The sequence below is a fragment of the Triturus cristatus genome, chromosome 1_1 (genome assembly GCF_964204655.1).
Source record: "Triturus cristatus chromosome 1_1, aTriCri1.1, whole genome shotgun sequence".
NCBI classification, from domain to species: Eukaryota; Metazoa; Chordata; class Amphibia; order Caudata; family Salamandridae; genus Triturus; species Triturus cristatus.
Window position 1 is genome coordinate 1,119,666 of NC_140579.1, and position 274,653 is coordinate 1,394,318.

The 274,653-nt window shown below is 46.7% G+C and overlaps 1 long non-coding RNA gene and 1 pseudogene across 2 annotated transcripts; one reads left to right on the forward strand and one right to left on the reverse strand.

Annotated features, from left to right (window-relative positions):
• Nucleotides 1-8,466: 8,466 nt before the first annotated feature.
• Nucleotides 8,467-214,517, forward strand: LOC146869040 (coiled-coil alpha-helical rod protein 1-like; annotated as a pseudogene). The gene is made up of 17 exons (XR_014971950.1): nucleotides 8,467-8,530; nucleotides 9,310-9,580; nucleotides 47,470-48,019; nucleotides 53,949-54,124; nucleotides 70,107-70,242; nucleotides 75,583-75,693; nucleotides 90,985-91,127; nucleotides 91,844-91,954; nucleotides 93,224-93,330; nucleotides 116,757-116,869; nucleotides 117,341-117,419; nucleotides 128,577-128,707; nucleotides 128,820-129,062; nucleotides 150,431-150,532; nucleotides 178,213-178,364; nucleotides 190,420-190,561; nucleotides 214,151-214,517. The product of XR_014971950.1 is annotated as a coiled-coil alpha-helical rod protein 1-like (transcript).
• Nucleotides 214,518-227,556: 13,039 nt separating this feature from the next.
• On the reverse strand, nucleotides 227,557-228,624 carry LOC146869041 (uncharacterized). Its single transcript, XR_014981329.1, has 4 exons — nucleotides 228,526-228,624; nucleotides 228,379-228,442; nucleotides 228,191-228,288; nucleotides 227,557-227,794 (listed from the first exon to the last, which is right to left on the reverse strand). It is a non-coding gene; the product is annotated as an uncharacterized LOC146869041 (long non-coding RNA).
• Between the last annotated feature and the right edge of the window lie 46,029 nt (nucleotides 228,625-274,653).

Sequence of the window (274,653 nt, forward strand, 5' to 3'; positions counted from 1 at the left end):
TGAATGCAACATACACTCCACACAATACCACTCAGTGCCACATAATTATATGCTATATAATTACACTGCACTTAACGCAACATACACTCCAAATAATACCACTCAGTGCCACATAATTACACGTCACATAATTACTCTACTGAATACAACATACACTCCCCATAATGCCACTCAGTGCCACATAATTTCACGTCACATAATTACACTCTACTCAATGCGACATAAATACACTCCGCATAATACCACTCAGTGCCATATAATTACATGCCACATACTTGCACTCTACTCAATGCACCATAAATACACTCCATATAATACCACACAGTGCCACATAATTATATGCTACATAATTACACTGCACTCAATGGAACATACACTCCAAATACCACTCAGTGCCACATAATTACACACCACATAATTACACTCTACTGAATGCAACATACACTCCACACAAAGTGCCACATAATTATATGCTACTTAATTACACTGCACTTAGCACATCATACACTCCAAATAATACCACTCAGTGCCACATAATTACACGTCACATAATTACTCTACTGAATACAACATACACTCCCCATAATGCCACTCAGTGCCACATAATTACACACCACATAATTACACTCTACTTAATGCAACATACACTCCAAACAATACCACTCAGTGCCACATAATTATATGCTACATAATTATATGCTATATAATTACACTGCACTTAACGCAACATACACTCCAAATAATACCACTCAGCGCCACATAATTACACGTCACATAATTACACTCTACTCAATGCAACATACACTCCAAATAATACCACTCAGTGCCACATAATTACTCTACTGAATACAACATACACTCCGCATAATGCCACTCTGTGCCACATAATTACACGGCACATAATTACACTTTACTCAATGCGACATAAATACACTCCACATAATACCACTCAGTGCCATATAATTACACGCCACATACTTAAACTCTACTCAATGCAACATAAATACACTCCACATAATACCACACAGTGCCACATAATTATATGCTACATAATTATACTGCATTCAATGCAACATACACTCCAAATAATACCACTCGGTGCCATACAATTACACACCACATAATTACACTACTGAATGCAACATACACAATAAACACAATACCACTCAGTGCCACATAAATATATGCTACATAATTACACTGCACTCAATGCAACATACACTCCAAATACCACTCGGTGCCACATTACACACCACATAATTACACTCTACTGAATGAAACATACACTCCACACAATACCACTCAGTGCCACATAATCATATGCTACATAATTACACTGCATTCAATGCAACATACACTCCAAATAATACCACTCGGTTCCACACAATTCACGCCACATAATTACACTCTACTGAATGTAGCCTACACTCCACGCAACACCACTCACTGCCTCATAATTATATGCTTCATAATTACACTGCACTCAATGCAATATACACTCCAAATACCACTCAGTGCCACATAATTACACTCTACTGAATGCAACATACACTCAACACAATACCACTGAGGGCCACATAATTATACGCTACATAATTCTACTGCACTCAATGCAAAATCCACTCCACATAATTACACACCACACAATTACATTCTATTGAAAACAACATACACTCCCTATACCACTCAGTGCCACATAATTACACTCCAGATAATTACTCTACTCAATGCAACATAAATACACTCCACATATTACCACTCAGTGCCATATAATTGCACACCACATACTTGCACTCTACTCAATGCAACATAAATACACTCAATAGCACACAGTGCCACATAATTATATGCTACATAATTACACTGCACTCACTGCAACATACACTCCAAATACCACTCGGTGCCACATAATTACATGCCACACTATCACACTCTACTGAATACAACATCCACTCCCCATAATACCACTCAGTGCCACATAATTACACTCTTCTCAATGCAACATAAATGCACTCCACATCATACCACTCAGTGCCATATAATTACAGGCCACATACTTACTCTCTACTCAATGCAACATAAATGCTCTTCACATAATACCACCCAGTGCCACATAATTATATGCTACATAATTACACTGCACTCAATGCAACATACACTCCAAATACCACTCAGTGCCACATAATTACACACCACATAATTACTCTGCTGAATGCAACATACACTCCACACAATTCCACTCAGTGCTACATAATTATATTCTACATAATTACACTGCACTCAATGCAACATTCACTCCAAATAATAGCACTTAGTGCCACATAATTACACGCTACATAATTACACTCCACTGAATGCTACATAATTACACGGCACATACTTACACTCAACTCAATGCAACATAAATACACTCCACATACCACACAGTACCACATATTTATATACTACATATTTACACTGCACTTAACGCAACAGACACTCCAAATAATACCACTCAGTGCCACATAAATACATGCCACACAATTACTCTACTAAATACAACATACACTTCCCATAATAACACTCATTGCCACATATTTACACTCTACTCAATGCAAAAAATACACCCCACATACCACTCAGTACCACATTATTACAAGCCACATAATTACACTCTACTCAATGCATCATAAATACACTCCACAAAATACCACTTAGTGCGACATAGTTACACGCCACATAATTACACTCTACTCAATGCAACATAAATACACTCCACATACCACTCAGTACCACATAATTACACGCCACATAATTACTCTCTACTCAATGCAACATAAATACACTCCACATAATACCACTCAGTGCCATATAATTACACGCCACAGAATTGCACTGTACTCCATGCAGCATAAATACACTCCACATAAATGCACTGTATACCACATACCACCGATCAACATAAGTGCACTCCACAACATGACACAATTTCTCTAAGCATAATTTCACTGAACACCAGAGTTCCATGCCACACAAATCAACTCCACACATTTCCAATACACACGGCATAATTGCACACCAAACAACATATTTCAACTCCACAACTCCACAATCCACAACGTACCTCCAATCCACACCATATAGTGTCACCACCTGAGCACCAAACATCATTCACCACCACCATTTTGCATCAGCGCACCACCTAAGCATCACGTCAGTCTTCCCTTGGAATCTGGCATCGGTTGATTCACCCCTAGTGTCCGTCCGCTGCTCGTGTTCTAATTAAATTACTGTTTTCCAACCTCCATGTCCCTGTTATTTATGTTCCGCTTCCCCATAACAAAAAAATGTATAACAGACAAGCATGAGAACAGGCAGGAAGAAGTTGCCAGCAGTGCAAGTACAAAAAAAGTAGATGACATTTTTTATGTTAAAATCTTTTTTTAATCAGGTTTTTCAGTTGTATATAATGTCGTCTTCGTTTGTATAAAGGTAACAAAAATGCTTAACACTTTTTATTATAACTTTTCAACATAATGCACGGCAGCCACAATGCTCTACAACATAGCCAAAAGTTCTGGCTAAACACATAAGGTCCCAAAGGCGAGTCCTATTGGCTATGCCATTGCTTGTTTTTTAAAGTGTTGTTTTAGAACACTTCAGGTGGAACAGGCAGTGGTGCCCTTGATCACTGCTTTCTCCTTCTGAGTCTGCCAACACCATTCCCAAATGGGAAGAGGTGTGATTGAGAACCCTCCCCTTTGAAAATCAGTTATCAACCCAACTTAGAGGTTGGTAACTCATCAGTGGTAGTGACCTCACTTGCAGTCTTAAACCATTGACCTCATCAGAAGGAGGCACACCTTCAAGTCTTGTTCTAGTTCATTCCCTCTCTTATTATATCTCCTCTTTTATCACAAATTGACAACATTCCATAGTGTTTCTCTTTATCTGAAATGTGTTTTTTATTCGGATCACAGCAACTCTGTTGGACATGATTTTCCTCAGGTTCCAGACCCAGAAATCTTTTTTTTATTGAAACTAAGTCCATACGTACATCCAACATGTGTTTTGAGGAAAACACCCTCTTCCTCAGGGTGTAAACTCCCAGAGTCCCTCAAGGTCTTAACTCTGCTCATTGCAAGATCGGAACCAGAGCCTCATCCAGGCAGCACTGACTGCAGCATCCACATTGACTTGGAAAGAGGACGCTCAACAGTGGAGCCCCACCCGAGATGAAAGAGTGGATTTCTTTAAACTGCTCATGGTCTGCAAAGGGAGGGTCTGGAACATGAGGAAATTATAACTAAGAGACTTGATGTGATCGGAATAACAAAGATTTCTAATCAAGAGAAAATGAAGGAATGTTGAGAATTTATAATAAACAAGCAGAGATAATAAGGCAGGAAAGAACTAGGATATGTTTCGAAGGTGTGCCTCCTTCTGGTCAAATTGAATTAGTACTAAACCAGTAGGCACTGGTTTGGAGGGGAAGACGTTGGCCTACTGATCCGTAAACCTCAACTCTATGTTTCTATGTAAGCCATTGATATTATTACTTTCTAAATCAGAAATAGGAGGTGCTCCCTACTTTCACACCACCTTCTATAGACTAGATAGAATTGATAGGCCAGGTGGTGGTATTGCCTGCATACATCGGAACAGCTTCTCTGTGAACCACTCCAACTCCCCGGTTCTCCCTTCCTGTGAATACCTATGTTTAGACCTCTCTAATAATAACAAGCCAATATGCACACTACCTTCCTTTTACCATCCACCAGGAAACCACCTCGCCTTCATTGAACACGTAATGGATATCCTAGCCACAAATGTCTGGCAACAGAACGTTCAGATATTCCTGGGGGACTTTAACCTCCACTGGAATGACCCTGACGACCCAGAGGTCAATAGCCTCAAAGCTTTACTATCCGACCTTAATTTGTCCCAAATCTGTGACAGCCCCGCCCATAAAAAAGGGTCAACCCTCGATCTAGTCATTTGCAAAGCGGACTCCACCCAGCTCGAGTCGATCCTCCCCTGTGATTGGTCTGACCAGCACATCATCATTTTCCATATCAATGTAGCAGTTAAACTTATCCAGTATTGGGGTATTGCCGACGAGGTGGGAGTCTCGCGGTACAATAAATGTATACATAATAGTCATAAAAACATTATACAATAGGCTACTATGGATAGTAAAGTCACTACATTAGCCTATCTTGGTCCTTTTGTAAAAAGAACCAAATTTGGAACACAGCCAATCAGGCTGCAGCACCCTCTTAGAACCCTCCACAGAGAGGCAAACCCTCAGATTTTCTACCGCACCTCGTGTGACAGGGAGTCTCCCTGAGCTCTGCTCAGTTTTTCTTCACCTTTGGCTGAACTTTGTGAGTAGCTATGTCTGATTCTTCAAAGAAAAGCTTGTTTTTGCCTTGTTCTTCATGTAGGAAGAACAGACTACATTTTGAGGACCCCCACAAGGAATGTATTTATTGTCTTTACCCAGCACACAAGGTTAAAGACTGCAGGATTTGTAGAACCTTCCCTGCCAAGACTTTGAAGGACAGAGAAGGAAGATTGCTGGTTTGGCTGGGGAATTTGAAGGCTACATCTGATGTCGTTTCAGGAGATGATGGCAGTGTTAGTCCTCAGGCGTCCACCCCTCTGGCCAAAAAGAGGGATAGATCTGATGATCCCCCTGAGCGACAGAGTGAGACCTTAAAGAAGCCTCACACTGAGACTGGTCACTCTTCTTCTAGAAAAGAGAAGCTTTCATTCTCTTCAGAGGTGAAATCTGGTGAAAAAATGAAGATTTCCGTGAAAACTGCCTCAAAACAACAGAAAACGAATTCTGAGTCTGTCAGGATCCTGTTGACGTCGAGAAAAGCACCGTCGTCGATGAAATCTCCTCAGATGGTGAGTGATTCCTCGTCGTCGACAAAGAACATCCCGTCGTCGATGATCGCTTCGTCGACGACGGCACCGTCGACGATTATATCATCGCCATCGACGATGCCAATCTCATCGACGCCTACCTCGTCATCGAGGGGACATATGCTGTCGACGCTTTCGACGTCGATGATGGTTCAGCTCCCGTTGACGGGTCCACCGTCGGCGATGATACTACTCCTGTCGACGAGTCCACCATGGACGACGGCAGCGGCATCGACGACGACCACATCGTCTACGATGGTTTTTCGGTCGACGGTTACAACGTCGACGGTAGCTTCTGTTATGGCTATCTCGGCTGATACTGGCTCACCGTCTATGTACATCTCGTCGACACTGAAGCGTAAAAGGCCTAAATCTTTACAGATTACGCCAGTTTCTACATCAAAATTATCGTCGTCATTCCCATCTTCAAGAAACTTATTACCAGGACGTTTCTCATATTTCACCCTTGTCTCCTAGTCACTATCTGGAGGAGTCAGATGATGATGGACTTTTTAGCCCAGCACGTAACCCTTCTCAACTCTGGATCAAATATCAGGATGATGACGATGAGGAAGAGTACTATGAGCCTTGTGAGTCTCTGCGAGGTCCTCAAGAGACTTCATTTCAGCAGGAACCTATGGTGCAAATGCCTATGGCCTTCATGCAGGATCTATCATACACGTTTTCCACCAGCAGCGCCTGTTCCAACACAACCTGCTGCTATTGCAGGTCCTTCTGCCCCTATCAATGTTCCTCAGGAGGTTGTACCTGCGCAACATTTAGTCCAAGAGGATGATGGCGATACTGTGGCTGAAGATGGGAATTACCAAACTCTCCCACAACTGTGGATAAATGGGATCAATACTTGATTCCTACGCCATCCTCACCAGTTCCTCAGGCACTAGATTCCCCTCCGGAAGATATTGGAGGTTTTCACACAATTATGGAGAGGGCAGCAACACGGTTTCATCTTCCTGTATCTGTGAAGCAAACAGATTGTTTCCTTTACGATTTTAAGGACCAGAGTAGGAAGTCCGTACGTTCTATCCCTATAATAGATCATATCCGGGAAGAAGGGACTAAAATAATGAAAACTCAATTTTCAGTGCCTGCGATTCTCCCTAGAATCGAAAAAAGTACAGAGCACTGGATAATGCTCCTGCTTGTCTGTCCGGACATCCTAGATCAGATTCCGTTATTTCACAGGCGGCTCAGCGTAAGTCTCGGAATCCATCCATTCCTGTGACAACACCGCCGGATAAGGATGGAAGGCGCCTTGATAACATTAGTAAGCGTTTCACCACCATGGTGGGTGCTTCAGTTCGTGCTACAAACTCTTTGGCGATTCTAGGGAGATATGACCGCCAACTATGGTCGGACATTTCTCCATACCTCGATTACCTACCTGATTACAAGAAGCAGGAGGCAAAGAAAATTCTTCTTGAAGGAGAAAGGGCTGCATCAGAAATTATTTATATTTCTATGGACCTAGCCTCCTTGGGCTTTCGTCAACTTGCCGGAGCAGCAGTCCTTAGACGTCAGGGATGGTTGAAATCTACCACCTTTCGCCCTAAGGTCCAAATGAAGATTTTGGTCATGCCATTTGATGGTGATATGTTATTCAGGAAACATATAGATGAGGCTTTGCAAGACATCAAAAAAGATACTGACCCTGCTAGATCCCTTGGCACCTTACAATATCGGAAGACTCCTTTTCGGGGAGCTAGGGGCAGAGGATCGTATTCCTTTTGTGGTGGCTATCAAAGATACCAAAACCAAGGCAATCAGAGAAGATATAATTATCAAAAGCAGATGTGGTTTTGTGGTACCCCTCTTATTTGATCGTGCCAGGTGTTTTCTCATCCCCTACTATTGAAAATTACGTTTATAAACAATAAAAAATGCAAAAAGTAGGGTCTTTGGTTCAAATAATGGGCCTTTGTCGCAGTTTTGTATTTTGTGTCGGTTTTTGGTATATTGTGGTTTCAAGAATTAAAAGGTCTTCAACAGTGTTTCGTTGCGAGCTGTCTGCTCTGCGCTTCCTCGAGGTTGCATTGAGTAAGACACTGACTCAACTCATATCGGCATATTATGTTTTCACTAAGTAAAGTCCTGTATTTCCTACAGGTCAGTAAATGCAGGTAAGCAAGAAGGCGTCGAAGATGGAGAACAGAGGCGAGAACTGCGAGGGCTCAAAGAAAACTCCATGTTTTAATGTTGTGGTCTCATTTGGAATGCGTGGTGTTAAGATTAGATGCCAGATCCGGGGAATCTGTGCCCAGGGGTTCCAGTGCGGTGTGCATATTATGTATGCAGTACTCACTCACTCTTAAGCTTGTCATTCCTTTAATCAGTGTAGGCTCTACCTTGCTTCAGAGATGTGATTCCATCTCTCCCAGTTCTAAGAGCAACCCATCTCAAACGTTTACTTAAAAGAAAATGGTCGTTAGTCCCAAGAGCACGGGGATTAGGTGAATACTATCCGACACTCATGCACGCAAGTGTGGAATACAAACATCCAAACGGTGTTGTTTTCTATGTCTTCTAAGGCCAAATCAGACAACGATGGATGAGCGAAGAAAAACTGAGGAGAAACTGGAACCTCCAAAGCCAGCAGGTAACACTTCTCAGTTAAAAATCTGCAGCTGAAATGTTATGTTAACAGTTATTTCTATAGCACTAATATACCGAAGTTTCATGGCCTTCAGAGGTGTGAGGTTGAACGATTTAGGTCAAACCCATGGTACATAATAAGGTAAGCAGTCATTTCCACTTGTGATGCTATCCTGCAGTCTGATAGACTAGAGTGAAACCCCTTTCTGCATAGTGAGACTTCACTCCGTGAGAGAGTGAATATATATGGCAGATGAGATGAACCCCTGTTTTAATGGGTATTTAAAGTCAGCAGGATTTTGGTGGATCTGGTATCTTTGAAGAGGGAGATTCAATGATTAATTTTTCTGAGTAAAAGGGTGTCTCGGGGAGAGCCCGTGCCTCAAGGGAGGCTTAGAGGGTGTAATTTGAAGGATCTGGGCTAAGGGAGGTCTCTTGTGTGTCTAATTAATGCCTTGAGATGTTGGCTTTTTACGCTTGCAAGGGGGTGTTACTGGGTAAATGGATGTTTTAAGGGAGCATATAGGGTTGCATTCGCTGGATCGGGTTCAAGAGACATCTCTTTTGTGGGTTCCGATATGTGGCAGGGGGTGTGGCTTTTGACCTTTCTGAAAGTAGGTTTGTGGTGGGGATGTTATCTTAAGGGTGGTCAGAGGTTGACTTTAAATTATTCTGTGCAGGTGTTGAGTGGAATTCTTGCTGGGTAGATCATCTGTAGACTGTAGCCTCACTCTTGCTCTTTGGTCTACCTCACTTGTGTCTGTTTCTCTTTTGCTATTCTAGGTCAGCCGAGGTTGATGACCCCATCGCACTTCGAGAACAGGCTGCCCCCAGTCCCAGTGTCCCTCGCGCCAGGGGCAGCTGTTCGGCCCCTGGTACAGATGCCCTTCCCTGCTGCCGCCATTGGCCCCAACCCTTGGGCCTCCATGGGTACGTCCAGCAGAGACTTGCAGGAGAGTCTGAACGTGAAGGAGGTGCACAGAAGGACTGATGGGAGAGGGGGAGCACGCGGCCGTGGGTGTGCGGATCCTGAGGAGACGGATGCCAGAGCCAGGTACAGCACCTGACCGGAGAGAGGCCGGACGTCTAATCCTTTCACTGCACCTCTCACACACTGCGGACTCCACGGGCAAGCAGAGCCTTTCCCACAGTGAGAGCTACTCACGCGTCTCATCATCCCCTCGGTTCTGGCCCACAGCATGCCTTCTTCGCCATGCTGCAACACGCACACAGCTCTCTCCCTCTCTCGCCTCTCTGTCGGTCTCTCTCGCCTCTCTGTCGGTCTCTCTCGCCTCTCTGTCGGTCTCTCTCGCCTCTCTGTCGGTCTCTCTTGCTCATTTGTTTATTTCCTGTCTTATTTCCTCCTATTCCTCCTTCTTTCCTTCACTCCTGATTTCCTTCACTCCCTTCTTGGAATGTATAGGTAACATGTAAATACAACTGAGCGCCAAGGAACCAATAGGAGGCCGACTCTCTGAAGTACTACAGACCAGCATGTCCGGAAGCAAACCATCTACTGAGTATGCAGAGTACTCGACACTTCCACAACGCACGTGCCACATGAATTGTACATGGATTCTTGGGCTCAGAAAGTACCCTATAACTGAAGCCAGCAGCTTCCTCCCCTCTTCACTGGGGGCGCCACTGAGCTTTGCATCGGCAGCTCTGGTACCAGTCCTCACTGGTCACTCTTCAGCATGGCTTGTGTCTCTCGCTGGTTGTAACCTCCACCCCTCTCACAGATGGTCTGAAGGTCTCCGGTCTGGGAGTGACACAAGGAATAATACCCTGACAGGTCTTCTTGAGTCCGTTTATTGAGCAGAATCAGATAACCTCGGCAACAGTTGTACTACAGTTTGAAACCAGGGACCAGATGTACTAAACCACTGGCCACCAAGTGGAAACAAACGTTTTGTGAGCAGTCTTTAATTTTTCAATGCCACCGCTGCACCTATAGATCTCTTCTCCGAATCTGCGGACACAGGAGACTGCAGAACGCTCTGCCTAGCGAGTATGCCGCTGCCTGCGTCCCACGCAGGGGGACATCAGCAGGGCAGCCTTCTAGTGGCCGCCCGTCGGAGCCTCCCCCCCTTGCTCCGCCTCGCGTGAGGCCGCACCTCGGGGAGGGGAGGCCCCCAATGGGATTGTCCGGGGGAGGCGTGCCACTAGGGTGGGCGAGGCTAGCCCCCCCTTTTTAGGCGCCTCACCCCCTCTGATCTTCCTCTGCTTCCTGCGCGCTCCTCCTGGCCACGCGTATTGACATCGACGGTTTCGACCATTCCACGCGGTTACGATCGGGGTCCCCTGCGTCGTCGTGCGTTCTTACCATCGAGCATCGGTGAGTTTTGCAACCCCCCCTCCCACCCCGGCCCTGTCCCTGGGCATGACCAGGTTGACGGGGCCCTGTGGCTCGGATGCCACGGGTGGGGGGGGGGACGCAAGTGGGGCCCCGCGCCTCTGAGGGATAATGTGGCGGAATTTTAGAAATAATCGCGGCGGGATTTGACGCTACCGGGCCGCAGGCAGGCCTAGAAGGAGGGATGGCTATTTGGAAGGAAGTGGCATCGCCCAGCGACGCCGGCCGTGTGGGGTGGCTTGACTCGCTGGGCCGTCGTGTGATATCGCGCCCGTTCTTTCTCGCCAAAAAACTGAAAGGCGTTCACCACGAAATCCCCACGACCGAACGCTCCCCTTGCACCAACCAGTCACCCGGCTTGCTAATTCGGCAGCAGCACCCGCCCAGCCGAAGAGTAGTGTGGGGTTAGCGGAATGGTCCGTAGTTATCGCAGGTTTACACGGGATACAGAGCAAACCGCGACGAGCCATGCGAGGAGTTTCGCGCCATGCAGGAACAGCTGCGTAACCCCGCGACCATGGTGTAGGCACTAATGCTGTGGCGGTACCATTGCGGGGGACGTGGGCAGCGGCAAACTAGTGGTGTTAGCAGTGCCGTCCATCGCACACATCGGCATCACACAGAATTTATCTAGCGTGTCACACGGGTAGACTCCAGCTCGTGATGACGACAAGCCGCATTCACACTTAGAGAACGATATACCCTGCACGCAACATACAGCTGCAGTGAGACTGCAACTTAACATATAGAAACACAGTCGAATACATGCAGAGGCGTGTAGTAGCGCAGTAGGCAGCGCGTCAGTCTCATAATTAGAAGGTCTTGAGTTCGGTCCTCAGAGAGGGCATTTACTTCCAACGACCATAAACGGACTTCTCACTGACGTGCAGAAGACGTGAAGAGTTGTTAAATAATATAGTTCTTAATGCACTGATGCTAACGCTGCAGACAGCGCTGCGAAGCAGGCGCCTGCACACTCAGCTACAGCACACCCTTAACAAGGCAGAGGAGCTATGCAAGCGCTGTAAAGTCTGGGTGCAAAGACGCGTCACAGTTTTACACCGCAGAGCACGTACGCACGACTCCACAGCGCGCTCAGGACTGTCCTTGTACAGCGCTACGTGGCACTGGTGTCGCCTCCACGCACAGTCCGGGGTGCTCTAGATACGGGCCGTTCTGCTTCCAATGCAGGGTTAGACTCCAAACGGCGCAACACCCATTGCACTCCAAGGGCTTCTGCCCCCCCCCCGTCGTGTTTGGCAGCCCGGGGAGACAGCTTCCGGGCACACACCCAGCCGCACCCGAGCACTTCACAGGTCTTTAAAAGACCAATTGCATGTTAATGAGGCCTCGCTGTTTTACCTCGTCTAAGAGCCCCTGCAGCACAGGGGCACAGAGTGCTTTTTTAGCAGAAGCCGTAGCTCAGCGGCATTGTTGTCAGCCTTTGGTGTTGCAGGTCCCAAAAAAGCAGGGGTTCAATCCCCAGCAGTGGAGGCAAGGTCATCCCTGACGGGCAAAGTCTACAGCAATTGTTTACAGCGTGTCCCCCCATCAACGGCGCAGCCGCCTTTGGGGCAACGGATCGGGGTGCTAGCGTTTGGTGCTTTGGTGCGCGCCGGGGCTGTGTTCGGCAGAGTCGCGCTTTATGTCTGGCGATCAGACCCGTGGATGGATCGGAGAGGGGATGTGGTGCCTCGGCTGGCCTGCCGACTTTGGGGCTGAGTGCCATATTTCGAACCTCGGGGTCGCTTCCGCTCCTGTGATTCTGGGGCGGGCCGCTCGGTCTCTCTGTGCCTGATGGTATCTTTAGATGCAGTGCTCGTGAGGGGCTGCTTGCCCTGGATCGCCCGTAAGATAACCCACTTATCGTCATACTTATGTTGTATGAAATAAACCTGCAGCAGTTCTTCACCCACAATGAAAGTGTCGGTGTAATCTATGGGTGACGTCTGTGCATGTGTGTTGAGTGGAGCGGATGACGGTGTGGTCACTATGCTGCTGCCCGCGTCCCACGCAGGGGGACATCAGCAGGGCAGCCTTCTAGTGGCCGCCCGTCGGAGCCTCCCCCCCTTGCTCCGCCTCGCGTGAGGCCGCACCTCGGGGAGGGGAGGCCCCCAATGGGATTGTCCGGGGGAAGCGTGCCACTAGGGTGGGCGAGGCTAGCCCCCCCTTTTTAGGCGCCTCACCCCCTCTGATCTTCCTCTGCTTCCTGCGCGCTCCTCCTGGCCACGCGTATTCCCACCCTTTCCGCTTACCCTGCGCAGCAGAGGTAGCGCGCTATTGGAACGTTTTAATGTTTTTTTTTTTTGTTTGTTTTTTTTTCTTGCGTTGCAGGCGGAGTTACAGGGCGATCTGGAGGCAGAAGGGTACAGTAAGGGTACCTCTGCGACAGGCGGTACAGTAAGGGTACCCCTGTCCGGCACAGTAAGGGTGCCCGAGCCAAGGTCCGGGAGCCAAAGGAGGTTCTGCGAAGACCGCGACGGCGCCCCGTTAGTCCTTCGGGCGGTTGGGGGGCCTGAACCTACCGGGGGTGTGCCACAACACGCTCCGCCCCTGTCAAAAGGGGCGGGAGTATGCGACAGATCACGTGATCCAAAGGATGATCTGAAAATATGTGCCGCACTGCAGGGCATCGACCCACCGTGCGTGCTGGCTCGCCAGGCGGGCGGAGCAGCGAGGGGCTGCTTGCCCTGGATCGCCCGTAAGATAACCCACTTATCGTCATACTTATGTTGTATGAAATAAACCTGCAGCAGTTCTTCACCCACAATGAAAGTGTCGGTGTAATCTATGGGTGACGTCTGTGCATGTGTGTTGAGTGGAGCGGATGATGGTGTGGTCACTATTACTTTCGCTCATAACGACCCCTGTGATTGGCGACAAAGACGGAAGAGCAGACCATCACCCCTTTGATTGTATTCCCAAGTGAGAAGCCTTGCTTTTTAATTCAGCCCATATTCTTTAAAGGGAACTAGTGCTGCTTGAATAAGCAGAAGTTTCCGTTGTGGGAAAACAACGTGCAGGCTGTCACCATGATTCACACAGGGGAAGGTGCTGCTATGGCAGCCAGCGGGAGGCATCTGTGCCCTGGAGTGGGACTTCACCTGAGGTGCACTGAGAAGGATTTCAAGCACCCTGGTATTCTGTGCTGCTGGTGGATAAATATACATGAACGCGTGCCCCGTGGCTGCACCAGTGCATAGGAAACAGCCTTCAACCTGTGAGTTAAATTAAAACGTCTGTGTCCTGTAGAGCATCTGCTATAATGATTGTGAACCGGTGCAGTTATGCCCGCAGTGTCCCCCCCTCGCCCTTGACAGGGGTGAACCGGTGCAGTTATGCCCGCAGTGTCCCCCGTCCCCCTTGATAGGAGTGAACCAGTGCAGTTATGCCTGGCAGTGTCCCCCCTCCCCCTTGACAGGGGTGAATTGATCCAACGGGTTACTAACCTCAGGTACTCAACTATATACTCACCTAGGCCCATAAACACACACTCCTTCACGTAGGCTAGTAGATACCGCTGGGGGTCAATTTGTTATACTAATACCTGTAAGATGAATTCATCTTAACCATTTCTTACCAAACCTTTCCGACCAAATGTACTTTCCTCTGGTCAATGTATCTTTTAATTAACTGTATAGGTAACATATACGTAGAATAAACCTTCTTTAAATAACCACAGACTCAGGAGAGTTTTTAAATGTTTATCTAGTTAATTAATGTGAGCCAAGAACCAAAATACAGTTAGAACACCATTTTCTCCAAGGAGAGGACGGGAATAAAATTTAAATAGAATAATCGTTAAACAAATTGATAACGATGACAGAACCTGAATAGGGAGAAAACAGAGAGAGCAGTACAATGACATACTACACAGAATTATAGTTACCTAGAATGGTGTGAAAACCAACCCCATGGCCAAGGAATTGGAATGGGTCCCCTGGGACAGATCAGGTGACAAAGGCTCAGGACAGGATTCAGGGACAGGATAGATGACCGCTTCTAGATACGACGCCTGCGTCGCACCCCTCTCTGACACTATCTTCCTCCTCGATTCTTCCGCAATCTTCTTCTATTATGTGCCTCCTCGATTCTTCCACGATGTTCTTCTAATTAATTGGCTCAAAGTTCTAAGTCTGGAAATGGATCTTCTTTAGTATTCTTTTAATTCTCGGACAGCATCTCGGTCTCTCATTATTCTCCGTCTCGCTGTGTGTGTCTAACTAAACTACCTCAATTATACCTTTCTAATGGCATGTACCACCCCTTAATGTTTCGAATTTATGAAACTTCTAACTCTGATTGTACATGAAAAGGGGAGATGATCATCGCACCATGCTAAGTTTAATATTTTTCTTTAAGCTCATTGTTCTGTGTTCCCGCCCTTTAATTTACTTTCCAATGCTTTATTTCCCACCCGATTTCACATTTTTATCGATCAAAATTATACAATTTAATAACTTCATTCATCAGTCAGGAAGATGATTCTGTTCCCAGGACAAATAGAGGTCGTGACCTTGGATGAGTTTCAAATTCATTCGTCATGGTCCCTGGCGGGTTACAAGTACACATGTGCGGAGGACACGTGGGGTATGGACATCTGACATCCTTTGAGGCCCAAAATACGAACTAATAAAGAAGTCAGAAAGAGACGCATTAAATTCAAATTAAAACGATTTCACTGTATACCACCTATCTCTACTCTAACCCCCTTTACTTATATAAATCTTTCGCATTAGCATTTTATCAAATTTTGTAGGGGTTTGTTTCAGCATAAGCATGCGCATTAACATGTGAGTTCCAAGCGTCCATTTTGAAAGCGATTACGCAGCTGCAAATATTTCCCTCCAAAGCATAGGTACGTCATTACTACGTATATGTAGTTGACGCAGGCGCAGTAAAGATTCCCTCGTTAGCAGCCATTTTTAGTCACTCTCGGGTTACTTGTTAGTACGACACATGGGCAAGCTTCCCCTAAGCTTAAATGTACGAATTTTTGATGGATTATTAGTATTTACAAACACAATTATTACGGTATTGCTAGTTATTTGAGAAGATTGCATTCAAGCAAGTCTCTTTTATACGAGTCCTTGCTCCATCAATCCCCTCTCTGATGGCATTTTACGCCATCACTAATTTCACAGCACCTAAATCGGATGCCAACTTTAGCACATCTCAATTCCCTCTTCAACTTTTTCATATCCTTCCTTTTCATTTCTATACCGTAAACCCTTCATCCTTTTATATAGATTTCCTTTCATTTCTTCGAGTTGTATTTCCGCATACTTTCTTTTCTTTCCATTTTCATTTACTTCATACCTTTTTCTTTTCTTACAACATTTGAATCATATCATTATTGCTAAGACCAATAGTGTTATTCCCAAAATTGGTAATATTATTTGACCTATTATGCTCTTACGTATGTTAGAAAACCAGCTCCCTATGGTAGTAATACTATTTGTTAATTTCTTCCATATACTGTCAAAATCCAGTTGTTTCAAATCTTCTTCCAATTTTGTAATATTCATAATATATCCTCCAATTTCAACACTTTTGTCTGGTATGTAGGTGCAACAATGTTGCGCCTTCAGCATTTTACAGACTCCGCCCTCTTTTGCCAATAATATATCAAGAGCAAGTCGATTTTGCAAAACCATAGATCTAATTGCAACCATTTCTGTATTGATCATCAAAAATCCTCCAGCAGTGTCAGTAGATAACCGATCTACTACTGTAGATAGCTGACACATTTTTCGTGAATTCAGAATTACTCCCACTGAAGATATCAGTGCACTAAAAATATCACCTACTATTTCAGAAAAACAAGCTCTTTTTATACGTGTTAGTTCCTTTGCGTCTTCATTGCTTCCAGTGATTCTTTTCACATGGTACACCTTTGGGAATACTATTCCAAAATAGCAAATCCTGTACCAATGATCAGGCAGCCTGAAATAGGCTTTATTTCCATACACGTAATAAACTCCAGGAAATACTGGATCTGTTCCACCTTTCAGTCCCCATCCCCCAATCACTAAGAAATTACGTTCACATTCACTGGAACCAATAAATTCATTGTTATATTCAGTCTTTAATCTATGGAGGCAGATCTTCCCTTCAAAGTCCAGGGACATAGCAGCATGAGTCTTGCCAGTTTTATAAATGTCATCTTTCTCAGCCCATTGAGGTATCTGAGGTTTCGGTTCAGAAGCCCTTCTTTGGAAGTCCGGTCTCCTCTGCTCAACTAAATTCAAAAATATCTTTTCTTCTTCGTGTAATTTACATGTTAAAGTGTGCTTCAGCTATATCTATTGTTTTCATAGTTAGAAAATATTCTCCCATAAACTGTGCATCCTTAGTACTAAGAACTGGGTTCATGCTCTTTCGCATGGGAACCTCGGAAAAAATCACATCTACATTAGAATAATAATATTGTAATTTTCCTGTTCTATAGAACAAACTTGCTAAAATACTACAAGAAATACCATAGGATAATGGAATATGGTGATATGTTACACCTTCTGCTACTGATGCAGGTCGTTTCATACACACATAACAATCACTAACTTCCGTAGTGTCCACGTATTGCACCAATAACTTTGTAAATACATTTAAAGCAGTGTCATTATTTGTCACAGTGTGATGTACATCTCACTCATCTGGTGTTTCTAAATCTACTCTGTCTCCTTTAATCTTATACTCATCTGGTGCTTCTAATACTACTCTATCTCTTTTAATGTTAGCTACCCTTTCATGCGTATTTGTGTTATTCTTTTCTTTTGTAACCATCAAATAAGGGATGGCTACTGTTAGTACTAACCAAATTATAAGTACTAAAAATATACTACATATGCATATTCTACAGCATCTTTGTATACATTTTCGTTTTGGTTTTCCAGCAGCCCTATCATCAGCCATTTTGGGCTAAGAAGATTTCTCTTCTTTACTTTCGAATTATTTGTGAAATTTAACATTCTTGGGGAATTTTCAGGTTGGTCTCACTTCTTTGACAATCTGCTCTGCATTTATTTCTTCATCACTTTCTTCATTTAAATCTAGATTCTCGAATTCTTCAAGAATTACATAGGTCCATTCAGGACCCTTGAACTTATTTTAATTTTTTTTTTATTAATCCTCATTCGCCACCAACCTTGCTTCAATTCACACCGAGATGTCTGTACCCACACTCAGCAAGCTGAGGGACGTAGGCAATTGGAAGTGGATACCCGCCTACAGGTAACAGACCTACTTGGGGATCAATGAAGAACCAACTGAGATAACTCTTCCGCCAAGCTCCAAGAGTTAGATGACACTCGTTGTAAAACTGCCAGGGGAAAAACTGGAAGTGTCCGACTTAGCCCAAAGAGTATTAAGGCGGCATAATCATCCTGGCTAGAAGGATAGCATAGAAAAGCAATGATCCAGCAGGGCCGGTAACTTTGTCTGCAGATCCAAATATTATTAAAGATAAGTCAATGTTGATAGGGCATCCCAAGGTACTTACCAAAAAGTTTCCAACGCTATCCCAAAAGGAAGCAAGGGCAGTGCATTCTTTAAACATGTGGATGTCAGAGGCAGAAACCTGCCCACATTTCTTGTAACTCACCGGTGGGCCTTTAACAATTTTTGACAGTTTATGTGGAGAAAAATAGGCCCTGTGGATAGTAAACAGGTGGTTCCTTTTTAACCAGGCCGGTTTTACTACTTCCTTTAAGATTTTACAAGAATTCTGCCATAATTGATCGCAGTCTAGTGTAGGTAAGGAGCCACCCCACAATTCCTCAGCAAGATTGAATTCGCCATCCACCGCTTGTATGGCCTGGTGCCAAAAAGACACTTCCTTCTTCCCAGGGGGCTTAGTCACAAGCTGGCGTTCTAGGAAGCTACCACAGCCCACTGAGTTCTTACGATTTAGTTGTGAGTGTGATTGGGCCCAGCTTTCCAGCTGAAGGTGTTTAAATCTAGAGAGGCCTGCTCCAACCTTGACCTCGAGTTGTTCCCATGAAACAAAGGTACCCCCAGGGAGCAGGTCGACCCAGACCTCTAACCCAGCTTCTCTCAAAGGTATTGCCAGCCTGTCCCTCAGACACTCTGGAGCCCCCGGGGAGTCCAAGAGGGGAGCCAAGCTGGAAAAATAACCAAGCGCCACCGAGCCCCTCAATTTGGCCCAAGTTTTTGCTAGGCCCTGGAGAACCTTCAACTTGACCTTTTTAAAAATCTTTGGGTCGCCGAACTTGAACAGAAAACCCTCCTCCGGTAGTTTGGTGCCTCTAAGCATAGCCAGGAACATCCCACCCGCACCAGTGTTAACAGACATTCTCAAAAGCATACGTGAATGTTAAAGTTGGAAAGCCCAGGCATAGAGCTGGAGATCTGGGAAAGCAAGGCCTCCCTTTTCTCTCCTTCGCCTCCGCTTTTTCCATGCGATCCTGGGAGATTTATACACCCAGACAAATGAGTTGATATCCCTCTGCAACTTATCAATGCTAGATTTTTCTAAGTGAAGGGGGATACAATTAAAGAGGAAAGTCATTGTAGGGAGTATTGACATCTTAATCAGGTTGACCCTGCCTATAATGGATAAAGGAAGTAGGGCCCAAGATTTCATTAGCCTCTGGCTCTCCCTTTCCACCGTAGCTATGTTGGTCTCGGTGATCTTAGTGATGTCTTGAAGAACAATGATTCCCAAGTATCTCATTTTGGAACTGATCTGGTGCTGGTGCTGAGTCCCTCCAAGATTCCAAGTCATGATTTCAGTCTTCGAGGCATTGATTTCATAGCCTGAAACCAAGCCGAACTCCTGGGCGAGACTGATAACGGCTGGAAAAGCTGATTGCAAGTTAGCCGAAAGATCTAAGATATCGTTTGCATACAGGGCGACCTTCCTCTGCCACTCCCCATACTTAAAAGGCTGGATATTAGGGTAGTCTCTAAGCCGTTGAGCAAATGGCTCAAAATATAGATAAAAAAGGAGAGGGGAGAGTGGGCAGCCCTGTCTGGTCCCCCTTGAGATCTTAAAGGGGTCAGTAATGTTGCCATTAACAAGAAGTCTGGCAGATGGATTCTGATAGATCAACTGAACCATACGAGAGAAATTTTCCCCTAGGTTAAATTTCTTCATGACCTCCGACAGGTAGGTGCAATTCACTCTGTCGAAGGCCTTGGTGGCGTCTAAAGTCATGGCTGCTAATGGAAGGGAATATGCGGAAGCCAGATCAATCGTGCCAATAAAGTCATAAGTGAGGTCAGAAAGCTGCCGGCCCCTGACAAAGCCCTTCTGATCTGAATAGAGGATGTCTCCCACCACGAGACCTAATCTTGCTACCAATATTGAAGTGAAGATTTTATAGTCGGCATTCATGAGTGATAAGGGCCTATATGACCCACAGCTTGATGGAGCTTTCCCTGGTTTCAAAATCAGGATTATAGTAGCGTCATTCCACAAAGCTGGGAGCTTTAGTCTGAGAAGTAGGCCTGGCATATGCTGGTCACTAGTTATAGTGGCCACCTTGCACCAGCCCAATTCGACTCTTATGGTAGATAGGTTTAAGACAACCTTTTAAAGAAAGCTATCCTAGTGATAGCTGTGGAGAGCAGCCTTCAGGCTAAGTCTCTGAGGAATGTAAAGCAGCTTGTTTTACCTTATAATCTCTTGAATTACCAAATGAAAGAACACCACACAGGTATATATATCAAATATATATGTATTTATTTCTAGACACACTCTACTAATCTCTTTATGAGATTAGAAGCCAGGTACACATTCAAATGTCAACGTTTCACAATAAATTAAGCACAATTATGGCTGGAGCCCTATGGGCGTACCAGACCATATACTAAAAAAATGGGTTAACAATGTCGACTTGCAAAATGACAAGGCCTAGGGCCTGGGGAATCGCTGGGGCTTCACTACTGCAGTGTTAGCAGGTAAGTAACAAGCCCACGGGACACGCGTGCAGTGTGTGAACACAGCCGCGGGTTCCCTATTGGTTTCAATGGAGCAAGTCGCGGTTTGAATTTTAAAGTTCTAGAGCACTTCGAGGAAGTCAACAAGCAAGCCATTTACAAGGTAAGTACTTCGAGGGCCAACACACACTAGGGTACCGAAGTGCACGAGTTACCTAACCCAGGGAAGCCGGGTGCATAGGTGTCTTTTGGTGTCGGGTCGAGTCGCTGTTTTCAAGGGAGACCAAAGAAGACTTGCTGCTTGAGACGACTGGAGAAGTGTCCGCTGGAATCTGAAGATGGATTGAAGATGTGGAAGACCTGAAAATTAAAGGGACAGTGTTCAAGGTCACTTGCCAGTGACCGGTGGCCAGCAAGATGGATGACCACAGATGTCGCGTTGCTTCAGGTCGTCGATGGTGTTTTGACTCTTCGCTCACGAGGTTCAGGAGGGATCGACGATGACCAGCAGCTGGATTCGGAGTGTCCCACGACGTCTGCAGCTGATGACAGTGTCGGCAACCGGATTGGAACCAACAAGCCTTGGCAACTGCAAGTCTCGTGTAGACTGAAGAAAGTCGATGGAGCAGACCAGCAAGGTCTGATGGACTCACCCAACAAGGGTAAGTGAGGGCAGGCCTGGAGCAACCAGGAGAGCCCTTTGAGTCGATGAGAAAGTCTTTGGGGGACCCACTAGCCAACGGGCAAGTGATCGCGAAGATGCCGCCTCAGGAAATGCTTCACAGGAGCCCACGGTCACTCGGGACGGGGTAGGCAGCTGATTTTTGGTGCAAGACCTGCTGAAGCCTTGGCCACAAATGGTCCAATGCACAAGTTCGTAGAACGTTGTTTAGGGTTTGCACTCGACAATAGTGCACGGTCCCCAGGTATTGCTGTTCCTCGTCACTCGTGGGGTCCACTCGCCACAGCTTCGCTGGGGACTCACAATGGCCGTCGAGAAGTCAGGAAATCCACTTCCGGGGCAGCAGGGACTTCGAACTCCGCCGGGAGCGGGAAAGTTTGCAACCGTTGATTAAGGTTTTTGGTGCCTGCCAAGCAGGGGAGTCACTCCTTGACTCCAAGGGAGATTCTTCTGACTTCCAAAGGTAGTGGAACGTCGAAGGGCCAGGATTCTTCTTTGTAGAGCGTCGCCCAGGGTTATCTGTTTTGCAATGGCAATGCTTGCTATCTTATAGTGAAGATAGGGGAGGGCCTAGCTCTATGACCACTCCTCCAGGAGGGTCAGGGTAGTGGGTGGTTACACCCACTTCCCTTTGTCCAGTTTCGCGCCAGAGCAGGGACAGGTAGCCCCTGAACCGGTTTGAGCTGGCATATGCACAGAGGAGCCTACTGCTCCCCCAGTGCAGGACTTCAAAGCACTCTAGGAGTGCACCCACCCAGCCCCAATACACTAAATCCTTTCTGGAATGTGGTGACACCTCCCTATGACAGGATGCCTTTTGTTGGGCTTCCTCCACTGCGAGTTTCAGTCAGCATCAGGAGGGCAGCCCAGTGTCTGTGCTGGTGGCATCCATTTTGTGATGCCAGGGCTCTTTCAGATTTCTACCGTTTAGTACAGTGGGTACATGTCATCCCCTCTAGAAGGGTGGGATCATACTCCCACACCAGTTACTGGTGTGGGGGTATGATTCCAAGTTGTTTGACACCAAACACAACATGTTTTGATGCAGTCATTCCAAAGTTAGCATTTACCGCGAGGTTATAATGCACTTAAGAGTATATGGTTTAACCGCATCCACAAACAGTAACAGAGAATAGACTCTGCCAGCTGCAGAGAGGTCCTGCTCATGCAGAAGCATCCCCTCACATAGTAAACCAAGCACCCTGCCCTCTGGATTGATAGGGCCTGCTATAGGGGTGGCTGATAGGTTTATATATATATATGTGTGTGTGGTGAGATATAGGAACCTATACCGCAGTGAGGAGTGCTAACACTACCTCACACAGGCTGCAGTAGCAGGCCTGTGGTGTCCGATTGAGAATGCTTCCCAGGGGTGGCATAATACATGCTGCAGTCCCTGGTAGGCCTGTAAAGTACCAATGCCCTAGGTACCTAAGGTACCATATACTAGGGGCTCATAAGGTACCACAGTATCCAATCACTAGTGCATCTAATATGCACACCAAGTTGTTTAGAGAGAACAGAGAGACTGGGGCCCTGATTAGCAGGGACCCAGCCAGACTATAGCCAGAAACCAGTGTATACATCAGAAAAAAAGTGGGGGCAACATAAGTGCAGATCCTACTCTCCTACATTTAGGCCCTCCTCTAACACCTGATTAAAAAGCGACGTCAGGGTGGGAATGATCTTATCGCACAACATCTTATAGATCTCGGCTGGGAGCCCATCAGGGCCCGCTGCTTTCCCGTTCTTACAGTGTTAAATGGCTTCCCTGACCTCAGTATGAGTGAAAGCCTGGTCGAAGTATTGTTGCTGATCAGACTTCAGAGAGGGAAGAGGGATGCCTCCCAGCCAGCTCTGAGCACTAGAGCTATCCACCCTTTTATCTTGACAATAGATGTCCCGAAAATAGGTCTGGAAAGCATGACTGATTTCCCCATCTGAAGAAAAAGTATCATTGCCACTGATAATTTCCTTAATGTGATTCCTTGTCTGGTCTGATTTTGGTCTTCCACGCAAGGAGCTTGCCTGCCCCTTCACCATACTTCAAGTGGGCGATTTTGCTTGCCTCCCATTTTCGAGTAAGCCTAGAGTGCAAGATGTTCTCTAACTGATCCTTCAGACCATCCAACTTAACCTGACATTTTTACTGGATTTCATGGGAGGCTTGGCGAATTAGATCGGCCTCAGCAACCTTCAGCTTTTCTTCAATGGATGAGATCTCTTCTTAGTATCTTTTGTTTCTATAGCAAGAACTACTGGTGATTTGGCCTCGCAAAAAAGCTTTTAGAGAGTCCCTTACGTTTGTTATAGAAGTCGACCCTGAGTTCGTTTTCAGAAACCATTTGGTTTCTAGTACTAGGAACAAGATCTGTTCTTCCTCCAAAAGTAAGGAGCGGTCAAACGACCATGTCTTAGAGGGTCTAGGTAATGGATATTCTAGACCCAACAGAATACCTGAATGGTCTGAAAGATGGTTAGCCAAGTAAGAGATTTTTTTCACTCTGCCTCTTAACGAATTACTTATCAAAACATAGTCTATTCTAGATTGGTGCCGATATTTGTAATTTCGAAACGAGACACCTGGCTGCTGACCTGATCTTTCCCTCCAAATATCAGAGAAGGCGAATTGCTTCATTGCCCCTAGTAGAAAATCCCGAGATCTAGAAGGGACCATGGCTCTATTGTTTGGAGTCTTGTCTAATAAGGGGTTCAGGATGATATTAAAGTCCCCAGCTAGTATTATTGGTTCAGGAAAGTCCAACAAATAGGGAAAAAATAGTCTTAAGACAGGAGGGGTCATCTTGGTTGGGTCCATAATAGCCGACCAAGGTAAACAAAGTCCCCATTATCGTACCTTTAACAATAGCCCATCTGCCAACTGGGTCAACTAGTTGCAGTAAAATGTGCGCCTTAGCTGATTACTTAAATAGAATTAGAATCCCTCTGAGATTTGCTGACTGACTAGTACAAACATACCAGCCCACCCAACTTTTATTTTTAAAGAGAGAGACTGTCTCTTCTTTGAGAAGGTGCGTTTCCTGAAGAGCTATGACTTGCACGGATGAATCCTGTAGATACTGTATGATGTTGTCTCTTCTCGGTCTAGTGTGCAGGCCCTCTACGTTCTAGGACAAGATCTGTATGGAACTCATAGTAGGACAAGCCAGAGACCAATCACTAAAAAGGGAATTTGAAATGACCCGCACCAGCACTTAAACCAACACAGTTCCAAAGCCATTACTCTTAAGAATGAGATAGATACAATCAAGAAAGGGAGAATGAGGAATGTTTTTTCTCTGCTGCACCCACCCCGTACCCATGTACCCCGCCAACCCTCCCCCCACCGCTGGAGAACCCTTACCCCAATTATCTGGACAGATGAAGTCCAGGCAGTTGCATCCCGGAGGTGCCCACCCCCACCACTTACGATAAAGTGAAGAAAAGAAAAAAGTACAGAAACAAAGAAAACATTTACGGAGAGGACCTTTTCGACCCTGAGAAGCAGTCGGGACCAATTTAAAAGAGAAGGAAATCAGGTAAGTATACACTATTATCCCCCTTTTCTTTTCCTCAATTTTATCTTATTGTTTCCTCTCATTATTGTCCCCCTTCCACCTATAATCACCTATTATACTAACTCTTCAGCACAAAAGGAGAAAGAGAAGGCAAAACCCTCAATTAACAATAACGATGTTACCCCAGCCTAGCGATATCCCAAGTTAAGACGATCCCTTATGGTCCCCCTTTGCTAATGCTATCAAGCAGCTCATCCGCCTCCTGAACTGTTCTTAAGTTGTGCATTTTATTATTGTGCATCCCTTTCAGGAAGGCTGGAAATTTTAGTTTGGCTACTGCGCCATGTTTTTTTAAATCCTCCAACCTCCTCCCAAGCTCCCACTGCCTATCCAAAGTGGACCTCGAGAGGTTGGACCGGATCTCAAACGAAACCACATTTGTATGGCGTGGGGAACATGGCGCCTGCATGCTAGCAGTCGCTTGCTCCCGGAGCTCTCGCTTCAGCCACTGAACATACCTAATGAGCTAATCAGCTAATTCAGCCGGCAGCCGGTAGACGGTAGACCTTTTCGGCGTGTGCCTCTCTGCTTTCTTCACCTTCCTTTTTGCCGTCTTCTCCCCGGGTTATTTTGCTTCGTTCCTGCAGTGAGAGGTGAGCGTTGTCAGCGTTGCCGACTTTCGTGCAGCCGAATATGTGCAGAGACGAGGCGGGTCGACGCCTATCCGCGCCATCCCGCTGGTCTGAAGCCGCCCTGGAGCTCTGTAGGGGACCTAAGGCGGCCGCACGAGGCCATCTCCGGGGGAACGACAGCAGAGGCAGCATCAGTGGCTTTTTTCGAGCTGCTGAGCAGAGGATCCAGTGAGAATGTTGCTGTGAGATTGTAGAGGACTATGCCGCTATATCGGAACCAGGTACCGGGGCAGGGACTGGGGGCACAGCTCTTCAAATAACGCAGCATTCTTTGGAGGTTTTGGCCCCCGAGGGTCAAGCCCTCCTGTCCCTCAAACCCCCGCAGGAAGCTTCTCTCCCCACTAAGAAAACGTCGCAGTCGGCTACTATTGCTAGAAGGGGTTGTAAGAAGCAAAGGAAAGGCGCTGGGGTGAGTTTTGGTCGGGCTAAGGCGATTTTCAAAAATAATTCTATTGCCATAGATAATTCCAGTAAGGACTCTGAGCTGGTCCTAGATCTGAGCACCGACAAGGTCGTCCCTGGGGGACTAGAGTCTCCTCCTGCCCTCGCCGCACCAGCTTCAACTAGCAACTCTGCCTTCCAGATCTACCAAGTTAAGGGCAGATCTATAAAACCCAAGAGGCCAAAAAGTAACTCCACAAACATCTTAGTTAGGGTTACTGCATTGCTGCGTTCCTACTTTAGGGTTCAACCAGAGGTTCTGGATATCGCTGCACAAGCCGAAACCCTCAGGCTGAGCTCAGCAAGCTTAAATACCTCCATAACATCGTCACTATCATTCACAGTGTTATCTGATAGTAATATGGAGTCAGCATCAGATTTGGTCTCTCATCAGGGCCATTTGGGGGTACCTTGGGTACCCTCGGACCCCCATGAGCCCATGAGCAGCTCGAACATCGGCTCCTTGGCTTGCTCACAGACCCAGAATCAGTCACAGCCACTGCCACCTCCACAACAAGTCTCTAACGGCGAATCCAAGGGGGAACAAGTGGCAGGCTCTTCATCTTTGCTATCACCTTCACCCGCAGGCTTGGAAGCTCTCTTCACATTATCTGAAGACATAAAAAAGGGCTTTGCAGTATCTGCAGTTAATCAAGGAGAAATCAGAAATTTCTGTGAATCCTTGGTAAAAAAAGTGGATCTTTTAAACTCCAGGACTGTAACTCATGAGAATAGTGTTGGTGAACTAAAAGAAGACCTCGGGCTGGGGGAAGTCGGAAATTCTACTGCTAAAGAAAGAACGCATAGAGCTTAGCGATAGACTAGAAAATTTGGAGAATAACGCGCGTAGAAATAACTTTCTCCTACTGAATGTTCCAGAAGGCAGTGAAGGATCCGACATTAGACCTTATATTGTTTCTTTACTCAAGGCCTCCCTACAGCTAGAGGACTCAGATGAAGCACTAAGTCATGATATACAGAGGGTGCACAGATATCCCTTCCAAAGGAACCCCAATAGATCCAAACCCAGAAAAATTCTTGTTAACTTTCTTACCTTCGCTCTAAAAGAGAAAATCCTCAACGCAGCATTGAAATTGAAAACAGTTAGGGCAAAAGAGTTCTCGTTTCAGACCCTTGAACGTATTGTTCAATACTTTTAATCTTTGACTTCTTCGTTTGGGCTTATCAGTAGATGGCCCAGACTGACTAGAAATTTCGTTTACCTGGTCAGGTTCTTCATTAATTGTCTTTAAATGATATTTTAACCTTTTCACACCACCTGGCCAGTTATCACCTCATCTGACCTTTTTTGCTTGCACTGCACTGTCACTGTCTTCAAGTGCTCTTTTATTTTCATTAAGTTGTGGCACAATCTGGTTATTTTCGTTTTCCGAATCCCTCTCTGTCTGACCTTGTCCAGGGCTTATTTCCATAACGTTCTTTTCTGCCTGGATGCGTTCTTCTTCCCTGGCCTGACACTGTTCAGGTTTTATCTGGATTTTCTCTTCTCCCTTTACCTGAACTTGTTCTTTTTCTACCTGGTCCTGCTCAGGTCTTACTGCCCTTTGGTTTCTGGAGCCTGAACGTGTTCTTCTAGACCGATCTGTCCCTCCTCAGACTCATGAATGGTTTCATCCACTTCTGTCTGAGTAGATTGTTCTCTCCATGTCTGATCCTGCTCAGGTTCTCCAACAGCTGTATTTTCACTTTCCTGAGCTTGTTCTTCAATACCTGACTGGTGCTCACTATTCTCCTGTCTCTCTAACTGGATTTGGCTTCTTGTTCTCACATTTACTTCGGGTATATCAACCACTGGTATCCAGTCATCCTGACTTATGCTCGGTTGTTCTTGATCAGCTACTTCAGGATCTGTTAGTCTAAGTCCTTCAGCTGTACAACCTTCTGCAGCCTCAACTGCTTGAGTCATTTGGGGTCCTTCCTCGTCGGGTGCTGGTACTCTTAGTGTGGCTTGCATGAATCCAATTAGGTAAGCCTGCACTTTTCACTGCTGTTGTTGTAGTCAACATAACCTGATGTGGTTTTACCCACCTTGGTGCTAGGCATGACTCTCGAGTGTGATTCTTCACCAACAGCTAGTCACCGGGATTTAGATCCGGCTGCCTTGCAACTGTATCCTCTCCAACCTGGTGAGAGATAGAACACACTAGGTCAGCCAGTTCTTTGCAATAGTCTAATACCAAATCATCAGTTCTATTCAACAGTTTGTGTCCTGGTATACATGCTTGCCTCATTGCACTTCCCATGAGTATTCTTGTCAGGAATACTTCTGAGTCCCATCAGAACAAGAGGTAAAGCATCAGACCACTCCAGTGGCGTGGATCCACATACCTTTGCAAGTTTTGTTTTTATAGTGCCATTTATTTGTTCTACCACTCCAGAAGCCTCTGGGCGATATGCACAGTGCAGTTTTTGTTCAATTTTAAATGCTTCACAGATCAGTCGAATTATTTAATTATTAAAATGAGACCTATCTCATTCCAAAGTTACTGGAAAACTGAACCGTGGAATCAGTTCTCTCAACAATAGTTTGGTAAGTGTTATACTGTCATTTCTTCTAGTAGGGTATGCCTCCACCCACCGTGAAAACAAACAAACTATAACGAGTATGTACTTCGAACCTCTGCAAGGTGGTTATCGGATAAAATGTATTTGTAGCCTTCTAAATGGGCCTTCTGCCTTTCCAATTATCCCCATATAGACCACTGTTTTCCTGCCTGGATTCATTTGTTGACAGGTTAAGCATCTCTGGCATAGACTCTCTCTGCTACATTCCTGAACTTCGGATTAAACCAATCCTGCCTAAAGAGTCTGATCATGGCATCCCTGCCTATATGGGTGACTCTGTGATACATCCTAGCCAATTGTGAAATCATATAGTCTGCATTACTGGCCTGCCATCTAGGTAAATCCATACATCATCTTCTGACCTCTTTTGGCACCCTACTTTCACCCATTCTTCCTTTTCTTTCATCTCTGCCTCATCTTGCAGCTGTTTCCAATCCTGAGAGTAACATAAGTTGGCAGCTAATTCCACTTGCTTCAATTTTCTTATTTACCGCCAATTTATTTCTGGCACAGTATTGGGCAACCTGGTCAGCATATCTGTTACCAGCTGTCACATAGTCATCTCCTGACTGATGTGCGGCACGCTTGACCACTGCCACTTCTGGCAATTGTATTGCTTCAAGCAATTCTTTTGCGAAATTTCCATTCTTAATTGGGGATCCTGAAGAAGTCAAGAAATCCCTCTGCATCCAAAGTTGGCCAAAATCATGCACAACCCCTTAACCATACTGACTATCAGTAAAAATGGTTACTTTCCAATTTTTCCCCATTTTGCAAGCTTTAATCAAAGCTATCAATTCGGCTACTTGTGCAGATTTGACTCCTGGTAAATAGGATGCTTCGACTATTCCAGCCAATGTACATACAGGGTAAGCAGCACTTAGCCCTCCCTCCTCATGACGCATACACGAACCCTCTACAAACAGCTCATGTTCGGCATTCTTCAGAGGTTCTTCCTGTATGTCTGGACGGGGCTTGGTGCAAAGCTCTGTCACATCCAAACAATTGTGCTCGACTTCATCCTTCACCTCTTCTCCATGAACATCTGGTAAAAAGGTGGCAGGGTTCAGAACAGTACACCTGACTATTGTCACGTTTTCAGCACCTAAGATGATTCTTTCATATTTAGTCATCCGACTGGCAGTGAGATATTGAGTTTGAGTTCTTGTTAAAAGAATCTCAACTGAATGTGGAACATTTACCTTTACCAGATGTCCCATTACAATTGATTCGCTTGGCTCCGGACTCATGCATGTTGCAGCTATTACTTTTAAACAACCAGGTAAAGCTGAGGCTACAGGGTCCAAAGTGGCAGAGAAGTATGCCACTGGTCGTCGCATCAAACCATGTCTCTGGGTTGAAACTGAAAGTGCATAACTATTTCTTTCACAACAAATCAGTGCAAATTCTTTTGAGTAATCTGGCATACCTAAAGCTGGGGCTTCACACACGCATTTCCGTACATTCACAAAGGCTCCCATACTTTCGTCATCCCATTCTATAGGATCTTTTGCTCGCTTCTTGGTCATTTGTATTGGGGGTTTGGCCAGCATTGAAAACCCTACAATCCACTGCTTACAGTATCCTACAACTCCAAGGAACATTCTTATTTCTCTCTGAGTTTGAGGCAATTTCATTATTTCTATTCTTTCTGGGGTCACTTTCCTTACTCCGCGTTCTATTTGGTGTACTGGGTATTTGACTCCGGTTCTGCAAAACTGTAATATTTCTGGGGACACTTTGGGGTCTATTAGGATGGCGGGCGGACTTTTGTCCGCCCGCAACCCGGCCACCAGTGGTGCGGCGGTCCCTCACCGGCAATTAGTATGCCACCGCCACGGTGGCGGTGGCATCCTCCATCCACAACATTGAGGTGGGCGGTGCTCACAGCACCGCCCGCCACAATGCTGTGGATGCACCTTGTGCATTTGAATGCACAACGTGGCAGGCACCACGCAGTGCCTGCCACGTGGTGCATGCAAATGTAGGGGGGTACCATAGGTACCCCCTATGTGCACCCCCCACCCCCCAACACCCTGGGGGCCTGCAACGGGCCCCCACATTCAGGAACCGCATGCCGTTGCCGCCATGGAAAGGCACTTCTCAGCCTGTGTTTTAATATGGGTGTCAGTGTCTTGCAGACACCGCCACCATATCCAGCCCCTTTTCTGCCTGGGCGACTCGTCTACGGTCTGTCCGTCCCCCGGGGTCCACCCGCCATCGTAATATGGCGGGGGAAATGGGAGGCGGGCAGCAGGTAATGGCGGGCCCGCTATTATAATAGATCCCTTTATGTCCACCATGAGCCAAATGATTCAACAAGGCAATTGAATCAGTAACACAGTCATCTCTTGTCTTTGACGCGACTAGTAAGTCGTCAATATACTGCACCAATACTGACTCTCTGGGTAATACTAAGGTTGCTAGGCACCTTCTCAGTATCTGATTGAATATTGAAGGACTTTCAGTGTACCCTTGAGGAACGCGATTCCAAACTAAAATACGGTCCTCAAATTTAAATGAGAAAAGATATTGGCTGCCTGTGTGTAATGGAATAGAGAAAAAGGCACGACATAGATCGATTACAGTAAACCATCCTGCCTACCGTGGTATCTGGTACAGTTTCACGGCTGGGTTGGGCACTACAGGGCAACAAGGTACAACAATTTTGTTAATCTTTCTTAGGTCTTGAACTATCCTATATTTCCCGCTAGGTTTCTTTATACCAATTAAATGTGAATTACAGGGACTACTCATTATTTATTTTTGAATGCCTTGTTCAATCATTCGATCGATTTCTGCTGCAACACCAGCTTTAACTTCTGGACTCATTTTGTATTGTCAAGTATTTGGGTAAACTGCACCTTCCTTCACAGTTACTTTTACTGGGTCTACATTTGCCATTAACCCTACATCTTTTCATGGAAAATCCCACAGATCTGGATTGACTGTCGTTTTGACCTCGTCTGTTAAATCGTCTTTCGTCATCATGGAATACATCTCGTCTACCTCTGTGCCTTGTTTAGCTAACATGATTTTGTTGACTCCGTCTTCATCTGGGGTTTGAATTGCAACACCATCCAGTGTGCAAAAAATTGTGCAATTCATTTTGCACAGTAGATCTCTTCCAAATAAATTTACTGGACTGGAGTAGCGCACTTCAAATCTGTGCATTTCCCTGAAATTGCCGATGCGTACCTCCATGGGTTCTGTAATAGGGGTTCTAATCTGTTTATTGGAAACGCCCACTACTTGGATCGCTTTTCCCGCGAGGGGTAGGTTTGGAATGTCTGTTGTTCTCACAGTAGAACGGGTAGCACCAGTGTCCAATAAGAAGGTAATATCTTTTCCTTCTACTTTACCATCAACATATGGAACTGACTGATCTACCATTAAGGATGCGCCAAGTACGCACTCCTTTTCCTCCCCCCTCAGGCACCTTCATTGGTCGCTGTCATGTAAATAAGGGTCCTGTAGAAGAAATTGCGAGGTTACAGAATTTTTCTTACCACTTCCTCCTTGAAATCCGGTGTCCACACCGTACTTGGCCTGGTTCACAAAATTTGGCATAGGGGCAGGTGGCAACTGACTCTGTAGATTTACAACCTGCTGCCATTGACTCATTATCACCTCATTCTGCATCTGTGGATTTAAATTTTGATTTGGGCCATTATTATTCTGTATATTTTTACACTTGTTTTTCCAATGCCCGAATTTTCCGCACCCATGACAAGGAAATGTTTTCTTTGCCTCCTCTCTACTCCTTCGTCTCTTTTGTTTTCCCCCATTAATTTCATTTTGGCCTTGCCCCTTTCCTTGATTTCCTGTCTGGCTGTTTAGTTGGAATTCCTGCTGTTCTGCTAATTTTACTTGGGCCCACATCACCTTTTCTTTTAATTTATTTCGTTTATTGTCAATCTCATCTCCGCAATACTTTGCGTATTTGACAATATCATCTATGGGTCTCGCTTGCCAACACAACATGTGTTGACGAATCATGTCTCCAATTTCTGGTTTCAATCCTGTCACAAACGATACACAAAATGTCCCATATCTTTATCTCCAATGTTCTCAAAACCACTATACGATTTAAATACCTGCAGTAAGCGTTCATAATAAGTATGTATGGACTCATTTCTATCCTGGGTCGTTCTATCTATCTTTACCCAATCTGTTTCTTTTGGAAGAATTTTCCCTTTCAAGAAAGAGATCACCTGGCGATATTTCTTCATTACCTCTTCTAAAGGGGCTCCTGTTTCAGCATCTCTCGTGTATTCATCACTAGGCCAATCAACAGTAATTTTTCTTTCTGTCCACAAATCAGCAGGTACTACTATGTCAAATAAACCATCCAAATCCTTTAACAATACTTTAGAAACCTTCACAAATCTTTCAACTTGCCAGTACCATTCAACTGGCTTTTCTCTTAACTTCGGGAAATCATTTGTAAACGATAAAATGTCCTGTCTGGTCCATGGAACATGTATATATCCTCCTCCAGGCACCTCTCTCATTGGACATAATCTTTCTACCTTTCCTGTGTCTTTCAACAAAATTCAGAAGTTGTTCAATTGGCGTGTGCTTCTTCCCTTTTTTGCATCCATCTAGCTTTCCATTTGTCTAGGTCACCCCATTTTTGTAAAATGGTCATTAATTCTTTGACCTGAAATTTTCTTACAGACACATTCATTTTTTCCAGGTCCTTATCACTGAATTCTGCTCTGTATGGTTTCTGTAATACCTTGGATTTCCCTATTTCAACTCCCATATCAGAAGCTAGGTCTGTCAATTTCTCATGGAATATTTTTGTATTTCTAGTGATACTTCTGCAAATGAACAGTAACTCTTCTTCACTGTAAGTATTTAGCTTGTCTAGTCCCACGTTTTCAGGTATCATTTCTTCCAATTCCACTTTCAATTTGTAACTATCTAGAACTTTCAGTGGCTGTTTTGGCTTGTCTATTTCCTGGGCCCATCTTTCTATTTCTTCTGGGGATACTATTGTGACACTCTTGACTCCTGTAGGCGTTTCTATTTGTACTTCTTCTGAGCAACTAGGTGTAACTCTTCTCGGGGTATCATTTAACTGTCCTCTTATCACCAAATCCATTAATGATATCACCAAAGCACATTCACTGCCTTGATCATCAATTATTATATTCTCTTTTCTGGGTTCTATTGTGGGTGTGGACATGACTGGTGGTTTGTGAGCGATTGTCTTACCTCCATATAATGGAACCACCAGACCTATAGTCACTGGTATAGTTAGTGCTTCAGGGTGGGTACTCGATTGGGTTATTTTCTGTATTAATTCCTCTCTATTCTTGTTTATTGCCTCTTTCTTTTTCCTGAAGTACTCTTCCGCTCATTGGGTCATGTATAACTTGAGGAACTAATGGTGTTCCCAAAACCGGAGAACTAGGAGTAGTTTTACTCAGTCCTTCTTGGTAAGTTGGAGGGCTTTTCATCAAAATGCCCTCCAAAAAATCATCTTCCGATTCTCTGCTACCTATCATTGTTAAATGTTTGGTCTTCTCTGTGCACTTGCCTCCTGACTGTTCCTCAGCCATTAATACAGGATATAATCCCTTAGCCACCATTGCTTATCTCCATTGTTTCATCTGAATATCTCGTGATTCACACGGTAGCCTAAGATAAAACCCTCTAAAGCTTCTGCTACTTCTGGATCTATCACGCTCAAATGCTTCAGTCTCCCATTCCTCTAAAGCTTCATATTGGGTTAATCTTGGTCGGGGCTCTAATTCATTCATTTTTAATCTCCGGTTATGCAGAATTCTCCCATTAAACGTACCATGTTCTGGAAATGCTAGCACTCCATCGCTTTTTGTATATTCTATCCAATTTTCCAACCATACACAAGTATGATAGCCTCTTTCCATCATCATGTATAATGCGGGCGATTTCGGGGGAGGGATAAGAATTCCCTCTCTAGTCAACGGGTTTATCCTTTTTAAGATAATTTTTAATTTTCTGCATAAATATCATTTTCTTTTTTTCTCCGTACATTTTAGCTGTCGATCCTTTTATATATTGTTCTCTGGCAAACCCTAAATACCTTCTGTCTGGGCGATTCCCTATTAATGTTGGATTGTGTCTCCACATACAAAGCCCACTGTCAATTATTATTGTAGCTCCTATTTTCTAGCCAATCAAAGGTTCGTTTTTACTCTAATACTTGACCAATATCAGTGCGGATTCTTTTGACCAATCAAATTCTGTTCCACACTATGCGCTTACCCAATACTAGCGCGTCTCTTCTGTGACGTTAATATCAATATCACTCCTTACTACTGACCCCTCCTTAACAATTTCTGTTCCAACCAATCCCAGCGTGGCCCTCTGTGACATCAGTGCAGCACCCGCAGCTGACCCCTCCTTTACAAGGTAACACGAATAACTTATTTTTCTTTCAATTTTCATACAAAATTAATTAATTGACAACATATAAACATTCGCTACTCTGTTTGCTCCGCTAAAATCAGAAAGTCGATTTTACTTTTACTACGAGTACACCTTTCCGCTTACTCTTCACACCCTACAAGTAAATCTCTTCCGCTTACTCAAGCGCCGACGAACCTGCTACTCCTTCGGTATTACCCTTTCTAGGTGATGTAAGCCCAAAGTTTCACCAGCGAACTCTTTGCTATCAATCATTCTCACTTTTTTACAAAATAATCCCTAAAGCAACACTGTCAACCCTGCATAGTCTTACAGTGCTATCTTTAGCAAACGATTAACCTCACTGCAGTGTGGTTTCCATTCACCACCCGCTATTCAATATTCCCGGGAATTTCCATACAACATAAAACAAATACAAACGGGTTTGTTAATACATAATCAATATTTCAAATTCAAATATTTTTACCTAACTAGTTAATAAAATAAACCATAGCTCTGCTACCAGAAAAACTGATCTAATGGGTTACTAACCTCAGGAACTCAACTACCATATACTCACCTGGGCCCATAAACACACACCCATTTCACGTAGGCTAGTAGATACTGCTGGGGGTCAATTTGTTATACTAATACCTGTAAGATGAATTCATCTTAACCATTTCTTACCAAACCTTTCCGACCGAATGTACTTTCCTCTGGTCAATGGATCTTTTAGTTAACTGTATAGGTAACATTTACGTAGAATAAACCTTTTTTTAAATAACCACAGACTCGGGAGAGTTTTAAAATGTTTATCTAGTTAATTAATGTGAGCCAAGAACCAAAATACAGTTAGAACACCATTTTCTCCAAGGAGAGGAAGGGAATAAAATTTAAATAGAATAATCGTTAAACAAATTAATTACGATGACAGAACCTGAATAGGGAGAAAACAGAGAGAGCAGTACAATGACATACTACACAGAATTATAGTTACCTAGAATGGTGTGAAAACCAACCCCATGGCCAAGGAATTGGAATGGGTCCCCTGGGACAGATCAGGTGACAAAGGCTCAGGACAGGATTCAGGGACAGGATAGATGACCTCTTCTAGATACGACGCCTGCGTCGCACCCCTCTCTGACACTATCTTCCTCCTCGATTCCTCCGCAATCTTCTTCTATTATGTGCCTCCTAGATTCTTCCACGATGTTCTTCTAATTAATTGGCTCAAATTTCTAAGTCTGGAAATGGATCTTCTTTAGTATTCTTTAAATTCTCGGACAGCATCTCGGTCTCTCAGTATTCTCCGTCTCGCTGTGTGTGTCTAACTAACTAAACTACCTCAATTATACCTTTCTAATGGCATGTACCACCCCTAAATGTTTCGAATTTATGAAATTTCTAACTCTGATTGGACAGGAAAAGGGGAGATGATCATCACACCATGCTAAGTTTAATATTTTTCTCATTGTTCTGTGTTCCCGCCCCTTAATTTACTTTCCAATGCTTTATTTCCCACCCGATTTCACATTTTTATTAATCAAAATGATACAATTTAATAACTTCATTCATCAGTCAGGAAGATGATTCTGTTCCCAGGACTAATAGAGGTCGTGACCTTGGATGAGTTTCAAATTCATTTGTCATGGTCCCTGGCGGGTTACAAGTACACATGTGCGAAGGACACGTGGGGTATGGACATCTGACATTCTTTGAGGCCCAAAATACGAACTAATAAAGAAGTCAGAAAGAGACATATTAAATTCAAATTAAAACAATTTCACTGTATACCACCTATCTCTACTCTAACCCCCTTTACTTATATAAATCTTTCGCATTAGCATTTTATCTAATTTTGCAGGGTTAAGTTTCAGCCTAAGCATGCGCATTAACATGTTAGTTCCAAGCGGCCATTTTGAAAGCGATTGCGCAGCTGCAAAGATTTCCCTCCAAAGCATAGGTACGTCATTACTACGTAGATGTAGTTGATGCATGCGCAGTAAAGATTACCGCGTTAGCAGGCATTTTTAGTCACTCTCGAGCTACTTGTTAGTACGACACATAGGCAAGCTTCCCCTAAGCTTAAATGTACGAATTTTTGATGGATTATTAGTATTTACAAACACAATTATTACGAGTTATCTGAGAAGATTGCATTTGAGCAAGTCTCTTTTATATGAGTCCTTGCTCTATCACCCTCTCCCCCTTAACAGGGGTGAACCGGTGCAGTGATGCCTGCAGTTTCTCCCCTCCCCCTTGGCAGCGGTGAACTGGTGCAGTTATGCCTGGCAGTGTCCTCCCTCCCTCCCCCCCCCCCTCCTCTTGACAGGGGTGAACCGGTGCAGTTATGCCCGCAGTGTCCTCCCCTTGACAGGGGTGAACCGGTGCAGTTATGCCTGCAGTTTTTCCCTTCCCCTTGACAGAGGTGAACCGGTGCAGTTATGCCTGGCAGTGTCCCCCCTCCCCCCTTGACAGGGGTGAACCGGCGCAGTAATGCCTGGCAGTGTCCCCCCTCCTCCTTGACAGCGGTGAACCGGTGCAGTTATACCCGCTGTGTCCCCCCTCCCCTTGACAGGGGTAAACCGGTGCAGTTATGCCTGGCAGTGTCCCCCTCCCCCTTGACAGGGGTGAGCCAGTGCAGTCATGCCTGGCAGTGCCCCCCCTCCCCCTTGACAGCGGTGAACCGGTGCAGTTATACCCGCTGTGTCCCCCCTCCCCATGACAGGGGTGAACCGGTGCATTTATGCCCGCAGTGTCCCCCCTCCCCCTTGACGGGTGAACCGGTGCAGTTATGCCTGCAGTGCCCTCTGGCTGGACTCGCTCCATCAGGTGATCATGCCCAGGTGTACCTCTGTACTCGCTCCATCACGTGATCCTGCCCAGGTTTTCCTCGGCCTCGCCGGGGCTTCGGATCTGGAGTAGGCCTTATCCCTCTGGCTGGGCGCACAACATCACATGGTCCTGCCCAGGTGTTGTTCAGTCATGCCGGGTTTTCAGATCTGGAGTAAGCCTCAGTCCACTGGCTGGGCTCGCTCCATCACGTGGTCCTGCCCAGGTGTTCTTTGGTCCCGCCAGGGCTTTGGATCTAGCGGAGGCCTCAGTCCTCTGGCTAGACTCGCTCCATCACGCTATCCAGTCCAGGTGTTCTTCAGTCCCTCCAGGGCTTCGGATCTGGAGTAGGCCTCAGCCCTCTGGCTGGGCTCGCTCCATCACATGGTCCTCCCAGGTGTTCTTCAGTCCTGCCGGGTTTTCAGATCTGGAGTAGGCCTCCACACTCTGGCTGGGCTTGCTTCATCGTGTGATCGTGTCCAGATGTTCCTCAGTCCCGCCGGGGCTTTGGATCTGGAGTAGGCCTCCACCCTCTGGCTGGGCTCTTTCCATCACGTATTCCTGCCCAGGTGTTCTTCGGTCCCGCTGGGGCTTTGGATCTAGAGGAGGCCTCAGTCTTCTGGCTGGACTCGCTCCATCACGCGATCATGCCCAGGTGTTCTTCAGTCCCGCCGGGGCTTTAAATTTGGAGTAGGCCTCGCCCTCTGGCTGGACTCGCTCCATCACGTATTCCTGCCCAAGTGTTCCTCGGCCCCGCCGGGGCTTCGGATCTGGAGTAGGCCTCAGCCCTCTGGCTGGGCTCGCTCCATCACGCTGTCCTGCCCAGGTGTTCTTCGGTCCCGCTGGGGCTTTGGATCTAGAGGAGGCCTCAGTCTTCTGGCTGGACTCGCTCCATCACGCGATCCTGCCCAGGTGTTCTTCAGTCCCGCCGGGGCTTTAGATTTGGAGTAGGCCTCGCCCTCTGGCTGGGCTCGCTCCATCACGTATTCCTGCCCAAGTGTTCCTCGGCCCCGCCGGGGCTTCGGATCTGGAGTAGGCCTCAGCCCTCTGGCTGGGCTCGCTCCATCACGCTGTCCTGCCCAGGTGTTCTTCGGTCCCGCTGGGGCTTTGGATCTAGAGGAGGCCTCAGTCTTCTGGCTGGACTCGCTCCATCACGCGATCCTGCCCAGGTGTTCTTCAGTCCCGCCGGGGCTTTAGATTTGGAGTAGGCCTCGCCCTCTGGCTGGACTCGCTCCATCACGCAGTCCCGCCCAGGTGTTCTTCGGTCCCGCTGGGGCATTGAAACTGGAGTAGGCCTCAGCCCTCTGGCTGGACTCGCTCCATCAGGTGATCGTGCCTAGGTGTTCCTCTGGACTCGCTCCTTCACGTGATCCTACCCAGGTGTTCCTCTGCCCCGTCGGGGCTTCGGATCTGGAGTAGGCCTCATCCCTCTGGCTGGGCCCATGACATCACATGGTCCTGCCCAGGTGTTCTTTGGTCCCACCGGGGCTTTTGGATCTAGCGAAGGCCACAGTACTCTGGCTGGACTCGCTCCATCACGCTATCCAGTCCAGGTGTTCTTCAGTCCTGCTGGGTTTTCAAATCTGGACTAGGCATCAGCCCTCTGGCTGGGCTCGCACTATTGTGTGATCCTGTCCAGGCGTTCTTCAGTCCCGCCGGGGCTTTGGATCTAGAGGAGGCCTTAGTCCTTTGGCTGGACTCCCGCCATCACGTGATCCTGCCCAGGTGTTTTTCGGTCCCGCCGGGGCTTCGGATCTGGTGTAGGCCTCATCCCTCTGGCTGGACGCGCTCCATCACATGGTCCTCCCATGTGTTCTTCAGTCTGGCCGGGTTTTCAGAATTGGAGTAGGCCTCCGCCCTCTGGCTGGGCTTGCTTCATCGTGTGATCCTGTCCAGGTGTTCCTCAGTCCCGCCGGGGCTTTGGATCTATTGTAGGCCTCAGTCCTCTGGCTGGACTCGCTCCATCACGTGGTCCTGTCCAGGTGGTCTTCAGTCCCGCCGGGGCATTGGATCTGGAGTAGGCCTCAGTCCTCTGGCTGGACTCGCTCCATCATGCAGTCCTGCCCAGGTGTTCTTTGGTCCCTCTGGGGCTTCGTATCTGGAGTAGGCCTCAGCCCTCTGGCTGGTATCGCTCCATCACGTGGTCCTGCCCAGGTGTTCTTTGGTCCCACCGGGGCTTCGGATCTGGAGTAGGCCTCAGCCCTCTGGCTGGGCTCGCTCCATCACGTGGTCCTGCCCAGGTGTTCTTTGGTCCCACCGGGGCTTCGGATCTGGAGTAGGCCTCAGCCCTCTGGCTGGACTCGCTCCATCACGTGATCGTGCCCAGGAGTTCCTCGGCCCCGTCAGGGCTTCGGATCTGGAGTAGGCCTCAGCCCTCTGGCTGGACTCGCGCCATCACGTGATCGTGCCTAGGTGTTCCTCTGGACTTGCTCCATCACATGATCCTGCCCAGGTGTTCCTCGGCCCCGCTGGGGCTTCGGATCTGGAGTAGGCCTCAGCCCTCTGGCTGGGCTCATTCCATCACGTGGTCCTGCCCAGATGATCTTTGGTCCCGCCAGGGCTTTGAATCTAGAGGAGGCCCTTAGCCCTCTGGCTGGACTCGCTCCATCACATGATCCTGCCCAGGTGTTCCTCTGGACTCGCTCCATCACGTAATCCTGCCCAGGTGTTCCTCAGTCCTGCCAGGGCTTTGGATCTGGAGTAGGCCTCATCCCTCTGGTTGGGCGTGCTCTATCACATGGTTCTCCCAGGTGTTCTTCAGTCCTGCCGGGTTTTCAGATCTGGAGTAGGCCTCCGCCCTCTGGCTGGGCTTGCTCCATCGTGTGATCCTGTCCAGGTGTTCCTCGGCCCCGCCGGGGCTTCGGATCTGGAGTAGGACTCAGCCCTCTGTCTGGATTCGCTCCATCACCCGATCCTGCCCAGCTGTTCCTCTGAATTAGCTCCATCACGTGATCCTGACGTGGTGGTTCTCGGCCGCGCTGTGCTTCAGATCTGGAGTAGGACTCAGCCCTCTGGCTGGACCCGCTCCATCACACTGTCCTGCCCAGGTGTTCTTCGGTCCCGCTGGGGCTTTGGATCTAGAGGAGGCCTCAGTCCTCTGGCTGGACTCGCTCCATTAAGCAGTCCCGCCCCGGTGTTCTTCGGTCCCGCTGGGGCTTTGGATCTAGAGGAGGCCTCAGTCTTCTGGCTGGACTCGCTCCATCACATGGTCCGGACCAGGTGTTCTTCAGTCCTGCCGGGTTTTCAAATCTGGACTAGGCATCAGCCCTCTGGCTGGGCTCGCTCCATCGTGTGATCCTGTCCAGGCGTTATTCAGTCCCGCCCGGGCTTTGGATCTAGTGTAGGCCTCAGCCCTCTGGCGGGACTTGCTCCATCACGTGGTCCTACCCAGGTGTTCCTCTGGACTCGCTCCATCACATAATCCTACCCAGGTGTTCTTTGGTCCCGCTGGGGCTTTGGATCTAGAGGAGGCCTCATCCCTCTGGCTGGGCGTGCTCCATCACATGGTCCTCCCAGGTGTTCTTCAGTCCTGCTGGGTTTTCAGATCTGGAGTAGGCCTCCGCCCCCTGGCTGGACTTGCTCCATCGTGTGATCCTGTCCAGGTGTTCCTCGGGCCCGCCGGGGGTTCGAATCTGGATTAGCCCTTAGTCCTCTGGCTGGACTCACTCCATCACGCAGTCCTGCCCAGGTGTTCTTCGGTCCCGCTGGGGTTTCGGATCTGGAGTAGGCCTTGGCCCTCTGGCTGCGCTCGCTCCATCACATGGTCCTGCCCAGGTGTTCCTCGGGCCCGCCGGGGCTTCGGATCTGGAGTAGGCGTCAGTCCTCTGGCTGGACTCGCACCATTACGTGGTCCTGCCCAGGTGTTCCTCGGGCCGCTGGGATTCAGATCTGGAGTAGGCCTCAGTCCTCTGACTGGACTCGCTCCATCACGTGGCCCTGCCCCGGTGTTCCTCGGGCCCGCCGGGGCTTCGCATCTGGAGTAGGCCTTAGTCCTCCGGCTGGACTTGCTCCATCACGTGGCCCTGCCCAGGTGTTCCTCGGGCCCGCTGGGGCTTCGGATCTGGAGTAGGCCTCAGTCCTCTGACTGGACTCGCTCCATCACGTGGTCCTGTCCAGGTGTTCCTCTGGACTTGCTCCATCACGCGATCCTGCCCAGGTGTTCCTCGGGCCCGCCAGGGCTTCGGATCTGGAGTAAGCCTTAGTCCTCCGGCTGGACTCGCTCCATCACGTGGTCCCGCCCAGGTGTTCTTCGGTCCCGCCGGGGCTTCGGATCTGGAGTAGGCCTCAGTCCTCTGACTGGACTCGCTCCATCATGTGGTCCTGTACAGGTGTTCCTCTGGACTTGCTCCCTCATGCGATCCTGCCCAGGTGTTCCTTTGGCCTGCTGGGGCTTCGGATCTGGAGTAGGCGTCAGTCCTCCGGCTGGACTCGCTCCATCATGCAGTCCTGCCCAGGTGTTCCTCAGTCCCGCCGGGGCTTCGGATCTGGATTAGGCCTCATCCCTCTGGCTGGGCGCGCTCCATCACATGGTCCTCCCAGGTGTTCTTCAGTCCTGGCGGGTTTTCAGATCTGGAGTAGGACTCCGCCCTCTGGCTGGACTTGCTCCATCATGTGATCCTGTCCAGGTGTTGCTCGGGCCCGCCGGGGCTTCGGATCTGGATTAGCCCTCAGCCCTCTGGCTGGACTCGCTCCATCACGCAGTTCTGCCCAGGTGTTCTTCGGTCCCGCTGGGGTTTCGGATCTGGAGTAGGCCTCGGCCCTCTGGCTGCGCTCGCTCCATCACATGGTCCTGCCCAGGTGTTCCTCAGTCCCGCCGGGGCTTCGGATCTGGAGTAGGCCTCAGTCCTCCGGCTGGACTCGCTCCATCATGGGCTGCTGCCAGTTTACATTCCTGCGCCCTCTCTCTCATTGGGAACCTGGACCAAATTTCATAAACATGGTAGTTACGGGGCTCTCGGCGCCTGTCATCCCCAGTTAGTTAAAAACTACAGAAAGCTGCTCAGACAACCCTCCTTAAGAAGGCCAGCCCTGCCTGTCTACTTATTAAAACCCTAAAATCTCTAGTTGAATCAAGCACTGACACCTGCACTAGCAGTGCTCGAACCTTACCTGCCTGCTGCTTCCAGCGCTGCGAAGCCGACACACAACACATCTGACTGCGGTGCCTTCACAGCTGTCTGCCCCGGAGCCTCGGGTTACACTGTGAGGGCAGGCACCTCATGTGCAGAGACTGCGGGGTTCACACACACAAGATTGCTTCCTCAGTGGTTTTCCACCCCACGAAGAGGCTGGGAGCTGCTTGGTCAGACCTGATTGCAATGGTTGCTTCGTCTACAAGCAGCAGCAGAGGCCTAGCCCCGGTTCTGCATTGTGCACCAGATGCTTGTTTATTCAGACGCACATTTACGTTTCTGTGGCATAAGTTAATGCTGCCTGCCCATCTCCTGTACCAGTGAACCACGTATCCACCGCATCTCATACTGCACGCTTGCAGCCGGTTGTGGACATGAAGGCTTGGGTGGGAATTGTTAAGAAAAGGAAGCGTTTGCTATTCAAACGTGAGACAGTCCTAACTTAGGAGAACTGGCAGAAACGGAGGAAGGTGCAGCTGAATATATATCCGTGACCATAAGTCACAAAAAAAACACAGTGCACAAAGCACAGAACTTAAAATAGCCTGGAGACTGACACAGCAACCGAAGGACAGCTTGTAATATTTAATTTATTTTACCTCTTTTCTTTGGGAATGCCGTTATCTTGCTAATAAATTACAGTTTGAGTTGGCTGGGTGAAGGCGGGGCAGCTTGTAATTCTGGGTCGCCAGCATCTCCCCAAGGTATCAGAAACATTAGCAGTCGCGGCTGGCATGACGGGCGGGTGGGAGGTGGGTGGAAATGGGGTCGTCGCGGGGTGTGGGGGGGAGGCGGGAGGGGTTTAATTAAACAAAAATTAAAGAAACATATTATATAAAACTTACCGAGTACGACTCCCGCCGTCCACCATTTTCCAATTTTGACCTGCAGCACTCGTCATCTTGGAAGGCAGCCTCCCTCGCTCCCCTCCACCAATCACAACGCTGAGGCGCAGGGGAGCGCGCCCCACCCAGGCCATTTTCTCTATGTATAGAGAAAATGGGAGAGTGGGCGGTCCTGCTCGAGAGCAGGGGGGGAGTGGCTTGCCCACTGTTGTGGGTATTGACTGTTTGGTCATCCCCAGGGCTGACCAAACAGTCAGTACCCACAACGGTGAGCAAGCCACTCCCCCCGCCCTCGAGCAGGACCGCCCACCCCCAATCAGGCACTTCTGCTTTCTCGCCGTGCGAGAAGGCAGAAACATAAAATGGTAGTTATTACCATTTATGTTTCTGCCTTCTCGCACGGTGAGAAAGCAGTGGGGCGACGCCCCCACACCCCAATGGGGGAGCCGCCACTGAGGAATAATAGCGGGGGCAGCTCCAGAAAGAGGGTCATTAATATGGTCATGTTATGGAAAGTGTGTTTGTCCAGCAGGGGCAGACTCCTTCTCCCTCCCTCCATTACATCAGCTTGCCGTGACTAAGGTGTTTACATTAAAAAGAGTAGGACAACCCCATGCATAGCTGAGCACGATCCAAGCGTGAGATTGGGGTTAGCCAAAGGGATCTCTTTCTGGACCCCACTTTTTTGTCTTACATTACTTCATGTCCAGCGAGTGGTTTACAGATCCTCTACCTTTTCCAGCTTTCGAGGCTTCCTCCGTGGTTTGAGTTGTGCGGTTGACACAGCCAGGTCTGGTGGCTGTGCCGCTGCACAGGTTTTATATCCCATACCCAGCCGATTCTGCCTCTGCCCCAGAGTGAGCAGAGAGGTGCATTCTCCAGCCCTGTAGAGGCTCTCCTTCTCCCACTGTACTAGTCATTGCCATCAAGCAGCAGCTGCTCCTCCGATCCTTGTGTTCTGCACCTTTCTTAAGCCCTCTCACGTCTCCTGTGATGTACCTTCATTTCCTGGATTTGTTGGCACCTCCTGCTTTTTTTCTCCCTCGCTGTAACTTGTAAACTCCTGTTTGAAGCTGCGAATTCTGGACTCTAGATCTTTAATGAGGGCGGAATGTACAATGGGAGCGTCAGTTGGTTGAGATCTGTTTGTGCCCTGGAAATCACCTCCATGCTTCTCAAAGATGGCCAGGATGGCGGAAGGAATCACAGAGGGCCATACATTGACCACAGATGAGGGTCTGGCCAGGCTATCCCTTTCTTTGTGCTGTGTGTTATCTTCATTTCAGAACCAGAAGAGCACTGGCAAGAGCTTGCCCCATTTCTCATCCTGCTTCAGGATTTCCCTTCTCAAGCTGTATACATGTTCTTGGCCATCTGTCCTATGAGACAACCTTTTTATCCCTCACCTTACAATTGATGTACCTCTTTAAGTTAATCAGGGACTGAACTCTTTCACCACCAAGTGGGAACTTGACCCATGTTCTTCAGCCAATCTCCCAGCGCCTCACCTGAGTTGGCTTTCCCTCCCCTCACATTCTGTACATAAACAGTGTAGGGCCTGGGCATGGGAGAATCTTAATACCTCAGAAGACCCGACCAGCTTTCTCAATTTGCCAACACACTAAACAAAGGGCTAAGGGGACCTAAATCCTCATGCCTTCAATGAGTGCCCATATCGCTCGTAATCACAAATGTCGTCTGCTAATCCTCACCATGGACTTTACGTGGTGTACTGAGGCTACCAGAGGTCTTGCAGCTGTTAGCTCAGTTCATTTTGTCACTAGTGCAGATTTTGGTTTGGGGTAGAGTAAAACTTGCTGTGGGAATTATTTTCTGGGGCCAAAAAAGAAAAGGAGTTTCTTAGAACTTAAATGATTATTTTTGTAAAAGAATTTAGAAACCGTAGCCTCTTTATTGTATGAAGACTGCACGTACTAGGCCCAGCTTTCCCCGTGCTGCCGCATCGCTCTTGCTCCTGTATTATCCTTGCTTTTTCTCCTGATTTTTGTGCCTTCTCTTTGCTTTTCCCTCCTTCACACTGCTCTCTCCTTGCTTTTTACCCTGTTTTTCGGTGCCTTCTCCTTCCTTTTCCCCGGTTTTCTGAGTGCCTTCTCGGTGCTTTCCCCTTGTTTTCACTTCTTTCGCCTTTCTTTTTCCCTTATCGCTGCTCCCGCATGCCGACCGTTACTTCCTGCCTAGCCCCAACGCCTCTCCCGCCTCCCAGGATCTACTCAATGGACCCCTTTGAGCAGGTTTCAGGCCCAGCTCCCTCCGTGCTGCTGCATCACTCTTGCTCTTGTCTTCTCCTTGCTTCCCCCCCATTTTCTGAGTGACTTCTCCTTGCTTTCCCCAGGTTCTCACTACTTTCTCCTGCTCCCCCTCCCCCCCTGTTTTTGTGTGTTACTTCTTGCCTTTTCCCCCATTTTTTGCGTGCCTTTTCCGCGTGCCTTCTCCTTGCTTTTTTCTTGTTTTTACTATTTTCTCCCTGCTTTTTCCCTGGATTTTGTGTGCCTTCTCCTTGCTTTTTACTCGTTTTCACTGCTTTCTCCATGCTTTCCCCCCTGTTTTTTGTGTGCCTTCTCCTTGCTTTTCCCTCATTTTTACTGCTTTCTCCTTGCTTTTCCCCCTGTTTTTTGTCTTCTTGCTTTTCCCCCTGTTTTTTTGTCTACTTGCTTTTCCCCCTGTTTTTGTGCCTTCTTCTTGCTCATCCCTCATTTTCACTGCTTTCTCCTTGCTTTTCCCCTTCTTTTTTTGTGTGCCTATTCCTTGCCTTTCCCCCATTTTTTGTTTGCCTTCTCCTTGAGTTTCCTCCCGTTTTTTGTGCCTTCTCCTTGCTTTTCCCCCTGTTTTTTGTGTGCCTTCTTCTTGTTTTGCCCCTGTTTTTTGTGCAGCCTCACCACACAACTCCAGATTACACGTCACTTTTGTAATTCCGAATGGCCCTCAATACGTGGTTGTTCAAATGAGCCTTCAGGACATGAGAGAGCCGTGATACCCTATCGGGTGATTAGCCGTGCTTTACAAATCCATCTTGATTGATTGTTTTTTGCCCATAGGCCATCCTCATGGCTTTAGCCATGCAAGAAGCAGGACTGATGACAACCTTTGGCCATGGAATGACCATTGGTTGTTGTGAGTCTTATTAGCACACATGGCCCTGATGTTCACTGGAGGTCATCAAATGGTGCAGATATGGGCAACAATTTTCTGAGGCACCACAGGACAGATAGATTTCTTAAACCCACACAGAGCTCAACCAATGCACCCCAATCAACACCTGCTGCACTTACTGTTATTCCGTACTAGGGCCTAGCACAGCTCTACCAATACACCAATGCCATGGCCCACTGCACTTCCTACAATTCTAGTACTGGGACCCTTACACAACCCTGCCAATATCACATTTTCCTGACCAACTACCACCCTTGCTGTGTCATTACAGGAGGAAGGGGATTGGGTTGTGCGGGCCCAAAATAAATTGTTCAACCTGGTCAGTTGCACTCTGTTATTCTAGTGCTTCCGTGCACAATACTGTTTGTTTGTGTGCTGTGCTCTAGGTCCCTGGACAGTGGCCCTGAAGAAGATCGTGCATCACACAGGCATGCCCTGGATATCTCCAAGCAGGCGGAGATCATCTCACAGCAGATCCGTGATATCCACCGCCTGGAGGCTGAATGCACTGGGCTTCAGGCTTTATCCAGCCTGCAGGAAGCACGGCTGCAGGAGCGGGAAGAGGTCCTTGGCCGGCTGCAGGAGGAGCTGAAGGGAGTTCGGGTGCAACTGGCCAGCGTTGAAATTCAGAAGATGCTGGAGGCTGAGAAGGCAGCCATGGCCCACCAGGCTGAGTTAGGGCGACTGCAGCTGCAGGCGAAAATTGAACTAGAGCAACTGGAGCGCAAGCTAAGCCAGGAGCGAGACAATGTGCGGGCAGAGAATGAAAGACTGCGTGCTGAGTTAGAGTCCGCTATGGAGCTACACCAGCGAGAAGTGTCAGCCCTGAGATTGGAGCTGCGCGAGACAGCTGAAGGAAGAGAAAGAGACCGAAGAAGGCATGACGAGAGATTACAAGAGCTGGTTCAGGATGCCGAACAGAAACTTCAGTCCCAGGTAAGAAAACCAGGAGAGATTTCTGTGCTCCTTCAGAGGCAAAACCAACTACTCGTATGCACTCTTCTGGCCTAAACATCCCAATAATGTGCTCTCACTGTTAGCCTTAGCCAGTATTGTACTTCGTTCGGCCTAAGTTCTTTCAGTATTGTGCTCTAGGACCTACGTAATCCACTAATGTGTCCTTAAAGGTCTGGGTCTGCTCAGTTTATATGCTTCATGTGGCCAGGGGGCATACATTAATGTTCATCATAGCCCCTACATCAACCCTCTCAAGTGCTCCTCATGGTTTACCTTTGTCATTAATGCACTTCCCAAGTCTTTGGTCAACCCATTACTTTGCTCCCTTGGACCTTCCCAGGTTCAAAGTTTGTCATAAATGATCTATTCAGTATCTGCTTCTCCCAATAAAGTAAAGTAACAAAAAGATTAGAAAATTAGACTACAAAAATAGATTATAGACTGTTAGTGTTGGGGTTAGGGATGAGGGATGGGGGTAGGGATAGGTTTCTGTCCAGACGTAAGGGATGGTGTGAGGGATGATGTAGGGGAATGTCTACAGGTCAGGAGTTGGAATAAGCATTAGGAGAGGGCTAAGAGTACTGGGCTGTGTTAGCATTGGAGTAAGGGAAGGTGTTTTAGTTTAGATTGGAGTAAGAGTTTCTATTGGGGTTTGGGTCAAGTGTGCGGGTTTGTGTTATAGTTAGGATAAATAAATGAAAGGCTTATATGATGACTAAAGAGATGATGCAAAAGGCAGGTGCAGTAGGAAAGTGCCACAGGAGGCGGTACAGTAGGTACCCCCTTGTAAAACGGAAAACACATTGTGTAGGTACAAAGTTAGGCTCTGGAAATAAATGTTAGAGGTAGGTTAATGGTATGTCTTTGTGTAAATTAACAATTCAGGGATGTGGTAAAATATTCTTCCTATCTCACTTGACTTTTTTGAAATCTTATTTTGTTGTATTATAGTTTTTTTACATATAAATTCAAATAGCTTGCAGAGTCCTAGCCTATCACTGCATCCCCATGACCTAAGTCTACTAAAAATGTGCTATCCGAGACCATTTCTGTTTCCGCATTTGCAAAAGTCTATCACATCTCGCTAATTTAGTCCCCTGCTCCTAACACTGCATTTTATTGTTCTCTGAGTCCTACCTCCTACCACGTATTACGTACTGACCTATCATCACCCTCTGATTCCATTCTTGCGTCCCTTGGTGCCGGTATCCTGGTGGTCATAATGCACCTTAAATGCAGTCTATGATAAAATCACCCTCCCTCATTGCCTTTATCTCCATTCCAACGCTCCGGCATCTGTAGAAGTGTGCACATCTGGAGTGTATGTAGTGGTGCTCTCATCAGGAGTCCACTGGGTATCCATGGGGTCTTCTTTGCTACCTTTTCATTGATATATCACTCTGTTTTTCCTCTGCTCCTCCCTGTGTGTCAGGGCTCTGCCAGTTACGGGCAGTATTTTCCCTTTTCTCTTATTTCAAGGCAGAGACTGAGAACGCCCAGACAGCAATGCTGGCCTTGTACGCTCCCATATACATTTGCAGTGCCATTCTTAGAATTTCACGCAAAGAGACTGAGCACCAAGAGAGTTGCAGGTCGACAAGGGTGCAATGTTTTCTACAGCATAGCAACAGCCTGCATAGTCCAGCAGCATACTGGTGTGCTTGCAGCCTCCAAAGCAGCAGAGCATAGACATATGACATCTCGTCCACCAGGCACTATAGTTTCCCCTTTCACCAGCAAACAATGTGTAATGTGGTCCTTTTTTAGAGATGTTCACAGCTCAGAATGTGTGATGGGGATAATTCATGCACTACATGGGTTCCAAACAAGCAGCAGCAGTTCAGACTTCAGGAGTTTTGTGTCCAAGACCTGCATGTGGTCAACTTGTAGGCTTTAATAAAACACTTTCCTAGTATCCTGATGTGCAGTCATGCCTTTCTGGAGCGACAAAACTGGAACACCCCATCTGCCCTCACACACAACACCCATAGATGCCTGTGCTGGTTGTACTTTGAACATAGACGTTACCAACCATGACACAACTATGGCTTGAAACAAAGCTGCAGCACTTTGGTGTGAGGAAATTGGGTGTATTATATCATATGGTGTGGTTGTGAAACCTCACCATGTAATACACTTACCAACCCCTTGAGGGCCCTTGGGTTTCGTCTGTGAAACCCTCAGCTCAACCCTGGGTAGCTGTGGCACTTAGCAGTAAGGGCTACACAGAGGAACTAGTGTAAAGCATTTAAACAGCACCAACACAATTGAAGAAGAAATCGACACAACACTCAAATCTGACACCAATTCATAACAATAGACTGTATTTTCATAAGACTTTAGACACTAGAACGAAAATGATCCATTGTAGGGTTCCAGAGTTATGGATTTTACAAGAAATATTAAATCACAGCATTTTCACTCCACTGGGAACAAGTCTTAGCAAATTCAAGGAAATGGACACGTCAAACGTTTTTAATAGAAAACCGGTAAGGGTCAATGCAGTCACGTAGAAGTACTTTGGGCGGCAAGCAAGGTCCTCAAGAACAGTTATCGCCACAGAAAATGCAGCCTTCCAGCAGTTCCAGGCACTTTATCCGCATTGGAATTTATTCCTTTGCAATGGTCCTGATGCAAGGGATGAAGGATGCTGAAGTTGCTCCAAGGATGCTGTGGATGCAACGTGGTTGACGGGGGTCTTCTCGGAGATTCTCCTCGGTCCACAAAGATGGTGCAGGGATTTGCAGAATCGACATCCCACAAGGTCCTCTCCGGCCTAAGTCCAGTCATCACTGGACTGCCAGTCACCTAGTGTCGCAGTCACAGGCCAATCCTTCCTGGGTCAATGACTGCCTTCTGAGGTCCCTAGGGGCTCTCCAACAGCACTGCCGGGCTCTGCAAACTCTGTACATCGGGTATTGGTCCTTGGTGCTGCACAGTGGCAACGGTAGTTGCAGCTTGAAGAGTTTGGGCCACCAACTTGCCCCAGCAGGGTTCTACAGCTGGCGTGTCCCTGTGCTGTGAACAGAAGGCCAGTTAGCTGGCTCTCTGAGTCTTTTGGCTTGACTGGGCCCTGAAGACAGTTTCTCCTTGAGCAGGTAACAGCTGACCCAGTCCCTCTCTTTGCTAGCCACCTGGTGCAGTCTTCGATGATCCAGTCTCTCTTTACTGGTCGCTCTTTTCAGCAGGGCAGTCTTTCTTCGATCCTTCTTCCAAGTCAGTGGAGATCTCAAATCTGGGTGCCACTCTTATGCTCAGAAAATGTCCTTGGGGCAGGATGCGATTGGTAGCCTATGGGCTACCAGGTTCTCTCCCACCTGGTGACCACTTCCTGACTATCTGATGGCTATACGCCCCTGGGGAAACCGGTTTGGCAACTGTTTTGCCCTCTCTGCTCCCCGTGCCAACCTGTCTGCCAATGGGGCAGCATTCCTCCCTAGTGACACATATGCCCCTCAAAGGCGGCTTCTCCTTTGAAGCCTGTCTTTTGGGGCTAACACCTAAGTGGCTTCCTGCAGGATGGAGGTAACACTTCTCTGGGCTGCAATCCCTCATTGTACTCCTTCCAGAGAGTTGTTGGCACATCTCTTCAGAAGGGCAGAAGGCTGTCTTGTGGAACAGGCTCCATATGTGCCTTGGAAGGCACACGAGTTTTAAAGGCAGCAAGGTGGCAGCCTTGTAAATGTGGCACATTGCAACCACTTACATTAATTTAGACTTGAGATACAAGTTGGGCCTAATGTAACTAGTTGTTTGATAAAACGAAATCCGAAAATGTCCTCTGGGGGAAAGAAAGAATCCCGTGCTATTTCAGCTATCAGTTAGCATACATTCACCACTTGCTACTCGGTCACTCATACGCGTATCTGTATTGGCACACAAATTCCTCACGTGATGAAAAAAAAATTTTTTTCCACTTCAATTTATTATATAAATCTTTACACAAAGTATTTTATCGGACATCAATAATTAAAAATTAAGACCTTTGTTGCTACATTCGGTCACAATAAAAACATATATGTAAAAATGCAAAATTAAAAAACACAATATGACATAATCCTATCTATCACTGTCTACCAAGGTACTCTTCAGGGAGAAATACAATAGACAAAAATATCTGTCATTGATTACCACACTCTAACCCGACAGTTAGACCAACTTGTGAGGTGTTTCAATGTGAAGCATCAAAGTCTACTGTCCATCAGTATATGGGAAAAATTGTGGATTTTTTGGAGGGTGTCGACGCGTTTCGAAGGAGTATTCAGATTAGGCCTTCTTTTTCAAGACCAAACATTATTTTTCAACTCCCGTATTGAAAAATCTATAAACATAAACATATACATATATTTAAAAGAACATTTAAACAAGGGTTATATTTCATCAAAGATGTTTCTATGTTTTATGCATCACGATTCAAATATGCCATCTCTTGTTATCCAACACTAGAATGGTCAATAATGCTAATCCAAACAATTATTCAAATCTATTTGCCTGATATAGTAGACCAATTTATTCGATACTTTAGGTACTTTAATGTCATATTGAAATAGAAAAAAGGGAAAAAACTTTTTTTGGTATGTGCCAATACACGACCTCATTCACTCTGGTGTTATTCACACCCTGAACAATGCACATTCATATGATCAAACCTCACAATCTCACTCAAGTGCACCCGAATACTCCAACTATCGTGATAAAGTTCAAGGTTCAAAAATTATTTTTAATCTTAGAGCAGAGAGGATATATCGTCCTTCCCCTTACCTCTTCCCGTATTTATGATGTGGGGAACCGACTAATTGTTTCTGATTGTTGGCCACCTTAATTCTTTTGGAAACGTGATCCCAGGTTGCTGTGATAAATCCTATGGAGACCAGATATCATTAGTCTACCCATAATGATTAAATCTCTAATTACGTTGTTATGTTTCATTAGTATGATATCTACCTGGTTCTTTTATTTTGAATTCCTATTCGTTCTCTCTGTAGTTGTTTGATGCCTTGGAGTGCCCTCTTTGGTCGCACCGTTCAGGCGTTAGCAGAGCTGAGAGGTCGGCTTGTAACCCTGTACTCGCCAATTGGGCAACCAAGTCACAGTAAAAATAGGGGTTTCGTGTGTTCACTGTCAGGACATGTAAAGTATGTGTCCTGCCTGTGTCAGATGTTGCACCCTGCCTTAGGCCTGTCCGATGGGTGACTTACACAGATGTGCAGAGAAAGTAGTGGCTTTGCCATTGTTTTCAATTGTAAAATAGGGCTAGCAGTGCAGGACTGGTCTGCAGTGGCGGACTGGGGGACTAGTTTTGCTTGGGGGATCTCCAGGGTGGCACAACCAGTGCTGCAGTCTGGGGTACCCCTCTAACTTACATGCCCTAGGTACCAGGGTGCCATTTACTAGGGAATGACAGGTAAGTTAGCCATTTCTAATTGGGTGCAGCCAATTCAACATACACTTTAGGGTCCGGGCACAGGCACCCAGGTCTGGTTAGCAGGCCTCCATGCACTCTCAGAGGTGAAAAACCAGCAGCATTAGTTGAAAACCTTTGGGGTGGCCATACAAAAAGAGGCATTTCCTTACATTTGGGGTTACACTAGTGGTAGCAATGCACTTTACATATGCAAAATGCACCACAATACAATGGAGCAAGTGGTTCCAGAGGGAGGATGTAGGGAAAACAAATTTGCAAATCTCCACCACACAGTCTTGTAACAGGCTAGGGATCCCATGAGATCAGTGACAGTAACGAGGAATTCAAATAATCCTCTCTGAAAGCCATCCAAACAACCATTGTCATAAGCTGCTTGGTAAAATGCTGCTGGCATCTCACACTGCTGACTTTGGTAACTTGATAATGATTTCTCCAGGTGGATGCTTCCAAAGAATTCCCTCCATGTTCTGCTCCTTTTTACAGCTTTCCGCAACCGCTGTGGCCCAGTGCTGCGAGGCGGACTCTCTGCGGCAGACTGCGCAAGCACTGCAAGCAGACCTTCAGCAGGAGCGTGAGCAGAGCAGACAGGAGGTCATGAAACTTCAGGAGCAGCTGCTCACATCCAGGCAACAAAAGGACAACCTGGCCGAGGAACTGAGGTAGAAGTGAACATCTTGTCCCTCTGGTGTTGCCCGGGCATTTAAGCATAGGTGACCGCAAGAAGTGGTTTGTAGTTCCAGTAATTCATGTTCCACCAAGCAGCCATCATTGAGAACTGAAATGTTCTCCACGATGAAACAAAAATAGTTTGCTTTTTAAACGAGTTGGAGAGTGTTGCTTTGTCTGCAAGTGTATGGGCTGCCAAAATATGTATTCATTGTTTATCATGAATGACTGATATGTATTGGTTGAACTGAGAGAATTAAGCATGTGCTACAACAATGTCTTAGGTGCTTTGTTGACCAGTATCAAAATGACTGACTCATCCTCTTGGTTGGTAGGAGAGTGGATACCATTTCCAAACTCAGACCTCCAAATGTCCGCCATCTTGTTTTTGTTCTTATGGATCACACCCTCATGAAGTTAACCATTACATTACCTCTTTAAAGCAAGCCCAAAAACAAGGACGTACACGTATAATGTAAGTAAATGTTATGTTACGTTAAAAGTATTTGTATAGCGCACATACACCAAGTGGTTTCTTGGCGCTAATTGTAAAAGGTATCCTCCTGCTCGTTGATTCATTCATAAGCCTGGTGGAACAGCCAGGTTTTTAGCAGTCTCCTAAATTGGGGGTAAATTGTCGAGAATCTGATGTTAAAGGGGAGAGAGTTCCAAAAGTGAGGGGCGAGGACAGCAAATCTTGATCCACCTAATCTATTGTGTATAAAGAAAGGAGTAGCCAAGAGATTAAGATGCGATGACCTAAGGTCCCAGGTAGGAACATATCTCTGGACCAGGGTGGAGTCTCCGGGCATGTGTTGTGGAGAGATTTGAAGATGAGACACCCTATCTTAAATGAACAGCATTCTGCTACAAGGAGCCAGTGTAGCTTCTACATTAGGGGGGGGTAACGTGATGCCATTTCTGCTGATGATAGATTAATCTAGCTGCCTAGTTTTGCTCCAGCTGCAGTCTTCTTATTAAATATGCCGGGAGGCCGAAGTAAAGTGAATTAGCATAGTAAATATGGAAGATGACCAAGGCTAGAACGACCTGGGTAAGAGCTTCAGGAGTAAGGAATCTACTAATCTTCCTGATCGTCCGGATCTGAAAAGAAACGGGTCAAGACCACCGTCCCAATCTGAGACTTCATAGTCAGGTTGCTGTAAATTGTGACACTAAGGCTTTTCGCTGATCTTGAGGGTGGGGTTCCCAACTCAGCAGGGCAAAAATTCGAATTCCAGGTATTTAGGGGGCCCCCCGACTCTTATCAGTTCTGTTTTATCCGAGTTCAATTTTAAGTGATTGCTATTCATCCAATTACATATGTGTAGCATGATTGTCTGAAAATTAGTGATGGAGGTAGCAGACTTGTCGATGGTGAGATCAGTTGCAGATCATCAGCGTAGTTGAAAGTGCACACATTTCTTTCACCTAAGGATTGAATTATTGGGAAGAGGAACAAATTGAACAGGTGCGGGGACAGGGAGGATCCCTGTGACACACCACATGTCAATTTGACTTGAGGAGCCGTGAATTGCGAAAGACGGACAGATTGAGAGCGGTCATCTAGAAAGGACGTGAGCCTTTTATGGGCCCAACCTGGATCCCTGAGTCCTTGACTCGGTCCACCAGAAGTTCATGGTCGACCGTGTCGAAAGCCGCAGCGAGATCAAGAAGCACCAGAGCCTGAGTGGTGCCCTTGTCTGCTTCTTTCCTCATTCCATCTAATACGGTCAGGATTGCTTCCTCCGTTGAGTGAGAGGGCCGAAAGCCCGCTTGATGGGAGTCAAGGAATTGAGACTGTTCAATAAAAGAGCAGAGACAGTTGGCAACATATGCTTCCAATACCTTGGCTAAAAAGGGGAGCAATGAGATAGGGCAATAGTTTGTAGGGACCAGTGGGTCTGTACCTATTTTCTTGATAATTGGAACTATTTCTGCCTCTCTAAGCTCTGGGAGCCAAGCCCAGGATAAGTGAATTATTCAATAGAGAAAGAGCGGTGTCAGGACAAGTGAGAAAAGTGTAGTAACGGAGGTCCACGCAGGTAGGTTGGCAAGAGGGCGTAAGCAAATGTAATTGGGAAAGATCCCAATAAGACACACCCTGTCTGAGGGTATCAGTGTATGTGAAAGTGGGACTGAGACCCATGACCTACTCCCTGTTGTGATAGTGAGTAGCAAATGTAAATGGGACAGAAACCCATGCAATGATGCCCTGTGTATGGGTGAAAAACGTATGTAGCCCGTGTAGGCACGTGTATGAGCGAATGGGGCAAGAACCCATTACCATCCCTGTGTAGGGAAGAATAAAGTGTAAAATTGTACACATGTGAAATGAAGAATAAAACCCTGAAGGTGTGTACTCAGAGTCCATGTACGAGAAATGATGAGCGGAATAGGCCCCAAAAAGAAACACCCTGAGAGTAAATTGGAGAGACACAACGTTATGCCACCTCCCAGAAGATATACCGAAATGTAATGTGAAGCAATGGGAATGGTAAGTGACCAAACCCCACAAACCTAAGCATCCACATAAATGAGCAAAATGTTCTCATATAACAATCCCATGAGAGAAGGATAGAAATAAATGTGGAAGAGAATCGTCAAGTGTAAGCAAGACGAAATGGTGTATACGTAATGGAAATAAAAATTACCGTTCACTGTTCAGCAGACAGCAGTGCACCATTCCTGGAAAGACCGGTAAAGTGAGGCACAATGTCCCTGCTTTACACCAGCCCATGTCCTTTTGAAGCCAGAAGAACCGCATAGGTAAAGCTGAGCACAACCCAGTTCCCACTGAAGTGTTAGAGCGACGTTACATATATGCGATCCATAAAGTTTCTTCCGTGATTATCATCAATGGACCCATGAAGCTCATTGTTGTAAACATACCGCACAACTTATGATGGAGGAAATTCCAAATGACACTCATCAACCAGCACAGAGAAACGTCGGATATGTTCCTCCGTAGCATTTGACAGCTTTACAGAGATGGGGGCACGCATCCTGACGCTGAGCCGGGTGGATCACGGCGTGCTAGAGCGCCAAACAGTATCACTAAGAAAATTATGACGTGTAGCAGCACAGGAGGGCTCGCTTGTTGAGATGTCCCGCGCGGCTCTACCAAGGAGGTAAGAAGCACGCGCAATGTAAAATGGCTCAAAAACGGAAATAACGGCCGAATTGCCGGCCAAGCGTTAAATTCTGAAGAGAGCGGCAAATGTAAGGGAACACACCACGGTGGCATTGTGAAGGCTAGTGGCAAAAGAGGAATAAGTGGAATGTAACAAAAAAGACTCAAATTAACGTGCAGAGCAGGACGAGAGTCAGCAGCGCGTTGACACCTAGGAACTCCACTTCAGACAACGACAAGTTGAAAAAACTGTCAATTACCTCATATGTGAGATCAATAAGTATGCTACAGCTGTGCTTCTCCCAAACACCAGAACACTGTAGACAAAGGTTGTTGCCAGCATCAATGTCAATTACCTCCCACATGAGCCTTTATAAAGATTACAACAGCTGGGCGTCTCCCAAGCACCGCAACACTCTAGGCGAAAGTTTTTGCCAGTATAAAACACACCCATGAAGACTGGAAACATAAACGCTGTGTTACTTGCCGTGAAAGGTTGTGGAATAAACCATTTTTCCCTACTTTGTAGACAGGACTGTACTCCCATGCTCCTAGACATTTCCGAAAGACCATGGAGTTAAATTGATTTACAATATGTAGATAGGCCAGTATGATGACAGAAGCAGTCCTTTTTAACTTCATAGTCCCAAACAAATAAACCAAAAGAACACAGTCTTGCCTAGGGCTGTCAAATGGTGATGGCACTGGTGGGGGCTGGAAGGCGTAGTTCTTCATCTTAACCTGTTTCTTGTTGTCTTCATTTCTTTTCTGTGTAGGACTTGTGTAGTAATTGACTACTCCGACGCAGGTGATTCTGCATGTGATTTATTCAGACACAGCTACACAGCAGACAGGAGCACGGTGAAAGCTTCCTCCTCCACCAACAGCTCCGCAAACGATTTAAAATGAACACAAACAATGGGTTACTAAGCAACCATAGTATTCTATGACACGGTAAATAGATAGACAGAGTAGAGAGATATAACATATCCTCTTTCCTCCCAACAAAAAACAAAAGAAAATAATCAAAACAAAAAAACTAGAATAACAAAACTACCACTTGATAAAGAAAAATATATATATATATGTAGTCACCTTTACAACACAGTAACTATAAAGAACATATGTTCACATTCTCAATTACGATACCTGTAAGGTACATTTCTCGATCTATTGCTTCTTCTTAGAGAACCATCCAAGATTTTTGCGTCTTGAGCAAGGTGAGAGGTTGAAGGTGAACATGGTAAACCCACAACCTCCTTTACCTTTACAATTTTGCTAACATTCCACCATTTTCCTCCATCAACTTGCACAGCATTCCTTCCCACCTTAGTAACCTGTACAGGAGGACCAAACTTAGATTCACCTTTGTTTACATGAAAAGGAGTTCTAATGCGGACAAAATCACCTACAAAGACATGCACAGATTTGACACCACGTTTGTTATCAAACCATATTTTTTGTTTATGTTGGGAATTGGAAACATTTTCATGTACCACTGTCATAAGACTGTCAGCATCAGGAACAGAATTAAGTAATCTATTCATCCATGCAGGTTTGAAACTTGTATTGGCTCTCCTACCTCTCAGAAGTTGAAACGGAGAGATTTTGGTTGTGGAGTGTGGGGTAGTTCTATAGAACCACAACATACTGTCAATTGAGGTAAGGACATCGGCGTTTCGAGATCTAGCCACTTAATGCAATCACCCACCACCCTGTTCATGCGCTCAACGAGACCATTAGATTGAGGGTGATAGAGCAAACTTTTTACATGCTTAATATGACATGAGCGCAAGAAACATTCAAATTCCGAACTAATAAATTGTGTCCCATTGTCTGAAACAACTGTATCGGGAAAGCCTTCCCTCATGAAAATCTCCTTCAGGAAAGAGATCACAGAACGAGATGAAGAGTCCTTGACAATTTTAAGTTCTGGCCATTTAGAAGAATAATCAATCATGACAAAAATAAAACGACACCCCCCTGGCAGTATTTCTAGTGGTCCCATAATGTCCAGACCAACCTTAGACCACGGTTCAGATGGACATTCTATGGGGAGAAGAGGAGGAGTTGTCACCTTCAAACCCTTGTCAGCTGTACGACAAATCACACAGCAGTCGATAAGTTGATTGATATCACTATCCATAGCTGGCCACCAGAAGGACTGACGAACCCTTCACTTAGTAAGCGTAGTACCCAGATGACCCTCATGTGCTTTAGAAATAATACTCTTTCTGAGGCTGTGAGGGGCAATAAGCTTGTCACCACGCAAAAGTACTCCATCCTCCACTTAAATTTCAGACTCGACTTTCCAAAAAGGTTGTAAAGGTTGTGGGAGCACACATTCTTTTGGCCACCCTGATTTAAATAATTCACACACACGTTGCAAAACTTGATCCTCACTGAGGGCTTTCACCCATTCATCAACTGAGTCAAAACCATGCTCATGAAGATCCATAGAGTCTACAAAACAATCTTCAGAGTCATCATCCCCAACCTCGCATTCAGAATCTTCCAACTTGCAATTGTCAAGTGGAAAACGCGACAAGTAATCAGCTCTAAGGTTTCTACTCCCAGAGATGTGCTGTACATCAAACTGATATTGCATAAGGCGAGAAACCCTGCGAAGTATTCATGGAGAACATGATTTCCCAGTACACAAACTTAATATACTGACCAGGGGTTTGTGATCAGTTTTTAAAGTAAAACGTTTTCCCCAAACATATGGTCGGAACTTTTCAACAGCCCACAAACATGAAAGTAGTTCCTTCTCAATTACAGAGTATTGTAACTCTGCATCTCTCAAAACTCTGGACACAAACTCAACAGTATTTTCCCCCAAAAGAGAATCTTGGGTTAAAACAGCTCCCAACCCAACTTGACTTGCATCAACTATGATACATGAAGCGAGGGTAGGATCATAAGGTTTAAGTGCCCCACTCTTAACAAGTGACGATTTCACGTATTGTAAAGCTGATTCACACTCATCCGTCCATGCAAAAATCACTCCCTTGCATAATAATGAACTAATGGGACGAACTATTGTAGCATAGTTCGGGACAAACTTGGAATAATATTCCAGCAAACCCAGAAGTGATTTTACTCCTGCCTTGTCAGAAGGTGTTGGGGCACAAGTGATTTCATCAAGTAAACCTTGCCTAGGCCTGATTCCATCACTGGAAATCAAATGACCTAGATATTCAATTTCATCACAAAGAAATTTGCATTTCTCTGATTTTACTACCACACCCTGATTCTTTAACACATCTAAAACTTCTTTGAGTAGTGAATTGTGTGAAGGAATATCTTTTGAGTGAATTAAAATATCATCCTGAAAGACCAGGACTCCGCTGATCCCACCTAACATGTTTTGCATCACCCTCTGAAACACTGATGCCGCAGAGGCAAGCCCAAACGGCATTCTTTTAAACTGAAATGTGCCAAGAGGTGAAATAAATGCTGTAAGATGACGAGAGGAAGGGTCTAATTCGATCTGATGATAGGCACTTGCCAGATCTAATTTTGAAAAATATCTAGACCCCTTGACACTTGATAGGAGATCAGAGATTTTGGGCAACGGGTGGGAATCGACCCAGATCTCCTTATTGAGAGACCTCAAATCCACACAGACGCGAAGTTTTCCACACCTTTTCCGGGCAACTACCAAAGGAGAAAGCCAAAGCGAGGACTCCGTTGTCTCAATGATCCCCTGCTCGCATAACATTTTAAGTTCTTTGTCCAAATCATCCCTCAAACTGAAAGGAACACCTCTCAATTTGTGTTTGACTGGAAGAGCACCTTCTTTTACTATGATTTTATGTCGAAAGCCCTTAATTGTACCTAAACTTTCCCCAAAGACAGAAGGGTATCGTTCCTTCCAACTGCCCAATTGTTGATCTTCTGTAATTACCAAGACTTGTTCACTAGTACCTGGTCTGAGTACCATTCCGAACAATCCTTGATGGTACCAACCAAGAATGTTAAGGCCCTTAACAGCAACATAAATCTTACCAGAAATGTTCCTGTCTTTGAAAACAAGCTCGTCTTCAAAAAAACCCCAAAAGGTCAATTTTTCGTCCCTCATATGAGACTGGGGAGCGATCAGGAGGTTGCAGTTGTTTGTCACCCCATGTATCATAAAACCACTTTTGAGTAATCATTGTAATTCTAGCCCCAGAATCAACTAAGAGATTGATAGCTTTACCACCCACTATAATCTCTACAATAGGATCCACACATTCAGATTAATCATTAACGTAAGACGGTCAGTAACCACTGAAATGATTTCAGGATCAGAATCCTGATCAGATTCAACAATACAGGCAACAGATTTGAGTGGTTTTTTCCTTTTCATGCAAACTTTAGCAAAATGTCCTATTTTTTTGCAATAATTGCACGTAACATTTGCTCCTGGACACTTTGCACCTTTTTGATGAGGAGGGTTTCCACAACGGTAACACATATTCCTTGTAAACTGAGCTTGATAAACACTGTTGCCTCCACTAATGTCTTTGCGTGAGCTGATCTTTGTCAATGAAGATTTTGACGCATTTTGTTTGTCTTTACCCTGGCTAGTAATAACATTAACAGATTCTGTAAAATTGTCCTCCAGTTCTTTTAAAGAGGTAACCGAAGTCTCAATGCTTTTAGCAATTTTTATAGTTTCATCAAGAGTGGGATTTGCTAGAGATAGCAGTTTCTGACGAATCTGTTTATCTTTACAGTGGCATACAAACTGATCACGGATCAATGGTCAGTGAAATTTTCGAACTGACATAAAGAAGCAAAATTACGTAATACTGAAATGTACGAATCCACGTCTTCACTTTCACTCTGTTTGCGTTTGAAGAATTTGTGTCGTAACACCATTAGACTGGGTTTTTTATCAAATCTTAACTTAAGTTTTGCAACAGTATCTTGAAACGCATCTACAATTTCTTCAGGAGGATAAATAATTTCCGGAAGGTGTTTGAAAATAGAACGTCCTTCAAAACCAAGGGCATGCAGAAGGAGATATTTTTTCCTTTCACTTGAAAACCTGGATGCACCAATGGCACCCAGGTAGTTTGAAACGCATCAAACCACACCTCCCACCTGACAGGAGGTTCTCCTGGAGATTCTAAAAACGAAGGAGGTGGAGCTACGGATTGCATAATGTTGACCAAAAGAGGTTATGTCTTTACCTAGACTTTAACATGTAAATTGAAAAACAACTTGGAGTACACAATTTAACACTTAATGCATGAATATACATGAAAATCATAAGAACATAACCATGTGTAGACACAAGAAAACTTATTTTCATAAGGTGTGAACATCAACTTCCAAACATAAAAAAATATTTGTTGAAATCTCTCCTTATTAACTAAGTGTACACATAAATTGAAGCAAATAAATGTGAAACTAACTTAAATACATGTTTTGCAATGTGTGAACAGGCTCCTTTAACACACTAATGTATGCAACATCAAGACGTGCTGATCGTCGATCAGCAGAACAAGTAAGTTCCTCTTTTTTTAATTTATTTCTGCCTTTGCTTTTCAAGTGAGGACGAAAGACGTGCTGATCATCGTGTGATGACAGCACTTTTAATGCATTTACATCGTTGATCGGCTGAGATCGTTATATTTTTGAAGGGTTAAGACGTGCCAATCGTCGTGATTGGCTGGATTGTTGTATTTGGCCTGACGAGGTGAATAAACGCTGTTGCGCGTTGATCACGTTGATGATGACGCGATGTCCTGCAAACGAACGTTGTGGATTCGCGGCCTAGGTCAGGCAAATCAGGCGGATCTGGGCCTGTAACCGTCCGTGTGCAACTGCGGTGATCGGCCAGTGCTAGGTTAACTGCGCAAGTCCGGGGAAGAGACGTTGCAGTCTTTGAACAAGCGAGAGTTTCCTTCGTGCACTGGTAGGAATGTTAATTTCTAAACATCCTTTACATCTTTAACACTTCTTGTTACTTAAAACTTGATTATATCAGCCTCTTTGCGCGATTCAGTATGTGAAGACTTTGCGGTGAAAGTCTAACGTGGTAATCCTTTCTAAATAAATAAATAGTCTTACCGCAATCCGTCTTAACAAAGAGCTTGTCACTCAGCTTTGCGCGCGTAGTCCGAAATGTGACTGTGTAGCACTCGATCTTCGCCACAATAATTGTAGTAATTGACTACTCCGACGCAGGTGATTCTGAATGTGATTTATTCAGACACTGCTACACAGCAGACAGGAGCACGGTGAAAGCTTCCTCCTCCACCAACAGCTCCGCAAACGATTTAAAATGAACACAAACAATGGGTTACTAAGCAACCATAGTATTCTATGACACGGTAAATAGATAGACAGAGTAGAGAGATATAACAACTTGTTTCTTCCTTGTTGTCGTCTTTGTTGTTATATGTAAAACACCCTTGTATCTTGATATCTTTTCTTCTTGTCTGAGAGGAAGGTCTTTCACTCATGTAGACGTCTTTGTTGTTCTGTGTAGAACAACCTTGTATCTTCTTCGCAGATTTTCCTTTCTTGTGGATACCTCCTCTCTTGAAAATTGTGGTTATTGCCACTAGTTTCTCTAGGTTGCGCCATCTCCAGGTCCTTTTTGGTTCGCCAGTTTCCTGAGATCTGCTAGTAACACCTAGGTTCGTCACCAGCTCGCCACCAAATAAATGTAGTATCGGAGGTCCACGCAGGTAGGTTGTAATTAAAGATGATTTATTCAAGCAGGTAACATGTTGAATTGTTCCAGTACAACAGGTAGTTGAGTTGTGAAGGGGAGCCCCACCAGGAGCAGCATGCCTGCTTCTCAGCCCATGCTCAACTGTCCCTTCACCTCTCAGGCACCCAACATTCCGAGGCACATCATGACTCCAACATTCTGTTGAGCACACAGCACAAAGACTGGCTGAGCAAGAGGTGTAAATCACATAAGAATAAAAACGGCAGAATACTACAAAAAGCTTGATATAGAACAGAGATGAGAAGATCAGGGCACTAGAGAACCTGCACCAATCAAACTAGTACAATGTTGTATATGAACAAAAATATGGTGCAAAGAGCCAGGGACGTGACCTTCATGCGTCCCTAATATTTGGTGTCACCCCAAAAAATGCACAAGACAGAAATAGCTCAGCACACACTGTGTGCTGAGCTATTTCTGTCTTATACTACAAAAAGCTTCCCTCAAAATGTGCGGGGGCAGCTATCGGCAGGAGTTCCAGATCTAACTTTGGTCAACAGATCCAGAAAGACTTCTCTGCTAATGATGGGAAACTGATGCAGAGAGTGAGAGTTTCTGAGGGCAGCTGGCTGGGCACCAGGAGTGGAATTACCGGATATACTGGATTTAATGGTGATGATTGTATCAATAAAAAAGGTGTTCAGGGAGTTACACAGTGACTGGGTAAGAGCTAATTTGACCATGACTCTGTCCAGATTGGATAGATCAGCAACAATTGCGAATATGTTTCTGGATTTGTTTGTTGATTTCAAGATTTTATTAGAGAAATAAGTGGCCTTGGTTTGAAGGATAGAGTTTTTCTATTGTTTGAGTTGAGTTTGGTAAATATCTTTTTTTATCTGAAGAGTAATTCCATCTCCAGATACTTTCAGTACGGCGTATCTCTGAGCATTGTGTTGTCTGGCCGTTTTGACTTTCCCGAGAGGGGCATGGATATCACTGGTGGCCGCTATCCATGATTTAATATTTTCTACATGTTGGTTGACCAGAGACTGTGTAGTAGGCACCGTGGTTGCCAGGAGATTACAGAAGGCGTTAATTTTGGTACGATTTCAATTCCTCACCATTCGGCCTGCCTTAACTTGGGATTTGGCTGAAGTCCGATTAGTAAGGGAGAACTTCATTAAAAAATGATCGGACCAGGTGCATGGAGAAACCATCAGAGTAGATAACGTGAGGTTTAAAAGTCCAGACTTAGTCAAGGTTAGTCCTTTTATAGGAGTGGGAGATGTCACATGTTAAACGCAATTCAATCCATTAAGTATGCCAGTTCTGATGAACTTGGGACACCCATCTGTAATGCCAAACTTAGATCTCCCCTGGACCAACGTATGTACCGTCACTTTCCCAGGGAGAGAATATCAGTTCCAAACTTATGGAATATAACATATACACAGCACTTCCTAAGGTGGGCAAACTTTCAACACTCCCCCCAAAGGCAAGGCAAGAAAACAATATACAAAGGTACTTTGCGCATCACTTGCCAGGAGTAGAACAACTTCCTATAACACAATTACCTGCTAGAAGTGAATTCACCCATCCTTCGACAACAGAATACTTGGCCAAGAAGAGTCCACACCTCCTGCTACAAGGAAAAGACGAATTCAAACATATGGAATATATAAATTTATTAACACAATACTTCAATCACGGGCAGGCCGAATATATAATGATCATGGCAGACTCTCACATATCAAATAACCGATTGAAATACACAATCAAAGCAAATATATATGTAGAAATATATATATGTATGGATATAAGAATCAGAAAATAAGAAGGAAAGGAGAGAATCAGTAAAGAATCAAGAGACAGTTAGTAGCAGAGACACCTCACCTAATGCTTCATCATTTCACCCCACTTCGCTCAAGGGGAGTCCATTGCTTGAACCGGGCGAAATGACACCAGCCTCTACTCTTCTGTGACAGCACGTCTGCTCCACGGCGTGAACTTCCACCAGGCCAGTGTAGGCTCCCCTTTTTAATACAAATTCAAATACAGCGAAGCTTCTAGCAAGCCTCGCCCCCTCGATCTCATGAGAGCCCGTACCAGCCTGCTCCAAGGCCACAGCAACGGTCGATCAGGCCCTTGCTATGGCTACGAGACAGACCATGTACATTCCTCTGATAAGAACCAGTTCTCTCTAGTCAGTAAAGTGTGAAAACAGGAAAAAGAGCAGAACATGCCCTCTTCACAGCAAATGGCTTCAGCATGAAAATGGAGTTAGTTAAGCCATGCACACAGAAAGGCCCAAAGCAAGATGGAATCAGAAAAGCAAGGATGACATGAAACCATGTCCAAGGCAATAGTCAGCACTGCCATAAAGCAAGGTAAAGTCAGAAATCAGAATGACATTAGACCACGTCAAAGCCAATAGGTCAAAGTCATAATTCACCTAACCCAAATAACATTATACGCTTAATCCCTCAGTATACAACATTGAGCACATGTGTGCACGATCACCCACAACACTGCACCTCAACATCCCATACCTTCTATTCTTGGAAAGACTATTCCACTAAAAGACAGAAGAAAAGCAGGCATATGCAAACCCATTCTACATTAAGGCTAAGGTAACATAACACACTTAAGTCAGTACAAAATGGTGGTGGTTGAGGGTCATCATAGGGTGTCAGACCACAAAAGTGGATCATTCACTACACCATCTCATCATTAGCCCAGTAGTTGAAATAACTGATTAGAAGAATTTTAGCTTGATTGATTACTAAGTGGGTGTTGGAAAACGAGGCAGCATCTGTGAGGCCTGCACAAATAACATGACTACATTTGTCCTTCACTGGGAACCAAACACCCAATTGTAGCGCCTGACTCTCAGAGAGTAGCGTTGCAGAGCAGTCTGAGGCTTACTCAAGGGAGGTGGTGTGGGCTAATTATCGCCATTTGCAGGTGCACAAAGATAACACTCAATAATTGATTGTCCAGTCTGTACTTTGCTTTATAAAAGTAAGATTACATTTATTAAACACACACACTACTCAATACTATGCACCAATTTACAAATATTCATAAGCTGTTGGAATTACTTTGTGACATTGCATAACATCTCCACCCCTCCCGCAAAGGGGGAGTGGGGTCTAGTACCACCACTCCCATGTATGCACATCAACTTGCCCCCAATGCAGATAGTTGAACATAACCTGGAGCAAGGGCCCTGCGCACTGGCACCATCCCAGTGGCGACCCACCCCATTACCTCAACAAGCATTAAAAAGGGGTAAACCTGCCTTGGTGACACATGACTCTGACTGAGCATCTCCTGCTGACCATAAAGTATGCACCTCTATATCTTAAGGGCTAACAGTCTGGGGTCTTCACCTAAGCGCAGCAGCAAGAATCCATGTTTACGCACACTTTAGAATGACAGTACTCATCACCTTGGTTGATCATTTGAATGCATTGCAATTACAGCCCCTAAAGGCATCACAGATGAAATCACAGGATTGCGCATATACAGCCAGACACCCTAGCAGGACTGTCTGGCAACAAAGCCCCACTTGGCTTATGACATCTCCTTACACATGTGACTTACAGTCCCTTCAAAAGAAGTACTCCTGGCAACTACACTTCTCCTGCAGTGCGCCTCTTCACTTTAAAAGGGGGGGAAGACTGCGCTCCTCCAGCAGCTCCCCCACCACCTTTTCACAAGTGAGGGTGACCCCCCTCCTCTGGGGGTCACAAAGCACCAAAACGGCAGATTTCCAAATGCCTGGCGAGGCATTATGTGGCGCTTCATGCTCCTCTTTACCAGCCCCAGCCACTGGGAACACTCTCCTCCGCTCTCTGGGTCTCTGATTCAGCAGGGTGCATTCTTCACTGGCTCCCTGCGCCAGCCTTTCGCCTGGCTCTCCTCCGTGGCCTCTCTTCTCCCTGCGCAGAGGTCACTGCTCCTGCGCACCGGTCCTGGGCACTTCTTCTGGTGCTGTTAGGGTCCTGGGGGCAGTCAGGGGGTCTCTCCTTCCAACTGCCCATTGCGCCAGGCTCCAGCACCTTCAGCCTCAGCAGACCACACCCCAGAGAGACTTCTCTTCCTGTGCAAGCACTTTTTAAAAGTTGAGTAGGGGGCTGGCAGGAAGTCCCTGTTGGTCCTATCAAACAGTGACCCATCACGTCCCTGCCCCTGCTCCCTGCTTGTCCAGCCTCTGAGCTTGTTCAAAATGGCGTCGTCCAGGGTTTCTGGCCACATGTCTCTGAAGCCCCTTTCGCCCACGCTGGCTTCCCTCCTTGGTGCAGCCTGGTGCCTGGCACCCAGTGACAGCTGGTAATTGATGAACCTGTAGCCCCTCCCATCTTCTCTTCGTGGAGAGGAGGCCCTAGCTTGTGGAAGAAAGGTTATCAATCCATCCAGCTCAGGTCAGCCCTCAGCCTGGGTCTGGTCCTGGCTGGCTCAGAGAAATATGACAGTTCTGGATGACCCAAAAGCAGTACAAATATGACTTTGGACTCTGCAGAATACTTATTTTCACATTCGCTACATTGGACTTAAGTGCGTGTCTGGAATCTGTCGGCCTAACGGAAGTTAATCTAGCCATGGGCCCCACATCCCCATAGGGGAATAATGAAGTGAAAACACAGTAAAACACACTGACTTTCCCTGGCATGTTTCTTTTCAGTGTATAAAGCCTATTCCATGTCACCACCCAATACTGCATAAGTCCTGCCACACCATTCACTTTGTAGCTGCTCCTGGACTGCGCATGCTAGGAATCTCCCCTGCGCAGCCCGTACACGTGTGCACACGCATGTACACATGTGTCTGCATGTAACCAGCCTGGTGTCCCTTACTCCAGCTGCTGCGCAGTGGCCTGGTCCAGCCAGGAGAATACCAGTAAAATCCCCATGCAGTCTCTTACATCCTGAGTTCACTGTGGGTGAGTCCCAACATATGAGGCTCCCCCACAGTAAAAGCTCCACAATTAGGTGCTCAAAAAGCGAAAAATCCGGGCGGCCCATAGTGTCAGAACCACCTTCTAACAGTGGGGTATTTGTTCACCCAATAGCTGGGAGAAGTGAGGCATATTATAGGGGGGGTCTATAAATTAGCACACAGATCAAAAGGTAAGAGCGGAGTCCTATTTAATAATTATGCTTTTAACTGAAGTGATTTCTAGAGCAGTTAGGGTAGTAAACTTTAGCTTTTGACTAATTATAGCAGCAACCCCTCCCCTGTTTTCCCTGGTGCCCTATTCGCCTGGAGAATGTACTAGTTACTAGGGAGTGCGACAAGGAAGTCTGGATTAGACTCCTGAGAGAGACATGTTTTGGTTAAAAAGAGTAGATCTGGTTTGGCCGAGTCCAATAAATGAAATATTTCCAGTTGATGTTTCGCCAAGGATCGCGTGTTCAGATCTGTCGCTGTGAGTTTGGTCGTCCTATGGCTGCTCTGCCTATGGAAGGCATCTTCAGTCCTATGATTGTCTTGTCGGTGAAAGCGATCTACAACGGGGCGCAGCTGGTTGCGTTCAGGAAGATGATCGCTAAATTTCATGATCTCCAAAGTAACCAGTCTAGAACAAGTTGTGGGTTTAAGTATATGGTCGTTAGAATACAAATGTTTTAATTCGGACATGGAATAAATTAAAACATGTGACCCGAAACCTGGACATAGAATAAGTTAAAATATGTGACCTGAAAACAGATCTGGTGTTTCTTGTTCTTTTCTAGCATTCAATTCTGTTTCAGCTGAACACTTGGGCACCAACACAACAAACACAATGTGCATGAGCTTCTACAGTGGCCTCTGACACTCTGCTGTCAGAAGTGTACTACACTTTCAGAACGCCTACAGACTATGTAAATGGTTCCTGTTTAGGTTCATGGTACTTAAATTAGCTCCTAGATATCATAAAAATCTGGCATGTCTCCGACCATCTTGGACCAGCATTTGGCAAACAATCTTGATGTAAAGTGACTTCATTTATCATTACAGTTTTTGTGAGTAAAGTATATAGGAAACTTTCTGCTCAGTTGGTTTCCTGTTTCCTCTGCTGTTCTTGGCATGACAAAGGCTTTTTTTTTTGTACACTTGGTCTTGAAGACTTTGCTTTAATCTTTCCTACCTCTTGTTTGTCATCATGCCCAAAACGTAGCAAGGTCACCACAGAGCTGGACACCCAGAGCGCCCTAGTACAGCAGCTAAGGACGTACATTGGGGAGGTTGTGCCGGACAACAAGAAGGCAGAGGAGTGGAGGCGGGAGAGAGAGACCTTTGTGGGCACAGTGCAGGTAAGGAGCAGTGGGACTTACGCTGCAGGTAAGAAGCAGTGGGACTTACACTGCAGGTTAGGAACAGTGGGACTTACAGTGCAGCTAAGGAGCAGTTATACTTACAATGCAGCTAAAGAACAGTTATACTTACAGTGCCGGTAAGGAGCAGTTATATTTACACTGCAGGTAAGGAGCAGTGGGACTTACAGTGCAGCTAAGGAGCAGTTATACTTGCAGTACAGGTAAGGACCAGTTATAATTACACTGCAGGTAAGGATCAGTGGGACTTACAGTGCAGCTAAGGAGCAGTGGGACTTACAGTGCAGCTAAGGAGCAGTGGGACTTCTAGTGAAGGTGAGGAGCAGTGGGACTTCTAGTGCAGCTAACGAGCAGTGGGACTTACACTGCAAGTAAGGAGCAGTTCTACTTAAACTGCAGGTAAGGAGCAGTGGGACTTACAGGGCACGTAAGGAGCAGTTATACTTACAGTGCAGGTAAGGAGCAGTGGGAACTATAGTACATGTAAGTAGCAGTGGCACTTTGGTGGAAGATCTTCCAGGGGTGGTTCATAGGCTTGGAACCTGATAACTATATATTTTACACATCAATCAATCAATCATTTGTAGAGCGCACTACTCACCCGTGAGGGTCTCAAGGCGCTAGAGGGGGTGGGGGGTGACGCACCTACTGGTCGAACAGCCAGGTCTTGAGGAGTCTCCTGAAGGTCGGCAGGTCCTGGGTCTGTCGCAGGTGGATGGGCAGTGTGTTCTATGTCTTGGCGGCGAGGTGGGAAAATGACCTGCCGCCGGTGGTCGTTCAGTGGATGCGTGGGGCGGTGGCGAGGGTGAGGTCAGCGGAGCGAAGCTGGCGGTTCGGAGTGTAGAAGGTGAGTCGTTCGTTGAGGTAGGCTAGTCCGGCGTTGTGGAGAGCTTTGTGCGAGTGGGTGAGGAGCTTGAAGGTGATCCTCTTGTTGATCGGGAGCCAGTGCAGGTCTCTCAGGTGGGCGGTGATGTGGCTGTGGCGGGGGATTCCGAGGATGAGGCGTGCGGAGGCGTTTGTATGCGTTGGGAGTCGTTTCTGGAGTTTGGCCGTGGTTCCTGCGTAGAGGGCGTTGCCGTAGTCCAGCCTGCTGCTGACAAGGGTTGGGTGACCGTCCTTCTGGTTTCGGTGGGGATCCATTTGTAGATCTTGTGGGGCATGCAGGAGGAGGAAACAGCGTTGACTTGCTGGGTCATAGAGAGCGTTGAGTCCAGGATGAACCCCAGGTTGCGTGCGTGGTTGGTGGGTGTAGGGGCAGCTCCCAACATGGTCGGCCACCAGGAGTCGTATCATGCACAGGGGGAGCAGCCGAGGATGAGGTCCTCCGTTTTGTCAGAGTTCAGTTTCAGACAGCTGGTCTTCATCCATTCTGCGACGGCCTTCATTCCCTCGTGAATGTTGGATTTCGCAGTGGCCGGGTCCTTGGTGAGGGAGAGGATCAGCTGGGTGTCGTCGGCTTATGAGATGATGTTTTGGTGGTGCGCTCAGACGATGTCGGCGAGCGGTGCCATGTAGATGTTGAAGAGGGTCGGGCTGAGGGATGATGCTTGGGGTACGCCGCAGGTGATCATGGTGGCTTTGGATCTGAAAGGGGGAGGCGGACTCTCTAGGCTCTGCTGGTGAGGAAGGAGGTGATCCAGTTCAGGGTTTTGTCACGGATCCCTGCGTCGTGGAGGCATGTGCGCAGGGTGTGGTGGTAGACGGTGTCGAAGGCGGCCAAGAGGGTCCTGATGTCGTCGGTGGCGGCGATGAGGGCGGTTTCGGTGCTGTGGTTGCTGCGGAAACCGGATTGGGAGGGGTCCAGGATGTTGTTCTCCTCCAGGAAGTGGGTGAGTTGTTGGTTTGCGGTCTTCGGAATGACTTTCGCCGGGAACGGGAGCAGGGAGATGGGGCGAAAGTTCTTGAGGTCCTTAGGGTCCGCCTTGGGCATTTTGAGTAGGGCGTTGATTTCTGCGTGTTTCTAGTTCTCCGGGAAGGTGGCGGTTTCAAAGGAGCGGTTGATGATCTTTCGGAGTTGGGGTGTGATGATGGCTCTTGCTTTGTTGAAGATGTGGTGGGGTCAGGGGTCGAAGGGTGAGCCGGAGTGGATGGTTTTCATGATTTTGATGGTGTCTTTGTCGTTGACGTTGTTCCAGGAGAGCAGGAGGTCGGTGTGTTTGGAGGGCGTTGAGTCAGGGATGTCGGCATATTTCGTCGGTGTCTGGGTGTCGAAGCTGTCGTGGATGTCTGCGATCTTACGATGGAAGAAGGTGGCCAGGGAGTCGCAGAGTTCTTGCGACGGCGGGATGTTGTTGGAGCTGGAGTTGGGGAGGCGTGCTCTTTCACAATGCTGAAGAGCTCTTTGCTGTTGTGTGCGTTGTTGTCGATGCGTTCCTTGAAGAAGGTCCTTTTTGCGGATCGGATGAGTTGGTTGTGCTTGCGTCTGGCGTCCTTGAGGGCTGCGTGGTTGTCTGATGTCTGGTCTTGGCGCCTCTGCTTCTCGAGTCTTCGGCAGGTTTGCTTGGAAGTCTGGAGGTCGGCGTTGAACCAGATGGCTCTGGTGTTGGTGCGCCTGTTTGAGGGATTCCTGAGCAGGGCGAGGGTGTTGGTGCAGTTGTCGATCCATTGTCTGAAGTTGTGGGCTGCTGTGTTGGTGTCCGTGGGCTCAGATGGAGGGTCTCAGGCGAGGGTGGTGATGAGCTGGTCTTCTGTGACTTTGTTCCAGCTGCGGTGTGAGATTCGATGCGGTTGGCTGTGCTTGGTGTGTTTCTCGAAGGAGAAGTGGATGCAGTGGTGGTCGGCCAGTGGAGTTTGGTGGTGTGGCTGAAGGTGACGTGTTTGCTGCCGGAGATGATGGGGTCGAGCGTGTGTCTGGTGGAGTGGGTGGGAGTTGTGACGAGCTGTTTGAGTCCGAGGTTGGTGAGGTTGTCTATAAGGATTGTGGAGTTGCTGTCGTTGGCGTTTTTGAGGTGGAAGTTCAGGTCTCCGAGGAGGATGTAGTCTGTGGAGGCGAAGGCGTGAGTGCTGATGAGGTCGGCGATGGAGTCGCTGAACTGTGGTCGGGGCCCGGGGGTCTGTAGACAAGGGATCCTCTTAGGGTGGTGGTGTGATCGACGTGGATCTGTAAGTGTAGGTGTTCGGCCGTGCTGAGAGAGTCTTCGGTGTTGGTCGAGATTCTGATGGTGTTCCTTAGGACGATGGCGATTCCTCCTCCCGGTTTGTTGTTGTTTCGGTCCCTGCGGGTGATCTTGTAGCCGTCTGGGATGGCTATGGCTATGGCTATGTCGGGCGCAGAGGAGGCGTTCATCCAGGTCTCTGTCAGGAAGGCGACGTCCGGGAAGGTAGAATCGAGAAGGTCCCAGAGTTCTATGGCGTGCTTGTGGACTGAGCGGGTGTTGAGAAGTATGCATCTGAGATTGGTGTGGCCTGCTTTGTTGGGATGGGCAAGATGCGCTGGGGTGCGCTGGCTGGTGTAGCTGCAGTTTTGGCAGGTGAAGGGTCCGTGGGTGAGCTTCGGCGTGGCCTGGTAGCAGGTGGAGATTCGGTCGGTGTTGAGTGCATGGAGGGAGTTGGCGTCTTATCGCGTCGGGTGTCTAGGCGTTCGCGGGGGACAGGGGGTCTGGCGCTGGGCGCGGTCCAGGTGCGGACGGGCGCAGACGGGCTTGCCTTAGGTGCGCCAGCGGCACAACCGCGCAGCGGTCTCCACTAAGTAGGGGTGGGGGAGGGAGGAGGAGCAGTTAGGGAGGCGGGCGGGGCGTGGACGGGAAGCCGAGGGCAAAAGGACGAGGGACACAGAGATGAGGCAGCGGGGGCCAAAACAAAAAACCAACAGGACTGAAAAACAAAACGAAAAATAACCAGACAAGGCAAAATATAGTGACACAATCAGATAGAATAAAGCAGGAAAAACCAGTACCGGCACCAGCAAGGTGCAGACTCGAACCCTGCCTTGGAGGACCGCAGGCAGAGGACAGCTTGGAGTAGCTGCGGGGAGGGAGCTGATCCCTGGCCGAGAGTCAGGGGTCAAGTCCAACACATCTGGCCAAGACAGAACACAGATATTTCTGTGAGTCACAGTCATAGGGAGGGTTTGTTGAATGACTGCAGTCGAATAAAACATCCGCCTACAGGGGATGGTAGTGATATGGTTTTGGAATATGTTGTATAGTGCAGGTGTTTGAACACCAAAAACAATGCAGTGACCTGCAGAAGGGTGGAGTGTTTGTGGCCGATGAATTCTAGAGGGGTTGCATTGTCCTCATTCGGTGTGGTGTTAGGGATTGTCATTGAGCACAGAGTGCGTTCGTAGTAGAGCCCCATTAGGGTGTTGCAGGAAGTTGGGTATGGTGTTTAAACCTAGAAGGTGTCTGTGCTCGCTTAAGAAAGGAACTTGTGTGGTGCATGTTTTGAAGGGAATATAGTGTTTACAACGCTATCTCCACAAGGCAGTACTATTACAACGCGGTTGTTACAATGACCGCCTTGTTACCACGCATATCATTACATCACAAGTCATTACTACGACTTGCTGTGGGGGGCGCACTGGTGTTGGATTTAAAATCCAACACCTTCCCTGCTGTTGCACAAACTGGAGTAAGAATAGTAAATAATACTATTCCTAAGTCCAGAGCGCCCCCCTACAGCAAGTCGTAGTAATGACTTGCGAAGTATTGGTATGCGTTCTAACAACGTGGTCATTGTAACGACCGCGTTGTAATTGCATGCAATGTATTCGCATGCGTTGTAAGGGTATATATTCGTTTTGAAGGCATAAGACTAAGCACAGGGCCTCCTATTGGGCGGAGTGTTTCGATCGCTTACTATGATGCAGTGCTCCCATCGGCCAGTGTGTTGATCATGGTGTTTGATCTCAGAATGCCATTGTAATAACTTCCTTTTGGGGTGGGGGCGGGCTGATTACAGAGATAAATGCAGAAACTATGGCATTGATATATTAATAGACTATTGTGTGGTCCTGTATTGAGTGTTAATTTGTTTTTGACTTTCAATGAGGAAGAGCAGTCTATTGGCCTGCTGCTGGGTGAGCAAACACATTTCTTGACATCCAGTTTGAGTTTGGAGGGTGTTGGTTACTCAGCAGGCCTTCAGTGGGGGGGAAGGTGGGTGCGGAGTGAGAGAAATGTTTACTGTATAATAACTGAGAAATATGTTGCGTGGGTCTCCTTTTAAAGAAAGCTGCTGGCCTCTGCTCTCCTCTGGGTGGGAGTTTCAGTTCGAAGTGTAAATGTTGCTCAAAGATTCACAGATAGTTTGTGCTTTTTGTGTTGCCATGATGTTTGGAGTAATACTTTACTTGTCCCCGCTGATGTCTTCTTCCAGCACCTGGAAAATGAGCGCGCTGCCCTAAAGACCACTACAGAGCTTTTGAATGTCCGTCTGTCCGCATTGACTGATATCCTGTCCATCCAAGAGCTGGAGCTTGGCAAGAAGGTACCATTACACTTATAGGGTTCTGTTTGCAGCATTGTGGGCAGCGTCTTGGAGAGCTATTCAAATCCCGCAAAGATCACAGCAGCAGAACCCAACATTCCCTGGGCATTTGGCCTAGTACACCCTCGACTCTTTGAAGGATTGTACAGTTAAACATGATAAACCCTGATCAAAGGCCAAATCTCTTTATTCTGTTGCAGTTAGGCGGCAAGTTTCTTGTTTAGTTCATGGTGACAGGATAACTCAATTGGGCTGAGGTGTGCTGCGTCAGCCAATTTGATTTTTAAATTTCTCTAAAGTGGTATTAAACATAAAGTAAACTTAACTGGTTATATTTGTCTAGCTAATATTTCCAATCTGGACAAATATTGAATTTTGTTCTGTTCTACTAATCATCAAAGTGACATTCAGACTACCAAGCTGCTCAATTCTTGTCCCACTTGTGATAAGACAGCTGAAGTGTACTTTCCAACGTTGCTTTTTTCCCATCCCCACTGTAACAGACTATTCCCTCTGCTCTTGAAATCTTAGATGACTGATTTGCCTCCCTTGCTGCTACTGTGGAAGATTTTCTGGCATTCACACTTGAAATCCTTTCGCAAATTCTCTTTTTTAACGTGTGACGCAGCCTAACCGATTGTGTATAGCAAGGGTCTTTGAGGACCGGTGACTTCCCAGATGTCTGGGACATTTGCTGATCCTTAATATCTATTTTCCAGTTATATTTTCAGTAGTTAAAGGCACATGTTGATTTTGAAATTGGAGAGAGCACAGCTGGTTGTTGTGATACCTCCCACCCATCATCCAGCTCATGTGGAGCATCAGGAGATGTAAAGACAGGAAAAGGAGAGGCGTGTGGTCCCTGCTTCAGGGGGTGGCTGTGGCACGAAGAGTGATATGAAAGTGCTTTACCTTCTCAAAGTCTCTCTGTGTTCAACACAAGAACAGTCTATGGAACAGTGAGACAGCGGAGATATATGTGCAAAATATGCTGCATCCTGTTTTCTGGGAAAGCCAGTATTTTATCAGTCCTTTCAACAAGAATTATTTGTGGTGCACTGAGTTATAGTTATGTCATTACATACATGATGGGCATTAAATAGCACCCAGTGAACTCTATATTGAGTCTTGGCGGTATGCGATGCAATGGGTGTTTAAATACCAGTGTTGGGTTGTAATTATTTACCTTGAGAAATGAAAACGGATTTAGCCGTACTGATATTCAAATGAACATATTGCAATAGGCACAATAGCCATGGAGCTATGTTACTGGGGTTGGAACATGTGACCTACAAATTACACCCAGTACTCTACAAGAATCAATCAGCCCTCTCAGCTATGTTATGATTAATATATGGCAAGACTTGAGTGAGTCATGTGCCTAAAATGTGACCACTTTACACCTATCCTGCCTAAATTACGCTTGCTTCTCATTGAAGCAAGAAAAATGTTCAAATTGGTATGTTTTGTTTACAAAGTTATACACCTAAACTCCCTGCTCTACCTTACTTCCACACTCATACAGTCGGTGGTAAAAGAGTAGTACAAATTAACCTACTCAAGCCATCTGTCATCAAATCTATTCAGCATCAATCCTTCTCAGGTGCTGCTTCACTTTTGTGGAGCTCACTAGCACCAGGCTTAAGAGTAAACGCACCCGGGTAAGAGTAAACGCGTCCGGGTAAGTGTAAACGCGTACGCGCCCGGGTAAGTGTAAATGCGCCCGGGTAAGTGTAAACGCGTCCGGGTAAGAGAAAATGCACCCGGGTAAGAGTAAAGGCACCCGGGTAAGAGTAAACACACCCTGGTAAGAGTAAACGCAAACGCACCCTAGTAAGAGGAACCGCACCCGGGTAAGAGTAAACGCGTCCGGGTAAGTGTAAACGCGTACGCGCCCGGGTAAGTGTAAACGCGCCCGGGTAAGTGTAAACGCGCCCGGGTAAGAGTAAACGCGTCTGGGTAAGTGTAAACGCGTACGCGCCCGGGTAAGTGTAAACGCACCCGGGTAAGTGTAAACGCATCCAGGTAAGAGAAAATGCACCCGGGTAAGAGTAAAGGCACCCGGGTAAGAGTAAACACACCCTGGTAAGAGTAAACGCAAACGCACCCTAGTAAGAGTAACCGCACCCAGGTAAGAGTAAACGCGTCCGGGTAAGTGTAAACGCGTACGCGCCCGGGTAAGTGTAAACGCGCCCGGGGAAGTGTAAACGCGCCTGGGTAAGTGTAAACGCGCGCCTGGGTAAGTGTAAACGCGCGCCTGGGTAAGTGTAAACGCGCGCCTGGGTAAGTGTAAACGCGCGCCTGGGTAAGTGTAAACGCGCGCCTGGGTAAGTGTAAATGCGCGCCTGGGTAAGTGCAAACGCGCGCCTGGGTAAGTGTAAACGTGCGCCTGGGTAAGTGTAAATGCGTCCGGGTAAGAGTAAAGGCACCCGGGTAAGAGTAAAGGCACCCGGGTAAGAGTAAACACACCCTGGTAAGAGTAAACGCAAACGCACCCTGGTAAGAGTAAACGCAAACGCACCCTAGTAAGAGTAAACGCGCCCGGGTAAGTGTAAACGCGCCCGGGTAAGTGTAAACGTGCCCGGGTAAGAGAAAATGCACCCGGGTAAGAGTAAAAGCACCTGGGTAAGAGTAAACACACCCTGGTAAGAGTAAACGCACCCTAGTAAGAGTAATCGCACCCGGGTAAGTGTAAACGCGTCCGGGTAAGTGTAAACGCATCCGGGTAAGTGTAAACGCGTCCGGGTAAGTGTAAACGCGTCCGGGTAAGAGTAAAGGCACCTGGGTAAGAGTTAACACACCCTGGTAAGAGTAAACGCAAACGCACCCTGGTAAGAGTAAACACAAACGCACCCTAGTAAGAGTAACCGCACCCGGGTGAGAGTAAACTCACCCTTGTGTTCTTCCACAAACACCCGAAAATGAATCTCTTGAGTTATATTTGTCAGACTAAGATAATCTACTATTTGTTCCTGCCTGTCCTGAGCCGCACCTTCCTCCCAATACTGCTGCTGTAAAGTGGATACTTGCCTTACTGCTATGGTATTACTATTTTTGTTTTAAGGGTGTTCATTGTACACTGTGCTGAGGTATTGTAAGAGCATTGGAAGCTCAAACAAGCCGGATAAAGGAAGGGCTTTCTTACCAGCAGAGTTACTTGGCCAGCAACTCAAGCTCATACGATTTCTCAGTGGGTTAATGTTCCTTCCAAATCCTGTGGCAAAGCCACCTTTTCATTCTACTTTGGCTGTTAAAATATGTCCATCCAGGAGGGAGATAGAGGATATTATGGAGCAGCCTTAGCACAACCTCCCTGGGACTGCTAACTTTTACCTGCAAGGGCTGTATGACTGACATCATTGAAGGCTTCACCTTACTAAATGGGACTTTTTTTGAACGGGTGTCGGATCCCGTCTAGGGTCTGGACAGATTGGCCACAACTGGGGTAACAGGTTGTTTGCAACTGGTGTCCTGAGCTTGTCCTTCAATGGCTCTGCAAACTGAGCAACTAAAACCATTTCTGCACTTGACTGACAGGGTAATCAGGGCAGCAAACAAAGGCTTCTCATAGACGTAATGTGAGGGCCAAGATCTCAGAACTCAACAGTCAAACAATAAACACATGGACATAATGTCCAGCCCAGTGCTTACCTTTCTGAACAAGAAAGTACTTTTAATCTCATAGCAGAACTAAATATTACACAGTCCAATTAATGCATCATGCAGGGTTGTCATAAGTTAATTTTACCATGAGGTGTTACACTTCCCCTTCATTACCCGGTAACCGTCTTCCCTTCCGATACGGTAAAATCCCGCTATTATTACTATTAATACACCTACTATACTATTTCATAGGCAACTATTAGGCTCAGATGCAGATCATTCAAAATCTTTCACAAGTTAGGTGTTCAGCTTAACTCTGTGTCCTTAGCGGCTTTTGTAACAAAATCTCAAGTGGGTGCAGCAGATTTGCCAGCGTGTCTCAGTCTGCCTTGTCCCTAGGTACAGTTGTGCCCCAAGGTTACTTGTTGATTATCGCTACCATCCAGGCTGATAGGGTGGCTTTTGCACCCTCATGGTTCTTCATCTGCTCTCAGTTCAATGTTGGGTTTTCTAGCCTCCAGCTAGAGGAACGCAGGCAGCCCCATTCCACTGTCTGAGAAAGCTGTCCTCACCCTCCATCTTGTGCAATGCTACAACCAAGGACACCCAAAATGGATCCCTCTGGCCTCAGAACTCACTCACAGAGGCCCAGTGTATAGCACTGTATCACAAGCTCACTGTATATGCCCTGCACATACACAAAGAATGTCCGCACTAGGTACTGGATTTCACCTTACAGTGGAACTTTACATGGTCTGATCACACTACAAACTACTGTACACTGTAGACACTACTTTACGTGATACACCCAGGACAAGTAGAGTACTCCATAGCCTACTTTGAGGGCCTGCTTGGTGCTCCATTTCAAGTCACAAGACCAGTCCTGGACCTCTCGTGGTCAGGAACAGGCCGAGGTTTCTGCACACATGCTAGATGCGGATACCAGTTTCAAATGCATTTAGTCAGTCGAGCCAGGGAGACTCCATGCAGTGAATATTCCTGCCCCAAAAATAACATACTGAGTTATTGAGAAAAAGGATGCATACCCTCACCTACATAAGGTGGCATGCTTCATCATAGGCTGTGCTCCTTCTCCAGCAATAACTGTTGCTCAGCAGGCTCATCCGAGCTCTTCGTTTGAACTGTTTTTTGGTAATATGAGAAGGCTCATGATCAGTTAAAATTGTATTGCCATTAGGAGTTGTACTTAGTTTTAAAGATATCAGGACACCTACCTTATCTCTTAAACAAATCAACATGCCTATGTTTTGCAAAAGCACTATAGGGCCAATAAGACCATTCTATGTGGCTTGTCTCAACCTCTCTAACCCTCAGTTGTGTGGTGTAGGGGGTAATGCAAATGTAACCTGTCAGCAAGAGTAATTGGGTACATAGGACGTTGTCCTGTAAATTCAACACCTGATGACTCCTAGTCCTTAAAGATATGTTACTATCTTACTAGAAAAAGAGTTGAAACTCCTGGTGCCCCAAGATATAACTACTACCCTCACTCAACACCATTCATGTGTTCACTGTAATCCAAATAAGTCAGGTGGGCCATGTATGTTTTCTATTGCACTCAAGCTTAAATCTGTTCTAGAATCAGGACTCAATTTGAGCTTGGATTTTAAGTTTACCTCAGCTTAATTTGTATCCCAGCACATCCCTCCACCAGACAAAGTATGTAGGTGGGTTCCTGGCCGTTCCCCCTTTGGATGTTAGAAAATACTCCTAAAAGGACCTCTGAGAGGTCAATAATTTAAGGAGTCAATCTGGTATCTACACCACTAATGTCTGACTTTTCAAACTGGCTCCAGTGGGATCACTGACAGAATATCGTAACAAAAAATATCAAGTGGACAGAATATTGTGTCAAAAATATCGAGAACCAAAATAAGGCAAAGTGCAAATAGGTAAGTATAGATTCACTATTCTTAACACCACATCTACGTACCTTGAAGATATATTACCTACTGGCGATAGCCAGTAGGTAGTTATAGTTAGGACCACGTTTCCATAGGAAAACCTCAACATTCTATTTTGAATAACTTTGGCGCCGGTCGACGAATCCTCGCGAATTTCTCAAAATAGGTGGGGCGCTACGCTCCGCTCCTACCCTGAAAGTCTCGGGGGGATTCGTCAAGCGGGGGCTGAGATAAAAGGGGGGTCCCAAAACGCGTTTTTCCCATGCATTTTTCCATAGGACCTTTAGAACGAGCTACAGCCCGAATGGCTGAACAGAATTACTCAAAATTTGGCAGAGAGGTAGTCCCTAGGTCAAGGAAGTGCCTTTTGTAGGTTTGGTGTAAATCTGTTCAGTAGATTCTGAGAAAATAGCCTTTAAATCAATATATATATCTGAGCCAGCTTACGGTACGCTTACCGTACGCTTACGGTAAGCGTACGGTGGCGTGCGCGAGCGCGATTCTGATTGGCTCTTAGATCTTAGTAAACATTCGAATCGGCCGAAACCAGGAAGCGGCGGCCGCCATTTTGTCTCTCGCACTGAGAGAGATTTTTAAAATCGGAAGCCAAAAAACATGTAAAGGGGCTGTTTTGACAACTCCCTCCCACATAGTCATGTTGAGGGAGTCCCCAAACATCCCCCAAGTGCAAAAACGGTTTTATTTTTTTTTCGGCAATTTCGCGGGGTACGCTTACCGTACGCTTACGGTAAGCGTACGGTAAAAAAATAAAAATAAAAAAAACACTATCCACACTTACCCCACCCCCTGTGCTTTTGGTGGCCGAAGGCCACCAAATGTGCTGGGCTTATTACAATGGAAAAAAACACTATCCACACTTACCCCACCCCCTGTGCTTTTGGTGGCCGTAGGCCACCAAATGTACAGGGCTTATTATAAGGGAAAAAAACTTAGCATTTAAAAAACCGTACTAATTCACTGAAAAAACCATAGGTTTCACACACGTTATAGTTAGGAATTAGCATTTAAAAAACCTTGCAAATTCACTGAAAAAACCATAGGTTTCACACATGTTATAGTTAGTGGAAATTTTACTGATAAAAAACCAATGAAATTGCCCCGTTATAGTTAGCGCAGGCAACTATAACTCACGCGACCGCAATCCTCTGCTGATGACATATGTGTCTTTATGAAAAAAAAATATTTGTAATATATGTATAGCTAAAAATGTATGGAAGAAGGCATGGGCAAATAAGTGTCTAAATACAGTATTAGCATCAGCAGAGGATTGTGGTCGCGTGAGTTATAGTTGCCTGCGCTAACTATAACGGGGCAATTTCATTGGTTTTTTATCAGTAAAATTTCCACTAACTATAACATGTGTGAAACCTATGGTTTTTTCAGTGAATATATATATATATATATATATATATATATATAATATATATTCACTGAAAAAACCATAGGTTTCTGGGCTGTTAGCTGGACATTTCACTCGCACAAAACCATTGAAATTCCTCTGTGATAGTTAGTTGTACTCACTATAACTCGCGCGCCCGCAATCCACTGCTGATGATGTCACATATTACATCATTCATGACATGGTCAGTGATATCACTGATGACATCACTGAATACATCTCAAATGACATCACTGATGACATCATCCACGTGACAATCAGATACACCTCATCATACACTAGTATAACCTTTCATCACTCACTTTAAGATACAGAATACCATATTTGAATCCATTGACACACCAATACAAGTTTCTAAAAACCCACTCATTGATTCCTAGATCTACACACACATCTAATCACTTACCTATAGATTCACTCATACATGCTGTCAATGTGAAATGCGAGTGAAATGTCCAGCTAACTATAACAGCCCTGAAACCTATGGTTTTTACAGTGAATTTCTAAGATTTTTTAAATGCTAATTCCTAACTGTTAGACCTGGCAGCCCTTTGGGTGGTCCCTCCTCTTCATTATTTATTTTGTCCCACTTCTGCCTCAAACCCTGTTATAATTTTTCCTTTTTGGGAACCACCAGACTTTTTAGTGTTGATGCAGGGTCAGGGAGCCATTTTCCCTACCCCTGGAACTTCTGTCTGAGGGCCTGAGACACAAAATGGTGGCCACCCATTGTCACCTGTGACATCACCAGAACCCACTGGAGGTTTCCAGAACATTCTAGAACCCTGTGACAGAGGGAGGCAGTTTAGAATGTTGGGAGGCCATCTCAGAGTGGCAGTTGGCAACTGACTGGAGAAGAGAGAGGACAGAGTTAGAAGGAGGTCGGAGTAAGGCAGCAGGGGTGGAAACCAGTGCTTGGAGTGGGGTCCAGAAACCCACCCTTGATGCTAGTCCCTACTGACCAAGCCCAGCCTAGAGCCCTGTGTGGGACCAAGTCCAGAAAATCCATCTTAAAGGACTGAATCTTTGGAACAGGCCTTAAAGAAGAACAGCAAGCTCCTGACCTGTTCAGCAGTGTCCTCCTGGAGTCCTGAGAGACCTGGGGCCGGAGGTAGAGAAGCGGCACTGACAGAAAGCAGACGTCGTACCCGGAGCCGCCAGAGGTCGAGTGAGGGCGCCGACGGAGGTCGTGGAGAGTCACCGGAGGTCGATTAAGGAGTAACCCGAGGTCGAGTGAGGGCGCCGACGGAGGTCGTGGAGAGGCGCCGGAGGTCGAGTCGGGAGTCACCTGAGGTCGAGGTGAGGCGTCGACGGGGGAGTGAAGTCCGCCCATCGGAGTCGCCGGAAAATGAGGTGAAGCACGCCGGAGGTCGGGAGTGGAGATCGCACTCCGGAGACACCAGGAAGTGGGGAGTCCGAGTCCCTGCGACGCCAGAAGGCGACATTGAGACGAGGCCGTCCAGCGACATCGAGTCGAGACCGCCCAGCGACATCGAGCCGAGGCCGCCCAGCGACATCGAGTCGAGACCGCCCAGCGACATCGAGTCGAGACCGCCCAGCGACATCGAGCCGAGCCGCCTCACGGCGTCGACACGGTGCCGAGCGGAGCCGATCATCGTGAAAAGGGCAGTAAGTGGTAGAGGGGGTGTTTGAGGCCCCGTGGAGCCCTAAAAGAACATTCTAGGGGCTAGAGGGGTGTTAGAACCAGCCTGGGAGTGCCAGGGGTGAACTAAGACTGGTGCAGTGACATCTGTGAGGGGCTGTGTAGTTTGGAGGGCCAGATCTTTAGGTTACCCTTGTTCTGCCTCAGCTTAGGCCCCAGCCTTGACCAATCTAGGTGGGGCACCCCCATGCCATCCAAGTGTCCTTAAGTTGTGTATGGGCAAAGTAAGACCAAGTGACCTCATGAAAATGTTTTGAACTGTAACTGTCATTGATTGTTTTACCTTATTTATTGAAGGTGCTTTATTTATTGTCATCCACTAATTTATCCTGCACTATATTTATTGTCTGACTGTATTTATTTGCCATCTGTATTTATTTGTTCATCTATTTATTCTTTGCTTAATGAGGACCTGAACCTATTTATTGAAATTCCAAAGTAGTATTATTTATTTGACCTGCTCTTTTGAAGGAAAATCCCATTGTATTGTATTTATGTAATGAAACCTGCAACTAAGAGAAAATAAGATAAAGACATATATATTTTCAACTTGACTTGCATTATTTTTACGGTGTTGTGTCGTTTTTGGAACGGATGAACGCATGGTTATTGTGTGGGTATGACGTACGCTTAACACGGTGCCTGACCCCAGCCGCTCGAGCCAAGCTACCATTGTGCTGGGAACCTGGTGACTGCTAACCCGGTTGCCCGGTTTCCAACACTAACTATAACATGTCTGAAACCTATGGTTTTTTCAGTGAATGTCGAAGGTTTTTTAAATGTAATAATAGTTATATGTATTTTTTTATACTGATTTTTACAGTTTAACTGTTTATTTTTACATATTTTATTTTTTAAATTACATTATATATTTTTAATATATAAATGGAAATAAAAATGTTTTTTAAAATATTGAAACTGAAATATTGTTTTTTTTGTTGAATGTATAAGTGCAGAACTATAAGTGTGCTGGTTAGTTAGGATACTGCATGCATAGTGGATAGGGGTTTGAGGCAGTTCATGTGCTAATGCCTGGCTCGCTGCATGAGTACTTGGATACTGACTGAATGATTAGAGTACTGCAAGGAGAGTGCCTGGGTGAATTTATAAGTGTTAGAATTACTTTTCAGGATCAGTACTGGGCTAAAAGATGCAGCACTGAGGTCTCTCCTGATAACAGGTGAGTAAATCGGAATTTGTAGTGCGGCTGATTTTAGATGAATATTTTAAAGTTCCAAAACTGCACACTTAGAAAAATTTCTAAGTGAAACCAGTCAATGTTAGCCTATGGAAGGATATTCAAGTTACTGGTAAGTACGGTTAGAATTACTTTTCAGGATCAGTACTGGGCTCAATGATGCAGAACTGAGGTATCTCCATGTTCACGGAAGTACTAATAAACAGGAACAGGGGTGGGAGCACACCGCAAACACCTCCCAGCAAGGTTCGCCCCTGGCATTGTGGTAAATGCAGTTTCCGTTACTTGCTTGCTTCAAGAGTGTTCCAGTGTTTCGCCACAGTTGGCACTGATAGTGCTGATCTCTAGACACGTGTTTCTGGTTCTTTAACCGTCATCAGTTGAGATTACAGTCTTTCAAACGTGGGGTTTGCTGAGTAGGCTGCCAACATCTTTCTCAGGTCAGGTACCTCTCACATCTGTCTGATGACTGCAGCAAATGAGGTGGTCTCTTCCACAGCAGTTGAAGTCCTGAATGTCCAGTTGCTATCTGTTGAGATGAAAACGAATGTCCTCCCTGAAGTTTTGCACCCTGGTTAGACCTCGTCCAAGCCCTTGCTGCCATTCAACGAAGGCCTGACTGGCATTCTCATGGGCACCTGTACTAAACCAAGTTCCTGCCCAGGTATAAATAGACAGGTAGCACAACGCCACTGACCTGCTCCAAGTGACCTTGTGTTTTTGCTGCAACATCCTGAGAGCCAGATCTCCCTGCTTCAACTAGCAGGATTAACCCAAACTCATTCCCTATGAGTTCCCTGAATGGAGAGTTGAAGAGAGTTAAGGCATATGGGAAACATGTGTATTCCTCACTCAGAATCACCCTTCAATCAGACAAAGCCAGCTACTTGCGGGTAGGTACTCCATTGCATTATGGAATGTGGTTGCAGAGATCTTGCCAGCAGACCTGGAAGAATTCTGCGCCAACATGTCTCAAACTAATGAGGCTTAGACACAACTGACTGTTTAGGCAGAACTAGCATGGTGCTCCAGTGCCACGTATTGATGAGTTCCACAGAATTCTCAGGTGACATCCTGGCATCCCTCATGGATATGCCTTTTCACGGGTCTCACTTATTTGGCAAAAAGGCCAATTCTGCCCAGGAGCTTTTTAAAGAAAAGAGAGCCACAGCACGCTTCCTATGTCTCGCCACACGCAATGGAATATCCCCAACAGCTGTGCTGCTTTTAAGGCATCACCAGGGGCTTAACATATAGGCAACACGAAGCCCTTTGACCCAAACAGAAGGCACCCCACTCGTTTCTGAAACGGTGTAGGGGGTCCAGCAGACAGCATCCAGCCCCAAGCGGACAGCGAACCTTCCAGTCCCCTGTCTGTCTGACTGCAGTCTCTAAGCCACTTTAGTTTGCCAATAGCCAAACATGACAGCCCTGTGGAAGGCAAAATCAGTCATTTTCTCCATTGGGGCAGGCGTCTGCATCTGGCAAGTGGGTCCTTCAAAGCGGTTGATAGTTGAATGAGGCAGCTGTCATTTCTTCCCAACCCACTGCATCTTCCACCCACATCAGAGCAGCTTTCAGAGGAGCAATTGTCCATCTTGCTGCAGGAAATTCAGGCTCTTTCGGCAAAAGGAGCCATAGAGAGAAATTGGAACTGGATGCTACTTCCGCTATTTCCTAGTGCCCAAAAAGGGTCCTTCATTGTATTGTAGATGTTTGACTTCTCAATTTCTTCCTGTGGAAGGACACATTCAAGAAGCTTACACTGGCCCATGTTCTATTCGCCCTGGATCCAGGAGACTGGATGGACCTACAGAATGCCTATTTCCATGTTGCCCGTCCTGCAGGTCCACAAGTGCTGCTTGTGGTTCAAGGTGGGCCACAGGTATTTTCAGTTTGCTGTGCTGACTTTTAGCCTCACCAGTACCCTTTGGGTGTTCACAAAAGTGATGGCTGTGGTCGTTGCATGTCTTCGAAAGTCAGGTGTACTGGTCTTCCCTTACCTCGAGGACTGGCCATTGAATGTGGGCTTGCCACAGTGAGTCTTGGACCACCTCCAGACAACGGCAAACCTCTTGCTATCATTGGGGTTCACTATCATCGCATCAAAGTCACACCAGACTCCTTTGCAGAGGCTCCCTTCCATCAAAGTCATCTTGCATATGGTACATTATCGGGCATTCCTCCGGTTTAATAAGTCTAGTGAATTAGGGCAATGAGTCTGATGTTTTAACTTTGTCTTGGCCTGATAGAGGGTGGCTCTGAGACTTCTTGGACTATTGGCCTCCTTTATCCTGCTCGTTGACCATGCTAGGTGGCATATGCCGTCTCTGCAATGGAATCTGAGGTCTCAGTTCTGGAGGTGGGGAATGATGTGGGTCCATTTGGGGGGTCGAAGATGAGTCTGGCTGCTGCGTTCTGTATCATCTGGCTCGTTCGCCACCGTGTGGGCTATTTAAACATTAGGGCGGACAAGTCGAAGAGCTACGATGCTTCTTCGACTTCTTGATGTGCTTCGACTTACCTGACCCTGAGTGCAAAGACTTAGACGAGGAGTGATGATGGCTCCACTATCGGTCCCTCGACCTCCCACACGACCGGGATCTCGAATGACGCGGAGCCGACTGCCGGGCCTCGAGTAGCTTTCGGAACCGCTCCCGCAAAGACTTCGGGGCCATGGTTCGGTAGTCGGAGCACGACTTGGGGTCATAGTCACACTCCAGGGAGTAGAGGCACACGCGGTGTGGGTCCGTCACCAACTTCAGTCAGGTACAGGAACCGCAGGCCTTGAAGCCAGGCTTCCCTCGTGCACCAGGAGTCGATGTTAGACTCAAAAACAAAGTCGACAAAAGTCACAAAAAAGTCAGTCAAAAAGTGACTGGAGGTACCGCTCTCTCCGGATCTCCGCTTGCTGGCACGGAAAAAGAAAGGACTGATGTCAGAGCACGAGGGCAGCGTCTAAGTACCTACAGCGACATTATACCGGCGACCACGATGCCAACGACAAACGCGGAGCTGACCGACGCTATCTTTCGACAAGCAGGGGTACTACTGACGAAAATCCTTCCGGATCCAGTCTGACGCCTGGGGGTAATTCTAAGGTAAGGAATCTATAACTAACCTTTGTTTCTTACAGATATATCGTTACCAAAGGTAAGTAACTTGTTCATCATCTGGCCGTTCACCACCGTGTGGGCTGTTTAAACATCAGGGTGGAAAAACTCAGTTTACAATGCATAGCTGAGGTGGCACCGGACATCTTCCAGCAATGAGGAGAACCATGACTCAAACTCTTGACTGCTGCTGAAAATGCCTAATGTCAACACTTTTTCTCACTGGAATTCCCAAGAAAGCGCTCTTGCGGAGAAGCATTCCACCTAGAGTGGAGCACAGGACTTCTGTATGCCTTCTTGCTGCTACCTCTCCTGTCTAAAATTCTGAAGAAGATCCGGAATGGCCGCAGTTGATAGCATTCAGTCTCCCTCTCGAAGTAGCGGATGTCTTCTTAGCAGCCAGACGCCCTTCAAAGTCTGCATATGCTGGAGGAATTTTATGGTTTGGTGTAACACCCGTTGCAGGCTAAACTATCTGATGTATTCTTGTTTATTTTGTATTTGCCCCATCAATGACTTGCAAGTGGGCACTATTAAAGGTTATTTGTTGTCCTTATCTGCTTTTTTGCATTTACCAAGCCATCTAGCCGTGTTTAAATAACCTGTTGTGATGCGATTTCTATAAGGATTAATCCACATGTTTCTACCGAAGCCCTTTGTGATGTCACAGTTGGACTTTAATTTTGGTCCTTACTTTACTTATGGGACCCCGTTTCAGCCGTTACATAGCTGTTCTCTACGTCTCCAAACCCTGAAGATGGTGTTTCTGTCGCGATAACTTCAGCTCATAACGTGAATGAGCTCCAAACTTCTTCAGTCCAGTTGTATTACACTACTTTCTTTCTGGACAAACTGGTGCTGAGGGCTAGGCTAGAGACAGTCCATCACACTTCCAATGTTCTTTACACCTCCTCACCCCCTCGAAAGGAGGAGAGACTACAATGTCTTGACCCCAGAAGTGTGCTCAGCTTTTACATCGATCATACCGAAGACCATGGGGTAGACAATCCGCTCTTTGTGAAGTTCTCTGGGGCAAAGAAAAGCAAGGCAGCGCAGAAAAAGGCTTTGTCTCCCGTCAGATAGCCCTCTGCATTAGGATCTGATACACGCTGAACAATAAACAACCTCCTGAATGATTTAGGTTGCGTTCCATCAGGGCCAAAACTGCTACCAATGCGCTGGCACACAGAAGGCTTGTGTCGAATATTTGTCAGGCCGCACCTTGGGCAGTGCACACATTTACCAAGCATTACTGCCTGGATAGGCAGGCCCTACAAAAGGGTGTTTTGGTCGTTCAGTCCTGCATGAGCTTTTAGTCTGATCTATTCCATAGATCCACCACCGGGGGAGGTACTGCTTTGGTATCTATTGTAAAAGTGAGGACTCTGCGGCGAGTAGTATCCAGTAGAATACCAAGTCATTTACCTTTGATAAGGATCCATCTGGTGGATACTCTTATCTAACTGCAGATTCCTTGCCGCCCTCCCACCTCCCAAGTCTTTGGAATGGGCTCTTTTACATCTAAAAAAGGTCTGACGTCCGAGGTCTGCGCATTAGCGTATACAATTTGTTTTTGTGCACCCCATCCAAGGGCATAGATAGTGTTAATAAAGAAACTGACGTTGGCGCATTTGGGTGGCACTTCTATGCAACTCCAGCCATTACTTCTAGGGTGGAAAGGGTCGACGCAGAGCTGCATAACTGCACTAGGGCTATGCTGAACATTTTTCTGGATCAAGTCTGTCACCTGCGGATAATCTAAAGGTGAGGAACCCATGATTAGATCCACCTGACAGAGTTACTAAAGGTAAGTAACTTGTTCTTTCAGGCCCTTTAAGGGACTGATCCTCCCTTCTGTCGGTCTACCTTTTAGGACTCTCCAAATCTCCCCCAGAGATTTCCCCTTGCAGTCTGTATCTGCCTGGAGCACAGTGCTCCAAGCCTGGCACAAGACAGCTGGCAGTCAGTGGTTGTCATGTCTAGCACCTAAATGTAGAAATGTCTTCCCCTCTTTGCCAGTCTTCTCTTCAGATTTGTCCAAATCCTGAAGCTGCTAAAATCCCTCATTTTCAGTTTTTCTTGGCAGGGTCGGTTATCCGCCGGGATCAGTTATCTGTTTTTCAATCAAATTTACAATTTTCAAGCTGGCAATGAACTGGGTGGCAATTTACAGTTATATGATGTGGAAGATTGTGGTAAATTGTGTTCTCGCATACATGCATTTTTTGTGTGTGGAAAAGGATGGTTTAGATGTTAGTGAATTTTTCACATATGCCCGGTTGAAGTCCACATTATGCTCAGAACAAAAGTGGTCATAGTTCAATGGTAACCATTTTCAACTGACTGCCCTCATTCCCCTCTGTTTCAAGGTCCGATCAGACGTTCTAGATACGGAATCCCCAGCGCTGCAACCCTCCTGACCTGCTGGAGGAAGAAAGTCTTTGCTTTGATGGTGCAACTGAAGTCACAGGAGCTTAACCAGGAGAACGACGCACGGCACATCGGTAGCAAGGTGCGAAGGGGTCTGCCTGGGTGGTGGTGAAGGAAGGCTGTACTCTGGGGAGTATGGAGATGGGTAACAAGGTCTTCTGCTGTGAGAATGGTCTGTTTCAAAGAGTTAATCTGGGTATACACAGTTTGTCAATTGTAGCACAAGATGGCATAAGAATTGCAGAGCTTGTAACCTCTAGGACCTGAGGCCTCCGGAATCTGTACTAGGATACAGAGCCTGTCACTCTTGGACATTTGTCGTATTTGGAATAGCACAACAAAAGCCTTGTCATCTCTGAGACTGGACAGTTCAAGAATGGGAGCGGGGACACAGAACGTGCCCTCTTTCTCATTTGATGTCTTCGGGATTAGCACAGACATCGGTCACCTCTGGAACCGTAGAGTGATAAGCAGCCCGTCAATTCTAAGAGTAGATGTTACCAGGATTAGCTCGGAGATACAAATCTTTCACCTCCTGGGCTTGGGTTTTGACTTGGCACCTCTATGGATGCCTTGTAGTTTGGACAGGTATAGCCTGCAACCTCTATGTATGGGTGGTATCAGCCTGTCACCACTATATTTGGATGCCTTTGGATCTGGCAGAGAGAGAACCTGTCACATCCTAAACGGGTAGCTTGGTGCCTGGCACAGCACTACAGAACCTGTTGTGGTTTGGACTGGATGAATCTCTCGCACGAGACAGCCGTGATCTCCTCACTCTGTTTTCTTGTGCATCAGATCTCGGAGCTGGAGGAGGAGCTTCAAGCGAGTATTCAGAAGCAAGCTGTGCTCATCCACAGCCTGCAGGACAAGACAGCCCAGCTAAAGATGGAGAAGGTCAGCAACAAGGTAAGCTCTTGCACCACTGCCACGTATGCTGTAGCCACTCTGAGTGCAAGGGAAGCTTGCACTACTGCTGCCTGTGCTGGACCCACTCTGAGTGCAAGGGAAGCTTGTGCTGCTGCCTGTGTTGTACCCACTGTGAGTGCAAGGGAAGCTTGCACTACTGTTGCCTGTGCGTACCTGCAGCGAGCCTCAGGGAACCTTACATTGCTGTTCACCATGTTGTATCGTGCTGTACCTGTTGTGCTTGTGAGAAAGCATGCACTACTGTTGTGTATTCTGTGTAACCCTGGGCGCACAAATACGCAACGCTCGTGAAGTTTGCGTAGTTTGTGCTACTTCGCGCTACGCAAATTGCACGTAGCACAGTGCAAAATTGCATAGCGTAGCGGGCATTTTTTGCTTGCTCATGGTCCTCAATGTCAAGTTGGCGACCGCGAGCGATCAAAATGACATCCCGGCGCGACTTTTTCCTCGTTCGCGATCAGCAACATCAAGTTGCCAATTGCGAGAGTGGAAAATAAACCTCCCGGTGAAATTCTCAAAGCGAGGAGGTCAGGTTTCTCATTGCGAGTGTTCGCGTATGCTCGCGACCGCTCGCGATGAAAAACTACCATTCCACGTTGAGAAAGCTGCCTCTCGAGTAAAAATCTACTCGAGCGGCAGAAAACGACCGCTTGCACTGTGCAAGATGCCGTTTGCAATGATTGGACAGTGCGGACAAGCATCCGGCACTGTGCAATCATCGCGAACAGCGTACTAGCAATTCGCATAGTGCTACACATATCTCGCGACGTGCACTTCACGTAGCTACGCGTAGAGCTACTACGCGAACTACGCCCAGGGTTAATTCTGTACCCCTTTCATATAAAGTTTTAAATTGCCTTTCTTTGAAAGTTGGCTTAGTTTTAACAAGTTTTAAAGTTTTGCTGTTTTCCCTTTCATTGTGTTGCATGTGATATTTTGTTTGCCCCTCGGCTCGTTTATATTCTGCCTGTGCTTTGCCTGTTTTCTTTGAATGAGGGAAAGGTGAACTGTGGCAGTGCCGTACCTGCTCTGTGTGAGTGGAGCTTGCACGCCTGTTGCCTCGGCCTGTTCTCGTGTGTGAGGGACATATTCATTTCTGCTCCTTGTGCTGTATCTGGTGTGTATGTAAGGAATGCTTGAATTACTGTTGCAACTATGTATCTCTTGTGTGCCTGGGAAACAGACACATAGAAATTGATCCCTACCTCGGTCACTCACATGGGTAAAACTTTTATTTCTCCTACACAGACTCTGCAGGAGGAGCTCACTCGAACCCGGGTTGGGGTTTCGCAAGTCCTGCAAAGAGCAGAGCGAACAGAGGAGGCACTGCAGCACCTGGAGAAAATTGTGGGCAGGTAAGAAAGTCACTGTTTGTAAACCAAAGTTAGGGAACAAGCGAAGATTATCCTCACTTTGTAGAAGAAAGAAAGGAGCCTGCTTACTCGTGTAGTAAGATACACTCATCTCACTGCGGGTGGGAGATTCCACCAGTGTCCTAGGGGCGTAGCTTGATTCCACAGATTAAACTTCAGAATTCTTCAGACTGTTTAGTAGCACAGAAGGTGAATTGGAGTTGTCTTAAACGATTCACAACTTGAGACTGGTGTACAAAGGTAGGCTCATAAACCTTTTGATGTTTTTTAGACCAATTGGTTTGCGACCCTCTGCTTCCTATTGGGGTGTGATAAATGTGTGCTGAAGACATTTTGGGATCTCCTGTGAACTGCTGTTAATGCAGGCGTTTAAGGCCTGCAAGGGCCCACAGACCTTTGTCCCTGCATTAACATTCCCTGCGTTCTGATTTCTTTGTAAAGCAGCCCCTCTGCTGCTGACGGGGCAGCTTTAAAAATAATACTTTGACATACATGGGATGGCATTCAGAAGTGTGGTCCTGTAGACTGCTGTCTTCTCCCTTGATGCCAGCCATCACCTTTTACAAAGTGGGTGCTGTCCCATGGGACAGCCTTCCGCCTTGCAAATGGATTAGCACCCCATGTTGACTTCCTGTGTCTTGTCGATGGTTTGGTTTGTGACTGCACTTGTGGTTGTAGAGCATTGCTACATATCATTTTGCTGTGAATGAGATGAGAGAGTCCTTTTCATGACTCCTTGCCATTCAGAATGAATCACAGAAGGTAGCATCTCAGGCAGAAAGGCCTTTCTGACTGTCAGATTTCCTTTGGTACATTGCTACTTGTAAGTTTGATTGCCTAGAGGGAAGTCAAGCCTCACTGGGCTCAGTATTCGTGTTCCTTGCCCCTCGTACATGACTGAACGACAGAGTTAGAAAATTACAAGCACCATCAAACAACCTTAAGCTAGGTCCCTGGTTTTGTGAAGCATCATGTAACCAAGGGTTTTCCTCCTGCTAGTACTCTGCTTGAGGTTCAGATTATATGGGGCACTGGGCATTGATGACAGGGGTTAGTGTAGTCTCCTCATTCCACATTGGGTGTAGAGGATAAATAGCAGTCTCAATTCTATACCATGCCTGGTTGTCAGAATGCAGTACATCGAAAATCAGCGATGAGTAAAAGTTCTGACATGCGGTGAGAGACTTTAACAAGGAAATGTATACAGCAACATCTCCTTGCTACGGCATTTGACATGGAGATTAGTTTTCTCTGGGCAAATCTAGTTTGGATAGTATATGGTGAGCAAACGTTGTTCCTACGTCTCACCGAACAGTCTTCCTTTGTTATCTGAGATGTTTTCATATCATCCCATAAATATTAGACAGAACAATAATCCTTATTTTCCCCTATGCGCTTTTGTGACCAATAGTTTTGTGGGCCTTATTTGGATAACTAAGAGGCCTTGAGATATAGTCTGACACCTCTCTAGACTGGATGAGGACTTCCACTCACCAATGCCTTGTAGCTCTCAGCGCTGCGATCGAGATCCCAGTTTTAACTTCGAGGCACAAGAGGACTTGAGATACAGGATGACACCTCTAGACCGGAGGAGGGCTTCCACTCTCCAGTGCCTTATAGCTCTCAGCACTGTTATCGTGCTCCCAGTTTTTTGAGGCTCAGGCATGTGTGCTGACACACAGATCTTTGTAGACTTTTTATGAAGGCTACACCCCTACATGTAGTAACCTTAAGTAAAGAAGGAATCAGCATACACATTGTTTTCTTCATCTGTTTTCCGGAGTCTGACGTTTAGGTCTGTGAGTGCAACATGAAAAAAGAACCTTCTCTTGAGTGCTTTTCTCCGCCATGCCTCAAACACTAACCCCGGAGACAGTTGTTCAGTTCAGATATATGTATTCCAACTATAGGATTATTGTTTACAGTCTTGTGTATTGAAGTCCAGACACGTGTCTGATTTGTGTCAGTATTTCTATAAGGTTCACTGCCATGGGGCCTTTTTTTTGGTCACCGACTGCTTAGTAAAAGGCACAAGCCCAGCACAATTGGGGTTTTGTTAATGGGCTATTACATTATCGGCACTGGCTTGACCAAGAACCTGAATATCTAATGGTGGGTTGGACTATTTCTCTTTCCATATGTCAAAGAAACTCTAAATTTGTAAGAAGCCATTAGAAAAGGGGTCTCTAACCTTTTCTGTAGTGAGAGCTACTTCTGATGAGTGAAAATCAAAGTGAGATACTCAAGGGTAAGCAACTTACGTATTGTTACCAGACACCCCATGCACAGCTTAATTGCCTTTAAGCCAGGTTTTCTTCACTTTACATTTCTCCCATTTGGGAAAAAAATACAATTCTTTTACTTATAAATATGGCACAGTGTCTACTGGCCACTGGGAGCAAAATGCCTGCTGCTTGGAAATGCAACACTATGAAATGGGAGAAAATTTAAATGAAGAATTAATCATAAAGGTAAATTTTAATTTTCTCCCATCTGAAAGCATTCAGAAACATCATTTTGTCCTCATGCTCCAATACTGAGTCGACAAGGGCTTTTATGTAAGAGTTGAATAGTTCAGTTCTGCACCTCTATGATCCAGCGTGGCCCATAAATCTGACCGAGCCCTGCTCTTTATCAGGCTCTGCTGTCTGCAGCCTGGTGATAATAATGGAAAGTAAACACACCCTTCCATTAATGTTGAAAGAAAATGTGACGCTGCGCTAATTTCAAAATGAACGCAAGGCTGCAGGCTACTTTGAAGATGGGTGCAGCTACTGGTAGCTCGCGATTGACTGGTTGGAGACACCTGCTTTAGAATGTTGATTCAGTACTGTAGTGTTGAAACAACCTTTGCTTCTTGATATTTGTTTAAAGGCCTGTCCCATGAGTAGCACGGTTGTCTTTTCTTTCACACGTGTTCATGCCATTAATTACGTTTCTTCTGTTTCCACTACTTGTGATTTTTCTGCCATTTTTCTAAAGGGATGACCTTGCTATCCATATTCCTGGATGTTAATGAACATGCCTCTGGAAATGAAAAGTCACTTGCCTGGAACACCTGGGGTTGTATTGCTGGAGTACCCCAGGGCACAACGTACGTTTGCGCCCACTTTGCATGCCCCTGGGGCGCTTTGGTATTACAGAAAGGGCCGCAGATGCTTGTACTTCCCCTTCTGTAATACCGATAGTGCCAGTGCGCATAAAGCATGAGTTCAAGTTCAAGTTCAAGTTTATTTTATTATGATAAGGAACTCTTTATGAGGTCCACATAAAACAACATATACATGCAAAACAAAAAATACATAATACATTATTCCATCACAATTACTCGAGACATCTTAATACAGGTCCAAAAAACATTTAAAAAAGTTGTACAGTTTAAAAGCAAACATTTCATTAGGAGGATTAATCAAGGCTGCCTTAAATGAAGAAGCAGATAATATGTTGAGTTGTAAGCAAATTGGTCTTAACCATCTACGCCTGCAAGACATCAGTGCAGAACAAACAAACATGACATGATCTAAGTCCTGATCATACAATTGACAAAGATCACAGCATGCCGAATGACCATACCAGCTGGCATGTAGAGCTTTCAGGGGAAGCAAATTATGTCTTAATAAGAACACAAGGCGCCTGACGCCATGGGAAATGTTCCAAAACATATACGATTGAGCTTTCCGCAGGGTATAAGAATCAATAACAGGCGTACCACCTCTTTTCGCTAAACAGAAGTCTCTATCCTGACAAAACCCCAATTCCCAAGAGGCTGACTTCAGAACAGTTTTTAATGGATGAGAGGATAATAAAAATAAAGTCTCCTCATCCAATTTCAATTGCAACACGGCAAATCTGAAGTTTTTTACAATCAGGGAGAAATCATTAAAAGATCCTAGTAATTCATTTTTTATAAGATCTCTTAAGGTATTAGGTTCACCTTTAGATAGAGCTACTACCCAACGTATTATACTTGCCAGACCTTGAACCCAACTGCTACGTAAACCCAATTCCTGTCTCAGAGAAGCAGTCGAATTTGCTGTACCTACAGACATTAAACTGCGTAAAATTTTCCCTTCCACAGGGTTTAAAAAACTCCACTTTTTTACATCAATTAACTCAATTCCATATAACAGGGAGGCCGGAACTTTCGCTCTGAAAACATCTAAAAGAATAGAAAAATGCCTTCTACCTGTGGCTTTATACAGGGAAACTAAACTCTTTCCCTGACAAATAGCCTTCCGAGAGTTATTGTCAATGTGTAGTTTGTCACTTAAATTATAAGTGACAATTTTACCTAGGAAGGTGTATGATTTCACACATTCCAGTTTTTTCCCCCCCACAACCCATGGATAATTAAGGCATTTAGACTTCTTTCTACCAGAAAAGCAAATCACTTTGCTTTTTGCCGTATTTATTGATAGGAAATGACTTTCCGCAAATTCAGAGAGTGCTTGCAACCGATTGTTCAGGCCCTTTGGGGTGAGATCCAAAATTAGGATATCGTCTGCATACATAAGGCATGCAATTGGAACACCACCCAAGGACGGGGCAATACCGGCGCAAGCGGAAAGTGTGACGGGTAAATCAACCGTATACAAGGAAAATAGCAATGGAGCCAAAAGGCAACCTTGCTTCAACCCATTGGAAGTGGGAATTAATTTAGATACACCACGTTCACCTCCAAGTAGAACTCTGCACCAGGTGTCAGAGTAAAGGGCGCGAATTAACTTGATCAGGAATGGGGGCATACCTAAGTTAAATAACTTTCTCCACAGCAAAATTCTATCTACTTTATCAAAGGCGGTGGAGAAGTCAATAAAGGCGCCATATACCTGACCACCACGGATTTTCACATATTTTTCATTAATAACTTGCAATGCAGTCAGGTTGTCTAAAGTTCCATGATTTTGTCTAAAACCTGTTTGCTCCATGGGAAGAATTTTATGTTCAGATACCCATTGATTCATTAAAGTAAGCACACATTTTGCGAAAACCTTACCAATGGCATCAAGCAGAGCGATTTGACGGTAATTTTGCGGTAGATCTCTTGCCCCTTTTTTATATAAAGGGACAATAATACTTCCTTTCCAGGAGGGGGGGACTGTTCCATTAGAAAAACAAAATTTAAACACTGGAAAGAGTATTTTACTCCAAAGTTCACTCTGGTGTTTTAATACTGAAATTGGGATTTTATCAGGGCCCATCGCACCAGAGGAACGCATATTCTTAATGGCATATTCAATTTCCTTTTCCGTTGGACAGTTAAGTATACGTGAGACATTATCAGATTCGACATTAAAAACTTGAGAATTATTATTACTGTACAACTTCTCGATATAAAGAACCCACACCTGTTCCTCAATGGCAATAGGCGTAGGACTGGCTCTAGTACCACAGCCTTTGCCAATTAAGGACCAGAATGTCTTGGCTTGGCCATTATAAGAAGCTTCCCTCAGTTGAATCCAGAGGGCATCTTCCTTAGAACGTTTTAAACGGGCCTTAAGTCTAACTCTCCTTCTTTTTAAGATAAACAACTTAGACTTAGCTTCTTGAGTAAAGAATAAAAATTGTCCCCTTACCACTTTGTTTATTTCTCTATTTAAAGCCCGTAGAGGATGAGGGACTACGAGGGATTGTTTCACACCTGGTTTCTTTTTTGCGCTAGCGGTTACAGAATCTAAAAAATTGAAAAAACTTAACAGCACTCTCCCTTCCCAGAGGGGTAAATTCTCAACAGTAAAATACAAAAGAGGCACTACATTTTCAATAGTACAAGGGTTCCAAAAACATTTCCCAGAGCTGGAATCAAAATTCACAAGATCTGTATCCAGACTCCACGGATCCACTTTCTGAAGATTAACAGAGACAGAAAGCATCAATGCATTATGGTCACTAAGAATAGACTCAATGACCTTCATATCCTTTAGTAGGTGAAAACCGGAATAATCTACCATGATAAAATCAATAATAGATTTTCCCTTATTAGATTTACGAGTATAAGCTGCCGGGGTGTCAGACGGAAGCCTCCCGTTTACTATTAAGCATTCAACTTTAAGTAAACCATCTAAGATAAGTTTACCTCTTTTGTTAGTTTTAATTTTAGACGGAAACTGGGCAGGAGGAATATTCAGAGACTCTTCCAATTGAATATTTCTAAACAACTCCAACCCACAGGTAGATATATTACAATTTAGGTCCCCAAACATTAACACATGCGGAGTTGGGGAGACATCTAACGCTTTAGTTAAAAAAGTGAACACATTTTTTAAACCAGTATTAAAACTACAATTGGGGGGAATATAAATATTAACCACAATCAACAATCTATTAGGGCAATCCTCAAATACATCTTTTAGGGTTATTGCTTGAAACAGTTTCCCTGGATCTAAATAGTGTGAATAGTTCCATTGCAATCTGTTAGATAACAAGCATGCTAACCCTCCCTTAGCATGACCTCTTCTAGTGCTGGTTGCATTGTATTCCAAAACAAAATAGTCTTTTTCCAAAGCTAATCTTCCTTCAACCCAGGTTTCTTGCAAACAAATTATATCTGCCTTTTGAGAATGCAAGAAACCCAATTTCTCCTTATAATCCTTGAATCCGGCAGTGTTCCATGAGATAAATTTCAGCTCTCTGTTAAAAATTGGAAGGTTGTTTAGAACAGGGAGCGGATTTACTCGCTAGAACTCCAGGTAACCAACTCCATTTAAATTGGTCATCCTTCCCTGTCTGCTTAAGGGGAGCGTTTTTGTATGAAACTAGCCTTTCATTCCTAGCCACACAAATTTTTAGGTCCTCTGATCTAAGATTAGACCAATCCGGCAACAGCACACCCGTATTAGAGGGAAGTGATAGTGAAGAATTGGCAAGAATCCTTTGAGTACATTTTTCCCCAAAGTGTGGCATGACATCTATCCCTCTAACTTGAAATTCCTCTGCCCACTGTAGAACAAGATTTAACACAACTTTCGAATGGAATTTCACCCTTGTTGATCTTATTGGTTTCCCCACGAAGGAGTTAAGGAGAAATACAACATCTAAGTCAGACGTTTGAATTAATTTCAAACTTTCAATCTCATTAAAACAGATCAATAGGGCAGATCTATTTAAAATTAAATCTGGTTCAAACAAGGGAGAAAAATCAAGATATAAAGTATCCACACTTATTTTTTCTTTTGGGAGAATAACTGACATTGAAGGTGGAACCTGAAAGGGTCTTGCTGAAGGATTTAGGGAATTAGGGGACGGGATGACGGAAGAGGTGTTAACCTTAGAAATAACTTGGCAAGATCCTGCTTTAACATTACAATAAGCTGAAAAAGGATTGGCGGAAGGGTGGGAAACCTTGGGGAAGAAAGAATTGGTAAAGCTTATAGGACCTAAACCAGAGACAGGGGCGTCTTCTTTAGGCGAGACAACCCTAGCTTCTACATGAGAGGTAGGGGACTGCTCCACCTGCGGGGAATCTTCTGAACTTAATTCAGCATTCTTATCAAAAAGAAGTTTCCTCTGTCTTTTTTTAGCGAATCTTCGAATGGGTTTCCTCTTCTTCATTCTAATCTTTTTGTGTTTCAGGGGACTCACTTTTCCCAACAATCCCGTATTTACTTTGGGAATCTCCTCTTCTTTGCTAGATGGCAAGGAGAATATCGGAAAAAGAGATGGAATTACGGATTTGGGAATGAGAGGAGATGTTGCTATTACCTCTATCTTGTCACTCATTGGAGCTATACAATTAGCGCCAGCCGAAACCACTTTGGCAGGATTGGGGACAGCAGGAAGAGCTACAAGCTTCTTTTCCTTATCACCCTCTATCAAAGGAGCAGATTGAGCTGAATCCAAAACTGCCGAAGCGGGAGGAGTGCCTATTTTTGGGGGCACCAATGGAGAAGCCGATGGTATGGGAAGATCTGACACTAACTCATTTTTACTTAGCAAGAGAACTTGCAAAATTTGCGTTACAGTGTCAAAAATACATTCCGAACCTCCCACAAATTTTTCGAGCAAACTCAAAATCGAAGAAAGAATTGATTCCAAAGAGGACAAAGAATTAGAAATTAGCCTCCCATTAATGTTTGGAGAGCCCTCAGCTAAATTGTTCAACACTGGACCAGAACAAGATGTAAAGTTTAATTGAGAAAGGGAAAAATCTAGTTTATTCGAAGGAGTGCTTCTTAGAGGACCGGTACTTGAAATAGTTATTGCTTCCTCTAAAGGCACGCCTTTACGGTTCCCCTGTAATGATCCCACCCGCGCCCTATGAGCTGTTAAATCAATGTCGGGCAGTGTAAAATCGTTCCCTACTACAGGGGATTTAACTAACGCGACTGACAAAGGATCAGTATTCACTGAAACTTTAGGAACATCCATTAGGGCAACTTGGGAGGGGACAATTTTATCATTATTTGACGCCGAAGGCGAGCCCCTTAGTACTTCGGGACTAACTAAAATAGGCAAAGATTGACTGGCAACCATGCTTAAGCTAGAGGAAACATCAATGACCCCATTAACAGGCACCGAATCGTTAGACCCTGGGATTTCATTCGGGGGCTGCAGATCAGTGGGTTTATCTTTCCCTTTGTCCCAAAAATTGAAAAGCTGACATTGACCTTTCAATTGCATGGAAGTTGCAATTTTGTTCCGAAGGGGGTTAGATTTGGTTTTAGACCCTGATCTCCCCACAATCACTCGCCCAGAGCGTAGTTTTTTAGCCGTCATGAGGCTATATTAAACGGGGAGTAAGAATCAATTAAAACAATTGTAGAATAAAACAACTCAAAATCCTAAAAGACAATACAATTTATAAAAGCAGTGTCACACAGGTTTAATACCGGAGAACCAAGGGAGGGGGCCCAGCCCAGCCTTCTGCAGCCTCTGACGGCCTCAGACGGTCCCGCCCTTGTCCCGGGCTTCTCCCGGCGCGCTCCCGCGCGCTCCCGCGTTGCGGTATCACAAGGGAGGGTTATAGCCGCGCTGAGGCGGGGGAGGAGCCAGCAGGGAGAGCGGGTCAGCTGCTGGTGATGCCGAGGGTCAGGCGCTCCTGGGACTTGAAGTCCTCACCTGACCACGCTCGCAGCCCTGCCCACACCACCGCCACAGAGGCTCTGTCTGAAGTTAGAACTCACAGTCACAGCGCACTTCCAGCAGCGCTAAACAAAGACCCAGAGGCGAAGCGAAACCCGCGATGCGGGTTCCACGAGGAGTTGATCGAAGGAAGAGCAGCTCCAGCGTACTCGCAGTCCGAAGCTCCCTCTTCAGTCTACACAGGTGACAGGTAAGGAAACCAGCAATGAAACTGACGCGCTGATTTTAGCCGCGCTGAGGCGGGGGAGGAGCCAGCAGGGAGAGCGGGTCAGCTGCTGGTGATGCCGAGGGTCAGGCGCTCCTGGGACTTGAAGTCCTCGCCTGACCACGCTCGCAGCCCTGCCCACACCACCGCCACAGAGGCTCTGTCTGAAGTTAGAACTCACAGTCACAGCGCACTTCCAGCAGCGCTAAACAAAGACCCAGAGGCGAAGCGAAACCCGCGATGCGGGTTCCACGAGGAGTTGATCGAAGGAAGAGCAGCTCCAGCGTACTCGCAGTCCGAAGCTCCCTCTTCAGTCTACACAGGTGACAGGTAAGGAAACCAGCAATGAAACTGACGCGCTGATTTTAGCCGCGCTGAGGCGGGGGAGGAGCCAGCAGGGAGAGCGGGTCAGCTGCTGGTGATGCCGAGGGTCAGGCGCTCCTGGGACTTGAAGTCCTCGCCTGACCACGCTCGCAGCCCTGCCCACACCACCGCCACAGAGGCTCTGTCTGAAGTTAGAACTCACAGTCACAGCGCACTTCCAGCAGCGCTAAACAAAGACCCAGAGGCGAAGCGGGACCCGCGAAGCGGGTTCCGCGAGGAGTTGATCGAAGGAAGAGCAGCTCCAGCGTACTCGCAGTCCGAAGCTCCCTCTTCAGTCTACACAGGTGACAGGTAAGGAAACCACCTTCCTCACAGTTCCTGACACACCGTTTGTGTTCCAGTGTCGGGTGTAGCTGGCGTCTGCCTTCCCGGAAGGGCATAAAGCATGAGTTCGCGGCTGCCCTAGAGGCAGCGCATTCACTATAATGAGGTGCATTTTAGTGGTTAGCGCTGGGCGCACCTTTTGAATGGCGCGCCTGCTCCAACCAGGAGAATGCACCACATACCGCAATACAGCCCCTGTTCTCCAACATGAGCATCTTCTTTAAATTAATAAACAACCCTTGTATCTTCTCTGTTTTCATCAGATTGGAAGTAAGTGTCTGGGTTGCATCTTAGTTTCACTTCTTGCTCATAAGTATGAATTTCCTATTGCCCAACTCACTAACATATTGTATGGGGTCACGGACAATGAGTTTTCGTGTTTATTTGGAAAACAAGACCCAACACGCTCTGTATAAACCCCTTACCTGCCAGTTTACAGTATGGATTCATGACTAAGGATTGTCTGACACAAATGCAGGATTCGTATCCATATGTGTAAGTTGTTCACACTTGTATATATGATTTATTAATGCAAACACTTACTAGTGGGGTGCGTGATCGCAGGAACTGCTGAGAGCCAGAGAATTACCGGTGGTTTTACTATAAAAATGTATGTAAATGGACAAAGTCTAACATATTGAGGCCACTTATAATGCTTCCCCACTGCTCTCTGATTATATGAAAATACACACAAGACCTGAAAGCAAAAATTGGTGGTTGTTTACTTTCTAAATAAAATGTATACAAAAATATGCAACTTGGGGGAAAAACGCTTTACTGAACTATTATGCAGTTTTAGATGCCATTTCTTTGACGTTTCAGTTGGTAAAATGGTTTGATGCAGGACTCTATTAAAAAAAAAAAATAACAATAATGGAGATTCCGCTTAAAATCAGAGATTAATAATGGAGAATCAGCATCAAACCAAATAATAATAATGTATAATCTGAGTAAAACAAAAGATTTAATAATGAGGAATCCGTGTAAAACCAAATATTAATAATGGAGTATTATCTTAAAAAAAAAAGATTAATCCCAGAGAATCGGCTTAAAACCAAATATTAATAATGGAAAACCAGCTAAAAATCAAAGATTAATAACGGGGAATCATTGTAAAATTAAAGATTTAATAATGAAGTTCGGGTCTGTAGGAGGCATACAGGGGTCACTGAACATTTACCCTAGAGAGATTGCAAATGTACTTATACAGAGGTTTCGCTTGATTCATGAGCAATGTAAAGATGTACACCTTGTATGCAAAGTGGCCTTGAGCCTTCATTGGAGTTTATCGTACATTGTAAATGCAGAATCATTTTCTGTTAATACTTCTGTCGAAAATTACAATTATGGATTTGTCTAAATATGCTGAGCAAGTGTTGAAAGAAAAAGATATATTGAAGTTTGGGGAGAGGATGTAGAGTTGCGGCTCGAGCAGTCAACCTCGAAGCTGGGGAGCCAGGTTCAAGCCTCGGCAGGGACGCTCAACAAATTCCGGGCAAATCACTTCATCTCCCGGCACCTAACAAAAAGGAATGTGTCCATCTGTAACGAAACTGGTGCTCATGTAAAGCGCTCTGATACCGGTTATCTTTGGGTCGAGTTTGTGCTATATAAAACTCTAGAAACAATTCTAACACTTTTTTTTTGGTTTTAAAGTCTCAGCGTAAAACCAAATAATGGAGAATCAGCGTAAACCCAAAGATTAATAATGGAGAATCAGCGAAAAACCAAACATTAGTCATGGAGAATCAGCGTAAAACCAATATAGGCAAAATCAAAATACATCAGGGGCCCGATCTCTAGGGGCCCAAAAGTGCACCCGCAGTATATCCTTGTATTGGTGCCAATTTGCTGCATTCAAGGACTCACCAGATTTTACAGGAGCAGGCTTAGAAACTGTGCTTCTAAAAAGAACTGTAAATTCGATTCTAACATCAACAAAGATATGTTTGCTGATGTGAAAATCTGCTGAGAGATTACTATTTCATTTCACTACACCGCCTTTTTTTCTAGACTACCTTTTGTTCCCAACCCTGAAAAAGATTTTACTTTGTTCTTTGTCAGGAGTACGTTTTCCACCATTTCCAGTGTGGGCAGTGATGTGAGAAGAGTTGGTGGATAAATAACCTTAAACATACAAGTCTTTGGCTGTGCCCAGGTTTTACAGGCAGTGCAGTCCTGGAATGATCACTTCCCATCAAATTCCAGCCTGTGGGAGTCGAATTGTGAGAAGCTGGCAAAACCAGAGCTGTATTACAATCCTAACTGTGATAGAATAGGAGCCCTGGCATAATCGGAGAGGCTGTTATCAGAGCTCTAATATTTATCACCTCATTTCACATCACCAAGAGGGACAAGTAGATTTGTCTTTACAGGACAAGTAGATTGAGGAGGCATTCACTCGAGTGGACAGGTGGATATTTTATAAAATGCCACACCCCTATTTCAGTAGACCAGCACAATGCACCGAGGAGCCTCTGCCATTTTGCTGCATTGTAGGTCTAAGGATGACTTTGACTGCCATAAGTCAACAGTTCAGCTTTTGCTCTGAGAGGCTTGATTGCAATACAAAACTGTTGTTACGTCCGGTTTGGATGAATACAGGAAGTGACGTATCAGCGATTCGGAGTGAGCGAGCCAGGCACTCCGTGAGGCTGTGGTGTGATGCTGCCCCTGTGGCGGCCCCGTCTTCCCGGCACTGTGAACCTGGGCTTTGCGGTGAGGTAGGTTTTGGCACCAGGGTAGAGAGTGGTGACCGGAGCAGAACATGGCGGGGGGCCGAACGGCTCTCCAGCAGCCCCACCGGTGCGGAGTCACGACGTGTGTGGAGATGCAGAGTCGGCGCGAAAGTGGGTGAGATGTCGCAGCCTGCTACGGCCTCGGCTCCAGATCCCACTCTGCTCTAGTAGAGGAGTTTACTATGGAATCAGCAATGAAGTAGCGAGGGTGTGGTCCGTGACCTCTGCTGCTCAGCAGTCTGGCAGTGGTTAGCTAAGAGCAGTTTGGAGGCATCAGCGCTTTAGCGGCATGGAGCGGAGTTGCACTAAGAAGAGCTGCTGATGTGAGTGAGTCCCCCCCTCCTGTGGCGTGTCCCTATATCTGTTGGTAACAGTGAGTGGGGATCTCATCTGTTTTTTCTTCCTTTTCCGTTTGACTTTCTCCTGTTTTAACAACAGAGTCTCTTATGCACCCAGTTTAATTTGCTTGCCCGCTCCCACCGCCCCTCTCTTGTCCGCACGAAAAAAATCTCTGTGCTAACAGTGGATTATTTTATATATCTTATATATAGGCTTTCCTGTTTTCAGTTTCTATTTTTGGTAAATTCTGGTGGGGTTTTTTCAGTGTTTTCAAGTGATTTCAGTACTTTAAAAAAACAGTGGTTACACATTTTCGCGCCATTAAAAACAGAAAGTGTTTTTCAGGTGTTTTTGGAGCGTTTTGCTTTTATTATTGCTTGCTTTCTGCACTGATGCATGGTAAATAGACAGTTATACGCAGCGGAGTCACTAGGGTTGGTGTCACCAAGTGCGGTAACAACTCTTGGTGTCACCCCCTCACGACTTACGCCATGGACCTCCTCCGAGTCTGCCAGTGTGAGAGAGTTTGGAGCTTTTATTGCTCTCATAAATCAGAAGGCGGGCTCCCGCGCTGAGCACCTTTCAATAAACGGCTGATCTGGAAGGGACGGTCCCGCATAATTATTAGTAGCTTTTCATATCGCGGCCTACTCGGCGGTGACACTTCTCTCTGTTCCCAGCAAAGGGCCGCCTCTGCACAGGCCCGCGCCGCCCGGAGTCCCGCCACTAAACTATCTTTAGGCACTAGTGACGCCTTGTAATTAATACCAGCGCAGCATAAGCTCACCGGTTCACACACGCGAGTACTTCATGCTACTCACACCAGCATCGGGTTGCAGAACGAGACATGGCTGTCACACAGTTTTACGTAATCAAAATTCATCGAAAAAGCAATTTGATAGCAAGGTAGGTCCACCTTGAAACAATTAAAAAAAAATTATGGCCTTCGCTCCTTGGTCACCTCCCTCTACTTAGTGTGATCTTGTGATACAAACAAACATAAGTGCCAACACCCTTGAATGGCTACTTCTCACACATCTGAGGCTTTCTAGGAGTGTTTCCACTCCATCAGGCGGGAAGCACCGAACAGCCACGTCCTCCTCAGGCATGAGTCTTAAAGAGATACTCACACCGTACATTTTGCTGTTGTCTGGTTCACTTGATGTAATGGGGACATTGGGTCAGGATTTTGCAGACACCCTTCTCCTGATACCGAAATATCAACAACTGGTGTTCAAATGAGAATTGCAAGTGAGTACAACATTAGTAATAACCGTACCCCGTAATCTCAGATGCTCCAAAATATTAACTTGCTCCTGCCTGGCAACAGGTTTCAAGTGAAAGTGCCTCTCACACAGTTACCACTATGAAGAACTGCAACCCGATTACACTACTCCCTTTTGATCCTTCCATATCGCTATCAGACTATCATAGCGGCAACCTGCGCTTGAAATTGCAGTTAAGCACTGCTGAAATCGTTGAAGTGTGACAAAAAAGTGTACTGTGTCCCGCGAGGCCTCCAGTCACCAGGAATGGCGCTGCCTTTGTTTTAATTGCTGGGCCCGTTCCCCCTGCCAGCTTCTGCCAGCAAAATCCATTATCTGGCGAGAGCATGATGAGAGGACTGAGGGGGGCCTCTGTGAGGAATGACGCGAGTGCAGCCCAACAAGTTCAGAGCATCACAACAACTGAGCAACAAAGTGAAATTCTAAATTCAACCTGTGGTACACATTTGTAATCAAAATTATACCAAGAGGCAGACACATTTTGAAACGGAACTTCACCCAAACTCTGGAATATAAAACACTTTCCTATGACACAAGGGAAACCGCCAAGAGGTAATGCGCTGCTCACAGAGCGGTAACATAAACAACACTGTATAAGGCTGCCTGCCTGACCAAAGAATTAAGTACTTACTTGTTTGTCAAATTCACTTCAAGTCCTGTGTGCAGGTTGAGACAGACGCTGTACAGCCGGTCGAACCGACGACACAGCTCAGACTCGAATCCGACCCCAGCCCCGGCCCTGCGCTGCTTCTCCGACCTCATTTCCTCGTGAGGTCACATCCGACACACTCCCCACGGCGCCACAGAGTCTGTCAGCTACCTGGCAGTGGTTACTTTAACGCGGCAACGACGACTCTGCTGGGAGACAGGCCCGGCGCCCGGGTCTCTCCAGGCAGAGCTGCACAGTGCGGAAGATTTAAAAATTGTTATATTGTAGCAGAGAGCTGCGCACGGCACTATGTTATGTTATGTTATGTTATGGAGTTTGTAAAGCGCATCTGTTACCCGTAGGTGTCCTGGCGCTACGGAGTCATCCTCTTTCGGCAGAGTCGGTTGTCGTAGATACCTACTTGGATGCAAATAAGCAGGTTTTTAGGGCCCTGACTCAGAGCACCAGCACAATCTTGTTAGTCTGAGCCTGGCAAGTGAAGCTGCGGACTGGTCTGCACGGGCACACACAGCCGGGTGTCAGAGTGTTAGACCTGTCAGCCCTTTGGGTGGTCCCTCCTCATCATTATTTATTTTGTCCCACTTCTGCCTCAATCCCTATTATAATTTTTCCTTTTTGGGAACCACCAGACTTTTTAGTGTTGATGCAGGGTCAGGGAGCCATTTTCCCTACCCCTGGAACGTCTGTCTGAGGGCCTGAGACACAAAATGGTGGCCACCCATTGTCACCTGTGACATAACCAGAACCCACTGGAGGTTTCTAGAACCTTCTGTAACATTCTAGAACCCTGTGACAGTGGGAGGCAGTTTAGAATGTTGGGAGGCCATCTCAGGGTGGCAGTTGGCAACTGACTGGAGAAGAGAGAGGACAGATATAGAAGGAGGTCGGAGTAAGGCAGCAGGGGTGGAAACCAGTGCTTGGAGTGGGGTCCAGAAACCCACCCTTGATGCTAGTCCCTACTGACCAAGCCCAGCCTAAAGCCCTGTGTGGGACCAAGACCAGAAGAACCATCTTAAGGAACTGAACATTTGAAACAGGCCTTAAAGAGGAAGAACAGCAAGTTTCTGACCTGTTCAGTGGTGTCCTCCTGAAGTCCTGACGTCGAGAAGCCTGGAGACCTGGGGCCTGAGGTAGAGAAGCGGCGCTGACAGAAAGCAGACGTCGTACCCGGAGCCGCCAGAGGTCGAGTGAGGGCGCCGACGGAGGTCGTGGAGAGGCGCCGGAGGTCGAGTGAGGGCGCCGACGGAGGTCGTGGAGAGGCGCCGGAGGTCGAGTGGAGATTCACCTGAGGTCGAGGTGAGGGCGCCGACGGAGGTTGTGGAGAGGCGCCGGAGGTCGAGTGGAGATTCACCCGAGGTCGAGGTGAGGCGTCGACGGGGGAGTGAAGTCCGCCCACCGGAGTCGCCGGAAAATGAGGTGAAGCGCGCCGGAGGTCGGGAGTGGAGATCGCACTCCGGAGACACCCGGAAGCAGGGAGACCGTGTCCCTGCGACGCCGGAAGGCGACATCGAGTCGAGACCGCCCAGCGACATCGAGTCGAGACCGCCCAGCGACATCGAGTCGAGACCGTCCAGCGACATCGAGTCGAGACCGTCCAGCGACATCGAGTCGAGACCGCCCAGCGACATCGAGTCGAGGCCGCCCAGCGACATCGAGTCGAGGCCGCCCAGCGACATCGATCCGGAGCCGCCTCACGGCGTCGACACGGTGCCGAGCGGAGCCGATCATCGTGAAAAGGGCAGTAAGTGGTAGAGGGGGTGTTTGAGGCCCCGTGGAGCCCTAAAAGACCATTCTAGGGGCTAGAGGGGTGTTAGAACCAGCCTGGGAGTGCCAGGGGTGAACTAAGACTGGTGCAGTGACATCTGTGAGGGGCTGTGTAGTTTGGAGGGCCAGATCTTTAGGTTACCCTGGTTCTGCCTCAGCTTAGGCCCCAGCCTTGACCAATCTAGGTGGGACACCCCCATGCCACCCAAATGACCACGAGCTGTGTATGGGCAAAGTAAGACCAAGTTACCTCATGAAAGTGATCTGATCTGTAACTGTCATTGATTTCTTTTCCTTATTTATTGAGGGTGCTTTATTTATTGTCTTCCACTAATTTATTCTTGCACTGTATTTATTGTCTGACTGTATTTATTTGCCGTCTGTATTTATTGCACAGCTATTTATTCTTTGCTTAATGAGGACCTGAACCTATTTATTGAAATCCCAATGTAGCATTATTTATTTGACCTGCTCTTTTGTAGAAAAATCCTATTGTATTGTATTTATGTTATGACACCTGCAACTAAGAGAAAATAAGATAAAGACATATATATTTTCAACTTGTCTCCCATAATTTTTACGGTGTAGTGTCGTTTTTGGAACGGATGAACGCATGGTTATTGTGAGGGTGTGACGTACGCTTAACACGGTGCCTGACCCCCAACCGCTCGAGCCAAGCTACCATTGTGCTGGGAACCTGGTGACTGCTAACCCGGTTGCCCGGTTTCCAACACAGAGGTTCTGTCAGCACTGTCAGGCAGAGTGCCCGGTCAGTGGCTAAATAAAATGCGACGCGTGACAATGCATTTAAGTGCGGTGATGCGGGAACACTGAACACCACACTTAAATGCATTAGCGTCAGGCCTGATGTGATGCGCGATACTTGGCAGGCCTGTCACGGTGTCACCCCATGTGATGGTGTCACCCGGTGCGGTCCGCACCCCCCTAGTGACGCCACTGGTTATACGTACAGTGTATATGAGGTCCAAATACATTTTTACAAATCAAACTTATTGTAGTACACCATACAATACTTCTTCAGTGAGTCTTTGATCATGCACACTCGCTCTTTCCTTTCTATGTAAACTTTTATCTGTGAAAAGGCCCTCTCGACATTGGCACTTGAGACCGGCAACGCCAAAACAGCCAGTAGACAATTTGCTAACTCTTGCCTCTGACATAGTGTTCCATGCCAATGCTGATGCACCTGAAGATTGCAATTCTCGGGGACAAGTTCTGCATGATTTGAACTGGGCGCATATGCCCCCAGTTATTGAAGTGGGCAAAAATGAAGCAGCACCTTTGAAAGTCCTGATAAAATTCCCCTTTACGGAAGGGATCTAAAACTTTTGCAGAGTACCATAGTGAGACTTCATTGACTTCAAATGCCATGGTTGGTGAAGGGACATTACTATGCATCATTGTGAGGCATTTCTCATACATTGTAAAATAAAATGTCCTGAATTGCTCCTCAGCATTTCTTTGCTTACTAAGTGGCAAGCACTTTAACATGGAATATGTTGCAGTGCCAAGTCACTAAAAGTGTTTCCCAGCCTACTCTCAAAGAGATGTTTCACATCTACACCAATTATGCACCAGAATGGACTAAAAAGTCAATAGCATTCTTCATTAACTCTCAAGATTGTAAAGATGGTTTCAGTATACCAAATAGCAAGTGGCAAGGATCTCTTACAGGGAAGCACTTCAGCTCAGGTATCGATTTTGACAGGTCATCATACAACTTTTTCACATACGTAGCTGAATCACTGCAAATACAAACAATATCACTCCAATCTTTTTTGAACTTGGTAAGAACTTTTTGCAGCAGCATTTCAAGTGACACTGCGCTCCATGTTTCCCAAAAGTCTGGTGTCATGTTTTCACCACTATCCCAGATGGTTGGTGACAGCACACTTCACCTATACCTGTCACTACACCTCGCATTGAATATTTAAAGCCTGTGGTGTTTGGCAATTCACCTACTATCAATACTGACTCGCTAGAAAAGGGGGCTGATGTATCAAGGGGTTTTACCCATTCTGTGTGAGTAAATGTGATAGCACATATTGGGACAGATTCTTGTGAAACAAGCCATGATTTTGTTCTTTCCTGATTCTCTACAGTTTATTAAATTATTAAACAAGACCTAAAACATGCTTCTAAACCCTGCATCTTTAGACCAAAGACCACAAAACTGAAAGAAAGCAAAAGGAAGAAGTAATAATATTTTAGTGACATCTCTAAACAACAAAACTCTAGCAGAATAGTGTTAGCTCAATCTTTCTCGCTGCTATCTTGTATAACGAATTTACATTGTATTGGCCCCTTCAAAAATAAATAAAAATAACTCTTTCACTCTCCTTTTCCTTGCTTTTGACTAGCTTTTAGTTTGTGGTTTTGTTGGTGTTTTTTCAGCAAGAACAGTGATTCAGCACTCCAACGAGTCAAAAAATATAATTTGCAAATACAAGCAAAGTAAGAAGAAGCACATGAATTCAGCAGGTTCTTATTACTTGGTTTCTTTATTGAAACAATCTTTTTAAAAACGACTGTATCCAACGCGTTTCGACCCAGAAGGTCTTCTTCAGGGCCATGACAATAATAGTAGTATTTCTTAATTCATTTCTTTACTTTTTCTGTGACCTTTACGATTTTTGCAACGCGGAGGGAGCGGTCCTTAAAAATACCAAATATACATGGGCTAAAATATCCATGTGCGCACTGGAATAATTTATTTGAAATAGTCCATTAAGAGTTTACTGTACAAGCTATACTTACTTTGTTGATGTACTTGAAGAATATGAGGTCCAATGGGTACTCCCTTTTAGAGTGAGGGACCAAGAAGAATTTCAGAAAAATCTAGAATTGTTCCTCTTTGATTTTTGGAAATAGAAAGTTGGAAGCGGTGTGGAATATTCCAGAGGGTGTTTTGCCAGGTAATATTAGATCAGCCAGGCGGGGTCTTTCCCTTCTGGACTGCCTGAGATCTTTTTGCTTTAAATGGTCGGTTTCTGAAGGACTCGCCAGCCTCTGTTACCTTTCGTTCCTTTCGGTGTCAATCATCATTAATCGATTATATAGTGGTAGCATGACAAATGTTTGGTGCCTGCTCCTATTTTGAGGTATTAAGGATGAATGTAAAGTTCAATGTTTTTCGATTTAGATCTTAAGTTGTTTGAGAGCTGTTATTCAAGAAACGTTAGCATTGTCTACAGTAAAACTAATGTGCACACTTTTTGGTCTCAACATAATATGATAAATCTGGTTGCTTATGTTAAAATGGCGACTTCAGCCAGTTATTTTCACAGAGAACCCTATTGCTTGGTTTGAAGAGCAGCTGTCTGTGTTTCGATCATGTGGGAGAAAATAAAGTACTGTCAGTGTTAAATCCTCTGTAGCTATCTCCTGGGAGGTAAAGAAGGTAAACTGTGATATATAAATTCACTAGTAAGAAAACAATTTAAGCAGTCGTCACTACTGAGGCAAAAGGAAATCAATCGATTGAAGCGGTGTGAGAACTAGATTGAAGGTGTCTGAACAGAGGAGGCAGGAGGACCGGAAATGGACTGCGTTGAAAGAAGCCGCTTTCTCTGGTGACTTGTGTAAATACTGGTTATTGATCGCAGAATACTGTGACACTAGAATTAAGGCTGAGACCATTCTGATTTCCGATGCAAAATGGTCCCATTAAGTCTCGCAGTTCTATGTCATCAATTCCAGATGTGGTATGTTGTTGGAGTTGAGTGATGAGCCTCCTCGTTCGGGCGAATATGGCCCGCCCTCTTGTGAGAGGATATAGGTTTTTATTAAAGGTGCAAGATTCTCTGGAGCAATGGGCCCATATGAACGTCCAATATCTGTTATCAAACAAGAGGTCTCTGCATGGGCCTGGCTGCTGTGTCCAGTGTTCCAATATGGTTACCAGTATGGGGTTATTCCGTTGTCATGCAAAGGTGGTGTGGTTGTGCCTCTATATTTACAATGGTCTGAAAACCTCTCCCTCTAGTTTCATGCAGACTGCGTTGTTGGGCGCGATCGGCAAATTGTTTCTAAAGAGTATTCTCCTTCACCTCCAGGACTGGGCGTTTGGTAATAATCTTGTTCCTGCCGAGCAAGCTGTTTTTTGTAAGAACTGCGGAACCTTGGATATTATTTTGGCCCTCCAAACATTGATAGATAAGTATTCAGTGGGCACGGAAATGGCCTTATATTCTGCTTTTATTGGTTTCTCCACAGCGTTCAATAGGGTTGACCGTGGGACGCTGTGGAGGAAATTGGTGGCATTGGGGGTCCCCACACATTTGCTCAGGTTGATAGTTGCTTTTTACTCCTCAACTTGGTCTCAAGTTTTTTTGATGGGATGGAATCGGGGTCTCTCGAGCAGGTCTGAAGCAGGGGTGTTTACTTGTGCCCCTTCTTTTCTCCATCTACATACATGATCTACCTTGCAAAGGGGGATTTGGCTAAATTAGGTTTAATGAGTATTGGCTGTTTGCTCTGTGCTGATGATGTTGTTATGATGGATTTAACTCAGATAGGGCTACAGAGGTGTCTCTCTGAGTTGGGGAAATTATGCTGATGAGCATTTTTTTAAAATAAATATCCTGAAGAGTGAAGTCGTGTTTTTTTGGTCGGGGTGCAGAGTTAGGATGGGTATGCATTGGTTCCTGCGAAATGACAACATGGAAGCGGTAAAGGTGTATCCATGGCTAGGTGGAATTGTTTCCAATAACTGCCTAAATAAGGATCACATTAGTCAGCGTAGAAGTAAGGCTTCAGCTCAAGCTTCTGCCACAGGTAGGTGTTGTGGGCAAAGGCATTTCGCCCATGTATTGGCGGTCTATTAGTTTAAGATTCCACCTTCATTGAGCTATGCCTGGGAGGTTATGGAAGAACGGCATTGGTCTCTTTTTGAGAAAGTCGAAGGGCAAATTTGGCGACACATTTTTTGTTTGAATTCTTTTGCCGTTCCATCAGCTCTCCTGCTTGCATCCAGGCTCCTCTCCACATAAGTGTTTGCTATGGCTGCTGTATTAAGGTGGGGGAACAATCTACTGAATGGTGCATCCGAGTCCATCTGAGCTGCATTGAAACATGAAATATTTTATTGTTTGAGCGGAAGAAGTGCCCTCTTTTTAAACTATATGAAAGCTCTGGATTTCTTTTTTTTAATTGGTCAGAATGGGATGGTTCCCCTCCTGAAGCTCACCTTAAAAAACGTAATCAAAAAATCAATCTAAGAATTAAGCTAGAAAAGGGATATTGTGTTGTGTGCTCAGCGTGCCCGAAATAAAATGATATTGGAGCGAAGCATATGTAAATATGTAAAATAAAAAAACTACAGTATGTACTGTGAAACCTCCCCCATGGTACGCGCAGAACCATTTTGTTATTAAGCTTGAATCTACTTTTGTTACAAATCATTACTGGATCCTGGGAAGGGCTACCAAAGGAGGAGTCTTTGTGATCTCTGTGGGAATTGGGCGCTATTTGTATGTCCTCATCTTCATTCATTGCGGCGCCAATTGCTAAGACCCTTGTTTTTAAAGAGCAATATAACCACGGCAGTGGAGGCCTGGAAATGTTTATCTGCACCACCATCAGAAATCGCTTTTAAACAATTATTGACTATTTTCTAGAATTGTCTGAATTTTCGTAGATTTCATAGTCATTGCACTGGTTCATGAATTTGAGGAATTGGTACTCTAGGTTTCAAATACTTTTGCACAGTATGAAATTGATTTATTGTACTAAGTACTGTAGTAGCGTTGCACTTTAAAACATTTTGCTTCACTCATTTGTTGTATTTATTAGGCCTGGCTTGTATTGCGTTATATTATTTTAATTAATTGATTGCGTATTTGCTCTTTTTTGTGTCGGGGGCCTTACAGCTTAGTTGTAAGTTGATTATTTTTTATCATGTATTTCGGAGCACCATGTACTGTATATTGTATGAATTATTATGTTTTTTACTTTTTTACTGTATTTTATGTGGACCTCTTTGAGTTCCAAATCATCACATTAAAAATCTTGAATCTTGTTGTTATGGGTAAGTAACATTTCCTCACTTAGACTCTACAGAGAGTATGAGAGCCTCGAAGTACAAGATCCGAAAAGTCATAGTCCGGACAAAGATTTATGAACTAGTGGCTACCATCACTTTAGAACATTTTGGAAGCACCACTTGAGACTGTGCAGCACTTTGGGCATTTTGTGATGCCTTTCAGCTCCCGGAGAACTATCTTTAGGACAGGAAAATAAACTGTTACCCACAAAGGCTGGGGGTGTGGGGTGAGGAGGTGAGGAGAGCGAGAGAGAGAGAGAGAGAGAGAGAGAGAGAGAGAGAGAGAGAGAGAGAGAGAGAGAGAGAGACCTGCACAGACACACTGAGTCACCTTCCTTGGTAAAAAAAACAAATCTACAGAGGTCTCAAAGGAGCACGCTATCCATGGCTTTGGCAGAATCAGGAGAGACTGCTGTTGTAGAGACTTCTAAGCCCACTCTGTGAAATGTTTGGAAGGCAAATAATCAAAGCTGTAGGGGGATTTCTAAATTGTCCTGTTGGACTCCACAGTCCTTGTCAGGAAGCTACTGATTTTACTTTTGTCTTTTTACAGCTTCCACCAGGTGTTTGAAACCCAGGAGTCTGGGCTGAAGGCTGCTGTTACTCGCCTCGGGAGTTTGGGCCAGCGCATGTGTTTCGCAGCAAAGAGAGTGGACACAATCCAAGGTTGGTTATGGCTTTCCTTCTAATTGCGTTCATTGTGGAGTTTAAGGCCCTGCAAGTATGCCCACCATCTACATTACTTCCCTGCTTTTCCATGCAGGCGGTGGGCTGGTTTGGGACCATATGGATAGGACAGGAGTCTCTCAACCACAATACCTGTGGAAAAGGTGTACTTCTGCCAGCTCCTGGGGTTCTGCCCTCGTACTACGTAACATAATGCACCTTCTGTGTTGTATCTGCTAAGTCTTTAGCTATCTCTAGCCATTTCCCTCTAACGTGCTCCAGGCCTCCATCTCAGGGGACTCTTGCAACCTCCTTCCATCATGGCCTTTACTTGTAATAGCCTTCCCATGCTTCACTTCATTTGTTGGGAAGGCCTAGCGCTGATGAAAGAAGGTGCAATGAGCCCCAAAGGCGTATCACGACTTCTTCAATGCCGTGATTGAGTTTACATGTATTTGTTTACTTCTGCAGGGATGGTGGCCAGGAAGATGGCCATTGCTGGGCTGCAGTTGGAGGAACGGAACAGAGCCCACGAAGTTGGTAGAGAGAGGTGAGGATTGTGCCCAGGGTCTTGGATGGTGTGAGCAAAAATAGTTCAGGCCTGCTGGCATAACAGTCATGTTGGTCTCGATGAGTTGGAGGGCAATGTTTTCATCCATGTAGTGTGGCTGAAAGGCTGATGATTTCCAGGACGTTCATGACCATTACAAGCTAGGTCAGTCTTCCTCAGAAAGAGACTTGGTTATTATCAATATAGGCGTCGTAATAATTAGATATATATTTGATGACACTCCTGTTCCACACATCCCTTGCTCTGCCAAGACAAGCAGCAAATACAGATCATACTAAACTCTGATTTGAAATAAAACCGGTGTTCGCTCACCGTCATCAATTTCAATATTTGCACATCGTTTGACCTCTGATACTTCTAATATTTAGATCTAAGTAGGCCCTACAGAAACTTTGAGTCACAAGCATTAAACTGTGAATGTTTTGCCGTCCAAGACACTTGGTGCTGAAGCCATTTGACATCCGAGTTGCAGAACATGATTATAATAGAGGGCTCTTACAAAGAGGGAGGTCCCTGAGATTTGTATGAAGGCAAAGCTGCCTAAAATGACTCCTCACGTGTAGGAATTTACTCCAATCACAAATCGGAAGGTTATGTGATAACCTCCACCATTCCTCTACCAATGTCAATGTGTGCAGTAACCCTCTAATGGTAAGTGTAAAATAAAATGTACTGCAAAACATAGCTTATGTAATGTGCTGCCTTATTAACGCTAGCTCTCCCCCAAGCATGCTCATGACTACTGCTGTGGGTAACCAGAAGAAGAACCAGTCAATCCTGAGCCAATAGCTACCATCCCTTTAAATCTGAGTAAAAACTAGACATGATGGTGTTACCTCAGAACCCAGAGGAAGCGGTTAGGAGAGAGCGAGAGAGAGAATCACTGGTCCGGTTGCAGAAGATGGTGCAGCTTTATGAACCCAGGAACCACGGAGTTGAATTAGTCAAACGTACCACTATCAAATAATACAAGCCCACAGTGAGCATAACAATAGAAGGTCAGCAACATAAGGCATACGTGTCTCAGTAATTCATTCATTCGATACCTAACACACCTCCTTGATGAACACCATAATGTACCCTGGGAAGATCAGGACCCAACCTTTATGCCGGTGAAGGAGGAGGAGAGACTGAAATGAAGTACAGTGGGAACAAGAAACAGACAAACAAGTAGTGACGCTAAAAGGATATGTGCTGGAACCACAAGGAAGAAAATAGCAAAGAAGAAAGAACTAGGAAACTCCATGCAAACGCAAGGAGTTGGCAGGCATAGACCTAAAGGACATGCTCACTGTTAGGCTGTCACTGGGTATGATGACTTCACAAAGTAAGTGTAAAACTAGTTGTGAGTGCTCACCCATAGTTTATGGCCTCCAAGATGCTGTGTCCCCATTCGCCATACGCGCCAAATCCAATCTTCATTGTGTGCTGAGTTTTCTCCATACTATGGCTAGCCAGTTTAACAGATTCTAAAAAGTACAGACCATTTGACGTGTCCCCCGTATAGAGAATGGAAAAAGCAAACACACCATGTACTAATGCCAAAAACTCCCTTGCCTTCCAGTTTTTGATACGATTACCTTCAAAATCCTCTGTCCTCTTTAAATCCATAAGTAGCTCATCTCTCTCTAACCTACAAAAAAGATACAAAATGATGATCCAACCAGACTTTTGCTTTCTACCAACCTCATCCACGCTCCCAAATCCACTGGCAAATCGAGAGGTGAATAGATACTTCTCCAGTATTTAGGGTGTCTTTCAAAGATTCACATGCCTGAATTATTCCCCGTCGTCGGAGTGGAATCCTACAGTACATAAAAAAACAATAATTATGCATATAATAACCAAAAAACCTTGGTAACACAAAACCAGGAAGTAAAGTAGCCTAAGCTACAAGAAAAACCTTCCACACTTATGACTATCAAAGTCATTATGTACAGTCCAAACTGCAGCCAATCAGGTGACAGCACCCACCAGAATGTTCTCCTCAGAGGCTCAGGCTCTCAGATTTTCTACAGCACATCGTGTGAAGGGAGTCTCCCTGAGCTCTGCTCAGTACTTCACAGTTTTTTCTTTTTTTTTTGCTTATCTTCAAAATGTCATCTTCTAAGAGGTCTCTCTTTAGGCCTTGTGAATCTTGTGGGAAGCTCCGGCTATTTTCTCAAGACCCCCACAAGAAGTGCATTTACTGCCTCTATCCAGATCATGAGGTGAGGGATTGTAAGATCTACAGGACCATCCTTCAGAAGACCCTCAGAGATAGAGAAGGGCGCCTAGTTCTGTTGCTACAGAAGATCAAGGACAAGGATAACCCTTTATCTGAGGTGGGAAGTGTAGCCTCTGGTTCATCTATGTCCTCTAGAAAGAGGGTGGCTGAGGAAGACTTGTCATCTCCTGGGGCTAAGGTGTCGAGAAAAGTACAGCCTGCTAAGGGCTCTAGCTTGCCTTCTGCTTCCTCTTCAAAAAAGGCTTCTCCACCTTCAAAATCTAAGCTTGTTACGCCCCCGAGAAAGACTGGAAAGTATCTAGCATCAAAAAGACTTCCTGACAAAGATTTACCTCATCAGAAAGCTCCGGCGTCGTCGACGGCTCCTTGTCGACGCTACTTCTACGTCGACGGTTACCTTCTCGTCGCCGAGACCCAAGATGATCATGAAATCGGCTTCTTCTCCATCGACGCTGGTCTCCGTTGCTCTTCGACCCATCTCGTCGACGGAGACTTCATCTCGCGTCCGCGCTCCGTCGAAGGTAAGGGTTAAGAAGATCTCGTCGACGACTGCTGTGTCGACGGCCACCTCGTCGTCCACGGCCACCTCGTCGTCGAAGACTACCTCATCGTCAACGACTGCCTGGTCGATGAAGACTGACTCATCGTCAACGAAGATTGCCTCGTCGACGAAGATTGCCTCGTCGTCAACGAAGATTGCTTCATCGACGGCAAACACCTCGTCGACGAAGACTGCCTCGTCGACGAAAACAGCTGCCTCGTCGACGCTCACTTTTCTGACGCCAGCTCCATCGACGACGATCTCGTCGACGGCACACTCGTCGACGCCTCTTTTGTCTTCCTGCACGGATTTGCAAGTTTGGTCTGCAACATCGGCTGCTGCCTCCTCCGCCCTGCCTACAACGGCGGCTTCTTTACTACAACGTCGTGGCTCCTCATTGGAAGCTCTTTCCCCATTCAAGTTGCCTGAGCAATTATTAGATTCTGAGGAGGAGGAAGAAGAAGAAGAATCAGGAGAGGATGACAGATTCCGCACTGCTAGGAGTCCGTCGGAATTGTTTATAAAATACCAAGATGACCAGGAGGAAGAACCTTGTCCTGAGCCTGAAGCCCCAGCTCCTGTCACGGTTCCCACAGCACAAATGCCTTTAGAATTGCTTAATAATTTGCAATATATGTTGCAGGACTATTATCGTCGTTTTCCTCCATCTGAATCGGCGGAGTCTCTTCCATCCTGTAACTTCTTTACGATCTTCTAGACCACCTTCTCCAGTACCATCTTGTCATTCCCATGATGCTAATACAACAGATGATGACAGGGAAGAGGGAGAAGTGGATGATCAGTCTGTTCTTTCGGAGTGGGACGAATACCAAATTCAAACTCCATCACTGTCCGCTCCAGCTCCCGTGGACTCTCCTCCTGTAGACATCGGAGGTTTTCATCTTCTTATGGAGAGGGCAACGAAGAAGTTTCTCATACCGATGGAGACAAAGAAAGATGATTGCTTTCTTTATGATTTTAAAGACCAACCACGAAAGCAGATAAGGGCAATTCCCATCATAGATTTCATCTGGAAGGAAGGGTTGAAGATCATGGCAGCACCAAATTCTCTTCCTGCAGTCTTGCCTCGGTTAGACAAAAAATATAAGGTGCCAAGTGATTCACCTGCATGCCTCATCGGCCAGCCGAAAGCTGACTCTGTCATCGCCCAAGCGGCGCAGAGACGGACCAGGAACCCCTCTCCGCCTAGAACAGCTCCGCCAGACAGGGATGGAAGACGGTTGGATTCGATTGGAAAGAAGGCTTCCACTATGCCTGCAACGACTGTCCGTGCAGCAAATTCCCTAGCCATATTAGGGAGATATGATAGGCAGATGTGGTCAGACATCTCCCCCTACATTAACATAGCCGTAGATGTTGCATCCACAGGATTCAGACAGTTAGCGGGTGCAGCAGTCCTGAGGAGACAAGGTTGGCTGAAATCGACATCTTTTCACCAAGAGGTCCAAACCAAAATTATTGGCATGCCGTTTGATGGGGAGTCACTATTCGGTCAACATGTTGATGAGGTCCTTCAGGCTATTAAAAAAAGACATGGAGACAGCGAGGTCTCTTGGTAGCTTTCAATTTCGTAAGTCGTCCTTTTGTGGTGCCAAAGGACGTGGATCCTTCTCCAATAGGGGAGGTTACAATCAGCTACGATCTTATTAAACCTCACAAAGTAATCAAAGGTTTCAACCCTACAGACAGCAATCATACGGACAGCGAGGTAACTCCTACTCGCAATCAAGAAGGAAGCCATCCTATCGTGGACGGGATTCAAATAAAAAACAATGAGATCCGCCACCTGCCACCATCTCTGCCGTTGCCCCAGTCAAAATTGGAGGAAGAATATCCCACTTCTACTCGAACTGGTCCACAATTACAACAGACAAGTGGGTTTTGGATATAGTGGCCAGAGGCCATGCTCTGGAGTTCATAAAGATTCCCCCAAACTCCCCTCCCAAAGGACCACCTCCTGCTCATCTCAAGGACCTTTTTTCCCAAATAAATCTCATGATTCGAAAAGGAGCAATCGAAAAGGTCCCTCCTTTACAAAGAGGAACAGGATTTTATTCGAGATTTTTCCTGATTCTGAAAAAGTTGGGAGCATGGCGCCCCATTCTCGACCTTCGCGCCCTCAACAAATATCTGAAAAAGTTATCCTTCAAGAAATCCTCCAATTGCTTTCGGCGGGGATCGCATGGCCACCCTCGATCACCAAGACGCTTATTTTCATGTACCAATCCTACCCAGACACAGAAAAGTTTTACGGTTCAGGGTGGCTGGCAGAGACTTTCAATTCAGAGTCCTTCCGTTTGGTCTTCGATCAGCACCCCGTGTATTTACAAAGGTCCTAGCACAGGTGACCGCACATCTTCATCTACAAGGCATTCAAATTTTCCCTTACTTGGACGACTGCCTTATCAAAGCGAATTCTTTTCAAACCACAAACGCACATGTTCAGAAGTGTCTGTTACTATTCCAATCTCTGGGACTCTCCATAAATTTCGAAAAGTCTCATCTGACTCCATCATAGAGAAAGACTTTTTTGGGAGCCACACTGGACACTCGGCTGGCTCAGGCTTTCGTCTCAAAAGAAAGACAACTCAAGATCTGCAATCTCGCTCGCTTATTGCTGTCAAAAGAGTGCGTTTCAGTCCGTGTGTACAAGTCTTTCCTAGGGATGATTTCTTCTTGCATCTCTCTGATACCCAACTGCTGTTACAGAATGAGGCCATTGCAAGAGGAACTCAGCCTTCAATGGTTACAGGTTTCAGGGTCTTTCGAGGACATAGTTCACATCACTCCTCGGATGCGAGAAGCCTTTCAGTGGTGGAGCCAAATAAAGAACATAAGGGAAGGATGTGCATTTCTGGTCGAAATTCCAGATTTCACTATAACCACAGATGCTTCCCTCGAGGGATGGGGGGCGCACCTTCAAGGGATGACGGTCAACGGCAGATGGACTTTCCAGCAAAAGAAGTGGCATATCAACCTTCTGGAGTTACGAGCCATTTTCTTAGCTCTGAAGTCATTTCGACCCATCATTCGAGGAGCCTCCGTACTAATTCGAACGGACAATACTACAAGTATGCATTACTTGAACAAGCAGGGAGGGACGAAGTCAGCCCTACTATCTCTACAAGGTCAAGAGATTTGGGGCTGGGCGATTCGTCACAAGATCAGCCTTTCAGCCATTCATGTTCCAGGGGTCGCCAATGTTCTAGCAGATTCCCTCAGCAGGTCCACAACATCCAACCACGAGTGAGAGCTACATCAACCAACCTTAAACAGAGTTTTTCGAGAGTGGGGGCGCCCAGATTTAGACCTGTTTGCGACCAGCCAGAACCGCAAATGCCCATCCTTTGCAAGTTGGGTTCCCCACAAAGACTCATGCGGAAATGCATTTTCGATGAACTGGTCGCAGATATATGCCTACGCCTTTCTACCGATTCCGTTGGTTCCACGAGTTCTCCGCAAGATCAAGAAACAACCTTGCCGCATGATCCTCATTGCTCCCAGGTGGCCTCGCCAATACTGGTTCACCGAACTTCTACTCCTCTCGGAGTGCGAACCCATTCAGTTTCGGCCAATACCGAACCTTCTATCCATCCAGTACGGCCGGATCTGTCACCCGGACCCAGCATCGTTGAGATTAGCGGCATGGCTCCTCAACATCTTGAATTCGCACACCTAAATATTCCTGCGGACTGTCAGGAAGTTTTAGCTAATGCTCGAGCACCTGCTACTATTAAAACTTACAAACTAAAATGGAAGAGATTTTGCATGTGGTGTCAATCTGTCAATATACACCCAATTCATGCAAAACCAGAACAACTTTTACCGTTCTTTCTTCATTTGGCGAGATCGGGCCTCTCCCATTCTACATTGAAAGTGTTCTTGGCGGCGATTTCAAGGTTTCGGCAGGATGGTTCTAATTCCCTTTATTCAAATAGTCATTCAGCAATTCTTCAAGGGGTTGTTTCGGATGTTTCCCCCTATTCGACGTCCACCTCCATCCTGGCACCTTAATGTAGTGCTTACACAACTTATGCGGCACCCCTTCGAATCTATTCATAAAGTGGACTTAAAGTTCCTTCCTTGGAAGGTTTCTTTGCTATTGGCTCTGACATCAACAAGAAGAGTCAGTGACCTTCAAGCGTTCACTATTAATCCACCTTTTCTGCAATTTACATTGAAATATGTAGTTCTACGCACTAATCCCAGCTTCATGCCAAAAGTTCCTCCGGACTTCCATCTTAATGAACCTATCAGTTTAAAGACATTTTTCCCAAATTCGCTCACAGTTGCGGAAAGGGCCTTGCATTCCCTTGACATCAGAAGATGTCTCAAGTTCTATTTACAACGGACAGCAACAATACGTAAATCAGACCAACTGTTTGTGGCATATGGTAGGTTACGTCAAGGACATTCTGTCTCCAAACCAACCATAGCTCGTTGGATTTCTGCTGCAATTTGTTTATTATAATAAACAACAGGAGCATCAACCCGTAAACCTAGTTGGTGACTGAGATGCCGCTTTCCTGACCTTCGATTCATTAGACTGTCAGGCTCCGGGTGATTTATTCGCCACCTGAAAACACAAGCCGGTAATCCGTGCTGTTTTGAAACATTGCTTCCTCCTGACTCATGACGCTGGACCCAGGGGAATCGAGATCCCCCTTGCCCTTCGCTTTAATCATTAGCCGGTAATCTCTGCAGTTTTGAATTATTCCTGCCTTCTGATTTACGACGCTGGACCCTTGTGAATTGAGAACCCCTTGTCCGACGCCCTATTCATTAGAAATTCGCCACCAGTACACTTCGTCCTCCACGATTACGAGTTTCACTCTCGTTTTTGCTCCAATTCAATTGATGGCCCTATGGTTCTTCAAAATGAATATGTAATCATTTTTATTGTATAAAAAAAGTGAATTTAGAACCCTGGTGTTTAATTTTTCAACTATTCACTCTCACTTCACCTCGCGCCGTCTCCTGCTGTTCTCACCATGTCACTTGCGTCGCCGTCATCGTGTCACGTACACTTTTAAGCACCAAGTACAAGTTTGGGTTGTCCTTATGTTTATTGATTTTGTGTACAGTGCTGTTACAACTGTTCCATTACTCTGCATAATTTAGTTTTTGCATGTCCCTTTGTATTTACTTTGTTTAATACAATATGTCTGATTGATTGATTGATTTCTAAACTCTCTAACTCAGAGTCTTCCTTTCCTCTACTGTAATGTCTTGCACATGCAATTTGTTTATGCCATGAACAAGCGGGAAGATCTTTGCAGGCAACCCCAAGAGCGCACTCTACAAGAGCAATTTCTTCATCCACCGCTCTTTTTGCTGGTGTGCCTCTTCATCAGATCTGTAGAGCGGCATCCTGGTCCAACAGACACTCTTTTACCAAGCACTACTGTTTGGAAGCCTCAAGCGATGCAGATGCGTCAGTGGGACAAGCTGTTCTCCGCAATCTTTTCAAATAATGTGAGCCTCTGTTCTCCCTCCTCCACTATGCTCTTTCCTATAAGACGCTTATTCCACACTGTTTTCTATATCTTGAAATTGTTCTGCATATATTGAGCGCAGATGTATTTATATATGATTATACATTTTGGTGATGTGTAGTTACTATGGTACATAAGGAGCGTCTTATGACCATTATGATCTGTACTGTTATCTACTCTGATTCAGGCATGTGAATCTATGAAAGACACCCTAAATACTGGAGAAGAACAATAGTTACTTACCTGTAATCTGTGGTTCTCCAGTATTGGTGTCTTTCATAGATTCACATGCAACCCGCCCACCTCCCCTTATAGGCTATTGGGCTGTTATACTTTGGTTCACTCCTGTGCGACAAAAATCTGAGAGCCTGAGCCTCTGAGGAGAACATTCTGGTGGGTGCTGTCGCCTGATTGGCTGCAGTTTGGATTGTACATAATGACTTTGATAGTCATAAGTGTGGAAGGTTTTTCTTGTAGCTTAGGCTACATTTTTTGTCCTGGTTTTGTGTTACCAAGGTTTTTTGGTTATTACATGCATAATTATTGCTTTTTTATGTACCGTGGGACTCCCACTCCGACGACAGGGAATGATTCAGGCATGTGAATCTATGAAAGACACCAATACTGGAGAACCACAGATTACAGGTAAGTAACCATTGTTCTTTTTAGTTGCAGGGCTCCCCTTGTGGCACAGCCTCCCCCTTTACATGCAGAACTAAAAAAGCATTCTATACAGTAAATAAAAAATCTGCAGATGATTGACTCTATATAATCCTCTGCCATGAGATTCTTTCTGATATCCATAAAGAGTAGAACATCTCCATGTGTGGGATCCCTGGAACACTGTTTTTCCAGCTTTCAACGTCCAGGATTTACCTTCCCCAGAACCTCATCTCTCCTGTAGAGGATTCCTCTCGACACCCTAGAAGTCAAGAAGGTTACTGTACTTCAGCAGAATTATAGCTTTCAATGATGCCACCTCCTGTGATTCTGACACTTGTAGTGCCTATTACTGTACCAGCTTCTCTTCCTCCTTCTCCACGTCAACCTGATAAGGACAAGTCCTTATCTGTCCAAAGTGGATGAACCTGCAAAGAAAAAGAAGAAAAGGAAATGCCATTTTTGCTACTCGAGGAGAAGAGCCTTACGGGTCCTGCAGTGCTCCTCATGGAAGAGACACATCATTCCCAGCCGGTGGAAGCAGATTTTGAGTCAGATCTCCAGGATCTCCACCTTGCTGTTTCTCCAGGGGGTGATGTGGTTTCTTTCCTGTAGGTCAATAATAGAGTGGCAAGAAAACTTAACACTAAGGCACTAGCGCCTGTTTATGAGACGTCAGTCATTTTTGAGACACTACTGCTGCTTGGGGAGTTGTTGCAGCCCACCTCCCGTACCTTCCAGACTCCGGCTTCCATAAAACCTGTGGATAGACACAGAGAGAAGAAGTATAGAACTTTAGTTTTGATTCTCTCGTATTATCGGCTGCTAGAACAGGCTAGCATGCCACTTACTCTTCTTCCTGTGTCACCTAAAAAGGGAAAGTACAAGGATGGCACAGTGGGTAAGAAAATCTGCATAACTTCTGCTGCAGCTTGGAGTGGGTGGATCCACAGCTCTGCTACGCTGATACAACAGAGAGCCATGGAACCCCCTGCAGCACTTTGTTGATCTAGAACTGTCAGAGCATATACAGGAATTTAAAGTGGATGAGTTTCCAAGCTCCCCAAGGTTGAAGAACTCAACCCCTCCTGAAAGAAGCAGCAGCGTCTCGGACGACCTCAGCAACTGTTGTTCTGCTTCTGGTCTGTCTTTCTTCGCTAATTTCATTGTTTGTTGTCTACAATCCCTTATGAAGAATCCGTGCTTGCAACACAGTGCAGGGATGTTTGAAAACCTCCATTTTACAATGGCAGCTTGTGCTGTGGGCCTTTTTCACCTGCCGCACAAGCTGCCATTATAAAGTGGATGTTTCCTATCGCCCGTAGTGCAGTTGCATCCTAATACTGAGGTCAGAACCGTCGACCTAAGGTCGTGCGGTTCCAGACCTCTACGGTCCTCCAGACATCCTAATGAGCCCCTGAGTCTCCTAAGGCTCTATCTCAGCCCCTATGTTATTCAGTCTGTACATGGACCCACTTGGTGAACTACTGGGTGATTCAGTGATAGCCTATGCTGATGATTATCTGAATCAGATGCCCTGCTGCTCATGATAAATATATAAGTGTGGTCGAACCATGGTCATGACCGGCTAATACCGAAAGCATCCTCTCTCCTCCAGCAATCTTTGACTTCCTCATTCAGTCCTGTCGGACTACCGTGAAGACACTTGACATTGCTCCCAAAAGCATTGATAGCACTACGTCTATGACTTTGTAATGGACGAGAAATTTCCTTTACAACTACATTTAAAAATCTGGCTGTCTTTCTGAAAGAAGTTTTTGGTTTTTAGGGGCATCAATAGCCCATTCTGGTAATTCACTTCCAATCCTACCTACTTTTGTGATGTACCTCACCACGACTGTTGCCCTGTTCAGGGCAAAAGTGGACAACTAAACGTAAATAATAAACACTCACAGGGTTGCTTTTCAGATTGAGACCAGACCACTACATGGCAGAAGTATGTACATCATATAGAATATACTTCTGTAGCAGATTTGTGCTAAACACTATTATCATTGGAAGGTAAAATTTGTAATCTTATAATCAATATGAGATGTTATCTACTACCACGTCACAGACTGCCTCTGAAGCACATACTCATCTGTAACCTCTTGAGTAAACCAAATGCTGCCCCTTCTTGGTACATGTGTAATGCCTCCGCTTTGGTTCTTTTTCTCTTCTTGACGCTGCAGTGGGCAGCCTTCTTACTCAGAGCTCCAGGAAGAGGTGACCCTGCTCCATGTGGAGAGAGACCGGTTGTCTGCTGAACTCAAGCTCACTGCTCAAATGATTACAAAGAAGGTCGGCGAGGCTCGAGATAAAGGTGAGTACTGCTTCTCTGGCATTCCCTGGTTTGGTGGTACTCAGGCCCTCCTACCTCTCTGGGACTAGGTGGGGATTCTTCTCTTATGCTTCCTTGTTTTGATTCTTGGCAGCCGACCAGGAGCTGCGTGACCAGCAAGTGAAGATGAGCCTGCTCCAGGAGGCCTTGGAAGAGAGGGTTGCATCAGAGCAGGAGTTAACACAGAGGCTAATATTGATCCAAGAGCAGAAGGAGGAGGCAGTGCAGGATCTTCAGCAGAGACTCAGTGAGGTTGAGGCAGAGCTGCAAGAGACCTGTGGGAGCCTAGAAGAGCAGAGACAGCATCTAGAAGGGCTGAAGGATGAGTATCAACAAGGTAAGCTTGCGGGAGCATCAGCACACTTCTACTTTGTTTCCATTATTTCTAGATTCTTTTCCCAGTGGAAAAGGGCCCAAATAATGGAACAATCAGGAGGCCTGCGGGAGGAGCAGCACTAGCATCCATGCAGTCATGGAACCCAAGGTGGAAGCTCCAGAATCCAAAGAGGCGCAGTACCCTTGGATTCATAGTGTCCAGGGTGGAGAAGCTCCAGTATCCAAGGAGGCGCAGTACTCAAGCAGTCACAATGCCCAGGGTGGAGAAGCTCCAGTATCCAAGGAGGCGCAGTACTCAAACAGTCACAATGCCCAGGGTGGAGAAGCTCCAGTATCCAAAGAGGCGCAGTACTCAAGCAGTCACAATGCCCAGGGTGGAGAAGCTCCAGTATCCAAGTGTCCCAGTACTCAAGCAGTCATGATGCCCAGGGTGGAGAAGCTCCAGTATCCAAAGAGTCACGGTACTCAAGCAGTCATGATGCCCAGGGTGGAGAAGCTCCAGTATCCAAAGAGTCACGGTACTCAAGCAGTTATGATGCCCAGGGTGGAGAAGCTCCAGTATCCAAGGAGGCGCAGTACTCAAGCAGTCACAATGCCCAGGGTGGAGAAGCTCCAGTATCCAAAGAGGCGCAGTACTCAAGCAGTCACAATGCCCAGGGTGGAGAAGCTCCAGTATCCAAGGAGGCGCAGTACTCAAACAGTCACAATGCCCAGGGTGGAGAAGCTCCAGTATCCAAAGAGGCGCAGTACTCAAGCAGTCACAATGCCCAGGGTGGAGAAGCTCCAGTATCCAAGTGTCCCAGTACTCAAGCAGTCATGATGCCCAGGGTGGAGAAGCTCCAGTATCCAAAGAGTCACGGTACTCAAGCAGTTATGATGCCCAGGGTGGAGAAGCTCCAGTATCCAAAGAGGCACAGTACTCAAGCCGTCACAATGCCCAGGGTGGAGAAGCTCCAGTATCCAAGGAGGCGCAGTACTCAAGCAGTCACAATGCCCAGGGTGGAGAAGCTCCAGTATCCAAGGAGGGGCAGTACTCAAGCAGTCACAATGCCCAGGGTGGAGAAGCTCCAGTATCCAAGTGTCCCAGTACTCAAGCAGTCATGATGCCCAGGGTGGAGAAGCTCCAGTATCCAAAGAGGCGCAGTACTCAAGCAGTCACAATGCCCCAATTTGGAGAAGCTCCAGTATCCAAGGAGGCGCAGTACTCAAGCAGTCACAATGCCCAGGGTGGAGAAGCTCCAGTATCCAAGGAGGCGCAGTACTCAAGCAGTCACAATGCCCAGGGTGGAGAAGCTCCAGAATCCAAAGAGGCGCAGTACTCATGCATTCACAGTGCCCAGGGTGGAGAAGCTCCAGTATCCACAGAGGCGCAGAACTCAAGCAGTCACAATGCCCAGGGTGGAGAAGCTCCAGTATCCAAGGAGGCGCAGTACTCAAGCAGTCACAATGCCCTGGGAGGAGAAGCTCCAGTATCCAAATAGGTGCAGTATTCAAGCCGTCACAATGCCAAGGGTGGAGAAGCTCCAGGATCCAAAGAGGTGCAGTATTCAAGCCGTCACAATGCCCAGGGTGGAGAAGCTCCAGTATCCAAAATGGTGCAGTATTCAAGCCGTCACAATGCCCAGGGTGGAGAAGCTCCAGTATCCAAGAGTCACAGTACTCAATCAGTCATGATGCCCAATGTGGCTCAGCCTCTGTGATTAGTGATAGTATCTGGGGTGTAATTGCCCCAAGATACAAACTGTGATGGTACACTGGTTGGAACTGGCCCAGTTTGCTAACAGCTATGGCTTCTGGTGCAGAACAGCCCCAGTATACAGTCACAGTACCTGGAGTGAAACTGATCCACTATTGGTACTTCAACATTGTTATCCTATCAGACATGATACAGAATGAAATTCTCACATTCGAACTGGCAGTCCTGAAGGAAATTTCCAGAGGTGCAACAACTACCCCCTTCCACAATCTTTCAGCCTTAGAACTCGCGGCTGTGAATTCTTTGGCCAATGATCACAAGAGCACCATTAAACAAGCCGATAAAGGAGGGGCTACCGTGATCATGTCCACTTTGCACTACGATAATGAATGTAATCGTCAACTGACAAACCGCCATTATTACACCCCAATCACCAGTGACCCTACTGGCTGTTTGACCACACTAATCACTGCAATGATCTCCACAGCTGAAACACAGGGTTGGATCAGTCAGAATGAGGCCGATTTTTTTTATTTTTATCAAGATGCAACCCAGAACGCCTTGTTATTATATCCTACCCAATATTCACCAGGGCCTTGATCCTCCACCTGGATGACCCATTGTATCAGGAATTGATTCCCTCCTAGAGCCCCTGTCACGTTTCTGTGACCACTTTTTACAACCTGTGGTACAGAAAACACCATCATTTCTACAGGATACTAGGGATGTACTGTGTCTCATTGAAAACATCCACACCACAAATGAGATTGACTTGTTAGTCACGTTGAATGTGGAGGCACTCTACACAAACCTCCCCCAAACAGCCTCACTAGAGGTAGTAGAAGCTGCCCTTTTAGCTGAGGACTGGGATTCTCCTACCCCAATAAACTTCATTATGGAGTGTGCCACACTATCTTTAACGGAAAACTTTTTTCAATTAAAAAAAACAACTATACCACCAAACCCAGAGGACTTTTTTGGGGAGTATGTTTGCCCCAAGTCTGACAAGGCTGGTTTTGAAAAAAGGATGATCTTCGATGACTCGAATCCCTACAACACCAACATATTACTCTGGCGTAGATACATTGATGATATCTTGATATTCTGGAAGGGTGAAACGACATTTTGTGAGGATTTCTGTAGGTGGATCAATACTCTTAATCCCTTCCTCCATTTCACCAACACCATTTCCCACAAGAGTATTCCCTTCCTAGATTTCATGATCACACTGACTGAAGGACAATTAAGTACCACATTCTACAGAAAACCCACAGACTGCAACAACCTCCTCCTATTCAGCAGCCACCATCCTAAAGCCCTGAGAGATAATCTCCCTTATGGACAATTTTTACAGCTGCGCCGTAACTGCAGTACCTTAACTTACTACAATATTAAGGCTGACCAACTTGCATACAACCTGAACTCTCGGGAAAACCCCACACACAGTATAAAACTGGCAAAGAAATGGGCCAGAAACAATAACAGAGGCGCTGTTGGAACAGAATCCGAGACAAACAACAGACGCATTGACATGTGTCACCACATACACACCAGATTCTAATTGAACCCTTAAGATCATTAAAAAAAACACAGGCATTCTAAAAACTGGTGAATTGACATTACCCCCACCTAGTTTTGCTTTTAAACGCATGTGGTGGTCAAAAAAGGAGAACCTCCCTTGGATATGTATACCTATCAATCATACAACACACAAAACTTTACTTTAAAAAGTAGCAGGGTAAGAACCGGCATCAACGAAGCAAGCAAACGAGCTACTAGATCATTAGTTTATTAAAATTAGTCACATAAGTCTCACCAAAAGGCGAGCAGTTGTACACATCTATTAAAAAACAATTGAACAATTGTTAGGCAATTTATCAAAATACACAAAAAGATAAAAAATCAATAAAAATTGTACATATAATTCAATGACATATAGTGTAATGACACCAAAACAATAATCATCACTGTCAATATACAATAAAGAATTAAAAAAACACACAACAAGAAAATTGGGAGAAGGGAGAAGAGCAGGAAACTTATTCCTACTTATATCCGATTTCCCTTTAATAGAGCATCTATCACTAACGTGATGCTCTATTAAAGGGAAATCGGATATAATCTGTGACAATAAGGGTTGTGCGGAATGTATAATGTAATCGAATGCTACCAGGGTCACAACTACTTAGTCCTTGATTAAGTGATTTTCCCTTCGGAAGTAGGAATAAGTTTCCTGCTCTTCTCCCTTCTCCCAATTTTCTTGTTGTGTTTTTTTAATTCTTTATTGTATATTGACAGTGATGATTATTGTTTTGGTGTCATTACACTATATGTCATTGAATTATATGTACAATTTTTATTGATTTTTTTCTTTTTGTGTATTTTGATAAATTGCCTAACAATTGTTCAATTGTTTTTTAATAGATGTGTACAACTGCTCGCCTTTTGGTGAGACTTATGTGACTAATTTTAATAAACTAATGATCTAGTAGCTTGTTTGCTTGCTTCGTTGATGCCGGTTCTTACCCTGCTACTTTTTAAAGTAAAGTTTTGTGTGTTGTATGATTGATAGGTATACATATCCAAGGGAGGTTCTCCTTTTTTGACCACGATCCTGCTTGGCACCCCTCTCCCTTGGTATAGGGGTCCCTCTCTCTTTGTTAGAGACTTTAAACGCATGTGGAACTTGAAGGACATACTCGTATAAACCAGACCACCACCTTCTACCCGCTGTGACCAAAGATCCCTGTGGGATCTCCCCCCAGTGACAGGATACTACCCATGTAGAGCGTGCACGGTATGTGCTGTCACTGAGATTACCAAAGAAATTAAATTTTCCAACACGTTCAAATTAGTGCAGAAAAAACACACCAACTGTAACACAAGCAACTGTATATACACCCTCACCTGCCCTGTTTATTTATTTATTTATTTGCAGAGTTTTATATAGCACTGGCTAGACACAGAGGTATCAGAGTGCTTTACATGAGGATTATCGAGTTACAAAATTCCACCAGTTACAGGAGCATGAGTTACTAGAGCATAGATTAAACAAATACACATATCCAATGGGGTATAGGAGGAAGAGGGGAAAATAAAAAAATGGGAATGAATGAAGATCGGGTCAGGAAAGACAGGCAAGGGGGAAAGTAATTCAGGGGAACCAAAAAGGCAAATTGAAAGTCAAACAAGCCGGCTGAATCGTCGGAAAGCGGGGAGGAAGGAGACACTGCAGAGAGACAAAGGAAAGTCTGCCCAGTGTCCGGCTGGGTAGGTGACGACAGAGGGGGAAATCCACGGCCCATCTCCTCTATAGCTGGGTAGCTCCACCGGGCATGGGTCAAATTGCTAGATCTCCGCGGTCGGTAGAATGTTCACAAATTCGTCAGAAGTTGCTGAGGCTGGTTTAAAATTCAATCGGGGGAGTTGGAGAATCAAACGACCACAGTCCTTGGAGCCCCAGGTGTATTTCAAGGTTCAAGAAGGGGAACTTCATTGGAGGGAGGGGGAGGAAGGAGATACAGCGGGTAGACAAGGAGAACAGTGCCCAATGTCTGACTGGGTAGGTGATGGCCAGGGGGGTGAGCCAGAGCCGATCTCCTCTATAGCTGTCTGGGCAGCTCCACCGGGCATCGGGCATATTGCTCGGTCTCCGCAGTCAGGATTATAATCACGGTTACTCTGACAATTTCGAGTTTAAACAAGGGAGTTGGAGAGATGAGAACCGCAGTCAAATCAAACCCCATGTGTAAATAAGGGTCCAATAAGGGGGTAGTTTCCAGGGAAATTAAAGCCAAAAAGGCAATCCCTAGCTGGGGAGATTCCCGGCCAGCGCTGATCATCTGTCGGCCATCTTGAAGACATCCGGTATGAGATACATTGCGGGACAAGCTGGTACCCGGCTGAACAGTATTGGCAGATTGATTCCCCAGCTTGGTGCCATAAGGAAGGGTTGAAATGAAGGTTTGCGTTGCAGCAACCACAGACGGCTATATTGCTGATTGATTTGCCGATAGCTACATCAGGGGTGCCATCTTGGGGCCAGGCCCCGCTCTGGGCAAGATCGTCGTGCTCGTGGAATCCGATTTGTGCAAAAAAAGCGTTCCTTACAGTAAGCAGATACAGTCTTACTTAAGATATTGGTTCGTATTGCTGATCTTTACAGCACAGCTCCGCACGGAAAGATATAGCGCTTCCCGTACACTTCAGCCGCCATCTTAGGGTCAGGCCACTTTAATTGACGATTGCCGCAAGGTTAGGAAACACTGGTCATAGCAACAAAAGTACTTATGCCTTGTCAGAAAAAAAGGTCGGTAAAATCGTTATGAAGCGGGTGCTCAGGAGGGCAATCTGGTTGTTATTCAGTACCATCTGAAAGAGACACTTTAGTGATAGATTCCTTACCTTAGAATAATCCCCAGGCATCAGACTGGATCCGGAAAGTTTTGCTAGCAGTACCCCTGGGCATCAGTAGGCAGCGTTGTGCGGCTCCGTGTCCGTCGCTGGCGTCGTAAGCGCCGAGATGACGTCACGTAGACTACTTAGGTGCCACCAACGTCAGTTCTTTCTTTTTCCAAACCAGCAAGCGCAGATCCGGTTAGAGCACGTACCTTAGTCACTTTTTGCCTACCCTTTTTGAGACTTTTTGTCTCCTTTTCTCCTTGGTGCACGTAGGGATGCCTGGATTTAACTCTTGTGAGGCCTGCCGTCGTAATATGTCAGTGGCGGACCCCCACGATGTTTGCCTCTACTGCTTGGAGACTGACCATGACTCCCAGTCCTGCCGGGACTGTCGGGCCATGGCCCGAAGGCCTTGAGGGAGCGGCGCTGGAAGTTGCTGGAGGCCCGGCACTCGTCCCAGCGCCATTACAGGTTCAGGGACCGTTCCTGGGAACGCTCGCGGGGCCGCAGTCGTCGCTCCTCGGACTCCAAGTCTTCAGATTCGGGTAAGCGACGACATAAAAAGAAGTCGAAGAAGCGAGTTCGCTCTCCGACGTCCTCCCATCGATCCTCGGATGCAGACAAGGGGGACAGGGGTTCTGCCCCTGTGGCTCCTTTGGAGCCTGGGAGTCCCGCGGCCTACCCGCCTTACCCGGGTCCGTCGACGACTCCCGAATAGGTGCAAGAATTTCTTGCTACCATGGACCGCCTTTGCCTTGGGCTCCTGCTGGCGTGCCTTCGGGCCCCGCGGTCCCGTGTCAGGATCCTTTTGGGCCGCCGGTGGATCCAACTTCGGTGCCACAGATTCCTGCGCAGTTGGCTCCGGCCCCGGCGCCACACGGTCCAGCGCTGCTGGCTCCGGCCCCAGTGCCACCCTCGGCCTCCACCGCCAGCACCGCAGTGGGTGTCGTTTGTCCTGTCTTTGCCCCGGTTCCAGGACCATTCTGTTCCTACCTGGGATCTGCGTTGGGACGTGGCGCCGGCTCAGCCCCGGCTGGCGCAGTTTCTGACACCGTATGTTCCTTCTCCAGCTCTGCCGCTGCGGTCTGTTCCCCATGCAACAGAGGTGGAGGACACCTGGGAGGGGTCCGAGGACCCTCTTCCCCGTCAGTGTGACTCCGAGCAGGACTGGGTGGACACCTCACTGAGGTGCTCCAGACGGCGTCCACTTCGTCGGAGCCCCTGCTCCCCTTTAACGGCACCCTCACGGACGTCTTGTTGGGCACTTGGTCGCGGCCAGCCACAGGGGCCCCTGTGGATAAGAATGTCGCCAGGCATAATCGTCCGGCACCTGGTGATCCAGCGTTTCTGACCACTCATCCTACGCCTGAGAGCCTGGTCATCCAAGCCTCGACGTCACAGTGCCTTTCCCACAGCTCCGCCGGATAAGGACTCTAAGAAGCTGGAGCAGTTCGGTAAGTGGTTGTTCTCTTCGGCCAGCTTGGGGCTGTGGTCCGTGAACACCGCCTGCTTATTGGGCCGCTATTCCCATGCGGTGTGGGATGCAGTTGCACAGGTGTTGCCTCAGTGTCCTGAGGAGATCCTCGCTGTGCTGTCCCAAGCTGTTGCTGAGGGTAAAGATGCGGCTACGTTCGCCATTCGGTGTGGTTTGGACACCACGGATTCTCTGGGTAGGACGATTTCTACGACTGTGGCGCTGCGTCGCCATACCTGGTTGCGTACTCAGCATTGCTATCGATCCGACTGCCTCTTCGGGAGGATCTTCTGTTGCAGCAGCAGGGGACGTTCTCCACCCGAACCTGTACAGCCTCCACCTCCATGCTTGGAGATTGAGCGGTGACAGTTGACAGCATTTGATCTTCCTCCCGAAGTCTGTGATGTCATTTTGGCAGCCAGGCGTCCCTCCACTAAAACGGTATACGCCTGCAGGTGGAACAAGTTTGTGGCATGGTACACTGCTAAGGCTGTGGATCCCCTCTCTGCCCCTCTTTCTGAAGTCCTTCAGTTCCTTCTTTCTTTGGCCCAGCAGGGCTCTGCTCTGGGCACTATCAAAGGTTATCTTTCGGTCATCTCTGCCTTTGTACGGCTTCCAGATCAGCCTTCTCTTTTTACGTCTCCGGTTGTTAACCGTTTCATAAAAGGCATTACGCACACGTTTCCTCCCGTGCCGTTCATAATGCCTCAATGGGACTTGAACCTTGTCTTGATATATCTGATGTGCACTCCCTTCGAGCCCCTTCATACCTGTCCTTTGCATCTTCTCACTCTCAAGACGACCTTCCTGCTAGCTATCACCTCTGCCAGAAGAGAGAGTGAGCTCCAGGCTCTTTCTTCCAAACCTCTTTCCTTTCTGTTCATCCGGACAAGGTGGTTTTAAGGACCCGTCCTTCTTTCCTGCCAAAGGTTGTCTCGCCCTTCCACATCCGGCAGACCATCACTTTGCCCATCTTCTTTCCACCTCCGCATCCTTCAAGGGAGGAGGAGAGGCTCCACTGTCTGGACCCAAAACGTGCGCTTGCGTTCTATCTGAAGCGTACACAGCAGTTCCGGGTGGATGACCAGGTCTTTGTTGGCTACGCGGGTGCCAAAAAAGGTCGGGCCGTGCACAAATGAACCATCTCGTGGTGGGTCGTTCTGTGCATCAAAGCGTGTTACTCCTTGGCTAAGAAGGAGCCTCCTGTGGGGCTGCGTGCCCATTCTTCCAGGCAACTGCAGTCACTACTGCCTTGGGACGCGGCGTTTCCTTGCAGGACATTTGTCAGGCAGCTATGTGGGCCTCGCTGCACACCTTTACCAAGCATTACTGCCTTGACAGTCAGGTCCGGAGAGACGGCTTCTTTGGCCGTTCTGTTCTCTGTGACTTTCTCCGTGTAATCTGTTCGCAGACCCACCACCGGGGTTGGTATTGCTGGGGTATCTATTCTAAGGTAAGGAATCTATCACTAACGTGTCTCTTTCAGATGCACAAGTTACTACTTATGTAACAATATATCTGTAAGAGACATTAGCTAGTGATAGATTCCTTACCGCTCCACCCATCCTCCCCGTTCTCCGAACTGATTTCTAGGGTTAAGGTCATCCCTTTTAGGGCCCTAGTTTCTTGGTACCAGTGGTCAGTTTCTTGCGTGGCTCTGCTTTCCTGGCGCGGAAAGTCGTGTACAGAACTGACGTCAGCGCGCATGGTTGGCGCCTAAGTAGTCTCCGTGACGTCATCTCGGCGCTTACGACGCCAGTGACGGACTCGGACCCGCATGACGCCGCCTACTGACGCACAGGGGTACTGCTAGCAAAACTTTCCGGATCCAGTCTGACGCCTGGGGATTATTCTAAGGTAAGGAATCTATCACTAACTAATGTCTCTTACAGATATATCGGTACACAAGTAGTAACTTGTGCTTCAGTGCTGGTTTTATTGATGTCTCTCGTAATCCGCCATTTTGAATCGCCGCGTTCCTTCGTCCGACAAGGATGCGGCGGTGATTCTGGCAGTATTGGCAAAGTGTCCCCTGGCTTGGTGCAGCAGGAAGGGTTGAAATGAGCTCAACATCGCAACAACCTCAAATGGCTATATTTCCAAATTATTTTGCCGATATTAGACCATGGTCGCCATCGTGCGGCCAGGCTCCACTGTGAGGAAGATCGCCGTGCTTGTGGAAACGATTGTGTGCAGAAACTTTCTTTATAGGCAGCGGACACAGCCTTACTATTAAAACTTGCAAGAGTTGCCAATCTTTTGGAGTGCATCTCAGTAGGGAAAGGTAAAGCTCTTTCCGTACATTTCAGCTGCCATCTTAGGGTCAGGCCGCTTTAGTGACAGATCATTGCAAGGCAAAAATCATTGAACATGGCAACAAAGGTTATTGTACCTTGTCGGAAGATGAGTCCGTTGAAATCCCTACGAGGCGGGTGCTCAGGAGGGTCCACACGCTGTCTGTGCTGCCGTCACGGGGCTCTGCAGTGCGGGGATCGTGCTAGAGGGGCGGCTATGGTGCAATCTTGCTTCTGAGGCAGTGCAATGCCTCGGGCCGCGCCACACCAAGTCATCAAAAATGGCAGAGCGCCGCAATGAAACTCAGCGCAAGGCTACCCTCTGCCTCACGCCACCTTCATAAAGTGGCACATAATGTTTTTTGGGCTCCTCCGATCAGAGGAAACACCATACGGCAGATTCGAGCTCCAGAGCTGTGGCGGATCACGTTTCATCCGCCATCTTCCACATGATCTGGCCTGTAATTTACAAGACATAGAAATGACTACCAGGATGGTTAAAACACGCATCATGGTACACCGCTGCAGCATTCCTTATCACAAACTCAATACTAAGATGTGCACACACTTCAAACAGAAGGGACATACACCAGACAACTTACGATGTACAATAATTGAAGCACATCCCCAGATGAGCAAAAATGCCCTCTTCAGGAGAGCAAAATTAGATTTTTCGACCCTCCACTGACAAACAGGTTCTCAATGAGGACACCCCTTCGAGTGAACTGAACAGATAGACCTCATTTCTCCTTTGTGGATAAAATAGGCCTCAATGTAGCTTCTCAGAACTAGGAGATTCTTCCACATATATTGACAAAGATGTCTACAGTTCTGCATATATCTATATGGAATAACCCTATTACATAATTGCCGTACTGCCCTTTTGCCTGCTCAACCTTAAGACACTGTTGTACGAGGTTCCCTTACCCCAGGAAACTGTGTGTCGTACTTTGGCCACATTGCAGCCATAGTGAGATGGCCCTTGACCGTATACTTCCATCTGGCATTTATATACAACATCCCTGTCTCTTTGATATCCAGGGTGCATGACATACTTCCGTTATGCAACGCTCCATTTCACTGTACCATCCCATGCTACTTGATTTGTCATTTTCCTTTTGGCAGCACATCACTTACACACTACCTCTCCACCATGGCCTGATTTACATTGATATCCTGATCTACACCTTCTGTGGCCAACTCACTCCCTGTCCACCGTGACCATGAGGGTGGTCTGGTTTGCATTAAAAAACGGCAGCCACACGATCACTAATACCTTTTGTGGTGTACACGTTGTTTCTGCCTGTTTAGTCTTGTTTTTATTAAACTCTAGCAAATGCCATTACATCCCCCCATACCCGCTCACATTTGGCCTCCACTCTTTGTTCACACATTCGTGAACCTATTGTGGCCCAAGCGCTGTTTCAGCCTTGAATACAATCTTGTCATTTTCATCACACACTCCGCCCCTATGCCGGCTGCTATTTGTACTCTTGTCAGTAACTTAGTCTCTAGCGGTTAAGTACCGTTCCAATATGGCGCCCATTTTTGCATTCTTTGACTGGAGACCCAGACACCTCACTTTTATGCACCACCACCCCCTGACCGGTTGTGCCCCCCACTCGGGCTGCTGCTCTGATTATCTCTGCTGGTGCGAGTATTTAACCTGGCCCCACAGGGTTTCCGACACACCGCCGAGCTGGTAGGGTAGGTTTGGTTTGGCTGAGGGTAGGTTTACCTGCTACTGAACCGCTGCTCAACTGTAAGTACTTCATCCTTGTGGTTACTATGGGGTGTACCCTTGGACCCCCCTTCCCCCTCCCGGTTTTGTTGGCAGTACTTCTTCTGATGTGACAGTTAGATTATTCTATCTGATGCAACTTCTTTTTTACACACTAGGACCTTAAACATTCTTAACGTTTCCTCTATCAGCAATCGTTGCAACTGGTGAGCCACCCCAGATGGGTGAGTTACAACAGTTTTCCTACATACCATGGTGGTTGACAAGCCACCCCGCCTGTCTTTGCCCTTAGATGTACCACCTGCCTGCCCCATATTTATTCCTTTTCACTGCGCCTATCACTTTTGATCTTTCACTAACAGCTTGACTACAATTCTAATGCATGCTGTCTTTTCAGAGGATTTTTAATGGTGTATACCAGTATGTTTTCTAGGTCGGTATTACTACAAGGTACCTCCCTGTCAGGTTGCTTGAGTGTTCCGTTTACCCTGGATACTAATAAGGAAACCAACCACTGTGTAGAGAGTTATTTTATTCTTGGTCCTGAAGAATTGCTATTTGATCTTTTTGACAACCTAGGCAAGAAACATGTTGACCTCTATGCTGTAGCCACCGCTGAACATTACATCAGTGGTGTGCCATTCTAAATTTTAACTAGGACAAGTGGACTTGCTGATTAAAATTAATTCTGAGTACCAATGAATCCTATTTTATAATCCCTCCCACATTTTCCCCACAAACTTTACACTCATCTACACCTCGAGGCCCTGTACCCGCGCCACACCATATGGCTTTGGGAATAGATCTCCGACAAAGAGCCCCTCATAGGGTGCCCGTCAGGCAGTGCCTGACAAGGAGCATGCTCTATGATGAAGCATGACACCCAGCCAGGTGTGTGGTGGCCCTAGTTCCTAAATTGGGAGACACCCTCTCCTCCTTTTGGACATTTATCTGCACCGACCAGTCCTCTATTCTCTTTAATATCTCCAAGGAACTGCATACTTTTGTTCAAATACTTATACCCTAGGGGCATGTATGCACCCCCAGTTCCCTTTTGATTGTTTGATATACCTTATCAGACTACCACCTATATTTCTCTATTCCCTCTCTTCTGTTCTTGTTCCTTCACCTCCTTCACACTTTCTCTAACTCTGCTCCTCCTCCCCTTTGATATTTTCATCTCTCCCACTTCTCTTTTATTTGCTGCCTTTCTCATGTCCGCTTTCTCTCTTCTTCTCCCCCTTCCTTCCCCCTTTTCTGTCTTTTCCTTCTATATCAATATTCTCCGGTCATCTCCTCTTAAGCCATTGTGGGTGAATGTGCCGTTGCCCACGTCCACAGCAGCACTGTGTGAATGTGTTGCTGCCTCTTGAGTCTGAGGAAGCATCATAGATGGAGCGGCTTGTACTGCAGTTTGTGCACCTCACTTGGGTCGGCTGCGTCTTACGGCTTTGATGCTTTACATTGTCCTCAGGTGGGTGAACTGCTCTTCATAGACATGCCTTGGCCAAGCTGCTCCTCACAGTCCTCACCTGGGCGAGCTGCTCCTCACAGTCCTCACTTGGCCGAGCTACTCCTCACAGTCCTCACTTGGGCAAGGTGCTCCTCACAGTCCTCGCTTGGGCAAGGTGCTCCTCATGGACATGCCTTGGTCGAGCTGCTCCTGACTGTCCTCACTTGGCCGAGCTGCTCCTCACAGTCCTCGCTTGGGCAAGGTGCTCCTCATGGACATGCCTTGGCCGAGCTGCTCCTCACAGTCCTCACTTGGGCCAGCAGCTCCTCACAGTCCTCACTTGGGCGAGCTGCTCCTCATGGACATGCCTTGGTCAAGCTGCTCCTCACAGTCCTCACTTGGGCGAACTGCTCCTCACAGTCCTCACTTGGGCGAGCTGCTCCTCATGGACATGCCTTGGTCGAGCTGCTCCTCACAGTCCTCACTTGGGCCAGCAGCTCCTCACAGTCCTCACTTGGGCAAGCTGCTCCTCATGGACATGCCTTGGTCGAGCTGCTCCTGACTGTCCTCACTTGGCCGAGCTGCTCCTCACAGTCCTCACTTGGGCAAGGTGCTCCTCATGGACATAAAAAAAACTATCAGAAGGTGCAAAGTCCATTTGAGAAAGGAATAGTAAACCAATAACTGCTGTGAAAAAGTGCAAGGGATCCCTCGGGTGGTCGGGACAACACCCAACAGGAGTTAAGAGTCCATCAGCCCACCCTTACTGGCGGAGCATCGTCATCTGAAACTCTAGGGGATCACAGTCTGAGCCCACAATCGCGGGCCAAAAGAGGCTCTGCTAAGTGCACAGGCCGGTAGATATAATTAAGATGCTACTGCTGAAAAAGTGGGTTGCTTGTGAAATGTGGAAAGCAAAAGACATACAATAAAAAATGAACGTCATATAAGATTAGTGGCAATAGCCACCCTACCAGATGAGCAATCTCGTGCTTGGACGCAAGACCAATGTCTTCTTCCCTAAAGAAAGAGTCCAAAACGTCAACCATCAGGAAAGGACATCCTACACAAGAAAACAGCATTGCTGGCCACTATTCAGCAGTGCCAATTCTGCACTACCCATATTATAAAAAAACTCAAATGATGTTGCCAACACAATAGTATATGGACTATAATGGAAACTCACCCAGCCTTTTGTGGGGGAACCGCCTCACCTCACCCGGCTGCCTGCTCGGAGATGGAGGCACCGCTCTGTTTAAATGTGGAGGAGAGCAGATAAGTTACATATTGATACTTCTCTGATTCAAACTCTACACACATACCTTTAAACAGTTTGTCAAACCTAAAAAACTAAAAAGTCAAGGACCTCAAGAGAACCCATGAGTACGTCATTGCAGGTAAATAAAATGATGTGATTGCAAAGAATTGCCTTAATCTGGTCTGACATGATTAAAGACAGAACTATAATTTTGTATCTTGTGTGGGGTTTCAAAAAGATAACGTATTGCTATATTATTCCCAAACATGTAGGCAGCCTGGCTAGTTAGATGAACAAAGTTCAGGCACAGGGAGTGTGATTCCCCAACTCTGAGTTACCACAAGGACCCTCCTACTAGTTGCAGAAAAAAGCCACTACACGACACCCAACAGGATCCCCAAACAGGACCCCTTACCTGTCCGTCGGTACTTCAGACTAGCCAACGAGCTGTCTGGGAGGTGTCGGCAGGAAAGGGAGGGGTCCTTTTATATCCGCTGTAGTTGGGATAATCGTTGTCAATTGACATCAGGTGCGGGTGCATCCAAACTCGCCCGACAGCCGCCGGACGAAAGAAGCATGCGCGTAACTAGAACACACGCCTGAAGGCGTGCGTACTGTGAAAGACCCAGGGCGCAGATGTTAACGGCCAGTGTAGCTGACGAGCGCATGCGTGTCAAAGAGACGCCCGCTTCGCATCGACCGCTATACTGCGTGAAATGGGATGCTCGAGCACTGCAATCCTTGCTAAGGCATAAGCATAAGTGCATGTGCAGGGAGTAGAATTACAGGGCATGAAATGAGCCTCAACATAATGGCTGAGGTGTATAAAACTCCGCAATTTTGTACAGAATGTGAACATTCAAGTCCCTCTCCGTAATTTATGAGTACCAAGAAGGCAAATGAATGAAAAATATACTAATATATCGCAGGAATATACCTCACGATAAAACGGTGACAAGTAATACCAGCAAATAAGGACAAGCCCCGTGTCAAGTGCATCAGTTAGTACCCACTGGTTGCGTGTGAAGAACCCTTCAGTGGTTAGGGACTTCATACCTGAACGCGCAAGCTGGTGAGGGGGCTATGGACAGTAGTGATACACTCATGCACTCAAAATGCCAAGCCATATAGTTGTATGTTCAAAGCAGCCTGCAGGGTCTGCTATCATGTCAGTAGATCTAGCAACATATGCAACAACCAGCTCGGGTTGTAAAAGAGTGTTAACCAACAAACAGTGTTAACAAAAAACATTTGTTGCAGCAACTTGTAAGCAAGCGTCGGGAAATCAAGTACCCCAACATAAAGGTGTCTCTCAAGAGTAGTTCAAAAACTTTTTAGGGCAAAGGCCATATAAGGTCAAATACCTTATTGCTCAATACGAATACCAAGAGTCAAAGAACTCTTGAAAACGTTTGCATCTCAGCAAGTCTTCGAATAGATAAATTGACCCTGAAGCTTCAAAGAGAGGCCCACGGCATACTGTCATTTAAACCTTGTGTGACAAAGGTGCGTCTATCACTGGGGGTCCTAGACGTACTGACGTCTAATAGAGCATCTCGATTGTTGTTCGATGCTCGTTTCCATGCTTGTCGCACCAGGCGCTTGGGGTACTGTCGTGACTGTAGTTGTGTGGCTAGTTCTCTAGCATGCTTATCGAAAAGCTCTCTAGTGGAACAGTTCCTGCGAATACGCAGGAACTGGCCCACCGGAAGATTCTCCCTAAGTCCCCAGTGATAGACTCACCTTTGTCACTACTTTCTGTACCCTGTCCAATCGTATACAGAAAACGGTGCAAAAACACTGGCATATATTAAATGTAGCATCTGACAACATCTCACCCCCTCTGTTCGCATTCAAGAAGGGTCCGAGCCTACGCGATAGTTTAGTACATACACGGCCACTGTCGCATCCCACACGTGGGGCTAACACCCTGTGGTCACTACCTCCAGTTCGAGGCCACTTTCCATGCGGCTCATGTAGTGTTTGCCCTCAGACCATCAAGACCACATCAGTGGACGTAGGGACAGGCTGTCCTTGGATACTACACAATCACACAAATTGTAACTCGGAATGTGTGATCTACAGAATCACGTGCCCTTGCGCTTTGCACTATATAGGGTACACCCCACGCAAAGTCAAGCTCCACATCAGCGAGCACAAAAGTACTATTCGTTGCATGAAACAGTCCACCTGTTTGACTGATCATTTCCTGGCCAAAAAACACAGGGCCGATGACTTAAGATGGCTTGTGTTGGAACGCCCTTTTATTCCCCAACACATAACAGACATTTCCAAGTTCCTATTTTCTAGAGAACAAAGGTGGATTTTCAAATTGAAGACGGACACACAAGGTTTAAATGACAGTATACCGTGGGCCTCTCTTTGAAGCTTCAGGGTCAATTTATCTATTCGAAGACTTGCTGAGATGCAAACGTTTTCAAGAGTTCTTTGACTCTTGGTATTCGTATTGAGCAATAAGATATTTGACCTTATATGGCCTTTGCCCTAAAAAGTTTTTGAACTACTCTTGAGAGACACCTTTATGTTGGGGTACTTGATTTCCCGACGCTTGCTTACAAGTTGCTGCAACAAATGTTTTTTGTTAACACTGTTTGTTGGTTAACACTCTCTTTTACAACCCGAGCTGGTTGTTGCATATGTTGCTAGATCTACTGACATGATAGCAGACCCTGCAGGCTGCTTTGAACATACAACTATATGGCTTGGCATTTTGAGTGCATGAGTGTATCACTACTGTCCATAGCCCCCTCACCAGCTTGCGCGTTCAGGTATGAAGTCCCTAACCACTGAAGGGTTCTTCACACGCAACCAGTGGGTACTAACTGATGCACTTGACACGGGGCTTGTCCTTATTTGCTGGTATTACTTGTCACCGTTTTATCGTGAGGTATATTCCTGCGATATATTAGTATATTTTTCATTCATTTGCCTTCTTGGTACTCATAAATTACGGAGAGGGACTTGAATGTTCACATTCTGTACAAAATTGCGGAGTTTTATACACCTCAGCCATTATGTTGAGGCTCATTTCATGCCCTGTAATTCTACTCCCTGCACATGCACTTATGCTTATGCCTTAGCAAGGATTGCAGTGCTCGAGCATCCCATTTCACGCAGTATAGCGGTCGATGCGAAGCGGGCGTCTCTTTGACACTCATGCGCTCGTCAGCTACACTGGCCGTTAACATCTGCGCCCTGGGTCTTTCACAGTACGCACGCCTTCAGGCGTGTGTTCTAGTTACGCGCATGCTTCTTTCGTCCGGCGGCTGTCGGGCGAGTTTGGATGCACCCGCACCTGATGTCAATTGACAACGATTATCCCAACTACAGCGGATATAAAAGGACCCCTCCCCTTCCTGCCGACACCTCCCAGACAGCTCGTTGGCTAGTCTGAAGTACCGACGGACAGGTAAGGTTGGAAGGGGTCCTGTTTGGGGATCCTGTTGGGTGTCGTGTAGTGGCTTTTTTCTGCAACTAGTAGGAGGGTCCTTGTGGTAACTCAGAGTTGGGGAATCACACTCCCTGTGCCTGAACTTTGTTCATCTAACTAGCCAGGCTGCCTACATGTTTGGGAATAATATAGCAATACGTTATCTTTTTGAAACCCCACACAAGATACAAAATTATAGTTCTGTCTTTAATCATGTTAGACCAGATTAAGGCAGTTTCTTTGCAATCACATCATTTTATTTACCTGCAATGACGTACTCATGGGTTCTCTTGAGGTCCTTGACTTTTTAGTTTTTTAGGTTTGACAAACTGTTTAAAGGTATGTGTGTAGAGTTTGAATCAGAGAAGTATCAATATGTAACTTATCTGCTCTCCTCCACATTTAAACAGAGCGGTGCCTCCATCTCCGAGCAGGCAGCCGGGTGAGGTGAGGCGGTTCCCCCACAAAAGGCTGGGTGAGTTTCCATTATAGTCCATATACTATTGTGTTGGCAACATCATTTGAGTTTTTTTATAATAAGGGTAGTGCAGAATTGGCACTGCTGAATAGTGGCCAGCAATGCTGTTTTCTTGTGTAGGATGTCCTTTCCTGATGGTTGACGTTTTGGACTCTTTCTTTAGGGAAGAAGACATTGGTCTTGCGTCCAAGCACGAGATTGCTCATCTGGTAGGGTGGCTATTGCCACTAATCTTATATGACGTTCATTTTTTATTGTATGTCTTTTGCTTTCCACATTTCACAAGCAACACACTTTTTCAGCAGTAGCATCTTAATTATATCTATCCTGTTTTTGGTCCTGAAGAAAGCCGGGTCAGGTGACCATTCCGGCTGAAACATGTCGACCACACCATAATTGAGCCAGGAATTAGTCTATTTTGTTAAAGACTATAGGTTTTTTAGATATGAAACTTGGTTAATTTTCAATAAACATATTTTTTGCCCAAGTATTCATTTTTAATTTCACATCTACACCGGAGCACTGCACATCACGTGAGTCCCCAGGTTTGGGTACAAACCCTGGCAGGAGTACTTTCTTCCGGGAATCACCGGCCTGTGCACTTAGCAGAGCCTCTTTTGGCCCGCGATTGTGGGCTCAGACTGTGATCCCTCAGAGTTTCAGATGACGATGCTCCGCCAGTAAGGGTGGGCTGATGGACTCTTAACTCCTGTTGGGTGTTGTCCCGACCACCCGAGGGATCCCTTGCACTTTTTCACAGCAGTTATTGGTTTACTATTCCTTTCTCAAATGGACTTTGCACCTTCTGATAGTTTTTTGTGGTACTCTGAAGGGATTGGAGGTGTAATAGTCCTTAAACTAATTGTCCCTTTTTGACCCCTTTATAAAGTGAGTTTTTTTGGCTCCTCATGGACATGCCTTGGTCGAGCTGCTCCTCACAGTCCTCACTTGGGCGAGCAGCTCCTCACAGTCCTCACTTGGGCAAGGTGCTCCTCATGGACATGCCTTGGTCGAGCTACTGCTCACAGTCCTCACTTGGGCAAGTTGCTCCTCACAGTCGAGCTGCTCCTCACAGTCCTCACTTGGGCGAGCTGCTCCTCACAGTCCTCACTTGGGCAAGCTGCTCCTCACAGTCCTCACTTGGGCAAGCAACTCCTCGCAGTCCTCACTTGGGCAAGGTGTTCCTCATGGACATGCCTTGGTCGAGCTGCTCCTTACAGTCCTCACTTGGGCAAGCTGCTCCTCACAGTCCTCACTTGGGCAAGCTGCTCCTCACAGTCCTCACTTGGGCGAGCTGCTCCTCACAGTCCTCACTTGGGCGAGCTGCTCCTCACAGTCCTCACTTGGCCGAGCTGCTCCTCACAGTCATCACTTGGCCAAGGTTCTCCTCATGGACATGCCTTGGGCGAGCTGCTCCTCACAGTCCTCACTTGGGCGAGCTGCTCCTTACAGTCCTCACTTGGGCAAGCTGCTCCTCACAGTCCTTACTTGGGCGAGCTGCTCCTCACAGTCCTCACTTGGCCGAGCTGCTCCTCACAGTCCTCACTTGGGCAAGGTGCTCCTCATGGACATGCCTTGGTCGAGCTGCTCCTCACAGTCCTCACTTGGGCAAGCTGCTCCTCACAGTCCTCACTTGTCCGAGCTGCTCCTCACAGTCCTCACTTGGGCAAGGTGCTCCTCACAGTCCTCACTTGGGCAAGGTGCTCCTCATGGACATACCTTGGTCGAGCTGCTCCTCACAGTCCTCACTTGGCCGAGCTGCTCCTCACAGTCCTCACTTGGCCGAGCTGCTCCTCACAGTCCTCACTTGGGCAAGGTGCTCCTCACAGTCCTCACTTGGTCAAGGTGCTCCTCATGGACATGCCTTGGTCGAGCTGCTCCTCACAGTCCTCACTTGGGCGAGCTGCTCCTCACAGTCCTCACTTGGGCGAGCTGCTCCTCACAGTCCTCACTTGGCCGAGCTGCTCCTCACAGTCCTCACTTGGCCGAGCTGCTCCTCACAGTCCTCACTTGGCCGAGCTGCTCCTCACAGTCCTCACTTGAGCAAGGTGCTCATCATGGACATGCCTTGGTCGAACTGCTCCTCACAGTCCTCACTTGGGCGAGCTGCTCCTCACAGTCCTCACTTGGGCGAGCTGCTCCTCACAGTCCACACTTGGGCGAGCTGCTCCTCACAGTCCTCACTTGGGCAAGCTGCTCCTCACAGTCCTCACTTGGGCGAGCTGCTCCTCACAGTCCTCAGTTGGGCGAGCTGCTCCTCACAGTCCTCACTTGGGCAAGCTGCCCCTCACAGTCCTTACTTGGCCGAGCTGCTCCTCACAGTCCTCACTTGGGCGAGCTGCTCCTCACAGTCCTTACTTGGCCGAGCTGCTCCTCACAGTCCTCACTTGGGCGAGCTGCTCCTCATGGACATGCCCTGGTCGAGCTGCTCCTGACTGTCCTCACTTGGTCGAGCTGCTCCTGACTGTCCTCACTTGGTCGAGCTGCTCCTCACAGTCCTCACTTGGGCAAGCTGCTCCTCACAGTCCTCACTTGCCCGAGCTGCTCCTCACAGTCCTCACTTGGGCGAGCTGCTCCTCACAGTCCTCACTTGGTCGAGCTGCTCCTCACAGTCCTCACTTGGGCGAGCTGATCCTCACAGTCCTCACTTGGGCGAGCTGATCCTCACAGTCCTCACTTGGGCGAGCTCCTCATAGTCCTCACTTGGGCGAGCTGCTCCTCATGATGCTTAGTTGAGCAAGCTGTACCTTTGTGAGGCCTCTTGGCAGAACTGCCATCTTGCACCTTGTTGCATCACCAACTTCTCCTGCATCTTTCTACGGCATCACTTGATTCTTCTGTGATCTTACGCACAGCTATACCTCTGGTAACTGATCTCATGAACAAGGCCTGGTGCTCACCTTACTTGACATATTGTGCTTCTCTAGTATAGGGGCGGCCTGGGTTCATGTTTTCCGAGTGGCAAATTGTACAGGTGTTCGCCTCACTCCACATCAAGCATACATATTTTAATTGTTGTTTATTAGGGGATGAGCTTCGCCCCATTGTTCAGTCAGAGGTGAGACAGTGCGGCATTTAAGTCCTTAAAAGACCCAAACTATTGTATTATTATATTCTCCCCAGCACTCCAGGAGAAGGTGTCCGAAGCTGAAGCCGGCATGATGCAACAGCTCTCTGAGATGGAGAAGAGAGTCCAGGAGGCCAGACGGGAGCACACAAAAGCAGGTGAGATCCCAGGAGGCCATGTTTGGTTTTAAATATGTGCATTTAAATATTTTATTCTTCATTGAACAATTAAGAAAACATAATGTTCGAGGCATATGAGCTGCAGATCACACACTTAGGATAGTAGATCGCCATCTGGTGTTGGGCTCGGATGCTTGCAGGTTGTTGACGTCTTCGGAAGAAGTCTTTGGTCACGAGATAGGTGACTCCTCCCTTGGACTACAGTGCGCATGGGCATCAACTCCATCCTCAGCTTGTTTTTTTCCGCCATTGGGTTTGGATGTAACTTTTCCGCTCCGGTTGAAAATCTCAATTCACAAGCTTTTCGAATACAAAGATATCGAAGCACCTTCACTCGACATCGATTTCATCGGCTCGATTCCGGACGTCGACGCGGACTGCTGGGCCTATCCACGCCGTAAGGCCTATGGCTCATGGAAAGGACGCCGTTCAAAAAATGCCCCCAGTGTGGAGCAAAATTTCCGCACAGTGACCACCACAAAGTCTGTAACCTGTGCCTATCACCGGAACACGACGAGTCCAGCTGTCCAGCCTGCGCAGCATTTCGATCCAAAAAGACCATTCGAGATCGAAGAGCTCGACGCCATCATGGCACAGAGACCAGCTCCGGAACCAGAAAACATCTTTGAGGGTCCCGATGTCCCGGAAGAAGATTCCGAGAATCTACAAATCATCTCCGAAGCAGACGACTCAGACGAAGAACAAGAACTTTTCCATCCAGATCCCATTGATCCAAGACAGAAAAAGATCTATATTAATCCAAAAACTGGACATGTCACCGCGGTGCCATGTAAGAAACGGAAACTGGACACAACACCTGTCCCAGTTCCTATAAACAAAAAGGACTCTGCAACATCACCTATTCTTCCTTCCTCTCCCATACTACCTTCTACCCCACCCCCTCTGCCTACAACACCCTTACCTCTACCCTCTCCATCACATACACCACCTCCACAGGATGATGATAATGACCTAGGGGGAGGGGTGATCCTAATGATCCATTCACGGATCCAGATACCGCACCACTGGACGACTGGGCATACCCTCTGCCAGATATGCCTGACCCTACACCATATCCCTCCAAACCATCACCTCCAGATGACCACCTGGGGTTGGGCCAATTATTAAATAGAGCAGTGTTGGACTTGGCCCTTCTGGCAAGTTCACCCCTAGAACTTTTTGCATTATCCTAGCCTTTTTCCTGTGTTGTACTAGTGGTTTTAGGCCTCTAGGCGCTTTCACACTGTGTCCCAGTGGAAAGCGCGTGCGCTCTGTGTATGGTTTAGTGAGACTGACCTGCCCTCCCATAGGAATGCATGGGGGATATGAGTGACCGTGCTAAGCCCTGATGTGAGAGGAGTGCAGGGTCGAGTTTGGTATGTGTGAACTCGTGAGATTAAATGCTGCGCGATGATGTGTGCGGTGTTACTGTGTCTAGTGTAGAAGTGCCACTTCTAGACACTGACATAACTGTGCAGTGACTGTCTGGCTTGTGATTGGCTGGTGTGTCTGTCTCCAGGAGTCAGGATGGGTCTGCCCCGGTGGTGGGTGGGGAGATCTGCATGTTGATGGCAGGGAGGAGTACACCTGGGACCTGAATAGGGTTGGGCTTTCCCCACACAATGCTGGCTCCACCCCCTGTGGTGCGTCTGATGTCCCTGGCCTGTCCTGTGAATAGGGAGAGGGGCTGAGCAAAACAAAGTGCTCAGGAACCAGTTGCATCTGGTCCGCCCCTTCCCTGCACCTTTGGAAACAAAGGATTCTGTGTATAAAAGAGGGGCTGTGACCCCATGAAAATGTTCTTGTTCTTGCTCTGACTCAAATCTACCAGGGGCGTGCTGCTGCTGGGGCCCAGGGGAAGGCTTGCCTCCCTGGGCCCTGTCCAGCCCCTGGATGCCCTGGATGCTGGAGGACTTTCCTGGTTGGGACCTATTCTTTTTCTCCAGGACTTTCTGTTGCCCCTAGCGCCTGGGAAGCGCCATCTTTCCCCCCAAGAAGGAGGAACATGTGGGCCTTGGCAGCGCTGCGCTGCATGAGGAGGAAGAGGGATTCCCCAACGTAGGGATTCCCCCCTGGATGCCGATTTGGCGGGTGCCCACCCCGCGTTGTTGCCGCTTATCTTTGTCTTTACCTGCGGGTGCCCACCCCGTGGTATTGGCCTTTTGGCGGGTGCCCACTGTGAGAAGTTGGCCTGCCATATGCTGGTCACTAGTTATAGTAATCTCTTGAATTACTAAATGAAAGGACACCACACAGGTATATATATCAAATATATATGTATTTATTTCTAGACACACTCTACTAATCTCTTTATGAGATTAGAAGACAAGTACACATTCAAATGTCAACACTTCTCAATAAATTAAGCACAAATATGGCTGGAGCCCTAGGGGCGTACCAGACCATATACTAAAAAAGTGGTTTAACAAACTCGACTTGCAAAATGAAAAGGCCTAGGGCCTTGGGAATCGCTGGGGCTTTACTTCTGCAGTGTTAGCAGGTAAGTAATCAGCCCACGGGAGACGTGTGCAGTGTCTAAACACAGCCGCGGGTTTCCTATTGGTTTCAACGGCAAAAGTTGTGGTTTGTATTTTAAAGGTTTAGGGCACTTCTGTACAGTCAACAAGCTAGCCACTTACAAGGTAAGTATTTCGAGGGCCAACACACACTTGGGCACCGGAGTGCTTGAGTTACCTCACCCAGGGAAGCCGGGTGCATAGGTGTCTTTTGGTGTCGGGTCGAGATGCTGTTTTCAATGGAGATCACTGAAGACTTGCTGCTTGTGGCGACTGGAGAGGTGCCCACTGGAATCCGAAGGTGGATTGAAGTTGGAGAAGACCTGAAAATTGAGGGGACAGTGTTCAAGATCACTTGCCAGTGACCGGTGGCCAGCAAGATGGATGACCACCGATGTCGCGTCGATTCAGGCTGTTGATGTGGTTTTGTCTCTACGCTCACGAGGTCCAGGAGTGATCGACGATGACCAGCAGCTGGATTTGGAGGGTCCCACGACGTCTGCAGCTGATGGAGGTGTCGGCAACCGGATTGGCGCCAACAAGCCTTGGCAACTGCAAGTCTCGTGTGGACTGAAGATTGACGATGGTGCAAACCAGCAAGGTCTGATGGACTTACCCAGCGAGGGTAAGTGAGGGCAGGCCCGGAGCAACCAGGAGAGCCCTTAAAGTAGATTAGAAAGTTTTCGGAGGAGTCACTAGCCAACGGGCAAGCAACCGCAAAGACGCCTTTGCAGGAAAAGTTTCACAGGAGCCCACGGTCACTCGGGACGGGGTAGGCCGCTGATTTTCGGTACCAGACCTGCTAGGGACTTTGGCCACAAGTGGTCCAAAGCACAAGTTCGTGGAACGTTGTTTAGGGTTTGCACTCGAAATCAGTGCACGGTTCCCTGGTATTGCTGTTCCTCGTCACTCGTGGGGTCCAGATGTCACAGCCCGCTGGGGATTCAAAATGGCCGTCGAGAGGTCAGGAAATCTGCTTCAGAGGACGCAGGGACTTCGGACTCCGGCGGGAGCGATGAAATTTGCAACCGTCGATTCAAGTTACTGGTGCCTGCCAAGCAGGGGAGTCACTCCTTGACTCCAAGGGAGATTCTTCAGTCTTCCAGAGATAGTGGAACGTCGAAGGGCCAGGATTCTTCTTTGTAGAGCGTCGTCCATGGGTAATCTGAATTGCATTGGCAATGCTTGGTATCTTATAGTGAAGATATGGGAGGGACTAGCTCTATGACCACTCCTCTAGGAGGGTCAGGGTAGTGGGTGGTTACACCCACTTCCCTTTCTCCAGTTTCACGCCAGAGCAGGGGCAGGTAGCCCCTGGACCGGTTTGAACTGGCATATGCACAGAGGAGCCTACTGCTCCCCCAGTGCAGGACTTCAAAGCACTCTAGGAGTGCACCCACCCAGCCCCAATACACTAAATCCTGTCTGGAAGGTGGTGCCACCTCCCTGTGACATGATGCCTATTGTTGGGCTTCCTCCACTGCGAGTTTCGGTCAGCAGCAGGAGGGCAGCCCAGTGTCTGTGCTGGTGGCATCCATTTTGTGATGCCAGGGCTCTTTGAGATTTCTACTGTTTAGTACAGTGGGTACATGTCGTCCCCTCTAGAAGGGTGGGATCATAATCCCACACCAGTTACTGGTGTGGGGGTATGATTCCAAGTTGTTTGACACCAAACACGACATGTTTTGATGCAGCCATCCCAAAGTTAGCATTTACCGCGAGGTTATAATGCACTTAAGAGTATATGGTTTAACCGCATCCACAAACAGCGGCAGAGAATAGACTGTGCCAGCTGCAGAGGGGTCCTGCTCAGGCAGAAGCACCCCCTCACATAGTAAACCAAGCACCCTGCCCACAGGATTGATAGGGCCTGCAATAGGGGTGGCTGATAGGTTTATATGTGTGTGTATGGTGAGATATATTTATTTTATTTTATTTTACAGATTTGTAAAGCGCATGGCTGCCCGTAAGCGTCCCAGCGCTAATGATAAGAAACCATGCGGGGGAGCCTTACGGGAACAGCCAGGTCTTGAGTGCCCTACGGAATGACAGAAGGTTGGGTTGGGCTGGGCTCTAATGTCCAGGGGCAGTGAGTTCCATAGCTTGGACGAGTTATATGCAAAGAGTCGACCTCCAGGGCGGGCCTTCTTGATTCTTGGAACGAATGCCAAGTTACAATGTGAAGAACGTAACGTTCTCTTGGTGCTATAAGGAGTGATAAGATTTTTTTAAATCGGTGGGGCCTTGCCTTGCAGAATTTTATATGTCGTGCAAAGTGCCTTAAATTGTATCCTTTCTTGGATAGGCAACCAGTGCAAGGCATTCAAAGCAGGTTTCGCTGATCAGCGAGGATGGGTTCCTGTGAGAAGACGAGCGGCAGCATTTTGTACTATCTGAAGTTTTGAGAGTACTTTTTTGGGGGCACCTAGATAAAGGGCATTGCCATAGTCCAGGCGAGACAGCACAAGGCCGTGAATGAGGAGTTTTTGTGATTGCATTGGGAGTAGTGGCAAGATTTTTCTAACGGTCCGTAAAAGGCCATGGCACACACCGGCCGTTTTTCTTGCGTGGGTGAAAAAGTTAAGGCCTTCGTCTAGCCAGATTCCTAAACTCTTGATTTCCTTTTTTGGGTTGGGTGGCGAGCCCATACAGGGCGGCCATAAGGATTTAGGTTGATAAAGTGACTGATTGCCTAGAATCATCATTTCAGTCTTATCGTTGTTAAGTTTAAGATGTGAGGTGTTCATCCATATGGTTATGTCGCTAAGGTATAGAAACCTATACCTCAGTGAGGAGTGCTAACACTACCTCACACAGGCTGCCGTAGCAGGCCTGGGGTGTCAGATTGAGAATGCTTCCCAGGGGTAGCATAATACATGCTGCAGCCCCTGGTAGGCCTGTGAAGTACCAATGCCCTAGGTACCTAAGGTACCATATACTAGGGGCTCATAAGGTACCACAGTATCCAATCACTAGTGCATCTAATATGCACACCAAGTCGTTTAAGGGAGTAAGCAGATAGCCTGGGGTCCTGGATAGCAGGATCCCAGCCAGACTAGTCAAAACCATGCAAACACCAGGAAAAAAGTGGGGGCAACCATATAGTTAGATTACACCTTCCTACACCCACCCCGCTGTACATTTTTGAATTGCGAGGGATTCCCCCGTGATGTCTTTGTGGTGATTGCGAGTGCCGCCCGCTTGCTTGGTGTACCTATATGCGGGGGCCCGCCCCGCTTGTTTTTGTGGAATAGAAATGGTCCCAGAGCATGCATAAAAATTGAGAAAGATCAACACAACAAATATTGCAACAATTTTAAGGCAGAACCATAGTGTTATTTAATCACACTTGGAACAGGCACATAAATGCATATGATAAATCACACTATTTACAAAAGTGCGGGGTGCCACGGGGAAGGGGAGGGAGTGACGAATTCGGTGGGGTAGTAGGATAAGTGACATAAACAAGTTCATAACAATGGTACAAGTCAATTGCTGGGCACCTTACTGTCGTGCCAAATATTCAAGAGTCATTCATTGACAGAATTAAAAGTTATTGCCAAATAGCCATATACAAGTGAAAGTCCACAGTGCTCAACGCACTATTGAGGGTACTGGCATGATGGGATGTCGACGTTTCGACCCCTCTTCAAAGGTAGGTAGATTAATTCCTTACAGGTGGGGTCTTCCTCAGGACAAAGAGGATGGTGAACCGGGGAAGGTAGGCACCTATGCAAAGATATGGGTGGGAATTAGAAATAATAGTGCCAAGCAAAGATTCAACTGCAGGACTGGATATGGATATAACTGCCATAGTTACCAGAAAAAGAGAGCATCTAGTCAGTGACAGCTTGGCATCTGGGCAAAGAAGGCTCCACGGTCGGGTGGGAGTGAAAAGTCACCTAAAAATGAATTTAAAAGGGACAGTGTGGTCAACAGTGGAGTTGACTTGAAAAAAGGGGGGGTGGGTAATGACTCCAATTTAATATAAACTCACGTGTATTGTTTAGCAAAAACGGGAGGGTTAGAGTTACTCCGTCAGATCACACCGGTCTGTTAATTCGGTATGTTGGGTGAAATGAATCACCGAGAAAGCAGCCTCTAAAAACCAAATGGAGAGAGCGCTCTTTAAGTGGGAGACCTGATAGGTAGTCCAACACTGAAGAAATACAAAGCAAACAGGACCTGGTACCCCATACTATTATCCGTATACTGGGAAGTCAGAAAGCGGGACTAGCGATTCCAATAAATAGAAAGACTGAACAAACATGTTATTAAAAGGGAAAAACACAAACCAGCGGGAAAGGCTAATACCCAATGCGTGGAAAAATCGCAATAATAAATGTACATGCAGGGGGATTGATCGTGTTGAATACGAGGACCTAGTGACGGGACTAAAAAATAAAATAGAGGCAAGTACTGGAAAGCCGTAATACTAATGGATAAGGCAAAGTTACCTGTTAATAAAGAGGGGGACTGATCATAGGGACAAGGACCCAAATCCTGGGTCGAATTAGCCAATGTACACGGAGTATCATTAAAGTGGTTCCCTTACCTAGAGACGGCGTACGTGTCTGAAACCGCTCGACTCTGACAGCTAACTGACGACGCGGAGCGGCTCCCAGATAAGGAGAACGCTGAAACCGCGTGACGTTAAACCGGGTGCAGCCGCTGGATGCTGCCATCAACGGGAGAATGGAAGAAAGACCATTCGGGTAGTTCGATAGCGAGGTTAAAAGAATTAATGTGGGTAAATAATTCCCGAGAAGAATAAATGAAACAAATAAAATAAATAGTTATGTCAAGTGGGATATGTGTGTTAATGATTATTGGTAAGTGGAATAAATCATTAGAAGGGCCTCATCGGGGCCCGGGGGAGCAGCATGATCGACGTTTTAAGGTTGGGGGAGGAGAATCAAAAGGTGAACATGTACGTGGGGGATCCTGAAAAAAGGAAGGTGACAATATGAAAGAATCTAATTGATAAACAAACGTATGTGCACGTTAGGATTGCACAGAAGTACAGAATAAAGGGCGTGCAGTCAAACTCGTAGTCTATTTTTAGGTAAACATACAGGTGCAGTGACTATTGTACAATGGGTGCATTATTTGAAAGCGTCTCAAAGTTATACGATGACACATTGAACCGGAAAAATGTAAAGATTCATTTGTAAAAAATGAAAAAAGAAAATTGGTTGTTAAAAAGCAGACATATGAGCTTATATCAATAAACATTTTCTAAATGAAGATTCAAGAGAACCAAATGGTAATTACATTGGGAGAGAGACGTCAAATGGTCATTTAAATACATGTGAATGGATATTAGCTTGCTGGCAAAGACAAATGATAGTTCCAATGGGAACGAAACACTCAAAAAATTCATGTTCATAATACGTACATTGGTCATAAATGTCTCATGGTCAACATCATAAAGTGTCTCAGAAATAACGTTAACAACAGGTTAGATAATGGGCTGGGGCAAACAGAGCAAAGTAAACCTTGTTCATGAATTACCGAGAGTGGCTAATTGAGCATTACTCGGGTCTTGTTCGTTCAAACCAGTTAGGATAGTGTCAAAGCGTATCATCATTTTAGACTCTCTAATGAGCAGGATAGAGGATATATTACCTCCCCGAGGTCCCAGTTCTGTCTTTTCCAAGACAATCCATTTCATTTCATCGGGGTGGTGTCCCAGTTGGTGATAGTGTTCAACTAGAGGTGCACCTGTCACATTGCATCTTATTCGACTTTGGTGTTGAAGAATTCTAGCCTTGACTTTCTGCTGTGTCTGGCCAATATATAGTTGGTCACATGGACACAGGATCCCATAGATGACGTTGCTGGAATTACAGTTGGTATGTGATTGTAATGTAATGGTCTGATGCTTATATTCAAAGTTCTTTGATTGCATAGTTGTGGGGCATGCTTTACACGACCCACACTTGAAGTGACCTATGATTGGTGGTAAACTCCAGAGTGACCGAATAGTTGGTTCAACTGGGTCCTCAAGGAAGGAATGCACCACATGGTCCTTAATGCTCATTGCTTTCTTAAAAGAATGCATCGGTGGATCAGGTTGGTCAATCTCCGTGGATATAATGTTCCAGTGTTTATTGATGATCTTTTTCACTGCATTACTGCGAGTGGAGAATGTTGTGACACATATCATTTTGTTATTTTGGCGTGATACATTGGGATGTTTGGGTGAGAGCAAAGTGTCCCGTGGGTTGTACCAGGCCCTCTTCCGGGCCCTCTTTACCAGGCGTTTGGGGTAACCTCTTAGGATTAACCTGGCCGTTAGGTTCTCAGACTCTGTTGTGTAGTCTGTTCGTTTTGTGCAGTTCCTGCGGATCCGCAGGAACTGTCCCACTGGGAGATTGTCGCGCAAGCCGCGCGGGTGGTGGCTACTGTACCTCAGTAGAGAATTTCTTTCAGTTGGCTTCCTATATAGGGTAGTAAGAAGTTTATCATCTTCGTGGAAGATTTTCAAATCGAGGAAGGGTATCTCCTGTGTGCTGGACTGAATAGTGAACTGAATGTTGTGATCGCACTGGTTCAGCCATTGGTGGAACAAATTGAGTTGGATAGTCTCACCATTCCAAATCATCAATATATCGTCAATATATCTCTTCCATGTATGGACATGGGCCGAAAATGGGTTGTTGTTAAGGACGAAACGTTTCTCAAAGTTATCCATATATAGGATCGCTAGATCTGGAGCGAAGGCAGCCCCCATCGCGACTCCTTTCGTTTGTACATAGTACTTTCCTTGGAAGTAAAAGAAATTCTTTTTCATAGCGATGGTCAAAAGAGCTATGATAAAATCCGTAGGTACCCTTGTTGGTGCTGGTCTTAGATCCAGAACTTCCCGCATAACCGCCAGTGCAGGTTCCTGCGGAATGCTGGTGTATAGCGAGACAATATCACAAGTGACAAGTATCTGCTCACTTGGGTGAAGGGTTGTTGGTCAATCATTGCAATAACTTGCATGGTGTCTCGAAGGTATGTTTCTGTTTCTTCTGCCAATGGTTTCAGGAAAATGTCTATGTACTTACATAGAGGTTCCAATAGTGAACCGCAGCCGGATACTATAGGGCGACCTGGTGGATGTAGGATGTCCTTATGTATCTTTGGTAGCGTATAGATAGTAGGTAGTCGTGGATGTTGTTGATTCAGATAGTCGTATTCCAATTTACTGAGAAAGCCACAGTTTAATGCGTCCAGAGTTATTAAATGGATTTCCCCCATCAGGTCCTTCGTAGGATCAGACCTCAACAAAGAGTAACTGACACCGTCTTGTAACTGCCGTAGAATCTCCGATTTGTATGCAGTGGTATCTTGCACCACTATAGCCCCGCCCTTATCTGCAGACTTGATCACAATGTCTTTGTTATTTCGGAGGGTTAGGAGGGCCGCTTTCTCAGACTTGCTGGTGTTCGGTATGGTATGTTTGTATGTTGAAAGTAAAGTGTCAACATCGTTCAGAACCATGCTCTCGTAAGCCAAAATCCTGCTACTCATAGCATTGGCAGGCGGAAAAAACTTGGATGGAGGCCTTAATCCAGTGACCGACTTGGATAGACTGTCTTCCTTGTTTTTAAAAAAATACCTGAGACGGATCTTACGAAAAAACCTTTGGAGTTCGGTTTTGAGGTTGAATGAGTTCGGATGGGCAGTTGGGACGAAGGACAGGCCCTTGCAGAGTACAGCCTGTTCGTCAGCGTTGAGATTATATGCAGAGATGTTAACCACTGGATTATCGCTGGGCTCTACCATCTGTAGACTTTGCGCCTCGTCGATATCTCTCCGTGGTTCTCTTGCTGGAATCGGACTTGTTTCGGGGTTGTACCTGTTCAGCCGCAGTTTCTACTCCGAGGACAATCCAATGTCGCGAAGCGTTGTTAGCAATGAAACTAAAACCTTCTTTGAATTTTGGTAGATCCACAAAAATGGCAGGTTCATTTCTTATCTGTAGCCCAACTGGTATTATATTCGCCTGTAGGTTCAGGCCTTGACCAGAGAAATAGCCGCCCTTAAACAAGAAATTGCAGGTGATTCAACCTTGATCAACGCCAAAAGTGCTCTGGAGAATCTTACTAAATCACTAAAAGACTTTGAAACCACTACGCAGAATAAAAAACTAGATAAACTCTCTAAGGATATCAGGTTCTATGAGAAAAAGAACACATATCCTTATCTCAACGAAGACTATTACAAACAGGATACTTCTGGCCGTTTCACGGGCAGAGGAAGAGGGGCCTTCAGAGGAAGAAGGAATTATACCACGTTTTCCGATTCTACGGTGAGTTCAGACAGTGATCCAGAGGCTCCTGGCCCTAGTTACGACTACAACTACCGGGACAACTGGTACCCCCCCCAAGGTTTTTTTCCTTTTTTAGGGGAAGGCCAATGGAGACCACCGCGAGGACGAGGTGGCAACTGGCCAAGAGGGCCCCGAGAGGCCAGCAGAACCCACCGAGCGCCAATTGGGACAGAGGCCGAGGTACAACCCCGAAACAAGTCCGATTCCAGCAAGAGAACCACGGAGAGATATCGACGAGGCGCAAAGTCTACAGATGGTAGAGCCCAGCGATAATCCAGTGGTTAACATCTCTGCATATAATCTCAACGCTGACGAACAGGCTGTACTCTGCAAGGGCCTGTCCTTCGTCCCAACTGCCCATCCGAACTCATTCAACCTCAAAACCGAACTCCAAAGGTTTTTTCGTAAGATCCGTCTCAGGTATTTTTTTAAAAACAAGGAAGACAGTCTATCCAAGTCGGTCACTGGATTAAGGCCTCCATCCAAGTTTTTTCCGCCTGCCAATGCTATGAGTAGCAGGATTTTGGCTTACGAGAGCATGGTTCTGAACGATGTTGACACTTTACTTTCAACATACAAACATACCATACCGAACACCAGCAAGTCTGAGAAAGCGGCCCTCCTAACCCTCCGAAATAACAAAGACATTGTGATCAAGTCTGCAGATAAGGGCGGGGCTATAGTGGTGCAAGATACCACTGCATACAAATCGGAGATTCTACGGCAGTTACAAGACGGTGTCAGTTACTCTTTGTTGAGGTCTGATCCTACGAAGGACCTGATGGGGGAAATCCATTTAATAACTCTGGACGCATTAAACTGTGGCTTTCTCAGTAAATTGGAATACGACTATCTGAATCAACAACATCCACGACTACCTACTATCTATACGCTACCAAAGATACATAAGGACATCCTACATCCACCAGGTCGCCCTATAGTATCCGGCTGCGGTTCACTATTGGAACCTCTATGTAAGTACATAGACATTTTCCTGAAACCATTGGCAGAAGAAACAGAAACATACCTTCGAGACACCATGCAAGTTATTGCAATGATTGACCAACAACCCTTCAACCCAAGTGAGCAGATACTTGTCACTTGTGATATTGTCTCGCTATACACCAGCATTCCGCAGGAACCTGCACTGGCGGTTATGCGGGAAGTTCTGGATCTAAGACCAGCACCAACAAGGGTACCTACGGATTTTATCATAGCTCTTTTGACCATCGCTATGAAAAAGAATTTCTTTTACTTCCAAGGAAAGTACTATGTACAAACGAAAGGAGTCGCGATGGGGGCTGCCTTCGCTCCAGATCTAGCGATCCTATATATGGATAACTTTGAGAAACGTTTCGTCCTTAACGACAACCCATTTTCGGCCCATGTCCATACATGGAAGAGATATATTGACGATATATTGATGATTTGGAATGGTGAGACTATCCAACTCAATTTGTTCCACCAATGGCTGAACCAGTGCGATCACAACATTCAGTTCACTATTCAGTCCAGCACACAGGAGATACCCTTCCTCGATTTGAAAATTTTCCACGAAGATGATAAACTTCTTACTACCCTATATAGGAAGCCAACGGAAAGAAATTCTCTACTGAGGTACAGTAGCCACCACCCGCGCGGCTTGCGCGACAATCTCCCAGTGGGACAGTTCCTGCGGATCCGCAGGAACTGCACAAAACGAACAGACTACACAACAGAGTCTGAGAACCTAACGGCCAGGTTAATCCTAAGAGGTTACCCCAAACGCCTGGTAAAGAGGGCCCGGAAGAGGGCCTGGTACAACCCACGGGACACTTTGCTCTCACCCAAACATCCCAATGTATCACGCCAAAATAACAAAATGATATGTGTCACAACATTCTCCACTCGCAGTAATGCAGTGAAAAAGATCATCAATAAACACTGGAACATTATATCCACGGAGATTGACCAACCTGATCCACCGATGCATTCTTTTAAGAAAGCAATGAGCATTAAGGACCATGTGGTGCATTCCTTCCTTGAGGACCCAGTTGAACCAACTATTCGGTCACTCTGGAGTTTACCACCAATCATAGGTCACTTCAAGTGTGGGTCGTGTAAAGCATGCCCCACAACTATGCAATCAAAGAACTTTGAATATAAGCATCAGACCATTACATTACAATCACATACCAACTGTAATTCCAGCAACGTCATCTATGGGATCCTGTGTCCATGTGACCAACTATATATTGGCCAGACACAGCAGAAAGTCAAGGCTAGAATTCTTCAACACCAAAGTCGAATAAGATGCAATGTGACAGGTGCACCTCTAGTTGAACACTATCACCAACTGGGACACCACCCCGATGAAATGAAATGGATTGTCTTGGAAAAGACAGAACTGGGACCTCGGGGAGGTAATATATCCTCTATCCTGCTCATTAGAGAGTCTAAAATGATGATACGCTTTGACACTATCCTAACTGGTTTGAACGAACAAGACCCGAGTAATGCTCAATTAGCCACTCTCTGTAATTCATGAACAAGGTTTACTTTGCTCTGTTTTCCCCAGCCCATTATCTAACCTGTTGTTAACGTTATTTCTGAGACACTTTATGATGTTGACCATGAGACATTTATGACCAATGTACGTATTATGCACATGAATTTTTTGAGTGTTTCGTTCCCATTGGAACTATCATTTGTCTTTGCCAGCAAGCTAATATCCATTCACATGTATTTAAATGACCATTTGACGTCTCTCTCCCAATGTAATTACCATTTGGTTCTCTTGAATCTTCATTTAGAAAATGTTTATTGATATAAGCTCATATGTCTGCTTTTTAACAACCAATTTTCTTTTTTCATTTTTTACAAATGAATCTTTACATTTTTCCGGTTCAATGTGTCATCGTATAACTTTGAGACGCTTTCAAATAATGCACCCATTGTACAATAGTCACTGCACCTGTATGTTTACCTAAAAACAGACTACGAGTTTGACTGCACGCCCTTTATTCTGTACTTCTGTGCAATCCTAATGTGCACATACGTTTGTTTATCAATTAGATTCTTTCATATTGTCACCTTCCTTTTTTCAGGATCCCCCACGTACATGTTCACCTTTTGATTCTCCTCCCCCAACCTTAAAACGTCGATCATGCTGCTCCCCCGGGCCCCGATGAGGCCCTTCTAATGATTTATTCCACTTACCAATAATCATTAACACACATATCCCACTTGACATAACTATTTATTTTATTTGTTTCATTTATTCTTCTCGGGAATTATTTACCCACATTAATTCTTTTAACCTCGCTATCGAACTACCCGAATGGTCTTTCTTCCATTCTCCCGTTGATGGCAGCATCCAGCGGCTGCACCCGGTTTAACGTCACGCGGTTTCAGCGTTCTCCTTATCTGGGAGCCGCTCCGCGTCGTCAGTTAGCTGTCAGAGTCGAGCGGTTTCAGACACGTGCGCCGTCTCTAGGTAAGGGAACCACTTTAATGATACTCCGTGTACATTGGCTAATTCGACCCAGGATTTGGGTCCTTGTCCCTATGATCAGTCCCCCTCTTTATTAACAGGTAACTTTGCCTTATCCATTAGTATTACGGCTTTCCAGTACTTGCCTCTATTTTATTTTTTAGTCCCGTCACTAGGTCCTCGTATTCAACACGATCAATCCCCCTGCATGTACATTTATTATTGCGATTTTTCCACGCATTGGGTATTAGCCTTTCCCGCTGGTTTGTGTTTTTCCCTTTTAATAACATGTTTGTTCAGTCTTTCTATTTATTGGAATCGCTAGTCCCGCTTTCTGACTTCCCAGTATACGGATAATAGTATGGGGTACCAGGTCCTGTTTGCTTTGTATTTCTTCAGTGTTGGACTACCTATCAGGTCTCCCACTTAAAGAGCGCTCTCTCCATTTGGTTTTTAGAGGCTGCTTTCTCGGTGATTCATTTCACCCAACATACCGAATTAACAGACCGGTGTGATCTGACGGAGTAACTCTAACCCTCCCGTTTTTGCTAAACAATACACGTGAGTTTATATTAAATTGGAGTCATTACCCACCCCCCTTTTTTCAAGTCAACTCCACTGTTGACCACACTGTCCCTTTTAAATTCATTTTTAGGTGACTTTTCACTCCCACCCGACCGTGGAGCCTTCTTTGCCCAGATGCCAAGCTGTCACTGACTAGATGCTCTCTTTTTCTGGTAACTATGGCAGTTATATCCATATCCAGTCCTGCAGTTGAATCTTTGCTTGGCACTATTATTTCTAATTCCCACCCATATCTTTGCATAGGTGCCTACCTTCCCCGGTTCACCATCCTCTTTGTCCTGAGGAAGACCCCACCTGTAAGGAATTAATCTACCTACCTTTGAAGAGGGGTCGAAACGTCGACATCCCATCATGCCAGTACCCTCAATAGTGCGTTGAGCACTGTGGACTTTCACTTGTATATGGCTATTTGGCAATAACTTTTAATTCTGTCAATGAATGACTCTTGAATATTTGGCACGACAGTAAGGTGCCCAGCAATTGACTTGTACCATTGTTATGAACTTGTTTATGTCACTTATCCTACTACCCCACTGAATTCGTCACTCCCTCCCCTTCCCCGTGGCACCCCGCACTTTTGTAAATAGTGTGATTTATCGTATGCATTTATGTGCCTGTTCCAAGTGTGATTAAATAACACTATGGTTCTGCCTTAAAATTGTTGCAATATTTGTTGTGTTGATCTTTCTCAATTTGTATGCATGCTCTGGGACCATTTCTATTCCACTGTTTGTTACCCAGGTCCCAGTGATTATTGGGTTTGCCCTTAGTTCTAACGCCGCTTGTTTTTGTGACAATAGCGGCGGGTGCCCACCCCGCCTTGTGAAAGTAGTTTTTACTCTCGAGGGAGCCTACCCCTCTTGTGAACAAAAATCACCGCCTCGGCCGGGCCGAAATGGAACCTCTTCCGTGCCGCTGCCCAGCGTGACCCGGAAGGAAGGCAAGACTGTCCCAGTGGGCGGGGCTTCCTCGCACGAGGAGGGAAGCCCCACCAGGGAGAGGAGCAGAAGTCCCAGGTCCCCGGAGGGGGCCCGGGTGAAGGAAGATGGCCCAGAGGACTGTGTATGCCTCGCGGGGCTCCCGTGAGTTGAGGGAGCCCCGCGTATGTCTAAAGAGTCCCAGGTCCCAGGAGGGGGCCCGGGTGAAGTCCAAGGTGAGAGCCTGCCCCCGCCGCACTGGAGATGAGCCAGCAAGGGAGAGGAGCGCCTGATTCAAGTCCCGGTGAGTGGGGCCTAACGGGAGGCAGTGTTGTGGGTGGAAGAGCCCCAGTGGGCACCAGAGTTATAGGGGCAAATCAAGGCGCATTGTCGGCGCCTGGGCGGTCCCGCAAGAGAGCAGGCCGCCCCAACGATGGGCACAGTCATGGAGAGAGGGCCAAAAGGGGCCCGTGCCGTTCCAGTCATATTTTAACAGTTGCCCCACGTGACAGTGGGCAACTGCAACGTTGGCGCATGATTATTTCGGGAGCCAGTGCGCTCCAGGGGGGGCATGTTTATTTACAGAGCCCCGTGTGGTTCCAAAGCTTTGCCTATTTGTTTGCAGAGCCCCAGTTGTCTCCCGTGCTGGGGGCAAGTTCTCTTTCTGTTTGGCCCAATGATTTCAGGAGCCAGTGCGCTCCACAGTACTGGGGGACATATCGTTTTTAGAGCCTAGGTGGCTCCAAAGTTTTGGACATTATTTCAAGGGCCATTGAGAGCCCATGACTCATTTGACTTCCCCAGCTGCGCAGCACTTCGTGCCAGCTGCAGCGTTTAGGCCCTGTTCTTGTCCCCAGCTGCCCAGCAAGTAGTGGGCAACTGCTACGTCTAGGTTCTGGCGCAACCTGGACCCTAATGTGATTTAGGTGTTATTGTGCTTTATATATTAATGCTTATGGTGTTAGGAAATGTACTGTGTGTAGTATGTTTTGCGCACCCTGTGTTTTATACCTCTAGATAGGATTTCGGCATAGGAGGTTGTTTTACCTGTTTAGGTCGGTGTTAGGGAGATTAAACTTCCCTGTGTGATGTACGCCCCTAGTGTAGTTATACTTAGGTGGTTAGGTCTAATGCGTTAGACTAATGAGAAATTGCATAATGTGTTTATGCCCGTGATGGATGCAGGATAGGTTTTATACCTGATGCTAGTGTGATGATGCTGAGGTCATTATTGCGCCAGTAGTTACTGGTTGTGCTCTACAGTGATAATTTGTGTTACAGTTGGTATATGTTCTACATGTACAATTGGTGATTTGTGCTGATTCTGACAGTGGTCCATGTGGCCCTGTCCCGTGTAAATAGTCCCTTGTAAAATTCTGCCCAGTGCCGGTTGGCACAGTGTAATTGTGTGAATATTATCTAATGTGTTTTGGTATAATACAAAGGCTATTTTTATATATAACCTTGTGTGGAGTTTCCTTTGTGGTGGGCCTAGGGTGTTGTTGCTGTGTGCGCGCGCAAACGCTTTACACATTGCCTCCGGGATAAGCCTGACTGCTCGTGCCAAGCTACCAAGTGGGTGAGCAGGGGTTATCTTTGGCGTGTAACTCCCCAGCCCTGACTAGAGTAGTGGTTTCTGCCTGGCTTTGGCGCAAGCCCTTGCCAACCAGAAATCCCATTTCTAACTTTGGTGATCAGCGGTGGGATTAGGACTTGCGTTTGCGCAGTACCACAGCGACAGCTGGCTGCACTACAAAACTCTGCATTTTAGATAGTCACATGGAAAGGGATTATTGTTCTAAGTTGTTAGTGTCATTTCTGTAGAAATGTGTTTCTGGATTCACCAGTAAGGGTGGGATCCAGTGGTGGCAGCAGATGTGTGTCCAGTGCATGTATTCCCATTCCCAGTTCCCGGAGTAATGGTACCTGTGTCATGTGGTGGTCAGGTTGAGAAATCAGGGGCGGTAGAAACTGTCTTACCAGTCTTGGGAGGGGTGAGGATGAATGTGTACTGCGCTGGATGAATGTGAACGTCCCATTCCCAGTTCCCAGAGTAATGGTAACTGTGTCACGTGGTGGTCAGGTTGAGAAATCAGGGGCGGTAGAAACTGTCTTAGCAGTCTGAGCGGTGTGTGTGTGTGGATGAATGGTGTGAGTTCTCTGAAATAAGGAGCTTGCTGAATACTTTGGTGTGAGTTCTCTGAGATAAGGAGCTTGCTGGTTGATTGGGTGTGAGTTCTCTGGGATAGGGAGCTTGCATTGGGGAGTGATTCCAAAAGGAGTGGCTGAGGTGTCTTCCAGCCCAGCGTGGTGGAAGAGGTTCAGAGTAGCCCAGCTAGGTCTCGGTGTAGGGGCTCACGTCCTGACTCTGCGGAGAAGAAGTGGGTGGGACTGCGTGTCTCCAGGTGCCCGAAACCCAGTCTCAGGGCCTGGATGGTTTCTTTAGGGAATATCAGGTCGGGGGCCCAGGCTGTACCAATAGGTCATTTGAGGAGGATCTCCCAGTGTCTAGAGGACGTGGAGTGTCTGTAAGCAGGGCTCCAGTAGTTCTGGTGTCTGGCGGTACCGCTTCAGTTGGGATGGTGCGGAAGTCCAGAGGGAGGGGAGAGAGGGGGAGGGAGTCCCCAGTGGGAACCAGTAGGTCAGGGACCAGCCGGGAGGGCTGAGTCGCCACTGAGTGACCGTGGTGTCGCCACTTCTGTCCTGGGGGTCTGCATGCACTGTCAGATGGACAGGAGGTCGTGAGATCACCACCAGGCAGACTGTCACATGACCCATTAGTTATTTGTCACCCTCGTTAAGTCCTGGTTCGCCAGGCATCTGACCAAAGGGTACGTCCCTCGGTTGGGGAGCCAGTAGCCGGTGTTTCCGGATCTGGACGTAAGGGCAGCTGTAGTCCTGAGGGCAGGTGGGGCTCATCTTACGTGAAGAGACCCTGCTCTACAGTGGAAGGGGGTGCAGAGGGAGGGAATCCTCGCCTCTGACCCCGGTGGATCCCAGGTGGTAGACCAGTTGATGGAGAGAGGTCCTGAACTGGTGGGAGAGTTGTGTTCTGGAGGGTGCTTCCCTGGGAGGGTGCAGAACCCCAGAAGTAGAGGTAGGGTGGGGCATTCTTGCCCGTGACCTCTGGTCAGCCTGAGGGTGCGGACCCTTGGTTAAAGGATCAGTGGTAGTTTGGAACTACACTAAGAGAGAGAGTGGGGAATGGCTTGTATGCCAGGGGTTACTACCCCCCACTCTGGGTTTGGCAAGGACCAGTGGTATCTGGGTGGCCTAGCGCCTGGTCCAGGCCGTGGACAACTAGGTAGTACCAGTGGGGTAGCCTAGTTGGGCCTGAGTTTTTTTTCAGATGGAACCACGTTGATTCAGAATGGCGTAGAACCGGAGGGTGTCCCTGCAGTGCGGGCCTGCATCCGTGTTCTATCGCCCCAAGCAGGGAAGACAATCACGGTGGTGATTGGTCTGCCCTGCGTTTTGGCTGGAAGGGGGTTGTGTTGGACTTGGCCCTTCTGGCAAGTTCACCCCTAGAACTTTTTGCATTATCCTAGCCTTTTTCCTGTGTTGTACTAGTGGTTTTAGGCCTCTAGGCGCTTTCACACTGTGTCCCAGTGGAAAGCGCGTGCGCTCTGTGTATGGTTTAGTGAGACTGACCTGCCCTCCCATAGGAATGCATGGGGGATCTGAGTGACCGTGCTAAGCCCTGATGTGAGAGGAGTGCAGGGTCGAGTTTGGTATGTGCGAACTCGTGAGATTAAATGCTGCGCGATGATGTGTGCGGCGTTACTGTGTCTAGTGTAGAAGTGCCACTTCTAGATGCTGACATAAATGGGCAGTGACTGTCTGGCTTGTGATTGGCTGGTGTGTCTGTCTCCAGGAGTCAGGATGGGTCTGCCCCGGTGGTTAGTGGGGAGATCTGCATGTTGATGGCAGGGAGGAGTACACCTGGGACCTGAATAAGGCTGGGCTATCCCCACACAATGCTTGCTCCACCCCTGTGGTGCGTCTGATGTCCCTGGCCTGTCCTATGAATAGGGAGAGGGACTGAGCAAAACAAAGTGCTCAGGAACCAGTTGCATCTGGTCCGCCCTTTCCCTGCACCTTTGGAAACAAAAGAATTATGTGTATAAAAGAGGGGCTGTGACCCCATGAAAATGTTCTTGTTCTTGCTCTGACTCAAATCTACCAGGGGCGTGCTGCTGCTGGGGCCCAGGGGAAGGCTTGCCTCCCTGGGCCCTGTCCAGCCCCTGGATGCCCTGGATGCTGGAGGACTTTCCTGGTTGGGACCTATTCTTTTTCTCCAGGACTTTCTGTTGCCCCTAGCGCCTGGGAAGCGCCATCTTTCCCCCCAAGAAGGAGGAACATGTGGGCCTTGGCAGCGCTGCGCTGCATGAGGAGGAAGAGGGAATCCCCAACGTAGGGATTCCCCCCTGGATGCCGATTTGGCGGGTGCCCACCCCGCGTTGTTGCCGCTTATCTTTGTCTTTACCTGTGGGTGCCCACCCCGTGGTATTGACCTTTTGGCGGGTGCCCACCCCGCTGTACATTTTTGAATTGCGAGGGATTCCCCCGTGATGTCTTTGTGGTGATTGCGAGTGCCGCCCGCTTGCTTGGTGTACCTATATGCGGGGGCCCGCCCCGCTTGTTTTTGTGGCGATAGCGGCGGGTGACCACCCCGCCTTGTGAAAGTAGTTTTTACTCTCGAGGGAGCCTACCCCTCTTGCGAAGAAAAATCACCGCCGCGGCCGGGCCGCAATGGAACCTCTTCCGGGCCGCTGCCCAGCGCGACCCGGAAGGAAGGCAAGACTGTCCCAGTGGGCGGGGCTTCCTCGCACAGGAGGGAAGCCCCGCCAGGGAGAGGAGCAGAAGTCCCGGGTCCCAGGAGGGGGCCCGGGTGAAGTTCAAGGTGAGAGCCTGCCCCCGCCGCACTAGAGATGAGCCAGCAAGGGAAAGGAGCGCCTGATTCAAGTCCCGGTGAGTGGGGCCTAACGGGGGGCAGTGTTGTGGGTGGAAGAGCCCCAGTGGGCCCCAGAGTTATAGGGGCAAATCAAGGCGCATTGTCGGCGCCTGGACGGTCCCGCAAGAGAGCGGGCTGTCCCAACAATGGGCACAGTCATGGAGAGAGGGCCCAAAGGGGCCCGTGCCGTTCCGGCCATATTTTAATAGTTGCCCCACATGACAGTGGGCAACTGCAACTTTGGCGCATGATTATTTCGGGAGCCAGTGCGCCCCCGGGAGGGGGGCATGTTTATTTACAGAGCCCCGTGTGGTTCCAACGCTTTGCCTATTTGTTTGCAGAGCCCCAGTTGTCTCCAGTGCTGGGGGCAAGTTCTCTTTCTGTTTGGCCCAATGATTTCAGGAGCCAGTGCGCTCCACAGTACTGGGGGACATATCGTTTTTAGAGCCTAGGTGGCTCCAACGTTTTGGACATTATTTCAAGGGCCATTGAGAGCCCATGACTCATTTGACTTCCCCAGCTGCGCAGCACTTCGTGCCAGCTGCAGCGTTTAGGCCCTGTTCTTGTCCCCAGCTGCCCAGCAAGTAGTGGGCAGCTGCTACGTTTAGGTTCTGGTGCAATCTTGTCCCTAATGTGATTTAGGTGTCATTGTGCTTTATATATTAATGCTTATGGTGTTAGGAAATGTACTGTGTGTAGTATGTTTTGCGCACCCTGTGTTTTATACCTCAAGATAGGATTTCTGCATAGGAGGTTGTTTTACCTGTTTAGGTCGATGTTAGGGAGATTAAACTTCCCTGTGTGATGTACGCCCCTAGTGTAGCTATACTTAGGTGGTTAGGTCTAATGCGTTAGACTAATAAGAAATTGCATAATGTGTTTATGCCCCTGTGATGGATGCAGGATAGGTTTCATACCTGATGCTAGTGTGATGACGCTGAGGTCATTATTGCGCCAGTAGTTACTGGTTGTGCTCTACAGTGATAATTTGTGTTACAGTTGGTATATGTTCTACATGTACAATTGGTGATTTGTGCTGATTCTGACAGTGGTCCATGTGGCCCTGTCACGTATAAATAGTCCCTTGTAAAATACTGCCCAGTGCCAGTTGGCACAGTGTAAATTGTGTGAATATTATCTAATGTGTTTTGGTATAATACAAAGGCTATTTTTATATATAACCTTGTGTGGAGTTTCCTTTGTGGTGGGCCTAGGGTGTTGTTGATGTGTGCGCGTGCAAACGCTTTACACATTGCCTCCGGGATAAGCTTGACTGCTCGTGCCAAGCTACCAAGGGGGTGAGCAGGGGTTATCTTTGGCGTGTAACTCCCCAGCCCTGACTAGAGTGGTGGTTTCTGCCTGGCTTTGGCGCAAGCCCTAGCCAACCAGAAATCCCATTTCTAACAAGCAGCACTTTACCATGGCGTCACCATGCACTCTGACGCACCCGAGGAAGACTTCCTACTAGACACTTTCGAACAGTCTCAAAAGTCTGTACAAATTTTACCTATGATTAAAGGAGTCATAAAACATGCCACAGAGGTATTTAAAGACCCCATCCGTGCCAGGGTGCTTAACCCAAGAATCGAAAAGAAATACCGACCTGCCCCAGAATATCCTTTTTACATCAAAGGACAGCTCCCTCTGGATTCTTTGGTTGTTTCCAACGCAAGGAAACGCGCCCACTCGCAAACCACGGGAGATACACCACCCCCGACAAAGAATCCAAACTGTTAGAAGCCTCTGGCAAACGAGTAGCAGCACAAGCCGCTAACCATTGGCGTATTGCCAACACTCAAGCCCTACTAGCTCGCTATGATAGGGCTCACTACGACCAGTTGGAGAATCTGCTACATCTGCCAGACCAATATAAGACCCAGGCAAATGACCTTATCCAGGAGGGAAAACTTATTTCAAATGCGTCAATTAAATGTGAGCTTGACGCCGCAGACACCGCCTCTAGAGCAATAAACACAAGTGTGCTCCTTAGATGCCATGCCTGGCTACGCATCTCAGGCTTTAAGCCAGAGGTACAAACTACCATACATAGTCAACCATTTAACCAAGAACAACTATTTGGGCCAGCAGTAGACACTGCACTTGAAAAGATGAAAAAAGACACCGAGACTGCTAAGTCCATGGGAGCATTACAGTCTCCACAACCATGTGGCTCCTTTCAACGCTCCTTCTACAGAGGAGCCTCCAAGAATATGGGAGCGGACACCTCCTCTACGTTCAAACCCTCTACACAAACATCCCCCAATAGAGGATATTTTAGAGGAGGATATAGAGGAAACAACAAGGGACGAGGCCGAGGCAATACCAACACTCGTACCTCCCCTGCCACAAAACAGTGACTTTCCTCCACTCCCCCCAGACCATTCCACTCCAGTCAGGGGAAGACTCAAACAGTTCCTACCTGTCTGGAACTCCATCACAACAGACAAGTGGGTAAGACAAATTATCCAGTATGGTTACTGCCTGGAACTCACCACTACCCCCCAACACATACCATCCAAGCAGCGTTCCATGTCACCAGAACATCTTATGCTCCTCAAACAAGAGGTTCTCTCATTGCTTCAAAAACACGCACTAGAGCCAGTTCCCTTACAACATCAGGGTACAGGGGTATACTCTCTATACTTCCTAATCCCCAAAAAGGACGGGACTCTAAGACCAATACTCGACCTCAGACCCCTAAATCTGTTCATAAACTCAGATCATTTCCATATGATCACTCTTCAACAAGTGCTCCCACTACTATAACAAGGCGATTTCCTTGCCACACTAGATCTCAAGGACGCCTACTTCCACATTCCCATACATCCTGCTCACAGTAAGTACCTAAGGTTTGTGGTGGACGGACAACACTATCAGTTTACAATCCTTCCATTCGGAGTAACAACTGCGCCCAGAGTATTCACCAAATGTTTAGCAGTAGTAGCAGCGCATCTCAGAAGACAACAAATTCATGTCTTCCCGTATCTAGACGACTGGCTAATAAAAGCCAAGTCATTCAACAAATGTGTTCTACACACTCACCAAACTATCCAAATTCTACACACCTTGGGATTCACAATAAACTATCCCAAATCTCATCTCCAACCCTCTCACATACATCAGTATCTGAGACCCGCCATAAACACCTCCAAAGCCCTAGCATATCCCAGCCCAGCCAGGATAGCCAATATACAAGCTCTAATCGCAAAATTTCAAGCCCAACACTCTCTTCCAGCAAGTGTTCATGCAACTCATAGGCATGATGGCGTCATGCATCTTCATTGTGCCTTATGCAAGACTTCAAATGCGTCTCTTGCAAGAATGTCTCGCACGTCAGTGGAACCAGGCTCACGGACAACTTACAGATCTGGTGTTGGTGGACAGCCGCTCACATCGCTCTCTAAAATGGTGGAACATAATAAACCTGTCGAAAGGTCGGCCGTTCCTAGAGCCTCTTCCACAAATAGTGCCGACGCATCTCTCACGGGATGGGGAGTCCATCTCCTCGAACACACCACTCAGGGCAAATGGACCACTCAACAGAAAGTGCTCCATATCAATTACCTGGAACTGCTAGCAGTGTTCCTAGCATTAAAATCATTCCAACTACATCTCCAGAGCAAAACTGTCCTCATCAGGACGGACAACATGACAGCCATGTATTACATACAAAAACAGGGAGGCGCACATTCTCTCCAGCTGTCCCAGCTCGCACAGAACATTTGGAGATGGGCAGTTCCCCAGAACATATACCTGCTTGCAGAACACCTTCCAGGAGTTCACAATCAAATTGCCATCTGTTGAGTCGACAAAATCAACAGATCCACGAATGGGAATTACATCCACCAGTCCTATTGCCCTTTTTCCAACAATGGGGCCAACCAGACATAGACCTGTTTGCCACACACGAAAACGCAAAATGCCCAACCTTCGCCGCCATATTTCCCCACCCGCAGTCGAAGGGCAATACGATATAGATGAACTGGTCAGGCAGATTTGCGTACGCTTTTCCGCCACTCCCACTGATTCCATTAGTGGTACGCAAGCTCCGGCAACAGTCTCTCAAACTGATCCTAGTAGCTCCCACATGGGCACGCCAGCCGTGGTTCCCAACACTACTGGAACTCTCGCTAGTTCCACACCAAAAACTGCACCTCTCCCCGCCCCTATTAACCCAGAACCATGGAGAAATCAGACACCCAGATCCAGGTCAACTGAATCTAGCGATCTGGCTCCTGAAGTCCTAGAGTTCGGTTACCTAAACCTGCCCCCAGACTGCATGAATATTATAAGGGAGGCCAGAAGACCTACCACTAGAGCCTGCTACGCTGCAAAATGGAAAAGATTTGCAATTTACTGTACTAACAATCATATAAACCCGTTGGATGCATCCATCCAAGACATCATTTGCTACTTACTGCACTTGCACAGATGTAACCTGGTATACTCATCCATACGTCTCCACCTAGCAGCATTAGCAGCCTACTTACAAAATCGACAACACTTGTCACTATTTGGAGTACCTGCAATCAGAGCCTTCATGGAAGGCCTTAAGAGGATTATTCCTCCCAGATTACCACCCTCTCCAGTGTGGAATCTTACGAGGCTCATGGGACCCCCATTTGAACCTTTGCATAAATGCAAACTACAATTCCTCACATGGAAAGTGGCTTTCCTTATAGCTATCACATCCCTCAGAAGGGTAAGTGAAATCCAGACTTTAACCATACAAGAACCATTCTTACAATTACACCGCAACAAAGTGGTTCTTAGAACAAATCCAAAATTCCTTCCAAAAGTCATATCTCCGTTCCAGCTTAACCAATCAGTAGAGCTACCAGTGTTCTTCCCAAATCCGGACTCGGTAGCTGAAAGAGCTCTTCGTACCTTAGACGTTAAAAGAGCCCTGTTTTACTACATTGACTGAAGTAAAATCATTCCGCAAAACAAAACAATTGTTTGTTGCGTTCTCTCCACCACATAAAGGCAACCCCATTTTCAAATCTGGGATAGCCAGGTGGATAGTTAAATGTATCCAAATATGCTACCACAAGGCTAAACGCACACTGACCGTTCCCCCTAGAGCGCATTCCACACGCAAAATAGGGGCTTCCATGGCATTCTTAGGAAACATTCCCTTAGAAGATATTTGTAAGGCAGCCACATGGTCTACAACACACACCTTCACTAAACACTATTGTGTTGACGTGCAAGCAAAGCAACAAGCTTCTGTGGGTCAGGCTGTCCTTAATACTTTATTTCAAACTGCTGCAACCGATACAGGTGACCACCGTTTGGGGAGACACTGCTATATAGTCTATCCTAAGTGTGTGATTTGCAGCTCATGTGCCTCGAACTTAATAGTATGCATCTGTTCTTGGCATGTAGAGCTGCAGAGCCACACACGCCCACCCACCTCCCCGGGACCTGTATCTGTTCCAGCATCGTCTTACTTAGACATTACACATGGACATCTCTCTCTTTTCTACAAACTCCATCATTTCCCATCATGGCGAAAAACAATCTGAGGATGGAGTTGATGCCCATGCGCACTGTAGTCCAAGGGAGGAGTCACCTATCTCGTGACCAAAGGCTTCATCCGAAGACAACAACAATCTGCAAGCATCCGAGCCCAACACCAGATGGCGATCTACTATCCTAAGTGTGTGGCTCTGCAGCTCTAAATGCCAAGAACAGATGCATACTGGTAAGTAGCATATTCCTTTCAAACACAGGGTATATTTAAAAATACATCATTTTAAAGTGCTAGTGCACATAATGTAAATCTCTAATATAACGTATCTCATGAACACATTCAAATACACATAGACACGGTAATCATCAATAGGACCCTGTTTTGTTAGAAAAATGTATGATTAAAAACCAGCTTCAAGGTAAATCGAAACTGTGGAAAAAATGTTGATGCGGCGTTACGGTGAAAGATCAACTATTCGTCACCTTCTTCAGGACAATCATTAAACAATTTAAAATCATCACTTCTAAGAAAAATTGGCGCAATACAGAAAAATATGTTACGTCCCCTAAATCAGGGAGTAACATTTCATGGAACAATGTGGAACTGCTTCTATCCAAAGGATTGGTAATTGCGGATTAGATTTTAGAATAATGAGTCTCCAAAAATAGTTTGAACGTTTACTAGTGGACCCTGGGCGGCAAATACTCATGCTTATGGGTGTCTCTTATATAATGGAAAGATCTGTATTGTCTGCGTAGCCATTAATAAAGTGAACTTCAACTCATGTCCAATGGTCTCAATTGATTGGATACCATCATAGATAAAAGGCAGAGCTTGTTATTGCGACTGTCTGTATCGCAGCCCGCTGTTTCAGGATCCCGAAACAGTGGGCTGCGATTCGGACGGCACATATACCCCGTCCCTTTTCCTTGTTGAAGGGTAACTCCTTCGTGAGTTTGTGATTCTCTGTTAGACAACCTCAGTGCAATGGCTTTTCCCACTCCTTGTTCCCGTACTCACTCTGCCACAGAACAGAAGCGGTACCTCACTGGTCGAGATCGGGTGCATTCAGGATTGTATGGCCGTAGGCTGCTGTACCTCACTGATAATACCCGAAACATGTCTGGGGTTACTCGTGTTCCCCTTCAGAGAGGATGTGGCCAGCATTTCAGGCTGGAGCAGTCACTTCATCTGTCCGTCCTGTGCTCTTGTGTTCCACATGTTTCATTCCCACTTGGATTCACGGTGCTGGTGGATCATTTACGTTTATCCTTGTACATGCCATTCTCACTCTCTTGATTTGGGATTGCAAGAACACCTAGAATTAGGTTCCCCACAGCAACTTATAATAAGCGCATCTGTCTCCATTAACTACTAAGATTATGTCCTAAAATCTGGATGTTTTCCCCTTTGCAGTGGTTGCTCTGAGACAGGCTGAGCGGCAAACTGTCCGGGACAAGGAGCGGAGCCAGGACATGATAAGGCTGCAGGAGGAGAAGCATAAGCATGAAACACAGCGGCTGAGCCAGCAGCTTCGAGAGCTGGAGAGGGATCGGAATCTCATGATGGTACAACCTCGGTTATAGCTGCCAGCTTCTGTTCTTGATCTATCAGCGCCAGATAGTCTTAGAAGCGTAGACTTAAAACACTGTCCTGGTCAGATCTTCATCTCTGAAACCTCAAGACCCAACACCCAGGCTCAAATCCTTTTATTTATTGTACTTGTTTTAATATGAACCCAGCATGAAGGTCAGTGGAGCATTCTACATAGCATGCGTGGGTTACAGAATAACGAACACAGATTTACAAGTTAAAAAAAGGTTTTTGGCCTTAACCACTGAGTTAGTTACATGAGCAGTAGGCAAGGGTGATCGGCCAGCAGAAGAGTAGAATAAGGCATGATTTTGAGAGCTATGAAAAACTAATAGCTTGGAGAAAGGAGGGAGACAACTCCAAAGAGTAATCATTCTATTGAGGATGTACCCAACTCTGTGCAGTCCAGGATCCAGCAGGTCTGCTGATTCAAGACACAACTTAGTTCCATCAGTGACAATCGCACAAGATTGAAAACACTTTCCTTCCTAAAGGACATTACAGGAAAGCACTAAGAGGGCGAGGAGATGACAAGTACATACATCAACACCACACTGTATGTTTTTCTAAGTGTGGAGTTCTTGCATACAACCTAACCAAACCCACGATTCTCCTCGGCCAGCAAGCGGGGAATGGTGTCGGGCTGTACATATCTCAGATCTTCAGAGTGCAGGCGTGAGACATCAGGATTTGTATCTAGTCTTCCTGTTTTGACTGATGAACTGTGCCCCTTCTTTGCATTAAGAATGTCCTGGGTGGACTCTTGCAATGGCTGGTAACCAGGGTGGACCTTCAAGTCATAGGAGTAGAAGTTCCCTCATGACACCCTGCATGGCTCGTCAATGCCACAGTCTTGTAAGATTCCAGTTCAAGAAGATTTGTTCCTTGATGCCTTCACTGGCACCTCCTTTGTTCGTAGCTTTAGTTTGGGCTCTCAAGCTATTTTGCCTACGGTTACCTCATTCAAACAGTTTATCACCTACATGTGTATCACTATTGAAGACCAAACACTGCATGTAGTGCTGTACCTCAGGCATATACAGGGCCACTGAAATTATGCAGCAGAGGACAACCACATTTACTAAATTATTCGGCAAGAAAAGCCAAATTATCCAGTGTAATGTGGCACATAGTATTCATTATTTTGCCATTTGTACACATTGTAATACTGTCTGGGAAAGGAGTTCACATATGTAGTACCAAGTTAACACCCAAATACAGTTATAAGCAACTAAAACAAGACCAGTCAACCGTTTCAAAGGGCTTTCTCGTGCATCGGAATGCATGTCGTCATGTTTTTTATTAAAATCTACAGATTATACATCAAATGATGTTATGTGGTAAATCTATATTTATTTCCAAAAAGCTGCAGCCGCAGAATCCCTTAATTCTTGTAGCCCTAGTTCTAGAATACTTGTCATCAGCCAGAGCAGGAAATCCCAGTAGACATATGTTCGTAGCTGTCGCCTCCTTTTCATGGTGCCTCACCTTTGATTCCACATAAACGATTATCCAGACGCCGATTCCTCAGTCCTCTGAAACTACAGGACAACTTCTGTCTTTCAGCTAAAGAAACCTACTGTTTAAGGGTGTCAACACCACGTTTGGCAACTGACACTTGAGCCTTGAGTTCTTACAGCGCCCCTTCCATGGTCGCACTTTATTCTCTGCATTCCTTGAGGGGACCTCAATGTCTCTCATGGTAGGCATTATCAGAAATACTCCCTCTCTAAAGTGCTCTCCCACATATACAGCCAGGTCCTGATCTCATTCACAGGATTCTCTACGGGTTGAGGCTTTTGGGACAAAAATACCACTCTTACTCCATTTAAAGAGCCCGACTAGTCATTTGTTTTCACTTGTAAGTAGTGTCTCTGCTGTTGAAAGCCTCTACATTTCTCCAGCGTGAGATTTACCTGTAAGCTGTAGGAGAATCTGACTGCCTGGAAGTTACCCCCTCACCCTGATCCCCCCCCCCCCCCCCCTCCATTCATCCCACGGGGCTGCCCTCCCACCACACCTCTGTGACACCAGAATCTGTTTCCACTGGGGAAGGATCACAGTTGATCAACACTCACTAGCTTGTCCATGGTTGGCTGGAGTTTGATTGTCCAGACTCACTAATGCCCCTCCCAACTTGCTGCCATCTTGTCAGCGGTGTGGACGTGGTACGTTCTCGTGAGCTGCAGCTTCCTCTGTCTCTTACAGAACAGGGTGCCGGGGGATCACTAGATGCAGCCAGCTCGGAGCCCTGCAAGCTCCATCCTGTTCATTGCTCCTTCAAGCATTAGGTGGTTGAAAGGTCAGACCTGGCGGAGAGCAAGGAGCAGGTAGTAGTTATGTTACAGTGGTTTTCTAGAGTGCTTAGACACTTGCTAGTCTCTTGGCCCTGTAGTCTGAACAACTATTGATAAAAAATGTAAGCCTTACATTGTGTCCTGAAGTGTATAAGAGGAGATGATTCCAGAGTGAGGAAGCTTGGTTACAAAATTAGCGGCAACCCAATACCCTATTGTAAAATCTTGTAAGCAGAAGAGTATTAGATGAACACAGCTCTCTGACCCATTCATAGTAATGTGACATATGATTCTACCCTGGATTAGTAAAGGAGGATGTCCAGAGAGTGGATGGGGAACAGTATACTGTAGTTCATATTGGACTTCGATGAGTGGCTAGTGGAAAGAACGAAGCCTAGGAGCAGCAAGGCCAGAGTGTCTGGATCGACAAACTAGGCATGTCGCTGTAGTTAAGATGCCTTAGATAGAGCAGCCCTAGGTGAAGCACGCAGCTGTAATCCACTCTAGATCGTACCATCCCAAGCAGAGACAGTGTATAAACAGCAGAGATGAGGCTAAGAGAAGGTCTGCCTCGGCGGGTAGAAGCAGGTTGATGAAAGTGACTATAGGCCTTAAGGGAAAGAAGATTTCCAGTAGAAGCTTTGTACCCATCTACACAAAGCAAGAGACAAGTGGACTCAGGTGGGAGACTGGGGAGGAGGCAGCGATGTTAATTGAGGTATTAGAGAAGAGAGTTTCATTTTATTCCTGGGAGAGAACAGTATGTTCAGAATCAAATAAGAAACCTTTTGTCCTAGATAATTGATAAGTAGCAGGAGCATTGTGTTTGTGCTGAATATGGTATGATCACAACCAGAATGAGAAGATTTTCAGCAAAGTTTGTTTTGTTTGATGGTTTTTATGCTCTGACAAATGATAAAAAGTTACTTAAACTTCATGCGAGCCATGGTTGTGGTGGCGAACTGATCGTGTGGCCGTAAGCCACTGGTATCTTCAAGAACAGAGCATAAGGGAGGGATGTTGCCTCCGTTGGTGTGTGAGAGGATGAGTGGTTAGAACAGTAGCATATGGTCCTTCATATGAGGCTTAGTTGATACCAAGCTGTCTGGGTTTTCGTCTTCGCCTGCTCTCTGAATGTATGGCAGAGTCTGATGTAGAAGCTTAAGGACTGGGCATTGGTAGAGATGGAGTGGCCAAAGCCAGCCAGCTGTGTTTTTATCACAGTCTCAGTCTTCTAAGATTTGAGCTTCCCACCGATTGAAGATAAACTTAGTTTTGACTTGATTATGTTTGAAATGGAATATGCTACTTACCAGTATGCATCTGTTCTTGGCATGTAGAGCTGCAGAGTCCCACACTGAGGATAAGATCGCCATCTGGTGTTGGGCTCGGATGATTGCAGGTTGTTGTTGTCTCCGGAAGAAGCCTTTGGTCACGAGGTTGGTGACTCCTCCCCTGGACAACAGTGCGCATGGGCATCTACTCCATCGTCAGATTGTTTTTTCGCCATGATGGGAAAAGATGGAGTGTATAGGAATGAAAGAAAGGATGTCTATGTGTAATGTCTAAGTAAGACAGATGCTGGAACAGATACAGGTCCCGGGGAGGCGGGCGGGCGTGTGTGACTCTGCAGCTCTACATGCCAAGAACAGATGCATACTGGTAAGTAGCATATTCCGTTCGAGGCATATGAGCTGCAGATCACACACTGAGGATAGATTATATAGCAGTGCTTCCCCTTAGCGGTGGACGCCTATATCTGTTGCAGCAGTTTGAAATAAAGTTTTTAGGACAGCCTGGCCCACTGAGGTCTGTTGTTTGGCTTGCACATCAACACAGTAGTGTTTAGTGAAGGTATGCGTGGTAGACCACGTGGCTGCCTTGCAAATGTCTTCTAAGGGAATGTTACCTAAGAAGGCCATAGAAGCCCCTATTTTACGCGTGGAGTGCGCCCTAGGGGGAACTGTAAGTGTACGTTTAGCCTTTTGGTAGCATATTTGGATGCATTTGACTATCCACCTGGCTATACCGGATTTGGAGATGGGATTGCCTTTATGTGGTGGTGCGAAAGCAACAAAGAGTTGTTTTGTCTTTCGAAAAGGTTTTGTTCTGTCGATGTAATAGAGCAAGGCTCTTTTGACATCTAAGGTATGTAGGGCCCTTTCAGCTACGGAGTCTGGGTTTGGGAAAAAGACTGGTAGCTCTACTGATTGGTTAAGGTGGAAAGGGGAAATCACCTTTGGAAGAAATTTAGGGTTTGTCCTAAGAACCACTTTGTTACGGTGTAGCTGTAAGAAAGGTTCCTCTAGTGTAAGGGCTTGTATTTCACTTACTCTGCGTAGGGAAGTGATTGCGATGAGGAAAGCTACTTTCCATGTTAGGAATTGTAATTCACATTTGTGCATAGGTTCAAATGGGGGACCCATAAGTCTTGTTAGAACCACATTGAGATTCCACACTGGGGAAGGTGGTAATCTTGGGGGAAGAATTCTTTTAAGACCTTCCATGAACGCTTTGATGGCTGGTACCTTAAAAAGGGACAGGTGTTGCCTATTTTGCAAGTAGGCTGCCAAGTCTGCTAGGTGTAAACGTATAGAGGAATACGCTAGATTGCATCTTTGCAAGTGTAGTAGGTAGCAAATGATGTTTTGGATGGAAGCATCCAATGGATGTATGTCATTATTAGCGCAGTAGATGGCAAATCGTTTCCATTTTGCGGCATAACATGCTCTAGTAGTTGGTCGTCTGGCTTCCTTTATGATATTCATACAGTCTGGAGGGAGATTGAGGTATCCGAACTCTAAGACCTCAGGAGCCAGATCGCTAGGTTCAGTGCTTGAGGATCTGGGTGTCTGATTTCTCCATGGTTCTGGGTTAATAGATCCGGGGAGAGGCGTAGCCTTTGATGTGGAACTAAAGATAGTTCCAGAAGTGTGGTGAACCACGGTTGACGTGCCCAAGTGGGAGCTACTAGTATTAGTGTTAGCGACTGTTGTTTGAGTTTGCGTACCACAAATGGAACTAGTGGGAGAGGCGGAAAAGCGTACGCAAATCTGCCTGACCAGTTCATCCATAGGGCATTGCCCTTCGACTGTGGGTGTGGAAACCTGGCGGCGAAGGTTGGGCATTTTGTGTTTTCGGGAGTGGCGAACAGGTCTATGTCTGGTTGTCCCCATTTTTGGAAGAAGGGGAGTAGAACCTTGGGGTGTAATTCCCATTCATGGATCTGTTGTGTGTGGCGACTTAGGAGGTCGGCCACTTGATTGTGGATCCCTGGGAGATGTTCTGCTAACAGGTAGATGTTTTGGGGAATTGCCCATCTCCAGATTTGCTGTGCCAGTTGGGACAGTTGGAGAGAATGTGTCCCTCCCTGTTTCTGTATGTAATACATTGTGGTCATGTTGTCTGTGCGTATGAGGACAGTTTTGTTCTTCAGGTGTACCAGAAAGGATTTTAGTGCTAGGAACACTGCTAAGAGTTCCAGGTGGTTGATGTGGACCAGTTTCTGTTGACTGGTCCATCTGCCCTGAGTGGTATGGTGTAGGAGGTGGGCTCCCCACCCTGTGAGAGATGCGTCGGTAGTTAGCACAACTTGTGGAAGAGACTCTAAGAACGGTCGCCCTTTGGACAGGTTGATGGTGTTCCACCATTTTAGTGAGCGAAGTGAGCGACTGTCCACCAACACCAGATCGGTAAGTTGTCCGTGAGCTTGGTTCCACTGTTGTGCTAGGCATTCCTGTAAGGGACGCATTTGAAGTCGTGCGTGTGGGACTATGGAGATGCATGACGCCATCATGCCTAGGAGCTGCATGAACACTCTTGCTGGAAGAGATGGATGAGTTTGAAATTGAGAGATGAGATTTTGTATACTGGCTATCCTGGCAGTGCTGGGATAAGCAATGGCTTTGGATGTATCTATGGTTGCACCTAGATACTGATGTAAGTGGCAAGGTTGTAGATGGGATTTGGGGTAGTTGATAGTGAATCCCAAATTGTGGAGAGTTTGAATTGTGCGATGAGTGCGGAGAACGCATTTTTGGTGAGTATTGGCTTTTATGAGCCAATCGTCCAGATAGGGGAAGACATGGATCTGTTGTCTTCTGAGGTGCGCTGCCACGACTGCTAAGCACTTGGTGAACACTCTGGGCGCTGTTGTTACTCCGAATGGGAGAACGGTAAATTGATAGTGTTGCCCATCTACCACAAATCTTAGATATTTTCTGTGAGCGGGATGCATAGGGATGTGAAAGTACGCGTCCTTGAGGTCCAATGTGGCCAGGAAGTCTCCCTGTTGTAATAGTGGGAGGACTTGTTGGAGGGTGGTCATATGAAAATGATCCGAATGTATATACTGGTTTAGGAATCTGAGATCCAGTGTGGGCCTTAATGTTTTGTCCTTTTTGGGAATGAGGAAGTATAGAGAATACACCCCTGTTCCCTGATGTTGAAGAGGGACTGGTTCTATCGCATGTTTTTGTAACAGGGATTGAACTTCTTGTTTGAGGAGAGAGAGATGATGTGAGGACATTGGACGTTGTTTGGGTGGCACGTTTGGGGGGGATTGTATGAGTTCGAGGCAGTAGCCAGACTGGATAATCTGTCTTACCCATCTGTCTGTGGTGATGGAAGTCCAGACAGGTAGGAATTGTTGGAGCCGCCCCCCGACCGGAGTGGAATGGTCTGGGGGGAGTGGTGGCAAGTCACTGTTTGGTGGCTGTGGAGGTGCGGGCGTTGTTGTTGTTGCCCCGCCCTCGACCTTTGTTATTGTTTCCCCTATAACCTCCTCAGAAATATCCTCTGTTAGGGGATGTTTGGCCAGAATTTTTAAAGGTGGACGTGGTCTCAGTTGCAGTGTTTTTGGAGCCTCCTCTATAAAAGGAGCGACGAAAGGAACCCCGGGTTTGAGGAGGCTGCAGTGCTCCCATAGACTTGGCAGTCTCATTATCCTTCTTCATTTTTTCTAATGCAGTGTCCACTGCAGGGCCAAATAGCTGCTCTTGGTTGAAAGGCTGAGCTAGAATTGTGGTTTGAACCTCCGGTTTAAAACCGGAAATACGGAGCCAGGCATGTCGTCTGAGTAAGACGCTAGTATTGACTGCCCGAGAAGCAGTGTCTGCCGCATCTAAGGCGCATTTAATGGAGGCATTAGATATTAATTTGCCTTCTTGAATGAGGTCAGTGGCCTGGGATTTAAAGGGTTCAGGCAGATGTTGCAGAAGGTCCTCAAGTTGGTCATAATGCGGCCTGTCATACCGGGCTAACAGGGCCTGGGTATTGGCAATACGCCAGTGGTTCGCCGCCTGTGCGGCGACTCGTTTGCCTGAGGCCTCTAAAAGCTTAGACTCCTTGTCAGGGGGAGGCGTTTCTCCAGTTGTCTGTGAGTTAACGTGCTTCCTGGCATTTGATACGACCAAGGAGTCTAAGGGTAGCTGGCCTTTAATGTATGCAGGGTCCTGCGGGGCTGGTCGATACTTTTTTTCGATGCGCGGGTTGAGAACCCTAGCCCTAACAGGGTCCTTAAAGACCTCAGTGGCATGCTTTATAACCCCTTTAATCATGGGCAGTATGTGAACAGTTTTTTGTGACTGCTCAAAAGTATCGAGGAGGAAGTCCTCTTAAAGGGGGTCTGTGTGCATTGTGACGCCATGGAATGTTGCTGCCCTATTTATTAGTTGGCCAAACCCCAAATGGTCATCAGGAGGGGAAGGCTTGGATGGGTAGGTAGTGGGGTCAGGCATGTCGGGCATGGGAAAAGACCAGTCATCCACTGGTGCTGTGTCTGGAAATGTAAAAGGGTCGTGTGGATCAACAGGATCATTAAATAAGTCAGGGTCCGCCCCTCCCCCTAAGTCATCAGTATCATCCTGTGGAGGAGGTGAATGATAGGGAGATGGTAAAGGTAAAGGAGAAGGAGGAGGAGGAGGGGGGGACGGGTTAGGAGGTAATACAGGAGAGGAAGGACGAAGTGGTGAAGTAGCACAGTCCTTTTTTCGTATGGGAGCTGGAGGCGGTGTGATGTCCAGCTTCCGTTTTTTGTATGGGACGGCAGTCACATGTCCAGTGTCGGGATTGATGTAGATCCGCTTTTGATTAGGATCTGGGCGAAAAAGTTCATCCGGCTCCGAAGGTGGTGGCGGCCATTTTGGGTCTTTATGAACTTTTTTCGGTGTGGACGTAGTTTTCGGTGCCGATGGATTTGTCGGTGCCGATGGAGTTTTCGGTGCCGATGGAGTTTTCGACGCCGATGGTTTCGGTGCCGAGGGACTTTGAGGCATCGATGTCGAGGAACGTTTCGGCGCCGGTGGAGACTTCGGTGCCGAGGAACGTTTCGGTGCCGAAGGAGATTTCGGTCTTGAAGCCTGTTTCGGTGCCGACAGTGGTTTTTTCGGTGCCGAAGGTGTTGTAGGTACAATCACATGAGGTTTGCTCGAGCCTGAGCCACCTACAGGCTTAGATGTCTTCGGAGCCGGGCCCGAGGGCGGGGCTTCTGAAGAGGATTTCCGGTCGCGACTGGGCCCAGCTGGCGGAGTCTTGACCAGTGTCTTTTTGGATGGGGCAGGGGCAGGGGGGGTAGTACTCACACGCTGCCCTGGAGTGATGAGGTCATCGGAATCGTCGGCCTCGGACACGATCTCGAGATCTTCGGTGTCATCTTCGGGAACACCTTGAGCAAAGATATCCTCCGGTTCTGGAGCTGGTTTGGCCATAATATGGCGTCGAGCCCTTCGGTCCCGGAGGGTCTTCTTGGAGCGGAAGGCGGCACAAGCTGGACAGGTCGCTTCGTTATGTTCCAGCGACAGGCAGAGGTTACAAACCTCGTGGTGGTCACTGTGGGGGAGCTTCGCTCCACACTGGGGGCATTTTTTGAAGGGTGTCCTGTCCATCAGCCGCTTCCGGAACCGGTCCGAGTTGATTTCGATGTCGATGGAATGAAGATTGAAGAGTTAAATCGATTGCTGGAAGTTTTCTGCTGGAGCGGAAAAAGTTCATCCGAACCCAATGGCGGAAAAAAACAATCTGACGATGGAGTAGATGCCCATGCGCACTGTTGTCCAGGGGAGGAGTCACCAACCTCGTGACCAAAGGCTTCTTCCGAAGACAACAACAACCTGCAATCATCCGAGCCCAACACCAGATGGCGATCTTATCCTCAGTGTGTGATCTGCAGCTCATATGCCTCGAACATACCGTTGCCATGCAGGATCAGGTAAAGGTAACGTCTAAGGTGGTGTATAGTGAATGCCATCGCCACATTAAGATACAACTATGCCAGCAATGAGTTTACACCTGAACTCCCAGGTAGAGGTTCAACACTAAAACAATGGTCAACTCCTGTTCAACAATTAATGGAGATGATCTGGGAGGGTCATAGGGATATATTGTTGCCTGCTGTCTATGAACGATACAAACCAATTGAGTAGTGTTTGAGTGATGTCCATGCAGGAGGAAAGGATGTTGAGTGTGGGATTTGGTGATCAGTCTTATTGAAGGCCAAGAGGCTGGGATCGCCCTGGTCCATGGTGCTTCAGGGTGTCGCTCACATCATGGGTTCCGTCAGTTTTTGTGCTGCACTGGGACAGACGAGGCATGGTTTAGTAGCTGAGCTGCCGACTTTGGAACCTGGTTTGCAATAGAAGTCTCAATAGCTAAATGAAAAAATGGAAATCATGTGATTTTGAAAATAATTCTTAATATCAATGGAATATGATGTGAAACATGTTCTGGGGGAGGGTACAGAGCAGTAAGGTGGTATTAGAACTTAACTGTGGTGGTTGGGGTTAATTGCCTTTGGTGTCCTGGAGTTCATTCTCTTATGGAAATGGTTTTGGCAGACTCCCGAGTAGGAAACTGTGAACTCAAATTAAGACTAAAAGAAGCACTTTGGTTTGTGAAACTCAATGCAGTTGAAAAGGGTAAAAACAATTGACAACAAATTACATTACTGTATAGGAGATTAATTTACTCTACTGTAAGTGATTCGCCGTGCCTTGACACCCTGCAGTTCGGGCGTCGTTTATTATATGTAAACCTTAATTTCACTTATAACCTTTTATTATACATCCATTTTCAGACTTTAGCGATTATGATTTATAGTTACTTGGTAGGCCTCACCAAGATAGCCTCGGTTGCGCCTGTATGTGGTTTAGGTTTGTGTCCTATAAAGAGTCCGTCACCCAATTCCTTACTTATATGATGACATTTTGGTTTTGAATAGTTGCATTATATTTCTTACGATCTACTGCATAGTACTGACCCAGTTGCTAGAAGGTTGACAACCTCATTTTAGTGTGGATTCTGTGTCAATATGTTGTGGGCTATACAAATATATATCAAGAGGAAATATACTTTACTTTTCATTTGACACTTTAAAATGGTGGCTACGAGATATTGCCCGTTCTTGAGATGTGATTAGTCCGCTATTGCTCTTTCTATATTAACTGTTTCAAGATAGCGCCCATTAAGATAACAATAGAGACCAGAGTTGTGAGGTCACGGCTAGTCCTTATTCTATTGCTGTGTACATAAGTTGTTCTAAGATGGCGCCCATCCACAATGCCACAAACGAGCACGCAAGCCCATGTTTGATTTAAACTTGCATTAAGCAAGGATCAGGACCCACAATGTTACTAATGCCCAATACCAGTTTTTTTTGAGAGGACTCAAATTGATTTATATTAAACTTCATAGAGTGTTTGGCTGATACACATGCATCAACAGAATTATTCCAGTGGGTATATGATTTGCATCAATATGATTTTTACGATGGATGGATACCTTGTATGATCAAGGTGCTGTAACGCGCAAATAATTTGATAATTTTATCTTTATTTGGATTATTGTTAACGATGGACGCATTTCGGTTTTCTTATATTTCTATTCTTCAGTTTTAGTGGTGAGATTGACTTTAGACCAGGAGTGCTTGGAGTCCTAATGGGATAGACTGATATGCTGTTGTTTATTTTGATTATTTGATTCTCAGGTGTGTCATACCAATGTATCCAAGGGTTTAGGGGTTAATTCTAGAAGTTCAGGTGAGTCTCCTAATCTAAGTGCGTTATAATATGGTGTCTATAATTGTACGGTATCACAGATTGTGGACTTTTGTATGATCACTTCTTCCTTTCGTTCTGTCACAGCCTTTGCTTATTGTCTTCCTTTGTTATCCTGATTTATGGGTGCCAACAACTCTGGTGTGTCACATTAGGAAATGCATATCGGGTTATCACAATAAGGGATTTGACTCCTTGTCTCACATTGCTGGTTACTATAGTATTGTGTATTTACAGCATGGACTTACCACTGATTTTGAAATACAGCACTGCCAGTTCCTCTTTCTTGCAGACTTAGTCATTTTTCTAAATGTTAGCAAATGGTGAAGGTTGCCTTATGATGTTTTATTAATGATTACTATGTAATGCCCTCATGTCTGTTTCTGTTTCTAGCCCTCAGGAAGTTAATTGTACAATAATTTCCAACAACGAAACACGTGTTGGCTAGCTTTTGGAGAGATGCGTTCATCAGGGATGCGATTTATATTTATTTTTATAACCTATATTGAAGACCTTTTGTTTGAAGATTGTAACTGGCTTCCTTTGGTGGAGTGCTCAGGGAACATCTCTCTTCTGTACAGCTCAGATTGAGACCAGCTTCACGTTCCATGCAGTAGCCCATCATGCTTCACTTTAATCCTTTGATCCCGATCTCTGTTACAGTCTAACTTCTTTTCTCACAGGCCACACTCAGACAAGAAGGGCTTCTGAGGCAGCACAAGCAGAGCAGGTTCCCTGCCCTTCAGACCTCTGAGGCCATGGGCGAGGAAGAGACAGAGCAACTACCAACAGCACTTGCACCCAAGGGCACACCGCTCTCTAAAGGCAAGTACTCTTGTGTATCACTTCTAAACCCAAGCGATGCAGTTGGCACCCCAGGTGAACATCTCGCCATATAGAACTACCTAAAACAATCAAGCAAAACAATACCTAGGACAATCCCTAAATGACTATACATATTTACCTAAACAATACCTAAAACAATCAAGTAAAAGAGAGAGCTGGAGCACAAAGACTAGTCCGCAGTGTTGTATCAGGTGTATGTTTGTGGAGCGCAGAGAGCAGTGTTGTATCAGGGTATGTTCTCTCATAGGGGATTTCCATGTATAGTCATAAGCACTTGAATAGCCCTGCCCACTTGCGGGGACCCAGGACCACTTCTTTAGATATATCTTCTTAAGTGGATATTTTTCGCCTTTATTCAGGAAGGCCTGCAAGGACACTTAAGAGCTAGAAAGACAATTATGCAGCTAAAATACATAGACTACCCTGGCCGCATCCTCATAAAGAATTGAAAAAAGGTAGCCAGTATACTAAATTTGTGTCGTTTTTGTAGCATTAAACACACAAAATAATATCCTTCACAAAGCCCCTTTTTTTCATGATCGAGCTGAAAGGAAAGGACAGAATAGCCCCATAGGCTGCCATTATATGTCTTTGAAAATAGAAGATGTGCCTTTAAGATCCCAGAGATCATCAGTATCCCATCATGCACAGCTAGTGGCAGTTACTTCAGTTCTTTTTCCGGCTCCTGCTTTCAGGACCCTGGAGCATTGAGCTCTACCGATTTTGTGTTTTTCTTCAAAATTCACTTCTGAATTTAGCAAATACCCACTTCACTCGACGTCTTTGGTCTTCCTTTTCGTGTTTCTGTCTTTTTCTGACAGAAACTTTGCAGTTGTTCACTCAAAAATGCCATCTCTTTTTGATAAGTGCCCAGACAGTGGTAGGACGAAGGCCAAGACTGATCCTCACAGTGTGTGCATAATTTGTCTTCCTGCTGCTCATGTTCCTGATGCTTGTTCCATCTATAAAACCTTCTCTAAGCGTACTCGGCGTGACAGAAAGAAAATCCGGCTTCAGGGAGCAGAAGAGAGAAGAAAACAGGAGGCTTCAGCCTCTGGGGGGGCTCTCCAGCAGAAGAAGGGCTAAAAAATGGTCCCGGACGAGGACGTCGAGAGGAGGCACAGCTCCGACCTGTTCGCCATCTACCCAGGGCTCTTGGGTTCAAACGACGTCGACGTTCCACGTCGCGAAAAAGATCATTGACGTCGATTTTGAAGCCGATGACGATACCACTTTGGTCAGCTTCAGGAAGTCCACCGCTGACGATGACACCTCATAGGTCACCGTCGAGTACCTTTTCTCACCGGCAAAGTCGCTCGATGTCGAGACGGCCCCCAAGTCATCACTGTATATCACCGACATACTCCCACCGTCGATCGACGCAGAGAGGATGACGCTCAGTGTCGAAGCGAGATCCTCCTTCTAGGCTACATTGAAGGTCGGCGTCGACGAGTAAATCGACGTCTAGAGGGAGTCAAAGAACCTCCTCAAGAACTTTGTCACCATCTTCAAGACTTCAGAAGGTACGTAGGAAAAGATGTATCTACACGTCAGATTCAGATTATTCCTGAACCTATTGACCATCTAGGCTCGTTTCTTCTCCAGCATCTCATCAGCAGTCTCCACCACCTCTTCCAAATTTGGAACCAAGATCTCCGACTCCTCCTCCGCCTCCTCCTCCTCCTCCTCCTCCTCCACCACCACGTCCTCCACCATCTTCGCCACAAAGACAGAGGTCTAGATCCCACACGAGCCATTGTTCTGTAGTCATAGATCCTCTACTCATTCACGTCATCGCCATCATTTTTTTTTTTTTTTTTGAAGAGTTTTATATAGCGCAAACTTGACCCGAATCCAATCGGGTATCAGAGCGCTTTACATAGCACCAGTTACGTTACATTAGGACACACATTCATTCTTTGTTAGGCACGGGGAGATGAAGTGATTTGCCCAGAATCACAGGATGTTCAGCGTCATTACCGAGAGTCGAACCCAGGTCCGAGGTCGAGCGCCCTAGCCGTCAGGCCAACTCCTCTCCCCATCATAGACGGAAGTCTCATTCCAGACATACCAGAGACACTTCCTCGTCAAGCACTGGCAGACATTCACCTACACTGAAGGATTCACCTCCCCCACGGATCTCGCCAGTTGATGACATTTCAACTTCTCAAGAGGTTTTAGTGAGGGGTGCTTTCAAGTTGAACATTCCAGTCTCTACTCCTACACCTTCCATCATATTTGAGACTCTGCAACAAAAACAGGTGTCATGCCCTTTGCTTCCTCTGATGCCAGGACTGTTAGAACCAGCGATGGAGCTTTGCTTGACACCCTTAACTGTGAAGTCAGCTCTTTCCAGGCTGCATAATAAATACCGGCCTCCGGAGCAGGATCCTGCTTTCCATAGGATGGGCCCAACTCCAAGTTCTATTATTGTGGTGGCTGCGAAGAAGCAACATGCCACAGCTCCAACTTCAACAGTACCACCAGATAAAGAAAGCCACAAAATGGATTCGGTGGGGAGGAAAGTTTGCAACACAGCGACTGTCATGAAAGTTGCTTGTGCTACACCCTTGTTAGGGAGATATGACGGGGCAGTGTGGGAATCGCTTCCGCAGTTTGCGGACTACCTCACTATAGACAAGAGAGAGGATTTTAATGAAATACTGGCAGAGGGTTTGATGGTCTCTAATCAAATTATAAGTGCAGCAGCAGACACATCCATTCTTGCTGCACGTGAGTATTGCCATGGCGTGGCATTACAGCGGCATTCATGGCTACGCCTTACGTCACTCAAGCCTGAATCGCAACAACGCATTCTGAATCTCCCGTTTTCAGGTACGACTCTTTTCGGCAATCACGCAGACGAGGCGATGGCCAGGATGAAAGCCGAAATGACACTAAAAGCAGTAGGCCTGGAGAGTCCTAAGAAGCAGCGCAAATCTTTCCGTCCTTTTCAACGGCGTTGCTCTACACAGAGGGTTCAAACCCCTCAATGGTATCGGGGCTGCCAGGCAGGTACGCAACCATAGTACAAACGTTCCTACCAGCCGTATCAGAAAAAACAAACAAGAAGAAGATTAGGCGAGCAGCCTGCTCAAGGAGGCAAGATGCCAGCTGGTGCAAAACTCTGAATCCTGTCTTCCCCCTGTTCCATCACCTGCTCCGGTAGGGGGAAGCATCAAGCATTACCTGACAGAGTGACAAAAAAAATAACGCAAGACAATTGGGTGCTGAATATTGATCGCAATGGATACTCATCATCATCATCAAAAACCTTTATTCGATATTTAGAAAATATCATAAAAGTACAATGGTACAGTTAAAAACATTACAATACAAATCATTTTATACTGACAAAAGAAAAAGAAAAAAAGGAGGGGGCCATTTGCATCAGAATGTTCAAAATAACCCTCTTGTGCGTCTCAATCTTAGCGCAACTCTAATAAATGGATACTCACTCAGGTTAATCAACTCTCCACCGTCAGTACCTCAGAAACAATCCAGGTTCTAATTACAACTGGAAGCGGACATTCTCTTACAGAAACAGGCGTTGTAACCCTTTCCTCCCTTACAACGAGGCAGGGGCTATACTCCAGATTCTTTCAAAAAGAAAGACAAGAACGAGTATAGACCCATTCTTGACCTAAGGATGGCCAACAAGTGGATTCAGAGAGAGAGAGAGGTTCAGAATGCTAGCGTTACACCAAATCTAGCCTCAGTTACATCAAGGAGATTGGTTATGTGCAATCGACCTTCAAGATGCTAACTTTCACATTCCCATCATAGAGAAGCATCGCAAACTCTTGAGGTTCACTGTGGGGATAACCACTACCAATACTGTGTGCTCCCATTCGGCCTGATGTCAGTGCCCAGGACTTTCTCCAAATGCATGGCGGTGGTGGACGCGCATTTGAGGAAACACAAAGTGTTCGTCTACCCCTATCTAGACGATTGGCTCATCAAGGCATCCACGGCTCAGGAACCTCAGCTGCATTTCAGTTGGACTGACGATCTCCTTCGGTTGGGTCTTCATATCAACCAGGCAAAATCCACTTCGGTTCCCGTGCAGTTCCTGCAATATCTGGGAGCTTCCATCGATACTCGCACGGCAAACGTTTGTCCTTTGGAGGCGAGACGCTTATCGATACTTCGGAAGGCTCAGGCTCTCATGGCACTGTCTCGCCCGACTGTGAGAAAGGTATCCTCACTTCTGGGTTCGATGGCATTCTGTATATTCCTCACTCCGAATGCACGTCTCCACATGAGACCTCTGCAGGAATACCTGGAAGATCAATGGGATCAGCGAACAGGCAACTGGGAAGACCAGATCCAATTGTCTCAACATGCCCTCTGGTGCATCAAATGGTGGTGCAATCTCACCAATCTCCTACGAGGGATCCTGTTTCACAAGGAGATGCCTGTTCAAACTATAGTCACGTATGCTTCTCTCCTAGTAAGGGGAGCCCATAAAGGTCAACTTCAAATCCAGGGCAAATGGTCACACAAGGAATCTACTTAGCACATCAATCTGCTAGAGCTAAGAGCAGTTCACATGGCGTTGAAAGCCTTTCGTCCATCACTCAGCTCCATCTCCCTGCTTGTACAGACGGACAATACAATAACAATGTACTACCTCAACAAGCAGGGAGGCTCGAGGTCCAGACCTTTGTCTCGGGAAGCCCAGACGATCTGGAAGTGGCTTCTGGCCAGAAACTTGACCATAACAGCAACTCACCCCCCAGGTGGTCAAAATGCTCAGGCTGACTCTCTAAGCAGACTCCTCCAGGAAATCCATAAGTTGGGAGGGTATGCCCAGACGTGTTCCCTTGCTCACTTTGCCACTGGATTCAAGCGAGGCTGGCTGAAGAGGGGTGTTACCCCGAAACCGTTCCCAGGATGCTTGTTTCCAGTTCAGGGAAGACCTGGCTTGGCAGTTCGGGCTGGACTGTTCCCATGAGGCACAGGGTCAAGACTGATTTGCATATAGCTGGGTCTAAACTGAGGTGGCGAAGTGAGCTAAAGAACGATGATGGATTCAACCCAGATCTGTGACTGGGGTGAGTGTCTGAAAGTTTAAGCACTCCGTCCATCATCTCCTTGTGATTGCTTTGTACTCTGGAGGTCAACTTGTTCACCACCGCAGAAAACAGCTAATGCCAAAACTTTGGGTCAAGGTACTACCAACCGGGAACGTTGGGAAATGCCGTATGGATCAACTGGTCATGCAGACCTCCAGTTCCTCAAATCCCGACAGTCCTAATCAAGCTGGCATAGTCAAGGACCACAATGATTCTCATAGCTCCAGAGTGGCCATGTCAATCGTGGTTCATGGACCTCCTTCACCGGTCTATCCATCCACATCTCAGGCTTCCTTGCCAATCAGAGCTACAAACGAAGTTCAGAGGCCAGATGGTGCACCCCAAGCTCTCCTCTTTGAATTTGGCAGCATGGCTACTGAGATTGTACAATATGGACACGTGAACTTACCCCAAAGCTGCATGGACATCCTCAAAGAAGCTAGGCGGCCATCTATGCGGTCCTCTTATGCTCATAAATGTAAGAGATTCTGTATTTGGTGCTAATCAAAGCATGAGAATCCTACCTCTTGCCAGAAAGATGTCATCCTTCCATATTTGCTTCATCTGGCATAATCTGGCCTTCAATTTTCTTCCATTAAGGTTCACTTGGCAGCCCTTACTGCCTACAGGAAATGCCCTTCACAAACTTCCTTTTTCAGAATTCCTGTCATTAGAGATTTCCTGGAGCATTTGAAGATGGTTTTTCCTCCCATTAAGAGTCCTTCTCCTCCCTGGGAGCTTAATGTGGTACTTTCTCGTCTTATGTAAGAACTTAAGCCTATACAAAAAATCTTCTCTTCAGCTTCTGTCTTGGAAAACGGCTTACTTGTGGTGGTTACTTCTGTCCGCAGTTAGCGAAATCCAGGCACTATGCTGTAAAGAGCCATACACACTTTTTCACGCATCTAAAGTGCTTATAAGGACTCATCCGAAGTTCCTCCCTAAGGTGGTTTCAGATTTTCATGTTAACCAGACTATTTCCTTGCCTACCTTTTTCCAGAATCCATCTACTCCAGCGGAGAGATCTCTTCATTCCCTAGTTGTTAGACGGGTTTTTTAATTCTATTTAGCTAAGACTAAGGAGCTACGGAGATCTTACCAGTTATTTGTAAACTATGGTTCCTTCCGTACTGGTCTGGCGACTTCTAGGCAGTCCATCTCTAGATGGATTGTTTCCTGCATTCTTCTCTGTTACCAAAAAGCTAATAAATCCTTAGCTAGTAAGCCTAAAGCTCCCTCAACTAGAGGGAAAGCAGCTACTGCGGCCTTACTTTGTAATATTCCCATTGCAGCGATTTGCGAGGCTGCTACCTGGAAATCAGTTCATACTAAACACTACTGCCTAGATTCAGATGCCAAGGCAGATGCTCAAGTAGGGCAGGCTTCCCTCCGGAACCTGTTTGCTTAAATCTACATATCTCTTTCTCTGTCTCTTCCACTGCGTTTTACAGGGATGGACTTGCTAATCTATTCAAGTGCGTTCTCTCGTAGGGGTATTTCCATGATGTCATAAGCAACCCTCCCTCTTCCCCGGTGGAATAGACACAGGGATCCATAACATAGAGTATACATGCTCTTCTCATCTCCCTCAAAAAGAACTGAAGTAACTGTCACTAGCTGTGCATGATGGGATACTGGTGGTCTCTGGGATCTCAAAGGCACAGCTTCTATTTTCAAAGACATATAATGGCAGCCTATTTAGCTATTCTGTCCTTTCCTTTCATCTGTCATGAAAAAAGGGGTATTGTGAAGGAGATTATTCTGTCTTTTTAAGACTATAAACCTACACAAATTTAGTATACTAGCTACCTTTTTTCAATTCTTTGAGGATGCGGCCAATGTAGCTTATGTATTTAGACTGCATTATTGTCTTTCGATCTCTTAAGGGTCTTTGTAGGCCTTCTTGTAGAAAGGCGAAAAATATCTACTTAAGAAGATTTATCGAGGAAAGGGACTGGAGGGGTTTGCGGGATGGAGAGCCTTAGGTAACTATTATCTGGGTGACATATGGAGAGGTACAGCGTCACTATCATTTGAGGACTTACAAATCGAATTCAGGCTTGCACCCTCCCAGGCATTTCCCCATATGTGGCTTATACATGTACTCCATCAACAAATTAAGGCTGGAGAGGCTATTCCGGACTACTCACCCCTGGAGGATCGCTTATTGGCGGACCCCATACCGGACAGGGCAACCTCGACAATATACAAAAAATTAATTCACAATGCGCAGGACCCCTGATACTCCTGCGGACAGTGTGGGAGGCTGATGTGGGTACTCTTGAGGAGGAGGAGTGGACTGATGCGTTTCAGGGGCCCAGAGAAATAGCGATCAGGACTAGATTTAGGCTGATACAATTCAGAATCCTACATCGCACGTACTATCCTCGTACACTTTTGCACAAATGGGGCAAGGTACAATCCGCGGACTGCATGAGGGGATGCCAGGCAGAGGGGGTCATTCTTCCATATACTTTGGGACTGCTTAGTGATCACGAGTTATTGGCAAGGAGTGGCGGCAACAATGTCCAGGGTAATGGGAGTAAAGGTACCGGTGGAGGCCAAGGGTCTCCTACTGATGATTAAGGGTGAGGAAGACGGGCCTAAGCACACGAGAATTTGGCTTGCCCTTGCAGCCGGGGTGGGCAAACGAAACATACAGGGCCGGACTGGCCGTATCGGGCACCGGGCAATCCCCCGGTAGGTCGCACGGGTGGGGGCCGGTTTTGGGGCCCTGGGGGCCGTTTTTGTTACAGGGCCGTTTTAGCAGCATAGCTGCAAAATCGGCCCTGTAACAAAATCGGACGAAAACCGGCCCTGGCAAAGAGCTCGGCGGCACCCCCAGCCCCCAGTGGGTGGGGGGGGGGGGCCTGTCGAGCACTTTGCCAGGGCCGGTTTTGGTTCCCAGTCCGGCCCTGGAAACATAGCATGCAAATGGGGGTTCTGTGTATCCGCCACTGTAGCCGAATGGGAGGCAGATCTTGATTGGTGCTACCAAGCTGAAAAAGTGATATATGATAGCAGGGGATGCACGAACAAATTTGATAAAATATGGTCCCCTGGGCGACGTATAGAAACCTAGAAGGGATCATACCCGGGGGATGAGCCAGGGGATATAGATGCATAGAGGCAATTCCGAGTACGGACTGTCTGTCCCAGTTATGGTCAAAGAGGTGATATCCTGCCGCATGACCTGAGACACACGATCCTGGGCATTATTGATGGGCTGGATGGGTCCAGGAATGACAAATGGTTTTTTACTACAGCAATGGTGGTGGCTAAAAGGGACATAGAGGCCTTATGGAAAAGCCTTGAACCCCCATGTGTCAGGCGCTGGCAGACCGGGGTCGACTGGTGTGCCACGTAAGAAAAAACTCTGTATGAAGCACGTGGGTGTACTAAGAATTATCGGAGTATCTGGGGGAAGTGGTTGAGGGGAATGGTTTAGTCTCAAGGGGAATGTCCTAACACATGCCGTTCTACCATTCATATTCGTGGAATGGGTCGCACAGACCATTGTTTGTACTCCTGGTCTTCGTGGTGTCGTAATGTATGGCTGGTGTCTTTTTGTCAAATCAATAAAAATGTGTTTATCATAAAAAAGAGGTGATATCCTGACGAAATTGGGATGTGATCTAAATGTGGCGCTGTCTTTGAACAATGCTTTGGACAAAAATGTATTGAAATGGTTAATGGTTAATTATGTGTACATGTTGTAGGAAGGTGGAATCTGACTGCATGGTTACCCCCACTTTTTGCCAGGTGTTTTGCTGGTTTTCGACTTAGTTTGACTGGGATCCTGCTAATCAGGACCCCAGTCTATCTGCTTTCTCCCTAAATTGGTTGTTCATGTACTTTAGGTACACTTCAGATTGGATTCTGAGGTACCCTTATAATGCCCTAGTATATGGTATATTATATACCCAGGGCATAGGTACCACAGAGCCCTTTCAGGGGCTGCAGCATGTATTATGCCACCTCTGGGAGACCTTTCAAAATGACACAACAGGTCTGCTACAGCAGCCTGTGTAAGGTGGTGTATGCACCCCTTACTTAGATATAGGTTCACTATATCTATCCATATCACTGCACATATAAACCTATCAGTCACCCCTATGGCAGGCCTTATCAATACTGAAGGCAGGGTGCTGGGTTTTATGTGAGAGGGTGCCCATGCATGAGCAGAGCCCCTCTGCAGCTTTCGGAACCTCTATTCCGTGGTTATTTGTGATGCAGCCTACCATATACTCTTAAGTGCATTATAACCTCGCAGTAAATTCTAACAGCTGCATGGAAACATGTCGTGTTTGGTGTCAAACACCTTGGAATCATACCTCCACACCAGTAACTGGTGTGGGAGGTATGATTTCACCCTACTAGAAGGAGAAATATGACAGCACCGGTACACCCGGTACCAGCTTTGCAAGCTCTGGCATCACAAAATGGGTGCTGACAGACACGAGTCTGCCCTCTTGCTGCTGGACGGCATGGGACGGCTGGACAATAGGTTTCCTGTCACAGGGAGGTGTGACCACCTCCCAGACAGGCTTTAGTGTATTGGGGCAGGGTGGCTGCACTCCGAGAGTGCTTTGATGTCTGCACTGGGGGCACATTTTGTGTCCCTGTGCATAGTCCAGCTCAAACCGATTGCAGGGGCTATCAGCCCCTGCTCTGGCGCGAAGCTGGACAAAGGACATGGGTGTAGCCACCCTTCTGTTCTGACCCTCCCATAGGTGGGTCCCTAGAGTTTGTCCCACCCCTTCTTTGGGTATAAAGTAGAAACCCCTGGCTACAGGACTTTAGATTTACCTAGACGAAACTCTGCTACAGAATCCCAGAACTTCAACTATCTACCCGAAGTTGGATGACCGAAGAATCTCCCTTGGAGTAAAGGAATTACTCCCCTGCAAGGCAGGCACCAAAGACGCATATGTCCGGTTTGCAACTACGCAGCTCCTGAAGGACTCCGAAGATTTTGCAACACAGGAGGTGGGTTTCCTAGATTCCCCGAGGCCGATCCGTGCTCTCAGCAAACCTGAGATCCAAAGCCCACATTTGCAGCAGCATATGCTTTTTTGCGATCCCTGAGGCTGTGCTTTGGACTACTTGTAGTACAGACCCCGAGCAGTGATTCCACCGAAGATTACTGGCCTACACTCCACGAGTGTCCCGTGGGCTGGTATTTAGTGATTCCTCTCGAGGTCCTTTCGCAATCCCTTGTCCGTCGACTTGTGGGTCCCTGAGAAGGGTACTTTTACTTTTAGTGGGCTTACCTGGTTGCTCCAGACGTGCTCTGACTCTCCATCGCTTGGGGAGTTCACAGGACCTTGCTGGTCCACACCGAAGCCTTTTTACTCTCACTGCGTGGGTTGCCGTTGCCAAGGCTTGTTGGTCTCCAATCCGTATACCGACCCCCCAGCACTCGACATCCTTCGTGGGACAGCTCGCCTGCGGACTTTGGTCGTAGTCGACGTCTCCTGGTGCCCATGGCAGTGGAGTCAAGCTTCACCTCTTCTCACCTGAAACACCCGACATTGGTGGGCATTGTTCTACCGTGCCCCTAGTCCCCCTGAAGTGACCCAGACTCTGTCCTCTCTGCTTTGAGGTTCTTCACATCTCCGATTCAGGCTTGGATCACACCAGACACATTTTCTCTTCACAGCAGCAGCACTCTGCAGCATCTCGCCATAGAAAATGACGAAGATTCCTGACACCATTTGACACCTATGCACCCGGCTTCCCTGGGTTATGTAAAACGAGTACTCCGGTGCTCACATGGGTGCTGGCCTTAGAACGTTCTAAGTTTGAAAGGGTTTGCTCAAAGTCCTCTCCTAAGTGTCCTTGATCTTTAAAATTCCAACCGCGACTTTCCCATAGGATTGTACGGAGCTCGTGGCTGTGTTCTCACACTACATGCGTCCTCCGTGGGTCCCCTGTGTCACAACCTTGGGTGGTTCCTTGGGGTCCCAGCGATTCTACGTGCTCTAGGCAATGTGTCTAGTCAAGTAGTGGTTCTTATACCATTTTCTTAGTATATGGTTTGGTCCCCCCCTGGGGCCCATTGTATATTGTGCTATTTACTGTCGTTCTAGTGATTTAATATTGTGTATCTTGTTCTTTAATCTCATAAAGAGATTAGAGAGTGTTTAGAAATAAATACATATATTTTATATATACCTTGTGTGGTTCTCCTTTCATTTGGTCATTCAAGAGGTCATAATCTGGTAAACCAAGCTGCTTTACATTCCTTCGAGACTTAGCCTGAAGGCTGCTCTTTATAAGCTACCACTAGGATAGCTTTCAGTAAAGGTTGTCTTTAACCTAATCATCAATAAGGGTTGTTTGGACTGGTACAAGGTGCCCACTATAACTAGTGGACAGCATATACCAGGCCAACTTCTCACACATGTAATGCATTATATGAGATTTTGTGAGCCTGTTTAATTAATTAAAAACATTTTTTTTAAAAAATATGTATCAAAAGAAGTGCTCTGGGGTCCCCGCACATGGGCGGAACTTTTCAAGTGCTTATGACTTATCATGGAAATACCCCTACGAGAGAACAGGAGTTACAGGTAAGAAACCATTCCTTCTGGGAGTGCGGAGAGCAGTCGGCAGTGCTTCATCACAGATATATTCTTGAAAGACAGTGAAGTCTGGAGTGTTTTCACATGGATATGTTTAAGGAGCACAGAGAGCAGTGTGCAGTGTTGTATCAGGGATATGTTTATTGAGCACAGAGAGTGGTGTCCTACCAAGAATATGTTGGATGGAGAGCAGTGTTGTATCAGATATGTTCATGAAGAGCATTGTACAGCGTTGTATCTAATATGTTCATGGAAGCCGGAGAGCAGTGTGTAGCGTTATATCAGATATGTTCATGGAGGCCGGAGAGCAGTGTGCAGCGTTATATCAGATATGTTCATGGAGGCCGGAGAGCAGTGTGCAGCGTTGTATCAGATATGTTCATGGAGGCCGGAGAGCAGTGTGCAGCGTTGTATCAGATATGTTCATGGAGGCCGGAGAGCAGTGTGCAGCGTTGTATCAGATATGTTTATGGAGGCTGGAGAGCAGTGTGCAACGTTACATCAGATATGTTTATGGAGGCCGGAGAGCAGTGTGCAGCGTTGTATCAGATATGTTTATGGAGGCCGGAGAGCAGTGTGCAGCGTTATATCAGATATGTTCATGGAGGCCGGAGAGCAGTGTGCAGCGTTGTATCAGATATGTTCATGAAGGCCGGAGAGCAGTGTGCAGCGTTGTATCAGATATGTTTATGGAGGCCGGAGAGCAGTGTGCAGCGTTATATCAGATATGTTCATGGAGGCCGGAGAGCAGTGTGCAGCGTTGTATCAGATATGTTCATGGAGGCCGGAGAGCAGTGTGCAGCGTTATATCAGATATGTTCATGGAGGCCGGAGAGCAGTGTGCAGCGTTGTATCAGATATGTTCATGGAGGCCGGAGAGCAGTGTGCAGCGTTGTATCAGATATGTTCATGGAAGCCGGAGAGCAGTGTGCAGCGTTGTATCAGATATGTTTATGGAGGCCGGAGAGCAGTGTGCAGCGTTATATCAGATATGTTCATGGAGGCCGGAGAGCAGTGTGCAGCGTTGTATCAGATATGTTCATGGAGGACTGAGAGCAGTGTGCAGCGTTGTATCTGATATGTTATGGGAGGGCGGAGAGCAGTGTACAGCGTTGTATCAGATATGTTCATGGAGGACTGAGAGCAGTGTGCAGCATTGTATCTGATATGTTATGGGAGGGCGGAGAGCAGTGTACAGCGTTGTATCAGATATGTTCATGGAGGCCGGAGAGCAGTGTGCAGCGTTATATCAGATATGTTCATGGAGGCCGGAGAGCAGTGTGCAGCGTTATATCAGATATGTTCATGGAGGCCGGAGAGCAGTGTGCAGCGTTATATCAGATATGTTCTTGGAGGCCGGAGAGCAGTGTGCAGCGTTGTATCAGATATGTTCATGGAGGCCGGAGAGCAGTGTGCAGCGTTGTATCAGATACGTTCATGGAAGCCGGAGAGCAGTGTGCAGCATTGTATCTGATATGTTATGGGAGGGCGGAGAGCAGTGTACAGCGTTGTATCAGATATGTTCATGGAGGGCGGAGATCAGTGTGCAGCATTATATCAGATATGTTCATGGAGGGCGGAGATCAGTGTGCAGCGTTATATCAGATATGTTCATGAAGGCCGGAGAGCAGTGTGCAGCGTTGTATCAGATATGTTCATGGAGGGCGGAGATCAGTGTGCAGCGTTGTTTCAGATATGTTCATGGAGGGCGGAGAGCAGTGTGTAGCGTTGTATCAGATATGTTCATGGAGGCCGGAGAGCAGTGTGCAGCGTTGTATCAGATATGTTCATGGAGGCCGTAGAGCAGTGTGCAGCGTTGTATCAGATATGTTCATGGAGGGCGGAGATCAGTGTGCAGCGTTATATCAGATATGTTCATGGAAGCCGGAGAGCAGTGTACAGCGTTGTATCAGATATGTTCATGGAGGGCGGAGATCAGTGTGCAGCGTTGTTTCAGATATGTTCATGGAGGCCGGAGAGCAGTGTGCAGCGTTATATCAGATATGTTCATGGAAGCCGGAGAGCAGTGTGCAGCGTTGTATCAGATATGTTCATGGAGGGCGGAGAGCAGTGTGCAGCGTTGTATCAGATACGTTCATGGAGGGCGGAGAGCAGTGTGCAGCGTTATATCAGATATGTTCATGGAAGCCGGAGAGCAGTGTACAGCGTTGTATCAGATATGTTGATGGAGGGCGGAGATCAGTGTGCAGCGTTGTTTCAGATATGTTCATGGAGGCCGGAGAGCAGTGTGCAGCGTTATATCAGATATGTTCATGGAAGCCGGAGAGCAGTGTGCAGCGTTGTATCAGATATGTTCATGGAGGGCGGAGAGCATTGTGCAGCGTTGTATCGGATACGTTCATGGAGGGCGGAGAGCAGTGTGCAGCGTTGTATCAGATATGTTCATGGAGGGCGGAGAGCAGTGTGCAGCGTTGTTTCAGATATGTTCATGGAGGGCAGAGAGCAGTGTGCAGCGTTGTATCAGATATGTTCATGGAGGGCGGAGAGCAGTGTGCAGCGTTGTATCAGATACGTTCATGGAGGGCGGAGAGCAGTGTGCAGCGTTGTATCCGATATGTTCATGGAGGGCAGAGAGCAGTGTGCAGCGTTGTATCAGATATGTTCATGGAGGGCGGAGAGCAGTGTGCAGCGTTGTATCCGATATGTTCATGGAGGGCGGAGAGCAGTGTGCAGCGTTGTATCAGATACGTTCATGGAGGGCGGAGAGCAGTGTGCAGCGTTATATCAGATATGTTCATGGAGGGCGGAGAGCAGTGTGCAGCGTTGTATCCGATATGTTAATGAAGGGCAGAGAGCAGTGTGCAGCGTCATGTCCATGATATGTGGAGTGCTTCTGTTGGGCGATAGCTAGTGGTCATCCACAAACCTCAGCAGCTGCTTTTACGGGAGCCTGAATTGCATTGGGAGTGACACCAGAAATCAAAACTTTGGGTACAAGACAATCTGTTGTGTCTGTTTTATTCATTATTTCCAGGTGCTCTTGTTTCTCTAGAAACGGTAGGTTTTGGAACGAGTCTTTCATAATTTTAGACACTATTGTTGCTCCAGAAGGGTTAGGGTTTGGAACCAAGCTTATTTTTATTCATTTAGTCAGTGTGCACTCATTGCTCTTGAAGGGATAGATTCTGAAGCTAAGCTTACATTTATGCTTAGAGGCACTCTTGTGCTAGAGAGGATAGGTTTTGGAGCAAAGATTTTATTTATTCGAGGTGCTCTTGTTTCTCTAGAAGGGTTAGGTTTGGGGGTAAGGCTTACATTTATTCATTCGTGTTTCTCTAGAAAGGGTGGATTTTAGGGTAAGGCTTAAATTCATTCATTCATCTGAGGAGCTCTTGTTTCTCTAGAAGGGGTAGTAGGTTTTATGGTGAGGCTTAGATTCATTCATTCATTCATTTGAGGCGCTCTTGTTTCTCTAGAAGGGATTGGTTTTTGGGTAAGGCTTACGTTCATTCATTCACCCGAGGCGTTCTTGTCTCTCTAGAAGAGAGAGGCTTTAGGGTGAGGCTTACATTCTTTCATCTGAGGAGCTCTTGTTTCTCTAGAAGGGATTGGTTTTTAGGGTGAGGCTTACGTTCATTCATCTGAGGCTCTCTTCTTTTTCTAGAAAGGATGGGTTTTGAAGTGAGGCTTACATTCATTCATTTATCTGAGGTCCTCTCGTTGCTCTAGCAGGTGCAAGGGTAGGTTTTAGACTGAGTCTTACACTTTCATTCATTGGCTCGTTTTGTGGTTCCCTTACTAAAATAGGTGTCACTTGATCTGAATGTTGCAAACAACCGCCTGCCAGATGTGCATTAAACACACTTCCCTTTGGTAAAATCCTGAACTATTAACAGTATACAAAGACTTGATCTCATAATCCGGTCTATTCAGTATGTTTCTAATCTTAACTCTGCCACGTGGCTCTTTCTCCCGTGTTCAGTATGGGGCTGGCGACTGTTGAAGTAGCTATCCGACAGATACTCCTGAGGCGGAAGCCGGGAGCACGAACCTTGTGTAAATTGATTTTAAAAATATTTGAATGTCACCTTATTTCCTGTATTTTTAACTCACTCACCTTCTGCTCCTTGAACTGCTGCTTGCAGACCTCACTTGCCCAAACCACCCGTGCAGCGGATTTAGCGTTGCCACGGCTGTTGGTACCGGGACACTCTTGGCGCCATTTCCGGCGCTTGCCGCGGACACGCCCCTTTTCGAGGCCACGCCCTCCTTCTAGCCCTTAAAAGGCGCTGAATAACGAGCGCCAGGCAGATCGACAGATACTCCTGAGGCGGAAGCCGGGAGCACGAACCTTGTGTAAATTGATTTTAAAAATATTTGAATGTCACCTTATTTCCTGTATTTTTAACTCACTCACCTTCTGCTCCTTGAACTGCTGCTTGCAGACCTCACTTGCCCAGACCACCCGTGCAGCGGATTTAGCGTTGCCACGGCTGTTGGTACCGGGACACTCTTGGCGCCATTTCCGGCGCTTGCCGCGGACACGCCCTTTTTCGAGGCCACGCCCTCCTTCTAGCCCTTAAAAGTCGCTGAATAACGAGCGCCAGGCAGATCGACAAATACTCCTGAGGCGGAAGCCGGGAGCACGAACCTTGTGTAAATTGATTTTAAAAATATTTGAATGTCACCTTATTTCCTGTATTTTTAACTCACTCACCTTCTGCTCCTTGAACTGCTGCTTGCAGACCTCACTTGCCCAGACCACCCGTGCAGCGGATTTAGCGTTGCCACGGCTGTTGGTACCGGGACACTCTTGGCGCCATTTCCGGCGCTTGCCGCGGACACGCCCTTTTTCGAGGCCACGCCCTCCTTCTAGCCCTTAAAAGGCGCTGAATAACGAGCGCCAGGCAGATCGACAGATACTCCTGAGGCGGAAGCCGGGAGCACGAACCTTGTGTAAATTGATTTTAAAAATATTTGAATGTCACCTTATTTCCTGTATTTTTAACTCACTCACCTTCTGCTCCTTGAACTGCTGCTTGCAGACCTCACTTGCCCAGACCACCCGTGCAGCGGATTTAGCGTTGCCACGGCTGTTGGTACCGGGACACTCTTGGCGCCATTTCCGGCGCTTGCCGCGGACACGCCCTTTTTCGAGGCCACGCCCTCCTTCTAGCCCTTAAAAGGCGCTGAATAACGAGCGCCAGGCAGATCGACAGATACTCCTGAGGCGGAAGCCGGGAGCACGAACCTTGTGTAAATTGATTTTAAAAATATTTGAATGTCACCTTATTTCCTGTATTTTTAACTCACTCACCCTCTGCTCCTTGAACTGCTGCTTGCAGACCTCACTTGCCCAGACCACCCGTGCAGCGGATTTAGCGTTGCCACGGCTGTTGGTACCGGGACACTCTTGGCGCCATTTCCGGCGCTTTCCGCGGACACGCCCTTTTTCGAGGCCACGCCCTCCTTCTAGCCCTTAAAAGGCGCTGAATAACGAGCGCCAGGCAGATCGACAGATACTCCTGAGGCGGAAGCCGGGAGCACGAACCTTGTGTAAATTGATTTTAAAAATATTTGAATGTCACCTTATTTCCTGTATTTTTAACTCACTCACCTTCTGCTCCTTGAACTGCTGCTTGCAGACCTCACTTGCCCAGACCACCCGTGCAGCGGATTTAGCGTTGCCACGGCTGTTGGTACCGGGGCACTCTTGGCGCCATTTCCGGCGCTTGCCGCGGACACGCCCCTTTTCGAGGCCACGCCCACCCCCTCTTACAGATCCATAAAGCATGTGTAGATTTCGGACGCGCAGCGGACGTGCGCAGCGGGCGCGTCGATTGCGCGCCGAAGGCACGCCTAAGGCAAGCCCGTCTGCGCCCGTTCGCGGCCGACCGGGACTAGGGACATGTCACTCTGCTCAAATCATCACCTACTCCTCCTCACAACTCCACAGTCTTCATGGCCCCTGGCCTCTCTCCGCTTCCACTTGCTCTCTCATATCCTCGCATGACCTGTCCCCCTCTCCCTCATCTCCCAACCCTTTTGCTCCCCCCACTCCTTCTCACCCTCTCAGAGAAGACGCCAGCCCAGTCTCACTTAGAACCCTTATTGCTTATTATCTCAACACTCAGTCAGCAGTGGCCCACTCACACGAACTGTCAGTACTGCTAGACCTCCACGCACCTGATCTCCTCTTCCTAACAGAGACTTGGTTCAGTGAGGACTCTCTCCCTACCTTACTGGCCACCCTTCCCGCTCCATATTATGCTCTTCGAGCAGACCGTTCCAATGGTAGGAATGGGGGCGGCGTAGCGGTCATCGCCCGGACCGACCTTCCCTTTCAATGTCTACCTCTGCCAGATATTGCTACAACAGAGTACCTTGCTATCCGCACTACCTCTACTACTCCCCCTCTCACTTGTGTTCTCACTTACCGCCCCCCTCAATCACCCTTATCTTTTTTGCCTGACTTTCAGGAGGTACTTTCCACACTGACGGTCAATAACTCTTCCATCCTATTACTGGGAGATTTTAACTTTTGGCCTTCAGACCCAGCGGAATGTCCGTCCTCCAGAGAATTTTCAGATACACTTCAAACCCTCAATTTCGTATCACATGTTCACTCTCCTACTCACGTCAAAGGACACATCCTGGATCAGATTTGGTCCTTGAACTGTCCGGTAGACTCTCTGTCCATCTTGCCATGCACCTGGTCCGACCATCATCTGATCTCGTTTACCCTTCCCCTCAATCCCACTATCAGGCCCCCGCTTCCAAAGAATGTTTGGGTCCGCTCATGGAGCCGAGTGGACCCGGAGAATCTATCTACATTATTAGCCTCCTCCTACCCTACCTTACAAGGCCTTTCCACTCATTCCCAGGCCGTTGCCATTGAACACTGGCTCTCCTCTAGCTGTGATTCCATCGCCCCGCTGAAGCGGGTGACCTCTAAACGGGAGAAAGACGCCAACTTGTGGTTTAACGAGAATCTTAAAACCACCAAACTTGCAGTACGCCGTGCCGAGCGTGCCTGGAGGAGGAACTATTCTCCCTCACTCAGAGCTGAGTTTACCACTCTTCTAGCTCAATATAAGAAGGCCATCTTGGTCACAAAAACGGCTTATTTCTCATCTAAGATTCTTGCAGCTGAAAATCAACCGAGGGAAATCTTCTCGATTGTCCACAATCTGGCGTTTTCCGACAGGACATCTCTCAAGCCTTCCCCTTCCCAGGACCTCTGTCAATCTTTAAATAATTTCTTTATCGAAAAGATTGCTACTATTAAAGCCAACATCCCCTCGCCCCCCCCGACTTTTGTTGACCTTCAGCATCCTCCACCTAACGGCAAATTTGACACCTTTCCTCCCTTCACTAAATATTCCTTGACTTCAATAATTCCTCTTGTCAAATCTGGATCCCCATTGGACATTTGCCCTGCGCATATCCTTGGCCTCATTTATACATCCTGTCCAGACCCCCCCCTTCACTTCCTTAACAGTTTCCTTTCCCAGGGGGTTGTTGCCACACCACTGAAAGCCGCTGTCATTGTCCCCATTCTAAAAAAACCTGGCGCAGACCCTTCAATCCCCGCCAACTACCGCCCTATTTCCCTCCTACCATTTCTGGCTAAAGTGCTCGAACGACATGTCACCAGGTCCCTGAGCACCTTTGTGGAGGAGTATGGGATTCTGGCTCCCCGCCAGGCTGGCTTCCGCCCCGCACACTCTACGGAGTCCGTAGTTCTCTCGGTCCTAGACAACCTCAGGGAAGGAATGGATACCAACCAGGCCCAGGCCTTGGTTCTACTCGATCTCTCAGCCGCCTTTGACAAGGTTGACCATACCATCTTACTCTCCCGTGTCAGGGCGGCGGGGATCGGGGGTACCGCTCTGGTATGGCTATCCTCCTTCCTGAGGGACCGCACCCAGGCAGTTCGCCTGGGTGTCTTTTCTGCGGACTTCCGGAAAGTTCAGTGCGGGGTTCCCCAAGGTTCCTCCCTTTCACCCCTCCTGTTTAACTTTTATATTGCCCCTCTTATTTTCTCACTACAGCAAATGGATGTCAGCATATACAATTATGCGGACGACCTTCAACTTGTTTTCAATCTGTCTTCTTCCCCTGCTTCCATCTCTAACTTTCAGTCTATCATGACTTTCATCCAGGACTGGATGAACTACAACCACCTGAAACTTAACCCAGATAAGACCGAGCTGGTGTTGACAGGTGGTAGCACCAGTCCCTGGTCTTCACTTTTCTGGCCTTCCTCACTAGGCTCATCCCCGGTCCCCTCTACCTCAGTTAAAACTTTAGGTATCAAACTTAACTCTCAGCTCACTCTTCACTCCCAGGTTAGTTCTGTGGTGTCCTCCTCTTTCCTGTCACTACGCACCATCCGCAGGGTATCCCGCTTTTTTACCTTCGATGCCCTGAAAATGATCATTTTGGCGATGGTCATCTCCCGCCTGGATTATGGCAACGCCCTATATGCGGGTATTCCTGCATATAGTCTACGGCGTTTGCAGTTGATCCAGAACCAGGCGGCACGGCTGATATTCAATATTCCGAAATTCCACCACGTAACACCCCTCCTCAAATCCCTACACTGGCTTCCCATCCGTGAACGCGTCCAGTTTAAGCTCGCCTCTATCACCTTTCAAGCACGACTGGGCGCAGCCCCGGCCTTTATTACATCTGAGATTGTTCCCTATGTTCCTACCAGGGAACTGCGCTCCTCCACGCAATCCCTGCTGTCAGCCCCCCGTTTTCGGAGAAAGAAATGGGGAGGATCAAAGTTTGCAACCCATGCCCCACTCCTGTGGAATTCCCTTCCTTTTGAGCTCAGATCTCTAACTCTGTACCCTCAATTTCGGAAGAAACTTAAGGCCTATTTTTTTGCCAAATGTTTCAACTAGACCACTTTTTTCTCTCCTTTCTATTCTGCTTTCCTTCTCCTACTCTGAGAATCTGTCTGTTGCAGCGCCATGAAACCGCCGGTGAAAGTGCGCTATACAAATACTTTAAACTCAAACTCAAACTCTATCCCTGGGTCCCTTCTGTCTGCCAAGTGACAACCTTTACAGAACTATCCCCAAGCCCTAATGTTTCAACATAATGAAGTGAAGACTTCACTGCTCATAACCTCTGGGAACTGCGATGAAGAATCCTTGAGAAATGTGTCAAGTCACTCCAAGAGTTACGTGTTTTATCCAGAAAAAAATACCTCATTGTGGTAGAATTCAGTCAATCAAACAATCAGTTACAACAAAATGGTCGCACACTGCTGACCTACCTGCGTGTTACCCCAAAGAACTATGGTCCCTGTAGTTTAGCGTCGGCGGATACACCTATGCTCGTGTCGTGAGTGCAAGTGTGAATAGCGTTAGCCATCCCTGGACACATGATTCGAGGTAGTTGCCTCTCGTCAGCAGGGAGTAGGAAAGAGTGTAGGGTACACGCTTGGTAGGTGTAGCAATGTGCGACCAATTAGGTTTAACTTTATATTCAGACTCCCTTGAGCCGGTGGAGTCGGCGGGCTCTTGGTTACGCACCTGCGCTCTACGAGAGGTATTTACCTGATAACGATTTTAGCAGCTTACACAGCAACCCCACATACTTTTTCCTACTCCCTGCTGACGAGAGGCAACTACCTCGAAACACGTGTCCAGGGATGGCACACGCCACTCATACTTGCATTCATGACTCGGGCATAGGCGTATCCGCCGACGCTGACCTCAGGGACCACTTTAATTGGGGGAACACGCTTGGTAGGTGTAGCAGTGTGCGACCAATTAGGTTTAACTTTATATTCAGGCTCCCTTGAGCCGGTGGAGTCGACGGGCTCTTGGTTACGCACCTGCGCGCTACGAGAGGTATTTACCTGATAACGATTTTAGCAGCTTACACAGCAACCCCACATACTTTTTCCTACTCCCTGCTGACGAGAGGCAACTACCTCGAAACACGTGTCCAGGGATGGCACACGCCACTCATACTTGCATTCATGACTCGGGCATAGGCGTATCCGCCGACGCTGACCTCAGGGACCACTTTCATTGGGGGAACACGCTTGGTAGGTGTAGCAGTGTGCGACCAATTAGGTTTAACTTTATATTCAGGCTCCCTTGAGCCGGTGGAGTCGACGGGCTCTTGGTTACGCACCTGCGCGCTACGAGAGGTATTTACCTGATAACGATTTTAGCAGCTTACACAGCAACCCCACATACTTTTTCCTACTCCCTGCTGACGAGAGGCAACTACCTCGAAACACGTGTCCAGGGATGGCACACGCCACTCATACTTGCATTCATGACTCGGGCATAGGTGTATCCGCCGACGCTGACCTCAGGGACCACTTTCATTGGGGGAACACGCTTGGTAGGTGTAGCAGTGTGCGACCAATTAGGTTTAATCAAACAATCAGTATTTGTAAATCGCAACACTGTCAACGCTGGGGGTATCTAGGCACTGAGGGTGTCATGTCTCCGTCAAAACGTCAGGTATTGAGTTTCTTTCTGAAGTCCGTCAAGGAGGGGAGGTTATTGAAGGTCTTTGCAGCGATTTAGGAGAAGCAGTGGCCTCTGCTGCAGCAGCGTTGGACGTGGGGGGGGGGGGGAGGGTCTGTGCAAGGGCTAGAGAAGCGACGGTGTCTTGAGGGCTAATGGAATACATGACAGTGGTTGATGTAGGACGGTCCTTGGTCGTGGAGGGCCTTGTAGGCGTGTGTGAGGATCTTGAACTGGCATCTTTTCTGGATTGGGAGCCAGTGGAGCTGTCTGAGGTGTAGAATGATGTGGGTCTTTTCAGGGAGGTCCAGGATGACTCTGGCTGCCGCGTTCTGTATGGAATGTGTGGGGATTCTGGCATAGAGAGCGTTGCCGTAGTCAAAGTGGCTGGTGACAATGGCCTTCGGGACAGTCTTTCTGGTGCTGATTGGCATCTGAAAATCCTGCAGAGCATGCAAAGGGTGTAGAAGCAGGAGGAGGCGACGGCGTTGACTTATCGTTGCATGGTCAGTTGTCTATCATCGATGAGGCCGAGGTTGTGAGCATGGTCAGTCGGTGTGGGTGCAGGTCTGAGTTCTGCAGGCCACCAGCTGTGGTCTCAGTGGAATGCAAAGCTTTGCTAAATAAAAAGTATTGATTACGCTGTATTAGGGTTATAGTAAATCGAGGTTTGGTCTATGCTTTATTGATTTGGGTGACTGTCATCAAATGTATTCTCTAATTAATTTGCTGGTCCTCTGCTTGGAGGTGGTTTCTCAGTTTTAACCTGTTAATCAGCCACTGCAGGCATAGAGAGGGATTTGTAGTCATTAGTACAGCATACACACAAAGTGGTCATCACAGACTGCAAAAGGCCTAGAACGTGCAAGAATACCTTACAATACTGTTAACACAACAGTGTAAGTTCAGTGTAACTCAACAGATCAGTCTAAAAGGCGCGTACCAATCAAACATAGACACGTAATATGACTCGCATTTTACATGTCTATGTTTGATTGGTAAGGGCCTTTTGGACTATACTACCCCCTTTTATTCTCAACCCATTGGTGTCCCATTTTGTCTAATATCTGAATCATAGGGTAAGATAGGTCACTGATTCTGGTGCAGGAGGCACTTAGTAGGGTCTTCTTGGAACAGTGATCCTAGCTTTGTGCGCTTTAGTTATTTATAATGAAAAGGCAAAGCTCAAACAGTCAAATTTGCTCCATTGTCTTGCAGAGCACCCTAATTTCTTTTAAAACTGGTGCTCTTCCATACAGTTATTAAAACAACCTGCTGGTTGGCGCATGCCAAGCGGAGACAAGATGCACTGTTGTGATTGTGGTGGTAGAAGGGTTTGTTGTAAGATGTGTAGATGCCAAGATACAATTGAAGTGGGGCTTCTCTGTTGGTCTAAGGACTTTGAAGACTCATCACCTGCTCTGTTTTCACCTCCAGAATCCCTGTCCGCCATGTTGAACAATCTGCAGACACTGAGCGCAGCTATCATCAATGAGGAAGAGGAGGCACCATCTGAGGATGAACAGGACTAGAGATGCTATTGTTGACCGCATGATCCTGTTGTCATTTAGAGAAGAGATCACCGTCCATCCTGAGAGGGAAGCTTTGGACAGGGACTGGACAATCGCCCTTCCTCTCTCTGTGGTATAGACGGTGGATGTTGGTCATCTGCATCACTTCCATCTGGTTGCTTAAAGCTCCCCTTTTGTTTGCAGAACTCATGCTTCAAGGTTGGACTTAATTTATGCACTAATTGAAAAACATTGTTTTTTATACATTCTATTAAAGTGCCTTATAAACTTTGGACAGTTGTCGTCTTGCCCATTATAAGTACTTAACTCCTCAAAACGAGCAGCTCTTCGTAAGTCTCTAACTTCTCTTGCAGAATGAATTGCCCCAGTGGACGTGACCTTCAATGTTGGGTGGTACGTACTGATGCTTGGACTCAGAGTAGACCTGACACATGCTTTCTAATAGGACCACAGATGAGAGAAATGTTCCTTTTTAGTACCCTACAGCAAACTCATTACAGGAGAATCTTGAAAGAGAGAACCTAGTTTGAGAGGGCAGAGGCTTGTTTATAAGTTTCTTATTTCAACCCATACCCCTTCGTGGTAGGGGCTGATCTGACTTTCCATTGAATCTTCATGGGATTATTTTAATAGGAAAGCTCCTGGCCGCCAGCAAGCACCTAAGATGGGCGAAATAACAAAGACTAACACAGCCAGGATGGGACACAAGCATCATGTGTTGTAGTGTCCTGGAACATCTGACACTTTAGGAAGTAGTGTGTGCTAAGTACAGCTTTGTCCAACCAAACCATCAAGGGCTAATCACACAGCACTTCCACTTTGCGTGATGGCCTGAGGCGCATATATATATTTTTGCATTCTCCTATAAGAAAAACACATCTACTGGAGAAACGTCATAGTATCTCTTCCAGTCCACCTACACTTGACTTCATGTATTTGATTTAACTTAGAACAAAACTACTATATAAAGCAGCGAAGCTCCGGCTAAATCTGCTACCTCTCTGTCTCGAATGGATACTCAAATGCTTCCTTGCATGGAGGACCTCTTCAGTTAGTCAGATCTTTTCAGCACCAGTCCAGAGAATGTAGCGAAGCAGAAATGTATGCCTCCGCTGAAACTCTAAGCGCCTCCTGGAGCTGGATTCTTTTTGGACAGCTCGAGCACTAAGCTGAAAGCGAGAAACCTGGCACCCGTTCCTTCAGGCATGGGCTTGCTCGAGATGCTTCCAATGCAGCTTTCTTGTATCTTGGTGCCTGCTATCCGGTGCCCGAGGCTGTGGTGGCTGTCACCCCAGTGCTAGCTGTTGTTGTACATATTCTCCAAGGCACCATTGGTCACAATGCCAGATCCACTATGCCCGCAGCCTGTCGTGCACCAGCCCAACATTGGTCTTTGCTTGTGTTTTATTCTTTTGGATTGAGTCCTTTGACATTTGAGCTGATCCAGCTTTCACGTCAACTCAGCATAAGAAATAGAGGGGAACCGGCTCAAAACTGACGCAGACATTATCCATGCCAGTATCAACTAACCCAATGATGTGCACTCAATGAGAGGATATTTTCTTCTCCATCATAATAAACATACTTAGAGTGCCATCCATTAAGACCTTACCCCACCCAGATTCCTTGGCTGTAGAGTAAGAGAATCTATGACTTGGGGCTGTCTAAGTTTCCTCACCAAAAGGCTTGCCTCTTATGGGTTCCCAAGTCCTCAAGCAGGTACAGGATCCTCAGAAGAATCAATCTTCTGAGTCTGCGAGTTCATAGTTTGAGCAATATATCCAAAGCTTCAAAAGAAGACGCTGTCTGTGGGAGCCTTCCCAACTGAGTCTGTTTTGGGGATGTCCACCTCCCTAAAGGGGAAGGCTTGTCCCCTCACATGGACATGGAGGCTGAAGATCTAAGAGCCTGGTGGCCTTTTCCTATCATTTACCAAGGCCAGGGCGATCATGGCGTCCTGCAGTTTACAGCTCTGTCTTTAATGTCATTCCACTGCCTTTCTGTGGTCAAAAGGCGTCTATGAAAGTAAATGTTCCGCCTAATATTGTCAGAGAGGCTGTTCGGTGCCCCTGATACCCATGGAGTTCATAGACCACGAATAGCAGACCCCATGTCTTAGACGTCCTAGTTCAGGTGACATGGACTGGGCCTGACGCGCTGTTTGATGGGAGCCACCTTGTGGTGCTTCGGGTGATCAGATGAAGCAGCGGTACAAAACTGCTACCTTAATGGCAAATCACAAAACTCCACCTGACCACAGTTGTCCTTCTTAACAGCCAAGAGGCTTTTCGCCCTTTCAAAGCAAGGCCAAATTACCACCCAAGTTTCTCACTTCCCCAACACTAGAGTTCAGTTGAAAAGCCATGCTAGGCTGAAGTACACCCACATGTGGTCGCCCACATAGCAGACTGGACTCAGGCGGGTTGCAAACAAATACTACTTTACTTTTCTTGTCTCCAGTGACACACAAAGTTTTGGAGAATATCGAGTAGTTTAAACCAAAATAAATAATCTCTGATTTTGTAAGTAATGGCACATTGCACAAAAAACTTTTGACAATGTTCATAAAAAATAACACTTCGTACCAAAACACCTCTGGTGTGAAAACTCCAACTAAAGGAAAATTGAAAGGTTTTAGGAATCGTAAGAATACATAATTTCTTTAGTTAATAATGGAAAGATGGAATAGCAAAAAAGTTATCATAATGTGTGTTAGAAAACCCCACTCCCACACCGGAAGGGTGGTAGTGGGTCTTCCAGACATACACTGTGGTAGCTTGGCTCGAGTGGTCAGGGATCAGGCACCGTGCTAAGCATACGTCATACCCACACAATAACCATGCGTGCATCCGTTCCAAAAACGACACTACACCTTAAAAATTATACTGAAAATATATCTCTTTATCTTCTTTTCTCTTAGTTGCTGATTAAATAAATAATAATACAATCACAGTACACAAGGCTTTTCCTGTGGAAGGGTAGGTCAAATAAATAGCACTTCAACAATTCAATAAATAAGGTAGATCATAAATAAACAAGGCATAAATATAAGTGCATTACATAAAAGGCAATTAAATATTACGAGGCAATAAATACTGCGAGACAATAAATACTGTGCGACAATAAATACTGTGAAACATTAAATACTGTAAGGCAATAAATACTGTGAGGCAATAAATAGGATAAATACAATAAATACAGTGCTCTCAATAAATAATAAAAGCCAACAGTGACACTTGAAAATCAGTTCACATTCCTGAGGTACTATGGGATGATTTGACCCAATCCCAGCTTGTAGAGATTTGGATGGCCTGAGGGGAATACTCCCTGGCTTGGACAAGGCTGAGGCCTAAACTGAGGTAGATCAAGGGGGAATCTAGAGATCTGGCTCTCCCACACTACACAACCCCTCTGTATTAGTCTCAGCTCACCCCTGGCACTATCAAGCTGGTTCCAGCACCTCTCTAGCCTCTAGGATGGTCCCTTAGAGCTTCACAGGGCCTTAGGCGCCCTCTATTCCACTTACTGCCCTTTTTATGAAGTTCCGACGCCACTGGAGTCGTGTCGACGCCGTGAGGCGGTCCCGGTTCGATGTCGGCGGCCTCGGCGCAATGACAGTTCTTGACGACGCCGGTAGGCGGTTCCGGTTCGATGTCGGCGGCCTCGGCTCGATGTCGACCTCCGGTTCGATGACGTCGGGCAGTCTTGGCTTGATGTCGACTTCGGGCGGCTCCGGTTCGATGTCGGCGGCCTCGGCTCGATGTCGACTTCCGGCGGCTCCGGAGTGCGATCTCCACTCCCGACCTCCGGTGCTCCTTTCCTCAGGTTCCGGCGACTCCGGAGTGCGACCTCCACTCCCGACCTCCGGCACGATTCCCTTCAGGTTCCGGCGACTCCGGAGTGCGATCTCCACTCCCGACCTCCGGCACACTTCACCTCGGTCTCCGGCGACTCCGGAGGGCGGACTTCACTCCCCCGTCGACGCCGCACACTCGACCTCGGGTGACTTCCTCCTCGACCTCTGGTACTCTCCACGACCTCCGTCGGCGCCCTCTCTCGACCTCTGGCGGCTCCGGGTACGACGTCTGCTTTCCAGTCAGCGCCGCTTCTCCACCTCGGGCTCCAGGTCTCCAGGCTTCTCGACGTCGGACTTCAAGAAGTTACCAGTAACCAGGTCAGGAACTTGCTGGTCTTTACTTTTAAGGCCTGTTCCTGCTGTCCAGGTCCTTAAGATGGTTTTTCTTGCTTTCTCCCACACAGGGCTCTAGGCTGGGCTCAGTCAGTAGGGACTAGTATCAAGGGTGGGTTTATGGACCCCACTCCAGGCACAAGTTTCCACCCCTGCTGCCTCACTCCTTCCTCCTTCAGTTCTGTGCTCCTCTCTCTTCACCAGTCAGGTGCCAACTGCCAGCTCCAACTCCCAACCCTGACTTAGCTTCCCAACATTCTAAACCGCCTCCAACTGTCACAGGGTTCCAGAATGTTGCAGAAGGTTCTAGTAGGTTCCAGTGATGTCACAGGTGACAATGGGTGGCCTCCATTTTGTGCTCCAGGCCCTCAGACAGAAATTCCAGGGGTAGATAAAATGGCTCCCTGAATCTGCATCAATACTAAAAAGTCTGGTGGTTCCCAAAAAGGAAAAAATACTAACAGGGTTTGAGGCAAAAGTGGGACAAAATAAATAATGATGAGGAGGGACCACCCAAAGGGCTGACATGTCTAACACGCGTCCCCCCCCCAGCTGAAAGTGGGGAGAGCTACCCAACCCCTTGGGAGTTCTCATCACTAAGGCGGAAATACCTTGAGAGACCGTCTGCATTGGCGTGGTCCACTCCAGGCCGATGTTCCACCTGAAAATCCATTCCCTGTAGGGAGATAGACCACCTCAACAACTTGGGATTCTCCCCCTTCATCTGTATCAGCCAACGAAGGGGTCTGTGGTCGGTCTGAACTAGGAAGTGCGTGCCAAACAGGTATGGTCGCAACTTCTTCAGAGCCCATACCACTGCAAAGGCTTCACGCTCTATTGCACTCCACTTCTGTTCCCTGGGAAGTAGTCTCCGGGATAGGAAAACCACGGGTTGATCCAGACCCTCTTCATTGAGTTGCTATAATACTGCCCCAATGCCATGTTCTGATGCATCTGTCTGGACAATGAACTTCTTGGAAAAGTCTGGGGCCCTTAAGACCGGGGCCTCGCACATGGCTTTCTTCAGCTTGACGAAGGCCTGCTGACAAGCCTCCGTCCAGACTACCCGTCGAGGTTGCTTCTTGGACGTAAGCTCCGTGAGGGGGGCCACGATGGTACCGTACCCCTTCACGAAGCGGCGGTAGTATCCGGTGAGGCCCAAAAATGCTCGGACCTCAGTCTGAGTCTTGGGGGGTTCCCAGGCCATGATGGCCTCGATCTTCGCCTGGAGGGGTTGCACCGCTCCCCTACCCACCAAGTGTCCAAGGTACACTACCGACCCCTGCCCGATCTGGCACTTGCTGGCCTTGATCGTTAACCCAGCTTGTCTCAGGGCCTGGAGAACAGCTTGCAGGTGACGCAAGTGATCCTCCCAGCTGTTACTGAAGACGGCTATGTCATCCAGATAAGCAGCAGAGAAACTCTCCATTCCGGTGAGGATCTGGTTCACCAGATGCTGAAACGTGGCAGGTGCGTTCTTGAGCCCAAAGGGCATCACACAGAACTGGTAGTGGCCATTGGGCGTGGAGAAGGCTGACCTTTCCCTTGCTCCATCAGTCAAAGAGATCTGCCAGTACCCAGAAGTAAGGTCAAAGGTACTTAGATATTGGGCAGCTCCCAGCCGGTCAATCAATTCATCCGCCCTTGGGATCGGATGAGCATCAGTTTTGGTTACTGAATTCAGTCCCCGGTAGTCCACACAGAACCTCAGTTCCGGTTGGCCACCCGGTGGTGCGGCTTTTGGTACTAACACCACCGGACTGGACCAGGGGCTGCTAGAAGGTTCGATCACTCCTAGCTCCAGCATCTTAGTGACTTCACTGGTAATGCTGGCCTTCACCTTGTCTGACATCCGGTAGATCTTGGACTTCACAGGTGGGCTGTCTCCTGTGTCCACGTCATGGACGCACAGGTGAGTCCTACCCGGAACAAGGGAGAACAACGAAGAGTACTGTCCCAGGACCTGGCGGCAGTCCTCCTGCTGTTCAGGAGTTAGAGATGGGGAGAGGATCACTCCCTCCACCGACCCATCCTTCTCTTGAGACGCAAACAAATCGGGGAGAGGCTCGCTTTCCGCGTCCTCCGCTCTGTCAGTCACCATCATCAAAATGACTTCGGGCCTCTCGTGGTGGGGTTTGAGGCGGTTGGCATGCAGCACCCGTAGGGGCTGACGAGGGGTCTTAAGATCCACCAAGTAGGTAGCCTTACCCTTCTTCTCCAATACCTCAAAGGGTCCTGACCAGCGATCCTGGAGGGCGCTAAGCTCTCCTGGTTCGATCACCCACACCTTCTGGCCAGGCTCCAACTCCACCGGGTGAGCGTTGTGGTCATACCACGCCTTCATTACTGCTTGGCTGGCCTCCAAGTTGTCAGAAGCTTGCTTCCACAACTTAGCCATTTGGCTCCGGAAGGCCAGCATGTAGCTCACCACATCCTGGGGAAGCTTTCTGGGAGTTCTTTCCCATCCGTCTCTCACCAGGTTGAGAGGTCCACGTACAGGGTGCCCATACAAAAGCTCGAAGGGGCTGAAGCCCACTCCCTTCTGTGGCACTTCCCTGTAGGAAAACAATAGACAGGGTAGGAGGACGTCCCATTTCCTCCGCAGGCTTTCAGGCAGACTTCTGATCATGCCTTTCAAGGTTTTGTTAAACCTCTCCACCAGACCATTGGTCTGGGGGTGGTAAGGAGTTGTGAACCGGTAGGTCACTCCACACTCCTTCCACATGGCCCGCATGTACGCTGACATGAAGTTGGTCCCCCCGTCGGACACAACTTCCTTGGGAAAACCCACTCGGGTAAAGATTCCCATCAGGGCCCTAGCCACAACAGGTGCTGTTATGGTCCTCAGAGGTATTGCCTCTGGGTACCGTGTGGCATGATCCACCAGAACCAGGATAAACCTGTGACCAGCTGACGTAGGCGGATCTAATGGACCCACAATGTCGATGCCCACCCTTTCAAAGGGGGTGCTAACGACAGGAAGTGGTTCCAGGGGAGCTTTCAGCTTCACCCCTGTTTTCCCACTGGCTTGGCAAGACACACATGTCCGGCAGTAGGTATCGGACGACACTTTCATTTGAGGCCAATAAAAGTGGGGGACAAGACGGGTGAAGGTCTTGTCTTGCCCCAGGTGTCCTGCCAATGGGATCTCGTGAGCCAACTCCAGAAGGAAGGCTCGATAACGTTGAGGAACTACCAAGGCTCGTGACGATCCATGTAGGGGTGCCTTGGGTTCACTGTAGAGGAGGCCATCCTCCCAGTAAACACTGTAGTTCCCTTCAACGTTCCCTGCTGCCTGGGCTTCGGCCTGTCGCCTCAGTCCCTCAAGGGTAGGGCACTCCCTCTGGCCCTGGCAGAATTCCTCCCTGGACGGGCCTCCCTCCACGTGCCACTCGGCCGGGATGGGTAGGTCCTCCAGTTCGGTGACATCCCCCACCGCAGACTCCTGGTCCACCACCTCTGGTGGCCTATCCGTCCTACGGGGTGCGGACGCCGAGGCAGGCTCCTCCTGTCCTCGGTTCTTCCCTTGACTGGCAGCTGGCTGGGCCTTTGTTCCAGGCTCCAGCCGAAACGAACTCCCTCTCCGGGTAGTCGCGGACCTTGTGCTCACACAGGCCCAGTCAGGTGTACCCAGCATCTCAGTGTGAGTCCGGTATTCCACCTCCTTCCAAGCATTATGCTCCATGTCATTCCCCAGCAGACAATCGACTGGCACGGCAGGGCTTACGGCAACTCGAAGTGAACCTGCAACCCCTTCCCATTCAAAGGGAACCTCGGCCACCGGATAGTGGCCTGTTCTGCCGTCAGCCATCGCGGCTGGGTGGAGTACATCGGGAATTACCTGCTCTGGAGACACCAGTTGGCTACGTACCATAGTCATACTGGCTCCTGTGTCTCTCAGAGCCTCCCCCCTTTGGCCGTTGATGGTGACCCACTGCCCATACTTTACGGTATTTGCGGGCACCTGGATCTTAGGAACCATCTCCCGTTCTCCCAGGGACACTAAAGTGACACCCGCCCACTCCCTTCCCTTAATTAAAGGCATCTCCTCCCCGAGCACTACACTAGCTACTCCGGGGGTCTTTCCTCCAATGGGAGGGGGTGGTCGTTTTGGGCACTTCGCATCTCCCTTATAGTGTCCAACGCCACCGCACTCGAAGCAATGGACAACCCTTGGCTGCTGACTCTGGCCAGGATTAGGGTTTCTGGGTTGGTTAGCCCTAGGGGTGAATCCTGTTCCCTTACCTTGGAAATTATTTTGGGGGCCTTTGGAGAACTCCTTTTTCTTTTCCCCTCCCTCTTTCTTCTGGGGGGCGCCCTGTCCGGCCTTTTGAGTATCCCCTCCAGTCCCCCTTGTGGACACCCGGGTACTAGCCCAAATGTCCGCCTCCTCAGCAAGCTTCCGGGAATTGGTCAGCTTGCTATCCACCAGGTGTTGACGCAGTTCAGGGAAACATTTTTCGAGCAGGTGTTTCTTCAATACTAAATCAAACAACCCCTCGTAGTTCCTTACTTCACTGCCCTGAATCCAACCCTCTAATGCCTTCTTTGCATAATCCAGGAAGTCCACTCAATTCTGTGTGCCCAGTTTGTGGCTACCCCGGAACTTCTGTCTGTATTTCTCGGGTGTTAGTCCAAACTTTCATATGAGCGCCACTTTCATGGTGGGGTAGTGGGTCTGCTCATCCTGCTCTAGGGCCAATAATGCATCCCTACCAGCTGGAGGCATGTACCTGTACAATCCCCCTCCCCAGTACTTCTCTGGAACCCCATGGGCCCTTAATGAGACCTCATAGGCCGCTAGCCACTTGGCAATATCGTCGCCCACACCATAGCTAGCCACTATGTCTTTCGGCAAATAGGGTTTGGGTTCCCTGGTGAACTCTCTTTCTTCGCTGCCACCATTAGGAATAGGGTGTGCCCCGGCTCTTAGGATCTGAAGATCTATCTCTTTCAGCCTTAGCTCATGAGCCATCCTCTGTTCCTCCTTCTCTTTCTCCAGCCTTGCTAAGTCCCATGTGAGCTGTCTTTTCTCCCTCCGGTCTGTTAACTCCACTTCAGACAAGCCACCGCTAGAGGCACTGCTGCCCTTCCTAGAAAGTGTCCTGGGCCCCGCTAACAGGTTCCCCACCTCAGGTTTGTACAAACCAGCTCCCTCACTGTCGGGTTCTCTATCCCTGTCCTCCTCCTCAGCCTTGCTTTCTCGTCCTGCCTCCCCCCAAGCCCTTAAGCTGGTTTGGAGTGCACCCTTCTTTGCTCCTGGGGGACAATACACCCCCTCCCGCTGACAAAACTCCCTGAGTTGGGCCACAGTATAGGTTTCCAGGTCTTCTAGCACAAACTCCATTTTGCCCACTCAGGTCAGAGGACAGTTATTTGCAGAAGCTATGCAGGGGGGTACCTTATATAATACCTCCTCCCACCACCAGAGTAAATTTGGAAAAAACAAAAACTCACAATTAGGAAGGCCGCTTGAAGAAAACTCCCGGTGTAGGCCTATGGACTACCCACAGTTATTGTCGAGTATACGTAGGCACAGCTCTATCCCACCACTGAACACCAATTATGTTAGAAAACCCCACTCCCACACCGGAAGGGTGGTAGTGGGTCTTCCAGACATACACTGTGGTAGCTTGGCTCGAGTGGTCAGGGATCAGGCACCGTGCTAAGCATACGTCATACCCACACAATAACCATGCGTGCATCCGTTCCAAAAACGACACTACACCTTAAAAATTATACTGAAAATATATCTCTTTATCTTCTTTTCTCTTAGTTGCTGATTAAATAAATAATAATACAATCACAGTACACAAGGCTTTTCCTGTGGAAGGGTAGGTCAAATAAATAGCACTTCAACAATTCAATAAATAAGGTAGATCATAAATAAACAAGGCATAAATATAAGTGCATTACATAAAAGGCAATTAAATATTACGAGGCAATAAATACTGCGAGACAATAAATACTGTGCGACAATAAATACTGTGAAACATTAAATACTGTAAGGCAATAAATACTGTGAGGCAATAAATAGGATAAATACAATAAATACAGTGCTCTCAATAAATAATAAAAGCCAACAGTGACACTTGAAAATCAGTTCACATTCCTGAGGTACTATGGGATGATTTGACCCAATCCCAGCTTGTAGAGATTTGGATGGCCTGAGGGGAATACTCCCTGGCTTGGACAAGGCTGAGGCCTAAACTGAGGTAGATCAAGGGGGAATCTAGAGATCTGGCTCTCCCACACTACACAACCCCTCTGTATTAGTCTCAGCTCACCCCTGGCACTATCAAGCTGGTTCCATCACCTCTCTAGCCTCTAGGATGGTCTCTTAGGGCTTCACAGGGCCTTAGGCGCCCTCTATTCCACTTACTGCCCTTTTTATGAAGTTCCGACGCCGCTGGAGTCGTGTCGACGCCGTGAGGCGGTCCCGGTTCGATGTCGGCGGCCTCGGCGCAATGACAGTTCTTGACGACGCCGGTAGGCGGTTCCGGTTCGATGTCGGCGGCCTCGGCTCGATGTCGACCTCCGGTTCGATGACGTCGGGCAGTCTTGGCTTGATGTCGACTTCGGGCGGCTCCGGTTCGATGTCGGCGGCCTCGGCTCGATGTTGACTTCCGGCGGCTCCGGAGTGCGATCTCCACTCCCGACCTCCGGTGCTCCTTTCCTCAGGTTCCGGCGACTCCGGAGTGCGACCTCCACTCCCGACCTCCGGCACGATTCCCTTCAGGTTCCGGCGACTCCGGAGTGCGATCACCACTCCCGACCTCCGGCACACTTCACCTCGGTCTCCGGCGACTCCGGAGGGCGGACTTCACTCCCCCGTCGACGCCGCACACTCGACCTCGGGTGACTTCCTCCTCGACCTCTGGTACTCTCCACGACCTCCGTCGGCACCCTCTCTCGACCTCTGGCGGCTCCGGGTACGACGTCTGCTTTCCAGTCAGCGCCGCTTCTCCACCTCGGGCTCCAGGTCTCCAGGCTTCTCGACGTCGGACTTCAAGAAGTTACCAGTAACCAGGTCAGGAACTTGCTGGTCTTTACTTTTAAGGCCTGTTCCTGCTGTCCAGGTCCTTAAGATGGTTTTTCTTGCTTTCTCCCACACAGGGCTCTAGGCTGGGCTCAGTCAGTAGGGACTAGTATCAAGGGTGGGTTTATGGACCCCACTCCAGGCACAAGTTTCCACCCCTGCTGCCTCACTCCTTCCTCCTTCAGTTCTGTGCTCCTCTCTCTTCACCAGTCAGGTGCCAACTGCCAGCTCCAACTGCCAACCCTGACTTAGCTTCCCAACATTCTAAACCGCCTCCAACTGTCACAGGGTTCCAGAATGTTGCAGAAGGTTCTAGTAGGTTCCAGTGACGTCACAGGTGACAATGGGTGGCCTCCATTTTGTGCTCCAGGCCCTCAGACAGAAATTCCAGGGGTAGATAAAATGGCTCCCTGAATCTGCATCAATACTAAAAAGTCTGGTGGTTCCCAAAAAGGAAAAAATACTTACAGGGTTTGAGGCAAAAGTGGGACAAAATAAATAATGATGAGGAGGGACCACCCAAAGGGCTGACAGGTCTAACAATGTGTATCTGTAAAGAACACCTTCACCTAAAGAGACATCCTGGCACTGTTTGATGGATGTTTGTTTCCCAATTCAGTGGTACTCAGTTTAATGATCTTGTAAGGATGAAAGGTCCTGTGGCATATCCTCAAGTGGATGCATTAGTCAGCAGCCAAAAGACACAGGTGTTGGGACAAGAATGACCCCTGATAGTGTTCAGTCGTGCTCCCTGGCCGACTTGTGTAAAGCTCTGCAGCTACGAACTAAACCCATATATATATATGTGCGTGTGCATGTGTGTGCGCGTGTGTGTGTGTGTGTGTGTGTGTGTGTGTGTGTGTGTGTGCGTGTGTGTGTGTTTTTGTTTGTTTGTGTGTGTGTGTTTTTGTTTGTTTGTGTGTGTGTTTTTGTTTGTGTGTGTGTGTGTGTGTTTTTGTTTGTTTGTTTGTAGGATGCATGCAGCATGAGTTTCTGAATGAATCAGAGAGGGACGCCTGGGGTTTCTATGTTGGAAACCCTGACATGTCCATGCGCACAAGATGGAGGCGAGGTTAATTTCTTAGTGGAAGTGTATTGCTGACATTCTTGAGACTGGAGGGAGGGGACCCAGACACACAAGTGAGGAAAGAGGAGACAGGCTTACACTTAGTAAGTCTCTAAGCTCATTTTTCTGCGAAGAACTGCTGACATGTCTTCCTGGGGAATATAGTTTACAACAACTCATATCACTATCACACATGTATTACCAAGCAAGCACTACACAGGATACACTTACAACGCAGTCCCATCCATACATATTATTTTTGCCACAGCCACCTATACCACAGATTATTACTTTGCATACTGCTATCCTTCCCTGTAGCCTAAAAACTCCTTACTACCCCATAACGCGACTCTTAACTGAACCCTAACAACTTAACACTACTTTCCCTGAATTCTAAAAACTCCTATCCAGTGCGTTGTATTACGTAGAATGCATTTGTTGCAACTTACTTCATTGAAGATGTTGACGCAAATGCGTTTGAAACTCTGTTCCATGGTAATGAATTCGTTCTAAGTGTAAAACCTTCCTGAGTTCCTCCATTTGGTGCAGGGTGAAACTGCAGTCTCTGTTCAGAATGTAAAGAGTCCTTTAGAGTCTAACCTTTTTAGGTCGAGCATCAGCGCGCATGCGTTGTCTGCAAGACCTTCAGTAATCACTCTACGGAGTGTATTCTCTGGCATTCTGGAATGCTTCTCGCAATTGGTTAATTTGCGTGTAGTTTTTTGTTTCCTCTCGCCTTACTCTTTAGCGCTCTGATACATAATTTCCGGTTTTTCGTGAGGAGCACAGGCCACTTACAGTTCCCTTACACTAGTAAGTGTTATTTGGGGACTACTTTTTTATTTAATTTAATGCTAGTGTGTGAAATGATATATTATATAGAAAGATACAATGGTTCTTAATGGCCTATGATGGTCCAGAACAGAGAGGAACCCTAAAGAGGGCAAGTAATTTAGTATAGGTACAAAGACTCATAGGAGAGAGCGATAATTAATATAGAGGAAGGGGACACGAAAGTCAAATTATGACAGTTATTTATTATACATAAGAAGAATTCAAAGTGCTCACATATTCAGTGACAATAAGCGTGACGTGAAAGGTGAGGGTGAACTTAAAAGAGAACATCGCATTGGCAACAGTAGAGAACCACTTTTTTGTTAAATTAGTATAAAGGGTTCAAGTTGCAAGAGGTCGACGACGTTTCGAACTCAGTTATTCGAGTTCATCTTCAGGACAAATAGTGAGCATATGAAATCTAAAATTGAAGAATGCAGAAATAAAAATAAATATAAGTAACTCATAGTGTAGTCCCTGAAATATATATAGAGCATCACAATCATTTAAATGTGTGGTACATAATCCTCTCCCAAAAAGTGATGCAACAAGTACACGTTTAAAGTAAATAGTTTAGGGGAAGTAACAAATGCAGAATAAATCAATCATGAACAAGGGTAAACATTTAAATGTGGTATTGCAAAAATTACACTTGACACATTGTTACATTTTTGACTAAACCATCTAGGACGTAAGGGAACAAGGTTAACTAGATAGGGGGAAACCATAGTCTAAATGTCACTAGCAATTGGTCTATACTAATTACCATCTGTGGAACGGGAGCCTAAGGGAGCGCGGGGGCAGTAAAAACACTTACTTAGCATATGTGAGGGTGAATCACTGAGAGCTGTAGTCAATTAGCGTCTCATCAAGGGTGAAAACACGTCAATGAGGACCTCGATGGAATCCGGAGCTCTGGGGGGAAGGGGTAATTGATGTAAAAAACTAGTACAGCAATTAGCGTGAAAGGCTACTTGAGTTAGCCAGGGTTTTTAAGAGACTTACTTGAAAAACGGCCGTGTCCAGAGACATCAAATTAAGAATGGTGTTCCGGTGCCAGGAATTGAATCTGTAAGGGAGGGGGAGTGATTAGGATCAAGCGGGCAATTGGAGCCGCGATGAGGGAGAGAGGAAGAGTAGAGACTTACTTACTCTTTGAAACCGGCACAAAATCCAATAAATGGGAGTCTAAGGCGGGGCGGAGCGGTTCCTGTTCGCGTGCTACTCGCGCTGCGACTGGGAAGGGAGCCGGGTGCGCTTGGTATTTGAAATAGAGGGTTGCTATTGGTTACGCTAAGAAGCATCAGCTGCATGCGGTTGCACACGTGTAATCGGCAGTAGTAGGCTAGGGACATGCCTGATTACAACAGCTAAAAGACGGGCATGCAAGTGGCTGCAGAAGCGGCACGTGTGTGTAATCTGCACAGAAATAAACGGAGTTAAACACGAGAGTGTGTGAAATGAGGAATTTAATATTCATGAATTTCAGTCTTCTAACAACTGTTTTTTTTTTATTTTGTAGAGCAGAGCAAAGGACATGACAACATTATAGTAAAGTTGATCGTCAGGAATAAAAATAAAAAAAAAATCGACAATTTACACTGATATACATTCTTATTCAATTGTCATCTGAAACCCATGGAGAATAAATAGACATACCAATTACTCTAAATACTTTAAAAGACACAACGGGCAGTCCGGCAATCCCATATAATCATTTAAAACTACCTCATCATTTAGCTGTCAGACCCAGAAAACAATTTTCTCCTAAAGTGCTAAGGTGCTTTAAATTCAAACTGCCTCTAGTTTACACTGTTTACATTAAAGTGCAATGAGTTGAGGGAATCTAAATTGATATTGTTGTTTTCCAAATACAAGAAAAGCTTCCAGACAGTTATAACTTTTTTTTTTTTAAATTTGTTTTTTTGGGGGGAAAACAACATTAAGGTACAATTGCTCCTTTCCTCAGATATAGGACCATAAAGTGAAATGTGCATAATTACCAACGTGCAGTCGTACTTTCCCTTCAATATAAGGACATAAAGTGCAATGTGCTAAAGTGCTAAATTTGTGTCCCAATTATCAAAGAACCTCCAAACCGCTGTAAACCTTTTTGTTGCCCCGACCCGCTTAGCATAAGCTTCTTCAAACCTCCTTATCCTTTGTATTTTGTTCAGCCATTTAGGATAGGATGGTACCTCTTCAGATCTCCAATTTTGGAGAATTAAAGAACGAGCTACAATAGAGCAGATTGCAATATACGCCTCGTCTACTTTGGTCAGATCTGACCTTACTTTAGTAAAACCGAAAAGTGCTACTTCAGCCTCAGGGTCGAGCTTCTTTTTAATTACCTGGCATATTGCTGAGAAGATCTTGCGCCAAAAAACTTAAAGCTTTGGACACGTATAGAATATATGTAACCAGTCTCCCTCACCTTGGGACTGGCACCGAAAACATTTATTGTCCACTTCAGCATGACGTTTATTTAACGTTTTCGGGGTGTAATAGGCCAGCCACTGCGACAAGAAGGCCATTCTTTTAAAATTAGCTGCTCTCAAGGCCTTGCTTCCTACCTTGGATATTGACTGCCATTCCTGGGGAGAGAAGGCGCAGTTGGTTTCCCAACTTACTTTTCCCAGAAATTCCTCAACCAGGGGAGGAGCCTTGCGTTTTATCAACAGAGAGTACCAATTTCCTGCCCCCTTTAGTTTTGCTGTATATAAAGCGTTACCCTGATTGGTTGGCACACCACTTGACAATAGATTATATTTTTTTAATAAAATGTGCGATCTGCAAGTACTCCAAAAACCCCGGCCTGTTTCGATTGCCAAATCTACTTTGAACCTCATGCCAGGAGATCACTGTCTTAGAAATTAAGAAATGGCCCAGGTCTCAAAGCCACTGTCCTTCCATCTTTTAAGCCGGCTGGAATGAATTTGCAAAAGTTTTACATTCCTCTAGCTTAAAAAAAATAAACCCTGAGGAGTCTGCTTGCTTAAAAAAAAAGACTGCAATCTTTCGGAGTAGTCATGAATTGTCCTATAACGGGACTTTTTAGGTAGTTTGGAGGTTTTTAAAAAGATTGGGATTTGTGTGCCGGACTCACGAATCATCCTTTCAAGAAAAAATATGTCAAGCCGACCATTAGGTTCCAGTAGACGTGCTGTAAGGTCTAAAATAGCTGCCTCATAATAAGTTCGGATATTTGGTATGGCTAAACCCCCTTGATTTATTTCCAGCTGTAATATGGGCAAATTAACCCTGGAGGCCTTCTTATTCCACACAAATTCCCTGAACATTGAGTCCATTTCTTTACAATATTTGGAATTAACTTTCAAGGGTACGTTTATAAAAAGAAATATTAATAGGGGAAGGATAGACTTTTTTAAAGTGCTACATGGCCAATCTGATTTAAAGGTAGAAGGGTCCTCTTATCCATTAGGGTTTTAATTTTATTCCGCATGGCTAAATAATTCAGACTAAATAATTGTTCTACTTGATTGGAAACGTAGACACCCAGATATCTGATTGGTTCTCCTTTCAGTGCCTTGATTTTTAGATTAGAGGGGGAAAAGTTGCAATCAGCGTATAATATAAAAATCTCAGTTTTATTTTGGTTTATTTTGTATCCCCCTATTTGTTCAAATTTACTAAATCCTTCCAAAACGTGTTCCAAATTCTGTTTGTCAGGGCATAAATACATAATTATGTTTTCCGCCCAAAGTTTCAATTTGGCCATCCCTTCAATTGGAGCTCTAATCTGGGGGTTTCCGTGGATTCTTATAGCCAAGGGTTCGATTAAAAAAGTGAACAGTATAGGCGACATCGGACAGCCTTGTCTACTTTCACGATTTATATCCACTACCCCTATTGAGTCCCCGTTTACTATAAAACGGGCTTGGGCACCTTGATAAATATTTCTCAACATGCTTCAAATTTGGACCGGGATGCCGAATTTTCCAAAACCATAAAAAAGTGCATCCCAATTGACCAAGTTGAACGCCTTTTCTACGTCGACCATCGTAATAAGGGTTGGAATTTTATTAATAGTCGCGTAGTCATGAGCTTGAATTAAAAACCCGGTATTGGTGGACATAGACCGTCGTGCAACAAATCCGGTCTGATCACAGTGGATTAGTGCCTGTGCGATGGGGGTAAAACGTTGTGCCCAGACTTTCATTAATATTTTAAACTCTGCATTAAGAAGACTGATTGGCCTGTATGAATTGATATCCTTACCGTTTTTCCCCTTTTTAACAAAGCTGACCAGTATAGACTCCTTGAAACTTGGAGGAACACTGCCTCCCTGTTTGATATTATTAAACAGTTTCTCCAAGAAGGGGGTCAGATCCTTGGGAAAGGTTTTATAAAATTCAATTGGGAGCCCGTCGGCTCCACAGGCTTTTGCCCCTGCAATAGACTTTACCACGTTTATAGTTTCTTGTTTAGAAATGTCAAGCTGGAGCTGTTCCGCTAATGGCCCTGAAAGAGTGGCAAGATTTACCTCCTCAAAGTAATTGCTAATTTAATCCACTCCTGCTTCATATCTGGTAGTGTATAGCTGCGAGTAGTGCTCTAAGAAAACTTGGGCTATGCCTTCTTTAATTAGAGAGGCTCTGGTTTTGGGGTCAATAATTTCAGAAATCATGGCTGCTTCCTGTTTAGTTTTGGTTGTTCCTGCAAACATTTTACCCACCATTTGACTCTCCTCATACACTCGCTGTTGATATGTTCTGGAGCTGGCTATCTCTTCAATTGTAAAAAAAACTCCTTCAATTCATACTTTGCACTTTCTAGCTGAACTCTGGCGACCCCCGTCCCAACGGGCTGAGTAGTTCTTATTTTCGTGGCATTTTCTACTGCCGCCGGAGTTTAATGATTTTTTTCTCTCCTTTGTTTAGCTTGAGCAGTTGCGAGTGCAATCATCTGCCCACGAAAGGCGGCCTTAAATCCACCCCAAACTAAAAAGATTTCTGTCGTATTATCATTTATCTTGAAGAATTCTGCTATCCACTCTTTTGTATCGGCCACCCATTGAAGGTCCTGCAGGAGGAGACGATACATCTGCCACCTGGATCTTAACCTCCTGCATTCCTCAATCTCCACTTCAAGTTTAATAAGGGAGTGGTCAGGGAATGGATTTATCCCTATTTCAATGCTTGTATATCCCAAGGATTGCGATATTAAAAAGAAATCAATTCGGGATGCTGTATGAAATTGATTAGAGTAGCAGGAAAAAAACAGCTTGGTTGGATGGGCGTCGCGCCAGGGGTCTATCAAAATATGTTCCTGTCTTAGTACTTCTACCACTTTTTTAGTTTTGGGTTTCAGCTCTTTTTTATTCGAAGTATCTTTCTTTATATCTTGAATAAAATTAAAATCTCCACCCAAGATTATCTTTCCCGGTGCCCCTCTAAGTATCTCACTAATTTTGAGTAGGGCTGTAGTGTCATCTACAATTGGACCATAATAGTTAATAAAGTTTAATATCGTACCTCAACCCAGATCCTGATGCTCGACCTAAACATTTAAGCTGCTTACAGTTTCCATACAGATAGCTTCAGTATTTGGACCCATGGTAGGCGGGCACCAAAAGAACTCTACCAGCCCCAGGCTGTAGAAACTGTGAGTAAACAACAAATATTATGATTTTGTATAGCCCTTCACATCTCACTTTTGCAGTTTAAAAATGCCGTAAACAACATATCTTTAATACTAGTGAATGACATGCACGAAGACGACTGTATGTTTGCACGTGTGCCTGTCTGTGTACTTGTAAAATAAGCTGGTTTGCCAAATATCGTTAAAATGTAAACGAGCATCACATGAAAAGATTATAAAACGAATGATCGATTGAACATTGCTCTAATTATCTGGAACTCTTCAAAGCAGCTGTCAAAAGAGCTACGTGAAACAGCAAAGCTTCACATCCGGTTATGACCACTCTTAGACACGATGACCTTTGGCCCTTTAGTCAGCACTTTTAGATTTACACATTTTGTTTAAAGAAATGTTATGTTACTGCATTACTGTACATTTAAAGGTGTTTGAAAGAAAGAACAGCAGTGTGTACGATTAGGGCACCCCCAATAAAGTAGGGAGGGTTAAATGTGGGTTGCGGGGCCGGAGGAGACCACATTTCTGGGGGGGTTCTTGGGGTGGGGGAGTGGAGAGGGTGGGCGGTGGAATAGTAAAAGCAGAAGCAAAATGAGCAGCAGCAGGGACATTTCTGGAAAGATTGTTAGGACTGTGAGATTTTTGATGTTTTTGGTTCCTTTTGTAGATACACCGCCGCAGGTGCCAGGAGGCGCCTATAAAAGTTCCTGCAGGCTCCTGCAGCGCGGGACGTGCGCGGGCGTGCCCGGGCCAAAGGCGGGCCCGTCTGCACCCGTCAGCGGCAGACAGGTGGGGCAGGGCCAGCTGCAGGCTCCTGCAGTGCGGGACGTGCGCGGGCGTGCCCGGGCCAAAGGCGGGCCCATCGGCACCCGTCAGCGACAGACAGGTGGGGCAGGGCCAGCTGCAGGCTCCTGCAGCGCGGGACGTGCGCGGGCGTGCCCGGGCCAAAGGCGGGCCCGTCTGCACCCGTCAGCGACAGACAGGTGGGGCAGGGCCAGCTGCAGGCTCCTGCAGCGCGGGACGTGCGCGGGCGTGCCCGGGCCAAAGGCGGGCCCGTCTGCACCCGTCAGCGACAGACCGGTGGGGCAGGGCCAGCTGCAGGCTCCTGCAGCGCGGGACGTGCGCGGGCGTGCCCGGGCCAAAGGCGGGCCCGTCTGCACCCGTCAGCGACCGACAGGTAGGGCAGGGCCAGCCCCCTTGGTAGCAACATAGAGGTCTGTACCGACTATAAATCTACGCTGCAATAGGGTAAGAACTATGCTCAGTCACTTGTTTTTAAGAAACTCTGCGAGCCGTAAGGTATTTTATTCTTTAATTAACCCACAAGTCTAATTGTGAACCATAACTGTGAATTGTAAGTCCGGACTGAAGTCGCACCTTTACCGAACCCTTTTGAAATAACTACGTTGGATGGTAGAACACCGTCTCTATCGTCACAAAGATTCATGCGTTTTTGTGACTTTGATTAGTATAAATCAGCTGAACGTTGCTCTGTTCTGTAGGCCTTAGGATAACAAGGGACGTTGCGAATAATACCTACCAGCTGAATAGCCAGAACACTTCTTCTCTGTTACAACTGCCCTGAGGATACTGTAAAAGCGTGATAGATTCCCCGCTACTAGAGTAAAAAATCAAGTCGACAAGTTTGAGCGGCTTGCTGACAGGAAAATGGGAAAAAGGAAGGCAATAGAATCAGGAACAGGTTGGAAGCAGATGGCTAAAATTACAAAACAGCAACCTCTGCTGCTGATAACTGTACTTTAGCAGCTATTGACGAGTTGATCGAGGAGGTTGAAACTACGCTAGCAAATGGGGAGGAAGTGGCACCTAAAGACCGTAAGAAAATCTCTACATATGTTAGCAAGCAAAGTAAAGCATCACCTATTACACAAATCCCAAAGCAAAAAAGTCCTTTAGTAATTGTGCATTGTGCCCCAGAGCCCCCTTAACCATGCAAGGTATTTCCACCCAAACCGATTCCCCTAGACGAGTCACTACAGACCTGGAGGAGCCCAGCACTCCAACTAGGGACTTTATAAACTTAGAATGTTTCAACAGATATTTAATACTAGCAGACGACCATGAAGAAAAAATTGAGGCCGAACTAGAGAAGATCGACAGTGCACCAAGGGTTGTAGCAGGCTCAAGAGAAGCAGGGACCCAAAAAGAACCAGAGGTCACTAATTAGGTATTGAGGGATCTTTGTCAAAAGCAGGACTCTACACAAAAGGAGGTAGCAGGGCTCTAGAGAAGCAGGGACCAGAACCAGAGGTCACTAATGAGGTATTGAGGGATCTTTGTCAAAAGCAGGACTCTACACAAAAGGAGAAAGCAGGGCTCTAGAGAAGCAGGGACTAGAACCAGAGGTCACTAATGAGGTAGAGGGATCTTTGTCAAAAGCAGGACTCTACACAAAAGGAGATAGCCGGGCTCTATAGAAGCAGGGACCAGAACCAGAGGTCACTAGAGGGATCTTTGTCAAAAGCAGGACTCTACACAAAAGGAGGTAGCAGGGCTCTTGAGAAGCAGGGACCCCAACAGAACCAGAGGTCACTAATGAGGGATCTTTGTCAAAAGCAGGACTCTACACAAAAGGAGGTAGCAGGGCTCAAGAGAAGCAGGGACCAGAACAGAACCAGAGGTCACTAATGAGGTATTGAGGGATCTTTGTCAAAAGCAGGACTCTACACAAAAGGAGGTAGCAGGGCTCAAGAGAAGCAGGGACCCCAACAGAACCAGAGGTCACTAATGAGGTATTGAGGGATCTTTGTCAAAAGCAGGACTCTACACAAAAGGAGGTAGCAGGGCTCTAGAGAAGCAGGGACCCCAACAGAACCAGAGGTCACTAATGAGGTATTGAGGGATCTTTGTCAAAAGCAGGACTACACAAAAGGAGGTAGCAGGGCTCTAGAGAAGCAGGGACCAGAACCAGAGGTCACTAATGAGGTAGAGGGATCTTTGTCAAAAGCAGGACTCTACACAAAAGGAGGTAGCAGGGCTCTAGAGAAGCAGGGACAGAACCAGAACCAGAGGTCACTAATGAGGTATTGAGGGATCTTTGTCAAACGCAGGACTCTACACAAAAGGAGATAGCAGGGCTCTAGAGAAGCAGGGACCAGAACCAGAGGTCACTAATGAGGTATTGAGGGATCTTTGTCAAAAGCAGGACTCTACACAAAAGGAGGTAGCAGGGCTCTAGAGAAGCAGGGACCAGAACCAGAGGTCACTAATGAGGTATTGAGGGATCTTTGTCAAAAGCAGGACTCTACACAAAAGGAGGTAGCAGGGCTCTAGAGAAGCAGGGACCAGAACCACAGGTCACTAATGAGGTATTGAGGGATCTTTGTCAAAAGCAGGACTCTACACAAAAGGAGGTAGCAGGGCTCTAGAGAAGCAGTGACCCCAACAGAACCAGAGGTCACTAATGAGGTATTGAGGGATCTTTGTCAAAAGCAGGACTCTACACAAAAGGAGGTAGCAGGGCTCTAGAGAAGCAGGGACCCCAACAGAACCAGAGGTCACTAATGAGGTATTGAGGGATCTTTGTCAAAAGCAGGACTCTACACAAAAGGAGGTAGCAGGGCTCAAGAGAAGCAGGGACCAGAACCAGAGGTCACTAATGAGGTATTGAGGGATCTTTGTCAAAAGCAGGACTCTACACAAAAGGAGGTAGCAGGGCTCTAGAGAAGCAGGGACCAGAACCAGAGGTCACTAATGAGGTATTGAGGGATCTTTGTCAAAAGCAGGACTCTACACAAAAGGAGGTAGCAGGGCTCTAGAGAAGCAGGGACCCCAACAGAACCAGAGGTCACTAATGAGGTATTGAGGGATCTTTGTCAAAAGCAGGACGCTACACAAAAGGAGGTAGCAGGGCTCTAGAGAAGCAGGGACCAGAACCAGAGGTCACTAATGAGGTAGAGGGATCTTTGTCAAAAGCAGGACTCTACACAAAAGGAGGTAGCAGGGCTCTAGAGAAGCAGGGACCCCAACAGAACCAGAGGTCACTAATGAGGTATTGAGGGATCTTTGTCAAAAGCAGGACTCTACACAAAAGGAGATAGCAGGGCTCTAGAGAAGCAGGGACCAGAACCAGAGGTCACTAATGAGGTATTGAGGGATCTTTGTCAAAAGCAGGACTCTACACAAAAGGAGATAGCAGGGCTCAAGAGAAGCAGGGACCAGAACCAGAGGTCACTAATGAGGTATTGAGGGATCTTTGTCAAAAGCAGGACTCTACACAAAAGGAGGTAGCAGGGCTCTAGAGAAGCAGGGACCCCAACAGAACCAGAGGTCAGTAATGAGGTATTGAGGGATCTTTGTCAAAAGCAGGACTCTACACAAAAGGAGGTAGCAGGGCTCTAGAGAAGCAGGGACCAGAACCAGAGGTCACTAATGAGGTAGAGGGATCTTTGTCAAAAGCAGGACTCTACACAAAAGGAGGTAGCGGGGCTCTAGAGAAGCAGGGACCCCAACAGAACCAGAGGTCACTAATGAGGTAGAGAGATCTTTGTCAAAAGCAGGACTCTACACAAAAGGAGGTAGCAGGGCTCTAGAGAAGCAGGGACCAGAACCAGAGGTCACTAATGAGGTATTGAGGGATCTTTGTCAAAAGCAGGACTCTACACAAAAGGAGGTAGCAGGGCTCTAGAGAAGCAGGGACCCCAACAGAACCAGAGGTCACTAATGAGGTATTGAGGGATCTTTGTCAAAAGCAGGACTACACAAAAGGAGGTAGCAGGGCTCTAGAGAAGCAGGGACCAGAACCAGAGGTCACTAATGAGGTAGAGGGATCTTTGTCAAAAGCAGGACTACACAAAAGGAGGTAGCAGGGCTCTAGAGAAGCAGGGGCCCCAACAGAACCAGAGGTCACTAATGAGGTATTGAGGGATCTGTGTCAAAAGCAGGACTCTACACAAAAGGAGGTAGCAGGGCTCTAGAGAAGCAGGGACCCCAACAGAACCAGAGGTCACTAATGAGGTATTGAGGGATCTTTGTCAAAAGCAGGACTCTACACAAAAGGAGGTAGCAGGGCTCTAGAGAAGCAGGGACCAGAACCAGAGGTCACTAGTGAGGTATTGAGGGATCTTTGTCAAAAGCAGGACTCTTCACAAAAGGAGGTAGCAGGGCTCTAGAGAAGCAGGGACCAGAACCAGTGGTCACTAATGAGGTATTGAGGGATCTTTGTCAAAAGCAGGACTCTACACAAAAGGAGGTAGCAGGGCTCAAGAGAAGCAGGGACCAGAGGTCACTAATGAGGTATTGAGGGATCTTTGTCAAAAGCAGGACTCTACACAAAAGGAGGAAGCAGGGCTCTAGAGAAGCAGGGACCAGAACAGAACCAGAGGTCACTAATGAGGTATTGAGGGATCTTTGTCAAAAGCAGGACTCTACACAAAAGGAGGAAGCAGGGCTCAAGAGAAGCAGGGACCCCAACAGAACCAGAGGTCACTAATGAGGTATTGAGGGATCTTTGTCAAAAGCAGGACTCTACACAAAAGGAGGTAGCAGGGCTCAAGAGAATCAGGGACCAGAACCAGAGGTCACTAATGAGGTATTGAGGGATCTTTGTCAAAAGCAGGACTCTACACAAAAGGAGGAAGCAGGGCTCAAGAGAAGCAGGGACCAGAACAGAACCAGAGGTCACTAATGAGGTATTGAGGGATCTTTGTCAAAAGCAGGACTCTACACAAAAGGAGATAGCAGGGCTCAAGAGAATGCTCTCAGACTTGTTAAAAAGTCTGCCTCTAGCTTATAAAGAAAATAATAAATTGACAAACTGCTTTTCACACTCTGGTGAAAAAACTGATTTGACCAACAGGACAAGCAAGCGATCAATTTATCCATCTGGTGTACCTACCAAATATATAGCAAAAGACCCATTAGACCAGAATAGACACCTAATTAGGACAGCCTCTCACTCACCAAGACCAAACGCACACAGGATGAACCAACTGACCCATGCAACTCCATGAATAACGAGAGATGCACTATAGCCCCCTAGGGGCATCAAAATGCACAGAGGTTGAAACCATCCAGCCACTATGAGCCAGGTCCAAACTCAAAAAACGCACGAGAAAGGGGGGGGGGGGGGGGGGGGTTTGGGGGGGGAGGGGGTCACTCTTACTTACAGAACACCCATCAATCAAACCAAACAAGCATTGGCATAGCCAATAGGTCTCGCCTTTGGGACGTTATATGTGTTTACCCATGCAACAGTTGATGTTGTTGCACTACGGATATTGTGCTGCATAACTAAATACTTATAAGGTCCCAAAGGCGAGACCTATTGGCTATGCCAATGCTTGTTTTTATAATGATGTTGCTCCATCCAATCTATGCATCCAGACGGGGAGACGCTTCGTGGGGCGTGCTTGGTGCCTCTTTGCCGCTGACACCGGACCCAGGGAAGCAACTACGTGGACCAGGGGTGAGCGGGGTGACCTCGTGACCAGCGGTCACTCCCCCCCCTGCATCGGCTGCTTTATCTGCAACTCGCGCCTCCCGCTTCGCGGGAGACGCTTCGTGGGGCGTGCTTGGTGCCTCTTTGCCGCTGACACCGGACCCAGGGAAGCAACTACGTGGACCAGGGGTGAGCGGGGTGACCTCGTGACCAGCAGTCACTCCCCCCCTGCATCGGCTGCTTTATCTGCAACTCGCGCCTCCCGCTTCGCGGGAGACGCTTCGTGGGGCGTGCCTTGTGCCTCTTTGCCGCTGACACCGGACCCAGGGAAGCAACTACGTGGACCAGGGGTGAGCGGGGTGACCTCGTGACCAGCGGTCACTCCCCCCCTGCATCGGCTGCTTTATCTGCAACTCGCGCCTCCCGCTTCGCGGGAGACGCTTCGTGGGGCGTGCTTGGTGCCTCTTTGCCGCTGACACCGGACCCAGGGAAGCAACTACGTGGACCAGGGGTGAGCGGGGTGACCTCGTGACCAGCGGTCACTCCCCCCCTGCATCGGCTGCTTTATCTGCAACTCGCGCCTCCCGCTTCGCGGGAGACGCTTCGTGGGGCGTGCTTGGTGCCTCTTTGCCGCTGACACCGGACCCAGGGAAGCAACTACGTGGACCAGGGGTGAGCGGGGTGACCTCGTGACCAGCAGTCACTCCCCCCCTGCATCGGCTGCTTTATCTGCAACTCGCGCCTCCCGCTTCGCGGGAGACGCTTCGTGGGGCGTGCTTGGTGCCTCTTTGCCGCTGACACTGGACCCAGGGAAGCAACTACGTGGACATGGGGTGAGCGGGGTGACCTCGTGACCAGCGGTCACTCCCCCCCTGCATCGGCTGCTTTATCTGCAACTCGCGCCTCCCGCTTCGCGGGAGACGCTTCGTGGGGCGTGCTTGGTGCCTCTTTGCCGCTGACACCGGACCCAGGGAAGCAACTACGTGGACCAGGGGTGAGCGGGGTGACCTCGTGACCAGCAGTCACTCCCCCCCTGCATCGGCTGCTTTATCTGCAACTCGCGCCTCCCGCTTCGCGGGAGACTCTTCGTGGGGCGTGCTTGGTGCCTCATTGCCGCTGACACCGGACCCAGGGAAGCAACTACGTGGACCAGGGGTGAGCGGGGTGACCTCGTGACCAGCGGTCACTCCCCCTGACGGCGGGGCGTATTTACAGCCTGTAGAGACGCGCGACGCGCGCGGGCGGCGCCTGGCTAAGCCCGGGCAAAGGGCGGGCCGTCTGTGGCCGTCCGGGGCAGGAGGAGGCAGGGCTGGGCCATCCCTCTGACATCGGTTTCAAGGACATCTGCCTCACATCAGGTACTGCTGTTGTCTTTCACATTCACATTCTTGCTCCATGAGTGTTGCTGTGGAGGTGTTCAGCGTTAGTGTACATTGGCTGTAATCTGTATTTAGTTATAGCCGACATTCAATTTCGGCCCATATTCTATGATGTCTGGCCCTAAGAAAAACAAGGTGGTCACGGGGGCTGGTTCCATGAATCATTTTCTTGTTAAGAGGGTGACCAAAATCAACGAGGATAGAAGGGCTTCTTTAGGCAAAGCAGACGCTCTGGATTACGTCCCCTCCCCAGCTAGAGCTGCTATACTGGAGGATTTCCAAGATGGCGAAAGAATCTTGGACTGTATGCTGGATGAACAAAACGCTACTGAACCAATAAGTAATACAGTAGCCTCCATTCACCAGGAGCCTGATACTGGATTAATGGTCTCTACAATGAATGATAAGTTATGCCCTGACTCTGAGGAAGAGGCAGAAATATTGGAAGAAATTAGGGGAAAGAGACCCTTTAGATCATGCAGAAGGCAGCAAAGCAAGAGGGGGGTAAGACTGTCCACAGGAGAAGAGGGGAAACTCACCAGCCGGATAGTTACATTTCCCCCAAATCCAAACCAAATGCAGAGATTATAAAGGAACCCAGTATTACACTGAGCCCAGAGCAGTTTGATTCTCTAATTAAACGTATTGAGGCGGCTGTTGACCTAAAACTTAAGGCTTCCATTGACTGTCTTACAGTCAAATTGGACACCGCAAATGCGGAGCTTAAAAGACTAGGAGGTCTATTGGACCAACAGCTGGTTAAACTTTCTCAGGTGAATCCCTTACCCCCTCAAATTAGTTTAACAATTCCTGAAGTGATGGGAGATAGTGCTACAAAAGCCCCCAACCCTCCTTCTTTGATCCCTCCGGTTAGTTGCCCTGTTAACAACCCTACTGTTCCCCCAGCCATCTACCCCCCACCAGCAGATTTGGATGCTGATCAGGCTAGGGGATTGCAGAGACCTGGCCCCTTATATAACAATAATGTTGCACAAAGTAGACGCGTCAATACTATTAATTTGCCCCCGGATTGCGCCCCTTATGTCATCGTACTTGCAAATGTTCCGTTGTTTTGCTCAGGTAATACTGAGCCGCAAGAGGAAGCGCATGATTCTCTCAAAAACAAAGTGGTGGCCTGGTTAGGTGCTAAATGTGGTTTCCCTTCCAAACATGCTGGAGATATTATTACGACGAGGAGAGTGAACTGGATTGGCCCATCAAGGAAATCATGTAGAGGGGATTGCGTGGTTGTGAACTTTAAATACCCACAACATGTGGCCACAGTCCTCCTACGGGCAGCATCCCTGTTGGAGGACAGTAATAGTATCCGAGTTCGTCCACTTGGGTATTTCTACAATCAGGCCAATTTTCCCTCCTTGCCCAGACCAAGATCAAATCCATTTACCCCGGTGGGGCCCAGTCGGGCTCATCAAAGTTCGTTGCTGGGCCGTGATAACTCTAGTACATTTGGTCCCCCCATTACAACATATAACAGGTTTAATGTGCTCTCAGGCCTCGACCTCTGTGATTGACGGGGTGAGGGAGAGGGTACAGAGGACGACGCCGTAGCGGCCCCAACACCAGTGGTCCATGTACCTTCTTCTGAGGCGGTTAAGAACAGTTCACCAGAGATTATTAGTGACAATGGGGACACGGTTAGGCTGTTATCTTGGAACATTGCTGGGTTGCGGGCTAAGAAGGGAGACCCCAATTGGGAAAACTTTGTAAAGCGTTATGATGTTATCGCCTTGCAAGAGACTTGGGACTTGGAGTGTGACTACTGGATAGATGGCTTCACATCCTTCTTTGTCCCTGCTTTGCCTTCCCCTGCCGGACGGAACAAAGGAGGTCTCATGATGCTGGTTTCGGTGAATTTAAAAGGCAAATTGATTATGATAGACTGCGCTTCCAATAACTTTATTATTCTGGAGTTAACTTTAGAGGATGGTAGCAAACTATTGTTGGTTAACTGTTATAATGCTCCTAATAGCAATCCAGAATCCTTGCATTTTAATTGGTTATCTGATTTTTTAATTCTCTACGGAGACAAGCATTCCACTCTGTATCGATTCATTTTAATGGGTGATTTTAATGTTCATTTGTGTTCAAAATGTGTTATGGCGGAATCGGAGGGGCCAGACAGCGTGTCACCCCCTCATTTAGAACACACACAGAAGGGTCGAGCACTTGAACATGTACTGCAGGAAAATGAGCTATTTGAACCTGAATTTTATGATAATACTACACGGGTTGCCACCTACACGGGAAGGGCTAGCGACTCGATAATTGATTTTATTTTTGTTTCGAGATATTTTCTTAATTATGTGATTTCATATAATGCAATTGCTATGCCCACGAGTGATCATAATCCTGTTGGCTTGGTGTTAACAAATAGTGCCTTCTTGTCAAAATCTGTTGTTCCCCATCGGACTATACTGCCTGTAAAGGAAAAGGATCAGGGGAGAAGACTTAAATGGGAGACGGTTGTACCGGAATTTTTTTTTATAACTTTATCCAACTCAGTCGCGGAAGAGTTAATTGTGTGTGCCACTCCATCAGCTGGGCACAATGATATCATATCTTCCTTTGAAGATATTTGCCGGTTTGTGTCTAGCAGTCTTTTAGCCAAAGGGCAGGGGGCTAAACAAAAGCCGGCGAAAGGCTGGTTTGATAAAAATTGCAGTAAAGCTCATAACCGCCTTAAAAAAGCCCTCAACACTCGCCCAAGGGATAAGGAGCTTGTGGCGCGATTAAGAAAGGATTATAACACGGCCACTACTCTGCGTAAAAATGAATTAAAAAGCAAAGCTTGGGAGGACTTAAGGGATAAAGCCACTCTAAAAAATAGCGCTGAGTTTTGGACAATAATAAATTCCCCATTACTTACAGGCGCTCAAAACTCAGCACAGGAACTAAATATCTCAGAGGACGATTGGCTATCCCATTTCGAAAAAATTTATGACAGTCACAGGGAGCCGGACCCTTTTATAATCCCCGTAAATGAGAGCCCCATGGAGCCGGTGAGTTTTGAAACCACTGAGGTACTTAGAGCCATAGAGGAGACAGCAGGGCGCAAGGCCCCTGGCTCCGATGGAGTGCCAGCGGACATGTACAGGGCAAATCCACTGTTTTGGGCAAACATTTTAACTAGTTTTTAACGCCGCCGCAATAGTGGGTTTCCCTCAGTCCTGGTCTCTAGCTACAATCGTCCTAATATTCAAAAAAGGGCAGAGAGGAGACCTAAAATGCTATAGACCAATATCGCTTCTGGACTCCTCGGTAAAAATTTTAGGCAAGGTTGTCCTGGCGAGGATTTCTGCGTGGGCTAAGGGGAATAACATCCTGTCCGAGGCACAATTTGGCTTTAGGTCAGGGAGGAGTACTGAGGACCAATGCCTCAACCTCCACCTCATACTCTCCAAATATACCAGAGCAAAAGGGGGCAGCTTATTCCTTGGTTTTATGGACCTGTCCACAGCTTTTGATCTTGTTAATAGATCTAAGCTGTGGGCAATGTTACTGGAGATGGGCCTCGACAGTTCCTTGGTACACTTTCTGGCGGAGCTCCACAAAGATCTGAGGGCCCGTATTAGAATGACCACCGACGGAAAGTGTACCGAGAGTTTTAGATCCACGAGAGGGGTCCGCCAGGGATGCATCCTGGCGCCAATGTTGTTCACGCTTTACGTGAACTCGTTGGAGGGTTACCTAACGTCTGCCACAAAAGATTTCCCGAGCATAAGGGGGTGCACCAATTCCGGTGCTCCTCTATGCCGATGACGCGGTACTTATAGCTAGGACCCCAGTTGCCTTACAAAAGCTACTTGATGCCTTTTGCAATTTTATGACTAGTCTCGACCTGGTGATCAACAAAAGTAAATCACATACCATGTCAGTAGGATGTGGTATGCGTAAAGAAAAATCTTTTTTCTGTGACGGAGAGGTGATTACTAGTGTCAAGGTCTTTACCTACTTGGGTGTGATTTTTGACCAGAGGGGAACCTGGACACCGCAGCTAACATCTAAAATGAACGCGGTAAGAAGTTCATATGCTGCAATTCTGGGTTTTGCTAAGAGATTGGGGGGGAAACCTATGGAGGCTATTATGGCCGTTTATAAAGCCAAGGCTATTGCAATTGCTAGATATGGTGCAGCTGTCTGGGGTTACGTTAATTCTAAAGATATCCAGACTGAGGAAAATAAATTTTTCCGCTCACTGCTGGGTTTACCCCAGTCAACGGCTACCTACTCAGTCCACCTAGAGTTGGGAATGGGTTACATCCTAGACATAATAAATCTAGCTCCACTATTGATGTGGATAAAGCTTTGGCTTAACCCAAACCTTAGCCTTAATCATCGGATCATCAAAGATTGTCTCCAACTTGATCACAGGAGGGATATTCAGTGGCTGTCTTACATTGAAACTACGACAGCACTTTTGGGACGCCCTGAAATATTTAGTAGACCTGAAGCCCTGTGTAGAGCTGACCTGCCGTGGGTGAAAACAAATTTTCTTAGAATTCGCATGGCCGAGTGCGAAGCCCACGATTTATGTAAACCCTCTGTGAGGGCTCATGTTCTGATATCTCCTTCTTGTGTGCTGGCTCCTTATTTAATAACGGTAACCAACCCTTTTCATAGATGGCTTTTATCCAAATTTCGGTTTAACCAAATTTATACGGTGCTGTGGGATGAGAAAGACTGGTGCAAGCTGGAGGAATCGTCCCCATGCAAATGTGATGGTTTCTCTATTCAGGATAATGCCCACTTTTTGTTTTTTTGTTCCTTCTATCATGACCCTCGCACTAGATATTTAAAATCTATTTTGAAGGACCTGGGTTTTATCCAGTATAAGCCTGCATTGTTATATTTACAGATGTTGCTCTCCCCACTAATTATGTACTGCACTGCTAGTTTTTTAGCCGCATCTGTGAGATGCAAGAGAGTAAGGCTAAGATTGGAAGAACAATAGAAACTTGGATCCATCTATACTGCTCATTCGAGTGCATTTTTTAATGTATTTTATGCAATTATTGCCTTTTTATTCTGCTTTTTAAATTTATTAACTGTTTAATACCGTTTTAGATGAACTTTTGATATTTGCTGTAGAATGCTTTTATGATTTTAATTAATCGAATAAAGTGGAATTTGACTTGACTTGACTTGACTCTATGCATCCAGGTCATATATAGGGTATACTTGAAAATTACATTTGCCTCTGAGTTCACCAACAGCATTGCCATAGGGCGGGGGCAGGAATGTTTCTCCGTGCATGTTTAAAAACTCCCACTTTAAATTAATACTTCTCAGTAAGCAGATATATTCTGATGCACTACGGTGACACGCTTCTGTGTGTTAAAGAAATACACTTTTTTTAAATGTTAAAGACACCTTATCATATTGGAACGTGATGTAGGTTACAGGATTTACATGCCAAATCTGTTTAAGGCTCGGCTTGTGCATTGGCTCTTTAACCAAAGCCGACCCTTCAAGTCTGTTCTCCTTGTTAATTTGCTGGTTCGCTCGCCTCTAGTTTCTGCATGTGTTATTTGTCAAAAGACAGGCCGGTGAGTGTCAAAGCACAGCAAGGCCAATCTCTGAACTTGGCATTGTTGTAATAACCATCACTACCTCGGAGAAGGGGCGTCGTCGAATAGGGGAAAAAAAGTCAAATATACTACTTATAATTAAACAAGACGTCACGAAGCCTCACTCCTCGGCGACCTCATACTCACCCACGTGGGAGGGTGAGGTCTAGGCACACAAGAGCAGCAGTGGTACTGGATGCGATTACGGCACCGTACGAAAACGTTAAAGCCAGACCTCAGATAGCACAAACGATTTTTCTATACGCATGCATTTTGTGAAAAAACGAGTGACGCACTTCATCATATGAAATCAGATCAGTGATAACTTAATGAATTTCGGGAGATTTTGAGTTTCTTATATACATTACACAAAGTTTTTTGTAAACAAACAAAACAGGCAGATGCATACAAGTATATAATGCAAGCCAGAACGAAGGTCCAGTTTATAAAGTAGGCTGCTAGCTCGTTGTGGCAACAGCATCTTTAGTATGCTAAATAGTTTGAAGATCTAAAGAACGGTCTCGTTTAAAATGCCTAGTTTACTACTTTTACGGTTCCCCGAGTAGGTTAACCTGCGTTGCCACGCTGAAAATAGCCGCGAGTTATGACACACGCCAGAGCTCATGCAATGCTGACACTTGAAGCTGCCAAAGTCTCAAAGCAAATACTGCGTTTGCAATGACAGCGTCTCAGCTATCCATCAGATAGGCAAACTCCCCCGTTCCCGTTCTTTCACCCCGAATCAGAAGAATTCGAATTAGAATCGAATGATAGTTTGACTGCATAAACAGGTTTATTCGGTTGAACTACTTCCGTAACTGTTGTTATATTAAACTTCTGACAAATGTAAAAGCAAGATAATTCTCGTCACAAATTAAACTCGTGTAAATTCACTACGACTGCTGTGATTGGTTCTTAGGTAACAAAGGCAGTCTAGCACACCCTACTCAGCCATTGTCCCGGTGTACAAGGCTGGGAATATGCGGGCACTGATAAGAGCTGTAGATAAAGTAAATGCATTTTGCAAGATCAAATTAAGAATCGGACAAACCTGGCAGTTCCTATTTTCTCCACAACGTGCTAAATTGTATCTAAAAGAGATTGAATTTATAATTTTAGTTAAATGTTATCGACAGGTAACGCTGACTCTGAAGCCGGAATTAAAGGAAGAGCAGTGGGGGAAGAAACGCAGGAGAAGCCCGGGAGTTGTGTGCGAAAGTGAAAGTGATCGCGATGCACTTAATGAGGCCAGCAGAGTGACAGTTCTGTGGTGGGGGAGGGAATTGAAGCGCAGAGAGAGGCATGCAAAGAGCGCGCCCGCGCACATGCACGCAAGCTCTAGGTCGGCCATGGCAGCATCTGGTAGCACTTTTTTTTACCCCTTTACTAAAGGTTGAGCAAGCAGCGCATGCGCTGCTCTAGGCTCGACCTAAAAAACCCTATATATAAGCCTAACCTGTATAACCTCTTTTTGACAAATGTTTCAAGATTAAACCGGGGAGCCAGAGAAGATGAGGACTCCCTGATAAATAAAGTGATCCATTGGATCAGACACAAACGCCAGTGCCTCCCTGAAATAAGATCAGACATTGTAAGAGCTGAGAGGCTACAACAGATTGGGGGAAGTATGGATGACATAAAGTTAACGTTCTATTCAAGGTTTATAGCAGATAGCCTAATCAATATGAACCGCCAGTCACATACACTCTTTGACTCATCGATTAGTATTAAACAAAACATTCCTCAGTTACCACTAGTCCCAACTCACATCAAGCATCGCAGGAGACAATAAATCTAGATTCTGTAGATTGACTGGTTAGGGAACATGGGGTGAACAAGATGGTACAGGGAGTCCCCTCTGAACAAGATGCGAACTTCGTCAATTTTAATTCTTACTCCAGTCCCCAACCAAGTCTTGATGTTACTCCCCATGTAACACATCCCGACAGGGAAGATAACATCTATTTAATTTCGGAGGGCAATACCCGTCTCCCACTTACTGATATGCCGACTACTCATAGACTCCCGATCTCTAAATTGGGAAAAATAATTTAGGGGAATATAGTCGGGCTAAAGCCAAAAATCAAGGAACCGGACTGGCAGAACTATGTAGAGGGCTTAGACCTCTGTCTCTTCCAGGAGACATGGGCCAGGGACCCACAGTACAAACTAGGGTACAGAACCTTTCGTACAGAGGCACTACAATCAAAAAAAGGGAGGGCATCGGGAGGAGGACTGACTATATGGGTAAAAATTAACTTAAATGTTATTATAGAAAATGTAGTTACAGGCTCATTGGGCATCTTGGGCCTGAAACTTAAGTTTCCTAATGCCACGCAGCTATATCTTTTAAATATCTATGTTCAAAAGAAGCACCCTTGCTAGAACATTTCAAAGAGGTCATGGGATCTATCGACCCAAAAGATGCAATCATCATAGGGGGTGACTTCAACTGCTGTTAGGAACCTATGGTGGGACTCGACGTAGTGTCTGAAGAGGAAGACCAACTCAGAGGGATTCCCCTCCTCCAGACAAAAAAGTACAGTGAGATGCACCACCTCTACCATCGAAAAAGGCCTTAAGCATGTAGTGGTCGCTTTCCTTCAGACCTTGCTTGTGCAAACACCTTTGTGAGAGGGAACTCTAGGTCGAGGATAGATTACATACTTATCAGTACATCACACTGGGTATACGCACAGGATTTTAATGTCGATAAGAGATCCGAGAGCGACCACCTCCCGTTATGCTTGGTTTTAGATGGGAAATACTTCCCACTCCATGAAACATTTGAACCCGACCCAAGAGTAGAACTAAGACAGCCTCTGGTAACCAATAATCGAAGGTCAGTCAGATGGCCTACTGTATTAGACCAGGTGGAACCTCTAACCAGTATTTAGAACATCTTCAGTGCCCTTGTAGGTTCCTACCTGGAACAAGGTCGTGAAATTAGCAAGATAACCGACATCCATCTAAAATTGGTAGAGGAAATACAAGCTCACCTAACTAAAGCAGAAAGAACTAAATATAAGAAAACATAAAAGACAGCACAAAGAAACTGGGAAGACAGCATTTGGGAAGAGCTTATAACAGCGGCAAAAAATGGGGACCAAGCTATGTTTTGGAAACTGATGACCCATGGAACTAGACATGATGTGACAGCTTCTGGCCACTACCTAGACCCTACCACTTGGCAGAGGCATTTCACAAACCTCTATGACCTAATTGAAGACTGAAATCCAGCTAACCACTCTGCAACTAATTCTTGGGGGTGCCTGTCGGCAAGTCAAATAACACCTTTACAGTTTAGCATGGAGGACACTGCGCTTATTGTAGCAGCTATTAAGCCATTAAAGGCACCAGGCCCTGGCAGAATTCCGGGGGACCTAGTCAAACACAGCCAGGAAGTGTGAGCACCATACATAAACTAACTAACAAATGCAATAGCTAGGGTGGCAGCCGGTGCCAGCGTCCTGGAAGGGAGCCAAGATAGTCCCCATCCATAAAAAGGGCAGCAGGAAAGAGCCTGCAAACTATAGGCCCATAAGCCTGATAGACGTACTACAGAAGGTCTACGCTAAGCAAATCTTCACTAGGCTTACTGTTTGGATGATAGAAGAGAATGTACTATCACCATGCCAGGCTGGATTCAGGCAGAAAACCAGTACAATAAATCAAGTGTTTAGACTGTTGATCATAGGTTGGAAATACACAAGATTAAGATCTAGCCACTTATATGTCACCTTTCTTGACCTAAAGGTGGCATTTGATTCTATCCCAAGGGCACAGCTGTGGGAATCCCTACACCATCAGGGTGTACCCGACGAGATCCTAATTCAAATTATCAGGTTACATCAAGGCAACTATGCTAAAGTGCGATGGGGCAAAGGTGGTGATCTTACTGATTAGATCCCAGTCCAGAGGGGAGTGCGCCAGGGCTGTGTCCTGACGCCGACTCTGATTTGGTTAAGCACCTCCAAAATTGTGTGCATGATTCACCAAAATTAGGAGGTAATCACATCTGCGCCCTAACGTTTGCGGATGATACTATCCTGTTGTCCCAAATACCTAGTGGCCTGCAGAATTTACTCTACAGCCTCAATAAATATTGTAAAGCAAAAGGTCTTGAGGTGAACCCAACAAAAACGAAATACACGACTATAAGGCCACATAGAAGTTTTAAGAACAAAATATATTTGAATGACACAGCATTGGAACATGTATCAAATTTCGTATATTTGGGGGTCACTTTAGACTCTTAATTTCCCTGGGCCACACAGATAGAGGTCGAAGGCTATTTTAATGCAAAACTCTATCCCAGTTGTAGGAAAACAATCTGCAACATCCTCAAAGGCCATCACTCCCGCCCTGGAAGTGTACAAGGCCAGAGCTCAAACTGCTGCTTTGTACGGCGCAGAGATTTGGGGAAGTGGCACTCTCAAATCTTTAACAATCGCTGAAAACAACATTTTGAGAATGTTTGTTGCCCTTTCCCAACATACTCCACTGATCCCTCTGACCTACGACTTGGGCATCAAATGCTTGGAGTACCTAGCAATCTGGAGAACCCTGTCGTTTTGATCAGAACTTGGACAACACCGGAATTAGCAGTATATAGAGATTCACTTATCAAACTGCTGGCACTCGACACCCAAGTTTCCTTTCCTTGGCTGACTCACATTAGAACGTGGCTTTTTGACCTAGGACTGAGCAGATATTGGTTGAATCCGAGTCTGCTGACTCCTGAGTCAAAATGTGAGATTAAATTGCTATTTTGGAACTTTGTAAGAGACACGGTAACTTCAAGCAGTACACATGGAAGACTCACCGTACAATTCCTCCAGTTTATAATGACACCTTATTTTGAGCCATTTTTAGATGAGATTGAATCTTTAATGGCAAAGTATTTATACCTGAAATTCAGATACGGTACATTGCAACTAAATAGCCTCGTTGCCAAATGGTCAATGTCACAACCCAAGGAGGGGGCGTCCCATTGCACCTTATGTCAGTTGCGGGTTGATGAAGACATTCCACAGGTTCTGTTTTTCTGCCCAGCATATAAATCCGCTAGAAGGAAGTGGATAAAACCAATAGCCAGGTGCCCTAGTGTCAGGAGAATGAATGACATGTTGAGAATATTAAAAACTGACAACTCCTGCCTAATAGTTTTTTGTCTCAGCAGATTCTTATTGGCTGTTGACTTCACAAGGAAAAAGGGCGGGCAAAAATGATAATTTTACAAATCAGGTTGCCAACATAAAGCGCCCACTTAGAGGTAATGCAGTACAATTCGGCAAGAGCAGTCATGATCAAAACCTAAGGGGGACTAGATGCCTCAGCCAAGATTAAATGCAATCGAAAATGAAATAGATACGCTTCTGTGTAAATATTGAAGTACTTTTAATTGTCATGTATTTTAATAACTTCCATGTTTTTAGTAATAATTTGATGATTTTAAGAACTGACAGATCCAGCGAATATAGGCATTTTATGGAACTTTTTATGGATATTTAAATCTTACTAGTTTTCCTATCAATTTGGACATAAATTAATTCACGCTGATGTTCATGTATAATGATATATTGTAACAATGTACGCTACTGCGCACCTACTGCACATGCATTTTTTAGGAAATTGATATTGGTACAGAATAAATAGTATTTTGCTGCTATTAAATTGCACAGGCACTTTACAAGTAAAAAAGATAATAGGGCAACCCTCAGACTGTTAAGACTACTCGGTGGAACCTATCCAAACTCAATATGAATCATAATGGATTAGATGTACACTGATTTGATGACGTGCAATGGATGAATGTATTTTACAAAATGTCAACGTATGTATTGTATTTTACTGTTCTTTTACCTTCATGGCCTTCTAGGCCGAAATAAAGTGTTTTGAATTGAATTGAAATATTGGTATTGGGTGTCCATTCTTTTGAAGTGCAGGGGGAAAGGTAAACCCTTCCTTGGTTTAAACAGGATCGATCCGTGGCATAAATTTCACAAAGTCTGGTTATTGATTGGGCATGTTGAAAGAATCCGTGTGCCACAATGAGTTAGAGAATCCTGTTTCTGTAGTAGGTGATACCAGTTAGTTTATGCATTGCAGTTTTTACTTTCTTTCTACAGGTTACTGTTCCTGAAGTGCTGTCATTGTCGCTGCTATCCTCTAACGCGGCCCTCTCTCTGAAGTTGGTGTTTCTCATAAATTTGAATGTTTTCATTGTTGTTTACCTATGGTACTCGCCTGTTTTCCTATGCCACTTCTAGCTTAGTACCTTTGTTTTGTGGTAGTTAAAAACTTACCAGTACTTAGTGTTACCTTTGAGGATCAAGTCACAGCCACAGGTGTTCACAAGTGTTTGGCGCAGTGGCAGCGCAACCAGAGCAAAAAGCCATTTATCTAGCCCTAAAAACAGATAATTTGTTGCTGTCGCAGAACTACTGACATTACAGCAATTACAGAGCACCACGTACAGGGCCATTCAAATAGTATAATTGTTTGGGTTCATTTGGAATGCAATAGGTCTCGCATTTTAAAAACTTTCACCTATTTGCATTGTAAATGACAATGCCTTTTATTATTGCAGGTTTTTTTCAACACATAAATAAAAAGCATTGTCATTTACAATGCCAATAGCTCAAAATCTCGCAATTGCGAGACCTATTGCATTGCTAATGCTTGTTTGTTTCTGTTTGAATCGCTGCCAAATGCTCACATCTCTTTCGGCCTCCGCTGTGGATGCTCCAACCTGGAAACAGCCCTGCTGTGAGGAGCATCATTCTAGACGAAGGCTGAGTGTAGAAAGCTGGCTCTTTATAGGATACATCAATATGAGATCTATCGTGTAAAGGGTCCAGGGGTTCCATTATGAGTGGACAGGGGCTTGCTATGCAATTCTAAGGTTCTTTGTAGGGGGTAGTGTGGTCGAGCAGCCTTAGGCTTATTAGAGGAGAGTGCTAGACATCTGCAATACACACATAGTCAATAAATGATGCACACACTCAAGGTGATCCACATCAATTTATAAAAATAACCACTATCTTTATATATGTTTAGGCATCAGAAGCAATTCGTTCAGGTAAGCATGTTTTTCAATAGAAGTGTTTTTGAGTGAAAAAGTAAATTCAGTCCAATTTGTAGAAGCTGCAGTGTTATCCTATGGGCGGCGGCGGGGAGGAGTCAATGCGGCATTCAGGTACAGTACAGCGACGTATGGGACCAATCTCCAGGAATTAACACCACCACCAGTGGCACTAGGGCGGCAGGGTGGAGAGGTGCCAAACAGCATCGGATGACCAATGTTACTTTATGAGGATCAGTCTTTGCATAAAGAGGCTGCAGGCTCTGACTTGGGAGACCATTAGGGATGAATTATCAGGGGGGCTCAGGCCTCACGATGCTATGGGGTGCGGGGACACCTTTGGTCCTCTTCACCACAGACAGGGGCAACGGGTGCAGAGGTGTCCTTAAGCGTCTGTTTTTTTTTACCGGAGCCGTTGCGGTAGATGGGGCCTGATTGCAGAAGCTGCAGGCGACGGGGAGTACACCAGAGGAGGCACCACACTGGACTTGGGCTCTGTAGGGCTAGGGGACCAGGCGAACACCATTGGCCCACTTCAGCACGGGCTTGGAACAACATGTGCAGTGGTCGCTTTAGGCATCTGGTTTCTGCAGTCATGAAGTCCTCTCAGGAGCCTCTGTATGCCTGCAGGATGCAGTAAAGCAGCTCTGCTACTTCTCGGGTGGTCTTGATTCCTGGGTGAAGGTCTCACGGGCTATGGGGGCTCAGCAGCTTCAGGACAAGTCGTCTTTTGGTGCAATTGTAGCAGGCAGGCTGACAAAGCTGGCACCAGGCCAGTTGCTGGGTCTTTTGTTCTTGCAATTGCAACTCTTCATGTCCTCCTATTTCTTTCAGGTCTGCCGGATCTGATGTTCTGGTGCCACAGGCCTCCTCTAAATACTGAATTTAGGAGTAGTAGGGGAGTGTAGGGTGGTAGCCAATGAGCTACTGACGTCTGGGGTCACTATGCCCCCTATATGACCACTTCTTGTGGGAAGTGGGCGTAACCCTGTCCCAGAGGTCCTAAGGGTGCCAACACAAAGATGGCCACTTCTGAAAGGCTATACCCACATCAGGTTAGGCCACCTTAGGGGGTGGTACTAGCCTAGGGGTGGGCACGCCTACCTGACTAGCCTATATTCCGGCCTGTCCATGTGCTAAAGGTTCCTGTACAAAGGGGGTCGGCCTCCTCTCCTGTGAGGGGAGCTGGATTTGCATTTCAATGGCGGAAGCTTCTTTAAAGCTCACCGGCTTTGGAGTGCTAATTAGTAGGTCATCCTGTGGGTTGGGGTATAAACACCCTTTCCCACCCCAGATAGGCTAGGAGGTCAGAAACCTGTCTCTCGTGGCTGGCTGGCAGAAACTAGTCCGCCAACACATCAGAGGCTGGTAGGTTTTCAGGGGGCACCTTTTAGGGGCCCTCTGGGTGCATTTATTAATACATCCATCACTGGAATCAGTGTGAGTTTATTAATACGAGATGTTTTATACCCAACATCCCTATCTATTTTCAGTAAAGCCATCATGTAGCTGGAGAACTCGTTTTCAACAGTGTCCTGCACATGTTCTAAAATGGCCTCCCTGTACATTTACACTGACAGTAATAGAACTGACCAGCACAGGGGCATATATGCTATTACAGGTATGCCCTCACATGCCTGAGGGCTGTAAGGTTGACTTACAAATATTACATGCAGTGTTAGGGGACATAGCACACAGGGATTAGTGCCATGTCTTGTTTTCACATTTGTCTGCACCAAAACACGCAGCCTGCAACGGCAGTCCCGCATGAGTTTGATGAGGGGTCCCTTAGGGTGGCGCAATTCGTGCTGCAGCCATTGGGGACCCTCCTTGGTAGGCCAGGCCCTAGTTACCAGGGGTGCCACTTACTAGGGACTTACAGAGGGTGCTAAAAGTATTGACAGTTGGGGGAAACAATGGTACAGTTTTAGGGAAGGAACACTGGTACTGGGGACCTGGTAAGCAGGAACCCAGTACACTTCAGTCAAAGTTGCATTAAATACCAGGCAAAAAGTGAGGAGCTACTGCAACAACAACCCAGTTTCCTACACTGAGAAGAACACATACAAGGAGACCAGACACTAACTGGTTCTGCAAGTGCAGACCAATGTACATCTGCTGCACCTTTATAAACATGGGAGTTGCTGGCCTACTTGCTCCAATTCCATATTCTTTCTGGCCAAGCAGGAGTGGCGGGGGGCTCCACAAAGTACCCAGAAGAGTACGCCAGAAGCAGAGCTGGTGTTGGCCTCGCAGCCAGCTTCCCTGTGGTGAGGGCACAACACCATGAGTCTGATCTGAAGGAATCAACTGTCTCCGTACACCTGGAGGTGACCTGCCTGAGAGAAGAGGAATGGTGTGAGCATGCTGACGGCCACTGTGGACAAGCACGGTGACCCCGGAGCTGAGGGTCCACCCTCCAGAGACTGGTGTGCTCCAGTCTCGTAGCCTGTCAACCGAGCTGGAACGGAGGATCCACTGCTGTGATGTACCCGAATGGTGTACTCCGACAAACCGTGCCTGCTGCTTGTCCGTGGCACTGCCCGTGGCTTTAGTCCAAGTGTGCCCGACCAGAATGTGCCACCAAAAAACGATTACCATGCCTGTGGCCCTTGTGCTCGAACAGACTTGAAGTGCTTAGACCTTGAAACATGTACTCCCAGGATCAGAGTGAAGGGCTGGTGCACCAGCAGCCTTTGCAGCTTCCCCACATATAGGATGTCGCAGACTGAAGTAGCTTAACCAAGGCCTAGTCTGGACTCTCATTGGTGAGCGAGCTAAGATTGCGAACCTGAGCACAAGACTACAGGAGATGGGGGAGCATTGCACCTGTGCCTTAGACCCACACCAGTGGATGATCTAACATGGAAGGAGAGACAATGAGGGGGCATGGAGCACCATAGGACAGTGACCCTGTGCCAGACTCTAACTACGTGAATTTTTCTAGAGGGTCTTAATTATGTCCTAAAGTGTATCAAAGTACTTCTCTTTTATAAAGATACACACTGGGATGGACAATCAAGTTAATATACTGTTGCATGTTTGAGTGCTAAGCTTGTTGCGTCCGTAAACTAACCTCCTTGAGAGGCCAGTGACTGCTCGCCATCGCTACCACTGAGAGTCCGTTGCTGAAGGGGTTGTACTTGGCCCAGTTTGCAGAGCCATACTAGGAGGGACAGTGGATGATCAGAGGCATATTACCCCAACAGCTGAGGCCTAGTAGCCTCTGTTTGCCTCGTGGCCCCCAAACAAGGACTGACAACAAACAGTCAGTTTATTTTCTGTATCTGTGTGACGGAAATGTACAATGGAGACAGAACAAAGGAAAACAGAATAGAACGAAAGGTAAAGAGAACTGGAGTATGGGAACACGTACGAGGCACAGATTTGAAACTGTAGAAGTAGGCAGGAAAATAACCACCCAAAATGTGTATCCTGTAGATTCCTCAACCTTTGAATATCCCCGGGTGCCACACTGCGTTTGGAAATTTTGGTACAGCTCTTCTGTGCCAATTGGCACGGTCATTTCCCGTCTCGACGTTGGTTGCACCACAGATGTGACTGCACTGGAACCATGCAGCACCCCAGCATTAGCTCCTTTTTTCTGCGCCCTTCGATGTAGATCTGGAACTACCCTCTTTGAATTGTTTCACAGAAATTGCCTTTTTTTGCAGTGCTTAAGGGACGTTAAGACGGAAAAATTCTCTGTATGGTAAGGGACATGTACCCCTGCCCTGATTGCCCAACTGTACTCTTGTGTGAATCCCTAATGCTGATTGTCACAAGCAAAATCGAGTCATGCGTGTGCATCTTGACATAGACTTGTCTCAAAGATTGTGGTCTTGTTTGACCGGGAGGGGTGCCCAAATCGCTGCCCTCATAGTGGTGAAAGACTGCTGCCTTCACCAAGAGAGGAGCAGCACAAGCGCGGCGGTGGCAGCATACCGTTTACTCATAAGTAGTAGTGTCACTGGAGTGAGGCTGACCGGCTCAACTCCCTTTTTAAAAGTTCCGTTGCTGTGTGTTTAACTCACCCCTGGCCTGCATCAGATAGATGTGGAAGAGGGTGTGTGATGGAAACATGCTGAGGGTATGTGTGCTCACAACAAGTGAAGTGTGGTGCAGTGCACACATGGTAAATGGGTGTGTGCTGGGATTGTGTGTTTTTAAAATAACACACACTAGAACAATACTGAAAGGCTGCAATACTGAGCAGTGAGCGCAAACTGAAGGCGTTTGTTGCATGTAGTTATGCTTTTGGTGGCATAATACAAAACGATAACAGTGCTGTGCAGTGCAGTAAGTTTCCTCTGGATGTGTACTCTTTGCAAGAGTGCCTGCACTGGTACAATACATGGAGGGCCTGGGGTTCCATTTTGGGAAGCTGAGGCCTGCCTGGTGGAAAACAAAGAGTAGAGGAATCCCCCAGGTTAGATTTGTGTATAGCTGCTTTCCTGTAAGCTGGGGCCAGGCTCTCTGTGGGCATTTCAAAGGACTCTTTATTCAAGGAAGGGGCTTGGACACATCTCGGGAAGACAGAGATCGGGCTCATAAGTGAAAGATAAAGAATAGGGCTAGGAGCCCAGAATTAACCTTTCGATGTGCATATCACTGTGGCTGACATACAGGTGTGAACTCTCGTCACTTCCATGAAGCTTGTGTGTTAATCAGCTTCAGAGTCCTACCTGCTGTGACAAACATCCTTCAGGAGGAAGAAGAAAGGAGAAAGATGTCTATTTAAAAGAAGCAGAACCCCACAATAAAACTTCAAAGATTTAGACACTAAATTACATTTTGTATCTTTAAAAGGTCTATAAGGAGGGGAGTTTGAGACCCCAAAGTTTGTCATCTGCTGAGTAGCCAGATGGCTGTGTGAGAAGTGGGAGCTCTGCAAGATTCCCAGGGAAACCAAGCCCACCTGCCCTGGAGCACCAGAGCCTTGCTCCTCACCAAGACCAATGTGCCCTGTGAGGGATAGGAGAGCGTTGGAAAGAGCAAGGTCTGGGGGAGCCCTATTGTGAGTACTCTCTGTGCGATTTGTAAGACTGTGTGCTGGACTGTTTCAGCGACCCCCCCTGTGCCAGGAGGGGACGCAAGGGTTGTATGGAGGGTGCCAGACCTGCACAACCTCGTGGTGGGAGGCCCGGTGTGCCAAGTAGGGGGCCACCATGAACATCCACATCAGGTCAGCATGGCGAAACTTGTGAGTGCCATGGCGGTCCCCATATGCTAGGAGGGGCTGCCGGAGACGCAGAGGCCAAAGGTGTGGCCTGTAGCCCAGGACTGAGAAACTGCTGCTGTGACCAAGGGAGGATTAGCCCGCGTTTTGCAAAGTGCAATGTTGGAAGCCCAAGTCCAACATTGCCGGAACCCTGTTGGAGCAAGAAGATCAACCTTCCCCTACCCCACGAGAAGGGAAGTGTGACTTACTGTGCGAGCACCAGAGTGGAAACATCCCTGTATGCTAGAACAAGCTGATAGCGCGGCTCGTCGGAGACAGCCTGCTGGGTGGTGCTGCGTGTGATCGTACGCAGCCTGCCTTTGCTGATCCGCAGCAGAACTTTACTGCGACGCTGAAGGGTTCCATACCGCCAGAGCGGGTAGGACATGAACTGGGCCTTTTGGGCCCCGAGGGACATACTGCCATCAGTACTGATTCCCGTAGACACTTGTGACAAATTCCGAAAGGAGTCTGAGAGGAGAACACTTGAGCATGGCCTAATAGTTCACCCTTCCTGGATGTGGTCATTAGTGAATGGGGAATAACATCGTACTTGTTGCACTAAAGTTAGTAGGACAGGGAGTGGTTTGATAACTACTAGAGTCCTGACCTCAAGGGAGAAAGTGTATTGCTTTTAAATGTTGTTTACCTTTGTATGTGTAGAATTATAATTAATATACTTCTTTTTATATTAAAAAAAGTACTTGATTGGACATTGATTTATTGCTTGCGCTGCTTGCATGTTAAGTTATGAGTCAAGTTCCCTGATCTGTATCTACGCTCCCCCCCTCGAAGGAGCCTTGACTGCTCGTCTAACGCTCCCTGAGAGTTGGGTGTAGAAGAGGTGCTTGGCTCGGTTGAGCAGGATCAATAGTAAGTCAGACCATGGGGCATCCGGAGTGAAAGGCCTCAGCCACCACGGGTGGGGCCAGTAACTCCTGCTTGCCCCGTGGCCCACTGAAAAGGGTTCTGACCAGGGATATCTTGCCCTAAAAATCTGGCTTTAAGCCCGGTCATTACTGCCATGGGCAGAAGTCCATTTCAGACCCTCTCAAGATCTGTGGGGCATGAGGCCAAGGCACAACTCTAAGTCGTGTGAACAGTGCAGCTTTGTGTACACAATGGCAGTCAAGGAGCAAGAGGCAAAACTTTTCATGGCAGGCTCAACACAGGACCAGGCTCTGTTGATGGCGCTTGAGGTTTAGATTGGATACGTGTTCTTCTTTGTACTCTGACTCATAAAAGTACAAGAAAAACAAACGCAAAAATAACGACTGACGGCACGACTCAACATTCAAACTTTGTTCGAAGTCCAGATACTTTCCCTGTCCAGCACAGTCCTCTTCTGAGTCGGAACTGATGGTAGTACTCTTGCAGGGGAACCTGTTCCAACTGTGTTCCCGGCTCTGTCCCAAATACCAGCACCGGCCATCATGCTGGCGAATCCCCCAATGTGCCTGGAGTTTGCAGCGCCTGCCACTGACCCAACTCAGTGTCTGTAGGTCTTCCTGGTACTGTTTAGGAACGAAGCGGTTCCCTCTGGCATGCCTATGCGCCGATGGAGCCCCCGACTGGGCTACTGCCGGTGTATACAGGGGTGTAGTTTAGTTAGCGAGATTCGGGGGGGAGGGGGAAATCTCAAATTTCCAACTAAAAAAAGCAATGGGTTGCCAGGTGGAGGGGTGTAATGACCAATGTTCGAGAATGGCTGCCTCCTTGAGGAACACAGTCCATACTGATTTGCGTTAGGCATTTGTTTAGAGTGTCACTGTGGGGGGAAAACAATCGGTTGGAATGCTAGCCGAGCAATTGCCAGCAGTTAGACTCTTCGCAAGCAAGCATTCCTGTCACCTTTTGGGTGTTTGATTGACAGTAGGACGCCAGGAACTTGAGGCTGGTGCAGCGTTCCAAGCGCACTTCTGCCAATGGGAATTCCAACAAGCATTTGCAATGCAATAGGTCTCGCATTATTAAAGTTTGAGCTATTGGTGTTGCCTTATTTAGCAATGCCAATAGCTCAAACTTAAATAATGCGAGACCTATTGCATAGCAAATGCTTGTTTTAAATTGTCTGAGTTTCTTTTTAACACATTTTTTAACTCAAATCATACTGATGAAATGTATGTTTTCTTACCATGTATTGTGCTTTTATGGTTTAATATCTTTTTTAAATCGAATAAAGCGTATCCTGATAGAATAGGGTTTGGTCTGTGAGGATTTGTAGCCCTGCCTCGCAGACACTCGATTTAACAGAATGTGATAGCTGCATGGCATGATACTTGCCTTGGGCCTATGAATGCAGACTAAATAAACATGTTGAACACATTATCGGATAGACGTTGGCTTATTGGCATAGTAAGCTCTCTGCATGGATACTAGGCATACTGATATGGCACAATTTTCTGTAGATGTTGTTTCCATTGAAAAATTAATATTTACAATTCCTTAAATGCTTTTCAACATGCGATTATTTACTCTTCCATTTGCAGCAAAAAAACGACTGAGTCTTCATGGATTTGAAAAAGCATCCACATGGCTTGGTTATTGTTAATTATAAGCCACAGTTCTACTACTGTTGAGAGCTAGCCTAAACATTCTGCGCTCTGCAGTATTATCTTGGTCATTTCCGAAATGTATTGTATATGAGCATATCTGCTTCGTTCTACTATCAATAAACTGTCACTCACATTGTCGCACATAAGCCATATAAAATGTCATACATAAGCACACTAAACCATAGAAATGCCATACATAAGCAATCTTAAAACTCAGCAGCTGTGCTTTCTTATGGCCTCTGTCTAAGAAAGAGGAACGGCGTGCTGTGTTCAAGCTTTGCACCCCGAAATGTCTACTGTCGAGGTCTTGTTTCTTCCTCCCTAAGCAGAAATAAGCTGAGCTACACCTGAGGTGGGCCGGTGTGTGGCAGTCTACACTTTGCTGCACACCCACCGATTCTTGACGCCCCACAGAAAAGGCCTGGCCAGTTGCCTGGCGGCGACGAGTGAGTTCTGCAACTTCGAGGGCTGAACTTGTCTGAGCAGCACTAGGCCGTTCCGGACTCAGAATAGCTGATCAACCTCCCATTGGTAGACATTACCCAGAGTGGGCGGAGAGTAAATCGGGGGTGGCCAATGGCACCGATGTGCAGCTGAAGGATCCGATGTAGGAGTCGAGCTGCAGAGAGCATGCGTCTCGCTCCATGAGGGGGGATCATCGCTTCTCAGTAGTAGGAACTGGGATACATTTTAATGTTTCGTTCAAAATGACACACAAGTTGCAAATCCCCGTTGAAATGCATTGCTTGAAAGGGAGTTAGAGTAAATTGTGTGACCAAGGCCAACTGTAAAGTCTCACAGTCTGAGGTCAGTCGTGAGGATTTCGTTAGTTTATAATTTCTTTAAATGCTAAGCGTCGATGCGCTATTGACAGTTGAACACGCATACTCTGAAGATGTGGTTATTTAAGTTTGGCATATATAGGACAGCTAGGCGTCGCTTCAGAGGAATTGTCTCAAAATACAACCTACGGGTTACGTACGACTCTTTCACCTCACATCAAGCAGCCTAAAATACGAGGCGCGTGTTTTGCTGTGATGGTGCTTTTCAGCAAGCCATCATCGTTTCAGTTAATACAGGAGCAAGTTTTACAAGACCCTACGGTACATGATAGTCCCACTTGTTTGTGGGTGAACTGAGTAGAAATGAAGATTTGGAGCACGAGTTTACTACACATTATCGAGTTGTATACAGAGTATTATTTTTACATCGCATATGTAACATTTATTTCACAGTCACTTTTACCACCGGAACTCCTGCCGCTCAAAGTATTATACAGTTGAAAACAGCAGTATCTAGAGACCAGCATGTTCAATCTTTGTTTTGCTGGAAACAAACGTGAAAGGTTAAAAGCATCGACAAACCAACCTCCTGCTCTCCGGGTCGTTCCGTAAACCATATCAAACTTAAACGACTTTATGCACACCCCACAAAATACCTTTACGGTGCGCTTTAGCGATGTCTAATGCATGGCGTAAGTTTTTTATAACATCTACTACGAAATGAAAAATGTTAACCATAATCTAGCAAAACTGCCAACATACCCTTCCTCTCGACGAACTTTTCCCGTTCGATTAAAAAAAACAAGCATCGCGGCACCGACGCTTTACTTTGAATGTTATAAGTAAAGCGCGGGTGCCGCGATGATACCAAAAGTAAAGAAATAGAAAAAAACATCTATTTCTTTACGCCCGCGAGTGGTGGGTGCGCGCCACAGCGAACATGTGTTTTCAATTATCGCGTCCCTGTCTGGGCACGATAATTGAAACCACATGGCCTTTGGTGCGAGTAACAGACACCAGTAGGCCATGGGCGTAGCAATGCGACCGCCTTTGGCCTATTGCGTGCTGTCTTAGTAAAAAACACGCACGCAAAGGCCAATAGTGGCCCACAAAAGGAAAAGCACACGCACGAGTGTGTGCAATTCCAGGCTCCGTTTCTGGACCCCACACAAAAAGGCTCTCGCTGCGCGAGCCCTAAGAATGAGTACATTTGCACGCATTCAAGGAGTGCTGCTATGGGTGCAGAGTTACTGCTTGTTTGGTATAAAGAGTCACTATGTAGATTTAGGATCCGATCCCAAAAATTAACAAGTTTAAAACTTTAAGTGAAATGAGAACAATGAGAAATACCAACACAGGCGTTGGAGACACGGCTGAGTCCCCAGGCACAACCACCAAACCAAGAATGCATTTGAGGGGTGTCACACCCCAACAGCTCCACCGAAGCTGTGCCCTTGCCCGTCCGACCTGGGAACGATCGTTCACCTTGGGAACTCATGACTATGGTCACGTAGCACACAGCGGCCTGGAGTCCCTGCCCTGTGGTGCCTCTTTTTCATCTACAACATAAGAAGGCTTGATGGCAGAGATGTCAAATGGGTGCACGTGGCCAGAGCTTTATGTTTCTGTTCCCTATCTTTTTACAGATTATTTTACCAAGTGACTGAAAGGCCCTACGTACTAAGCCTGAGTCAGAAATAGAGGAGGGCTTGCAGGCAAAATAACAGTGGAGCCGAGTCTGAGCTTAGCCATGGGCGCGGCTTGTCTCTAAGTCTGTGCACGAGCTGAGCCATGAAAACATTTGGCTCTTACATCGTGCAACACACATAATGCAAAAATTCGATACAATCTCTTGGTTTCTTTAATATGCAGAAGTGTTTCACTTTAGTACTCCAGAATATTGCGCTGCATAGACAGACATTTGTTAAGAGGTTTTAGAAACATTCATGGCTCGCCACCCCCAATGGTAACGCCATTAGTGATGTAAGAGGCAAGTCAGTAGTCATGTAAACCCTAAACGTGGTCCAGATTCTTACTATAGATGGAGGAACATTCCAGCCTACTATATCAAATATAAGAGGTGCTTGTACAATGCACATCCTGAACTCGAGTATTTAAAAGTGCACTCGTATGTGATAGTTAAAAAAGGAAGCTCTGTGAAATATAATATTTTCCTAGCATCACACAAGTTGGAGAAGCAGAGAAGCCGGTGTTCATTGTAGGTAATCTGGTTTCACATTTTGAAAATTGACAACCAGATGGATATCTCTGTCTCTCGCTTTCCCATTTACGTCAAAGGTCTCGGTTTTGCCTTTCATTCTTGGTTCACAAAGAGAACAAGCATTGGCATAGCCAATAGGTCTCGCTTTTTGGGACCTTATAAGTGTTTAGCCATGCAACAGTTGATGTTGTTGCACCAAGGATATTATGCTGGATAACTGAACACTTATAAGGTCCCAAAAGCGAGACCTATTGGCTATGCCAATGCTTGTTATTTTGAGAATCTGGTCACCCTAAATTTGACCCAACTGTGTGCCTTGGTCTTTTACGGACGGTGTTGCTAATTGCTTTTTTGATGTGGCTGTGTATTTGCAACATACAACACTACTTCAATATTGTCACGGAACAAAGCACTCTTCGAATCGTGACTGGTAGCGGTACGTGCCGTTGTTGTCTGTTTAGCAGTGATTTGTATGTTTTGATGCTAGGAGGACTGCATTAAAAGCAACAAAACTAATAAAAATACGTTAAATATTTGCAAAGCTTGACCTTACTTGGGGAAAATAAACATCTTTGGTTGTTTCCCTCGTTCTAACATTTTCAGCAATTAATTTCTAGTGGGAACATCATTATTTGTCCTTTTGCTGGTAGTTTTATTGTTTTTATTTTTGAAATATTTCATTTATCACGGTAAGTTTCCTCCAGGCTCAAGAACAACATGAGCTTTTGTTAGCATTTGCTTTGTGTTTCAGTTGTTTTCATGTCAGACAAGACAAACGGGTCTTCCTCGCTACTTGTGTGAAGCTGCCATTTACCCACGCAGTGGAAAGCTTTATTGACACTGCCCATATTTGGTGGCTGTGCAAGGAGAGCCAGGTGTTGCTGTGAAGCATAGCACAGTGAAGCTGTACTGCTGAAGGGGAGATACAAATCTGTTTTTCCATATGGTTATGCTTTATTTTTTGCCCGCAGTTTTCTCCAGATGGCTGTCTGAACATTGTTTACTTTTAAGATACTGTCCCAGATGTTTTTCGGTGCCGATGGATAAATGCAACAACTGTGGCACACCGATATACAAAGTATTTGCACACTTTTTTTTAAATAATGGACAGCCCCTTAGTTATACAATGGCATTTTACTGCAATTTTTTATTAAATTCTTCTTGAAGTCTGAAGGCACTTTCAAAGTGATGAAATCATGTTATGTTCATGTGGAATGTCGATGTTGCTGGACATGGAAGGGTCAAAGAACTTGTTTTCAGAATGGGGAGGGGGGCTCTCAAACAACACTGATTATCACTCATCATTTAGGAGTTGAAATTTTCATGGTTTAGAATTTGTTGAATACACAGACAAATTAGAAGGGCTTCCTGCCCGCGTGCTCGCAAAAGTGAAAGTGATCGCGATAGCGATCAAGCGCGCAGCAAACGATGCGCTTAATGAGCATGAGGAATGCCATATGGCGCCTCTGCTAAAGCGCGCGCCCGCGCACATGCACGCAAGCTGTAGGCCGGCGGTAGCATTTTTTGAAGCCCTTACTTAAAGTCTCGCCAGACGAGTGCAAGCGCTGGGTCAGGCGAGACCTAAAAAGCGAAACAGAGATGGCAGACTCGACTAGGGCCCCTGGACCCAACTACCAAGGCAAGAAGGCATTTTTCAGGGGTGTCACACCCCGTAAAGCTATGCCCTGGGGTGGATATCTCGCTGGCACTACTCAATCACTGAGACCCGCCAGAGCTGCACCACCACCAAAGACCTTGCCAGTAATCCTGCCATCAGTGGTACAGACGCCACCATGGGCTCCTGTTCTTCCACAAGCTCCTTAGCCACAAACACAAAGTATATTAATGCACGCTAGATGACGGGCACGCCAACTGGCAGAGGAGGCCACAAATGCAGGGACGAAACCCAACCTGGGGCTATGCAAAGCCTTGAGCATTGGTAAACTATAGACAATATTTTTGGGTCCGATTCTGATCACATACAGGTTCTTCAGATTGTTCCCCCATCATGGTGATGACAACAGTGGGATGGCCAACTTTTTCCCACCTGCAAATTCAGGCATCGTGGACTATTTGGCACCTCGAAATGCCAGCAGTTTGGACACTTTTCCAGGAAAGGGTGATGGAATGCCCATGGGCCAGCACCCACAGAGAGGACCTCCTGTAGTCTTAAGAAAGGCAGCAAAGGTACTACAACTATCCCTTCCTACAGTTGAGGCCAACTCGAGTATCTTCACAGACATCCTGCAGCCTGCCTTGGTTGAGTTTGAACCACTTCTTCCATTTGCCTGGAGACTTGCTCTGCCGTCAAAGAATGCCTTGTACCTGCTAGCTAGGTGCACCCATGCACTATGAGAAATGGCAAATATGGTGCTGCTGAGTCTGCCAGACCACGGGCGTGAGAAGTTTCAATGAGGTGGTAAGGATTTCACCAGCCAAATCCTCAGGCCAAGATTGGACATGGCCAACTCTGTGACCAGGGCTATGGACTCTAAGGGCCTCAATTACTACTTCTAGGCGAAGGGCAGCGCTGCCCTGTGTCAAAAGGAAAGGGCAGGAATGCGCTCTAAGAATGAAATACGGCGTATTTCTGTCCTCTCTGCCTCCGGCGGCGCACAAATTGGTGCCTAGCGCCACGCAGACACCCTTTCACCATGGTGCAAGGGTGCCTCAGTTGCATGCGTGCATTGCATGCGTGATTGTCTTAATTGACATAAGACATTAATGGAGGCGTTTTTCTCTTTCTATGTGTGCTTCAGAATGCAACACACATAGAAAGAGGAAAAAATTAGGAGAAATAAAGTTGTTTCTCCTTGTTACGCCACCCCTGGGGAGGCGTACAGTTCTGATGCGATCCTTGTGATCTTGATATGTGTCTCAACCTGTGGGTGTTGCGTGGGAAATCCCTGAGCAAGGCCCATGGAATGCCTTCTTGACGCAGAGTATGGCCTACTCCATATCTATGAGGCCATGCAAAGCCGAGGCCTGTGCCGCTGGAGCGTCAGAAACAGTGATGCTTCCGTGGCGCAGGCCACTTTCAAATGAGGCCCTTAGTTGTCTTAAGAAGACATGCCTGTCTGCGCTCTACTGGCTTCTCAGGTAACATACCTGATATATTTGCGTTTTGATGGCGCTTGCATACTTGAAGATAAGATGGAATTGGCCCTGGAAAGGTTACAAAAATGGAGACATCTGTCGGAATCTAGTATCTCCAGCCAGAGACTGCCCTAGACAGTACAGGAAGTTTCAGGCTGTTCCAAGGGGTGCTCCTTTCACCAGCACCAGCCCTTCCATCAGCCCAACCAATGTATCAGGTAGTTCAGAGTCTGGGACAAGCCCAAAGGCAGCCAGGTGGGCACATCCTCCTTGCCCTCACTCACACAACCTTTGGAGCATCTTTAGTTTCCCCTTAAGGGAACATGTACAGCATGTTGGGGAAAAATTGTTCTAATAACACCTGGACAATTGGATGTTCAAGGGGCTGTGACTGGCTCGGGTGTTTTTGGTGCTGGAATTAAGACTGGATGGTGTCCTTCGACTTGCAGGATATGTATTTCTACATACTGATTCTGTAGTATCACACAAGGTTTCTGCGATTCATGGTGGAGTCCACCCACTACCAATTTGTCGCCTCCTGTTTGGACTAACACCTGCCTCCAGGCTCTTCAATAAAGTATTGACAGTACATTTACGCAGGCCGGGATCTCATTATCCCTGTACCTTGGCGATTGGCTGCAGCTGGATTCACATCATCCGAACGCCACAGCATCTCTGCTGTTAAAATTCGGCTTTTTCATCAGCCTGCCAAAGTAGCAGCTAGACCTCTCTCTGTGCCTCCTGTTCACAACTTTCCTCCAAGCTTCCCCTCCTCCACAGAGAATCCGGGAAATTCTGTACATGATTCTGAGGTTTCAGGAGGGACCTAAGGTCTTGCTCCTGACCGTTGCTGACCGTTCTTCACCTGCTAGGTCTGCTGGTTTTCTGCATCCTACTGTACAGTAATGCATGCTGGGACATGAGAGCTCTCTAGGGGTGGCCATAACTGCGATGAAGAATTGGCAGTCCATTTAGGCTAAAGTAATGTATGCATTTTCTCTGTCTGCTTTAGGGTTTCCTGTCATGTCAATTCTGGTTTTTAATAGTGAAAAGCAACTGCTTTTGTAAACAGCGTATTGTATTAATGCATTGTGGGGTTTGGTTAAGGTTAAGGATAATATTTTAAGGTATTCACATATTCATTAATGTTTTTTTTTTTTACAGAGGAAGGTGCCAGGTCACAGAGAAGAAATGCCAAAGAACAAAAATATCTTTGATTTGCACACTGGGGCTTTATTATTTTTAACATATATTGTTTATCCACATGCGCAGAGAGTTAATGGATATTCACGCAGCATATTTACAATGTTAACTAGCAAGCCCTGCCCACTCGGGCATTATATTGAGGGTATGGATCACATTTGATTGTTATTTCTTAAGTGAACATAAGCGACTCGCAACAACCCAGTGTGAAAGTCAAATCTTTCACATGCTTACGTTTGAGTGCGATTTGTTTTGCATCTCAGACGTTTGACATGCAGTATATTTCAGCTGTCATGGTAACGCCTTTTGCAATATCACTTTACATTTTTGCATACTTCCTCATGGGTATTAGCGTGAACTTCTGTGCTCCATAATTTCTATTTAGATAATCCGAACTGACACAATGTACTATCGTTTATGGCAATGTTGCATGATGTAAGTAAACATACGAAGGAATGCAGGAGTCTCTTCCATATAAAGCAGGATCTTTATTTGCAGAGCACAGACAAAGCGTACACCACAACCGCTGACCGGACACCAACTGCCCCCAGCTGGAATCCCTTCAACAGTAACGTGCTAGTACTAAGAACGCTACAAGCGTTCTAGGATCTGAACTGGGAAAGGACACAAAGGAAGGCTTGACCCACACAAGAAGCAGGGTAAGTACTAACACGGCTAATATGTAAATATGTATTTACAACACATCTTCTTCCCTAAACCAAAACAAAGAAACAATATACCCCAAGATACAATCACATCACTTGTGACACAAATAATCATCCAAATAAGCCGGAGGTCTGCGAGACCTCACAACTCTGGTCTCCTCGCGGTGAACAGAATCATTGTTAGCATGGGCTTGACTCTGTATATCAAAAGAACTACAAGCATCACCACCACCATCCTCCCTACAGCGGCTTGAGCTCAGACCCGGAGTAAGATCCTCCGGAGTAGAAAACAAGTAACCGCTACTGGTTGAACCTGAATCAGCAGGCGTAGTGAAATCCTTAGTCACTGCAGACTTGCTATACAAAGCCACCCTCCGAAGATTCCACTTCTCCCCATTGTCAAGCACAACATAATGCTGAAAAACCTTCTTCACCACATGTGGACCCCTAAATTTCGAAAGACCCTTGGCCACTCTCCCCGATTTGACTTTGACTAAGTCACCCTTGGAAATTGTACTCCCCGTTTTAACAATTGTCTCTTGCTGAGTACAACCAAGAGCCGAATTTTTAATCCAAGAGGGAGCTAGTTTGGTGCCAGGACGTCTTCCCCGCATGAGTTCAAAAGGCGACTTAAAGTCCGCTTTATGAACAGTGGTCCTATAGGCCCATACCATGTTTCTGACCATTTCATGTGCAAACCCACCTGAAACACACGACATCTGAATAATACCCTTGACCACTCTGTTAGCCCTCTCACACACACCATTCGCTTGCGGGTTATAAAGAGAAGTGCGGTGATGGGTCACACCACACCCACTTAAAAACACACGCATCTTCTGAGACGTTAGTTGGGTACCATTATCTGTGATTAAAATTGAAGGATAACCCTCATTCAGAAAAATCCCTTTTAAAAACTGTATAGTGCAGTCAGTGGTTATGTCCTTAACGAATTCCACAGCAAGCCACTTCGAGTAAACATCCACTATTACAATGGCAAACCGTTGACTAAAAGGCAGTTCGTCCATCGGACCTATAAAATCCAAGCTCACGGTATGCCATGGTAAACCCGGACTAACAATGTGGCTGGGCGTAGAACTAGACCCAATCTTGAGTCTCTTTTCGCTGTCCTTACACACTGAGCAATTCTCCACCCATGAAGTCACCTGTGTGTCCATGGCAGGCCACCAAAAATCCATTTTCAACCTACGCTGTGTGAGAGTTTGCCCTAAATGACCTTCATGTGCCAATTTTACAATTTTCAGTCTTAAACCGTATGGTGGAATGTATCTATCGCCTCTCATTAAGATCCCAACACCATACAATGACAGCTCATCCAACACCTTAATGAAAGGTCGCACCGGTGGTTGGACACAACTTTCCCGCCGGGAGCCTAATTTCACCAAGTCAATCACCTTCTGCAGAACTATGTCTTTTTCCATGGCATCCAACCACTCCTCCTTAGTGAAACTACCATCGCTCAAGGCTACCACATCTTGAATGACGACAACAGCCTCATCATTATGCGTATCAGACAACTCCTTCAACGTAACATCCTCTCTAATAGGAAGCCTTGATAAACAGTCAGCCTGTACATTACGCCAACCTTGAACATATGAGATGTCATACTGATACTCCTGAAGTTTTGAAGCCAATCTTGCCAATCTCGGTGAACCCTTTCCCGCTCCCCCTGGGGACAAAACCTTTAACAACGGCTTGTGATCAGTTTTGAGCTGGAACTTAGTTCCCCACAAATATGTCCTGAAGTACTGGACACCCCAAGCAGCAGCCAATGCCTCTTTTTCTATCACAGAATAATTCTGTTCAGATGAGGAAAGGGTGCGAGAAGCAAAAGCAATAGTCTTTTCGCCTTCCTGCCATCTCTGCAACAAAATCGCACCTATTCCTATGGCGCTGGCATCCACCATCAATATGGATGTACGACTGATGTCGAAGGGGGTTAACACTTTCGCCTGACACAACTCTTTCTTAATCAAGTTAAAACATTCCTCATGACAAGCACTCCAACAAAATTTCACCCCCTTTTTGAGTAACGATCTTAGGGTCATGGTTTTACTAGAAAAATTCTCCACAAACTTCGAGTAAAACTCTATGAGTCCCATAAAAGACCTGTGTTGCTCCTTATCCATGGGACGAGGAGCCAACTTTATAGCCTCAAGCAAATCCTTCTTCGGCTTGACTCCCTGAGCTGAAATCTCATAACCCAAATACTCTATGTTTTGGACAAGGAACCGACACTTCTCTTTACGTAAAGTCAACCCAGCGTCTTGAATTCTTCCCAAAACACTTTTAAGTACTACGTTGTGTTCTGTAATAGTGTCTCCAAAGACTAATATGTCGTCCTGAAAGAACACTGCTTTCTTAATCCCTTTAAAGATCTCGGAAACCATGCGTTGAAACACACTAGCTGCAGAGCTTAAACCAAACGGGAGTCTCGTAAACTGAAACGTGCCCTCAGTGGTAATGAAAGCTGTGAGTCCTTTAGACTCATCATGAAGGCGGATTTGGTGATATGCACTCTTTAAGTCTAACTTCGTGAAAAATTTGGCTCCTTGTAAGGTTGAGACAAGCTCGCCTATATTTGGAAGGGGAAAAGTATCAGCCACAACATACCTATTCAATGACCTCAAGTCCACACAGAACCTAATTTTGCCATCAGCCTTCTGCGTGATGACGACCGGAGATACCCAAGAAGATGCCTCTACCGGTTCAATGACACCACCCTGTAACATCTCCTCAATCACCTTCTTGACTTCATCTTTCACTGAAAGTGGGACTCTCCTCACTTTATGCTGCACGGGAACTGTGTCATGTTTCATGACTATCTTGTGGACATACCCCTTCAATTCTCCCAACTCGTCCCTAAACACACTCCCTGCTTCATTGAGTATGTCACTGAGAGTGTGTTCATCCACTACCATGACTTGATTGGGTGCTCTGGGGTTCACTATTATATGTAAGTCATATTGATGAATCCAACCCAAGATTGGTGGACCATCAACTGCAACATAAACTTTCCCTTTGATTGACCTTCCTTCAAAGTGAATATCCGCATCAAAGTACCCCAACAAGTCTATCCTCTCTCCTTGGTAACCTGTTGGTGAGATATCACTCTCCTTTAAGGGTTTATTACCCCACTCGCCTCTGAATAAAGGCTCAGGAATAATTGTGTGTCTTGAACCCGTATCGACCATCAGAGTTACATTATGCTCGTTGATCACAAACTCTGCTTTAGGTCTCACTTCTCTTTTCTCATTACAACTGCTCACACAAACATCTTCCACGCACAATATTTTGTCTTTATCACGCTTTAACACTTTGGATTCATCTTCAACGATAGCTACACTAGCATTTCCTTTCGTCCTGCACATCCTAGAGAAATGTCCCAACCTCCCACACTTGAGACACTCTTTATTGTTCGCAAAACAGAACTTTGCGTCTGACTTATGGTTACTGCTACCACATCTAGAACAACAACCTCTGTCGTTCGAATATTTCCCAAAATTACTTTTCTTTAAGGGATTCTTACCCTTGTAACTCAACGCAGCTACAGTCTCTTCATGACCTGACTCACACTCAATGTTTGATTTTTCGGAAACCACAGAAATCAAACCCTGTTGTGAATTGCAACCTTCTAGCTCTTTTATACATTTTTCTGACTCTTCTACCACTTTGGCTAAATCTATAGCTACTTTCAATGACGGATTCTTAGCCGCCCACAGTCTCTCCTTTATCTTCTTATTGTTGCACTGCACTATGAGTTGATCACGTATCAACTCGTCATTCATTACCCCAAAGTTGCACTTAACCGACAGTTCCCTGAGGCGTGCTACAAAGTCATCTATTGATTCTTCCGTGCGCTGTTTGTGAGTATAAAATTTATATCTATTCATTACGAGGTTCTCTTCTTTCCCAAACCTCACTTCCAGTCTCGTAACAGCTTCTTTATACTCATTAGGAATGGGCTGCCCACTAGCTTGTAAAGCTTGAGGAAGGTATTGAAATTCTCGTTGACCCTCTTTGCCTAGGGCAGTCAGGAGTAGTGCTTTCTTCCGTTTAGCAGGAAATTCTTGACCATCCAAGGCGTCCAAATAGTTCTCGAACATACGTATCCAATCTTCCCATGAGATTGATGGGGCCCCTGGTTCGCTAAGAAATTGAGGTGGAAGAGTCACATTGACTTGTTGGTTAGCTTGCTGTGCCATGCTGGCCTCCGTTTGCACTAAAGATAATGTGTTAGACAGTATTCTGAAAGTGACTGTACACACTACGTTCGTGTAACTCTTTTGCGAAAACAGGTTGTGTATGGAGTTATATATACGTACTATTTTGTTTAGGACTCTTGATAGTTTCCATTGTGTGCGTGAAAAGTCACTCGTTTCTTTATAGTCCTTATCCACCCCTTGCGGTGGATTTTGCTTCTGTGCTGTTCTAAAATGTCACAAACCCAATCTAAGATGGCCGCTTAATAGCGCGAGATTGTTAGCGTAAGCTCGCGGTATCGAGTTGTTGTTGACCGTCAGTCCTGCTACTAGGCAACGCTCGCGCTCTACTGCCTCATTCGCGCATTGGGTTTGTTGCCTAGTAACGCACTGTGTGGTTACGCACTCGCGCTGTTACGTGGAGCTACGTTCACGCCTGGCTGCACTTCTCTTCGTGACCGCTCTCAAGATTCGAAAAAAACTCACAGTTCAAGGCGTGACGTCAATTTCTTTCCCAAATGTCGCTGAACAGCCTCTTTTCGCAGTAAAAGATTCGGATTCAGGGCATCGCTACTACGTGCCGCACGTCGTGACTTCTTCTTGGTTGTTGTCGCTCGTTGTCCGTCTGCTCTGAAACTTCCAATTCGTGCGCTCCTACGTCCGGTCTGCTTCTCCAATCGTCGCCAAAATGATGTAAGTAAACATACGAAGGAATGCAGGAGTCTCTTCCATATAAAGCAGGATCTTTATTTGCAGAGCACAGACAAAGCGTACACCACAACCGCTGACCGGACACCAACTGCCCCCAGCTGGAATCCCTTCAACAGTAACGTGCTAGTACTAAGAACGCTACAAGCGTTCTAGGATCTGAACTGGGAAAGGACACAAAGGAAGGCTTGACCCACACAAGAAGCAGGGTAAGTACTAACATGGCTAATATGTAAATATGTATTTACAACATTGCACTATCATTATTGTTTGTTTTTATTGTTCAAACTTAGCGGTTGCGTGAAGTAACGCAGAACCGCTTAGTCTGTTTTCACTGTTTTCTCAGTCACATGATTATTTAAATGTCACTTAGAAAAACACCACGACACTCGTGAACAAGGGATTTACTTCCGAAACGCGTCGAGTTGGTCGGCGTCTTTTTTTAATAAAATCACCACCTGAAAGCATCTAGTTGTCCGCGGTCTGCTGTTTTGTGAAAACGAGAATACAGCGTAGTGTCGAGATAGATAGATATATAC